At 39.1% G+C, this 288,358-nt stretch overlaps 1 protein-coding gene and 1 long non-coding RNA gene across 4 annotated transcripts; one reads left to right on the top strand and one right to left on the bottom strand.

The window, feature by feature from the left end:
* The first annotated feature begins 50,485 nt into the window (after positions 1–50,485).
* LOC149181722 (uncharacterized) lies at positions 50,486–51,419 on the top strand. Its single transcript, XR_016257557.1, has 2 exons — positions 50,486–51,123; positions 51,245–51,419. It is a non-coding gene; the product is annotated as an uncharacterized LOC149181722 (long non-coding RNA).
* A 7,795-nt stretch (positions 51,420–59,214) lies between these two features.
* Positions 59,215–234,622, bottom strand: LOC149181721 (uncharacterized). Of its 3 annotated transcripts, none has more exons than XM_089416680.1 (4): positions 234,397–234,622; positions 234,110–234,291; positions 196,686–198,236; positions 59,215–60,123 (listed from the first exon to the last, which is right to left on the bottom strand). In XM_089416680.1, exons 3-4 carry the CDS (start codon positions 198,003–198,005, stop codon positions 59,707–59,709), a joined length of 1,737 nt encoding a protein of 578 aa, XP_089272806.1. In that variant the 5' UTR covers positions 198,006–198,236; positions 234,110–234,291; positions 234,397–234,622; the 3' UTR covers positions 59,215–59,706. The 3 variants fall into 3 exon arrangements, with proteins under 3 accessions (XP_089272806.1, XP_089272807.1, XP_089272805.1); XM_089416681.1 differs by having other exon boundaries at positions 234,166–234,291; XM_089416679.1 differs by having other exon boundaries at positions 234,110–234,186.
* Positions 234,623–288,358: the final 53,736 nt, after the last annotated feature.

Here is a 288,358-nt window from a genome sequence, read left to right as displayed (position 1 = left end):
AGTTGAGAGATATCTCCCTTCTCCATCATATTAAGGATATCTATCCACTCATCTCTAATGGCCTTTAACAAAAGAGTTTTCAAAGTTTCTTCATCTAAATTGTTCATCTTTGCTCTTTTCAAATTATAGTTGAATCTCTCAATCAAATCTTCTAAGTTTTCATCCTCTCTTTGCATCATTTTGAACACCTCATATTTGTGATTGGTAGGCATGCAGTAATCCAAGTATCTTTCCAAAAATGCCTTTTTCATGTCATTCCATGTTCTAATGGATTGAGTGACTAACCCCATGAACCATTTCAAAGAAGCCCCTTTTAGTGTTGAAGGAAACAATTTAAGTTTTTGAGAGTCTTCTAGATAGTCATAAGTTCTGCACAAGACTTCAAACTCAAACAAAAATGTTTCAGGGTCCTCACTTCTCAACCCATAGAAGTTTGGGAGGATAGATGGTGAGATATTTTTCATTGTGGTATGTGTTTCCTCATCCACTATAGGGAATCCAAATAAGTTATCTATTTCCCTATTTCCTCTGCCTCCTTCATTATTACCTCTACCTCCTCCATTATTACCTCTACCTCTCCTTCTACCCCCTCTTCCAAACAGTGAGAATTCTCCATCTTGTTCCTCTTCTTCCATTATAGTTTCTTCAAAGTCAGTATAGGGTTCAACTTGTAAGGTTATTCCCTCCTCCTCTGGTTCTTCTATTAATGGACTATGAGAGAGAGTTTCTACTTCTTCTTCCTCACCAGGTATTCCTAATTCTTCAACTACAATAGGCTCTCTTGTGGAGGTGAAAAAGGTTATCCCTGCTGTTGGAGATTCAAAAATTTTCTATCCTAGGACTGTTTTGGTAGATGAAGTAGGAGAATCTTTTGATTGAGTTTTTGCCCCTTGAATTCCAGGAATCCTATGGCAAGGAGTATAAGTTTGTGATGGAGGTGTATCTTTTCTTACTCTTGGTGTAGTGGATGGTGTTGTAGGAATCGAACTTCTGCCCCTAGCTATAAATCTACCCCTAAAGTCTCTTTCTCTATGCATGTCATTGTTTTGTTTTGTGTTTTTTTTTTTTAATGTAAGAGATAAGGTTACCTAGTTACACTTCCCTGGAAACGACGCCAAAATGTTTGGTCAATTTAGTGTCCTAAATTTCTCTACATAAATTATCAATCCAAGTATCATAAACTGATGAAGTGTAGTGCACTATATGTGCTAGATGACCCTTTCTTACTTCATTGTTTTTTGAGTTTTATGTTGTTTTGGGAGTTTTTGATCCTTTAATCCCTACTGATTTACAATGTGCTTAACAAAATCTTAAATCTAACTTCTGTAAAGACTGCTAAGAACCTAAAGACATGAGAATTGAAAGAGCTTTAAGTTAGATTTGGAGGTAAAGTTTAATCAATAAATAAAAACAGAGTTTCTATTTCCAATCATATCATTATTTCCAAATCATGAGCTACAAACTAAAAAGAAAATGCAACTACTTTCTAATCAATTACAGAATCAAAAATAAATGAAATATTAAAACTGAAAGTGAAATTGCAACTATCTATTATGGAGACAAAACTAAATGAAGTGCTTAGTTACTCTGTTTCTCAATTTTGGGAGAAAAACCTCCTTGTGATGGAATTTTGAGGAATTTTGTACTTCATTATTCTAAGAAAATAAATGCAAAACGTAGAAAAGACTCATTGCATGAATGAAGTATTCAACCACTTAGTTTAAGATGAGTTATCAACTAGAAGGGCTTTTTAGAAACATTCACCTACACCATGAGTCACTAAACTAGTAATAAAATGGCAAGAACAGTTAAATGGCACTGATCAGTTTAATTGAAAATCTAAAGACTAATGAAACAACAAATGAAACAAACTACTCTACACTACTGAATTTAACTTCTAACTACTAATAAGAAACTAGAAAGAAATTAAGCAAAAAGAACTATTCTGCACTGAAAGAAGCTATTCTGCGTTAGTAAGAAAATGATCAAGGCTGCATTATAAACAAGGTTAGTAAATGGTTATAAACATTATGGAAGAAACAATGAATTTACAGTTTAACTATAAAAGACAAAACATAATGAAATGAAACCTTAGTCAGCACAGGGGCCCTCTGCAGCTGCTCAGGTTATGCATACTTAATCAAAACTCCAAGAAACTCCTTCACATATCCATGAAACTTGCGGTCTTCATATTAAAAAAAAACACAGGAAATGAGTTTTCAAAATTACAGAGCAGTAATCTGAACTTAATAAAAGAGTGGATTTGAACTTGGTCTGTGTTCTTCACACAGGTATTTATATGTAAATTATAAAACTGTTTATGGAGAAAATAAGCTACAACCAAAAACACGTAGCAGACAGGCACACAAAATTCTCTTCCTCGGCTGCTGGAGACATAAATGTAAGGTGATGGTTGTTTGATTCGGTAGCACAAATGGCTGTTGGGGTCCGTGGGTTCAGGAAGTTGTTTCGGATCCCATCACTGCGAAATGTGCACAAAACAAAGTCCTGTTTGCCTTAGGTCTCTATGTTTGACTTCTTCTTTGGCGGAGTCTTGTACCATCTTCCTTGTCGACCCGGGCTAGGTGAATAGGACACGATCCATGTCATGATGTTTTCCAAGCTACCCATGTAGCCGGTTTCCTTGTTTGACAGCTGTAACCTGTCGAAGCATGAAGATAGCTGCAGAACAGCCGATTAGTTGCAAAATAGGCTACGTTCCGTAGCTAAAAGACAAAAATTTATTCAAACAGCAAAACATAAAAGCATAAAATGTAAATCACTAAAATGTTTCCTTAAGGCAATGTATACTGGTTATGATGATAGAGATGCATTTTCTTCATGGAAATACAAAGAAAATAGAGGAGAAGAGTTGCTAAGGAAAGGGCAGTTTTAAGGCTCAACAAGCGCTCCACAATTGCAGCTAGTGATTTTCATTATATTTATGTATATTGCAACTTTTTCTTAATATCGAATCCTTCCACGATATCACATTTTCACACATGGATTGTGAATGTTTTTAAGACTATTATTTGAATGTTTATGGTTCGTGTTTGCTTTCACCTGTACTAGAGTAATTGAACTATTTCATTGAATTCGTTGCTTACTTATTGGAAATGTGTTGTATATTTATAATGATCGTCGCATCTATGTGAACTATTTTGCTTGATGTTAGAAAAGTCTTTCTTATTCATGTGTGTCTCCATTAGGGTAGTACTTTTACTTCTCTCTTAGAGGCTCACTTTACTTCCCCCTATCCAATAAGATAACCTTGATACATCTACAACCAAGCATTCACAAGGCGCACTAGCTTTCTCTTTCAAAAGGAATTGACGCTTCTCTCTCATGCTAACAGATAAATCCAAGTCATATATTTAAGTAAACAACAACTGGGTTATATTTTGGATGTGAATCCTATACCAAATAGTGTGAGGTCTTGTTGAGACCTTATATCGGGGAGATCCCTTGTATGTTGACGGTATCCAACACTGTCAACATTATGCCGCTAGAAGGAGGGCCACTAGTTTTTTATGGCTTATAACTGCACACACCCTAACCATTCATATTTTGTATAAGTTAGCAACATTCCGAGCACTATTAAGAATCTTATTCCTAAAGTAGGAGGGTCTTCAAAGCCTATCCCAAAATAGACATACAAGGTTACCTACAAATAGATTTGGGCACTTTGACCTATAACCTGTCGGTTCACAAAAGATATCAGGTTAATTCCTGGAGTGCAGAATATCCCACATTTACCAAAGAAGAAAGAAACAACTCGTATGAGTATATTAGTTTCAACATTGGAAGATTTGGTATTTTCCACTGTTGAAGAGTTAGCAGAATCCTTAGACGATACAATGCAACAAGGTCAACTTCCACCCATTAATGAAGGGTATGAGGATGACATTGTTCTTTTTGATGATATTTTTGACGGTTTAGACGGTGAAGGAGAAGACTCCTTAGATTCTGAAAAGGAATTGGAACACAGAGACGAGGGCATGGCCTACTAGGACTTGGATTGGATGGCCCAAGGGCCTCTTCCTCTTCCAGAAAATCTTCATAAGATGATTAGGCATCCATAAAAGTTGTTATCAAAGTATGATCCAGACAAGAAGACAAAGGCAAAATATCACATTGATGAATTCTACATGCATCTACAGATGTTGGATGTAAGGTACAATGACGTTTCTTGTAGACCTTTTCCTTATACATTAGAAGGTATAGAAGAAACATGGTACCATAGTCTGCCTATCAATTTGGTCCATAGTTGGAGGGATTTTAATAAGTTATTTTTGGAGAAATTTGTTGATGACTAGACACTCGCCATGTTACTAAAAGAGCTCGGAAATATTAATATGGGGGAAAAAGATAAAGTGAAAGACTTGAATCACTATTTCAAGTGTATATTGAACATGTTTCCCCAGGGCATAGAACCACATTATTTGATCAATATTGATTATTACACAACTCCCTTTCCCACTAACATTTCCCAATTACTTAAAAGAGCCGCAAAGCAAACATTGACACAAAACCTTACAAAGCAATTGTCATCGAGAAGGACTTGAGCTCTATTGGATTTATTACTAATAATGAATCAAATGACTCTAAGGAAACTAGTAGGAAGACTCAACCTCTTCAAGTAAGGCTAAGGATATGTAATTATCAAATATTGAAAGCTTGACCTAAATAGTGACAACACTTACAAATGACATTTCAGAATTAAAGAGAAGGACAAGCAAGACTTCTATTTGCAGCAAGCCTCCCAAGTCCTTCCCTTTTCGAAGGAATAATAATAGCAATAACAATGACAATTAACTTGCCAAATCTACCCAAAGTTTGAATGTTGTACCTGCCAAGTGTATCATCTATGTCTCATTTCATGAATTGTTTAGTTATTGATTGGTTGATCAATGTATGGACTAATAAGTGTTGTTGCAACTATGTGGAGAGGGTATAGGGCCTTATTGGTGTTTCTCAGATGAATCTTAGACTCTCATGACCATATATGAGTTCATGACCTGTAACTTACATGTTTTCCATGTGTTTGACGAAATGTATGTTATGTTATAGGAAGTCTAGGTCAAATTCTGCCTCTAAGTTTGAATGTTTAGCTTTGTTGTTATGCCATTTATGATTCTAATAAGTCTCAAGCAATTCTAGGCGGTGGTTTGGAGGTTGTCTTGGAATTGTGGCTCAGATCTCAGGACTGCACCCTCCGAACTAAACATGTTGGGTCACAACCGCACTTAGGCAGTGTTGTGTGTGCAATTGGAGGCCTTCAACGACACCCAAGCCTTGCCATGCATGAAGTTGGGGGTTAAGTTGTGAGAAAAGCAACCCCAATTTAGGGTTTGGTCACCTTGGGTGGTCCTTTGACCCCAGAGTGTCTTGTAGCCATGAGGAATGTGCAAGTTGTTAGTTTGTGGTTTGTTGTTGGCCCCACTTCCTTAACTGGAACTTGGAGGTCGAGTCATGTCATAATAACTCTTCGCCTCATGTTTACCCTAGCAGTGAAGTGAAATTTGGTAAATGTGGAAGGGGTTGTTACATATTGGTATTAGAGTGGGTTTCATCCTCTTTAGGCGATATCTTATACCATAGGGTGGTATCAGAGCTTCTAGGTTCAAACACTTGGACTGGATGGGTGGGAAGTGATTTTTATGCATGCATGTTAGTTGTTGATATGTTTGTTATACATGCATTGTGATGGTCATTGTTGCAATTGTGTCATTTAGTTTTTGATGTTTGTTATACATGCATTGTGATGGTCATTGTTGCAGTTGTGTCGTCATGTAAAGGTTGATGATGTTGATGTTGTGTTTTCATTGTTACAACACCCTCCAAAAAGTTCACTACATTCAAATTTTGGAGCCTACTATCACCGTCGTATCTGGTGTCTCCTTGATAATCAATTGTTGTCTCATGTTATTTTATGTGTTCTTGAATGTTCTCAAGTTTCGTCGCATTGATTAGAACATATTTAAGTGCATTTCATGGTCGTAACATCTTTGTTGTTGTAAAACGACACTTTTGGTCACAATCGCACACACTTCACTCATTCTACTTGGGGAATGTGTACAAAGTGGAATTTTGATGTATACTTATCATTGCTCAATATTGTATAAGTTTTCTTAATGAGTTGGTATGTGTCACATAAATTTTTCTGTCCAAACTCATCATGTTCGTTAATTTCCCCATGTCCCAGACATAGCCTAATTTTGATTGCAAAGCAAACCCATCAAGGCAAGGGGTGCACAAAGTACACTCTAAAGCCTTTATTGGGAATATTTCATTGTTCAGAAATGTGCCATGTGCCCTCCAAGAGTGTTGAGTGCACTCCTGAAGCCTTTCCCCTTCCTTATTCTGAATTGCGCTCTTCTAGAAACTAAGCCTTCCTTTGAGTGCATTCCTTCGACTCGAAGAAGTGCGCCCCCACCCCCCCACCCTCCTTGAGTGCATGTGCACAACCCGAAGGCCTCAAGCATCACCCTTCAACCCTCCCCAATAGGCCATGCACCCTCCTGATCCTTTGAGCACATGAGCACACTTTGAAGGCATGAATCTTCTCCCTTCAGAATTCAGGCTTGTTCCATGTGCCCGCTTGGTCCTCTTGAGCGCATGAGTGCACCCTGAAGACTTGAAGCCTTCAGCCTTCAGCTTTCAAGAGTGCACCCTATGCTATCCATCTTTCCCTTGAACACACAGTGCACTTGGAAAGCCCAAAGACTTCCCCTCCATCCTTCAGACTTGCGCCATGCACCCTCCTTTGACTACCTCTCTCTCTTGAGTGCATGAGTGCATGCCGAAGCCCTGAAGCCTCCACCTCTCATCCCTTCAAAATTTAAAGCGTGCACATGTGCCTAGAAAATCCGTTTTTCCTTTTAAGTGCATTAATAAGGCATGAACGTAAAATCTACACAAAAATGGTATAATAAGAGATTTTTCAAGCTAATCATTGCTTTGTGGTTGATTATAGACACGTGTATTCCAGGAACAACATGGCAAGCACACACGAAGAAGATTGGACATAGAAAATAAACAAAGGAAGAATTAAAAGAACAAAGAACACACTTGAATATTGATGATAAAAGCATCTTGAAGACTCCATTAGATCAAATACCCTTTAGAGGGAGAATACATCAACGATTGAAGTTGCATGGAGAATGAAGATACAAGTGGAAGCCATGCCACCACTAAATAATTCCATGTCATTATTGACTAATAGTATCAGAAACCAAATATAGTGGCATGTCAATTTCTCATCACATGATGATGTGGAAGTATGATGTATTGTTGTAATTATTTTAAAGGAAAATAAGTGGAAGTCCAAGAGTCATGTATGAAAAAAAGAGTCATGGAAGTCCAAAATACATGTAATACCAAAAGTCATATGTAATTCCAAAAGTCATTTGGAATTCCAAAGGTTGTAGAAGTCCAAAGGTCATTAGGAGTTGGAAAGTCAAGAGTCATGAGGATGTGAAAGGTCATGCCTCAAGTTATAAAAGGATCCTCATTTCTCATGTAAAGGACTTTTAACCTTGGATTCTCCCACAAGGCATTAGAGAGATAGAGTTAGTATTTTTTGGGAGAAAGTAGTGGCTCTAGCGCTCCACTGTTGGAGATAGGATGTTAATTATATTTATGTATATTGGAAATTTTTCTTAATATTGAGTCCTTCCACGATAGCACATTTTCACACATGGATTATGAATGTTTTAAAGACTATTCTTTGATGTTTACAGTTCATGTTTGCTTTCACCTGTACTAGAGTAATTAAACTATTTTAGTGAATTCGATGCTTACTTATTGGAAATGTGTTGTATATTTACAATGATCATCACATATATGTGAACTATTCCACTTGATGTTAGACTAATATTTCTTATTCATGTGTGTCTCCATTAGGGTAGTACTATTACTTCTCTCTTAGAGTTTAATTCCCCCTATGTAGTAAGAGAACCTTGATACATCTACAATCAAGCATTCACAAGGTGCACTAGCTTTCTCATTCAAAAGGACATTGACGCTTCTCTCTCATGCTAACATCTAAATCCAAGGCATATCTTTAAGTAAACAACAACTGGGTTATATTTTGGATGTGACTCCTATACCAAATAGTTTGAGGTCTAGTTGAGACCTTATATCAGGGAGATCCCTTGTATGTTAGTGGTATCCAACAGCGTCAACATTTTGGCGCTAGAAGGAGGGCCACTAGATTTTTTATGGCTTCTAACTCCACACACCCTAACCATTCATATTTTGTATAAGTAGCAACATTCCGAGCACTATTAAGAATCTTATTCCCGAAGTAGGAGGGCCTTCACATCCTAGCCCAAAATAGACATATAAGGTTACTACAAATGGATTTGGGCACTTTGACCTATAACCTGTTAGTTCACAAAATCTATCGGGTTAATTCCTGGAGTGAAGAATCTCCCACATTTACTGAAGAAGAAAGAAACTAACTCGCACAAGTATATTAGTTTCAATAGTGGAAGATTTTTTCTTTTCCACTCTTGAAGAGTTAGCATAATTCTCAAACGATATAGTGCATCAAGGTCAAATTCCACCCATTAACAAAGGGTACGAGGATGACATTGTTCTTTCTAATGATATTTTTTACGATTTAGATGGTGAAGGAGAAAACTCCTCAGATTCTGAAAAGGAAGAGGAACATAGAGATGAGGACATGGCCTACTAGGACTTGGATTGGATGGCCTAAGGGCCTCTTCCTCTTCCAGACAATCTTCATAAGAGTCTTAGGCATCTGGAAAATTTGTTATCAAATTATGATCCAAACAAGAAGACAAAGGCAGAAGATCACATTAATGACTTCCACATGCATCTACAGATGTTGGGGGTAGGGTACAATGATGTTTCTTGTATATTTTTTCCTTATACATTAGAAGATAGAGAAGAAACATGGTACCATAGTCTACCTATCAATTTAGTCCATAGTTGGAGGGAGTTTAAGAAGTTATTTTTGGAGAAATTTGTTGATGACAAGACTCTTGCCATGTTACTAAAAGAGCTTGGAAGCAGTAAGATGGGGGAAAAATAGAAAGTGAAAGACTTGAATCAAAAGTTCAATCATATATTGAACAAGTTTCCCTAGGGCACAGAACCACATTATTTGATCAATATTGATTATTACAAAACTCCCTTTCCCACTAACATTTCCCATTTCCTTAAAAGAGCCGCAAAGAAAACATTGATACAAAATTTTACAGAAGCGATTGTCATCAAGAAGGACTTGCACCATATTGGAGTTATTACTAATGATGATGAATTAAATGAATCTAAGGAAACTAGTAGGAAGACACAACCTCTTCAAGTAAGGCTAAAGATAAGGAATTATCATATATTGAAAGCTTGACCTAAATAGTCACAACACTTACAAATGACATTTCAAAATTAAAGAGAAGGTCAAGCGAGACTTCTGCTAGCATCAAGCCTCCCAAATCCTTCCCTTTTCGAAGTAATAATAATAGCAATAACAACAATAATCAACCTGCCAAGTATACCCAAAGTTTGAATGTTGTACTAAATATAAAGAATATTGGTATGGAAAACTACTGTTCTTTTCAGCAGGAATATCATTTGGAAACGACATGCCCAAAGTGGAACCACAACATGAACTCTCTGGCCACACACATTGTGGATTCCCTATTAGTAGATGGGCAAGAAAAACATACATAAGAAACAAAGGAACTTGCAGTGGCTGAAGAAAGCAAGGGTATTGGACATGCAATGAATAATTTTGATTATCTTTTTAACACTGATAAAAAGAATGTTGAATAACCACCACAAAGTGAGCCCCCCCTCAAAATAAAAATGGTTGACATAGCTTAAGGAGTATATGGCCCATCTTTGAACATGAGGTGACGAGACAAAAATTAAAGGATAAGTTGTTAAGGAGGATCTCACCACCAACCAATCCTTCTCAGAATGCACAAAGTAAGTCTAGAAATGCAAATAATTCCAAGAAAAATTCCTCCAAAAACAAGAGTAAGTCCACCACTCCAGAAGTGTCAAATAAAGTCACTCCTCCAGACACTTCAACATTTCCTACTAGAGGTGAAATAATTGATTATAACATAGTTGAAGATTTGAAGAAAACTTGAGCCAATATTTCTATCTATGAGCTTACAAAGATTGCAGGCCAACATGAACTAATTGTCCAAGCCTTTTCACAACCTTTTTCAGGTGATAAAGCTTCTTCTTCTCAAAAGGTGTTTGTTAAGTCTTCCAATTCCCTTGAATCTATAGTTAATGTTGTAACACTAGAAGCTAACACTCTATGCCCTCTGTTTTTATTGACTTTTGAAATTTTTAATTATAATGTCCATAATTGTTTAGTCAATTCTGGTGCATCTGTAAATGTAATGCCATTATCTATTGCAAAGAAAATAAATTCTAAATGGGACAAAAATGATGCACAAATTATTCAGCTAGACAGATCTCTCATCCAAGCTATTGGTGAACTCAAGAATGTGCTTATTATATTATCACGAGATGACTAAGTTCATCAATGTATAAATATTATAATTGTGGACATTATTGAAGCCTATGGCATACTCCTCGGTAGAGACTAATCTAGAAAATTACAAGGGGATTTTGTGACAGACTGGTCACATTTATGGCTTCCATACAAGGGCAAGAATAACCAGATTTGAGTGGAAAGTTAGCCATATGTGTAACACACTGTGACACCACTTGAGGGTCGCAATGAGGTTGTTTCTTTTGTTGATCTATTTTTGGAAATTGTTTCCTTGAAACTAACCTCAGGTGTTATCAAGCACAACCATCACCCATTCCACCAAATACACAATTGGAGCTCCTTCCTTGTTCTCCATCTGGTGAAAATGAATCATATAATATAGATGTACATAGTAATAATAATAGTGGTATAGAAAGCCTCTCAGTATCCAATAATATGTGGACTTTATATTTTGATGGTTCAAAGACGCAGGATGGCTTTGGTGTTGGTTGTGTACTTACAAACCCATGCAACAAGAATCATATCCTCTCATGCCGTATAGAGTTTGAGTGTACTAATAATATTGTCGAATATGACGCACTCATACTTGGATTCAAGAAATCTATTGATTTGAAGGTAGAGATCCTCAAGGTAATTGGTGACTCAGAGGTGGTCACTAACTAGGTACAGGATACTATCCACTTTGTTTCACCGAATATTAAAAACTACTAGTAGGGGGTGTGGTGTTTGATTAATTTTTTTTAAATATTTTAATATTATTTATGTTCCTAGAATTAGAAATGTTGTAGCAAATGCAGTTGCTAGGATGTTGCCATTGAAAAAAGGTTTTTCTATTGAAATTGTATATAAAGCATCTGTGCCAGACAACGTCACTAATTTATTTGTTTTCAATGACGATCAACATATACATCACTTTATGGAAAATGCAGATATATTCAAAGATGCTGCTGTAGATGAGGATGAGTACGATGAGAATTTGCAGGAGGCATCTAGTGTAATGAAAGGAAACATTATGCCTAAGGGTGTGGTGTCCCTAGAGAAGTTATATGACTTGCAGAACCATTTTAGAGGACCAACCAATATAAAGACTCAGAGCTCAAAGTTACATCTAAACAAGTCAATATGGGAACTCAAGAAGATCTTAAGTATATAAACCTCGGTATGTGTTGTTCTCCATAGGAACAACATGCATTTATCCACTTATTCAAACAATACCATGATGTATTTGCATGGACATACAATGATTTAAATATATATGACACTCATATTATCCAGCATGTCATTCCTATAAAAGAAGGGGCAAATACTTTCCAATAGAAATTATGAAAATTTCATCCAACACTAGAATCCAAAAGGAATTGAGAAAATTGTTGGATGCTCAGATCATCTTTAAATTCAGAAATTCCACTTGAGTTTCAAATCTAGTCCTAGTTATAAAGAAGTTCGGTGAAATCACGCTATGTGTGTATTTTCACAATCTCAACTGAGCTTCGGACAAAAACAATTACTTGGTGTTGTCGATGGTAGAGATCCTTCAGATAGTATTTGGATTTGAGATGTTTTCACTACTAAATAGTTTCTCTGGTTATAATCATGTGCTAATAGTAGAACCTAATCGATTGAAGACTACCTTCAGGACCAAATGGGGGACATTTGTTTTCAAAATGGTGCCTTTCGGACTTATCAACATTAGTGCTACTTTCCAAAGAGCGATAGACATCACTTTCCATGGCCTTATTGGTCAGAGCGTAGTTTTTTTTTAATGATGTTACTATGTTTTCCAAGATAATACCAGATCATGTGCATCATCTGAAACATTCCTTTGGGTGGTGTCAAAAGTATAGGATTTTTCTTAATCCCAAGAAAAGTGTCTTTGGTGTATCAAAGGGGATTATCTTAGGACACGTCATTGTAAAAATACAAATTAAAATTGATCCTCAGAGGGTCAAAGCCATCACACAGATCTCGTTTTCAGTGAATAAGAAGGCTATGCAGTGTTTCTTAGGAAAGATCAATTTCCTGAGAAAATTCTCCTTTGATTACACCCTGATAGTCAAGCCTATATAGGAGATGGTTAAGAAAGACACAGTATACAAATGGGATAAAATGGAAAAGGATGCTTTCACTCAAATCAAGAAGGTTATTGTTGATGCACCCGCATTATGTAGTCCTGACTACAACAAAGATTTCTTGTTATGTACCTTTGCTTCAAATTCATCGATTGGAACTGTGTTGACTCAAAAGGATATTGAAGGAAATGAGTGGATTATTCTTTCAGGAGCGCCAATTTGCAAGGGTAAAAATTAAATTATCCTTCCATTGAAAACAAGCATATGTTGTATACAAAGAAGTTAAGTACTTTAGGGCCTATCTATTGAAAGCTCACGCGATCAAATTTGTACTTCATCCAACAGTAAGAACATTGTTTGTGCAACAACAGTTAGGTGAGAAGAGGGAAAATTGGATGACATGTTTACAAGAATATGATTTGGAGTTAAAAACACTTCATACAATAAAGGGTCATGGCCTATGTAAGCTAATAGTCAAAGAAAGAGATTCTCCTGAGCAAGATCTTTTAGGATGGGAGCTGGAGATAAAAATGTGAAATATTGAACATGTTCCTCAGTCCACGTCTACAGTGCTATGGTATGATGAGAAATAGAAATTTCTATAGCATGGCACCATGCCCACACACTTATTGAATAAACATAAGAGGGAAATCTTTTTAAAATTTCTATATTACCAACTAGTTCACGGAGTGATTTTCAGAAAGCACCATAATGGTGTCCTGCTAAGATGCCTTGAGATGCGGGATAAAGAGAAGCTACTTATAGATTTTCACAATGGACTGGAAGGTGGTCACTATGCAGGTAACACTACAACACATAAAGTTATATGGGCTAGTTATTATTGGCCCACTCTATTCAAGGATTCTCACACCTATGTCTACAAGTGCCAAGCTTCTCAAATATGCATCTATCACGATCAGAGGTTAGCTGACCCACTTCTACCAGTAGCAGTTGATGAACCAGTCCAACAGTGGGGCTTAGATGTCATTGGAGAAATTTTTCCTCATTCGTCAAAGAAACACTAATATATTCTAACGAAAACATGTTTTTTTACTCTATGGTCAAAAGCAGTTATTCAAGACAAGTAAATGACCAAGAAGTCATCCACTTCTTGCAACAGAACATTATAACCAGGTTTGGCGTTCCTACGCCACTTGTCTTTGATAATGCGACTTACTTTTTATCATTAGGAAACTCTATGAATTCCCATTAGAAAATGGGATTGTATTATAACATGCATCTAATTATTACCTGCGGGGAAATGGTTTGGATGAATCAACAAATAAAATTATTATTTTCATAATCAAGAAAACCATCTTCTTTGAACAAAGGAACTGGCATAACACTTTGAACAATGCATTATGGATAGATCGTGTAAGTCCTAATCCTTCCCTAAAAACCTCATCATACTTTTTGGTTTATAGTAAAGAAGTTATCTCCCCCCCAAACATATATCTTCCAACCATGCAACTCTCCCAAGAGCCACAAGTTAGACCATGTCTTCTGGTTCAGAGTAGGATAGACACTTTACTCAAACTTGAGGAAGAAAGGATCAACGTCAAGGATACATATGATTTTCATAAAAACCGTGTAAATCATTGGTTTGATAAGAAGTCCGCAGGGTCAAACAGATTTGATGTGGGTGACCTAGTACTGAAGTGGGATAAGCCCCATGAAGAAAAGGGTAAACACACGAAGTTCTAAACTTTGTGGATTGGACCATTTACCATCGATAAAAATCTCATTCATAACACATTCAAGCTGAAATTATTAGATGGGAGGATTGACAAGTTACCAAGATCTAAAACATTATTTTCAATAGTATCTACAAGTTTCACTTCCTGTACAATTTGTTTTGTTTCATTTTCTTTTCATATTTGTCAGTCGTAAGTGTCTTATGTTAGTCATGTCTTGTCATGTTGTCTCTATTTGTCATTGTACATAAATAAGACCTTGTGTAAAAGTGTATGGGTTAAAAATAATTTGTGGTGTAATAAAAGAGAGATGTGAAAACCACAACGCTTGGATTTTTGTTGTTCTTCTTCTTTATTTGGGCAAATGCCATAGATTGAGCTAAGTCTAGATGGAAAATGCAATTCCTCCAAAAGGAAGACCTTGGGGGAACCTATTATATCTGTGCCTATTCTAGCATCTAAACTACTTAACTTGGTGTAAATCCACTTATGTATTAATGCTTGTCCAATCTAGTAGAGAAGGAATAAGGGAAAAATCTAAAGCAAGCAAACCAATATCGTAGGTCTTAAAATACTTATCTAAAGGGGAAACCTCATATGCTCTTCATAAGTTGGGATCCCTCTTCCACCCATTGAAAAAAAACAAGTCTCGATGTGAAGTCATATTAAATAAATAAATAAAGGGTGAAAGAAGAGAAAGGCTTCCTGTGCATGGAGGTGAAGCAAGCAACTTCGTCGGGGTAGTGTCCAGGATTTATAGTAGTGAAATAATGTTTTTTCTCCTAAAGTGACTCCATCGAGGAACTGTTTAGGCCTATTGACAATGAAGAAACACCAAAGATGAAAACCTCATACTCTGAATATCTTAAACTTTCCGAGCACATTACCCTTTCCTCGATTGAAACAATTGTGATATGTTGTATCTTTTGTGTGTGTTCAACCAAGTAGAGGAAAGTGAGATGTTATGTATATAACCAAGTGAAAAGGAGAAATAAAGGAAATCAATACTTCCTGAAGGTATGACCCTTAATTGAAAGATATTCCCAAAAAAAGAAGTTGAAGTCTTCTCAATGTGTCGCTGCTACAACACCCTCCAAAAATTTCACTACATTCAAATTTTGGATCCTACTATCACCGTCATATCTAAAATCGCCTTGATCATTAAATCTCGTCTCATGTTATTCTATGTGTTCCAAATGTTCTTGAATTTTCTCAAGTTTCGTAGCATTGATTAAAGAATCTTTAAGTGCATTTCATGGTCGTAACATCTTTATTGTTGTAAAACAACACTTTTGGTTGCAGTCGCACACACTTCACTCATCCTACTTGGGGAATGTGTACAAAGTGGCATTTTGATGTATACTTATCATTGTTCAAGCTTATCTAAGTTTTATTTATGAGTTGGTATGTTTTGCACGTGGTTTTATGTCCAAACTCATCATGTTTGTCCATTGCCCCATGTCCCATACTTAGACAAATTTTGGTTGAAAACAAAACCCATGAAGGCAAGGAGTGCATGAAAGCACTCTAAAGCCTTGACAAGAAATCATTAGTTGTTCAAAAATGCACCATGCACCTTCGAGAGCACTGAGTGCACCCCTTAAGCCTTTTTCCCTTCTTAGTTCTGAACTACACCTTTCCAGAAACCAAGTCTTTCTTTGAGCACACTCCTTTGACTCGAACAAGTGTGCCCCCCCCTTTGATTGCATGAGCGCACCCCTAAGGCCTAAAGCATCACCCGTCAGCCTTCCCTAATGCATCATGCAGCCTCCTAACCCTTTTAGTGTATGAGCGCACTTTGAAGGTACGAAGCTTCTCCCTTCAGCCTTTAGACTTGCGCCATGCACTCTCTTGGGCCTCTTGAGCACATGAGTGCACCCGAAGGTCTGAAGCCTTCATCCTTCAACCTTTAGGGGTGCTCTTGTGCCCTCCATATCTCCCTTGAGCACACAACACACTTGGGAATCTTGAAACCTTCCCTTTCATTCTTCAGACTTGCGCCATGTGCCCTGCCTTGACTACCTGTCTCCCTTGAGTGTATGGGTGACTGTTGAAGCCCTGAAGTCTCCACCTCTCAGCCCTTCAACCTTTTAAAGTGCGCCCATGTGCCCAAAAGCTCCATTTTCCCTTTTAAGCACATTAATAAGGTATGAACATAAAATCTACACAAAACATGGTAGAATAAGATATTTTCATGATGATGGTTGCTTTTCATGATTAATTGCAGCCACATGTGTTCCAGGAACATCACAACAAGCACACATAGGGAATATTAGGCAAAGAGAGCAAAAAAAGGAAGCATTAAAAGAACAAATAACACACTTGAATCCTGATGAGCAAAGCAACCTAAAGACTCCATTATATCATACACCATTTGGAGGGTAAAGACATCAATGATGAAGCTGCATGGAGAACGAAGATACAAGTGGTAGCCATGTCACCACTAAATAATTCCATGTCATCAGTCAATATAGTCCCAATCACCAAAGTTAGTGACATGTGAAGTTCTCATTACATGATGATGTGGAAGTATGATGTATTGTTGTAATTATTGTAAAGACAAATAAGTGGAAGTCCAAGAGTCATGTATGAACAAAAGAGTCATGGAAGTCTAAAAGACATATAATACCAAAATTCATATGTAATTCAAAAAGTCATTTGGAATTCCAAAGGTCATTAGGAGTTGGAAAGTCAAGAGTCATGAGGATGTGAAAAGTCATGCCTCAAGTTATAAAAGGATCCTCATTTCTCATGTAAAGGACTTTTAACCTTGGCTTCTCCCACAAGGAATTAGAGAGACAAAGTTAGTACTTTTGGGGAGCAAGTAGTGGCTTTAATGCTCCATTATTGGAGCTAGTGATGTTCATTGTATTTATGTATCTTGGAATTTTTGCTTAATATCAAAGCCTTCCAAGCCAACACATTTTCACACATGGATTGTGAATGTTTCTAAGACTATTCTTTGAATGTTTATGGTTCATGTTTTCTTTCACCTATACTGGAGTAATTGAACTATTTCAATGAATTTGGTGCTTACTTATTAGAATGTGTTGTAATGTTTATAATGACTCAAAACGTAGACTAAAAAATGGATACTATGGATAATTCGAATTCTAAAAACTTTCAAAATTCTCTCTACATAAATCTCCAAACTCTCATGTTTATAATGATCGTTGCATCTATGTGAACTATTTCTCTTGATGTTAGACAAGTCTTTCTTATTCATGTGTGTCTCCATTAGGGTAGTATTATTACTTCTCTCTTAAAGGCTCACTTTAATTCCCCTCTTTGTAGTAAGAGAACCTTGATACATCTGCAATCAGACATCCACAATGCACACTCACTTGCTCATTCAAAAGGACATTGGCACTTCTCTCTCATGCTAATAGCTAAATCCAAGCATATCTTTAAGTAAACAACAACCAAGCTGTATTCTGGATGAGACTCCTACATTAAACGGTGTGAGGTTTAGTTGGGACCTTATATTGGGGTGATCCCATATATGTTGGTGGTATCCAACGCCGTCAACATGTTGAGATGATTGATATGTTAATTTCATTATATATACATATGTTGTGCTAATCTGGACTGACTGTGCAAATCATATAGCCTCCTCTGAACTTCACTGAGGTATGTTGGATTATGTTTATATTTGGTTATCTGGCATGACATGTTTGCAGGAAGTATAAGATCAAAGATAAAATGAAAAATGGTGGATTACAGTTCACATGAATCTCCTTATAGGATAGATGAGAAACACATAGATGGGTACTCTCTTGACATAATAGACACCTTGAGAAGTTTAAAGGCAGAGATCAGAAGTTGTAAGGAAGATAATGACAAGATTATTTAGTCACGGGAAAGATTTTCCAAATCTCAGGAAAAGAAAGCAGAGGGTAATGCATTGATCCTTAAGAGTTTCTCAAACTTGTAGCGACAAGAACAACCATGTATTAGTTATAGATAGGAGGAAATTACTAATGTGTTGTATGGTAGCAGGTATCATGGAGAACATAGGTTAGACATGGATGACACATTCAAAGGTGGTAGATGGATGGATACACCTGGAATGAGAGGTAGTGGTTATGGGTTTTATTCTATTTTTGGTTCAGAAAGACAACATGATCATCATTGTTATCATCCTTATAGGAGGAATGAGAAGCAATAATTACTAGATGAGTTCAAGAAAGCCAAACCTCCTACATTCGATGGAGAGTTGAAGAAACCAGAAGATGCAAAAGCATGGTTACTTGGGATGAAGAAGTTCTTTGAGCTGCATGATTATACAAAGAATATGAAAGCCATGATAACCATTTTCAGTATCAAATGGAAAGCGAACATCTGGTGGGAAGATGTGAGGTGTGTCATAGGTATCAAGATAGAGTAATTGAGTTGGCATGAGTTCGAAAGACTTTTCAGAAATAAGTACTTGTCAGATAGATATTACGATGGTAAGGCTAAGGTTTTCTACAAGTTGAAGATGGGATCGATGAGAGATGACGAGTATATGACTAAGTTTTTGGAGCTATTGAGGTATCTACCATATCTTAAGGATGCAAAGATGAAGGTTCAAATATGTATTAGTGGATTACCTTTAGCATTTAAGGATCAAATTGAATATTATGAGCCTCAAACATTGGAGGAAGTAATTGGGAAGTTGAAACATTGTTATGAATAGTCTAAGTGTAAGTCAAAGCCTAAGTAGGGTTGGAAAGGTAATGACAAGACTGAGGGAAAATGGGATAAGAAGTGGGTAAGGCCTCAAGATTCAAGTAACAAGGAGAATGCAACACCGTATAACAAATTCAATGTAATTTACAGAGGATAAATATTTCAGTCTGAGGAGAAGAACAAGGGTGATGGTAAGAAGCATTTACAGTGTTGGACCTGTGGTGAAGAGCATCACATGAGAGATTGTCCACGACATCAGGTTGGCGGTTTGTAGATTTACAATGCTCAAGAGGCACAAACAGTTGGGGATGATTTACAAAGTATTCCTCGGATTTATGCATCATTGGATAATAGGCAGGTTGATCATCATGCATCTATTATAGAGATGGAAGGTAAGCTTTGTGCTCAAGTTGTTTCTATTTTGATTGAACCTGGATCTAACTATAGTTATATCAGTCCTTACCATGTGGATAAATGTTGCTTAAATAATTAAGTGCATGCAAAGCCTTGGTTGATATAGTTGGCTACAGGTACTAAGAAAAGAGTTCATCATTGAGTAAGATCTTGTGAATTTGACATGAACGACATGTCTACATCAACGCATATAAACATGCTTTCATTGGGATCATACAACATGTTGTTGGGTATGGATTGGTTTTACATTAATAGGACTAAGGTAGATTGCTACGATAAGACTATTGATTGCTTGGGTGATGATGGAGAGAGGAAAATCTTGTAGGGTAAGAAGAAGCCTACGTTAGTGAGGATGGTTACAACTATGCATGAAAATCACAGTAGAAAGAAAGGACATGTATTGTTTGCAGTTCATATTTCTAGTGACAAATAGAAGGATGTCAAGGATGCTAAAGTCTTGAGGAGGTATATAGTTTTGCAGTAGTTTTAGGATGTGTTTTTGGAAGAGATTTTAGAGTTACTGCCTCTTAGGGAACTGGACTTTTCTATTGAGTTGATGTTGGGAGAAACACCAACATCAAAGGCATCGTACATGATGAATAGTCCAGAATTAGTGGAACTAAAGTTGCAGCTTAAGGAAATGCTTGATAAGGGATACATTAGGCCAAGTGTGTCACGTTAGGGTGCACCATTATTGTTTGTGAAGGAGAAGGATGTACTCTCAGGTTGTGTGTTGATAATAGGAAGTTAAACATGGTGACAATCAAGAACAAGTATCCTTTGCTACAGACTGATGATTTGTTTAATCAGTTGAAGGGAGCAGAAGTGTTCTTGAAGATCGACTTGAGATTAGGATATCATTAGGTACGCATCAAATAAGATGACATATACAAGACAACATTTCGTACCAGGTATGGGCATTATGAGTTTGTAGTAGTTCCTTTTGGTCTAACTAATGCACCGACTACTTTCATGCCTTTAATGAATAGTGTGTTGCATCCTTAATTGGACAAGTTTGTGATATTATTCATTGATAACATATTTATATATTCTAAGAATGAGGAAGATCATGCAAAGCACCTAGCAACAGTGTTAACATTGCTGAGAGAACATCATAAATTGTATGCCAAGCTTAGTAAATGTAGTTCCTTTCATACATAAGTTCATTACTTGGGACATGTTGTTTCCAAGGAAGGTATAGCAGTGGACGCGGAAAAGATTAGAGCTATCATGGAGTGGGAAGTTCTTAGGAATGTGGATGAAGACAGATCATTCATGGGACAAGCAGGTTACTACAGACGATTCATCAGAAACTTCTCATGGATTTCCTATCCTATTACATCTTTACAACGAAAAGGGAAGAAATTTGAATGGAATGAGGGTTTTTCAACTAGTTTTGAGCAGCTGAAGCATTTGGTTACAAATGCTTTGGTTTTGAATATTGCATATCAAAATAAGGAGTTTGTGGTATGTACAGATACTTGCAAGAGAGGACTTTGTGGAGTAATGGTGCAGGAAGGATAGGTGGTATGTTATGAGGCAAGGAAATTGAATGAACATGAGCAGAACTACATGACACACGATCTTGAGTTGACAACTATCATTCATGCATTGAAAAGGTGGAGAAATTGCCTTTTTGGAAGATGGTTTATTCTGATGAGTGATCACAATGGGCTGAGATACTTATTTGATCAACCTAGTTTGAATGTTAGGTGAGATAGATGGTTAGCTACTCTCAGTGAGTTTGACTTTAAGATCAAGTACATTAAGAGAAAGGAGAATAGGGTTGCAAATGCTTTTAGTAGGAAAGTACATGTGAATCACATTGCAGCAGTGAATTATTATGGGAGAGAATTGTAAGAGAAGATCGTGAAGGTATGGCAACGTGATGACAGGTATCAACAATTGAGGCACATGTTACAACAATAGGGTGCAAGTGAAAGGGATGAGGAGTATCACCTTACATAGATGGCTTGGTTAGGTTCAAAAATAGGATTTATGTACTAGATGACAGTGAACTCAAGAAGCTTATCTTGAGATAATTTCATGTTAAGTCGTATTTAGGTCACCCAGGATATTAGAAGACATTAACAACAGTTAAGAAATTCTATCATTGTCCAAACTTGAAGAAAGAGGTGGTTGAGTTTGTTGTGAAATGTTTGGACTGTTAGCAAGTAAAAGCAGAGTGTAACCATCCAGGTGGTTTATTACAACCAATTTTGATTCCAAATGGAAATGGGAGGTCATTTCCATGGATTTCATTATAGGTTTATTGAGGACACCTAAGCAACATGATTATATCATGGTTGTGGTTGATAGGTTAAGTAAGGTGGCACACTTCATTGCAGTTAAGTCTACGTTTTCAACTAGAGAGGTAGCTAATATTTCCATTAAGGAGATAGTGAGATTGAATGGTGTTCCTAAGAAGATTATATCTGACAGAGATGGCAAGTTCAATTCCATGTTTTGAAAAAAGTTTTTTGCAGGTTTCGAGACAAAGTTGGCTTTCAGTACAACTTATCATCCACAGACAGATGGACAGACAGAGGGGGTTATTAGGATTTTTGAGGACATGTTGAGAATGTATGTCATGCATTAGCAATGGAAGTGGGAAGATTATCTTCCATTAGTTAAGTTTGCTTATAATAATGGGTATTAAGAATTTTTGAAGATGAGTCTATTTGAGGAACTCTATGGGATGAGTTGTAATACTCTGATCAGTTGGAGCGATCCATTGAACTGTTGAAAAATGTAACTAGGTTCGGTCTTCGTAATTATATTTGAGTCACAATGAAATGTACTTATGAAAAAGAATTTTTTTATTATTATTATGACTTATTAAAACATGAGTTTCATGATTGAATCATCATGTTTTATGTCAAAGTCCCCATTGAGGACTTCTAGGATTTATTCTGACTCATTAGAGTCATTGTTCATTTAAAGAGACCCTTCTTAGGGTTTTGAATCATGTAAAAATAATTAATATTGAGTCAAATAAGCTATTTGTCACCTCCACACCAAGTTGGCCTCAAGGAGATCAAGTCAGCCTCAAAGTAGGTAATTCAACCTCATTAGAAGCTTATAAATTGGAGCAGTTCAAATTCATTTGGAGTATTCTCTCTCTCACACACAAGTTCAATATTGAGAAGAAAGAGTTGGAAAAGTGTGAAATAGGAAAGGAGGCTAAAAGGAGTGTGAAGTTGGAGAAGAAAGGAGAACAAGGAAAGATCGAAATTTTGGGCTATCTATCTCTCTCTGGTGTGGATTCCTCTAGGAGATCGAGGTCTTTCTTTTCGAGTTGGAACTGTTGTTGCTACTGTTGTTGCCATTTGTTGGGTTGAAGTGCTGTTGCTGCAAGGTCGAAGTTCTAGGTTGTTGGAAGAGGAGGTTGATTTGTTGGTTAGAGGAGATCTGTGTCTACGTTGAAGAGTCTCAAGAAAATTATTGAAGGAAATATTTTGATTGGGTTTTCCGCTAGATAGGGATTTTCCCCTGGCAGAGTGCCTACATCTTGTGTCTTCTGTTTGTGTGATCTCTATACACACATAATTTGGTAATTTATTAATGAAAGATAATATAATAAAGAAGTAAAAGAAGCCAACATAATTCACAAGTAATTATCAAGAAAGAGAAATCTAACCCTAACTCTACTAGCATTGATTTCTCAACATGGTATTAGAGCTAAGGTCAAGGAATACTGAAGATCACTTTGTTGGCTTGAAGGAAATGGGTACTCCCTCTATGATAAGTTATATGAGAATGGGATTCAATATTGTAGGAAGCTGGATCAATAATATCTTATACTACTTATTCAATAAGGTAAAGAATCAAGGGTTCTTGGTTGCACTTACATGTTCACTTAATGATGATACTGCATAAGGAAGCATCTTCTCATGCAGTGGAATTGGGAGACAACAAAAAACTATGTTGTTAGAGGCCTGGGATCAACATCACTGAAGTTGGAGAATGGAGCTAAGGTGAAGAAGGAGGAAAAAGGCAGTTTAAGGATCTATTGAAAGGAATCTTAGGAACCTCAAGAAGTTGATCACATATAAGGAGACATTATAAGGAAAGAATCTTAATTTCTTCAAGGACAATGCCTAACACAATTAAGGGAGAGAACAAATTAGAAGGAGCATACAACTACAATGCTTGGAAGAAGAGGTTAGATCTCATCCTCAAAAAGAATAAAGTCTTGGATCTAGTAAAAGTAAAAGTGAAGAAGTCTACAGAGAAATCAAGAATTCTAAAGGGCCAAGAAGGAAGGTAGACCTATTCAAGATAGAATGCTACAATTGTCACGAGATGGGTCACTATAGAAGTAATTGTCCCGATAATCCTAGGAATAAAAGAGGTACAAGGATCGGGCAAACTTTGCCAAAGAAGTTTCACCAAAGAAGAACAATATGGAAGGACCCAAAATCAAAGACCTATTTTCTAGGAACTCTTGGGGACTCTATCCCTTGCATATCCTTCTACTCTAAGTTTTGAATTTCTTTCCTTTATGTTTTTATTTCTAGGTTTAACATGCTTTGGAAAAACATTTTTGAATTGTTTTGATAAAGCTATAGGCATCCCTCGAGATTGGATTGAAAGAGAGCCCTCACCATTTTCCAAAGATAAGTATCTCACTCCTTGTGTTGTCTTTTTTATATTTGGTTGCATTTTCTTATCTAAGATGTATTTGTATTAAGATGCTAATAACATTTCTTCTATATTTTTCCTTGTTTAAGAAAGGCTTGCTAAATTCTCAAGGGTTATAAAGAAGACCTCACAAGACAAAGCATTGGAATTACAAGGTTTGTTAAGAAACAAAGGTATGCCTTAAACTATAAGTTTTGCTCTCTTCATGATAATAGTATATTCATTATTGATAACCTATTCTACATTACTAACATTCTTGTGTCTAGCTCTCTTGAATCATAAAGATTCTTGATTAAGTGATTCATCATTAAATAAATATACCCTTCTCATATCTTTGATTATTCTTTTGGAACCCTAAAAAGGTTCTTTGTAAAAACCCTAACTTAAGGGTACGTCGATGATAATGTGTGAAACCCTATCCTACTTAAGGTTATTGATGAAGTCCAAGGAAATGTTTGATGCTTTGATGATGTCATGTTTTGGTTTTGGTATGGTTATGAAAACCCTAACTTGTTAGGGTTGAATGGTGATGTCTGAAATCCCAAACCTTTGAAGTACTAATAAATTAGGGTTTGTTGTGTTATGTATTAAAACCCTAGATAGTTAGGATTTGGTAGGGTGTACAAGCAAGTCACTTATTTTAGATAATGTCCTAGGAATTGAATCCTAGGTATATGTGTGTTTGTCTAATCAAAACCCTAGTTTGATCAAGTTTGTTATATGTCTAACTTTAATATATTGATATTTGTGTCAAAGGGTTTGACTATCACATGTTATGATATGCTTGTGCATGACGATGGAATATTAGATATATGTGTTGACTTAATTGTTGACGGTCATAAGTCCTAGGGTTTGAAACAAAGCCCTAGTTGAAGATACTCTAGGATGATAGTGTTTGTGTATCCTAAGGTTTTTGTATCTAAACCTTAGTGGATGTTCAATTAACTAATATCTAATGAACAATGTTTCAAAGGTGATAATATGAGATTTATGAAAGATTGTTGAAATCTAAAATTGAGTGATGATTGGTTTGTATTATTGAATCTTAATAGCTCATGTATGAAATCTAGGATCTTGCACTAAATCATAGTGGAAGTATAACACATGAGTTCTAAAGTTGTTGGATGAAATGTAGAACTATATTCATTTGAATTGTTTCTAGGATTTTCAAAATATTGTAGTAGGGTATGTCATATCTCTAGAAGAAATATTGAAGCCCTAGATATGATGAAGGTTGTTACCTTGATTGAGGTTCTCTTGATAATGAAATTTAGGGTTTATGACAAAACCCTGGCATGCAGTATGTGTTTCTTATTTGTAAACCTAACTAAGTTTAGCTATTTGATGTTTAATGTCTAATGCTTCCATTATTATTCTGAAATAGTTAACTTCCTACTTCTTTGGATTTGGTTGTACTTTCTATATAAGTTGTCCAGGTACATAATCTTCAAGATGGTGAAGATGTTTGTAAGTAAAGTTGATATGATAAGCATGATGAAGAAAGTTATATGAATAATGATGGTCATGATAACTCTGATAAGAAGGATGGAAGCCATAAAAGATTCTCTGATGTTGTAGAAAAGAAGTTGACCTCCCTAAGTTAAGAGGGAGCCTGGATAAAGAAGGAAGTATATCTCCCAAGTTGAGAGGGAGGGCATACTATAGTCATAATGGATATCTTGAAGAAGAAAACGGAGAATGCATATTAAGGTTGTTGAAATATGGCAACAAGAATATTCCAATTTAATTTGTCCTTGAATTAAATTGTGAATTAAAATCAAATTTAGTCTTAACAGCGACTTGGAAATAATTAATTAATTTATTTTAAATTAATTAGTTGGAGAAATTCAAGTTAGAAGTCTTTATGAATTCATGCAAGAGTTATCCCTTAAATTAAGGAGATAAGGTTGAGTTATATTTGAGTTGTAATTAATTAACTCAGTTTACTAAGTTAAGTCCAGTTAAATTAGTTCCAAACTGTTTGAGGAATTAATAGTGAGTTAACAATCAGTTGATGCATTAATGCACTCAACTAGTGCTACTCCAGTTAACTGAAGATTCCCTCATCAGAAACTCATGCATGTCTATTCTGAGAAAGACCCAGTTGAGACTAATGTCAAGGACAATGTACTATCAGTTGCATGTGTTTTCTCATGGAGAAAGCTCATGCATGTAGTCAAGGATTTATCCTTGAGGATTGCATAGTTTTGGAAGAAGGGTTTTCCACTTGGTAATAGGAAATCATCCAGAAGGAACAACGCAAGGAAATAGGAGCTTGGAGGGCAGAGAGGAAGGCTGGAGAGAAGCCAAGATTTCCTGTGAGCATCTGTGAGGATTGTACTGGGATTTGGCTAGTTGTGAGAGCTAAGGTTTTGTATAATTCCTATGTATTTCCACCATGTATGATAATACAATAGTGTGGGGTTTTTAGTTGAGGCTTTCCCCAAAGTATTTTCATGTGTATTGTGTCATTGATTCTTCTTCTTCTGGTTATATTGTTCAACTCGATCTTTAAGCTTTTGCAAATTGATAGTAGAAGTAGGTTATAATATTCTGCTTTGATTTATATTGCATTATCGGGTTAACCTACCAACAAATTTTCTACATGGTATCATAGCTAGATTTGTAGAAATTATTCTACATGGTATTAGAGCTGTGAACAATATACTGAGAAGAGAATTCAAAGTTTGAAGTTCGGGGTTGCAGGTGAAAATCGAATTCATATCATACTTCAAGGTTGACCAATGGCGTTCTATGGCTTGAGACTTGAGTATGCCTTGGAAGGTAGCTCGAATTACATAGCATGGACAGATAGAATGGAGTTTGTATTAGAAGACAATGGCTTGAAGGAATTCATTGATTAAGAAATCCCAAAGCCTGCTTCAACTAATGCACAAGAGTTGACTGAGTGCAAGAAGTGCGTGGCGAAGGCGAGACGGATCATCCTTGAGGGAGTTCAAGACCATATTGTCTCAAGTCTCCATGGGAAGGATACTCCATTTTCAATGTGGAAGACATTGAAGGACCTCTACCAGAATAGTAGCGACCAGAGGAAATTAGTGCTCAAGGATAAGCTTCGAAGAATCAATATGGAGAAGGGTGATAATATTTCCACATATTTGAACAAGCTCACCACCTGCAGAGATGAGCTTAGAAGTGTGGGAATAACTATTTCCGATGATGATAAGGTAAGCATCGCTCTCCTTGGCCTTCCAAAGAGTTGGAATAGCTACCAGGACTCTGTGAATGGAAGGGAGAAACTGCCAGATTGGGAACAATTGTGGTCGGATCTTATGCAGGAGGAGATCGGGAGGAGCACATGAGATGGTTCTTCATCCAAGAATGATGATGAAGAAAATATGGCCTTAGAAAGTAAGGCAAGGAAAGGGAAGGGGAAGGCTTCCCATTTCAAATCAAATTCTTCTCATGGAGGGAAGAAAGGTGACATGTCTAACGTAAGATGCTTTAACTATCACAAGATGGGACATTATGCGACTAATTTCCCATCAAAGAAGTCCAAGAAGGGATCCTTAGAAGGATCGGAAGGTGAGGCATTAGCCTCTCAGTTCGAAATGGACTTTACCCTCATCACATGTATGGTGTTATCGATGATGGGTTGTGTCTGGTATCTTGATAGTGGAGCCTCATTCCACATGACCGGTGATAAAAATTTATTCAGTGCCTTGGAGGAGAAAGAACTCAAGATGCGCATAGAGATGGGTGATGACGGAAGGTATAGTGTTTTAGGAGTGGGCACAGTTGCTTTTCAGAGGGAGCATGGAACTCCTCTCACCTTGACAGATGTGATGTATGTGCCTGGACTGAAGAAGAACTCGGTATCGGTTGCGATGTTGGAGGACAAATGCTACGATGTTGTATTCAGTAAAGGAAAGGTGTTCCTAAGACACACATCCACAGGTCGGACCAAGAGGATAGGGATTCGGGTGAAAAATCTCTATAAACTAGAGGTAGATGATTGTGCAGCATTGAGTATGAAAGAAGAATTGGTGCAAAGCCAAGACATTGACGAGTTGTGGCACAAGCGGTTGGACCATTTGCATCACGGGGCTTTGAAGATAATGCAACAGATATTTACAGGACTTCCCAAAGGTAAACTTGAGCAAGTTGACACATGCAAAGGTTGTACCTTGGGAAAGTACACCAAGTCTTTCTTTCATGATCAAGACAGTCGAGCAGAGGCTATCTTAGAGCGAGTTCCTACTGATTTGTGTGGATCATTCTCGATGAAATCCACAACAAATCAAAGGTATTATGTGATTTTCATTGATGACTATTCTCGTAAATGCTGGATTTATTTCATGCAGAAGAATGACCAAACTTTTACAAAGTTTTGTGAGTTCAAAGCTTTGGTCGAGAAAGAGTCAAGGAAGAAGATCAAGGCCTTGAGAAGCGACAATGGTGGAGAATATGTCTCTCAAGAGTTTAAGGACTTCTATGCAGCGGAAGGAATTAAATGAGAGTTGACGGCACCTCATAACCCATAGCGGAATGGGGTGGCCGAGAGGAAGAACAAAACTATTGTAGGGGCAGCATGGGCAATGCTGCATGACCAAGGCCTACCACTTCACTTATGGGCTGAGGCATGCAACACAACAGTCTATTTGTAGAATAGAAGCCCACATCGCATACTTGGGATGAAGACACCAGAGGAAGCTTTCTCCGGTAAAAGACCAGATGTGGGCCACTTCAGGATCTTTGGCTCATCAATATATTTCCATGTGACAAAGGATGCACCGAAGAAGCTTGAGCCGACAATAGAGTTGGGGATATTTGTGGGGTACACTGATACACCTCACAACTATCGGGTGTGCTTGCCTACCAGTCAGAGGACAGTGGTTCACAGAGATCTCAATTTTAATGAGAAGAAGGCCATGCGAGTTTCCCTTGAGAGGGAGCTCCAACTACAGGCTGTGGAGGAATTGTTGGTTCCTAAGGTGGAGGAACCTCAGACTGATGTGGAGTAGTCGTTGTAGAGGTTCCAAGAGTGGAGACATCCACTCAAGCAGAGTCTTCCAGAGATGGACGAAAGCGCACAAGAGAATCTAACAGATTGTTGGAGGATGCAAGAGAGAATGTGGGAGCACCATCTTCTCAACGCATACAGAGGAGGTCACCTGAGAGGTACACTAGATACATGGCCCTTTTTCGGGAATGTGTTGAGACTGAACCATCTTCCAAGTTTGAGGAAGCAGTGGAGTAGCTGATTTGGGTTGATGCTATGGTGGAGGAGTATGACTCTATAGTTCGTAACAGTGTTTGGGACGTGGTTCTGAGACCAAAGAATAAGTCAATTGTGAGTTCCCGTTGGCTTTACAAGGTAAAGCAAGCTGCTGATGGTAGTGTGGAGAAGCATAACGCAAGATTTTTTCCTGTGGCTTTTCACAGGTCGAGGGGATTGGCTATGATGAGAGTTTTTCTCCTGTCGCAAGGTACTCATCTATCAGATCTACGTTGGCACTATTAGCACAGATGGGGTGGAAGATCCATCAGATGGATGTGAATATTATATTCCTCAATGGCCAGATTGAAGAAGAAGTGTACATAGAGCAACCGAAAGGTTTTGAGACCTTCGATCATGAGTCGCATGTGTGCCGACTCAAGAGAGTGTTGTATGGGCTGAAGCAAGCACCTCGTGCTTGGTACACCAGGATAGACAACTACTTCATCGGGTTGGGCTTCACAAAGAGCGAAGCAGATGCGAACCTGTACCACATCGACATGAAAGGTATGTTGTTGATCATCGTACTTTATGTTGATGATATCATATTGACAGGTGATGAGCAGTTGATCGTGTCTTGCAAGGAGGACCTTGCAGGAGAATTCGAGATGAAAGACATGGGTCTCATGGATTACTTCCTTGGCATGGAAGTATGGTAGAAAGATGGGGATTTGTTTGTGTCTTAGGGCAAGTATGCCAACGAGATACTCAGGAGATTCCACATGGAGAAGTGCAAGCCCATGTAGACTCCTCTAGCAGGTAACTGGAGGAAGGAGGTTGCTACTTCAAGAGAAGTGGTAGAGGCTACTGTGTACAGGCAGCTTGTGGGTTCACTGATGTACTTAGTGAACACATGACCATATTTGTGCTATGCGATGAACCAACTGAGTCAAGCGATGGTTCAGCCTACCAAGATGTTTTGGAAGGCAGCAAAGAATGTATTGAGATACCTCAGAGGCACATCTTAGTATGGATTATGGTATAGACAGACAGAGGGAGTGAAGCTACATGGCTTCACTGATGTAGATTGGGCAGGGAGTCCATCAGATCAAAAGAGCACATCAGGAGGGATTTTCAACCTTGGGTCAGCAGTAGTTTCTTGGTACAGCAAGAAATAGAGGTCGGTTGCACTCAGCTCGACAGAGGCAGAATACATGGCTGCAAGTCAAGCAACATGTGAGGCCATTTGGATGTGGAAAATCCTAGTCGATTTGTTTGATCAGAGGATGGATCCAACTGCGATTTATTGTGATAATCAGAGTTGTATCAAACTCTCTAAGAATCTAGTATTTCATGATAGGTCCAAGCACATAGACATCAGGTATCATCATCGCAGAGACTGTGTAGCGAGGAGGATCATGTTCTTGTAGTATATTTCGACAGAGGAGCAAGATGCCGACATTTTGACAAAGGCATTGTCAAAGTGTAAATTCAAGTTCAATAGAGAAAGATTGGAGTGGTTGATAATCCCTTTCTTGTTGAGAGGGAGTGTTGAAATATGGCAACAAGAATATTCCAATTTAGTTTGTCCTTGAATTAAATTGTGAATTAAAATCGAATTCAGTCTTAATGGCTACTTGGAAATAATTAATTAATTTATTTTCAATTAATTAGTTGGAGAAATTCAAGTTAAAAGTATTTCTGAAGTCATGCAAGAGCTATCCCTTAAATTAAGGAGATAAGGTTGAGTTATATTTGAGTTGTAATTAGTTAACTCAGTTTACTAAGTCCAGTTAAATTAGTTCCAAACTATTTGAGGAATTAATAGTGAGTTAACAGTCAGTTGATGCTTTTAATGCACTCAACTAGTGCTACTCCAGTTAATTGAAGATTCCCTCATCAGAAACTCGTGCATGTTTATTCTAAGAAAGACCCAGTTGAGATTAATGTCAAGGACAATGTACTATCAGTTGCATGTGTTTTCTCACGGAGAAAACTCATGCATGCAGTCAAGGATTTGTCCTTGAGGATTGCGCAATTTTGGAAGAAGGGTTTTCCACTTGGTAATAGGAAATCATCCAGAAGGAACATTGCAAGGAAATATGAGCTTGGAGGGCAGAGAGGAAGGATGGAGAGAAACCAAGATTGCCTATGAGCTTCTATGAGGATTGTACTGAGAGTTGGCTAGCTGTGAGAGCTAAGGATTTGTATAATTCCTATGTATTTCCATCATGTATGATAACACAATAATGTTGTGTTTTTAGCTGAGGCTTTTCCCAAAGTATTTTCATGTGTATTGTACCATTGATTCTTCTTCTTCTGGTTATATTGTTCAGCTCAATCTTTAAGATTCCGCAAATTGATAGTAGACGTAGGTTATAGTATTCTGCTTTGATTTATATTGCATTATCGGGTTAACCTACCAACAGATTTTCTACAGAGGTGTTGTTGAAAGAAGGAAAGCTAGTTTTTGCTGCTATATATGAAGGAAGTTGAATGATTAAGGAAAACTCTATCAAGATTTGTTTGGAAAAAACTTGAAGTCCTATTGTGATGAATTGTGAGGCAGCATCAAGATGTCAAGAAACCATGAAGGTTTGTATTTACTCATGAGTATTTGAAAGGTCATTACTAATTGGGGTTGTGACTGTTCAGGTAAATCTCTCAAAGTTTTGGAAGTATGCTTGATCTTATCAATCTGTTTGAGAGAGATTTGATGTGTTGAGGCATTGTTTAATGCCTGGGAGGACATCTGGTTGGCACTATGTGTTTATGTCTAAATCCCGAAGTAGGGAGGGTGGTGTTGTCGCACAGATTGACACGACAACGCTCAGACCGGGGGCTGTCACCCTGATCCCCGATCTCTCCGTTTAAGCCTGTCTCCCACGGCTAAGGGGGGTAGACCCTGTGAGATGATGAAGACCAACTGCCAAACAGTTGGGTGGGAGACACGATATGATGAGCACTAAAATGATTTAATTAATTTAGCAGACCAGTGCCTTAAGAGATTGGTGTTAAAACGATTACTTGCTAGATAATATAGAAATATAAACCGTGAACAACAATCATTTATCATCAAATAATTTAGAACAGTGCAAGATATCAGTTAAAACAACAACGCTCTTATAATGACCAAAGCTCAATAACGATATCCAGTAACTGAAAATTTTGAAGAGATGAATGCTTTAAACAACCACACAAATCATAAATCATTAACCAGATATCATTTTTATGCAGCTAAATCTTCAAGGTGATCATTCGTGTGCATAACTTGAAAATTTAAATCTCCAGCATGACAATTTTCTGAAGAAAAACTAAATCCTGACAAAATTCCCACAATGCCTTTTTTAATTTTTTTTTTAAGGGTTTAATTAAAAAGATCTAAGAAAGTTAAATCTATCTAAACTAAATCTAAAGCGTAAAAAATTAATAAAATTAAACTATAAATCCTAAAAAAAATTAATTCCTTAAACTAACTAAAAAATACTATTAAAATCTAATATTAAAATTTATTCTAAATCTAAATTCTAATTAATTTTTTTTTTTTTAATTTATTAATTTATTTATATATATATATATATATTTATAAAGATTCAAACAAAAATAAAATAAAACTAAATACTAACCCTTCAATCCTAAAAAAAAAGCTAGACTAAACTCAAATCTAAAATTAAAATAACTTGAACACTATACAAAATCCTAAAAATGAATATTGATTTTCATAATATATTTTTTTTAAAGTTAAACCCTAAATAAAAAAAATGATTTAATGATTTAATTTAAATCTAAAACATAAAACTAAAATCTAAAAAAAAAATTTATGAAGATTTTTTTTTTTTTTTTTAACTTCTACACTAAATGAAACGTAAAAAAAAAAAAATCAACTCACGCATATGAGAAATCGACTCACGCATTCATGTCAGTTAGAAATTGCAATATGCAAAGGAAATTGATAACCTGGTTTGTAGATCGACCGAAGCTTGACGGCGGACAGATTGCAGTTATTACCTGAGGATTTCTGGCTGGAATGAATCGATTTGAAACTGGGTTTCTTACCTGGAGCGGAATGGTTTATGCCGAAAAGCTTTCCAGCAAACTGATATCTCATGCAGTCGTACCCACGAAAATAAAAAAATGCAAACCGATGCCTCACATCAACCGGTTTTCACATGAATAAAAAGCCCAAACTGTTTAACGCTGGACGCATATAGACTCACGCTGTCTGTGGATACCCTCGATGGCAACGTGTTTAGGTTGGTTTTTTGCAGCTGAAATCCACTGATCCGAGACCTAGAAACTCAAAAGACTTATGAACATAGATTTGTCTACCGAAAATACTGCCGTCAACACTTCGACGGATACTTGTGGTTTGAAACGTTACCCAAAGAATATCGCCAAGGATTTTCCAGTGTGTGCGTTGCAGCCTCCGACAAGGCTCACGTGATGGCGACAGTTTATAAAACGCGTGGGTAATTTTGAAAAAACCAGGTCACCAAAATTCGCTGCCCAGGTGAACGATAGGCCGATGTTTTCAGATATGTCGGGTTTTCGACAAATGAGGAGCTCAAAAAAAATTCTCAGTTTCTCCTGCTCCAGAAACCTTGAAAAATTTATCAAAACCCAATACCTGCAAACACAAGGAAACAAAACCCTAATGAAGACTGCGTATAAGGAAAAATTTGAAACCCCAAAAAAACTGATTAATTTACAGATTTTGGCTCCTTAACAGCCAGATTTAGCAATAATAGCAGTAATATTTTCATAATATTAGAAAATTCAACTTTGCTGTGGAAAGACTCGAAAAATCTCTCATGCAAACCAGAAAAGTAAATTTAAATGATTAACCCAGGGTAAAAATTCGCTGGGCTCTGCAAGGAAAAGCCTGTGGGAGTTGGCTGGTTCAGCCTAGAACTTCCCCAAACGCCCACCAATCTTCTTCAGTAAGGGTTTTTTGCACAGCTTAAATCAACCATCAGTAAAGAGAGCAAAAATGCTACTAGATCTCAAAAAGTAATGGAGATACCTGCCATTACTTCAGAAACCCTAACATCACTCAAACCCTAGCAAGTGAACAAGATACCTATGCTCAAAATACTCTACAATAAGCTGATATTAATGGCTGAAAATTAAAATATGCATAAAATAAATTAGCTCACAGCACTTCCAGAGAGTAACACTAGCCAGATTTGAACCCCAAAGTCTTCTTTTATTAACCAGAAACAGATTACAAGAGAGCTTCTTCAGCACAAGACTCACAGATCGAATGATCTCAAATGAATCCTAGCACCCTATTTAAAGGAAAAGATCCCAACGGCTAGTTCGAGTGATCCATGTCGAAATGATCTCGACCGTCGATGAGGATCAAGACATCTCTTAATCTCATCCGTCGAAATTATTAATTCATTAAAAAATGAAATTTTGCATGTATTTACTCAAAATATTATTATTTTATTATTTTTTAGGGTTTTTGCTTTATTTTATAATTTTTTATTATTTTTATTTTTATTTTATTATTATTATTATTATTTTTTATTATATTTATTTATTTATTTTTTTTTATTTTTTTTTAATGCATTTTCTAAATGGATCCTCGAACTTAGCCTTTGGAAACATCACCTAGGACCTAGGACTTAGGACTCATGAGGGGGATTAAAACATTTTCTAACCCTCAAGACACTTTTCATCATGACTTTTACAATTTTACATCTTAAGGGCGGAAAACCCCTTTAACATAGACCCACACAAATCACCCAGTTTCTGCGACACAACTATAATCTAGTAGATTAACACACTAGGATTCTCCTAAAATTCTAATGATAAAATCCATCTCGGCTTTGGGGTCAGGCTAAAGGAAAACTCTGCCGATCATGGATCGGTGAGACAAAAAACCTTCCGGGACGTAGATTACCATTAGAAAGTTAGGTCCACCTAGGCAATTTACATACAAGACTCATATCTGCTAAGATTATTTACAATTCATACATGCAGACTGGGTTTACAATCAAAATGATTAAGCTGTTGATGACTGCAGGATGGCACGAACACGTCGATCAGGTGCTACCCCTTTTTGCAAGAAAAGGGGGGGGTACTGCATGTGTAGTTGACCGGTAGTGGTCAACATCTGGCTCTACTTGGGAACACGTTGCTGCACTGTAGGAATGTGAGAATCCAGAATCTGCATCCACGTAACACACATATAAAAATAAGTAGCGTCCATCCAAAAATCATCACATACATTAAGCACATGAAAGATAAAAGCTTTTTATTAACTATCTAGTAACATGAAAAAGTAAATCTAATCCTAAAACAGAAATGAAATGCTGAAAACACAATGAGTAGGGATAGAAATACAATACAAAGGATGCCCTATGGCATCAGATATCATCTCTGAAGAACAACTTGAGCATTTGGCCATTCGCTGGTAGATCAAGTGGTTCGCCATCCAATCTGCTCAAGTGGAATGAGTTTGGTCCAGCTATGTCTCTAATGATGTACAGTCCCAGCCACAAACTGTCAAATTTCTTATGTTTTCCTGGTTTCTCATTTTTGCGATCCCAAAGCAATACCATATCTCCAACCTGCAAAGATCTAGATCGAGAACATTTATCAAAGCTTTTCTTAATATTAGATTGATTTTTACATATAGCGTCAAAAGTTGTCCTACGATTTTCATCTAACTCCACAATCTGATCTATTCTGTTCTGAACAACATCTTTATTAGTAGAAAAATTCTGGAGAAGCTGATAAGCTGGCAACTTCAGGTGCACAGGTAAAGTAACATCCAAGCCATAAACTAATTCAAAGGGAGATTTACCAGTAGCCTTCTTCTTAGTGATTCTATCTGCCCATAAAGCATATTTGATTTTGCTGTCCCATGATTTCTTGTTATCTCCTACTATCTTCTTGATAATGGTTATGAGATTTTTGTTACTTGATTAAGCCAAACTATTACCTTGAGGATAGTAATTTGACGAATGAGATAAGACAATGGCATACTTGAAACAAAAAGATGAAAACTCTAAGGAACTAAAAGCCTTGGCATTTTCAGTAGTGATCTTAGCAGGGACACCAAATCTAGTAATGATGTTATTTTCAATGAAATCCATAATAACCTTTTCAGTGGCATTCTTAGCAAGAATGGCTTCGACCCATTTAGTAAAATAGTCCGTAGCAGTCAAAATCCATGAGTAGCCATTGCTGGAATTTTCATGGAACTTCCCTATGAAGTCCAGACCCCAATGCTGAAAAGGTGCCTCTACAATGACAGGTTGTAGAGGAAGGGCAGCAAGCTTCTGTTTCCCAGTGAATAGTTGACAGGCTTGACACGTTCTAACAAACTTGTGCACATCAGAAAAAATCGAAGGCCAATAATAGCCAGCTCTCAGGATTTTGTGGGCGGTAGTTCTAGCGGCATAATGACCACCACAAAATCCTGAATGAAACTCAGAGATTAATTTCTTGGACTCAACATCATCAACACACCTAAGTACTAAGCCCTCAGGATTTCTCCATCCAAGGCCATCCTTCATAAGGCAATACTTAGTGGCTTTTAGTCTAAGAGCCCTTCGCTTATGAGCGACTAAATGGTTAGGACATGCAAGATTCATCAAGTAATAAACTATGTCCTTATACCACTCATGCTCCGCTAATATTTGCAACTTTGGCGAAGATAGATCGCTAAGACATAACAAACCAAGAGTCTTTTCATTACCTTCAGTTAACATCTGAGCTAAGCCTTGGCCTTTGATCAACTTGGTGGGTCTGATTTCCAAATCATACTCCTGTATTTTAGTAACCCACCTAGCACGAGTCCCTAAGCAATCGGTTTGAGTTAATATGTCCTTAACAGCAGAATGTGGAACGAAAGCAATGATCTTAGAATAACCCACATAAGTTTTAAAATGCTTGAGAGACTTAACCAGGGCATAGGCCTGCTTTTCCATGGTATTGTACTTCAATTCGGAATTTTGAAGTGCTCTACTCATGAAAGCAATAGGCTGCTCGTGACCATCTTTATTCTTTTGAAGTAAGACACCGGCAATGGTATCTTCGGAAGCAAAAGAAAAAATCGTGAAATCCTTGGAATAATCAGGACTCACTAAGACAGGAGCTTTTGCGATAGCAGATTTGATTTCTTGGAAAGCCTTTTTGTCGTCTTCTTGCCAAACAAACTTTACATCTTTTTTAAGAAGACTTTGAATAGGCTTGGCTATTTCTGCGTAATTTGGAATAAATCTTCTAATAAAATTTATCTTTCCAAGGAAAGACTGAAGGGACTTAAGATTATGCAGGAGAGGAATCTTTTGGATTGCTTCGATTCTTTCAGGATCAATCTTGATTCCTTCCTTAGAAATAATATGGCCCAGTAATTTCCCTTCCGTTACCCCAAAAACAGACTTAGCCGGATTCAAAGAAATCCCATACTCTCTACATCTATCGAAGACTTGCCTAAGATGATCTATATGACTGATACCATCTTTAGAGAAAACAATAAGATCATCTTGGTAAATCTCAATAAACTTCCCGATTAACCCTTTGAAGGCATAATCCATAGCCCTTTGGAAAGTAGCCCCAACGTTTGTTAATCCAAACGACATTCTAATGTATTAAAAAGTACCCCATGGTGTCGTGAATGTGGTTTTGTGACAATCTTCCTTTTTAACCCATACCTAGTTGTACCTAGAAAAACCGTCTAGCAGCGACATCACTCCCGACCCAGTTACTCTTTGCAACAAAGTTTCCATGTTTGGCAAAGGGTAATTATCCTTTTTTCACACTAGATTAAGGTTTCGGAAATCAACACAAAGTCTTATTGTACCGTTCTTTTTCCTAACAATCACCAAATTCGAACACCATGTCGAATGCCTAGTTTGAGCGATGATCCTTGCTACAAGCATCTTTGCAAGTTCTTTTTGGACCAAGGGGGCTAACTTAGGATTAATTTGCCTAAGTTTCTGACGAAAGGGTTTAGCATTTTCGTCTTTTAAGGGAATAGTATGCTCCATAACATCTTCCCTATAGCCTTTTAATTCGTCGTAAGAAAAAGCTAAAACATCTCGATATTCGCGAAGTAAATAAATTAACTTTTTCCTTTCTTCCAAACTAGTACCTCTACCAATTTTAACCATTTTCGGGTTTTCAGAAGTACCAATGTTAATTTCGAGGTACTCGCTTGGGTCCATCTTGTTTTCTTCTTTCAGCTTCGTAGCATCATGCCGATCAAAATGTTGCTCAAGAGCAACCACATTCCTAGGAGTATGATTTATGATATGCTCATGATTTAAAACTCCCTCCTCCTCAAAAAGTATCCGGAAATCCTCAAACTCATCTAAACTATTAAGGAAACGAATGACTTGTTTTTCGTCATTAAAAACTTGCCAATGCTCTGAGTTGTCTGGAACAGATGGTCTGAATATTACTTCCATTTTAATCTTATCGTTAATTAATTCATCAGACAACTGGAAAGTAGTAGCAGCTACAACAAGTTCATTTGCCAGACTATTTTGCTCTCTCAGAATTGCTTCGAGGTCAAGGGCATCAAAATGCCCCATAGTATCCCACACAACATTTCTATAGTTTCTTAATCTTTGATTTCTGCATGTGAATTTATTCTTAAGCTGCATGATAACCAAATCAGAATCTCCCTTAATGCTAAGCAATCTAACCCTCAAGGACTTGGCCAATTCAAGACCCAACAATATAGCCTCATATTCAGCGACATTGTTCGTTGCCTCAAATTCTAATCGATAGGCAAACTTGAAAATGTGACCAAGGGGAGATTTAAGCACTATTCCCGCACCTTTACCAGCCCTAGATGATGCACCATCAAAGTACATATACCAAACTTTATCCTTGAGAGCCTTAATCTTATCATCGGGAGGAATTATAAAATTAGACATGATGGCCTAGTTCCCAATGTCAGATTGCTCTTTGATTATTTCGTTATGAGGTCTCCTAGGATCTTCAACATGAAATTTTCTTTCGGGCTCTCTATTTAGTCTTACAAAACCATCACCACTAGGAGAAGGAATCATGGCATATGACCAATTCATTTGAATACTTCCTCCTAGATCAGAGGCCCACTTTCTAGATAATAGCATACCCCAGGCATCAGGCACATCCACAACAACAATATCCATGACAACCATGATGTCTGGGTAAACTGAAAGATGAACTTGCAAATCTTTGATTAAACCATGTACTTCGATTTTCTTAGAATCCATGGCGCATATGTTATAATAGGGTCTAGAAACTCTTAAGTTAAGCTGTTCCATGACCCTTTTAGTCATTACACAAGCGGATGCACTAGAATCCAACATGCAATTATTCAATTTATACCCATTAACTAATAAGGTGATGAAAAAAGGCTGGTGATCTTTGTTATCAGCATCTAAGCTTTGCAGATATATGGGAGCATCATGATAGCCAACTTCTTGAGTCTTCTGTTGAGAAGTATTGACTTGAGAACCTTGAATCGCTTTTAGTAACTTGTCTCTTTGGGAAGGGATTTTAGCAATCTCGGAGACAGGAACCCAGATTTTAGCATTGTTATACCAATTTCCCAAATCGACATCTATTCCAAAGTTTACACCAGGGTTAAAAGTTCGAAGGGGTATTTGATTCCCGCTTTGATCTTTATCCTTTCTCTGATAGGTCAAACCCTTATCTCTAGCAATTTCCAAGATTTGCTCAGGAGAGGGTTTTTCATCATATAACCTAGCCAAAATATCATCTTCGTTTTCAAGGTTATTTATACTAAAAGCTGATGAAAGATTCTCAACATCACGACTCCTTTCCTTAACCTCTATCCAATCATCCAAAGACAAAGGAAACTTGCTGCCTACTACATTTATTTAATCGCCTGTTCCAACCATTCCATTATCTAAAATTCTTATAATAATGGGACAAGTGGCCTCTTCATGAAGAGCATCACAAACCCGACAATAAGGAGGAGCATTATCAACCAAATTAGTCAGCGGATTAGGAGGTCTCTGCTCACTAGTTTGACCCTTTCTTTGCCAATTGTTATTTCTGTTATTATTGTTTCGAGGTTGAAAATTTTGCGATCTTTCCATTTGAATCAACCTATTCTGCAAAGTGGTTATCTCCTTATTATGATTAATTTCCATAGTTTCAATTTTTTGAAGCAATTTTAGAACAAGCTCACTTTCAGGTTCTTGGGCTGCTTTTCCCTTAGGTTCTTTTAGTTTCGTAGCGGCCCTATCGAAACCTGGGATCTCAGACTTTCCAGATGCGGCCTTGTCCTTTTCAAGTTCTATAGCTAAGGATTGGCAATCTCTATAATCATTAAGTTTAGCACGCCTTAATTCATAAGACGGTTCAGGACTAAAGGCATCAATGTAAAAATCTTGGAGAGTTTTATCTGTAGGTTTATAGTCTTGAGGTAATTCTCTAACAATTCCGTTAAACCTTTTATTAAATTCTTCAACATTTTCATCCTCTCTCTTTTTATTAGGCTAAGAGCTTTTACTAGGTGTCTTCCTTCTCTCTTATCTCCATATTTTTATTTAAATGCATTAATGATTGACTATAAAGAGTTAAATGAATTCTGAGGCTTTTCTGCAAACCAATCATAAGCATCGCCTCCTAGAGTTAAGATGGAAAGAGTCATTCTGACATCCTCATGATCAAAATCGACAGATCTTGCGTATTTAGCCATCCATATGCTAAAATCTCGCAAATGAGAGTTAGCACTAATCGCATTATTTCCTTGAAAATTAGGCAATTTATCGATCCCAATAGATGGAATATCGTTGGGATATTCTGGAATGTTAGAAAAATCACAAGGGGCATACATATCCATGATGTTGTGCCTAGCTTGACCTTTAAATAACAAATGAATATCAGAGAGGGCTTCTTGTCCAAGGTCTACAAGAAGTGTACGAGAAGCGAGTTTGTGTAATCGTACCCTGAGGACCTTTTCAGGATCAGGAGTAGGGTTGCACAGACTGCTTGGATGTCTTCTAGTGTACACTCTTGAAGATAATATATGAAGTGGAGTCGCCACCTGAACAAGAAGTAAAACACGAAATAGCTTGAGATGAAAGAACCAAGGATAGAAAAAACTCTATCCCCAGCAACGACGCACAAAATCCTAAAAATGAATATTGATTTTCATAATTTATTTATTTATTTTTTTTTATAAAAAAGTTAAACCCTAAATTAAAAAAAAATGATTTAATTTAAATCTAAAACCTAAAACTAAAATCTAAACGAAAATTTTTTATGATTTTTTTTTTTTTATAACTTCTACACTAAATGAAACGTAGATGAAAAAAAAAAAAAATTCTTAAACGAAAATTTTTTATGATTTTTTTTTTTTTTTCATCTACGTTTCATTTAGTGTAGAAGTTATAAAAAAAAAAAAAAAATCATAAAAAATTTTCGTTTAGATTTTAGTTTTATGTTTTAGATTTAAATTAAATCATTAGATCATTTTATTTATTTATTTAGGGTTTAACTTAAAAAAAAAAAATTATGAAAATCGATATTCATTTTTAGGATTTTGTATAGTGTTCAAGTTATTTTAATTTTAGATTTGAGTTTAGTCTAGCTTTTTTTTTTTGTTGGATTGAAGGGTTAGTATTTAGTTTTATTTTATTTTTGTTTGAATCTTTAAAAAAAAAATAAAAAAAAATTAAAGGCATTGTGGGAATTTTGTCAGGATTTAGTTTTTCTTCAGAGAATTGTCATGCTGGAGATTTAAATTTTCAAGTTATGCACACGAATGATCATCTTGAAGATTTAGCTGCATAAAAATGATATCTGGTTAATGATTTATGATTTGTGTGGTTGTTTAAAACATTCATCTCTTCAAAATTTTCAGTTACTGGATATCGTTATTGAGTTTTGGTCATTATAAGAGCGTTGTTGTTTTAACTGATATCTTGCACTGTTCTAAATTATTTGATGATAAATGATTGCTGTTCACGGTTTATATTTCTATATTATCTAGCAAGTAATCGTTTTAATAGCAATCTCTTAAGGCACTGGTCTGCTAAATTAATCAAATCATTTTAGTGCTCATCATATCGTGTCTCCCACCCAACTGTTTGGCAGTTGGCCTTCATCATCTCACAGGGTCTACCCCCCTTAGCCGTGGGAGACAGGCTTAAACGGAGAGATCGGGGATCAGGGTGACAGCCCCCGGTCTGAGCGTTTTCGTGTCAATCTGTGCGACAACAGGTGGCATTGGTCATAGAGCTCTAATCTCAGATACACACCCAGATCCATGGGTTGATGGTTAGCAAGTAAGCCTGATGGTACCTAGACTAGCTAAAAGCTTTAGTCCATCTTAGTCCTACCTGGATAGATTTCCCTAGTCAGGAATCTAGTCCATGGAATTGAGGTGCCTAAACTCTTCATTATTCATATGTTTTGAGATCTTCCATGTACTTGTATATGTAAATATGAATAGCTCCCTAGTTAAAAGGGAGTGTTGAAAAAAGTAACTAGGTTTAGTCTTCATAATTGTATTTGAGTCACAATGAAATGTACTTATGAAAAAGACTTATATTATTATTATTATGACTTATTAAAGCATGTGTTTCATGCTTGGGTCATCATGTTTTATGTCAAAGTCCCCATTGAGGACTTCTAGGATTTATTCCCAGTCATTAGAGTCATTTTTCATTTAAAGAGACCCTTCTTGGGCTTTTGAATTATGTAAGAAGAATTAGTATTGATTCAAATAAGCTATTTGTCACCTCCACACCAAGTTGGCCTCAAATTGGGTAATTCGACCTCACCAGAAGCCTATATATTGGAGCAGTTCAAATTCATTTGGAGCATTATCTCTTTCACACACAAGTTCAATATCTAGAAGAAAGAGCCAAAAAAGTGCGAAATAGGAAAGGAGGCTAAAAGGAGTGTGAAGTTTGAGAAGAAGGGAGAAAAAGGCAAGATTGAAATTTTGGGCTATCTCTCTTTCTCTCACATGGATTCCTCTAGGAGATCGAAGTCTTTCTTGCCAAGTCAAAATTGTTGCTGCTATTGCTGTTGTCATTTGGTGGGTCGAAGTGCTACTGCTGCAAGGTTGAATTTTTAGGTCGAAGTTGCTGGAAGAGGAGGCTGACTTGGTGGTTGGAGGAGGTCTGTGTCTAGGTTGAAGAGTCTTAAGAAAACTATTGAAGGAAGAGATTTTGACTGGATTTTCCCTTAAATAGGGGTTTTTCCCTAACATACTGCCTACATCTTGTGCCTTGTGTTTTTGTGATTTTCATACACACATAATTTGGTAATTGCTTGATGAAAGATAATATAACAAAGAAGTAAAAGAAGCCAACATAATTCACAAGTAATTATCAAGAAAGAGAAATATAACCCTAACTATACTAGCATTGATTTCTCAACATGAACAAGGTATTGATTGGAACAGACATGTTGGCATATGTGGAACAAGAAATGCAGGTTATTAAGAGGAATGTGAAGGTAGGACGAGAAATACAAAAGAGTCATGCAGATAAACACAAGGTAATTTAGGAGGTTTAGGTTGGGGAACATGTGTGCTTGCACATCAAGTCCAAGAGGAGCTCCTTGAGGATTGGATGGTGTATTTAAGGACGTTTAGGTTGGGGAACATGTGTATTGAACATCAAGCCCAAGAGGAGCTCCTTGAGGATTGGATGATGTGCCAAGCTGGAACCTCAGTATCGCGGGTCTTTTGAGACCCTCAAGAGGATTGGATCAATGACCTATCGACTTGCACTACCTCCAACAGTGAAAGTCCATGATGTTTTCCATTTTTCATTTCTAAAGAAGTATGTACAAGATGTTGATCATATGATTGACTGGTTTGTATTGCAAGTGGAGCCAATGGGAGAATTCTAGCCATAACCATAATGCATATTACAATAGAAACAACTCATGCTCTGGAACAGAGCAAACGAGTAGGTTAAAGTGTAGTGGAAGCACTTTGGGCTCGATGAGGCTACATGGGAGATATCTGATCAAATGCAGGCTATGTATCCTTCATTATTTGTTGGTTCGAGCAAATGAGTTTTTGGCATATGTATATATATGTATATGGATATTGTTGTAGATATCGCAATGAGTTATGTTATAAAGCTCCAATAAACGGTATGATTGTCATGTTTTTCATGTTGGTCATGGTTTGTGGTAGTTGATCATTGTAAATACTACATCGAGCTATGTTAGAAAGCTCCATGGGCAATATGTTTTGTTTTTCAGTGATTTGTTAGTCATAGGTGTCGTAGAACATTGAGGACGGTGTTCCCCCAGGGGGGGGGTTGTAACAACCCCTGGTTGATTTTTTATGTAAATAAAATAAGACCAAGGTCATGGGACATGTATTCCAAGCTGAATGTTTGGCAAAACATAGTGATGAGTATAATTGGTGATTAATTAATGGATATGGAAATTGGCAAAGACAAAGTGGCATTAATTGACATTTTATTTATGAAATAAAGGAAAATAGGAGAAAAGGAAGGTTAAGAGACACAAATTTGCATAAGAGGGAAATTGAAGGAAACTGAAGAAAATAGAGGCTTCAATGATAAAAAAAGGCTTTTGAGGATCAATTCACATTTTTTGACAACCTTTTAACAGTTTGTGGGTGGATCTCTCTTCTATTCTCTCATTCTCTCACTCTCTTGCACACTTATAGTATTCTTGGAGAAATTTGATATACATTGGATTTGGAAAAAGAAGACAAAGGAAAGCAAGAAAACACAAGGGAACAAGTGGTTCAATAACTACAATGATAATACTTTATAGGTAACAAGTTGCATGTGTGATTTCCTTGCTGATTTATGGATGCATGGTATATGCATGTGATTTTCTAGTTATGTGTTGTCATTAGCATGGATATTTGCATGGATTGATAATGATTTTAGCCTTGCCTTTCCATTTCCTAGAGAGGCATGGCGTTGTGGATTTTTCCACTTGTTGTTTTTGTAATTGATGCTCATAATTCTTTATGGTTATGGGTTGGAACAAAGGCTCTCGAAGCCCTGGAATAACTCGGGTTGAGTTACGAGTTTTGGAGCCTTTGGTGGGTTGAGTTGCTAGTCCTTGGAGCCGGGTTGGACAAATTCTTTGAAGCCCTACAAGGTTGTGGGTGTTACTACTTCTTGGAGCCATGGACAACTTGGGTAGAGACCGATATGGTTGGTGTTAGTGATGTCCAACCATGGATATGGAATCACTGTGGTTGAGGGTTGAGGTAGTTTGGCCTCTGGAAGCCCTGGTTTGGTTTTATTCTAGTTGCTGCTTGAGATCCCACATTCATGTTTGGAATATGGCGTAGGGGCGATTGGCTGAAAGAAATATGGTTCAAGCCAATCTATAGTAGGGTGGTACGTGGAAGTCCCTAACTTGGTTGGTATTTTCATATGTAATATAAGACATTTTCTTATTATGATCTATGAGCAATTGTAGTGATTATGTTGGAGATATTATGGTTGAGTTGCCATGGTTTCTATGTTTGTTATTTTCTGGTTATATGTTAGTTATATGATTTGTATCATCTATGGCTCTTGCCATGGATTGTTTAGTTATTAATTGGTTGATGAATGTATTATCTAATAAGTGTTGTTGCAGCTATGTGGAGAGGACATATGGCCTTCTTGGTGATTCTCAGGTGAATCTTAAACTCTCATGATCAGATATGCATTCATGACCTATAACTTGCATGTTTTCCATATGTTAGAAAAATGCATGTTATGTTCTAGGCAATCTAGGTTAAGTTTTGCCTCTAAGTTTGACTATTTAGCTTTGATATTATGTCATTTATGATTCTAAGAAGTCTCAGGTAGTTCTGGGTAGTGGTCTGGAGGTTGGCCTAGAATTGTGGCTCAGATCTCGTGACTGTACCCTCTGAATTGGACAAGTTCGGTTTTAACTGCACTCAAGCAATGTTGTGTGTGTGGTTGGAGGCCTTCAATCGCACCTAGGCCTTGTCATGCATGTAGTTGGGGGTTAAGTTGTGAGAAAGGTAGCCCCAACTTAGGGTTTGATCACTTGGGGTGGTCCTTTGACCCCTTAGTGTCCTGTAGTCCTGAGGAATGTTGTGAGTTGTCAGTGGTAGGGCCCACTTCCTTAACTGGAACTGGGAGGTTAGGTCATGTCATAGTAACTCTTCATCTCATGTTTACCCTGGTAGGCTAGTGAAATTGGGTAGATGTGGGAGGGGTGTTTACAAATAATATCCATGGTAAAGTGGGGTGAATATTCATGGTTAAAAATCGTGCTATATTGAATGTTTATTGTAAGTATTAAGTTTTTATGTGCTTACTAATTAAATTTAAGGATTTTATGTTTTACATTTTCCATTACATTTTACATTTTATTTTACATTATACATTTTTCATTTTTTTCTTTTACACTACATTTTACATTTATATATGTTTTAATTTGAATATGAAGCCGACACTTGATTATACATTTTTCATTTTTTGCTTTTACATTACATTTTACATTTATATATGTTTTAATTTGAATATGAAGCCGACACTTTATTTTTTTTTCCTATATATATTTTTCCTGACATTTAATAAATGTTGACAAACTTACATTACACACATCTCCCCTATACTGGACTCTCTCAGCGCAACAACCATACTGAGTTTCGGATAAACTTACATTACATTACTTACATTACACACATCTCCCCCATACTAGACTCTCTTAGCGCAACAACCATAATGAAGTTGGGATTATTGATGTTTTATAATGCTTTTAATTAAAACTAGTGAAACATGCATATTCATTTTTATTTTTTATTATAGTCAACATTGTTTTTCTATTTAGAGAATATTTATTTTTATTTTAAGAGAGGCACATGTCAACTCCACATTGACCACAAACGAAATCACACATCATCATTGTAGAATGCCCCCTTGATGCAATGACATTTTTTTAATTAATCAAATTAATTAAAAGAGAAAAGAAAAAAGACATAACTACTTTTGAGACAAATCTCAACCTTTAATATATGATTATTAAAAATATTCAAATCGCTGCCATTAACTTAATTAAATTGAATTTTTGGAATCCCTATTCTAAAATAAACACACCTATAGACAATTATTATTATTATTATTTAACACAGAAAAAACACCAAACACCAAATAATGTATGTATATAATCCATTCAAAATAGATATGATATACATTGTTAGATATTCGTGCATATACACCCACACAATATATATCTATATAATAAACACTCCTTAGGTGTCTACCCCAAAATTCAAATTCCTTCATTGTTGCATCTCCTACACCTAGTAGTAAAGGATGTCAAAATAAGTAAAACAAGGCGAGCTGCGAGCAACAAGTCCTTGCCAATGTCAATTGGGTTCATCCAATAACTAATGACATTGGGCTCTTGCTCTTAATCAATAAGAAGTTAAATTTTATTTTTATTTTTATTTGTATTTATTTATTTGTTTGTTTATTTATTTTCAGTACGAAAAAAGCAATATATATTTCCATATGAGAACAAATTACATATTTTGCCATTCAAGAAACCATATCAGATACAACATATATCATTTCTGAATGAGCATCTGGTTACCCATCCAGTAGACTACATTGTTTTATACATCATATACCACATATAATGGCCAAGAAAGATAAACCAAATTTAAACAAGGGACATATATAATCAGGTGGACAAGATAAAAAGTGTTATCACCCATATCCACATGTGGAGATATACATATGATCCTCATTTCACCATGTATATTATCATCAAATCATAGCGATGGAAAATAGACCAGGCATATTTTCAACAAAAAATAGACAAGTATAGATTATACAAAAAAAAACAAAATTATAGTTACCCAGGAAATGGAAACACCCCCGCATCCTATGGTGTGTCTTCCAGCTTGACTTGAATGTGCATACCATCTAATTGCTCCTGTAGACCCTCCTTTGACAATCGATTAACTTGTTAGTTGTTAGTTGTAATCCCTTCGGATGTGCATAATCGAGGATTTTCTGAAAATTGTCCATAGATTGTCAATTTTCCAGAGCCATCCAAAGAGTGCTTGTTGTTTGATTTTAGTGCCTCCTTGTACATGCTCAATAATGATCTTTGAATCACCAAATATGTGGATGTCAGGGATGTTGAGGAAGTGAGAAAACCATAACAGTCCCCAGAGGGCCATCGCTTTAGCCCTTGTATTCATGTCGCTGCCCACATTCCAGTGTACCCAAAATTCCTATTATTTGAAAATACCAATCCAAAATCGGCATCCACATTTGTTTCTCTATGCTACCCCAGGGTAGCAAAAATTCCAGCCATGTTAAGTGTGAAGCCAAATTTATGCAGGATTCTAAATCCTTCTACACCGCCATTAGTTTCTAGATTTCCATCTAAATCACATACAGGATTCTAGAGCCTTCTTCAGCCTCTATAAATTTGTAATTTCTTTGGCCAAGGAAAGCAAGCCAAGTGTCCAGGGTTGTTATGTAATGCAAATTGATTTCTGTTCTCCAATGATTGTTTTATCTATTCCGTTGTCTCTAATTGAATAATCTTGTTGTTTCTCATGCAAATTGATTTCTGTTCTCCAATGATTGTTTTATCTATTCCGTTGTCTCTAATTGAATAATCTTGTTGTTTCTCCATTTGTCTGTCTCTGAAATTATTCTTTGCTATTGTCGTCTAAGTCTTTGAGCATAAATCTATTGGATGTGATGTATAAGAACGATATTCCATTTGAGGGCCCAGCGAATTGCGAAGTTATCTTTTGAGCCCATAAAGTGACAAGAGAGAGCGCGATCAAAAACCAACATAAAACTCTTCCCCTGATAAAATTCTGCCAAATTATTTTGTAAAATTGCCAAACTATTTTATAATGGCGTCTTAATCAAAAACAACTTATTTTCAGCTGGTAATTTTTTCAATTCCCTTAACAACTTTTTCAGCGAGTAATTTTTTCAATTCCCTTAACAATTTGCAGTTGCAATATTTTATTCAAGGTCCCTGAAGACAAATAACAATATGCTAAGAAATTATCTAAAAGAAAAACAAGAGATAAGAGCCATTTTTTTCCTTCTCCAATTATCATCCATTTCTCTAGAGAATTTGGCATTTGGTTTTGCCGAGTCGCACAAGTATTTAGTGTTAATGCAGGTCGAAAATTCGAATCTCTGGCTGGAGTTGACATGGATAACGCAACATTTGGGCGCAAGTATTTAGTGTTAGTGCAGTTCACAAATTTCTTGCTGGAGTGCACATGGATAACGAAGTGCAAGTTTGATGTTTCCCTCAATGGGTAAGGTTCAATTTACCGCATCTTGGGCTCTGTCAGATATCTTTATTTCTCCAATAAGTCTGGTTCGAAAATACCATGTTAATGTGGTTCGAAAATATCAAAGTATGGAAGATGTAAACACAGGATTGCCAAACTGTAGCTTGAATATAGTTGAAGATGTAAACACAATATTGCCAAATTGTAGCTTGAATATAACTGTTTAGAAAGACCAAGTATGTAAGATGTAAAGACAAGGTTGCTAAACTGTAGCTTGAATCTAGTTGCTTACTTCGTGGAAAAGCTTTAAAATAAAAATAAAAACTGCATTTTTATCTAGAAAGCATCTGATACAGAATCTAGTCTCTACATTGAAAATTATTGAGTTTGACGCTTTGTTTTTTCTTAATATACAGAATTATGGTGGGCATAAACCCCAAATGCTCACCTCAGGGTTTGAATTTTTAAATTATATTTATTTCTGAATGTATAAATGTACTAATCACCTTAAATTAAAAAAGAGGACAGTAGAAAATTATTCAATACATTGCAGACCCTCAAATTCTGTAACTGAGGGATAAATGCTCGCTTTAGGTTTCTCAATCTATTGTCATTTGCACTGTTACAAAGTGGTTAGCCGACTCAAGGTCCTGATATAAATAAAGGAAAAACAGTGCAAAAGTACACGCCTTATTTAGCTTTTTTCTGGCAGGAGTCAATTACTAATACGAAATATAGAAAATGGCTAAAACAAAGAGAAGTAGAGACAAATCCTTAATTCTTCATGTCCGCTAAAGTCCTTTTATCATCCTTATCCTTTCATGTGCTCCACCAAATGACGAGAAGTTATGTTGAAGAAAATCTTCATTATATTGTATACCTACAACATCACTATTAATAAATTGACCTGCACAATTATTCTCCTAATAAAGTTGTTCTAATATTTTTGTTTCTTCGACAAGCCAGTGAATGAATTTGTGTGGCACCTAAATATCTGTTGAAATTCTCGAGTCAGAAAATCTCAGATAGGTTTTAATATTAGGAAAATCGTCAACTTCCAAATGTGGCTAACACGCCAGAAGATTAAAAACACGCAGACGAAAGACATCGATAAAAAATTAAAGCAAGAGTTAAATACATTCGATTAAATTGAAAAACATGTTTCTCAAACCGACTGGTTTGTAGACTGATAAGGAGAATCGAAAGCGCAACTTCTCTTCATACAAGCCGGTTTGAAAACTTCTAAGGAGAACGGAAAGTGCAGCTTCTCTTCATACAACAATAGTGATGGCTTCTCTTTCATACGGTGCTCCTACAGTGAAGGTGGCTCACAAAATGCAAAGGCGTAGAAAGCAAAGAGACCATCCTTTCCAGTTTATTAGACAAGGGCGTGAATAAGACCATGATGCTACTGATTTCAACTCAGAAGGGGTTGGAAACGTTGCGTATTCTAAGCTCTAAGCTATGCGGGTTCAGTGAGATGGATTGGAGGTTGAGCGCAAAGCTGGTATGATCCAAATTCATTGAGCAGATGGAGGGCCTTGAATGCATAAAAGCGAGCGCATAAACAAAGAGCTTCACATGGGGACATCAATTTATGAAAAAAAAGGCATGAATGGTTGAGGGTTTCAACTATAGTTAATAGAATTGATTCCCTCTACCTATCAGAGCGCCCTGTTCATCCTCTTGTGGATATGGTACCTAATAACAAGGTAACGGAAACCAGTAATAGGTGTTGTTTTAAATTTTGTTTATTGTTGTTTTTAATTTTGTTTATGATATTCAAGTTCATGAAATCAATATAATATAACATATGAGAACGAGATTACACAGGATAGGTGCAAGGCTACAGACATAGGATAGGTGCAAGGCTACACAGGCATAAAAGCAGAGATGAAAATCATACCAGCTACCATTCCAGTTACTCATAGGTTGAAAGAAGTGTCCATTTCAACTGCACGGAACCAAACTGGAACTAAGCAATTTCGACCAGCTCTGGTAACTGATATCTTATCCTGGTGGTAGAGCTACATGGTTTCTTCCCTGTTCAGTCTTTCTGGTAAACTTTGACTGGTCAGAGCTACATGGTTTCTTCCCTATTCAGTTTTTCTGGTAAGCTTCTGGTATCAATTGCTCTTTCATGTTTTTTTTTTTTGAAAAATAATTGTATCTGATGGGTGTTCGGTGGTGAAGCGGTGACTACTGGTTTAGTGACAGGTTTAGTGAAGCGGTGGCTAAAGGTGGCACTGGCTGGCACTGGCAACAATAGGCACAAGTGTCTGAATCGGTGGCAACAGGGACAGATGTCTCAGAACTCAAAAGCTGACTATTAGCATTAAATGTTTATTGAACTTAATGCAGTATAACATATTGTCAATTTTTCCAAGTTTATCTATGGCCTCGATATGAGGCCAAAGAAGACCTCGAAGTTTGGATAGAAAAATAAATTTAAAACAGAACATTTATTTAAAAAACAAAGTTGGCATATTTGTTTCTTCAAACTTTCATTAAAATAAAAAATATCATTGGTTTTTGTGTAAGTTTAATGCCAAATCGACTTAACCGATTACTATAGTCTCTGCAGCCCTTTGGGCAAGGACTAATCAGAACACCTTTATAATTGATGAAAAAAAATCATGGACATTTTGCGAATAGGAAAATTTGCTGAACAATATAGGAGACTACCTTAGTTTTGAAGTTCACGAACAGTTATTTACAAATTTTTCTTTCGAACATTGAAAGCTCAACCATCATCATTCCAGTGATTCAAACTCGTAAAAGTTATTACGGACATTGAAAGTTCAACCATCAACATTCCAGTGATTCCAACTTGTAAAAGGTCAATTTTTACGGGAAATTTTCTGCACTGTAATTTAGGTGGAGGCCACGGACAACGTCATCCCACACAACACCCAGCTGTACATATTATAATCCAATGCTTTTAAGGGGAAAACTATAAAATGCAACGTGCTTATAAGAGGAAAATGGCGTGCAACTTGTTGCCCAACCTGTAAACTTTAAAGGTTGACAAGTTGCACTTCCAAAAGCATTAGTAAAAACTGTTCACCAAAAGCACAAGTAAAAACTGTTCGAATTTGATAAAAATGTGCAAATTTAATATAAAATTCTAAACACTGCTTTTATTAGACACTAAAGCTACAGGTTAAGGTTATGCAACATATCTTATTACAAAGGAGTTATCCCCAACCCCAAATCTTATTATGAGGGTCACAATACCCCATAATGCTCCCATAACGAGGCCTATTATAGGGTTTGAAGTCCCTTGTAACCCAAAAAAATCCCTATTACAAAGGTTCATGACCATTGAAACACCTAGGTTGATATCCCTCGTAATAGGTATACGAGTGAATACCCATGTAGTAAAAGCCAAGCATCACCACAACAAAGAACACACACCTGAAATCTAGCAGGGCAGGGGGGTGCAGGGTGCATTCCCATGCAGTAAAAGCCAAGCATCACCACAACAAAGAACACACCCCCGAAATCTAGCATGGCAGGGGGGTGCAGGGTGCATCCCCTCGTAGGTTAAGGTGCATCATCTCCAACCCAAGTGTACCCCACAACCCAAGTGCTTGCATCTCAGGGACAAGTGGAAGCACCCTGGCTACGCTACTCCCCCTACTGATGGGGGATGTGATTGCTTACAATGCACACATACTAAGCCCCACTTTGGATACATGGGGCAAAACAAGTCTAGTTCCATCCTTGTTCATGAGCTGGGGCCCTAAATAAACAATATTGTTTAAGCAAGCACTTACTCAACAAGAACCGGTAATAGGGGGACCAACAAACCACAGAAACCATTATAGCTATTAATAGCATATTGACCCAAAAGCAATCAAACTCAAAAGAAAACACTGAAGTAATTTCATAGAAACTTTGAAGGTGGAACAACTGGTTCAAATGCTATTGGAACTTGATGCTTTCAAATACAAAATTGCCTTAATTGTTGGTAATTGACAACAAATTAATGTAAATGTAAATTTGGGTAAATTGTATTAGTTATTGACAAGTCAGTTCCATATTGAATCAATAGTTATGTAACTGAGGAGGTTCATATAAAACTGATGAATGCCCGAACTATTGTAATGGAGAATCATTTCATTGATTGAATAGAAATTCCAATCCCTTGCCCTGTGGATGTTTCCTTGACACTCTGTCAAGGTTTTACCACGTAAATCTTGTGTTTTTACTTGTATGGTTATATTCAGTTTCATTTTCTTTCTTGTTTTGTAACCTCCATTAACTACAAATGGTATCAGAGCGAGTTGGAGGCGAACGCTGGTGTTAAAGAAATCCAGAAGTCTGCGTGTTAAAGACCAGAAGCGAGGTGGAGGTGTCTCGAGCGAGGAGGAGTCTACGCTGCCAAACCAGAACCTGACTCTCTGCGTAGCAAAAACGGGAAGACTCCAAGGTGAGTTGCAAGAGGTGATCGACCGTAGCAAAAAAAAAACAAGCCTCTGCTCTGCGTGTGTGTGCCTAGAGCAAAACCTGCTCTGCGTAGCAAAACGATGGCACATTGTTCAAGGTCTGTTGTTGGCCTTGTTCAGAACCTGCGTGGAGCGAGGAGGCCCATTACGTGCTACTGCGTGTTACCACTGGCCCTGTCCAGAGTCTGCGTGGACCATTACCATTGTTGGCTATCCAGAAGAACTGGAGTCTGTGAAGCAAGGTTGCTGGTCAAGGAAGCCAAGTGGAGGCCCTGTCCAGGTCGTGGAGCAAGTGTTGCTGCCTATTGCTGGCCGACTTCTGCGTGCTGCTAGAGCTGTCAAGGAGGTTGCTGCCGTTGCTGGCCCTGTCCAGGACCCGTCGAGGAAGCTCCTACCCGTGCGTATGAAGGGACCTACGTGGAAGGTGGAAGCAGTGTAGCTTGCGTGTGAAGGAAGCCCTGCGTGGCTGCATGTGAAGGGAGGGACCTGTGTGCTGGCCAAGGAAGCCCTCTAGCTCGGTGTGTCGAGCAGAACCGCAGTGCTGCCCCCATGCGTGAAGGGACTTGCGTGGAAGTCCTCTGGCCCGAGCTATTGCTGGCCATCTACATACTGAAAACGGGTATTTTTTTTCCAGTTGAAGGTTTTTTTTTTATTTAATATAAAGAAAAAAGAGGCAATTTTTTTTTTCTCTGGAAGAGTTATAGAAAAATCTGAATAGGGATTTTTTGTTTTCAAACAAAAAAAACTCAGAATTGTAGAAAAGAGTCAGACTTTTGAAGAGGAAACCCTAAACCCTTGTTTTTTTTAAAGAAACCTAGTTAAAAGAAGGATTTATAGGAAAGAAAATGGCCAAGATGTCGAATGCAAAGTTCGAGGTGGAGAAATTCACCGGCAAGAGCAACTTTGCTCTATGGAAACTGAAAGTTAGGGATTTGCTAGTGCAACAAGGGTTGCACAAAGCATTAGACAGGGCAAATAAGAAACCTGCTAGCATGAAAGATTCGGACTGGGAGGACTTGGATGTTCGAGCTCTCAGTACCATCAGGTTATGCTTGGCGGATGAAGTTCTCTTCAACATTGTTGAAAAAAGTACAGCTTCAGGCTTATGGGAAAAACTGGAAAAACTATATATGACAAAGTCGTTAACCAATAGAATTTATTTGAAAAGACAATTGTACAGTCTTCGAATGAAGGAGGGTTCAAAAGTTGCAGAGCATTTAAATGTTTTTAATACACTTATATGCCAATTAGCAGATATGGAAGTTAAAATTCAGGAAGAAGACAAAGCTATAACCTTGTTGTGTTCTCTGCCTGAGTCATGGGACCACTTCGTAACTTCAATCAGTTTGAGCACCGCTGATTCTTTGAAATTTGAATCAGTTGTGGGAGCTCTCTTGTCTGAAGAAGTACGAAGGAAATCCAGTACTGAAACAACAACATCAGAAGCCATGATAGCTAGAGGACGGTCAAAGGAAAGAGGAGAAAAAACAAGGGGGTCTTCCAGATCTAAATCAAAGGGAAAGAAGTGTAAGGCAAAATGTTGGCATTGCAATAAAATTGGACACCTGAAGAAAGATTGTTGGAAACGAAAAGAGTTTGATAACCCGAAGAAGGAAGCAAATCAGGTTGATTCAGGTATGATAGACGAAGTTTTATCTGCTGAAGAATTATGTATGATAGATGAAACTTCACCTGTATGTAATGTCTCTCAGGGTTTTGAAAGTTGGCTATTAGACTCTGGTGCTTCTCATCACATGTGTCCACACAGAAATTGGTTTACTTCATATGAAGATGTAAATGGTAGTTCTGTGTTTATGGGTAATAATGTATCATGTCAGACTGTTGGGATGGGAAATATCAGGATTAAAATGTATGATAACACAGTTAGAACATTAACTAGTGTTAGACATGTACCTGAATTGAAGAAAAATTTGATTTCTTTGGGAGTGTTGGATTCAGATGGTTATAAGTTTACAGGTCAGAATGGAGTGCTGAAAGTCTCTAAAGGCGCCCTAGTTGTTATGAAAGCAGAAAAGGTTAGAAATCTTTACAGACTCAAAGGAAGTACTCAGGTCAGTGAAGCAATGATTGTGTCAGAAAAAAGAAGAAGAAGGTACTCGCCTATGGCATCAGCGATTGGGTCACATGAGTGAGAAAGGTCTTCAGATACTAATGAAACGTAAATCTCTTCCCAATCTGAAATCTTTGAAGTTGGATTTATGTAAACATTGTGTGTATGGAAAACAGTGTAAACAGAGATTTAAAACTGGAAATCATAATAGTAAAGATATTTTAGACTATATTCATTCTGATCTGTGGGAACCATCTCCTGTTGTATCATATGGAGGTAATCTATATTTTTTAATGTTTATTGATGATTTCTCCCGTAAAGTTTGGGTCTTTATGCTGAAAAAGAAAGCTGATGTATTTAATATCTTTAAACAATTTAAAGCAATGGTAGAGAAAAGAACAGGAAAATCAATTAAATGTTTAAGAACTGACAATGGTGGTGAATTCACTTCAATATAATTTGAACAATACTGTAAGGATGAAGGAATTGTTAGACACAAAATTGTTGTTTATACTCCTCAGCAAAATGGTGTTGCTGAACGTATGAATCAGACTCTTATGGAAAGAGCCAGAAGCATGATCAGCAATGCTAACTTGCAAAAGGAGTTGTGGGCAGAAGCAGTATCCACTGCTTGTTATTTAGTTAACAGATCACCTTCAGTAGCAATTAATTGTAAAATTCCTGAAGAAGTTTGGTCAGGTCAGTCTTGTGATTATTCACATTTAAGGATATTTCGCTGTGATGCTTATGCTCTTATTCCTAAAAATCAGCGTTCAAAATTAGATCCAAAATCGAAATGTTATGTCTTTGTTGGGTATGACTATGTAGTGAAAGGATACAGGTTGTGGGATCCTACATCGCGGAAGATAGTCATTAGTAGAGATGTAACATTTGATGAATCTTCTCTTTTAAAATCAAATGTTGAAAGAATTGAACAGGAACAGGTATCGCCAAATCAACAAATTCAATTGGAGGCTAGACCTTTTGGTGATAGTCAAAAGGAAGAAGAGACTTCTGGAGAAAAAGGTGTTGAAGATACAAAGGAAACTGTTGAAGTTTCTGAACCAATTCAGCAACCAGTCACTCTAAGAAGGTCTACAAGGGAAAGAAAAACTCCCAAAAGGTATGAAGATTCTGCTTCATCTTTTGCTTTGATTACTGAAGATGGGGAACCTTCTTGTTATCAGGAAGTAGTAGATGATATGGATAGCGAAAAATGGAAAACGGCTATGGAAGAAGAAATGGATTCCTTAGCCAAGAACAATACCTGGGATCTTGTAGAACTTGCTGAACCGAGAAGTGTTGTTGGATGCAAATGGGTCTTCAAACTGAAACGGAAAGTTGATGGAAGTATCGAAAGGTATAAGGCGAGACTGGTAGCAAAAGGGTATTCTCAGGTTGAAGGTATCGACTTTCATGAGATTTTTTCACCAGTTGTAAAACTTGTTTCTATTCGTACTGTGTTGGCACTAACTGCATTACTTAACCTTGAGTTAGAATAGTTAGATGTTAAAACAACTTTTCTACATGGTGATTTGAATGAAGAGTTATATATGGAACAACCAGAAGGTTTTGTACAAGGTCGCAGCAGAAGATTAGTTTGCAAGCTCAGGAAATCATTGTATGGTCTGAGGCAGTCTCCCAGACAATGGTACAAGAAGTTTGACTCCTTCATGGTGAGCCAAAACTTTATTAGAAGTGAGTATGATCATTGTGTATACTTCAAAAGTTTCAATGGCCTATTCATTATCTTAGCTTTGTATGTTGACGATATGCTTATTGCAAGCAAAAGCATGGAAGAGATCAATAGGTTAAAGGCTCAGCACTCTAAGATGTTTGATATGAAGGATCTTGGAGCAGCAAAACATATCTTGGGCATGGAGATACACAGAGACAAGAAAAATGGTAAGCTTTGGTTATCACAACAAAAGTATGTGGAGAAAGTACTTGAAAAGCTCTATATGAACAATGTGAAACCTGTTAATGTTCTATTAGCTTCCCATTTTAAGCTTTTTTCGGTTTTGAGTCCTAGAACTGATGAAGAAAAGCAGTATATGTCTCATGTACCATATGCAAATGTTGTAGGCAACTTAATGTATGCGATGGTATCTACAAGGCCTGACATTTCACATGCAGTTGGAGTTGTCAGCAGGTTCATGGCAAATCCAGGTGAAGAACATTGGCGAGCAGTGAAATGGGTGCTTCGATATCTAAGAGGCACAAGTGACCATTGCATCATCTTTAATGGTAGTGAAGGATCAGTCTGCGGATATGTAGATGCTAATTATGCAGGTGATTTGGACAAAATAAGATCTACTACAGGTTATGTCTTTACTCTTGCAGGTGGAGCAATTAGTTGGATGTCAAAGCTTCAAGAAACAGTTGCGTTGTCCACTACCGAAGCAGAATATATCGCTGCTTCAGATGCCAGTAAAGAAGCAATCTGGTTAAAGGGTCTACTTGATGAGATTGGAAGGACATAGGAGAAAGTGAATGTACTTTGTGACAGTCAAAGTGTTATTCACTTGGCTACAAATCCTGCTTATCACAGCAGAACCAAGCACATTGATGTAAGGTATCATTTTCTGAGACATGTGATCAATGGCGGAAAAGTAGCTCTTCAAAAGGTCCATACACGAGAGAATTGTGCAGACATATTCACAAAGCCAGTTACAATAGAGAAGCTGTAATGGTGTTTAGCTTCTCTTGGCTTGTAGAAAAGATGATGAATGGGCATGGGCAAGGGATTAGGAAAATTGTTGTCAAGGTGGACTTTGTTGGTAATTGACAAGAAATTAATATAAATGTAAATTTGGGTAAATTGTATTAGTTATTGACAAGTCAGTTTCATACCGAATCAGCAGTTATGTAACTGAGGAGGATCATATAAAACTGATAAATGTTCGAATTATTGTAATGGAGAATCATTTCATTTATCGAAATGAAATTCCAATCCCTTGCCCCGTGGATGTTTCCTTGACACTCTATCAGGGTTTTACCACGTAAATCTTGTGTTTTGACTTGTATGGTTATATTCACTTTCATTTTCTTTCTGTTTGTAACCTCCATTAACTACATTAATAACCACAACTTTGGATACTATTAATTTCTGGCCCCCTATTCTACGCGTGCAATAGCAGAATATCACTGTGGTAACAGACACATTAATAATCAATGATGGTGTTGGTAACCAAGAGATGCCATTGTCATGGCACCAGCATTCAACCAATAGGAAGGCTCATCTGCCAAGATACTTCTTATTCTCTCAAATTATCTTCAGTGTTGTATGAACATGCACTAACTCTGGATATGTTGAAAGTTAAATTTTGTACAACTAAAACCATATGGATACTGATCTGCCGACTTCCATTGGCAGTGTACACATAATGCAAGTGCTAAACCTGATCATCAACTATTAGAAATGGCATTGGTGTAATACCATCATCATTAAAATATTAGCTCAATGCAGAGAAGGATGGTTGCTTTATTGAAAATGGCTTTTGAAACCATAACTAAAGATAGCTAATAACTGAAACATCTACCTCCAAAAAGCAGATGGCATGATAAGTTTTGAATTGACTTGCAAAACCTGATCATCAACTATTAGAAATGGCATTGGTGTAATACCATCATCACTAAAATATTAGCTCAATGCAGAGAAGGATGGCTGCTTTATTGAAAATGGCTTTTGAAACCATAACTAAAGATAGCTAATAACTGAAACATCTACCTCCAAAAAGCAGATGGCATGATAAGTTTGAATGGAACATCTGTCAAGAGTCATTAGCATGATCACAAGGACATTTAAGAGGCACAAAATTGTTGCCCAATCTATCAGTAGTCAAATGCGTAGTCCTGTTTTGGAACTTCTGAAGGACATCTGCTATCCAGTCTGCCAAATAAGTCACATTGTGGCCAACCTGCCCATCTTTATGAAAATTGAAGCAATGCAATGTTCCTTTCCCAGGGTTTGGGCATTCAGGTCCCTGATTGTCTCGCCATGTGCCCTCATGCTTTATCCCTGACCAACTGGCAAGCCATCGAAATACATTTTGTCCATTTCCTGCAAATTCTAACCACCCTTTCGGAAACATTTCCATCACACTACTCCCCTTTTCCATGAAGATCATGTCTGTTAGCTGAGCTCCGTGAACAGTTGCCAGAATATCAGTTGTACTCATCAGACTCACCTGCAGGAAAAAAAAAAAATTGATCAACCGTTTCAGATCGGGCATATTTACCTTGTATACTCACAGGCACAAGCACTGGGTGTTTTTAATTTTGTCATCAAGTACAGAATTTTTCGTATATCCTTTGGGCACAAACACGAGGGAAGTACTCTCAGAGTTAGCTATTTAGGTATCACTGAGTAATCAGGATATATCTATTTTAAATATACAGGGATTTTTTTTAAATGAAAATTTAAATTTCTTTAAAAGTGATTTTTTTATTAGTTGTTATTATTTAAATGTTTTATATAGTTATTTAGTTTTTTTTTTAATTTTTTTATTTTTTATGGATACATGTCAAATTTCAATTTTGATGACTTACTTGACACATCATACTAGGCTATAGAATGGATTATAGAATGAGCTTATTCACTCAAAAATATATTTAATACTGGGTTGTAGAATAAACCTCTCTACTCAAAAATATGTTTAAAAATATATTTAAGATTCTGAAAAAATATATTTTTCCCAATAATCAACAATATTTTTCCATGAGCTAAATTTATGTACAAAATTGGCCACAAACTTTATCTTATAATAATTTTGAGCTGACATTGATGTTGATAAATGTGCTTCTTTTGTTTCCGAAAGCCTTTACATCTGAAAAAGAAAAAGAAAAACAGGAAGATTTCAGTCATTATCACGCTTCAAAACTTTTTCCTTATAATCATTTTGAGCTGACTTTGATCTTGATAAATGTGCTTCTTTTGTTTCCAAGAACCTTTACATCTGAAAAAGAAAAAGTAAAGCAGGAAGATTTCAGTTAGTATCACGCTTCAATCATCCAAATTGAGAGAAAACTGAGGGCTCCAAAGATATGTTTGTTGTAGCAGTAGATCTTATTGACAAATATTCAGTGACAAGATTTAAAATAAGCATACTAATTTCAACTGAAGCTTTTTATTTATCGTTGTGGTTCATACTCACGTCTTTCCTAGCGTTAGTGTTTTCTTGAATCTTATATAAGCTCTACTACACAGGTTAATAGAATTGTTTTCTTGAATCTCTTATATAAGGTTTACTTCACAGGTTAATAGAATAATATGCACAGCATGTTATTAGTATTTTGTTATTTTATTTTTATTGTGTTGATAGGCACAATTTATAAAGGGTGATGTGTATTTTTCTTTATGTTTAGTGTGGAGTTGACATTTTTAAATAAATAAAAAATATAAAAATATAGGTTATAATTAAAAAAATAAATTAAATATAGATCAGATAAAAATATTTCATTTTCACTCTCAATTATAAATAAAATATTTGAATCTCTATATAAAATAATATAATTTTATATTAAACTTACAAAAATAAAATAACTAAAAGTAAAACAACATTATATTTTCACTTTTGTGTATGCATGAGAACATATACTTCTTATACTTTTTAAAATAATTTTAATATAATACTTAAATAAATTATGGTAATATACTAATTAATTTTTTCATATATATATATATATATCTATATATATATATAATAAAATTTAATATTAATTTTAATTATTTTTTAATAAAAAATAAAAAGAAAAAATAATGGAAGAAAAATCAATTATTTCCTAATAAAACTAATAAGAACAAAATGTGTAATTCATTTAATTTTTAATATAAAATTACTATGTAATATAAAAAAATTCAATGTGGATCATAGATAGAATATTTCAAAGTATATATTATATAAAGCAATTGAAGAAAATAAAATGGTATGGTTAAAATATTTATATCAACTTACTATTCTACATTTTGGCCTCTTTCATTTATATTTTTTGGTAATTTTGTATGAAGTCTAGTTTAGGAGTGAATCCATTTATGTATTCAAAAATGAAATTTAAACAATGAAAAATGATTATATATATATATATATATATATATATATATATATATATCATCACTTATCTATTAAGGGGCAAGGGAGACCAGATCTCTTCAACTACAAAGTTTTGCACTCTAAAAAAAAATTTCATTCCAAGATATCTGATCTCTCAGGGCTTGCTAAATATATGATTAACATAGATCTATAGTAGTATTATACAGAGATATGTTCCAATTACACCTACGGATGTTGTTCTTTTAAACTTTTGACACGAAAAGAAATATCGCCCAAAAAAAGCTCAAAACAAAATTAGTAACCACCTAAATTTAAAGTACTACACCTACCTAAGAATGTTGTTCTTTTAAACTTTTGAAACAAAAAAGAAATATACCCTACAAGAGAGGCTCAAAAGTAGCCACATAAGTTTAAAGTATTTTCTCCAATGCTTGTGCACATAAGCTCCATGGAATTTTATAATAGAATAGACATGTGCTAGTGAATTAATAAAGCTTATTTACTCAATATCGAACATAAAGACAATGAATTGAAATCTAATCCATAGAATATATATATATATATATATATATATATATATAATGATCTACATGATGACATATATACACATTGATAAGTCATAAGGTGAAAGGTTATGATGAAGGCTATGAATCTTAATGACAATTATATTGTTATTATTATTTATATATTTTAGGTTTATTACATTTTCTTAACTTTTAAAGATGTTTTTATTAAAGCATTTTATAAGAATTGCCATATTTTTATTTTATTTTACAATTTCTTTTTCATAATTTTTTGTTTTTAACATTGAAAATGTGAGTCAATACGATCTTCACAATGTCAAATATAACTATTAAACTGTGAAAGGATTTGACCACCCTAATTTAATCCCTTATGGAACTACTTTTTATAGGGTTCCCTGGATGAACTTTTATTTTGATACTTCGTTGTACTAGAATTAATATTATTTGGAATAAAGGTCAATTACTTTTGTTTAGAGAAATGCTGAAATATTGATTGGCTAAAGTGTCTATTCCGGTGATTAGGATGTCAATGAGGTGTCCTAATGGAAATTTGTTAATTTTAGGTATGTTCTATGCTTAGAGCAATTTATTTCAATTTTCACAGTTAGCTCAATATCTTTTCCAGATTAGCAATCACATCAGCATTAAAGTAAACTGCAAATAGAACATAAACATAAATCACAGAAGACAAGCCAAGACACGAGGACACAATATGTGGCGCTAGCCAGGGTCAAACCCCAATGTGGGGAAACCCTTGATCAATTCTTCTTATATATTTTTCAATAGTTCAGTAGAGAGAGAGATAGTACGTTTACAACATAAGTCAACACTTTGACTTATCTAGATAAGAGCATAGATAATCTCTAAGAAGATGATACATGAGATCAGTTGAAGACATGCTGCTTCAACTAATTCTCCAAGATGACTCCTTCACCTATCGTTGTGTTACAATTCATCATCATGTTGCATCTCACCGTGTTGCACCATGCTGCACCCATCATCACTATGCTGCATCTCATCATGCTTCATTAATCATGACTATACCCATCATTGTACTGCATTATGTGCCATTGTTGCACCATGTTGCCATACTGACCTATGTGCTGGCTGCATCTTGCTTTCTTGTTGTCCCTAGCATGCTTGTTGTCCTTTGCATGCTTCTTGTTGCATGCTAGCTGTAACATTGCATGCTTGGTGTATTTGCTGCTAAGTACCATACAACTGTCCCAATGTTAATTAGTTGTCCCTTGCATGCTGCTCTCCTTCGGAGACAAATGCTCTCGCTGTTCCGGCAGTTCTGACAATTCCAGTTGTTCCCGACAGTTCCAGCTTCTACTCTCTGCGTCAGTTTTCTCGCCTGTTCCAGCTGTTCCGGCAGTTCTGGCAATTCCAGTTGTTCCCGACAGTTCCGGATTCTACTCTCTGCGTCAGTTTTCTCGCCTGTTCCAGCAGTTCCGGCAGTTTCGGCAATTCCGACTGTTGTAGAAATTTCTGTTTTCCCACCCCGGTTTTCAGTTTCACCTTATTTCTCCCATGTAGTTAAATGCCCTTTCCCATAACCATACATTTAACAAGCTGAAAAAATAAATATTGCTGAAAACACAAATTCTGGAAATTTTACAGAATGCTGGAAATTGCAGAAATAAAAATCAGCAGTAATAAACAACCTTTAAAACACATTTAAACACTGAGATTTTTGGTCAACTTGACCCTGGAAAAACCCCCTACAACTCTTGGGGAAAACCAGTTTGAGAGCTCTTCTTTATTTCTGGAAAATGCCTTTTTACAGTGAGAAAATTTTCAGCAAAAAATCAGCAAAACAAATTTTTCCAGCAAGCAAACTTATCTGTTTTTCAGCTAACAGATAATTTGGAAAATGCGTTGTACGAGCTATACGGATTGTACAGATGTACGGACTGTACAGACGTGGGGATGTATGGACCGTACGGACTGTACGAGCTATACGGACGGTCGTACGGACTGTACGGACAGACCTCGAAATTTGTGCAGAAAATCGCCTCCTCGATATTCGTGCCTTAAAATCAGTTTTTCCCTGTTTGCTCACAAAAATCTGCATTTTTTCTGCTTGTTCTTTGAGCTTTACTGATTTGCTGAAGTGCTACCTTGGTATGTGTGCCAAACTGCTGCCTCTTTCTCCTCCTTGTCCAGAAATCTCCCTTGCTCTCTTGCTCTCCTTCTCCCAATCTGCTCATGAAAGAATGAATGATCTTTTTCTCCTTTTCCTCCCTTAACCCAACCCTAAGTGACTTTTGGGTGATCCCTAAATCCAATGGCTGAAATAGATTTAGATCAATGGCTGAGATTAAATGCTCATTTAAATCTCACTTTCTATTTTTTAATTCACCCCACTTTAATAAAGACCCACTTAGTCATTTATTTCCAAAGTCACTTTTCCTTTCTAATTTTTCATTGACTTTATAAAAGTCACTTTAAAATTAGACTTAGTAACTTTATCACTTAAAGTCACTTTTAAATTAAATTTAACTTTATAAAAAATTTTAAAGTTACTTTAGGAGAAAAATTAAATTATTTTGGACACTTTTCCCTAGGCCAAAGATCAAAGCCTAAGGGAACCACCTGTCCGCCGGTACCAAATTTCAACACTCCCTCTTACCGAGGAAGGTGTTCCTCACCACACCCATCTTGTCTCTGAAGTAGACATGCTTGCCCCGTGGTAAGGCTTTGGTAAGAATATCTGCAACCTGCTCATCAGTGGAAATATACTCAAGCTTCACAGCTCCCTTCTGAACATAGTCTCTGATGAAATGATATCTGATCCCGATATGCTTTGACCTGTCATGAAATACTGGATTCTTCGTGAGTTTAATGCAACTCTGATTATCACAATAAATCACTGAAGGTCTTAACGGCTGACCAAATAAGCCAAACAACATCTTGCGAAGCCAGATGGCCTCACAACTAGCTAGACTGGCTGCCATATACTCTGCTTCCGCTGAACTCAGTGCTACTGACTGCTGCTTCCGGCTGAACCATGACACTACTGCTGAACCCAACCCAAAACAACACCCTGAAGTGCTCTTCCTATCAGAAGCACAACCTGCCCAATCAGAATCAGTGTATCCTGCCAATCTCACTCCATCTCCCTGCCTGTAGTCCGAACCATAATCCACTGTCCCCTGGAAGTACCGCAAAATGTGTTTTGCAGCCACCCAGTGAACCTTCCTAGGCTCACGCATAAACTGACTCATCGTGTTGACTGCAAAACAGATATCTGGTCTAGTGTTGACCAAATACATCAAGGAACCAATCAGCTGCCTGTACAATGTGGGATCCACCAACTCGGAATCCGAAGCATGAAGCTTCTTCCAGTTGGTGATCATCGGTGTCGACATGGGTCTACAATCCTCCATGTGGAATCTGCTAAGAATGTCCACAATATACTTCCCCTGCCCCAGGAAGAAATGCCCCTCCTCCTGCCACACCTCCAAACCCAAAAAGTAATGCATCAAGCCGATGTCCTTCATCTCAAACTTCGCCGCAAGATCTCTCTTGCAGTGCTCTATGAGTCTCTCTGCACCTGTAATGACCAAGTCATCCACATACAGCACCAGAATGAGAGGCTCCTCACCAATCACAATAAAGTAAAGGTTCGGATCTGCCTCACTCTTTGTGAAACCCATCCCCTGCAAATATGTATCTATCCTGGAGTACCAAGCTCTGGGAGCTTGCTTCAGGCCATAAAGGGCCTTCTTCAGTCTGCACACATGGGACTCCTTCCCATGCACCTCAAAGCCCTGTGGCTGCTCAATGTACACCTCCTCCTGTATGAAGCCATTGAGAAATGCGGTCTTCACATCCATCTGGTGGATCTTCCAACCCATCTCTGCTGCTATCGATATAATGGAGCAGATCGAAGTATATCGAGCCACGGGAGCGAAGGTCTCCTCATAATCAACTCCCTCTACTTGGGAGAACCCTCTAGCCACAAACCTTGCTTTGAATTTCTCAATGCTGCCATCTGCAGCATGCTTTACCTTGTAAAGCCATCTGGAAGTAACCACAGATTTTCCCTCAGGCCTCGGCACCACCTCCCAAACATCATTTTTCATGATAGAAGAATACTCCTCCTGCATGGCCTCTCTCCAGACCTGCTGGCTAGCTGCCTCCTCATAGCTAGAAGGCTTAGAGTCAAGGATGCTGGTAACCATCGCCATATAACTACAAAACCTCTCAGGTGGTCTACTCTCTCTGACCGGCCTCTTCGGCTCAGCAATAGATGTGGCATCTCTCAAGGTGTCCTGAAGCCACTTGGGCTTCCTCTTCCCTGAGCATGCTTCTCCCATAGGAGAATGAAACTCCTCCTCATCACCATCAGTAGCCTGAACTCCTGACTGTCTGTCTGCTGTCCTCCTGCCTGCACCTGAACCTGTAGAAGCTGAGGTACCGTGTGAACTGTCCATCAGTGGACTCCCTAGTGAACTGCTCTGCATGCTGCCCGGAGCACCACCCCTCTGGCTCGGCGAGCCACTGCTCACTGATGGACCTGACATCCTCATAGATGTACCTCCGGATCCTCCTGATCCCTGCCCACTGGATCCCTGCGACTGACTCAACTGCTGCTGAGGGTCTGGCTGATCCAGATACTCTAACTCCCGTGACCTCCTAAAGGCCCTGTCCTCCTCGAACTTCACATCCCGTCTGACAACAACTCTCCTCTGTGCAGGAATGTAAATCCGAAAGGCCTTTGAGGTCTCACTGTAGCCCATAAAGATACCCTTCTCTGCGGTGGGCTCTAGTTTGGTCCTCTTCTCCTTGGGTATATAGGAGTATGTAATGCATCCAAAGATATGAAGATGACCAATATCAGGCTTCTTCCCAGAGAAAGCCTCCTCCGGAGTCATGTGCCCCAAGGCACGATGCGGACTCCTGTTCTGCAAGTAAACAGCTGTGTTGCAGGCCTCTGCCCACAAGAACAATGGCAACCCCTGATCATGTAACATGGCTTTGGCAGCCCCTATGATGGATCTGTTCTTCCTCTCAGCAACCCCGTTCTGCTGGGGGTTGTAAGGAACAGTGAACTCCCGCAATAGTCAACAAACTCTCCAAGGGTGTACTCTCCTCCATTGTCCGACCTCAGGGACTTGATCTTCCGACCTGTCTGTGTCTCCACAAGAGCTCTAAACTCCTGAAATCGCTTGAAGACCTCACTCTTGGTCTTCAAGAAATAAATCCAGGTCCTCCTGGAGTGATCATCAATGAATAAAACATAGTACTCATATCCACTCAAGGAAACATGAGACATCCGACTGCTCACATCGGAATGAATCAAATCAAGTATCCCAGTCGCTCTGCTGTCACTGCTGGGAAAAGGGGATTTGGCAAACTTGCCCATCGCACAACCTCTGCAAGTATCAAAGTGATCAGTACTGAAATCTGGCACCCCTGTAGTGATCTCCCACAATGTCCTCAAGGCTCCATGATACATGTGTCCCATCCTGCGGTGCCAAATCTCACACAGCTCAGCACTGCTAGCTCTGCTGTCGGTACTACTGCTCAATGCCAACAGGGGCTGGAATGCAAACTTGTACACCTTTGCATGGCGTACACCTATCACTCTAGCTAAATCAGCTGGAGCGCCCCTGGGATACATCAACACCTGTCCTCCCCTGAACAGTACCTCATATCCTCTGTCCTCCAAAGCTGAGACGGATATGAGGTTCTTCCTCATCCCTGGCACATAAAGAACATCTGACACTTTCAAGGGAGGTTTGGACTCCCTCTGAAATGTCAGTGTCCCCACCCCGACTGCTCTAACAACTCTGTCATCACCGAGTACTACCTCTATATCAGTGCCACTCTTTGAAAGCTCTGAGAAGTACTCACGGACTCCTGTCATATGACGTGAAGCCCCACTGTCCACATACCAGATACCTGAAGATGCTCCGCTAATCGAGGGAAAAGCATGCTCCCTCTGAACCTGTGTGGCAGGTGATCCTGCACTAGAGGACTCACATGTAGTGAACGCAAACTCCCGGTCAAAACGACCTGCAAAGTCCTCAATCTCTGCTGAAGCTGCCACGTCCTGGTTCTTCCCCTTCTTCTTCTTCTTCTCCGGACACACAACTGCATAGTGTCCCATCTTCTGACAATTCCAACACTTCACTTTGGAATAGTCCTTCTGTGTGTTCCCCTGTTTACCTTTACCTTTGCCTTTGCCCCCACCACCGCTTGTGGAAGCCTGCTTCTTCCCTTTGCCTTTCTTGCCTCCTGCCACCAGTGCTACGTCCTCATCCTGCTCAACTGGCTTGGCTACCCCAAGCTGTCCTTTCCTGATCTCTGTTTGAATGCAATCATCCCAAAACCTCTCCCATGTGGGAAGGGTCTCACGTGCACAAACCCCATCAGCAAAGTTCAACCATGAACGGGGGAGGCCATTCACTGCAATCCGCACCAACTCAGTGGGTGGTATGGCCTCTCCAATCACTGCCAACTCATCTCTCACATTAGTAATCTTTGTGAGATATCCAGCTGCACTATCATTACCCATCTTAATGTTCTTCAGCTTCTCCTTCAGGACCATTTTTCGGTTCTCATTGGTACTCTGGTAGAGATTGGACAACGATGTCCACATCTCATGGGCATTGCTCTTTCCTCTCACATGAGGAATGCAATGGTCTTTGATTCCGTCTAGAATCAGCCTCTTACCGTTGTTGTTCTTTTTATTATAAGCTGTCAACTGAGTAACATCAGTAGGCACAACAACAGGGTTCTGTGTGGTATGCACCATGATATCCCAGACTTCTGCCTCCTCAAAGATACTCTGCATTCTCTCCTTCCAAACGCTGTAATTTGTATGCCCATCTAGCCTATCCTCTACCCTCAATCCCAATGACATCCTGCTGTCCTAAAACTGAAAAATAGCACTGCTGTGGTAAAGATAAAACTGTTGTTTATGAAAAATCAGCTTGCTGGAATTTTCTGAGTGAAAAAAACAGCAGCTGTAATTTTTCCTTTTGCTGTCCCAAACTGCCCTTCAGCACTCAAGCTCTGATACCATGTAGAAATTTCTGTTTTCCCACCCCGGTTTTCAGTTTCACCTTATTTCTCCCATGTAGTTAAATGCCCTTTCCCATAACCATACATTTAACAAGCTGAAAAAATAAATATTGCTGAAAACACAAATTCTGGAAATTTTACAGAATGCTGGAAATTGCAGAAATAAAAATCAGCAATAATAAACAACCTTTAAAACACATTTAAACACTGATATTTTTGGTCAACTTGACCCTGGAAAAACCCCCTACAACTCTTGGGGAAAACCAGTTTGAGAGCTCTTCTTTATTTCTGGAAAATGCCTTTTTACAGTGAGAAAATTTTCAGCAAAAAATCAGCAAAACAAATTTTTCCAGCCAGCAAACTTATCTGTTTTTCAGCTAACAGACAATCTGGAAAATGCATTGTACGAGTTGTACGGACCATACGGATGTACGGACTGTACGGACGTACGGACCGTACAGGCTGTATGGACGGCCGTATGGACAGACCTCGAAATTTGTGCAGAAAATCTCTTCCTCGATATTCGTGCCTGAAAATCAGTTTTTCCCTATTTGCTCACAAAAATCTGCCTTTTCTCTGCTTGTTCTTTGAGCTATACGGATTTGCTGAAGTGTTGCCTTGGTATGTGTGCCAAACTGCTGCCTCTTTCTCCTCCTTGTCCAGAAATCTCCCTTGCTCTCCTTCTCTCAATCTGCTCATGAAAGAATGAATGATCTTTTTCTCCTTTTCCTCCCTTAACCCAACCCTAAGTGACTTTTGGGTGATCCCTAAATCCAATGGCTGAAATAGATTTAGATCAATGGCTGAGATTAAATGCTCATTTAAATCTCACTTTCTATTTTTTAATTCACCCCACTTTAATAAAGACCCACTTAGTCATTTATTTCCAAAGTCACTTTTCCTTTCTAATTTTTCATTGACTTTATAAAAGTCACTTTAAAATTAGACTTAGTAACTTTATCACTTAAAGTCACTTTTAAATTAGATTTAACTTTATAAAAAATTATAAAGTTACTTTAGGAGAAAAATTAAATTCTTTTGGACACTTTTCCCTAGGCCAAAGATCAAAGCCTAAGGGAACCACCTGTCCTCCGGTACCAAATTTCAACAACTGTTCCTGGCAGTTCCGGCAATTCCGACAATTCCGACTATTCCCGACAATTCTGGTAGTTCCGGCTTTTCCCGACAGTTCCAGCTTCTGCCCTCTGTGTCAACTTTTCCGACTGTTCTGGCTGTTCCCGGCAGTTCCGGTTATTCCCAGCAGTTCCGACAATTCCGGCAATTCCGGCTATTCCTGGCAGTTCCAACGGTTCCCGGCAATTCCAGCAGTTCCGGCAGTTCCCGATAGTTCCAACAGTTCCCGACTTCTGGCCTCTGCGATTAGGGCAATGTTATCCCTTAGGATCTCTCCTCCTACTAAAACCCAAAGACAAGTAGAGAGGAAGAGATCCCAAGTGTGTTGAAATGACTTGAAGGCCACCTCTATTTATACTAAAATGATGAGCACAAGTGGGATTTATTTGGCTGCTGGCCGACCTTGACGAATTGTCCCATAACACAAATAAATTCAAATCTCCATGAATACTTATCAGAATTGGATGATCTTTAGATCAATCATATACATCTCGATGAGAGGGATCCAAGAAAAATATTAGCTTCCATTAATAAGATAGCCCACGTGGAGTTTGGCCCTAGTTGCCAATTTTAACAAAATTGGGTTCCATGTAGAATTATAAAATGAGGACTCAATGGCAAGGCATTCCATTCGATCTATCTTATTCTTATTGACAATTGAAAGGACCTCAAGCTACTTAAAGGAGCTCAAGCTACTTCAAGAATTTCAAGCGAAACTCAACCTAATTTCGGTGGACTTCGAGTGCCATAGCGATTTGGCGATTTGGAGAAGACTAACTCTGATCTTCCATTGGTGCTCAATTGGTTTGGATGTTTGACTTAAATTGAAGATCTAATTGTGTTAGCGATTTGGAGAAGACTAACTCGGATCTTCCATTGGTGCTCAATTGGTTTGGATGTTTGACTTAAATTGAAGATCTAATTGTGTTTAATTTGCAGGCATTTTTCACCACCTTGATCATTTTGCAGGGGTTTGAAATTTATATTTTCAAGGGACAAGTTTGCCAAAGGTGATGATGAATTTCCCAAAATATGAAGCAGAGCAGGGTGTTGAAATTATTCTTTTAAAGATTGAGCCATTAAGAAGAGAAGGCCGAATTGGCATTGTTGGGGAAGGCCAAATCTTATCTCTGGTGCAAGAGGCCGAATTAGCAATGCCTTGGTCTAGTTGTTCATCTATAACTCAAGAAATTCCAGCCCTCTTATTTCAGAAGGAGGGGCTGATTCCTTGAAGATCTTGTGATCCTTAGAGCCAAATTTATTAATTTATCCAGTGGCTGAATTACTCTCTCAAAAGGGGCCGAGTTTTCCTCACAAGGGCCAAATTTGTGAGGCTCTAATCACTCTTAGCTAGGCCAAGAATCTCCAACACCAAGGGTCGATTTGTATCAGGGAAAGGCCAAATTAACCTAAGGCCAAATTCAGAATTCCAAGTGCCATCTACTTTGCCAAGGACGTAGGGCATCAAGGTCTTTCATAAAAGAGGCCGAAATTATGTTATTGACACCACTGGGTTCATGACCATTGGAGGGCAGAATTATTAAAATTCAGAGGGCTGCCTCATTCTCTGAATATTAAAGACATTTTCAGCAAGATTAAGATCATCCTTGTCACTATCTAAAGAAGGCAGAATTCCATCCTATCAGGGGCCGATCTCTTCTTGGCACTGGTTGGATGTTTTTATCATTTTCTGAGCTTATCAGTCATCAAATTCCAGAACAAATACAAGTGCTGAAGCTGATTGACGAGGAGGACGTAGTGATCTAGTGTATGCTAAAGTAAGAATTTCCAAGCATTGTAATATCAAAATTTGAAAGAGTAATTTTCCTCTTGTTGGGTGGAGCGACTTTCAGACCATGAAGTAACTGATTGTGCTAGTGTGTGAGCTGTTGGTTTTTCTTCCTATTCATTTGCTGATCTCTGCATATTTGGGACTAAATATGCTCATGTCTATGTCACTATCACTGTGGAGATATTAGTTTGTATTACTGCTGACATTATATCATTATTATCTCTGTCATCTACAACCGTTCTAAGCACTTACGTTCACTAGTATTTCTAACATCATGCCCTCTTTAATGTTGGAGCTTGCACTATCAGAGGTATGAAAGTATTTTAATTTAATGCAAATTATGTATCGGCTGTTCCTAAGTGTTTTACCATGTGAGCTTGGCATTATTTGTGATATCTTTGTTGTAATTTTTCACAATAGCACCTACAATACCCTCTTCACAAACTGCTTGTAAAAATATCCTAGAGAACAATCTATACAAACCCAGAAAAAATTGTGTGATCCTCCAAGACATCGTAGTAGGAACATTACAGTGGTATCAGAGCTAATGCTCTTGGCCACCCGTCGGTCTAAAACCAAGCAATATCAAGAAAGAGGAGGGATTCCAGGATGTTTTCAAATCAAGAAAAAATTGTTTGGAAATTTCAATGAATACAAGGGACGCTTTCCTAAAGATGGCAGAACTTATGGAAGCATGGTTATCATCACGGGTAACGAGGAAGAAAAATGTTTGCAGGTTTGAAGCCCAAGACCCAAAGGAGAAACTGGAAGAGAGTCCACAGGAAAATGATATGAAAGAATTATTGACTCATGATGCAACTCTTGTAGTTGAAGAGGGAGCCCAAAATCATGGTATAGACAGTGGCAGAGATGACCTAGCAAATAAGTCACCACTTACCAATGACTTTAATCACAGGCCTTCTACTCAGTTACCGAACAACATAGATTCAAATTTTGATCAGGGCAAGACCCATTACATGGAGATGATTCTTGACCAATGTTTTAAAACTCCGACTCCGACTCTGACTCGGCCAAGGGTCGACTCCGACGCCAACTCCGACTTGGTATCAACTCGGCCGGCTCAATTTCAATGACTCGTTCATTGTAAAAAATACATTAAATATTTTTTTTTATAAAAACACATAATTTTAAAGATTTTCATTCATGTTTCCAAACACATAGCATTAGAATATAGATAGAAGACAACATATGATCAACGTAGGCTCATGAATATATCCATTATATCAAAACGGCACCCAGTGCACTGTCCAATACATACATGATGATGATATAGAGATCAAAACAAAAACACATAACCAAGGAGGCTAGAAATGGCCTCTACAACAAAAGTCTGTGACCGATACTACTGGGTACTGCTAGAGTTGCCAACATCATCTGGCTCAACCTCTGGATCAGAGTCAGACAGAGAAACCCATGAGTCAGACAAGGAAGCCCATGGAGTCCCCAAAAATGAAATTTCAAAAAAAAATGCCGCTGAAGTGACTTGACCGACCGCTATTACCGAGCCGGCCGGGTTGTTACTGAGCCAGCCGAGTCGTTAGCCAACTCGGCCGGCTCAGTAACAACCCGGCCGGCCGGTCTGGTTCAAAGGCCGAGTCGACCCGGTTGGGCTATGACTCGGACCAACTCGGCTAAATCGAAGTCGAAACGGCCGGTTTTTAAAACAATGTTCTTGACATCAAACATGATGAGGATGTTATGCATGATGAGTTACCTATGGAGGGGCATCTAATGACTCATGTTAGGCCCATGGCGGATGAGGATGGGCAATCATCTTTTGGGCCATCCATTGATAGGGAGCAGACAAATGCACAAGAAACCAACATAGTTGCAGTACATCCCAACAATAGCTCTCTTCACACATACATAGATGGGGCTTGCAACACTATTGGGTTACCTCTGCACATTGGAAAGAGAGACAAAGTTGCCTAGTCAGATCTCATGTGTTGACCAGGACAATGGGATGAGGCGACATGAGTTGTATAGGGTGCAACATTCGCAATTTGAGGATATTGCATGTACAGGTACACGTGCATTTGATCTTGCCCTTGGGGTTGGATGGCGAGAGATTTTGAGTTGGTACTCAGAGTTGTGGGCTAGACTTATGGAGATGGTCATAGTCCGGGGCGAAGCTCATTAGGGGCTCTTAGGCATTGAAGGTATTGGAGGCCCAAGTTGGCATTGAGATCTAGGTGGGGCTTCCTATCAGATACCAGAGATGTGGGTTCGCTATGGCATCAATGAGATAGTTGACCCAATGATTGAACACATACATTCCTTAGGGGAGTTCCAATTGGCACTAGTGGCCAGTCAGTTTGTGAGTAGGCTCCATGGGTTGTCTTGGCATGTTGGTAGTGCATGGGGTCACATGTTGATTAGTACACTCTGACAGGGGCTTGTGGGAGGATGTGGCATCAACAAACCACCAAAAAGGGAATTGTATGGAGACGATGTTCTTTCATTGTTGTGTTATGCACAGGAGGTACTGAGGATTGACACAGTAGTGTTATTTCCATTAGCATGTGCGGAGGTACGCCACTCAGGTCTACCAAGACAGATGAGGGGGTGTAGCTCACATCATGGTGGGTTCGCTAGTAGAGGGGCGAATGCATTAGCACTTGTGGGATACCAGATGATATTGGGTGGTACAATGGTAGGAAATGGTGACCAACAGTGCATAGGGTTGTGCCAGAGAGTTCAATGTTATGCAAAGGAGTGCGGGAGTACGTGCTTGTATACAACCGAGTATGGTGATGCATAACAGGTTTTTGGCGCATCTCCCACGGAGAGATCTCCAGATGGGGACAACAGGCGTATCATTGGGTTAGGCTCACCCAAGATCGATGAGCGCACTGGCAAGCATCTCTCAGACATATCCCATGGGACTCACACGCCTAGTCCTCCCTCGTATTGTTCACAGCCTTTGAGGAACCGACTGTTGTTCCTTGACACTCTCAGCAGGAGCAACAGGGTGTGGGGAGCTCACTTGAGACAGTTGCATGGGATTCAGTGAACCAAGAGAGAGACCTCTGAGCAATGACAAATGGTTAGGGCGTGAGTTGGCAGATGCAGGACTGAGGATGGGCCGATCTTTTGCAGAGGTAGCATGTGCTCCACCTTTGAGCCCACACTTAGGGAGATGCCTAACACCTTTTGGGCGAGATGTTCTGAGGCGACTCAAGAGCATATACAACGGAGGGTGGACCTTCCATACAGACGGATGTTTAGACTCCAGGCATTATTGGGGAGTGCCATCAAGAGATGGGAGAACAAAGCTCATTGTGGGGTATGGCAGGCATAGGGTAGTTTTGCATGCACCAAATTGATTCATGGTGTATAGGGTCTTTATACTGAGTGCATGTAGGGACCAGAGACGCGGCACAGGTGGGCTCCAGCTGTCGTCAGGACTATGCCACAACAAATTTGGTCATGTGATCCAAGGATTCAGTTGTCTGATAGGACACTCGATTATGTGATGAGCAAAATCATGGGAGAGGGTGATCTAGTTCACCTTAGGTGTGATGCATGGGAGATCGTTAGGACCTCCATTGTATGGAAAGACAGATTTATCCTATTTTTGCTCACAACTGAGATTGACAATGGATGGGTAGACATTGACATCATGGAGATGCCCGGGCACGATGAGCTTGGTCTTCACAGATATTCCGCCATCCAGTTCCAGGAGGTGAGGATACAGTCTGAGCACAATGGGTAGTCTGTCATAGTCAGAGTGGTGCAGTGTCAGCATGGTGGCACCCTTCTGAGACTAGCATGGGATCCGGGTATAACAGGATTTCGCGGTTCAACTACCCTCAGGGGTGAGTTGGTTTCTACCAAGGGCGATAATTCAAATCTTCCATTGGGTTTTAGTGATTCGTTGTTGACATGGAGAGCGTCACCTATATGAAAGGATGTTTAGTAGCGAGGAGTTGTTCAGTGGCACATTTCAGACCCTAGCATTAGCTAGACCAACTTTTGGAGCAACAGTGTATTGCCTTAAGACAAGCAATTTTCGGCGGGGAGGATTGTAATATTTCCAAATTTTGTGAGACAGAAATATAGTTAGGAGTTTTGCCATTTTTTGTGGTATTAAATTAAAAGGGAGAAAATATTATTTTGTGGAGAAAAGCAGAATTTATTATTTTAATGGAGAAGGCGGCAAATAAAATTTATTGAAGAAGGGAGGAAAAATATTATTTTATTGGTAAATGGCGACAAATTAATATTTTATTGAGAAAAGAGGGAAATTATTTATTTCATTCAAAATGGTAACAAAAGTCTCCTAGTGGAAATTGGGCCCCACCAATAAAATAATAGGGAAAAGGAGGATCTAGAAGCTAGAGGGAGGCTCCATGTAGAATCATAAAAGGAGGAGGAACTCAATGGTAAGGCGTTCTATTCGATCTATCCCATTGACAATTGAAAGGAGCTCAAGCAATTTCAAGAGTTTCAAGCGATACTTAGGACTGAGATTGACAGTGGATGGGTAGACATTGACATCATGGAGATGCACGGGCACGATGAGCTTGGTCTTCACAGATATTCCGCCATCCGGTTCCAGAAGGAGAGGATACACTTTGAGCACGATGGGCAGAGTGTCATAGTTAGAGTGGTGCAGTGTCAGCATGGTGGCACCCTTCTGAGACTAGCATGGTATCTAGGTATAATAAGATTTGGCGGTTCAACTACCCTCAGGGGTGAGTTGGTTTCTACCGGGGGAGATAATTCAAATCTTCCATTGGGTTTTAGTGATTCGTTGTTGACATGGAGAGCGTCACGTATATGGCAAGATGTTTAGTAGCGAGGAGTTGTTCAGTGGCACATTTCAGACCCTAGCATTAGCTAGACCAACTTTTGGAGCAACAGTGTATTGCTTTAGGACAACCAATTTTCGGCGTGGACTGTAATATTTCCAAATTTTGTGAGACAAAAATACAATTAGGAGTTTTGCCATTTTTTGTGGTATTAAATTAAAAGGGAGAAAATATTATTTTGTGGAGAGAAGCAGAATTTATTATTTTAATGGAGAAGGCAGCAAATAAAATTTATTGGAGAAGGGAGGAAAAATATTATTTTATTGGTAAATGGCGACAAATTAGTATTTTATTGAGAAAAGAGGAAAATTATTTATTTCATTCAAAATGGCAACAAAAGTCTCCTAGTGGAAATTGGGCCCCACCAATAAAATAATAGGGAAAAGGAGGATCTAGAAGCTAGAGGGAGGCTCCATGTAGAATTATAAAAGGAGGAGGAACTCAATGGTAAGGCATTCTGTTCGATCTATCCCATTGACAATTGAAAGGAGCTCAAGCAATTTCAAGATTTTCAAGCGATACTCAAGCTAGTTTCGGTGGACTTCGAGTGCTACCCTAGTTAACTATTTATTAACTCAAATCTTCCATTGGTGCTCAATTGGTTTGGATGTTTGACTCAAGTTGAAGATCTAATTATGTTTAATTTGCAGACATTCTTCAGCACCTTGATCATTTTGCAAGGGTTTCAAATTTATATTTTCAAGGGACAAGTTTGCCAAAGGAGAGGACAAATTTCCCAAAATCTGAAGCAAAGCAGGGTGTTCAAATTATTCTTTTTTAGATTGAGCCATTAAGAAGAGAAGGTCGAATTGGCATTTGATGGGGAAGGTTGAATCTTATCTCTGGTGCAAGAGGCCTGTTACCCACCACTTGTGGGTAGTGTATATGGGAGATATCTCTTTCTCCTAGATGGTCCTCAGCCGACAGCCAGCAGCCCCTTGCAACCCCCAGATAGCTCGATGTACCATTTTCTCTGCCACCTGAGTTAGCCATGTGGTACCTCACCCATCTGTTATGAATGTATATTTGAAGGTGGGCCCCCCGACCCCAAAGGTATGGCTTTTCATTGGTATAGTTGAGTAGTTTTCCTGTGGGCACTTTAGGGCATGAAATGGTGGGGGGATTTGGTGGAAAGAGTGGGTTAAGTTTGTATTCTTGTCTCCATTGCCCGATTTCATGGCTACCCTTATATCCTAGTCCTGTGGGATCTCCTTTACTGGTCATTAGCTCTACAGTTGACACTACCTGGAAAATCCCGATTTTGGTTGCGTAGTCCCACTTCTCGACACCGCCTACATTACTCCCTTTCCACTCATTTGAGCCCCATTCATCTCGTTTCCCATCTGGATCTACATGTGTCCACTGGGTCCACATAGAGTTAGTGTTAATTTTAGATAATAATGGTATGCTCTATGCTTAAGCACAATTTACTTCAATGTTCCTTTAGCAACCCAATGACAATTTCCAATTTTATCCAGTAGCAATCACATTAACCTATACACATTGACAGTAAATGCAAATAGAACATAAAATCATATGTAGAAGACAAGCCAAGCCAAGAGGACACAAGATGCAGTGGATGCGAGGGACAAACCCCAATGTGGGGAAACCCTTTAATCAAATCTTCTTATTATTCTTAAATAGTTCAACAGACAAAGAGGGAGTACAAATATCATAAATACAAGCCCAAACTAGATCTGCCAAAACAACAGTCAAATCAGCAGTCACTGTAGCACTAACTAGAAAGTCAACGGTGGTCAAAGCTGCCCCAAATCATCCTCTAATCAGCTCGATCAATAGTAGAAAAATGCGGCCTCCAAAGAGGGTCAAAGTCAACCCAAAACAACTCAGTCAACCCAAACAATCCTTGCTGTAATTTTTGCGGTCAAACTAGAAAGTCAACGCTGCAATCAACATGGTCAAACAGTCCCCAATCACCTCGAATTTTATGCCAAAGAATGCGACCTGAAAAGATCGAAATTCTGGCCCCAAAATAGAAGTCAACGCTTGGTCAAAGTGCCCAAGTCAATGCTACTCTAATCACAGAAATGTCGGCCTCCTGAAATCAACCTTCCTTCCACATGTGTGAAGAAGAGAGAGCCTCCAAGTGTACGAACCAATCAAGAGAGGAGAGAAAAGATGATGTGATGAGATGAGTGAGTGTCCAAATGAGAGAATGGTCACTCCTATTTATACAATTCGATGAAGGTGAGGAGACACATCCATTGGGCTTCATGAGCCTACATTTGACTGAGGCTGACCTTGACAGTTTGTCCATGAGAAAGAATAAATTCAAAATTCCATTTCTGCTTGTTAGAATGAGATGATCTTTATATCAAAATTGTACCTCTCGGAAAGAGAAATCCAGTGCAATAATCATCTCCATCATATGAGTTGTCCTAAGGTGGAATTTGGCCCTAGTTGCCAATTTTAACACTCCCTCTCAACTAGGGAGACTTCCACCTGCCAATCCATCATCATGCCAACCTGTCATCCTATACCATCCCTGTCATCATTGTCTTGTACTGTTATTCTCTGCTAAACCATGAAGTAATAATGAAGAAGAAGTGATCAAGAGTGAGTCATAGGATCATACCACTATCCATTGACTAAAGTCAGTCCTTGATCCCAGATCAAGTTGTTGAACATCATGCATCTTAGTGATAGGGAGTACGGCAGTACACGATGCATCCATAGGTAGTGCTATGGTCCCTAACCATCTTTTCCAAACTCATTGGCCAGATGAGAGGTACTTCCCATGAGTCTTGGACTCTATGGGTAGAATGTGTGCCAGGGCATCAGTAGGAGAAGGTGAACCACTCCTCCTACTCATATGCTATAGAAGAAGGTGAACCACTCATCCTATGCATATGTCAATCGTAGGGGAAGGTGAACCACTCACCCTACATGCATGTGTCCAGGTAGGGGAAGGTGAACCACTCACCCTACACACGTCAATCATAATGGGGTATCACAGGGGAAGGTGGACCACTCACCCTTTATCTAGCGCACCACTAGGGGAAGGTGAACCACTCACCCTATGGTCGCTCATAGCTAGCTCCAAGAAGTACCCAAAGTCCCCACGAGCTCCCAGAGTTTTGTGTCCAACTCATACGGGACCCTCATAGGACGGTCGTTCCACGACTCCAAGTCTCTCTCAGAAGGTTAAGAATTTGATCTTCCCCAAAGGCTTCATGAGAATTTCTACAACCTGCTCATATGTCCTGGTGTGTTGGAGCCTAACTACTCCCCGTTGTACCATAACCCGAATAAAATGGTACCTGATATCAATGTGCTTGGAGCAGTCGTGGAACACGGGATTCTCTAATAGATGAATCCCACTCTGGTTGTCGCAAAAGATCACGATGGTATCTAACACGTGCTCAAATAGCTCACTGAAGAGCTTCCTCAACCAAACTGCTTCACAACAGGCCATACTTGCAGCAATGTATTTAGCCTCGGCAGTGCTTAGTGCAACTGATTTCTACTTCCTGCTCATCCAAGATATAGAAGTAGACCCCAAAGAGAAGCAACACCCAGACGTGCTCTTATGATCCACCACACTGCCAACCCAGTCAACATTTGTATATCCATGTAGCCTCAAATTCCCGGCAGTGTATCTCAGTCCATAGTGGATTGTGCCCCAGAGATATCTCAAGAGATTCTTAGCAACAATCCAATGAATGTGATGAGGCTCGACCATATATTGACTCAACGTGTTCATAGCAAAGCATATGTCAGGATGGGAGTTGACCAAAAACATCAAGGCCCCCACAAGTTGACGATACTCGGTAGGGTTTGCCAATTCAGGCCCAACAACACTTCCACATAGCTTCTTAAAGTTGAGTTCCATCGGAGTAGTCACGGACTTGCAGTCCACCATCCCACATCTCTCAAGTAGCTTCACAGTATATTTTTCGTGAAAAATGAAAATCTCACCTGGCTTTTGTCAAACCTCCAACCCTAGGAAATAATGCATCAGTTCTAGGTCCTTCATCTCGAACTCGGAAACCAACTCCCTCTTGCATTAATGAATGAGAGGGTCATCACCTGTCAGAAAGAGATCATCCACATAAAGGACTAGAATGAGAGGTCTATCCTTTTCAACCTTGAAGTATAGGTTTGGGTCAGCATCACTTCTTGTAAATCCCAGTTTCATAAGATAGCTATCGATCCTCTCATACCAAGCCTTAGGGGCTTGCTTTAACCCATAGAAGGATTTCTTCAACCTGCATACATGTGCCTCATGATCTTGAACCTCGAACCCCTTGGGTTGTTCCACATACACTTCCTCCTTAAGAAAACCATGTAAGAAGGCAATTTTGACATCCATCTGGTGAAGGTTCCATCCTTGCGCGACAGCAAGGGCTATGATCGAATGGATGGTGGTATATTGGGCAACTGGTGCAAATATCTCATCATAGTCTACTCCTTCCTTTTGAGAGAAGCCTCGAGCTACAAATCTGGCCTTGAATTTCTCAACACTCCCATTAGCTCCATGTTTGATCTTGTAGAGCCATTTCGAAGTGACCACTGACTTGTCCTTGGGTCTAGGAACCACATCCCAAACATCATTCCTCATGATCGACTGATATTCCTCATTCATCGCATCCTTCCAAACCTGTTGCTTCATGGCTTTTACAAATGTACAAGGCTCAGATTGTACAATAGTACTCATGGCAACTAAGTACCCTTGGTACCTAATCGACTTCTTGCTTTCACGAAATGTCCCCCTCGGTACAATATGTTTCTCAGCATCTTCAAGAGTATCTATGAGCCACAAAGTCCTTTTCCTTGAAGTAGAGGGCTCACTAGGAGGTGGATCAATGGGATCCATCAGACCTTCAACATCAGGCATTGGTTCATCAGACGGAGGTTCATCCTGCTTTTCTGCATCAACATCATCATTTTCCTTCCTTGGAATAGGAAGATCTCTGATCTTTCTAAGAGCAGAATCTTCATCGAAAATGACATCATGACTTAATTCCACTTCCCTTTTACTAGACACATAGATTCTATATGCCTTTGAAGTTTCACTGTAACCCACAAACATTCATTTCTTCCCAGATGCATCTAGTTTGTTTCTTTTCCCTTTCAGCACATGAAAATATACGGGACAACCAAAAATTTTAAAATGAGAAACATCAGGTTTCTTACCTATGAAAACTTCTTCGGGTATCTTGAAGTCCAAAGCTTGATGTGGGCATCAGTTTTGGACATACACAACGGTATTGGCAACTTCTCCCCATAAGAACTTCGAAAGACCTTGATCATGAAGCATAGCCCGGGTGGCTTCAATGATAGTACGATTCTTCCTTTTGGCAACACCATTTTGTTCAAGAGTATATGTGGTAGTAGTCTCCCTCTTAATGCCAGCTTCTCTACAATAGTCTTTGAATTGATTTGACTCATATTCGGTGCCATTATCGGTCCTCAATATTTTGATCTTCTTCCTTGTTTGATTCTTGACGAAATCTTTGAAGGAACGAAACCATTTGAATACTTCATCCTTCTTCTTTATGAAATAGATCCATGTTTTGTGAGAGACGTCATTCACAAAAATAACATAATACAAATATCCACCCAAAGATGTCACAGGAAACATACTTGATGGATCATAATGGACCAATTGAAGAATATCAGTGGTTTGAGTCTCACTTGAGGGCAATGATCCCCTTGTATGTTTTCCAGCTTCACATCCCTGACAAACACCTTCATGATTTAAGTTGAATTCGGGCATCCCTGTGACCATCTTCCTTACATCGGGTAAGGCTTTGAAATGAAGATGAGAAAATATCTGGTGCCATAATTCAAATTGAAGGGAAGTATCACAAGTCATAGCTCCCAACGACTTCCTCCAACCTAATAGAGACCTTCAACCCTGAATCCAAGAGTGAATGCATCTCTTGGGTTATTTTGCCAAACACGAACCTTCCCATCAATGAATGTCACCTTAAAACTTTTGTCTTCCATCGCAGTAATAGAAACCAAGTTCTTTTTCAGATCGGGTACATATAGTACTTCTTGTAAGTGGAGGGGTTGACCTTGATTTAAATGAAGAGTAACAGTCCCAATTCCTTTCACAAGATAAGTGGCATTATCCCCAAGTATAATTTCCATATTTGTCTTCTTTTCAACCAAGTTTGAGAGGGCTTCCTTGTACCTAGTGAAGTGCCTTGAGGCACCACTATCAATCAACCAATGGTCCAATGTATCTGGAGGAGAGGCGGTGGAGAGGGCAGAAATAAGATAAAATTATTTTTTCTTTACAACATTAACTTCATCATACCTGGAGTTTCTCGACTTCTTGGGAGGACGACCACTTCCATTTCGAGCAGTGGGAGCATTCCTCTTTCCTTTTTTATTGAACCTGTTGTTCCTTTGATTGCCATTGCCTTTGAAGTTGTTGTTATTGTTGTCATCATCTCTTGGAGTATCCTTCTTGTGAGGACACTCTCTAGCGAAGTGGCCAAACCTGTTACAATTGAAGCATCTTCCTTTTCTTCCTTCTTTGAATCCTGGCTTGAACCCTTGTCCTTGATTCCTTTGACCAACATTATTTCTTCTCTTAGAATGAGCGGAGAAGGTGGTAGGATTGTTTCCATTTGAGGGCTTGTCTCTTTCCATCATCCTTATTTCTTCTTGAGTGCACCTGACCAATAGTTCATCAAATCTTGGAATCTTGTCATTGTTGTGAATGGTAGTGTTGAACACATCCCAATCTCTTGTAAGGCCCCCAAGTGCAATAAGAGAGAGTTCCCAGACACCAATGAATTCATTAATAGATAGGAGATCATTCTTGATCTTGGTAATCCTCATGAAGTAGGATTGGATGGATTCTCCTCTATCCATCTTGATATCTTTCAACTTGTTCTTGAGAAAGAGAATTTGATTTGCATTGTTTACTTTGAACATCCCAACCATCTTTTCATACAACTCCTTAGATGTTTCCAAATCAAAGATATATGCAACCAAAGGCTTATGAATGGAATCAACAATAATCGTTTTAGCTTTTACCTCACCTTTCTTGTACTTGGTTTGTGCAACAAAAGATGCATTTGAAGGAGGCTCTACTATTCTTCGTTTGACATAGTCCATGACATCATTCTCTTCCAAAGTCAAATCCAAAGTCATCTTCCATGCATGATAGTCGGATTCGTCCTTAAGCTTATCCTCGAATTTGAAGAAAGATGTAGTTATCATTGGGACTAGTTCCAAGTCCTTGTCCAACAACTTCCCTTAGTGATTGCTTTGCTTCTCTCTTGCTTGGGCTTTGTCTTCACCTGAGCTCTGATACCATGCTAATTTTAGATAACAATGGTATGTTCTATACTTAAGCAAAATTTACATCAATGTTCCTTTAGTAGCCCAATGACACTTTCCAATTATATCCAGTAGCAATCACATTAACTTATAAACATTGATAGTAAATGCAGATAGAACGTAAACACATATGTAGAGGACAAGCCAAGACAAGAGGACACAAGATGTGGTGGATGCCAGAGACAAACCCCAATGTGGGGAAAGCTTTTGATCAAATCTTCTTATTATTCTTCAATAGTTCAATAGAGAGAGAGAGTACAAATATCATAAATACAACCCCAAAACAGATCTGCCAAAACATCAGTCAAATCAGTTGTCAAAGCAACCGTAACCAGAAAGTCAACAGTGGTCAAAGTTGCCCCAAATCATCCTCTAATCAACGCAGTCAATAGAAAACAAATGTGGCCTCCAAAGAGGGTCAAAGTCAACCCAAAACAACTCTGTCAACCCAAACAATCCTTGCTGTAATTTCTACGGTCAAACCAGGAAGTCAACACTGCAGTCAACATCGTCAAATAATCCCCAATCGCCTCGAATTTTGTGCCAAAGAATGCGGTCTGAAAAGATTGAAATTTTGGCCCCAAAACATAAGTCAACCCTTGGTCAAAGTTCCCAAGTCAACATTGGTCAATGCTGCCCTAATCACAAAAAATTTGGCCTTCTGAAATCAGCCTTCCTTCCACACATGTAAAGAAGAGAGAGCCTCCAAGTGCACAAACCAATAAAGAGAGGAGAGAGAAGATGATGAGATGAGATGAGTGAGTGTCCAAATGAGAGAAAAGTCACTCCTATTTATACAATTCGATGAAGGTGAGGATACACATCCATTGGTCTTCACAAACCTACATTTCCCTGAGGCTGACCTTGACAATTTGTCCATGAGAAAGAATAAATTCAAAATTCCATTTCTGCTTGTTAGAATGAGATGATCTTATATCAAAATTGTACCTCTCAGAAAGAGGAATCCAATGCAATAATCATCTCCATCATATGAGTTGTCTTAAGGTGGAAGTTGGCCCTAATTGCCAATTTAACAGTTAGCCTCCCTGTCTAATTAATTTAACGTCTTAAATTGCTCTACATAAATTATCAATCCGGGTATCGTAAACTGATGAAGTGTGGTGCACCATATGTGCTTAGTTAACCTTTTTTCTTACTTCGTTGTTTTATAGTTTTTATCTTGTTTTGGGGTTTTGTTCTTGTTGATCTCCTAAAGTGTCTAATGCAAATGGAAATCCTATTCTAAGGTCTTAAGAATACTTTTAAAGGTCAAGTATGGATAGAGATTTCAAGACAATGTTTTATGTCCCTTATGGTAACTTCCAAAACTTAGCACTTCAAAATATCTCAAAACATGTTATTGATCAAATCAGTACTTGAACAAAAGTGTAAATATGCAGCTACTTAAATCAAACAAAAGATGAAATACTGATCATAAAATCACTGTCTCTGCTGCCCATCTAATTACAGAAATAAAATCTAAACTATTGCACTCAAACAAACCAAAAATTGCAGACTAACGAAAGTAAAATCAATTTACTTCACTTATAATCCGATAGCTCGCCAAGTAGCTTTTTGGGGTTAAGCCATGGCTTTGGAGATAACGTCAAATAACATGAAGAACTGATATCTAAATTACCTACTTGCAGATTAATGAAAACAAAATCAAATCACTTCACTTATAGTCCGATAGCTCGCCAAGTAGCTTTTCGGGGTTATGATCCGGATTTAAACAGGAACGCAACAAATTACAGAGATAACCATATACACAAAGATGCAGCGGAAATAATACTTCATTTCATTAATGGAAAATACTGAAATATGCTTACAACCAGAAATGGAAACAAACTAGCTAGGGCGATGGTAGCTTATCTCTGAGAAGAGATGTGATGGCTACATGCCTCTGAACTGTGTTACAATGAGGCTCGAAGGCCTATTAATTGTTGAGAAACAATGGAAAACCCTTAACATTCCAAAACCTAACCCTAGGAGATGAAACGCCAAACTGTGGGCCCCGTTTGGGGGTAAGTTGGTACATCAACTTCCCGGGGTCGTAACTTTGGCATATGATCTCCGTTTGACGCGTACAATAGCTCATTAGAAAGATCTATCCGAGCACTATCATTGTTGGAATGGGCAACATCGGTCCATGGACCGATGTTGCCCCCGGATTCCCCAAAAAACGTCGTTTAGGGCCTCAAAAGGGCTTCGGAAGTTCAGGACCCGAAAAACTGCTAAAAATAGTAAGTTGTGCTACAATTAAGGAAACTGAAAATGCTGAGAAAGACAATGGTGGGGGTCCAGGTGGACTTGGTAGGTGGCCACCAATATCCACCTAGATCATTTCTCCCCCCTTAAGAAGCAATGGTCCCCATTGTGTTGAGCTCCTCCATGAGATGAGGAAACTTCTGCTGAACTTGTTCCTTGGTGAGCCACTTGCCCTGCTAAAGGAGTTGGCCTGCTTTGACAACTCGATACAGTTGGATGTTCTGTTGGCGAGTGTTCTTGATCTGTGTGTCCATGATCCGATCAGTTGCAGCTTGCTCCGTGCAATCTGGATTTAATTCTGTGGGTTTGAGCTGTTCTGCAATGTCGGATGTGTCTAGCAATGGTGGAAAGTATGGCCAAAGGCGGTCCACATTGAACACTGGGTGCAGGCCAAGGAATGGGGGAATGCTGAGCTCAAATGCATTGTCTCCCATAGCCTTAGTAATGGTGTAAGGACCATATCGGAGTGGTCTCAATTTCCGATAGGCTCCAGTAAGGCGTTCCTTTTGCAAATGCAACCAGACTTTGTCGCCCACCTGAAACTTGTGTGGCACCCGATGTTGATCATGTCGCTGCTTGTACTTGGCATTTGATTTCTCAAGAATGTCATGGACCTGCTGGCGAATATGTTGGATGCGCTCAATGAAGCTGGTGGCCTTATCTGTTTCGGACTGGACATGAGCTGAATTCATGTGAATAGCTGCAAGTGGCATGGCCACATCAATGGGGCATAGTGGCTGGAATCCCAAACCCACCTGAAAAGGGCTATGGCCAGTGGAGCTGTGAAGAGCTCGGTTGTAGCTGTGCTGAACATAGGGGAGGCTCTCGTCCCATGTGCGTGGATGCTTTGAGTTATACATGCGCAGAATGTGCACAATCATCCTATTGACAACCTCTGTCTGGCCATCAGTTTGAGGATGGAAGGCTGTGGACTTCGTGAGTTTGGTGTCCAACATTGACCAGAGACTGGACCAAAATGTGCTGAGAAACCGACTGTCCCGATCTGAGATGATAGACTGTGGGATCCCAAAGTGCACCCACACTCGTTCAAAGAAGAGTTTAGCAGTGGCTTCTGCTGTGATATTCTTCTTGTAGGCCACCATAATGGCCATCTTTGAGAACCTGTCGACGACCACAAAAACACAGTCATTTCCATGCTTAGTGGAAGGAAGGCCTGACATGTAATCCATGGAGATGGATTCCCAAGGTCGACTAGGGGTAGGCAACGGGGTATAGAGGCCGTGCTTCTTAATGGCCGGTTTGGCAATGGCACAGGCAGTACATGATCAGATGTACTTCCCAACATCCTGTCGAAGATTCGGCCAATAGAAATAATTTTGCAGTACTGCCACTGTTTTCTCGACCCCGAAATGCCCAGCAGCCCGACTGTAGTGTGCTTCCCAAATCATCTTGGCACGCTCGCTTGAAGGAACACAAAGGTGACCGAGGTGGCATAATAGGGCATCCTGGAGGTGAAAATCTGCAACCTGCCGACCCTCCAAGAGTGTCTGGTATGTGTGGCCGAATTCTGGGTCGCTTTTGTAGAGAAGTGGCCAATCAGAAGTCTCGTGCCCACAAGAGTTGAGCACGGTGGTTAGCGCCATGATCGGTGGTCGACTGAGGCAATCTGCAACATTATTGGTGCTGCCCTTTTTATACTTGATATTCAAGTGAAACTGTTGCAGGTATGTAGACCACTTCTGATGGCGATCATTTTGCAATTTCCCTTGGGTCTGTATGAACTGCAGAGGTCGGTGGTCTGTGTGGATGACCGTTTCCTTCCCCAAAATGTAATGCTTCCATTGTCGGCAGGCCTGTACAATGGCATACATCTCTTTATCATAAGTGGGGTACTTCCGGACTGTGTCTGAAAGTGTTTCACTGTGATATGCCACTGGATGTCCATGTTGAGTAAGGACTGCCCCAATAGCATAGTCAGAGGCATCTGTCTCGACCTCAAATGGTTGTTGTAAATTTGGTAACGCGAGCACTGGTGCCGTGCAGAGGTGATCCTTCAACTCCCTGAATGCCTTCTGTTGAGATTCAGACCAAAAGAATTTTGCTTTCGCCCCGCCCTTGGTGACTTGACTCAAGGGCTAAGAAATATGAGAAAACCCCAACACAAACCTGCGGTAGAAGTTGGCAAGACCTAGAAAGCTGCGGAGCTCTGTTAGAGTGGTTGGAGAGGGCCAATCCCGAATGACTTGGATCTTGGCTGGATCGACATGCACCCCCTGTTCATCAATGATGTATCCCAGATATTGAACCTGGGTCATGCCAAAAGTGCATTTCTCCAAATTGGCACATAGCTGGTGTTGCCGCAGTGTTTGGAGAACTGTCGGATGTGGTGGAGGTGCTCTTCCCAACTCTGGCTGAAGATCAGAATGTCATCCAAGTATACTACTACAAAGGAGTTGGTGAATGGCTGCAAGATGTCATCCATTAGCCTCATAACGGTTGCAGGAGCATTCGTCAATCCGAAAGGTATGACCAACCATTCGAAGAGGCCCTCCTTGGATTTGAAGGCAGTCTTCCACACATCGGAGGGTTCGATTGGTACCTGGTGATATCCCGACTTCAGGTCGATCTTGCTGAAATATTTCGCCCCCTTTAGTTGGTCTAGGAGGTCATCAATTCGCGGGATCGGGTACCTATTATGGACAGTGATCTTGTTCAGCGCCCGATAGTCAATACAGAGTCTCCACGTCCCATCCTTCTTCTGTACCAACACGATCGGGCTCCCACAGGGCGATGAACTCGGACGGATGTGACCTTTCTGCAGGAGCTCCTGAATCTGCCTCTTGATTTCATCGTTCTCCAGAACGGAGCGCCGATAAATTGGTCCATTGGGTAGCGGCGCACCTGGGGTCAGATCGATGGAGTGCTTGACTTGACAGTGCAGAGGAACCCCTGCCGGGGAGGTGAAGATGTCCTCGTACTCCTCCACAATCTTGTCCATCTGTAGTTGTCGTGCAGAGGGGCCCCGTTTGGAGACCGCGACCACTGTCTTCTTCTTTCCTTGAGGGCGTATCATCAGGAAAACAAATTTCCTGGTTTTGGAAATGATCTTACTGCATTGTTTTGCAGTAATCAAAGAGAGGGCGGCAGGTGGTGCTACCTCTGGTATCCTGAACAACTTATTTCCCAATGTAATAATAACAACACGGGGCCTTGATTCATACATAGCATGTCGCTTCCACAAGTATGTTGTCCTAGTAATACATCACAAACTTCAAGGGGAGCAATGTCACACAATACCTCATCCGTGAAGGGCTTGATGTTGTATGGAAGGCGACACTGCTGGCTCACGCGAAGATCTCGTCCTTGGTGAAGCCACCCAATGGTGTATGGTTGTGGATGTGCTATGGTCGGTAAGCCCAACCGCTTCACGACCTCTGTCGAAATGAGGTTCTTTTGACTCCCGCTATCAACAATGAACTGTATCGAGGAGCCCTTTACCCACATCTGGGAGTGGAAGAGACGCTCCTCCTCCTCTGGATCTTCGGGTTCATTTTTCTGGATCTTTGCGGTAGCAACAGTGGCACTGGGGTCCGCATCAATGATCTGCTTCCCTTTTTCATACCCCTTATCGGGTTCTGACTCAGAGTCGGAACATGCATCTGATTCTGAAACATTTAGCTCAGCCACCAGTGACTGCTTGGCCCGACACTCACTTGTGTTGTGAGTGGAGCTCTTATGGAACTCGCACCATTTTCCAGTGTCCTTTCTCGGCTTCGCGGCGCTGTTCTTTGCTTGCAGCTTCGGCTGGTTGTCTTGGGTTGTCTCGCCTTGGCTTTGTCCTTTGTTCTGTGGTTTAGGGGCACCTTTCCCCTGCTTTGGATTCGCAGATCCAAAGTCTCGCTTCTTTTGTTTAAACTTCTGCTCGACCTTGACGGCATACTGGTATGCTGCGCCGAGCGAGGGGATGTTTAGGAATTGTATTTCTTCCTGGATGTACCTGTGCAGGCAGCCACGGTATTTGAGTATCAAATGTTGCTCCGAATTCTTGATACCCAACTTTGTGCGAAGGGTATGGAAAAGATTGGTGAACTCCGACACGTCTTGGTCCCTTCCCTGCCGCAGTGTGGTCCACTTTATGTATTCATCCTCATAGCTCCCGACAGGGTAGTACTGCTCCTTGATGGCATCCCGGAACGAATCCCAGGTGGTTGCGGCTGAAAAGAGTGAGCCAATACTTTCATCCTTCTGCTCGCAGTAGGTTTCCCACCAGTCCTTGACGTGGGGGGCTGCTTTGAGGAGAGCAAAAACAATCTTTTCCTGACTCGAGAATTCATGAACAGAAAAATAACCCTCTAGAAGATTTAACCATTTATCTATGGCATCTGCGTCTATCTGACCCTCGAATATGGGGATTTCAAAATTAACTTGTACCTTAAAGGGTGTGGCGTTTCCAGAGTAGCTGCTGGAAGCCGATGCGTTGCTTCTGGGTAGCCGCTGAAGGATCTGGGCAAAGCTGTCCATCATCGCGTTCCGTTGTCGCTCGAGGGCTTCTTCGAGCAAGATTTTGATGGGATCTCCTGCCCCCTCGTCTTTCTTCTCGTCCGCCATGGGAGGCCGTCGGGATTTGCGAGGCTGGTCTTGCAAAGGTTCAACCAGTTCAAGCCCTAACTCCTTATATCCCGACCTTGTTGGGGACATGCAAAGAAAAACAGAGAAAAAGCAGACCGCTCTGATACCACTGATCCGGATTTAAACAGGAACACAACAAATTACAGAGATAACCATATACAGAAAGATGCAGCGGAAATAATACTTCATTTCATTAATGGAAAATACTGAAATATGCTTACACCAGAAATGGAAACAAACTAGCTAGGGCGATGGTAGCTTATCTCTGAGAAGAGATGTGATGGCTACATGCCTCTGAACTGTGTTACAATGAGGCTCGAAGGCCTATTTATTGTTGAGAAACAATGGAAAACCCTTAACATTCCAAAACCTAACCCTAGGAGATGAAACGCCAAACTGTGGGCCCCGTTTGGGGGTAAGTTGGTACATCAACTTCCCGGGGTCGTAACTTTGGCATATGATCTCCGTTTGACGCGTACAATAGCTCATTAGAAAGATCTATCCGAGCACTATCATTGTTGGAACAGGCAACATCGATCCATTCCATGGACCCATGTTGCCCCCGGATTCCCCAAAAAAACGTCGTTTAGGGCCTCAAAACGGCTCCGAAAGTTCAGGACCCGAAAAACTGCTAAAAATAGTAATTTGTGCTACAATTAAGGAAACTGAAAATGCTGAGAAAGACAATGGTGGGGGTCCAGGTGGACTTGGCAAGTGGCCACCAATATCCACCTGGATCAGGTTAAGCCATGGCTCTGGAGATAACGTCAATAACATGAAGAACCTGATATCTAATTGCAAAAATGAAAGTAAAATCAAATTACTTCACTTATAATCCAATAGCTCGCCAAGTAGCTCTTCGGGGTTAAGCCATGCCTCTGGAGATAACATCAAATAACATGAAGAATTGATATCTAAATTACCTACTTACAGATTAATGAAAGCAAAATCAAATCACTTCACTTATAATCTGATAGCTCGCCAAGTAGCTTTTCAGGGTTAAGCCATGGCTCTGGAGATAACGTCAATAACATGAATTTGATATCTAAACTAGCTAACAACAACAAATAAATAAAACTGAAATCAAAGCATAATTGAAATTGAAAAGCTTAAGAAAAAGTTCAGCAGAGAGGCAAATCTCATGTCACTATTTGATGCAAAAACATGTAAAGAAAAATTAATCTACAATCAACCGGTTGAACACACTTACATGAATTAAAATTGCATGAATGGAAAATTTAATTTATCAAACTTGAAAGCAATCAAATGACATAATGAAATCAAAGCAAAATTACAAAATAAAATCTACTCTACCTTACATTCTAATATGCTCCATAACATCTACTTCAGATCTCCTTCCATGTTGAGAACATCAAAGCTTTATTCAAATTCTTCAAAATTACAAAGTACAACAAAGCTCTCCAAAGCTTTCAAAAGCCATCAAGGAAGAACTATAAACTCCAAGCTAAGCTAAGACTAACAAGCTCACAAGCTAACAAATGAAGGAGAGAGATCTCCTATTTATATAAAAAGATGAGAAGCCATCTCATTAATGAGAGTCTGTGAATCTCTCCCTCTACCTCTAGAGTCCTAATCAAAATAGGAACTGATAAAACACATGTCTTCTTAGAGTTTCAATACAAGTAGGAGATGTGACACATATCCTCATGATCCCATGATTCTCTCCACTCATTCGAATTTGGCCTTAGGGTGCCACATATCCTCATGATCCCATGATTCTCTCCACTCATTCGAATTTGGTCTTAGGGTGCCACATAAAGGTCTTCTAGAAGCCTCATTTTGACCTACACATGTCAACAATCTCAACCCACTTGTTAGGTATAAGCATATGCACATTATTTTCATTTAACCACAAATTCACTTAAAAAAGCTAAGAATTAATAAAGTTTGGAAAAACATAAATGTGGCCCAATGATAATGAAAGTGGAATGAATGTAGTGACATAGTGAAATGGAGGTGATATAATGGACATAATAGTGAAAATGTAATGGAAATGAATGAAATTTTCAAGACCCAACATACCCCCCAACTGAAGTTATTGCATGTCCTTATACAATATATATTACATTAACTCTTTTGATCCTTGACCCTTGGCTTAACTTTGCATGATATCATTTGATAACTTCATACTTTTTATTTTTATTTTGCAAAGTGTTTTACTTGGATTGCAACATGGTCGGTTCTTGTGTTACAACCATTTTTTGTTGCATTCTATTTTGATCTTTGAACATTGCATAATAATATTTTGATTATTGTTGCAAAGTATATCTTTATTGGATTGCATGATGGTTGGTTCTTGTGTGACAACCATGATTTTGTTTGTATCAAATTTATCCTTTAAGCACTTTTTGAAAAGCCATTGTATGCTTATAATAACAATGTAATAGTTAATATATGTTGGATGTGGGTTCCTGATTATGATATGGAAATGGCAAAATATGAAGATAAATGTATTCCCCCCCGAACTGATGGTATTGGCAATTTTATGAAATGAGGAAGAGAAATGTTTTTCCAACAATTATCATTTTAGCTTTTTATGGAATTCTATGGTCAAAAGTTAGAAAATGAAATACCTTCACTTACCCTTTGGAATGGATGAGTTGTATGTGTGGTGGCTGAAAAATTCTGATCATATTCTTCTTCAAGTGGCTGAACAAGAAGAGACATGAAGAAAGAGTCAAGATGACTTTTTATTGCTTTTACTAAAACTTGTTGAATCTGCTCCAAAATGCTGAAAATAATAGTCTTCATGTCTTCAAAACTCATTGGCACAATTCCTACTATGTGAAAAGATGTTCTGATGTCGAACATAGCAGGAAATTGTTGACTTAGTGGCCATTAATGGATGCCACTAGTCAACACGAGAACTCTCACCATTGATGACAATGAGAATCAAGATGCCCAAACACATCTTGCTAGGTACGAATGAATTTGCCAATGTCGAGTCACCTAGAAGATCTAACGAACAAGGGACATTAATGTATTCCCATTGTTTGTCAGCATGAAAACTTGCCATTAAGGCATGCAAGCCTCAAGGTGTTTTTACAAAGAACTTAGACTCAAAGGACTATGGACTCAATAATTTGCATTGAAGCAGGGCTTATTTGCAAAATGAAAATGACAGGAAATGAAAAATGGCAATGGAGAGTAGAAATGGCAATGGGCAATAAGCATGTGAATGAGCCTTTGCTTTTATTTGTGGGTTATGAATGGAGAAAAAGAGATGGAAAGTGTATGTGAATGTAAATGAAAAATATGGAGTGAAATGAGGTGAATGGTTTATTATGAAATATGGATATGATGGAGACAATAGTATCTGAAAGTTTTTCAAGTGTTTGGATCTGATTTTGTATCAGCATATTTCCTCTTTGTTGTTGATCATCCTCTTATGAAACAAATTGGTCTCTTAGAGAGACACCATTCTCTTGTAGTCATTTGTCCTTCCTCCTGGAACCTGAAAAAAACTAATACTTCTTCCGCAATGGAATGTAAGATTATCAAAGGAGAGAGGTGATCAATCTCTCTAGTTATGATATTTACACACAAAACTAAGAATTTATATTAATGAAACAAGTTCTCAAAGGAAAAATCAAAAGAATTTATACTTGTCTTGGAACTGGTGCCCCAAGTTGAAAGTTGTTTCTTTTCAGCAATTTATTTCATTATTTACCGTTTCAAACTCTAATGATGGATTTCTCATTGTGTAGATCTTGTTGAGATCTTTCCAGCGATATTTGAATCATCAAAATCTGATTTTGTATGAGAAAGTTAGACTGATTTGAACAATGAGGTTTTTCGGCTGTGGAATTGGAGAACAGCTGCAGAATTGGACTTTAGCTGCGGAATGTGCACAGTTTCTGTAGCTAAAAATCTTGAATAAAATGTTAACCATTCATCTTTCATCATCAGTCCAAAATTAATCAATACCTTCAAAAAAGTGAGCAAATAACTTAATCATTTCATTGATTCAAAATTGTTTTTTTTTCTTGACATGCGATGACTTAATGTGGCGACTTGGTGATAACACACACTTTGACTTTCCTTTGACCGGGGTCTTTTTCATCGACTTGGATCAAATGAATAGGACACCATCCATGTACTGACATTTTCCCAGCTACCCATGTGGTTTGTTTCGTCTCTTGACACCTATAACCTATAGAAGTATGAAAATGGCTGCGGAATTGCCAGTTAGCTGCAGAATCAGGTTGCATTCTATAGCTAAAAGATAGTCTCAAGACTACTGATTAAAGGAATTCTAGAAACTGGATTCAGCTGTATACTAATTGTTGATTTATTCAAATTGCTTACAGTATACTACCACCAAACAGCAGCAAAGCTCCCCACTTCCTTAAGGATATCTGATGTATATTTTTGCCATTTATTATGATGTCAAATACTCGCTGCCCAAGGGCTTTAATGGTTGGATCAATCTCAGCGAGCATATAATCCAACCTAGCTGTAAGTACAGTTTGATGAAGATGAAGTGGAAAATAGTCATGAGCTTAATTAGTGCTTTTCATGGGATTACGAGTTGACAGAGATCATTCCATTGCAGAGTTTTGGCTGAAAGTATAGTCAGACTGCCAGGCATGTCATAATAAAATCAAAAATGTACACAGAACTTGTCAATGAAGACAAGATCCACGAGTACCAACTCCTGTGCCGCTATTTTAGTGAGTACAATGCCAAGTAACCTACAAAAATGAAAGAACATAGGAATAGCCATTAAATGGGTGCAGTGGAGAAGCGTCGTGTTCAATTAGGATACGTCTCTAAATAGGTGTGAGAATCAAGTGCAAGTTTATTAAAGACGGGAGGCATTAAGGGCGGGAGACGTGGTGGAGTAAGGTTAGATACCAACACATAGTTGATTCCTAAATCAGAATTCCCTTGCTGAATTAAATCACAGCCTGTTCATTAATTAAAATCCGTTTTTCTTCACGCGACAAGCAAAAAGAGGGTTCAGAGAACCGAGAAATTCTCTCAACCGCCACAAATTTCTAAAAATCGTTTCTTGGTTATTTAATTGACCCCATCCCTGAAAAAACCCATGTTTTATTTTTTCCTAATTCGTTTTCATTTGGCTGAATCGTGCATTTAAAGTTTGACGTTTTTACTGTTCTGCGTTTTTGTGAATTAACATTTTTACTGTTCTGCATTTTTATGAATTGTTGCATTCGGCTATAAGATCGATTTCAGAGGGGGAAAAAATTGTTTTCAGATGTAATCACAGCGTACGACCCAGTGAATTTCGGTGATATAGCCTCCATGGATTGGGCAGGTTGTGCCAATTCCTGTGTCGCTCATATTTTAGCGAGTAAAGCGTCGAGCATCCTACGAGAACAAAAATTGTTGAAGGAAAACTATAGATCCTTGGTTTCTTCAGCCTGGACCCATTTTTCTTATGATAGTGATTCAACCAGACGTCCCAAGCTATTCTCAAGGAAATGGAGTTTAAAATCAGATCTGAATACAAGTAGAATGTCCTTGGCATATTCTTTGTGCAAGACACTATTACTCTGAAGTCTCTGATGGTTCAAAGACAAGAATTGTTGACAAAGGAAGAGGCGATGTGGCGCTTAAATCTGGATCGCTAAAGCTGACAGCAATACAAGATATTTTCACAAGTTTGCTACGTATTGAATGAATCTGAACACAATCTGGAAAGTTGTCAATCAGGAGGGTATTTTAGTCAAGTCTTTCAAAGAAAACGCGAAGGCTGGGAGAATTCATTGTATTTGTAACAATTTTTTTTGAAAGAACCAACTAGATGCTCTATTTAGGAGATGCTCAAGCTTATCCAGTGAAGCCTAGGAAACGAAGGATGAGCTTAAGTCCATTTTGGAAAGCAGCAAAGGCTTCAAGGTAAATGTATTGAAAACAGGACTTTGACTGAGGTCTTACACTGATTTTTTATCAATCTGGGCTGGGTGACTAGGATAGGATCCATGTCAGGACAATTCCGGAAATGCCCATGTGGCCGGTTTCTTCATTGGACGCCTGTAACCTGCTAAACCTTGAAATTGGCTGCAGAATTCACAATTAGCTGCGGAATCAGGTTGCATTCCGCAGCTAATTTGCAGAATCTTATTAAAACAGGACACAGTGTTTTGAGGACCACTACAGACCATAACCAGTCCATCTTGGACAGTTGAACCTATCAAAGCAGTTGAGTTTCATTTTTTTTTTTTGAATCAATTGAAATAATAAAGTTTATTTTGTCTCCTCTTTTTTTTCTTTTTTCTTTTTTTTCTACATAACAATTCTTTTTCTAATCCTCCATATCACACAAAGTGCAAGAGGAGAGCATACTCAGTACTTGAACAAAAGTGTAAATATACAGCTACTTAAATCAAACAAAAGATGAAATACCGATCATAAAATCATTCTCTGCTGCCCATCTAATTACAGAAATAAAATCTAAACTATTTCACTCAAACAAACCAAAAATTGCAGACTAATGAAAACAAGATCAATTTACTTCACTTATAATCCAATAGCTCGCCAAGTAGCTTTTCGGGGTTAAGCCATGGCTCTGGAAATAACGTCAAATAACATGAAGAATTGATATCTAAATTACCTACTTGCAGATTAATGAAAGCAAAATCAAATCACTTCACTTATAGTCCGATAGCTCACCAAGTAGTTTTTCGGGGTTAAGCCATGGCTTTGGAGATAACGTCAATAACATGAAGAACCTGATATCTAATTGCAAAAATGAAAGTAAAATCAAATTACTTCACTTATAATCCGATAGCTCGCCAAGTCGCTTTTCGGGGTTAAGCCATGGCTCTGGAGATAATGTCAAATAACATGAAGAATTGATATCTAAATTACCTACTTGCAGATTAATGAAAGCAAAATCAAATCACTTCACTTATAATCCGATAGCTCGCCAAGTAGCTTTTCCGGGTTAAGCCATGGCTCTGGAGATAACATCAATAACATGAAGAATTTGATATCTAAACTAGCTAACAACAGCAAATAAATAAGACTGAAATCAAAGCATAATTGAAATTGAAAAGCTTAAGAAAAAGTTCAGCAAAGAGGCAAATCTCATGTCACTATTTGATGCAAAAACATGTAAAGAAAAACTAATCTACAATCAACTGGTTGAACACACTTACATGAATTAAAATTGCATGAATGGAAAATCTAATCTATCAAACTTGAAAGCAATCAAATGACATAATGAAATCAAAGCAAAATTACAAAATAAAATCTACTCTACCTTACATTCTAATATGCTCCATGACATCTACTTCACATCTCCTTCCATGTTGAGAACATCAAAGCTTTATTCAAATTCTTCAAAATTACAAAGTACAACAAAGCTCTCCAAAGCTTTCAAAAGCCATCAAGGAAGAACTATAAACTCCAAGCTAAGCTAAGACTAACAAGCTCACAAGCTAACAAATGAAGGAGAGAGATCTCCTATTTATACAAAAAGATGAGAAGCCATCTCATTAATGAGAGTCCATGAATCTCTCCCTCTACCTCTAGAGTCCTAATCAAAGTAGGAACTGATAAGACACATGACTTCTTAGAGTTTCAATACAATTAGGAGATGTGACACATATCCTCATGATCCCATGATTCTCTCCACTCAAATTCGAATTTGGCCTTAGGGTGCCACATAAAGGTCTTCTAGAAGCCTCCTTTTGACCAACACATGTCAACAATCTCAACCCACTTGTTAGGTATAAGCATATGCACATTATTTTCTAATATTTTAACCACAAATTCACTTAAAAAGGCTAAGAATTAATAAAGTTTGGAAAAACATAAATGTGGCCCAATGATAATGAAAGTGAGATGAATGTAGTAACATAGTAGTGAAATGGAGGTGATATAATGGACATAATAGCAGTGTTGTTAAAATCGCGATAAAATCGCGATTTTTTCACCTTGCCGATCAAATCGCGATTTTTATACGAAAAAATCGCCTACTTTTTTTTTGCCGATTTTTACTGAAAAAATCGCGATTTTTTCGAAAAAAACGCGATTTTTAACGAAAAAATCGTGGGGGCTCAGGACAGCATAGTTTTATAACTTTTTTTGGGTTTTTTCATGCAATGTTTTTTGAAAGAAACAAATAATTTTTGAGTGGGGTAGCTTAATGATCAAGTCTAGGCCCTAGTATGGATATGCTATTCATGGTAATGTTAAATTCTTAAAGTAAAAGTGACATTCTCCTTAATCTTCATTTTCATCCTTTTACTTAAATTTTTAACATTACCATGAAATGACTCAGGATGTTTGAGAGTGGTTCCAGCCTCATTGGATTTCATATGGAGAAAGTAGAATTTTAGATTTCATTTAAAATTCAGCAGACTTATCAGTTTTTCAGGATTTCAGGATTGGGAGATTGTAATGTTTCCAGGTGACACCACCTGCCCGGGCTACCCCTGCCACCAGTAGAGGACGTGGTCTACCTCCTATAGCTCCTACTTCTAGTTCTTCAACGTCTAGAGCACATCAGACTCCACTGCCATTTCCACCTGCACGGGCACCAGCATCTACATCTAGAGGGAAAGGGAAAGCTGTGGCATTTTCTCGCAAGAGGGGCAGAGGAAATCAATAGGATTAGACTTTCATTTTATTGTATATGACATTATGACATGATGAGATACATTATCATATTTTTTGTTGATATTTTGAGGCTGAGTTGGGACTCAGGAGTCAGGACTTACTATTCAGGACATGATTCAATGTTATGTGTGATTTTAGCGCTAGAAATGATATTAAACATCTTATATATTAGTTTTTTTTATCATATTTATGTGTCAATGTATTTATTTTATGTTGTAGATGGTTTAGATATTAAAAAAATTGAAAAAAAATGAATATTTTTGTACCAAACGATTTTTTCCCGCTTTTTTCCGATTTTTTCCCGATTTTTCCGATTTTTTCCGATTCGTTCCCCGCGCCGATTTAATCCCGATCGCGCTTTTAACAACATTGCATAATAGTGAAAGTGTAATGGAAATGAATGACATTTTCAAGACCCAACACTCCCCCTCCTCTTGTCCACAACTTGGGTCGGGCTTGGAATAATGCCCTAGAGGTTGATGCAACTAAAAAAAAAAGAAAAAGCATAATTTGGCTACTCTCAACAGGAAATGTACCACAAAATGCAAAAAATGGTCGGGACATACATATTTAGCTCGTGGGCAAAAGTCAAACATGAGCTCTACCCCTTATTCACGGCCATCACCCTGGTTCCTATGAGCCCTAGATGAGTCCCTTCCATCATTAAGGAACCCATGATTGTCCCAACCCCTAGTGGGCGATGAACTGCCCCACCTCAAAGGGAGTATCCATTGCTACATATTACACATCATTCTCCATCCCCTAGAGCCCTGAGCAGTTATGAAGAAAAATCAATCAAAGAAAAAAAGCATATTAAGGAGGGTGGAAAAATAAAGGGTGGGGTAAATCATGTGCCATGATTTGCTCCCTCCTACACTCATATGCCCAGGTGTGGGATTCCTTTGTTAGAGCTACCCAATGTACCTTGACATGTGGTCTAGAAGATTCACCTTATCCCCACTCCATTCCATCATTATATCATTTGCCACCTGCCTCTTAAAGGATGTATTATGGACATGCCACCCCTTGTCCATTGATCCTTTTCTCTTCCACAATTAGGTCAAGTCCCTCCTTGAGTGACCAATTCCTCTTACTTGACCTAATTTTGAGTCCACTTGGTCACTCGTGGTCCCACAACTTTTTGAAGATAATTTCACAAAGACCACTTTGGAACCAAGTTTTCACAAGGGTTTCTAAGACTAGGTCCTTCATAAGTCTTATTTGCAAACCCTAACCCTTGAAATCCCCTTGGCCCTTCTTAGAGAGCCTTACACCTTGCCTCTCAAGCAAGTAAACCATACATTTGAGTCTCTCTTGTGAATAGGCCTAAGGAATCACTTCTTACCTCTTCATTGACTCATTCATTTAGTGATTCCCTTCATACCGAGTCTCCTCCCATCGGTGAAAGTCCGTAAAGAGCAGGGAGCCTTAGCTGAGGTGACAATGGGCTATTGCTCCATTGTTTCCCTTGACCTAGTAGTTGCCCTTTAGGATCCCCTCCTAGGACCCCTACTAGTTTGAGCAGTAACATTTTGGCGTCGTTGCCAGGGACACAAGACGTGTGTTTTGTTCCCCAAACGACATATTGACATATCATTATTTGTGACTCCATTGAAAGAATGAAGCCCTAGTTCTTCATTGAACTTTAAGGTCGATGCTTGTAGGGTGAAGCAAGCATTTTTCTAGGGATCTTTAAATTCATCTTAGCGACTCCTACATAATCTATATGTATATCTCAAATAGGTTGTCTTTGTTGAAATTTTTAACAAGGTTTGGTCTTCATAAATTTATTTGAGATATACTTATCAAAATAATGAAGAAAATATTTTTATTATTATTATGACTTATTAAAGCATGGGTTTCATGCTTGGGTCATCATGTTTTAGGTCAAAGGCCCCATTGAGGACTTCTAGGATTTATTCTAAGTCATTAGAGTCATTGTACATTTAAAAAGATCCTTCCTAGGCTTTTGGGTCAATGTAAAAAGAATTATTTTTTAGTAAAAAACGAATTTAATCTCTAACACACCAAGTCGGCCTCAAGACAAGTAATTCGACATAACAGAAGGGCTATAAATGCAAGGACTTTGAATTCATTTGGAGCATCTCATTTTCTCTCTCACATGGTTCGATCTCTGAAGCTGGAGGCCGAAAAAAGTGTGAAATTGTTTAAGGGTTGGAAAAGGAGTAGGGAAGAAGTGTGAGTTTCTGGAGGAAGATAGAAGGCCTCCAGATCGAAATTTTGGGACAAATCTCACTCAATTCCGAGGTGTATCAAGGGAGATCGAAATTCTCCAAGTTTGGTTGAAGTTGTTGTTGTTATTGCTGCTAGGTTGAAGCTGCTGTTGATCCTGCCAGGTTGAAGTTGCTTGTGAAGGGTTGTCATCTACAAGAAGGATTGAGGGTTGACTTGGTGTGGAGGAAATCTTTGTTTGGGTCTAGAGTCTGTTAGGATATTCCGACACATAGGAAATAGTTAAGTTCAATTTGGTCTAGTATAGAGTTAGGTATAGAGTTAGGTAAAGTGTGTTTCTTTACCGTTGTACATTTTGTAACTTACAATCCGATGGTCACGATATGTAGTGATCCGACGGTTCACTCTCACCTCGGTATTACCGACACTTGATCCGTGGCTTGACACCCGATTGGTCCATGAGTTCTATTTAAAGCGCATGGAGGGTCATTGTTCGGGTAATCCGTGCATGAGAGAAGCTTATGTAAATTTTCATTCTTTGATTAATAAATTGCCTGTAGTACCCACGTTGGGACAGGCCGTGGACTGTTTCCCTCCTTGCACTTTGAGGGTTTTAACCACGTCAAAAATACTGGTGTATTGATTTGAGACCATGTTGTGAGCGGTGTCCTTTTGGTGTTCTTTCTGAGGAACTTACCCTGTAAATTCCTACATGGTATCAGAGCTATTTGAGGACCGCGTCCGTTGGTGATCCAAATTTGAAGCCGGTAGAACTGCATGCGGCTGTCGTTTCCTAGATCTGCTGTTTCTGACTGCTTTCGGGCCGAGAGGACTGCTCTGTTGCGTTCGGAGCATCTGTTCCAGTGAGGAACCCCTTTCGTTTCACGCGAAAAGGTTTCCGGTAGCCCTAGCTGCGTCATTTTTCAGATCGGGAGGTATACAGTGTTTTTTGCAGTTCACTGTTATTTTCTCTCTGCTTATTTTGGTCTCAGTTTATCTAGCCTTTTTTTTAACCAGATCTATACCTTTCATTTCTGCGTATGCTCTTTGCCCTGCGACTCTGTGCGATCTTGGCAAATCAGAAACAGAAAGGAAGGATTTTTCTCATGCGTATGCTCTTTTCCCTGCACCTTAGTGTGATCTCGGAAAATCAGAAACATTGAGAAAAATATTTAGTTTTTCGGCTAAAGCTAACTTTGAGATTTTTTTTTTAAATTTCTAGTTTTTTGGCTAAAGCTAACTTCGAGCTACAAGGTTCGTTTTTCTTTGCATATTCGTGTTGGGTTTTGTGTTTTGTGTTTTGTAGGGAAAAAGAGCTTTCTCAAGGCAAGCACGCAAACCAAGGCCCCCCCCCTCTCTCTCTCTCTCTCTCAAATTTTTTGTATAGATCAATTGGTTCAAAGCTATTTTAAGAGAGTAGAGGTCTTGGGTTCAAGTCTCCATTTTCTGGGGGCGGATTTTTTTTCATTCCCGCACATTCGCGCACTTTGCCAGCAACGTCAACAATTTTTTTTCAAAAAGCCATAACTTCTTCATCCGGAAGCCTTTTTCAGAGCCGTTTTTTTTAAAACCGCCTATTTTTTCGAGATCTATCCATTGGAACACTTACTTTCAGCATCTTCAGCTTCAGTTTTTTTTTTTAAATGGAAAGTCCATGCCAAGTCATTCTTGACAGCACTAACTACTTCCAATGGGTAGCCTACATGGAAGATTTACTTAGAAGTAAAGGTCTCTTCAGAATAGCCACAGACCAAGAGAAGAAACCAAAAGATGAAGACAAGGCTGCAAAATGGGAAAATAGACAAGATCAAGCACGTGGTTTGATAGGGATGTCTATTTATCCTGATCTTAGATTCCACATTGCAGAACTTGAGACTCCTCATGAAGCATTAGAAAAACTCGCTAAAGTTTTTGGGATTAAAAATGAAATTAGAGCCCATCAACTTGAAAATGAGTTGCTTACTTTGGATCCTAATAATTTTTCTTGTATTGAAGATTTCTTGTCCAAATTCAAGACCCTTAGATATCTCTTGGAAGGTGTTAAAGTTAAGAAAGAAGATGGTAACCTTATTTATTCCATCCTTACTAAGTTGGGACCAGCCTACTCTGTATTTGTTTCCACTTTCCATTCTACAAGGGAAGCTTTCATTTGTCAAGGAAAAGACTACAAGGCCCCTTCCTTTGACTCCTTTTGTGATTCCTTAATAAGAGAACAAGAAAAACTCTTACACCTTGGTCTTCTTAATCTTGGAAACTCTTCCACGAAAGCGTTAGCCGCCCAGCAGCAACCAAATTCAAAGAATCCTAAGAAGTCATATCCTCAAAAGAATGGTCCTAAACCATCTCAGCCTCAAAATGAAAGATCATTTCAGCAAAATGATAAGACCAATAAAAACAAATGGAAGAAGACTGATAGACATTGTAACTTTTGTAATCGAGATGGCCACTTAGAATCTAAATGCTTTAAGAAGATGGAAGCCTTGGAAGCCGCAATGAAGAAACATAACATCCATGTGGAGCCTACTTCAACTTCAACTTCCGGAATGGCACTTTCTGCATGTCATTGTCAATCATCTCAGTCTGGTTATGCATTAAATGTATCTTCTTCTTCTTCTCATTCTCATGAGTGGCTCATTGATTCTGGAGCCTCTTGTCACATGGCCAAAAACCAAGCCATGTTTTCTTCTTTAAATGATTGTAACACCAAAAATATATATGTTGGTGATGATAGATCTCTTAATGTTGTAGGGACTGGAACTGTTCATCTAGACAATGGTCAGTTTAATGATGTATTATGTGTTCCAACCTTATCCTGCAACCTTCTATCTGTCTATCAGATAACTCATTCAGGTGAAGGTAAAATTGTTGAATTTTCACCTCATGATGTTGTAATCAAGGATCTAAAAGATCCTAAACAGATTCTAGCTACTGGTCTTGCTGATGATTCCAAAAGGTTGTATAAGTTTCACAACTTTGGGTCATCAAATCTTCCCTCAGTATTTGTTGCTCATAATGATGAAGTGAGCAAACTTTGGCATGAGCGATTTGGTCACTTAAACTATCGCTCCCTTCAGCATCTATGTAAAGAAAACATGGTGACAGGTCTTCCTATGGTATCTTGCAGAGATGGTGTTTGTTCCGGATGTGTACTCGGAAAACATCATCGGGACAGTTTTGACAAACGTGCCTCTTGGCACGCCTCAGCCCCTTTACAGCTTGTGCACAGTGATTTATGTGGTCCTCTTCCTGTTGCTTCATTCTCTGGCTGCAAGTACTTCTTAACTTTCATTGATGATTTCTCTAGACGCACTTGGGTATACTTCTTAAAACTCAAGAGCGAAGTATTTAACACCTTTTTGGCCTTCAAAGCCTTTGTTGAAAAACAATCTGGACATCAAATTCTTAAGCTAAGAACTGATAATGGTGGAGAATATGTTAAAAACACATTCATCAACTTTTGCACCGAAAATGGAATTCAAATGCAACATACTGTTCCATACACTCCACAACAAAATGGTGTAGCTGAAAGGAAAAATCGCACCTTAAAAGAAATGGCTAATTGTATGCTGCAATCTAAAGGACTCAGTCTTAGTTTTTGGGCCGAAGCAATTAATTGTGCAAATTATATAATCAATCGCACTCCTACTAAGGTTCTAGAGAATATCACTCCAGAAGAAGCTTGGAGTTCCATTAAACCAGATGTAAGTCACTTTCGTGTGTTTGGAAGTGAAGCATGGGCCCATATTCCAGATGAAAAGCATAAAGCTTTAGAACCTAAGAGTGAGAAATGTACTTTTGTTGGATATTCTGAAGATGTAAAAGGTTATAGACTTATTCCATTTAAGTCCAAAAATGTTATCATTAGAAGAGATGTAAAATTTGATGAAAATAAATCGGCCTGCGAGCCTAGTCCGGCGGATGTGCCACCTCTTCCTATCTCTTCTACTTTTGAAAACATTTCTTCTTCAGATGATGAAAGCGAGGATGATAATCCTCCCCCACCTTCTCAGGATCCTCAACTTCCAAGATGGGTCCGTGCTACTCGGGATGCAGCAGGTGATCTTGCCGGTGATCCTACAGATCAGCGACGTACACGTTCTCAGTTTGAAAGAGCCTCTTCTTTACTGGCTCAAGCTCCAGTAAATCATGATCCTGACACTTTTGCAGAAGCTTCAGGCCATCCACATTGGGAAGCAGCTATGAATGAAGAATATCATTCATTGATGACAAATGATACATGGGATCTTGTTCCTCTACCAAAGGGACGCAAACTTGTTAGATGTAAATGGGTTTACAGAACCAAGTATGGACCAGATGGGAAAGTTGATAAACATAAAGCTCGTCTCGTTGCTAAGGGCTTTTCACAGGTTGAAGGCATTGACTACACTGAAACCTTCTCCCTTGTTGCCAAAATGAACTCTATCCGCCTTGTTCTTTCCCTTGCTGCCTCTTTAAAATGGGAAGTCCATCAGATGGATGTTAAATCTGCCTTCTTGCATGGGGACTTGCAGGAAGAAATCTATATGGAACAACCCATTGGCTTCATACAAACAGACTCCAGCCTTGTTTGTCGACTTAAGAAATCCCTTTATGGCCTCAAGCAAGCTCCTCGGGCTTGGTATGCCAAAATGGATAGCTTTCTTTTAGAATCTGGCTTTTCTAGGTGTCATTCTGACAATACTGTCTACACCAAGAAAGTGGGCAACTCTCTTATCATCCTTGTTCTTTATGTTGATGATCTTATTCTTACTGGTAGTGATCCCAACCTTATAAACCATGTGAAGTCCAGCCTTAAAAAGAAATTTGAAATGACAGACTTAGGACACTTACACTATTTTCTCGGTCTTCAAGTCTTGCAATCCCAGGAGGGTATTTTCCTTTCCCAGTCCAAGTATGCTTGTGATATTCTTCGTCATTTTCACATGGAAGACTGTAAGCCAGCCCCTTCTCCCTTTCAGTCTGGAGTCAAACTTTCAGTCTCTTGTACTTCTCCTGAAGTTGATGCTACCTTATACCGTCAACTTGTCGGAAAACTCTTGTATTTAACCCATACTCGTCCTGATCTTTCCTTTGCTGTTGGCCTTGTTGCTCGTTTTATGCAAAACCCCCGTGAAAGTCATTGGAAAGCAGCTAAAAGAATACTTCGTTATGTTCGAGGTACAGTACAGTTTGGGATTCATTACAGTGCCAAAGCAGCTCCTCTGTTAGTTGGTTTCACTGATTCTGATTGGGCTGGTGACCCTGATGATCGGAAGTCTACTGCCGGTTATGTCTTCACTCTTGGTTCAGGACCTATTACATGGGCTTGTAAGAAACAGGCTGCCATTTCTCTTTCGTCAGCAGAAGCAGAGTATCGTGGTGCCGTGGAAGCTAGTAAGGAAGCCTTGTGGCTTCGTCAGATCCTATCAGAGTTTGGCTTTGAGCAGCAGCATCCAACCACACTTTGGTGTGATAATCAAAGTGCCATTCAGCTATGCAAAGATCCAGTCCAGCATCAGCGCAGCAAACACATTGAACTACACATGCACTTCATCAGAAAGCTCATTCATGACCATGTTCTTGAAGTGCAATATTGTCCAACAGATGATCAGGTTGCAGACATCTTCACAAAGGCTCTCACAGAGGCGAAGTTCACTAAACTTCGATATATGCTTGGAGTTCAGGAAGTTGTCACTAAGGGGGGATAGGCTCTAGTGCCTCCTTCCTTCTCCTATTGTGTCATATTTGTAAATCCTTCAATCCTATCCCAAGTTGTTCTTAAGGGGGGATGTTAGGATATTCCGACACATAGGAAATAGTTAAGTTCAACTTGGTCTAGTATAGAGTTAGGTATAGAGTTAGGTAAAGTGTGTTTCTTTACCGTTGTACATTTTGTAACTTACAATCCGACGGTCACGATATGTAGTGATCCGACGGTTCACTCTCACCTCGGTATTACCGACACTTGATCCGTGGCTTGACACCCGATTGGTCCATGAGTTCTATTTAAAGCGCATGGAGGGTCATTGTTCGGGTAATCCGTGCATGAGAGAAGCTTATGTAAATTTTCATTCTTTGATTAATAAATTGCCTGTAGTACCCACGTTGGGACAGGCCGTGGACTGTTTCCCTCCTTGCACTTTGAGGGTTTTAACCACGTCAAAAATACTGGTGTATTGATTTGAGATCTGGTTGTGAGCGGTGTCCTTTTGGTGTTCTTTCTGAGGAACTTACCCTGTAAATTCCTACAGAGTCTTGGATTATATCGAGAAACTATTAAAAAAAGAATTGTTGATTGGGTTTTCCCCTCAATAGGGGTTTTGCACTGGCTGTCCGCCTACATATTGTTGTCCTTATCTTATTGTTTTGGTAATTGCTTGATGAACTAAAAGATAAAAGAAGAACATAAAGATAAAAGAATCACAAGTAATTATCTATATAAGAAAATCTTTCTGCCTTTCTAATTTTCTAACATGGTATCAAAGCTAAGGTGAAGGAGGAAAAAGGCAGTCTTGAGTATCTACTAGAAGGGATCTAAAGGATTGATCTAGGGATCATATAAGGAGCTCTTATAAGATAAGAAGCTCACTATCTTCAAGGACAATGTCTAACACATTAAAGAGTGAGAACAAGTTGGAAGGAGCATCAAACTACAGATCTTGGAAGAAGAGAATTGACCTCATTCTTGAAAAGAACAAGGTCTTGGATGTGGTCAAAGGGAAGGTGAAGAAACCTACCGAAGAATCCAATGATGCAGACAAGGTGAAGTATAGGGAATTGGAAATATTGGCTATGACTCTAATGGTAGAAAGCATTAAGGACAATCTTGTCCCATACATTTCCAATATAGACCATGCTCAAGAAATGTATGAAGCATTGACAAAATTATTCACTATAAAAAATATTGGTCAAGTAGCAAGCTTGAAGAATGAGTTAAGAACTGCTAAGATGACAAAGGAAGATATTGTGGCTTCCTTCTTTGTAAGGATATCAAGGATTAGAAATAGTATCGGAGAAGGAGCTAGTAATCATTGCACTATTGGGATTACCACCTACTTGGAGTTCTTTTGCTTCAGGTCTCAATAGTTGGAAATAAGCTCCCACCTTTGAACAATTGTGGAATGCTTGCACCCAAGAAGAAATGAGAATTTCATTAGTATCCAACAACAGAGAAGAAAATGTGTCTAATGCATACTCCGCTTCCCACAAGAAAGGACACTCCAAGAAGTCAAGCAAGCCAAGAAAGAAGATTGATATGTCCAATATAGAATGCTACCAATGCCACAAGATGGGTCACTACAGAAGGGATTGCCTTGACAATCCGAAGAACAAGAATAGACGTAGGGATCAAGCCAATGTAGCTGAAGAATGATCTCCAAAGACGACTAAACCTGAAGAACTAGATATAAGGGACTTACACTACTAAATTCCTTTGATTTAAACTTTAGTCATTTTACTTTTTGATTTCTAGTTTTTAGGTTTAGCATATTTTGCAAAAACATTTTATTTGTTCTTAAGGTTATAGGTATCCCTCAAGCTTGGAGGGAGCCCTCATCAACCTCCAAAGATAAGTATCTCATTACCATTTTCATTTAAAGGTTTCCTTATTGTTGTAGCAGTTACAAACCACCCTCTGGAATTTTTCCCTGGGTTCGTGTTGGAGCCTCCCTACCAACCTTTCACAGCAGCATGTCTTGCTTCGTCAAGTACACAAGCTTCGATGATTTTCTTGTAGAATGACAACCTGTCCATCAAAGCTTGTTGCATCCCCCTCACAGGTTGTTTCACCAGACTTAGTCCAGCTGCAGGCTGAGCAGCGCCCTCAAGAAATTGCGTAATTCTGGAGGGCAACCAACCTTCCCTCTAGAAATTGCGCAATTCTGTCTGGCAGTTTGCTGGGCTCCAGAATTGTGCAAATCCACCTGCCACTGTTCACTGAAAAAATTGCGCAATTCCTCCCAGCAGGACTGCTTAACCCAGAAATTGCACAATTCTAGGCCGCAGTCAGCTGCTTTGCCCAGAAATTGCGCAATCCCTCTGGGTAGTCAACCCAACTACCTCCCAAAAATGTGCATTTTTTCCTCCCAGCTATGTAGACTGTTGCATGTGCAATTGAGTTGATCAGTTCCCTCCAGGACCGAGCAAAACTGATTTGCATGCATGGGCTGCTCCTCCCAAGGCAGCATGCAAAGACATCCCTTGATTCAGGGATCTATTTTTAGCAGCTAGAGGTTACATGCAAGGATCATCTCAGAAACCTCCCGCCAAGTGTCACTTTTCCTAGATTTGTGGCATGCGCGTCACAACCTCGATCTTATCAAAACTCATCAACTGGACGCTGCAGAGCTCATTCCTCACATCGACCTTGTAGCTCTGGCATCCCACATTGCATCTAGGAGTCGTCGGCACATTCAACTCAACTATCTTGGGGTAAGCTCGCTACTCATGACTTGTGCCACGTTTCTGTCGCTTTCTGTGTTTCGCTTTGTCTGAGTGATGTCTGCTTGATTTCAATAAGTGCTTGTTGCCATTTGCATGCATGCTAGCTTGTACTAGCATCGTTTAAGTTTTCCTTTGCATCTCACTGCTGTCGCATGCATGACACTGTTTTGCATGGACGGTCGTCGTTGCGGCGACTCGCTTCACACACATGCATGCTTTCCCGTTTTTTGAATCCTGCACTTGTTGTTTGCATGAATGATCATTCACTCTCGTTTGCACTCATCTCACCATGCATTCAGACTTCTCATGTTTTCAGTCACCCGTCGGCCGAACTAGGCTGCCTTGGCCCGGACCGTGCCTTGCCCGACTAGCACTGTGCATTTCCAGAAGCGAAGGCTCTGCCTTCCCTCCAGAAATTGCGCAAGTCTAGCCAGGCACTGACCTCCAGGCTTGCATTGTGCAATTCTTGGAGGCAGTGTCCCACTAGCCCCAGAAACTGCGCAATGCAGTTTGCTGGTTGCATGTCACTGCTGACTGAAATTGCACATTACGCAGTTTCAGTCCTCAGCAGGCCAGGCTGGATTGTGCATTGCGCAGTTCCAGCAGTTAGTCAGCCTCCTGATAGCCCGGATTGTGCCTTGCGCAGTTTTGGCAGTCAATCTCCCGACCTCCCGGCGGAAATTGCGCAACCTTCATGATCAGTCACACAGGTATGTTGCAAGTCATTTCTCAAGTTCGTTTTGGTTTTCGACTGACAAATTGCTTGCCATGAGTGTTGTCATGTCTCCAGGTATCGTAGGTGTTCATCTGCCTCTCAGCAACACAAGTACAATGGCCTTTAGGAGAGCAGAGTCAAAGGACACCATTGAGAGCACAACATGGGTTGCAGCCAAGCAAGTGTCTATGAGCTTGCCTACCTATGAAGACATCAAGTTGTTCGTAGACAAGGACATCAAGATAAGATGGCAACAACATCACAGCGATTAGCATCATAGCGAGCAGCACCATCAGCAGCAGCAGAAGGCAGCACACTCGCATGCGGCGAATGCAAGAGGAAGGTTGTTGACAACACAGAGGCAGAACAAAGTTGCAAGCTTGAGCAGATCCACTTGTGATGAAAGAAACTTTGGAGATTGAGGCTATGAGGTGACGACATGACAAGACGATCGCGCGAGAGCAAACAAAACAACAGAGAAGGAGTTGCAGGTAATGAAGCAGCAACTCATTGAAGAACAGGAGTTGCACGGACGAGAGAATGAATTGCAGCAAGAACAGGTATAACAGGGGGCGCAACATGCATAGACGGATGAAGTTGCGCCCGTACAAGTGATAGATCCATCCCGACAGCTGGCACAGAACAGACATGGTGAGTGGCATGCGATCAAACCCATTTGGCACACTCACTGAGGCAAAGACAAGAAGCAAGTCCGACTGGAGCTGAACATGCAATTGACAGTTGATGCGCATGACCACCAGCACACACTGGAAGATCAACACAGACACTATGCATCAGTGTGTTGTCGGTTCGGCTGCACCCAAGAAGACCATGCACATGCTAGCAAACAAGTTGGATGGAGGAGCCATACCAATGCACCCAGATGCAACGGAGGCAAGAGTTCGCTTCAACAAGATGTCACCATGGAGCGCATGCACACCATCATGGACGACCAAGCTTGGCATCAACTCACCACCTTCACCATCACAAGCATGTCAAAGAGTTGGTCTCACCACAACGGACCGAGTGTTAGTGATGTCTTGCATGGCTTGCTCAAGCCATTTTGTCTCACATGGGCACATGTGCATTGTAATGTGACATCTTGTCAAGTGGAAGTTCAAGTGTTGATAGTTGGATGTAATAGGCATAGAGTAGATGAAGAGTCATGAAGGTAGATGAACTGTCACAAAGGGGAATGTCAAGGGTCACCCCACCCTTTGCTATAAATAGAACCTCATAACTCATTATAAAGATTTTCGGTCAGCCAAGCTTTCGATAGAACTATCTTAGAGAGAGCTTGGACAGTATTGTAACGAGCCTTGGCTTCTCTACTGTGCAGAGCTAGCACATCTCTTTGGACGAGCAAGCGGTTGTGGTTGTAATGTTCCGTTGTCGGAACTAGTGGTTGGACATGGATGTATTGTATGACTAGGACTTACATTTCTTTATATAACAAGAGCCAGCACGTTTCATGCATATGTTGTATTGTATTTCAGCCAGTGTTGAAAATATCGGTATCGGCAAAATATCGGCAAGGGTCCAGAAAATATCTTATCGGCAATATCGGCAAAATATCGGCAAATATCGGCAAGCATAAAAAATAATTTTTTCAAATTTTTAAATATAGCCAATATTTTGCCGATATTTTCAAAATATCACAATATTTTGCCGATATTTTCCGATATTTTGAAAATATCGCGATATTTTCAAAACAGAAAATATCGCGATATTTTCTCGGCGATATATCGTTTTGCCGAAAATATCGCGATATTTTCAAATATCGCCGATATTGTCAACAGTGATTTCAGCTATCTGTTTACTCTAAATGATATATGTATTTGTTTGCTTACGCATGCATGTATAGCTATTTTTGTGTATGTATGTATGAATCTTTCTAAAATGTCTTGTTGGTTTAACCATCACTTTGGATTACTAGCTAACTTGCCTTACATGTTGTGATGCATCCTTGCTCGTGTGTTCCCTTCTATACTCCGTGCTATCATAGGTTTCCAAGGGGCGCACTCATCTCAACCCCTGTGTGTTAGAACCTCTTATGCACCTTCCTTGGCTTACTGCATATGTCACACCCTTGCTACCAACAGAGTCATCTTACTTGCCTCTGTGCGAAATCATCGTCGAGGCATTACCGTATGACCCAGTTAATTTTAGGTATGTTCTATGCTTAGAACAATTTATTTCAATTTTCACAGTTAGCTCAATATCTTTTCCATATTAGCAATCATATTAGCATAATAGTAAATTGCAAATAGAACATAAACATAAATTGCAGAAGACAAGCCAAGAAAAAAGGACACAAGATGTGGCACTAGCCAGGGACAAACCCATATGTGGGGAAACCCTTGCTCAATTCTTCTTATATCTTCTTCAATAGTTCAACAGAGAGATAGTACATTTACAACAGAAGTCAACACTTTGACTCATCTAAATAAGAGCATAGATCATATCTAAGAAGATGATACATGAGATAGTTGAACTCATTTGAAGACATGCTGCTTCAATTGATTCTCCAAGGTAACTCCTTCACCTATCATTGTGCTGCACCTCGTCATCATGTTGCACCTCACCGCGCTGCTCCATGCTTCACCCATCATCACTATGCTGGACCTCATGACCATGTTGCACACATCATACTACTGCACCTAATGCTGCCACTGTTGTCCCATTTGCCATTGTTGCACCATGCTGCCACAACTGTCCCATGTGTTGTTGTTGCACCATGCTACCACAGCTGTCCCATGTGCCATAATTGCACCATGCTAGCCACTGCTATCCCATGTGGCATACTATTGTCCCACTATTAGTGACATTGTCATTCCATGTTTGCTTGTTGTCCCATTGTTTAGCATGTTGTGCCATGTCATAGCTTGTTGTCCCAAGTACCAAGCTCCAGCAAGCACCATGTCCTGTTGTACCACTTACCATGTTGTTGTTCCATTGTACCCTTGTTGTACCATGTCATTGCTTGTTGTCCTATTGCTTTCTCCACCATGTGACATTGTTGTCCCGTGTATCTAGCTGCCAACACACCATACAAACGTTGCTCCAAATATGTTTGTATACTATTGTTCGTGAATGTTTTGGTTAGGGCACTAGGGCAGCCCTAAACTCCTCAAACAGTCCTTGAACAACCCTCTAGAAAACTACGGCACACCCTAATGAGACACCTCCCCTAGCACGATGTTGTTTTGGGCATGTTTGAGCCCTTAGCCTCTCCACTCTGTCCCTGTTTTGAGGTGGTTAGGACTATGGCCTGCCACAATCCCACACTGTCACCTACAGCCCACTCAAAACAGGCTTCCCTTACCTTTTCACTGCCCCAAATAGACCTGTGATCACCCTTCAACTCGGTCTCCAAGCTCAGCTCCTCGGCCCTCTAACAACAGCTCAGTTAGCCTTGAACCAAACCTTAACTCCCTCGCTGCCTTGGCCTCTTCTTGCAGCATCATACACTACCTTTTCTTACATCCAAGACACCTCAATAGACCTGCGTCTAGGACTTGAACAGACCTGCGGTTAGGGCTGGGCAGACCTGCAATTAGGACAACGTTAGGGCTGCTTTAGGACTGCGGCTAGGGCTTGTTAAGGCCTCCTCCATAGCTGTGTTAAACTTCTTCCATGAGCTCCTTTAGGTCAACGTAGATCCCTTCCATAGCTTCGTTGGCCTGTCTTCTTTGTTGCGGCTAGGGCAGCCTCCTTTCCTCCAACGTCTAGGGCTTCCACTCCTTGATCTCTCTTCCACTAAAACCCAAAACAAGTGGAGAGAAATCAAGAGTGAAGTGTGTGTTGAAATGACAATCAAGTCACCTCTTTTTATACTAAAACTTTGAGCACATGTGGGTGTTATTTAGTTGTTGGCCGACCTTGACGAATTGTCTTATAACACAAATAAATTCATAACTCCATGAATTCTTATCAAAATCGGATGATCTTTAGATCAATCCTACACCTCTCAATGAGAGGGATCCAAGAAAGATATCAGTTGCCATAAATAAGATGACCCGCATGGAGTTTGGCCCTAGTTTCCAATTTTAATAGACCCGCTGCTGGGACTCCTACACCAAACGGTTTGAGGTCTAATTGGGACTTCTTACCGAGGAGATCCCCTGACATGTTGGCGGGTCTAGCACCATCAACATTTTGGCTCTAGAAGGAGGGCAAGATGACATGCTGAGTCCTCACATTTATTTTGAATGTCTACATATCTATCATGACTAACTACAGAGTTGCTCTTCCGGAGTGTATGTCTTATGGAAATGACTTCATTATCTCGGAAAAGCTCTCGAATAACTTGTCACATAAAACATTTTATGGCGGAGGCCACGTAGCCTTGGTTAGGCACGCGGTCGGCATTGTAGGCTCATGCAAAAGACATGGGATCTTTGAAGAATACATGACCTGCGCGTTATTCATCTACATGCTTCAAGGGCACCCAATGCACTAGTGTGCCACGTTGCCCAAAAAATCTATTCATTCTCTTGCTCATCTGGTCGCAGAGATAGACTGTGCTTTCAATCAATTTAACCATAAAGTACTCGATCAAGAAATTCTGAAATTACAAAAAGCACCCGATGAATCCGTTGATCAGTTTTACACACGCTTTTGTAATCTTGCATACAAATTTCCCAAAGATGAAATTGATTGGGAATTTCTTTATGGAAGATTTGAGTATCTTCTTCGCATATCCAAACCCCGCTCAGCACACTTTGGTGATGGAGCTGCGCAATCACAGGCAGGCATAATTGCTATCACAAGTGACTGTCTGCCTTCACCTCCTCAAACAGCTCCACCACCGCAGAGTGATGTGGGAGATCATGCACACACATCTGTTGAACTGTCACATCCTCCCACCCCACCTGCTCTTGATATCTGCACAAATTTGGCTTGCAAACCTGTTGGTTGTCACGTGGATTCGTTCCCTCAACCTCCGTCCCCGTGTTCTATTGATCCTCCAAATTGTACTGTATTGTTTTTTCCCATTCCGGATTCCTCACCTGTTGTGAACAAGGATCAAGTTGTCGACAGAGTTGGTGTTATGCAGCCAACTTGTGCCATCATTCATGATGAGTGTGTGCGGGAATCTAAAGAAGAACCCGTGGTGAAGGATGACTCCCTTCCAACCGCGCCTCATCCGCTTTATCCTGACATCCCTTGTGATTCTTCCACTACTGATTTCCCTTGTGAAACCCATTTCTAGATGTTTCTACTTCCGATCATTCACAAGACACGTCGGATGTTAGTCTGTCATCACAATGCGGAGAGGACACATCTTCCTCCAAAAATCCATCCAATCTGTCATCTGTCATTTCTGAAAACATAGAGGGTGAACATCTTTGCTTCTCATCTACCCCTCTACACGATTCATCAAATCATGAGGATGCCGACAAACATCCTGAATTTTCTGATCTTGGTTGTCGTGATCTCTCTACTTCTTCATCTGATCACAATGTTGATTCAATCGTTGTTAATTTGTCTAAGACATTGGTCTACGATGATCTATCTATCAACGAAGTTGAAACCCCGCAGACTGTTGAGGCACTTCAGCCCGAGCTAATGGTTATGTCAAGCCCTTGCTGTCCTGAGGTTGGTTTCACTTCCGATCAGGAAATTGTTGAAACACTCAAGGCTCCTCATCACTCTCTGCTTTACATTGAAGATCAACCAAACACCCATATTTCGCTTCCTCCACTCGAACTACACGATCCCATCGCTCATGCATTGGAGGAATCTTACACAGCAAGCACACATGCACAACGTAAGTGGTCTACCTTTCTCACGTTTGCTTGCATGTCACAGTCAAGAGAATGCATACACTCAACATCTACACGCAGTGTAGCACAACACCATGGTAGCTCCACAGAGTGCATGTCATGCGCTTTCACTCATCTTTGTTCTGTGGTCACTTGTAAGCTCGAAGTGTGTCTGTCTTCATCGTTATATCTTTCATGCTTGTTGGTTTGCGCAACTGCGATGTTCACAAACCATGCCTTCACCAACATGGGTCAACCAATGCGCCGGTGGCTACATTGGAAGTATCACTTCACGTGAGATGACCCATGCACTGTTAGCTTGGGAGTAGGAGTAGTGTTTGCTTTTGGGTTGTTTGCTTGCATGCATGTTTGCTTCTTTCTTTGTGTGTTTGTTTGCTTACTCACTTTGCTTTCGCATTTGCTTCTGCTTCTTGCTTTTCTTTTTGGTTTGTTTGCTTGTTATTGTCCGTAGGTTAGTTTCGCATGGACCATGTGCGACTCTTGAAACAAGTTGGGTAAAGTACAAGAGGACTTGTACAACTATCAACATTTGGTTATCTGTTGTCCGCTCTCTTATGTAAGAACTTGTTGTCTTCAGTCCATGATACATCAATGGAAAATACGTATTGTTTGAAGTGAACCTTGGTGAAAACACAATGCTTGCACGCTAACTAGTATCACCTACTCTAGTCGATTGTTTTTGGGTTAATCCTTGTCAACTCAGTCAAGTAGAGTAAGGTGAGGGGGAAACCTTAACAAGCACGTTAGAGGTATACATAAAATACTTCTATGAAGGAACAAACTCTTTTACTCTCAATAAGTCGAGATCCCTCTTCCGCCTCTGAAATGAATAAGTGCTATGCACAGTTATGAAGATGAAAAATGAAAAAATGAAAAAGTGAAAAAGTTTGAAAAAAATGAAAATGAATAAGGCGAAAGAAGAGAAAGGCTTCCTGTGCAGAGAGGTGATGCAAGTAACTCCGCCGGGGTACTGACCAAGCTCGCTGGCAGCGGAGCCATGCTTGTGTTCCTGCGTGACTCCGCCGGGGTACTGTCCAGGCCTGCTGGCAGCAGAGCAACATTAGATATGAAACTAAGACTCTGACGACTATACTGTTTGTGCATCATATACTCCTCAACCCCAATCGAAAAAACTGTGTTGGCTTAGCTTGGAATGTGTGTCAATTGACCAAGAGCTTGGCAGATGCTACATTTTACAATCAAGCTAGTGTGGAAACCAAGACGAACTGAGAACTGAACAATACTTCCGGAGGTGTTAGACTTGCTTTTCACAAACAAGGTCCATTCAGAGAGTTGGAGTTCTACCAGTGTGTCGCCAAGTGTTGTAGTGGCTACAACCACCCTCCAAAAATTTTCCCTAGCTTCGTTTTGGAGCCTCCCTACCAACCTTTCACAGCAACATGTCTTGCTTCGTCAAGTACATAAGCTTCAGTGATTTTCTTGCAGAATGACAGTCTGTCCATCAGAGCTTGTTGCATCCCCCTCACAGGGTATTTCACCGGACTTGGTCCAACTAAAGGTTGAGCAGCTCCCTCAAGCAATTGCACAATTCTAGAGGGCAACCAGACTTCCCTCTAGATATTGCGCAATTCTGTCTGGCAACTTGCTGGGCTCCATAATTGCGCAAATTTCCCTGTCACTATTAACTGAGAAAGTTGCACAATTCCTCCTGGCAGGGCTGCTCAACCCAGAAATTGCGCAATTATGGGCAATAGTCAACTGCTCTGCCCAGAAATTGTGCAATCCCTTTGGGCAGCCAACCTATCTCCCTCCTTGAAATGCACATTTTTTTCCTCCAAGTTGAGCAGACTGTTGCATGTGCAGTTGAGTTGAACGGTTCCCTCCGGGACTGAGCAAAACTGATTTGCATGCATGGGCTACTCCTCCCAAGGCAGCATGCAAAGACATCCCTTGATTTAGAGATCTATTTTTAGCAGTTGGAGGTTACATGCAAGGATCATCTCAGAAACCTCCCGCCAAGTGTCATTTTTCCTAGATTTGTGGCATGTGCATCACAACGTCGAATTTATCAAAACTCATCAACTTGACACTGCATAGAACATTCCTCACATCGACCTTGCAGCTCTCACATCCCACATTGCATCTAGGAGTCGTCGGCACATTCAGCTCAGTTGTCTTGGGGTAAACCCGCTGCTCATGACTTGCGCTGCGTTTCTGTCGCTTTTTGTATTTTTCTTTGTGTGAGTGTTGTCTGCTTGATTTTAGTGAGGAATTGTTGTCGTTTTCATGCATACTAGCTTGTACTAGCACTTTTTCAGTTTTCGTTTGCATCTCACTACTGTCGCATGCATGTCACTGTTTTGCATGGACAGTCGCCGTTGCGGAGACTCACTTCACACACATGCATGCTTTCCCGTTTTCCGAAACCTAAACTTGTTGTTTGCATGAATGATCATTCATTCTTGTTTGCATTCATCTCACCACGCATTCAGACTTCTCATGTTTTCAATCTCTCGTCGGCCGGACTGGGCTGCCTTGGCCCGAACCATGCCTTGCCCGGCTAGCACTGCACATTTCCAGACACAAAGGCTCTGCCTTCCCTCCAGAAATTGTGCAAGTCTTGCCAGGCACTGACCTTCAGGCTTGCATTGCGCAATTCTTTGATCCGGATTTAAACAGGAACGCAACAAATTACAGAGATAACCATATACACAAAGATGCAGCGGAAATAATACAAATAATACTTCATTTCATTACTGTAAAATACTGAAATATGCTTACAAACAGAAATGGAGAGAAACTAGCTAGGGCGATGGTAGCTTATCTCTGAGAAGAGATGTGGCGGCTACATGCCTCTGAACTGTTCCGAACTGAGTTACAATGAGGCTCGAAGGCCTATTTATTGTTGAGAAACAATGGAAAACCCTTCACATCCCGAAACCTAACCCTAGAAGATGAAACGCCAAATTGTGGGCCCCGTTTGGGTAAATTGGTACATCAATTTCCCGGGGTCGTAACTTTGGCATACGATCTCCGTTTGACGCGTACGATAGCTCGTTAGAAAGATCTATCCGAGTACTACCACTTTGGGAGGCAACATCGGTCCATGGACCCATGTTGCCCCAGAATCCCAAAAAAACGTCGTTTAGGGCCTCAAAACGGCTCCGGAAGTTCAGGACCCGAAAAACTGCTAAAAATAGTAAACTGCGCTACAATTTAGGAAACTGAAAAGACTGAAAGAGACAGTTGTGAGGGTCCAAATGGGTTGGTGGGTGGCCACCAACATCCACCTGGATCATTCCTCCCCCCTTAGGAAGCAATGGTCCCCATTGCGTTGAGCTCCTCCATCTGCTGAACTTGTCCTGCAATCTCTGATGTGTCCAGTGATGGTGGGAAGCATGGTCGACGATGGTCCACATTGAATACTCGGTGCAAGCGAAGGAATGGAGGAATGTTGTGCTTCAAAGCATTGTTGCCCATAGCCTTGGTACTGCTGTGAGGACCATGTCGAAGTGATCTGACCTTCTGATGGGTTCTGGTAGGGCGTTCTTTCTGTCGATGCAACCAGACTTTGTCGCCCACCTGAAACTTGTGTGGTACCCCTGTGGATGAGGAGAAGTTGTTCCTGTATTCTGTCATGACCGTATCCCTTTGCTGTTGCTGCTGCGTGGAGGAACCCTTTGCAGGGGTCATGGATGTAGCAACGATCTTCCCCTTACTTTGGGAGTGAACCAGACAAATGAATTTCCTGGTCTGTGATATGAGCTTGCTGCCTTTCTTAGCAATGATCAAAGATGTGGCAGTAGGTGGAGCTACCTCTGGTATCCTGTATAATGAATCACCCAAAGAAATAATGACAGCGCGAGGCCTTGACTCATACACAGCATGTCGCCTCCACAAGTATGGCTGGCCTAATAGTACATCACAAACATCCAGAGGTGTAACATCACACAATACCTCGTCTGTGAAGGGTTTGATGCTGTATGGAAGGCGGCACTGCTGGCGAACTTTCAGATCTCGTCCTTCGTGAAGCCACCCGATACTGTATGGCTGTGGGTGTGGTGTAGTTGGTAGGCCCAACCGCTTCACGACCTCTGCTGAAACCAGGTTCTTTTGGCTACCACTGTCGACAATGAATCGCAGCGGTGAACCCTTCACCCACATCTGTGAGTGGAAAAGACGCTCCCCCTCCTCTGGATCTTCGGGCTCATTTTTCTTGATCTTGGCAGTGGCAACAGTGGCACTGGGATCCGCATCAATGATCTGCTTCCCTTTTCCATTCCCCTTGTCGGGTTCTGGCTCAGGATCGGAACATGCATCTGATTCGGAAGCCTTCAACTCAGCCACCAGCGACTGCTTGGTCCGACACTCACTTGTGTTATGAGTGGGACTCTTGTGGAACTCACACCACTTACCTGTGTCCTTCTTCGGCTTCATGGTGTTGTTCTTTTCTTGCGGCTTCGACGGGTTGTCTTGGGTCACCCCGCCTTGGCTTTGTCCTTTGGGCTTCGGATTTGCAGATCCAAAGTCTCGCTTCTTCTGTTTGAACTTTTGTTCGATTTTGACAGCGTATCGGTATGCTGTGCCGAGTGAGGAGATGTTCAAGAACACCATCTCTTCCTGGATGTATTTGTGCAGGCAACCACGGTATTTGAGTACCAGATGCAGCTCAGAATCTTTGATACCCAACTGTGTGCGAAGGGTATGAAAAATGTTTGTGAACTCCGGCACATCTTGGTCTCGTCCCTGCCGCAGTGTGGTCCATTTGATGTATTTGTCCTCATAGCTTCCGACAGGGTAGTATTGCTCCTTGATGGCATCCCGAAAGTCATTCCAAGTGGGTGCGGCCGAAAATAGTGAGCCTGTACTTTCATCCTTCTGCTCGCAGTAGGTTTCCCACCAGTCCTTGACGTGGGGGGTTGCTTTGAGAAGAGCGAAAACAATCTTTTCCTGACTTGAAAATTCGTGAACAGAAAAATACCCATCTAGCAGATTTAACCATTTATCTACGGCATCTGCGTCTATTTGACCCTCGAAGATGGGGATTTCAAAATTAACTTGTACCTTAAATGGTGTGGCGTTTCCAGAGTCGCTGTTGGAAGCCGATGCGTCGCCTCTGGGTAGCCGCTGAAGAATCTGCGCAAAGCTATCCATCATCGCGTTCCTTTGCCGCTCAAGTGCTTCTTCGAGCAAGATTTTGATAGGATCTCCTGCTCCCTCGTCTTTCTTCTGATCCGCCATGGGAGGCCGTCGGGATTTGCGAGGCTGGTCTGGCAAAGGTTCGACTAGTTCAAGCCCTAACTCCTTATATCCCGACCTTGTTGGGGACATGCAAAGAAAAACAGAGAAAAAAAGCAGACCGCTCTGATACCACTGATCCGGATTTAAACAGGAACGCAACAAATTACAGAGATAACCATATACACAAAGATGCAGCGGAAATAATACTTCATTTCATTACTGTAAAATACTGAAATATGCTTACAAACAGAAATGGAGAGAAACTAGCTAGGGCGATGGTAGCTTATCTCTGAGAAGAGATGTGGCGGCTACATGCCTCTGAACTGTTCCGAACTGAGTTACAATGAGGCTCGAAGGCCTATTTATTGTTGAGAAACAATGGAAAACCCTTCACATCCCGAAACCTAACCCTAGAAGATGAAACGCCAAATTGTGGGCCCCGTTTGGGTAAATTGGTACATCAATTTCCCGGGGTCGTAACTTTGGCATACGATCTCCGTTTGACGCGTACGATAGCTCGTTAGAAAGATCTATCCGAGTACTACCACTTTGGGAGGCAACATCGGTCCAAAATCCCAAAAAAACGTCGTTTAGGGCCTCAAAACGGCTCCGGAAGTTCAGGACCCGAAAAACTGCTAAAAATAGTAAACTGCGCTACAATTTAGGAAACTGAAAAGACTGAAAGAGACAGTTGTGAGGGTCCAAATGGGTTGGTGGGTGGCCACCAACATCCACCTGGATCATTCTTGGAGGCAGTGTCCCACTGGCCCCAGAAACTGCGAAATGCAGTTTGTTGGTTGCATGTCACTGCTGACTGAAATTGCGCATTGCGCAGTTTCAGTCCTCAACAGGCTAGGCTGGACTGTGCATTGCGCAGTTCCAACAGTCAGTCAGCCTCCTGACAGCCCGAACTGTGCCTTGCGCAGTTTTGGCAGTCAATCTCCCGACCTCCCGGCAGAAATTGCGCAACCTTCATGATCAGTCACACAGGTATGTTGCAAGTCAGTTCTCAAGTTCGTTTTGGTTTTCGACTGACAGATTGCTTGCCATGAGTGTTGCCATGTCTCCAGGTATCGTAGGTGTTCATCTGCCTCTCAGCAGCAAAAGTGCAATGGCTTTCAAGAAAGCAAAGTCAAAGGACACCGTTGAGAGCATAACGTGGGTTGCAGCGAAGCAAGTGTCTATGAGCTTGCCTTCCTATGAAGACATCAAGTTGTTCGTAGACAAGGACATCAAGATAAGATGGTAGCAGCATCACAACAATTAGCATCACAGCGTGCAGCACCATCAGCAACAGCGGAAGGCAGCACACCCACAGGCGGCGAATACAAGAGGAAGGTTGTTGATAGCACAGAGGCGAAATAGTTGCAAGCTCGAGCAGATCCACTTTTGATGAAAGCAACTTTGGAGATTGAGGCTATGAGGTGACAGCGTGACAAGACGATCGCGCGAGAGCAAAGAAAAGAACAGAGAAGGAGTTGCAGGTAATGAAGCAGCAACTCATTGAAGAACAGGGGTTGCACGGACGAGAGAATGAGTTGCAGTAGGAACAGGTACAACAAGGGGCGCAACATGCATAGACGGATGAAGCTGCGCCCGTACAAGTGATAGATGAGTGAGTGGTGTTGTTGATCGCATGTAAGGGAATTCAACAGCATGCATGTCATTGTGCGCATGCATGCGATCTAACCCATTTGGCACACTCACTGAGGCAAAGACAAGAAGAAAGTCCGACTGGAGCTGAACATGCAGTTGACAGTTGATGCGCATGACCACCAGCACACACTGGAAGATCAACACAGACACTATGCATCAGTGTGTTGCCGGTTCGGTCGCACCCAAGAAGACCATGTGCATGCTAGCAGACGATTTGGATGGAGGAGCCATACCAATGCACTTGGATGCAATGGAGGCAAGAGTTTGCTTCAACAAGATGTCACCATGGAGCGCATGCACACCATCATGGACGACCAAGCTTGGCATTAGCTCACCACCTTCACCATCACAAGCATGTCAAAGAGTTGGTCTCACCACAACAGACCGAGTGTTATTGATGTCTTGCATGGCTTGCTCAAGCCATTTTGTCTCACATGGGCACATGTGCATTGTAATGTGACATCTTGTCAAGTGGAAGTTCAAGTGTCGATAATTGAATGTAACCGTCATAGAGTAGATGAAGAGTCATGAGGGTAGATGAACTGTCACAAAGGGGAATGTCAAGGGTCACCCCACCCTTTGCTATAAATAGAACCTCATAATTCATTGTAAAGGCTTTTGGTCAGCCAAGCTTCCGATAGGACTATCTTAGAGAGAGCTTGGACAGTATTGTAATGATCCTTGGCTTCTCCACCGTGCAGAGCTAGTACATCTCTTTGGAGGCGCAGGCGGTTGTGGCTGTAATGTTCCGCTGTCTGAACTAATGGTTGGACATGGATGTATTGTATGACTAGAACTTACACTTTATATAACAAGAGCCAACACGTTTCATGCATATGTTGTATTGTATTTCAGCTATCTATTTACTCTAAATGATATATGTATTTGCTTGCTTACGCATGCATGTATAGCTATTTCTGTGTATGTATGTATGAATCTTTTTGAAATGTGTTGTTGTTTTAACCATCACTTTGGATTGCTAGCTAACTTGCCTTCCATGTTGTGATGCATCCTTGCTTGTGTGTTCCCTTCTTAACTCCGTGCTATCACAGGTTTCCAAGGGGCGCACTCATCTCAACCCCCATGTGTTAGAACCTCTCATGCACCTTCCTTGGCTTTCTTCATATGTCACACCCTTGCTACCAACAGAGTTATCTTACTTGCCTCTGTGCGAAATTGCGATCAAGGGCATTACCGTACGACCCACTGCTAGGACTCCTACACCAAACGGTCTGAGGTCTAATCGAGACTTCTCACAGGGGAGATCCCCTGACGTGTTGGCGGGTCCAACACCGTCAACACTTACCTAGTTTTATTTGCATCAAATACTAATCACATTTCTCCTCTTATTTTCCTTGTTTAGGAAAACTTGTTGAAACATCAAGGAAGAAGGCTTCACAAAAACAAAGCATTGAAATTTACAAGGTTTGGTAAGAAACAAGAGGTATGTTTTGAATTACAAGTTCTTGCTCTCTCCATATTCATTCTTGATAAACTATTACTAACATCTTTTTATCTAGCTCTCTTGAATCTTAAAGATTCTTGATTGGGTGATTCATCATTAGATAAATCTACTCTCCTCTTATCTTTGATTACTCTTGTGGAACCCTAGAAAGGTTCATTGTGAAAAACCCTAACTTAAGGGTATGTCAATGATTATGTGAAACCCTAACCTACTTAGGGTTATTGTTGAAAGAAAATGTCTGATGTTTTGATGAAGTCATGTTTGGGGTTTTAGTGTGATTATGGAAACCCTAACTTATTAAGGTTGAATGGTAATGTCTAAAATCTCGAACCCTTGAAGTATGGGTAATTTAGGGTTTGCTATGTTTGGTATTGAAACCCTAGATCATTAGGGTTTGGTAAGGTGTGTAAGCAAGACCCTTATAATGTCTTAGAAATGAATTCCTTGGTATGTGTATGTTTGTTCGATCAAACCCTAGTCTGATCAAGATTGTTATATGCCTAACCCTTATTGATATTAGTGTAGTTGAGTTTGACTAACAAATGCTATGATATGCTTGTGCATGATGATGGAATCCTAGATGTATGAGTTGACCTAATTGTTGATGGACATGAGTCCCAAGGTTTGGAGCTAAGCCTTAGTCCAAGTTTGATTCTCTAGGATGATAGTTTTGTGAATTCTAGGGTTTTGTAACTAAACCTTAATAGAAGTCCAAATCTCTAATATGTGATGACTATGTGATAACTTGAGATTTGTGTAAGATTGTTGAAATCTGAAGTTTTAGTTATGATTAATGTTTGATTGTTTAAGAAAATGTAGGGCTCACATCAAACCCTAGTGGAACCTGGTCATGTTGTTGGTTGAACTGTAATTGGTTTTGATTGTTAAATCTCATGTATGAAACCTAGGGCGTGTATGAAATCCTAGTGGGAAGTCAAACATATGAATTCTGAAAATTGTTAGATACCTCTGTAGATCTATATTTGTCTGAATTGTCTCTAGAGTTTGAAATATAATGTAGTAAGGTATGTCATAACTCTGAAAGAAACATTGAAACCCTAGATGTAGTGAAAGTTGTAATGAAATGCTCAAAGTCTTGTTGAATTAGTCTAAGGTTTATGACAAAAACACCAGCAAGAAGTTGAAGAGTATGCGTCTCTTGTTTGCAATTGAGTTTGGGCATCTGATATATAAAGTTAAATGCTTCCGTGATTTTGATATAGTTAACTTCATGCTTCTATAGATTTAGTTGTACATGCTTCCATGACTTTGATATGGATAACTTCATGCTTCTGTAGATTTGGTTGTACTTGCTATCTAAGTTGTGCAGGTACATAATCTTCAAGATAGTGAAGATGTTCGCAAAATTGATGTAAGCATGATGTGAATGATGATGATAATGATAACTCTGACAAGAAGGATGGAAGCCATGAAAGATTCTTCGTTGTCAAAGAAAGAAGTAGAACTCCCCAGGTTAAGAGGAAGCCTAGATGAAATCTCCCTAGGTTAAGAGGGAGCTTGAATGAAAGAAATCTCTCTAAGTTAAGAGGTAGCTTGGGTAAAAGGAATCTCCCTAGTTGAGAAAGAGGTCATATCATAGTCATGATGGACACCTTGATAGAAGAGAAATTGGAGAATGTATTTTGAAGGGCTACTGAGATAAGAAAATTTGGAACGATTTGTGGAATATGTTGTTGTATTGTTGAAGAATCTTTTGTCAAGATTCATTAAGAAATCTCTAAGTCCTACTATGAAAAATTGAGAAGCAACATCAAGTTGTCTAGAAGACCCCGAAGGTTTGTATTTATTTATGAAAATTTGAAAGTTTGTTATTGATTGGGGTTGTGTTTGTATAGGTAAATCTCTCGGAAGTTTGATAGCATGTTTTAACATGTTTAGAGTTGTTGATCAGTTTCGTGGGAGAGATTTGTTGCAAATCCGTTTGATCAGGGAGGATTTGTTATCTTTTAGGAAGTTGAGGCTTTGTGAGTGAAACATTGCCTGGGAGGACATCTAGCCGACACTTTGTGTTGATGTCTAGTTCCCAAAGTAAGGAGGGTGGCATTGGTCATGGAACTCTGACCTTGGATATGCACCTAGATCCCTGGGTTGATGGTTAGTAAGTAAGCCTGATGGTACCTAGAGAGGCTGAAAGCTTTAGTCCATCTTAGTCCCACCTGGATAGATTGCCCTGGTCAGGAATCTAGTCCATGGCATTGCGGTGCCTAAAATTCTTCATGGTTCATGTGTTCTAAGATCTTCCTTGTACTTGTACTGATGAATACCTCCCTAGTTAAGAGGGAGTGTTGAAATTTGTAACTAGGTTCGGTCTTCATAAATGTATTTGAGATGTACTTATCAAAAGAATGAAGAAAATATTTTTATTATTATTATTATTATTATTATTATTATGACTTATTAAAGCATGGGTTTCATGCTTGGGTCATCATGTTTTAGGTCAAAGTCCCCATTAAGAGACCCTTCCTGGACCTTCGAATCATGTAAAAAGAATTATTTTTGAGTCAAAAATGAATTTAGTCTCCTCCACACCAAGTCGACCTCAAGAAGATCAAGTCGGCCTCAAGACAAGTAATTCGACCTCAAAAAAGGGCTATAAATACATGGAGTTCGAATTCATTTGGAGCATCTCATTTTCTCTCTCACATAGTTCAATCTCTGAAGCTAGAGGTTGCAAAAAGTGTGGAATTGTTTAAGGGCGCGAAAAGGAGCTGGGAAGAAGTACAAGTTTCTGGAGGAAGCTAGAAGGCCTCAGGATCGAAATTTTGGGACAAATCTCACTTAATTCCGAGGTGTATCAAGGGAGATTGAAGTTCTCCAACTTTGGTTGAAGTTGCTACTGCTATTGCTGTTGGGTCGAAGCTGCTGCTGATGCTGCTAGGTCAAAGTTGCTTGTGAAGGGTTATCATCTGCAAGAAGGATTGAGGGTTGCCTTGGTGTGGAGGGAATCTTTGTCTAGGTCTAGAGTCTTGGATTATATCGAGAAACTATTAAAGGAAGAATTGTTGATTGGGTTTTCCCCTAGATATGGGTTTTGCCCTAGCTGTCCGCCTACATCTTTTGTCCTTGTGTTATTGTTTTGGTAATTGCCTGATGAACTAAAAGATAAAAGAAGAACATAAAGATAAAAGAATCACAAGTAATTATCTATATAAGAAAATAATTCTATCTTTCTGATTTTCTAACAGTCTTTCTTTGATGATTTTCCCGCTTTGGACATCGCTAGCATCCCTGGGCACCCTAATCATGTCACAGGGAGGATGGTACGTAGGGTGTCCGTGTTTGATGTTAATCCACTCTCCGCAATTGACCACGTAGAAATACTTAATGCACATGCTTCAAGAGAGAAAGTGGTTCACCAGGATGTCCTTATGTTGTCCATGGGATCTCTCAGTGGTCATAACTCATGGTTGCATGATCACGAACCTAGGAGCATCTCATCTATTGAGGAGTTCGTTGATGGATTTCTTAGAAATTTTCAAGTATACCCTGCATTAAGCATCCAAGAGGAAGCCTTAATCAAGCATCCAAGAGGAAGCCTTAATCAAGCATCGTTAAAGCATTGAGAATCTAAGTAATGATCAGGAAGACGAATCCTCCATGGGTCCACATGATGAAAAAGATGATTTTGAGAGCTCATGTGTTGGGAAGGATAAGTCTATGGAAGGTGAAGTTGAGAGTAACCTTACCTTTCTCAAGGATATTACTCCTGATGACTCTCCTTTTGAAAATCTCGAGGAAGGCGATCCATTAACCCCTTGGAAGATGACATTGGAGATTACTTCCACATTGAAAAGGAGAAATGAGAAATTGTTGGTCCTCAATTTAATTGCGCTCCCATTTACGACAAGGCTGAGATTTGTCTTCCCTTTCTCTTAGGTGTGAAAATTCTATAACTGCAACAACTGATTTATTTTACCTACTTATTTTCCCAATAAGTTATTTATGAAAATCCTTTAGTAAAGATTAAAATAAATTATGTTGCAGATATGACACCATAATACAGAAACAAACACATGCACAAGAATTAACACATCGACACAGCGAGGGAAAACCGGTGCAGCAAGGGAGGATTTTATTATTCAGCGATTCTTCAGTACAACAGGGTGCCAAACAGGCTTACCCAACAGAGAGAAAAATCTTCAGCACTTCTCCCAGTCTCAACGTTAGCATGGCTGACCTCTGCGTAGCTCCAAGACCCTCTGCGTCAGCCCCAACCTCTCTGCATCAACACTAGACCTCTCTGCGTCACCCACGCAGGCCCTCTAGTGACTGCGTAGTCTGCTGCCTCTGCGTCTTCTGAGAGGCTCTGCGTCTGCCTCTCCAACCTCTGCGACGTTCCCCTGGTGCTATTCCCGACTCTCTGTTCCGTACTTGCTGCCTCCTGGTGCTCTCCAGACTACTAGTTCGAATTTCTCATTTAACCCCGCTCCAGAAATTGAACTAACTGGTCTCCCTCAGTGTGTTCTCCAACTGACCCTCAAGCCTTTTCTTATACTTTTCTTGTTGGTCCTTCAACAACCGAGATTAAATTTCTAATCAACGGCTAAGATTAGATTTGGCTTGATCCCTGACTTTTGGAACCTTCTAACTCAATTTTATATTAATACCCATTAATATTTTATTTTTCCTAAGTTTACACGTAGGAACTCCATTAAAAATATTAATTATTTTAATATCTCCCAAACCAGTTAGAATCTACCCAAACCATTTCTGGGTCTTGGAGATCTCATGTGCTTTAGCCTCTCCACCAATTTTCAAGGCTAGAGCACATCCGATGCTACCCCAACTCAACACTCCCTCTTAGCGAGGATTGTGCTCTAGTAATACTCCACACTAAGCATTACTCTTTTCATATGGCATCGGTACCTGTGCTGATACTAAACCACCCTGCCCATCATCCTCTACACTGTTGCATCCTGTACTGCTGCCCATGGCTCTATCACTGCCACTGCTACATCTGTATTGCAGCTCCGTCTGCATCCGTGTTGCTGTTGGTCCATCTTCCCAACACTGCATCTGCACTGCAAACTTCTCATCATGTTACATTGTGCTACTGCCGACTGCTACTACACTGCAACATCATACCCATTTCTGCTGCTAAAATGGGTTCTTTATCATCCCCATCTTCTCCCTGAAATAATCAAACTTGGTTCTTCCAAGGGCCTTGGTAAGGATGTCTGCCACCTGTACTCCTGTAAGAGTGTAGCTCAATTGTACAGCTCCTCGTTGGACACAACCTCTGACAAAGTGACACCGGATATCAATATGCTTTGACCGATCGTGAAACACTAGATTCTCAGAGAGCTTGATGCAACTCTGATTATCACACATGATCCTGGTCACCTCCATCTTTCTTTTGAATAGGCCTCACACGAAATTGTGCTTGCGGCCATATATTCTGCCTCAGCTGAGCTCAGAGCCACGAATTTATGTTTCCTACTGCACCAAGAGGTCATTCCTGATCCAATGTTGAAACAGTACCCAGAGGTACTTTTCCGATCCACTGAACTTCCTGCCCAATCTGCATCAGTAAACCCACTCAATCTGATATCCTTACCCCTGGTGTACAAGAGTCCATAATCGATTGTTCCCTGTAAATACCTGAGAACATGTTTGGCTGCTGCCTAGTGCGCCCTCTTCGGCTCCACCATGAACTGACTGAGGGTGTTGACAGCATAGCAAATGTCTGGCCTGGTATTGACCAGATACATCAGGGACCCTATGAGCTACTTGTATAAGGTGGGATCAACATCTTTGTCTTCTGATGCATCAATCTTCTTCCAGTTGGTTATCATTGGAGTAGCCATGGGTCTACAATCCTCCATCCTGAATCTCTTCAGGATTTCTGTAGCATATCTCCCTTGCCCAAGGAAGATATCTCCCTTTTGCTACCAAACTTCCAACCCCAGGAAATAATGCATTTGTCCCAAATCCTTCATGTCGAATTCCGTGGCTAGATTCTTGTTACAGTCCCCTATGAACCTGGATGATCCTATCAGGAAGAGTTCATCCACATATAATACTAAGATTAGAGGCTCATTCTCTACAACCAGATAGTAGAGATTTGGATCTGCATCACTCGACAAATCCCATTTTCTGCAAGTAGCCATCGTTTCGCCCATACCATGCTCTAGGTACCTGTTTCAGCCCATACAAGGTTTTCTTCAATCTACATACATGAGACTTCTTCTCATGTGTCTCAAAGCCCTCTGGTTGTTCAATGTATACCTTTTCTTCTATCACATCGTTCAGAAATATCGTTTTGACATCCATCTCATGAATCTCCCACCCCATCTGTGCTGCAACAGATATCACCCTTCTAATAGATGTATACCTGGCTACTAGGGCGAAGGTCTCTTCATAGTCAATTCCTTCATTTTGACCATACCCCTTAGCCACAAACCTAGCTTTGTATTTCTCAACACTGCCGTTTGCAGCGTATTTAATCTTGTAGATCCATCTTGAACCTACCACTGATATGTCTTGAGGCCTTGGCACTACCTCCCAGACATCATTCACCATTATGAAGTTGTACTCCTCTACCATTGCATCCAGCCAAACTTGATGTTGAGCTGCCTCCTGAAAACTGGTAGGCTCCCCATCCCGAGCTACTAATGCCTAATATCTATCTGGCTATTTTCGCTCCCTCTTATTGTTCATTGGCACATCGATGAAGTCCTCTGCATCTCACAAAATCTGACGAAGTTCCCTACTCGTTCTTCCTCTGCCAGCAGGTGCTTCTGTTAGCTCCTCCTCATCCTGAGATTCAGGAAACTTCCTTTGGTTGAAGAGGTTTGACCAACGACTCCTCTTTTGACTACTCCTTCAAAGGCATTTCTCGAGATTTTCTGAAAGCCCTGTCCTCCATGAACTTCACATCTCATCGAACTACTACCTTCCTGCTCCCTGGAAGATAGAATTGTATGCCTTAGCATTCTCGCTATATCCCACTAGATATCCTTTCTATGTAGTTTGATCCAGCTTCTTCCTCTTTTCCTCGGGTACGCGGAAATATGCTAAGCTCCCAAATATCCTGAAATGGTTGACTTCAAGTGTCTTCCCTGTGAAAACTTTCTCTGGAGTAATCTTGCCCAATGCTCGATGAGGAGTCCTGTTCTGAACATAGACTGTTGTGTTGCATGCTTCTACCCACAGGAATTTGGGCATATCTGGATCATACATCATGGCCCTAGATGCTTCTACAATAGTCCCGTTCTTCCTTTCTGCCACTCCATTCTGCTCCAGATTGTAAGGAGCTGTCCACTCTCTTCTAATGCCTTGTGAAAAATCTATAACTACAACAACTGATTTATTTTACCTACTTATTTTCCCAATAAATTATTTATGAGAATTCTTCAGTAAAAATTAAAATAAATTATGTTGCAGATATCACACCATAATATAGAAACAAACACATGCACAATAATTAACACATCAACACAGATATTTTGGACAAAAGTCCCTCGAAAAACCCAATGTGGGAAAACCGATGCAGCAAGGGAAGATTTTATTATTCAGCAATTCTTTAGTACAACAAGGTGCCAAACTGGCTTACCCAATAGAGAGAAAAATCTTCAGCACTTCTCCCAGTCTTAGCGTCAGCCTGGCTGACCTCTGCGTAGCTCCCAAACCCTCTGCATCAACCCCAGCCTCCCTGCGTTAGCACTGGACCTCTTTGCGTCACCCATGCAGGCCCTCCAATGACTGCGCAGTCCGCTCCCTCTACGTCTACCTCTCCAACCTCTGCGTTGTTCCCCTGGTGGTGTTCCCGACTCTCTATTCCGTACTTGAAGCCTCCCGCTGCTCTTCAGACTACTATTTTGAATTTCTCAGCTAACCCCGCTCCAAAAATCGAACTAACTAGTTTCCCTCAGTGTGTTCTCCAACTGACCCTCAAGCCTTTTCTTATATTTTTCTTGTTGGTCCTTCAATGGCCGAGATTAAATCTCTAATCAATGGCTACAATTAGATTTGGCTTGATCCATGACTTTTGGAACCTTCTAACCCAGTTTTATATTAATACCCATTAATATTTTATTTTTCCTAAGTTTAGACTTAGGAACTCCATTAAAAATATTTATTATTTTAATATCTCCCAAACCGGTTAGAATCTGCCCAAACCATTTCTGGGTCTTGGAGATCTCATGTGCTTTAGCCTCTCCACCAATTTTCAAGGCTAGAGCACTTCCGATGCTACCCCAAATCAACATTAGGCATTATTCATGATGACATATCCATTGATACCCTTAGGAAGGAGAATTATTATTTTACCTTGCATGAAGAGGGGCAGTTGGAAGTACTAGATTCTTTTTTTTAGGAGAGACCCAATCTTCCATATTAAGGAAATCAATAAGGCTCCCACCTATCCTCAGTATGATTATATAATCAAATCACTTAAGCTTTTAGATTATAATTTTGCAGAAGAGAAACCCGTTGAATATAATACTTCACCCTCCCCTCTGCCTTTTCCTCTTGTTCATCATCTTAAGTCTTCCACAAGTGATTCCCTCACCCCTTTTCTTATGATCTAAAGTGACCATGAGCCCTTTCCCCCTTCTGAGTATGGTGTCAAGGAAGAGCCCCTCATTGAATATACTTTATCTCCTTTGACACACCCTCATGATTATGATCACTCCATAACCTCCCCTCTCCAATGTGACCATCACCGTGAGCAACCTATTTGTTGCACTCCTTCCTTCCTTCACCCTTCATTCCCCTTTCATCACGACCTTGTGGCATCTACAAAGCATAATATTATAAACAATGATTATGATAGGGAGTTCTTGAGAGCGGTCATTCGTTCCACCATTGTGTACTTAGAGGGAAAACCTTTAGAGGGAAAGCCCTACGTTTCTAGATTGACTTATTTTCTTTGTCCTAGGGTTTCCTTTTACCTCGAGTGGAGATCATATTTTCCCACCTCCCACCCACTTCATCCTCCATGTGACTGTGTCCACATTCGATTTGGGATTTGCTACATGAGTAATCATCCTCGCAAACATATGTATATGGACATGATGGTATGTTGGTTGCACTGGCTTTATTATTACACTTAGTATTGGCCTTACTATATGCATATTAAGGTAGGATGCATAGCATGTTGATTTTCTCATTAGAACTAACATCATATGATAGTTCTCATGGTAGATTAGTTGCATTTAGATTTAAATTTGCATATTTTTGTTTTTTGTTGATTTGATGGCCTAATACTAAGCATGGGTGATCATAAGACACCACAAAAACATGTTGCCCCGTGTGTTTGATCTTTGATATGTGCAGGTAACAGGTCTACGGTAACCAAGAGATTGCTAGTGTTCTCATGGCCTCCCGTTCGAGTTGCTTCGCCCACTTTTTCGAGAGCTCATGTCCCAATTGGAGCCATATGTTACCCATCACCTGTGGGTAGTGTATATGGGAGAAATTGTTTTCTCCTAGATTGTCCTCAGCTGACAGCCAATAGCCCCTTGCAGCCCCCAGATAGATCGATGTGCCATTTTCTCTGCCACTTGAGCTAGCCATGTGGTCCCTTGCCCATCTGTTATGAATGTATGTTTGAAGGTGGGCCTCCTGACCCCAAATGTATGGCTTTTCATTGGTATAGTTGAGTAGCTTTCTTGTGGGCACTTTAGGGCATGAATTGGTGGGGGGATTCAGCGGAAAGAGTGGGTTAGGTTTGTATTCTTGTCTCTATTGCTCGATTTCGTGGTTGCCCTTGTATCCTAGTCCCGTGGGATCTCCTTTACTGACCATTAGCTTTAGGGTTGGCACTACATGGAAAATCCCAATTTTGGTTGTGTGGTCCCGCTTCCCGACACCACCTACATTACTCCCTTTCCACTCATTTGAGCCCCATTCATCTCTTTTCTCGTCTGAGTATACATGTGTCCATTGGGTCCACATAGGGTTAGCCTCCCCCTCCCCTTGTCCACACCTTGGGTCAAGCCTGGAACGATGCCCCGGAGGTTGATGTAGCTAAAAAGAAAAGAAAAAACATAAATGACCACTCTCAACAGGAAATGTACCACAAAATGAAAAATATGGCCTAGACATACAAATTTAACACGTGGGCAAAAGCCGAACATGAGCTCTACCTCTTATTCACAACCATCACCATGGTTCCTATGGGCCCTAGATGAGCCCCCTCCATCAGTAAGGAACCCATGATTGTCCCAACCCCTAGTGGGCGATGAACTGCCCCACCTCAAAGGGGTATCCGCTGCTACATATTACACATCATGCTCTTCATCCCCTGGAGCCCAAGAAGTTATGAAGAAAAATCAATCAAAGGCAAAAGGCATATGAAAAAGGGTGGAAAAATAAAGGGTTGGGTAACTCATGTGCCACATTATGCTCCCTCCTACACTCATATACCCAGGTTTGGGCTTCCCTTGTTAGAGCTACCCAATGTACCTTGACATGTGGTCTAGATGATTCCCCTGATCCCCACTCTATTCCATCATTATATCATTTGCCACCTGCCTCTTAAATGATTTACTATGGACATGCCACTCCCTTTAGAGGTTGAAACCACCTAATAGGGTCCTTGGTTAACCCCCTTTTGAGCTTGGAGACACTTGTACTTGCCAAAGCCCACTATGGAAGGGCATGCCACCATGAAGTGCCCCATTGATCCCATAACTTGTAAGCATTATTACTTGATTATTCTAATGATTTGTTGTATTGGAGGGCAAGGGGACACATTGGATCTTATGCAAGATTGCAGGTGGGTCTTCATTTAGGGCTTGGTCTCCCTATATGGGGTCTTAGCTCTCCAGAGGGCCACATTGGCACTTGTAGGGTGAGCGTTGAGAGCCATGGGTCTCCACCATAGCAAATATTACTTCATGGATCCCCAACAGTGTTCATTGATTGCTCGTGTTCCACCTTTTGGATGAGGATGATACATCTGATCCACCATGCCCAGCCGACTCCACAGTTGTACCATACACTTGGCAGATGTTCCGAGATGTCTCCCGTTGCAACTGGAGCGTTTGTGTCATCACTCTGGCCCTTACAAATGCTTTACAGACATATTTGATCCATTTGGAGGCTCATGAGGTTGTCCTTGTGCCCCCACACCCACTTGGGAGCACCACAGGTTCTTGATTAGATAATAAGGGGCCAACCCCTTGTCCATTATGTTTGGACTCATTTTCTTCATCATGGCACCCCTTGGACTTCATCAGGCCTCCTCAAATGCCCAACAATTCACCTGTTTGATCATTCAACCCTCTTGAGAAGCTTATCTTTACATTATTGAGCTATTTGTTGGGTTTGTCACCAAATTTTTTTTTATTATGCACGCTATTTTATTTTAGGCCTAATTAGCTAAATGGAATTCATTAGGAAGTGTGTAAATAGATGAGAGGTGATTCATTTCTCTCATCATCACTTGGATTGGATCATTGTCTCTTGTGAGATTTTTTCTATTCTTTTTGGAGGAACAAATTGATGGATGGATGAATTTTGATGTTTGGATCTCTTCATTTTTGTCTTGGAGCTTCTATATTGGCATATGATGATGATTGGATATACTTGTTCTCATATGTAAGTGCTCTTTTAATTCCATTTTGTCTTTTTCTTATGTCACATGCATGTTGTTAGGGAATTTCGCTATACTAGGCTGAAATTTGTCTTTTATTAGCGTTGCATCATGTCATGGGCCATGTTTGAATACGTGAATATTCCTAGAGATACTTTGTTAAAAAAATTTCTTGATAAGTCATCACATATCGTGTATCGAAGTATAAAGACCTTGAAGCAATTGTACCACGCCCTAATGGCCATGCGAAATTTTCTAGAGGCCTCCTTGACCAAGTGAAATCACGCCAAGCATCGGAGTCAGCTTGACTCCATTTCTCCCAAAGGATTAGGCACTGATCTTCCATAGGTGATCACCTAAAAGCAAATTCTTCTCAACCTTTTCTCTTTCTCTCTAGGCCTAGCCAACATAGGTCACCGAGGGCATCAATTATCTCACAATCTAGCTATCCAAACACTTCGATTTTTGGTCCACAACTACACTGGAGTTTTCTCTAGAGGTTTGTTAAAATTTTAAAAACCGGAATCGTATTGCAGCAACTGCAAATTATTCTCCTAATTGTTAATTTAATTTAACAATTTATTTGTTGTTTGCTACAGCAAACACTGAATAAATCACACTACAATCTACAAAAATAAAACTGTGGAAGAATAAACGCTAGAAGAAATGCTAGCACACGCACATAAAAATAACACAGTTATTTTTGGACAACAGTCCCCGGAAAAACTGAACTTAGGAAAATCGCTGCAGCAGCTGAGGGTTTTATTATTAAGCAGTAGTGAAATAATCTGAGTACAATCTGGATGCCTAATACTAGCAATCTTGCTGAGAAAATACTAGAAAAAATCTAGTGAGGAATTTTCCTCACCCCACAAGCAAATTCAGGCTTTGACCACAACTCCAAGTGAGCCATCCAAACTACCTCTGCGCAGCTATTGCATCACCCTAGTGCAATCCTTTCTGCACTCAGTCTGAATCAGCCTCTCATCAAGCTGTCTAGACTCTAGTCTACTGCTATCTGGGAAAATGTTTCTCTTGGCCTCCGGAACCTTTGTCCGACTTCTGGCACTGAAACTCATCTTTCCCTAGCAGAATCGAAACTGCCTCTAGAGGCTACTATGTTTCCCCAACGTTAGCCTCTTCGTGGCTCTTTTGCCTCTCTCTACAAATGTATTCATTAGACTAGAGACCTTCCTCCGACTTCATTGTCTCTCGCCCTCTTTCACTGCTTCGATCTCAGGCTCTCTCTCTGGAAATTCACTGTTGCTACTCTAGAAATCGATCTGCACATGAAATTGAACCTCTCAAGTGTATTCTCCAAGTGCCCATCGACTTCTTCTTATAATCCTTTGTTGGGACTCCAACAACAAAGATTAAATCTTAATCGATGGCTAGGATTAACTAGAAGTCGATCAGTGTGAATTTCTAGAACATTCACACCTTGACTTAATTAATTATGATTAATTAACCATATTCTCTAAGTTTAGACTTAGGAAATATTTAAAAAATGGCTAATAATCTAATGAAGTCATTTCTAGGTGGAATTTCCATAAACGATTTCTGTGTTTTGGAAATCTCATGTATTCTAGCTTCACCACAAAATTTCAAGGCTAGAACACATCCGATGCTACAAAAACTAAAACTCTCTTATAGTGCTACTGCCCCCTATAGCAACACCCTATCTCTGCATCATCTCCTGGCACTGTTAATTTTAGGTATGTTCTATGCTTAGAGCAATTTATTTCAATTTTCACAATTAGCTCCATATCTTTTCCAGATTAGAAATCACATCAGCATTAAAGTAAACTGCAGATAGAACATAAACATAAATCGCAGAAGACAAGCCAAGACAAGAGGACACTAGATGATAAATCATGAATTGATGATGATGAATCATGATAGATCATAGATGATAATTGATTATGTATTTACTATTTTTAGTCTTTATATCTAATCCAGATTATGAAATATGAATTGTAATATGAAATTTTTATTTTTAATATATATATATATATATTATGTGTCGTTTCCTATCGTATTGTATCCAGATTTTTTGAAAATTTTCCATATCCGTATCCGTTCCCGTATCCGTTTCAGTGCAACTTAGCTTTTAGGGTGAAACAAGCATTTTTCTAGGCATCTTCAAATTCACCATAGCGACTCCTACATAATCCACATGTATATCTCAAATAGGTTGTCTTTCTTTGATGATTTTCCCGCTTTGGACATCGCTAACATCGTTGGGCACCCTAATCATGTCACGGGGAGGATGGTACGTGGGGTGCCCGTGTTTGATGGTGATCCACTCCCCGCAATTGACCACGTAGAAAGATTTAATGCACATGCTTCAAGAGAGAAAGTGGTTCACTAGGATGTTCTTATGTTGTTGTTCATGGGATCTCTTGGTGGTCATAACTCATGGTTGCATGATCTCGAACCTAGGAGTATCTCATCTATTGAGGAGTTTGTTGATGGCTTTCTTAGACATTTTCAAGTATACCCTGGATTAAGCATCCAAGAGTAAGCCTTAATCGAGCATCATCAAGACAATACAATGAGAATCTAAGTAATGAGCAGGAAGACGAATCCTCCTTGGGTCCACATGATGAAAAAGATGATTTTGAGAGCACATGTGTTGGGAAGGATGATTCTATGGAAGGTGACATTGAGACTGACGTTACCTTTCTCAAGGATATTTTTACTAATGACTCTCCTTTTGAAAACCTTGAGGAAGGTGATCTAATTAGCCCCTTGGAAGATGACATTGGAGATTCCTTCCACATTGAAAAGGAGAAATGGGAAATTGTTGGTCCTCAATTTAATTGTGCTCTCATTTACGACACCAACAAGGTGTTAGTGTTTGTAGCATCGAATAGGTTCTAGCCTTGAAATTTTGTGGAGAGGCTAGAATGCATGAGATCTCCAAAACCCAAAAACCATTTCTTGAAATTCCACCTAGAAATGACTTAATTAAACTATTAGTGAGTTTTTAAACATTTCCTAGGTATAAACTTTGGGAATATGACTAATTAATCAAAATTAATTAAGTTAAGGTGTGAATATTCTAGAAACTCACACAAATCGACTTCAAGTTAATCCTAGCCATCGATTAAGATCTAATCTTGGACGTTGAAGTATCAACAGAGGATTATAAGAAGAAGTCGATGGGGCTTGGAGAAATCACTTGTGTAGTTCGATTCATGAGCATATCGATTTCCTGAGTAGCAACATTCAATTGCTGGAGAGAGAGCTAGAGAAATCGAAGTAGTGAGAGAGGGGCGGGGACATTGAAGTCGGAGGAACATTTTCTGATCCGGTGAGTGCATTTGCAAAGAGGTAGAAAAGCCACAGTGACGCTGACACAGAGAAATGCAGTAGCCTCTAAAGGCAAAGTCGAATTGCTAAGGAGAAGCAGAATTTCAATGCCAGAAGTTGGGTAGAGGTTCCAGAGGCCAGGAGAGACATTTCTCCAAATAGCAGTTAGTCAGAGACTTGAGGAGAACTTGTTCCAAGATGAGAGCAGTAGTAACCGCGCTAGGGTGACGCAATGACTGCATAGAGGCAGTTTGGACGGCTCAATTTGAGCTGAGGTAGGTGCCGGGATTTGCTTGTGGAGTAAGGAATTTCTCCTCACTAGATTTTCTTGTCAGTATTTCTCTGTAGGATTTCCAGTTTCGGCATCCAGATATACTCAGATTATTTCACTGCTGCATAATAATAAAACCCTCAGCTTCTGCATCAGTTTTCCCGAGTTGGGTTTTTCTGGGGACATTGGTCCAAAAATAACTGTCATTTTATGTGTTTGTGCTAGTATTTCTTCCAGTGTTTATTTTTTCCGCAGTTTATTTGTGTAGGTTGTAGTGTGATTGATTCAATATTCGTTGTAGCAAACAATAAATAAATTGTTAAGAATTAATTTAACAATTAGGAGAATTGTTTCCAGTTGCTGCAAAAGGATTCGGGCCTCAGAATTTTCACACAAGGAGGATGAGGCTGAGATTGGTCTTCCCTTTCTCTTGGGCATTATTCATGATGACATATCCATTGATACCCTTGGGAAGTAGAATTATTATTTTCCCTTGCATGAAGAGGGGCAGTTGTAAGTAATAGATTCTTTTTTAAAGAGAGACCCAATCTTCGATATTAAGGAAATCAATAAGGCTCCCACCTATCCTCAGTATGTTTAATTTTGGGGAAGAGAAACCCGTTGAATATAATACTTCACCCTCCCCTTTGCCTTTTCCTCTTGTTCATCATCTTAAGTATTCCACAAGTGATTCCCTCGCCCATTTTCGTATGATCTCAAGTGACCATGAGCCCTTTCCCCATTTTGAGTATGATGTCAAGGAAGAGCTCCTCATTGAATATACTTTATCTCTTTTGACACACCCTCATGATTATGATCACCCCATAACCTCCCCTCTCCAATGTGATCATCACTGTGAGCAACCTATTTGTTGCACTCCTTCCTTCCTTCACCCTTCATTCCCCTTTCATCATGACCTTATGGCATTAAGCATAATATTATAAGCAATGATTGTGTTAGGGAGTTCTTGAGAGCAATCATTCATTCCACCATTGTGTACTTAGAGGGAAAGCCCTGCGTTTGTAGATTAACTTATTTTCCTTCTCCTAGGGTTTCCTTTTACCTCAAGTGGAGATCATATTTTCCCACCTCCCACCCACTTCATCCTCCTTATGACTATGTCCGCATTCGATTTCGGATTTTCTACATGGGTAATCATATTGGCAGGTATATGTATATGGACATGATGATATGTTGGTTGCACTGGCTTTATGATTACACTTAGTATTAGCCTTACTATATGCATATTAGGTAGGATGCATAGAATGCTGATTTTCTCATTAGAACTAACATCATATGATGCTTCTCATGGTAGATTAGCTGCATTTAGATTTAAATTTGCATATTTTTGTTTTTCTGTTGATTTTACGGCCTAATACTAAGCATGGGGGATCATATGACATCACAAAAACATGTTGCCCCGTGTGTTTGATCTTTGATATGTGCAAATAACAAGTCTGCGACAACCAAGAGATTGTTGGTGTTCTCATTACCTCCCGTTTGAGTCGGTTTGTCCACTTTTCTGAGAACTCATGTCCCAGTTGGAGCCAGATGTTACCCACCACCTGTGGGTAGTGTATATGGGAGATTTTTTTTCTCCTAGATGGTCCTCAACCGGCAACCAACAGTCCCTTGTAGCCCCCAGATAGCTCGATGTGCCATTTTCTCTGCCACTTGAGCCAGCCATGTGGTCCCATGCCCATCTCTTATGAATGTATGTTTGAAGGTGGGCCTCCCGACCCCAAAGGTATGGCTTTTCATTGGTATAGTTGCGTAGTTTTCCGTACTTGTCGTGGGCACTTTAGGGCATGAATTGGTGGGGGGATTCGGTAGAAAGAGTGGGTTAGGTTTGTATTCTTGTCTCCATTTCCCAATTTTGTGGTTACCTTTGTATCCTAGTCCCGTGTGATCCCCTTTACTAGCCATTAGATTTAGGATTGGCACTACATGGAAAATCCCGCTTTTGGTTGCGTTGTCCCGCTTCCCGACACCGCCTACATTACTCACTTTCAATTCATTTGAGCCCCATTCATCTCTTTTCCTGTCCAGGTCCACATGTGTCCACTGGGTCCACATAGGGTTAGCCTCCCCCTCCCCTTGTCCACACCTTGGGTCGAGCCTAGAACAATGCCCCAAAGGTTGATGCAGCTAAAAAGATAAGAAAATGCATAATTTGGCCACTCTCAACAGGAAATCTACCACAAAATGCAAAAGATGGTTAGACATACAAATTTAGCACATGGGCAAAAGCCGAACATGAGCTCTACCCCCTATTCACAGCCATCACCTTGGTTCCTATGGGCCCTAGATGAGCCCCCTACATCATTAAGGAACCCATGTTTGTCCAAACCCCTAGTTTGTATTGTTACTGATATTATATCATTATTATCTCAGTCATCTACAACTATTCTAAGCACTTCTGTTCACTGCTATTTCTAATATCATGCCCTCTTTTATGTTGGAGCTTGCACTATCAGTTGTTCCTAAGTGTTTTAGCATGTGAGCTTGGCATTATTTGTGATATCTTTGTTGTAATTTTTCACAATAGCACCTACAGTACCCTCTTCACAAACTGTTTGTAAAAATACCCTAGAGAACAATCTATATGAACCTAGAAAAATTTGTGTGTTCCTCCAAGACATCGTAGTAGGAACATTACACACTGATCAATGTTTCCTTGTTGATATGTTGCTCTAGCGTTTCCTGTAGTGACTCCTTATCATTCTTTAACTTCTTAATTTGTGGAAGCAACCTTAGATTATGATCCCTTAAGCATGAAATTTCTTCCTCATTCTCTACCTTGTCAACTTTATGTTTAAGAACTTTGTTATATGGTTCCTCATCCTTTAGCCTTTTTATTTGTTCAAACTAACTTTGATTAAGGTTTGTTAGTCAAAAATTTGTATATCTCTGATAAGTTCTTATCGAAATTTTCCTTAAGCTCTCACAATTTTTGTCATGAATTCTGATAATTTTAAAGGATCTTATTCAATGCATCTTCTATATCTTTTGTTGAGAGAACTTCTGCATATGACTTTAGTGCAAAGTCTTGTAATGTTATCTTTTTTTTATTATGGAAACATGTCCAATATTTCTTTTCCAAATTTAAGTTGAAAATGCCCAATGCTTCTAACCATGATGAACTTAAAATTTTGTTTTTTTCACTCATAGAATACAATGTGAAGACAAATCTGGAGGCATAAATAACAATCGACATGTAAACTTTTTGTTTCATATTGTCTTTTCCATACCATGGGATTTGAATTATATCTTATTCAAGAATTTGTAATTGGTAAGCCAATTTGACATTAATGTAATTGTTGATTTTCTCCGAGATAATAGCTATGATAATGGAATTTCCTTTAAAGAACACCTTTTACATATAATTTTCTGTTAACACTTAATATAACATTGGTTGGACTAAATTTTCTTTCTTTTTTGATATTACGACCCATTTTTCCCTTTTTATTAGACAATGCCATCATTGCTTAAACTTCTACCTTCTACCTTTTTTTACAATAAGTGGATACATGTCTCATGTGGGACAACTGAGTGGTTGGCACAATGGGATGTTATCCCCTCCACCCGATTTCATATCCCACAGGGAGACATGTTTGGGCCATTGTGATAAGGCTCAAAGGAGTAGGCTCCCCCACACTTGTGGAGTCTGCTCTTGGTGTTATAGTGGCAGCATGATCTTGGGTTCACCCAAATTACTCCAAAAGAGTTACCAATTCATCATGGTAAAATAAAAAGAAGAAGATAATAAGTGGATACATGAAATATACTCTTGGTGTTATAGTGGCAGCCACTAGGTTTGATCTTGGGCTTGACCCAGATTACTCCAAAAGAGTTACCAATTCACCATGGTAAAAAAGACGAAGAATAAGATAATAAGTGGATAAATGAAATATACTCTTGGTGTTATAGTGGAAGCCACTAGGTTTGATCTTGGGCTTGGCCCCAATTACTCCAAACGATTTACCAATTCACCATGGTAAAAAGAAGAAGATAATAAGTGGATACATCAAATATACTCTCGGTGTTATAGTGGTAGCCACTAGGTTTGATCTTGGGCTTGGCCCAGATTACTCCAAAAGAGTTACTAATTCACCATGGTAAAAATAATAATAATAATAATAAATGGATACATGCAATATGAGAAATTTACTAAGTTTTATCGAATACTAGAAATATTGCTTTAATATTATTTTAGATTTACCCATGAGATGTAGAATAATCCATGACGTTTTTGTTAAGGCACTCCTTGCGTGAATTTCAATGGTTCGAAACCGTGGGTACAAAAAAATCTAGCCATATATGATCCCCAACTGATTTTGACAGCTTAAATACCCATGAATCATAGTTTTTTAGCCAAAATATAATCATGTAAATCATGAAAAAACTAACAAAAAAAATAATATTTTGATTTTCTTTATGAGTTATAAATCCCATTCCTTTAATTGAACTTTCCCCTCCCGCCCCCGCCACACACACACATATATAGGCGTAGTCTAACTTATAGATGAAATAGCCTTTAAGGGATAGTCTAACTTATAGATGAAATAACCCTTTTCACTAGAATCCGACAATACAATTTCAAGCAAGATTGTGATTTTTTGTTGTCTAAAATACATTTTTGAATGCATAAATAGATTCGGCCCCCTAAAAAACCCCTAAGACACTTGAATTTTACAGATTAAACAACTTAAACACAAGATTTTAAAAATCTTCGCAGGATTTTGCTTAAAATTAACGAGAAAAAATGCTCTGAAAAGGCCATTTCATCTACTATAAGTTAGGCTACACCTCTATATTCTTTCTTTTCCAAAGAAAAAATCATAATTTTATTCAACATGAAAACCAAGGAACAAAATTACATTTTGCAAATCCCGAACACATTCGATCATATCATCCTTTCGGCCGATGCACAAAAAGAGAAAAAAACAAAAATAGTAATTACATGAAATCGTCCAGACTAAGTGTGATAATGATCAATTAGTTTCCCCTTTTCTCTTTCTTTTTTTCCCACCTTTCGCCAAACTCCTTGATTGGGAGCAGTTGATACTATTTCCAATTGGCTTCCTGTAATATTCCTACTTAGGAAATAACAGTGATAAACAAAGCAAAAATACACATGCAACATATAAAAACCAATATGCAGGAAGTGACCCACAAATTTAGCCAAGAAATGCGCAGAACTGAGCCATTTTATTATATATATGCAAGTGGAAAGTACAAATCTGAATGGATTTTGTGCACCTAGGCTAGCTAAAACATGCTTTGACAACCCCAGGTGAAAAATTATGTTGCCTAACTGCTAGGAAGTACTTCCCCTTCTATTTTTGCGCTGGCATTAGAAATTTGCAACTGCTGGTTGGAAAGAAGATGTTGTTTGGCCCCTCTACAGTGCTTAGAAAATTTTGAGAAATTAACCGTAGTCTCTTCTTAAGAAACCCACAAAAACCCAGAAAGGGTTGGACTTGGTTCCAACCTCCGAAATTCAATTGGGTAATTCGAACCCCCAGGAAATTCTGCTGCCCATGTCCACCAAAAATGTTGAGTAATCTTCTCCCAAATTCTCCTTATGCCTCCAAGCCAACCCATCTCCAAACTCCCAGAGTGAACCCCCACAACAAGCAACCCACACCAAGGGGCTACGTAGGCCCAGTGCAATCACTTTTGCACTAGTCTAGATGAAGAAAACTTAACCTGTAGTGTGGCCCCTCAAACCACGAGGCAAACCCCTACAAAATTGTTGCTAACCACAAGGGAATTTGCTACTAAATTCCTAGAACTGATGTTGCTATGTAGCTCACTCTCCCCACGAATGTGTAGTCCCCATCTACGCCCAAACTACTCCAGAATGCCATGAAATACCCTGTCAAAATACCTCAGGAACAACTCCACAATGCTCCAATGGCTCTGTTATGAATATAATTCATATAAAAATAATAAATATAAATATAAATATAATAATGATAAATAATAATTAATTAACTAATGGTTAGTTAGTTAGTAATGAAGAGGCATGTCTTAGAGACATGCCCATTCATGAAAGGGCACCTGCGTAGGGTATATAAGCAGGCCCTCATTATCATTTGTAATCATCTCATCTTACATCAATTCAATATACAATATTCAATATACAGTTACATTTCGTATAATGGAAATTTACGTCTTTGAAGTATTTTAAAGATTTCCGATGCGTATACGACTTTTGGTCGTTACATTGGTATCAGAGCCACAGTGGTTGATCACCAGGCCTTTGGCCATCAACCTACCGTCAACTTTGTGTTGTGTAATTGAAGTGTTTCCCTTAGAGTTTGGAGATTCTCCATATTGCCATTTACGCCTTTGGCCCCAAAAAAAAAATAATAATAAATAAGGCCTTTGGCCATTGACATTTCAATTTTTCTAGTAAAAAAGATATAGTTTGATGTAAATTTTGAAAGAGAGCATTCATATATAAAAAAAAGTTTTCTATTATTGATAAAAAGTGCATGATAAAGTCAAAAGAGAATCTTTCCAAATATCTTTAAAACTATACATAAGAGAATAAAAGGAATACAAAATCTCTTTATGTGAATGATAAGTTTTACTTTTACGTAGAGAAAATTAACCGAGTCAAAGGCACATAAGTGGACATATATTTTATATTATACCCCAAAAAGGTGAATAGCCACGTTTCACTATGGTTGTAACTTGTCAAAAAAAAAAGAGATTATAAATATGTAATGAAAAAATAATAATAAAACAATATAAAGTAAAAAAAGAAAAAGAAAGTTTAAAAAAAAGAGTTTAAGAGAACAAAAGAAACAATTGCTGAGAATTAAAAAAAAAATGTTATAAAAAAATAATAATTATAAAACAATACTTTTATTCATTCAAGTTTAAATATTGTGGTACAAGAAGTGAAGAAGTGAAGGTTGACAAAAGATAATAAAAAAGAAAATAATAAAAGGGCTATCAACTTACCACAGAACCCTAAGGTCGAGTAATGGAGTTTAATTTGAAAATGAACGAAGAAACTAAGGATTCTATATATAATTCTATGTTTTCGACCAGATGTCCATTTTGTCGAACAGAAGATTAGTATTTATCGATTTTTAAAAATCGCACAATACCTGTCCAAAATGTTGAAGATTGTTTACTTTGGAAGAATATCAAGGTAATACCCAGACGAAAATAAAAAAGTTAAAGCAAGAAATCGCACAACTTCAACAAAAGAACGAAGCATCAGAAAAGAAATATAAAGATCTCAAAGATCGGTTTGATGAAAAATCAACAGAAAGAAACAAAGAAATTTGGCGTCTAAGAGAATACAATGAGAAATTACTTTCACAAATAAAAAAGTCTAGGTTAAGAAACAAAGACTAAAACAAGAAAATGAAATTTCCGATAAGGAACTAAAGGAGAATCTATCAAAAAAAGAAAAAGAAAATTTGTGCCTAAAAACCCTTAATAAAATATTATTAGAGCAAATCCAAATTTAAAAGATAAAGAGAAAGATACTAAGGACAAAGTCAACAATTCAGAAAATGTCAAACTTTCGCGTCTAAGGAATCATATCCAAGCCTTACACAAATAAAAAGCTTAAAAGTGACAAGAAGTCACTAAATGACAAGTTAGAACAACTTCAAGAAGTAGTATCGAAGTCTCCAGTCGTTTCAGTCCAAGTTGAAGATAAAGAAACAAATACCGATCCAGTCAAAATCGTAACTCGAGGATAAACCTACTGAAATGAAGACACATGCAGAAGTTGTTCAAACGATGGACATTCGAAATGATGATTTGGTAGCCAACTCAACAACAACACGCCCGAAGGAAATCACTAACATGATTAGGGAATGTCCACCCAGAAGAACTATTTATCGACATCTGAATCACAAGAGCAGACTTTCTAATCAATCTACATACTAGTATCACTCAAAATATAAACAACAAATTTATGTTCCCAAGAATATTGAAGTTTGCGGAATCCATCCCTACGATAACTATTTATCACAAATTTTCAGAGATCAAAAGATTCCACAGAAAATTAATCTAGGATGGTCCGATCCATTCTTAGTACGACATTTTTGTCTATCACTTAGAGCATCATATCATCTTGTATCAACGAAGATGAAAGTTCAGAGAGAAGAAGATATTCTTAGTAAGCTTTGAGGACAAAGCTTCTTGAAGAGAGAGGCAATGTTATGAATATAATTCATATAAAAATAATAAATATAAATATAAATATAATAATAATAAATAATAATTAATTAACTAATGGTTAGTTAGTTAATAATGAAGAGGCATGTCTTAGAGACATGACCATTCATGAAAGGGCACCTACCTAGGCTATATAAGCAGAATCTCATTCTCATTTGTAATCATCTCATCTTACATCAATTCAATATACAATATTCAATATACAATTACATGTCTTACAATGGAAATTTACGTCTTTGAAGTATTTTAAAGATTTTCACTACGTATATACGACTTTTGGTCATTACATAGCTCCCCTTGGTTGGCACTCGAAGTGCACCAAAGGAAGAGTTAAGACTTGCCTTTGGAAATCGGGTGTGTTGAACAAAACTTGCAGACTTGGCTCAATAGCTCAAGCGTGCTAGGTAAGTTCGATTGTCAAAGGCTCAAAAGCCCCCAAATGGTGCATGCTTCTCCTATTTATCCTTGAGCTTCCTTTCTCCATGTGGGCCCATGTATTGACCACCCTCTTGCCTTCCTCCCTCCAAAAGTGCGAGTTGTCCAAGGGGTGTGTATTTCCCTTTTGGGGTGGCCCCCACCATCCACTAAGAAATTGATTTGCCCAGTTTTTGCTATGTTGGAGTCTTATTTAGCCAAAAATTGCAAGTGGGGCCCTACAACACACTTTTCCTAAGTTGAAAACCATAATGTCAAAAATGGAGCAAAATTGTATTTTCACTTAGCAATATTTGCTAAGTGGGAATATAACAGTCCGACCCGCCAAAATGTTGCTTTTCCTCAAGCAACTCTAGTGATGGGTGCTGAAGTATCTGCTCACCCTCTCAAGTAGCATCCTCATCGAGCAGGGTTTTCCACCTGATCAAAAACTCCCTGACAACTCTGCTCTTCAATCTCCTTTCCCTAGCTCCAGAATAGCCTCAGGCTCAAGAACCAGATCCCCATCCTCATCCAACGAAGGTAGCTCAGTAGCTATTGTCACATGTTGTCCCAGCACCTTCTTGAGGCATGAGACATGGAAAACATTGTGCACCTTGCTTCCAGGTGGAAGCTCCAGTTTGTATGCCACCTCACCAATTCTCCTAGTCACTTTGTATGGCCTATAAAAACGTGGTTGTAGCTTCTTAGCCCCCTTCTTCTTCAACGTGGACTACTTGTATGGTTGGAGACGAAAGAAAACCAAGTCTCCCACCTCAAAATGTCTTTCAACCCGATGTCTGTCTGCATACATCCTCTGCTGGTTTTGGGCTATCTGCAAACTATCTGTGAGAGCCTTAAGGATGTTTTGGCTCTCCGATATCCAATCTTTGGCCCTTGGAGCTCGACTATCTCCAAAAACAAGGTTAGCAAAAGATAAAGCATCATATCCATATAAGGCTTGGAAAGGTGATATACCAATAAACATGTCATAGGTAGTATTGTAGCAATACTCCCCCAAGTGTATCCATCTCGCCCAAGCTCGCTACTGCCCTATCACATAGTTATGCAAATACCCCTCCAGCCATTTGTTAACTATCTTTGTCTACCCATCTCTTTGGGGGTGGTAGCTGTTACTAGGAGTAAGCTCTCTGCCCACTAGTTTGAAGAGCTCCTGCCAAAATCCCCCCATGAAGCAACTGTCCCTGTCACTAACTATGGTCTTGGGAAGACCATGCAACCAAAAAACCTCCCTGAAGAATAGCTCCACAACTTGCGAAGCAGTGTACCTGGTGGGGATAGAAAAGAAGTGCGCATACTTCGTTAAGCAGTCCACCACCACATATATACAGTCACAACCTTGCACCATAGGGAATCTGGTGATGAAGTCTATCGAAATTCTCTCCCACTTCCCCTCCGGAATGGGAAGTGCAGTAACCCAACGGGATGAGTCAACTCCCCCTTGTTCCTCTGGCAGGCCTCACACACCTGCACATGCCACAACATGTCCCCCTTGAGGACCCTCCAAGTGAAATGCTCCCTAACTGTCCTATAAGTCTTCCGGAACCCCTGATGTCCAGACAACGTTGAATCATGGGTTGCATGGAGAATCTTCTCCCTCAACTGTGAACCAGATACAAGATATGTGCGCCCCTTGTAGAAAATGACATCATCCATCACCCGATAGCACTCATCCCCGTGAGTACCATCCAAGATCTCACATGCCTATCGATCCTTGGAGTACTCCACCAAAAGATGCACCTTCCAATCATAGAAAATGCTCATGAGTTAAAGTGTGGAGGGCCTCCTGGATAGGGCATCTGCCACTATGTTCTTCTTTCCCTTGACATACTCTATGTCAAAGTCATAGCCCTGAATCCTGCTGATCCACTTCTGTTGCCTCTCGTTGAGGCCCTTCTGCTCCAAAAAGTGGCAAAGACTGTTATGATCGGTCTTCACTCTGAACCTGCTGCCTACCAAGTACTATCAGAATTTGGCCAACACATGCATGATGGCCAACATTTCCTTGTCATAGATAGAATACAACCTCTCATGACTAAGGAGCTTCCGACTCTCAAAAGTTATAGGGTGGCCTCCTTATGACAACACTGCACAAATGCCCTCCCCTGATGCATCACACTCCAAGGTGAATGGCTGTATAAAATTGGGCAAAGCCATCAACGGACAACTTCTCATCACCTCCTTGAGGTGCTCAAATGTTGCCTGTGCTCTATCTATCCATGTGAATGCCCCCTTCTTAGTCAGATTTGTGAGGGGTGTCGCTAGCTGTGAGAAGCCCTTTACGAACTTCCTGTAGTATGTGCAAATGCCCACAAACCCCCTCAACTCAGTCACATTCCGGGGAACTGGCTAGTCCTGGATGGCTCTAATCTTCTCCTCATGCACCCGCACTCCATCCTCTCCAATAATGTGCCCCAAGTAGAGCATCTCAGTCAACCCAAACTCGCACTTGGACAACTTCGCATAAAATTGCTGCCCCTCCAAGATGTGAAGCACCTCCTCTATATGATGTAGGTGCTCCTCCCACATCCTGTTGTAAATCAGTATGTCGTCAAAGAACAACAGCACGAACTTGCGCAGCTGCTTGCGGAACACATGGTTCATGCAGGATTGGAAGGTAGCAGGTGCGTTGGTCAGCTCAAAGGGCATAACTAGGAACTCGAAATGGTCATAGTGACACTTGAAAGATGTCTTAGGGATATCCTGATCCCTCACTCGAATTTGGTGGTACCCTGAGCGTAAGTCTATCTTAAAGAAGTATTTACCTCCTCTAAGCTCATCCATAAGCTCATCTATGCGGGGAATGGGGTACTGGTTCTTCAGGGTCTTCTTATTAAGGGTCCGATAGTCAATGCACATCTGCAATGTACCGTCCTTCTTCTTCACCAAAACAACTGATGAAGCGAAGGGGCTAGAGCTAGGCCTAATGTGCCCCAATGCCAACAACTCCTAGATAGCTCACGCAATCTCATCCCGGTAGGCCTTGGGATGCCTACAAGGGGTCGTGATGAATGCATGTACCCCTGGCTCTAGCTCAATGGTGTGCTCAAACCTCCTGTTAGGTTGTCGCCCTAGTGAGATGTCTCCAAATACTGCAGGGTATCTGTCTAGGATGGCCTGGATGTCCGAGTGTGGTGGTTTGGGCCCGCCCCCTGCATCAGATATCTTGAGCTCTATAGCCCACTCTATATCCCCATGTCTCAAGTCTGGCTCCATCTTGTGCACTGACATTGTATATTGGGACTATGAGTGCATGCCTCTCAGCAAAACTGGCTTCCCAGCAGGCCTTATGAACTCCATCTCTAATTTATGCCAATTAGTGGTAACTAGCCCCAAGGAGTAGAGCCACTAAACACCAAGCACCACGTTGGTGTTTGGAACGTCAAGCACAAAGAAATGGTCTATCATCAAATAGTTCCCCATCACCACTGTCATCCCGGGAACGTATCTAGTACATTGAATGGCGCGGTCTCCCGACACCAAAACGGAGAAGCCCTCAGAGGACTCTGTATGTATGCCTCTTCTCTCCACCATCTGGGCATCTACAAAATTGTGGGTTGCCCCACTTTCTACTAATACTGAAACACGTTGCTCCTGCACCGTGACAAATCCTCAATGTAAGGTACTTCGACACTCCCCGAAGTAAAGCGATAACTCCTGTGGCTGACAAGAAAGGAACTCCTTTAGGTGGGGGTGGCAAGGGACCACATGGTTGGCTCAAGTGGTGAAGAAAATGGCACAATGAGCTAGCTGGTGGCTGTAAGGGGCCATTTGCTGTTGGGTGAGGACCATCTTGGAGAAAAAAATTCTCCTAGGGATATTACCCACAAAATGATGGGTAACATCTATCTCAAACTAGGACGTGATCTCTTGAAGAAGTGGGTGAAGCTACTCGAACGGGAGGTCAAGAGAACTCCAGCAATCTCTTGGTTACCATAGACCTGTCACATGCACATATAATAGATGGAAAAACGTTGGGCAACACGCTTTTGCGACGTCTCATGATCGCACATGCTATATGTTAGGTCATAAAATCAATAAAAAATAAAATATGCAAATATGCATCTATCTATCATGAGAAATATCATATGACGTTAGTCCTAATGCAAAAATCAACATGCAATGCATCCTACCCTAACATGCATGTGATAATGTTAATGCTAAGTGTAATCATAAAGCCAATGCAACCATCATATCATCGTATCAATATACATATGCCTGCCAGTATGAATACTTATGTAGCAAATCCCAAAGCAAATGCAAATCCAAACACATGGAGGATGTTGTGGGTGGGAGGTGGGAAAATATGATGCCCACACATGGATGATTATGTGAGAAGAGGTGAGACAATGATGTAATCTAGTCCATGATATCTCCTATTGCAACCAAAATATAGAGATGTCAACAACCAAGCTCATAAACTTTTGATGGATGACCACCTTAGGCAATTCACTTCCACCATTGTCCTTATTATTTACATCATGGCTTATGGCCTTAATCGGGTCATGATTAGCAGGAAAGGGAGGCCGACAAGATGGGGAAACACAAGTAGGTTGCACATGATGATTACACTGGAGAGGGGAGACTATGGAGTGATCAAAACCTCGAGGGTGCGTCCAAAGAGGAAAAGTATAATCAACGATGGGCTTTTCCTTGAAACTATACTTAGGAGTGGAAAAGGGCTCACGGTTAATTGAGATCATATGATCAAGGGTGAGGGAATCACCTGATGAAGACCCAAAATGATGAACAATAGGAAACATGGAGAAATAAGTATTGTATTCAATGGGTTGCACTTTCCCAAATTCATAATCTAAAGGCTCAAGTGATTTGAACACAAAGTCATACTTAGGAGAAATGGGAGCTTTATCAATTCCCTTAGTATCAAAGATCGGGTCTCTCTTAAAAGGAAAGTTGATCACTTCCAACTGCCCCTCTTTATGAAAAGGCAAATGAAGATTCTCCTTCCCAAGGGTATCAATGGGTATGTCATCATAAATAATGCCTGAGGGGAAGGGAAGACCACTCTCATCCTCATCTTCTTTGCCAGTGTCATAAACAGGAGCACAATCAAATTGAGGACCTGTTGACCACTACGTGTCAACTACCCATAGCAGTACACCCCCTTTTTTCGCAAAAGGGATAATGCTTGATCGACATGTCCGTGCCATTTGACAGTGATCATCAGCCCGATCATGTTATGTTGTAAACCTAGTCTACATGTGTAAATTGTAAATAATCTTAGCAGATCTGAGTCATGTATGTAAATTGCCTAGACAAACCTAATTTTCTAGTGACAATCTACGTTCCGGAAGGTTTTTTGTCTCACTGATCCATGATCAGCAGAGTTTTCCTTCAGCCTAACCCTAAAGCCGGAATGGATTTTGTCATTAGAATCTTAGGGGAATCCAAGTGTGCTTTGAGTCTATGTAAAAGTAATTTGGAAATAATTCTAACTATTTGGTTGGGTTATTACAAATTGCTTGATCTGCTAGATTATATTTCTGTCGCAAAGCTGGGTGGTCTATGAGGGTCTATGTCAAATGGGTTTTGCCCCTTGAGATGTAAAATTGTAAAAGTCATGATGTAAAGTATATTGAGGGTTAAAAAATGTTTTATCCCCTCATAAGTCCTAAGTCCTATGTCCTAGGTGATTTTTCCAAAGGTTAAGTTCGAGGATCCAAATAATAAAAAAATAAAAATAACTAAAAAAATAAATTAAAAATTAAAAATTAAAAATAAATGAAATTTTGAAAAATAAAATAATAATAAGTCAAAATTTTGAGGAAATAAATGCAAGATTTTAATTTTTTAATATTTAAAATGCATTTAAAATTTCGACGGATGAGATTAAAAGAGATTTTGATCCTCATCGACAGTCGAGATCATTTTGACATGGATCACTCAAACTAGCCGTTGGGAAATTTTCTTTTAAATAGGATGTCAGGAGTCATTTGAGATCATTCAACTTTAGAGTCGTGTGCTAAAGAAAGCTCTCTTGTAGTCATTTTTTGTGCAATAAAGAAAGACTTTGGGGTTGAAAATCTTGTTGGTGTTACTCTTCTAGAAATGCTTAAGATGTTTTATTTTTCTACATAATTTTATTTTCAGCCATTGATGATAGCTTGATGAAGATTGATTTAGGCACAACTATCTTGTCTGATCTCTGGGGTTTGAATGATATTGATAGTTAAATTTCTGAATATAATGGCAGGTATCTCCATTTGATCTAAATTTCACTACTGTTTTCTCCCTCTATGTTAATGGTTGATTTAAGCTATGCAAGATATCCTTAATTTTGAGTTTACCGGGCGTTAGGGGAAGTTCTCGGCTGAACTAGCCAACTACCGGATTACGTTTTCTGAAAGAGCCCAGCCAGTTTTAATCCTGGTCTTATCATTAGAATTTTTGTTGCAGATGCATGAAGGGTTTTCTGAAGCACCTCACATTAAATTTAAAATTCTGAAAATATTTATGTGGCATTTTGACAAATCTGGCTAGTTAGAGCCTCTGAACTGTGAATACTGTAATTATTTAGATGGTTTTAGTGTTTTCAATTTTGTTTCTTACACATTTTACTTCTAGGTGTTCGGTTTTTGCAGGTTGCAGGTCAAAGGAAAACTTTTTGTCCAAAGCCAGATCTAGGCCATGAAGGGTAAGATCTGGCCTCAGCATCATTTTTGCAGGGATAATCTTCAACGGGTTTTCAATTTTTCTGAAGAAAGTCGAGGATCTGTCCAAGCTATCTACTTGCTAGGGTTTCATCTCCGCAAGAAAATTTTTGAAATTTTTTTTAAAGAGGTTGTGTGAACTCCTGGATTGTTGCCATCTTTCAGCTCTCTCCCTTATTTCTATCAAGCCCATCCACGCACAGGCTTCTGCCTGCACGTTGTGATTCGCAGCTCCACTCACGCTGCCCTCATTGGTTCTCTCTCTGCCTGCGTACAGCATTCCCCTCCACACCAAGAACTCCAGATCCACAGCGCATTGCTGCTCACCCCGTGGCCATCTCATCTCTGTCCCTACGCGTTTTTTCCTTTAGCGATTCCCCTCCCTCGCTGCCATCACTTCAACTCTCCACGCATCTACATGCTGTCTATGCTACCCATTCTTCCTGCGTGCTCCTCTAGAGCTGTGTCTCCTTCCCTCTTCAACGTGTCTCGTAGCTCCATTCTCAGCCACCTGCAAAACAAAAAAATCACTCACGCTACCTTGTTCGCCTCTCATGCAGTCTCCCTCATGCTCTGGCACGCAACCCCTTCACCTTATCCGCAACAAACATCTGCGTGTTCCTTTCACGCCCTCATCCACGCATCACCTGCACGCTGGTTGTCGCAGCTCCTCACGCAGCTATCACCATCGAATCAGCGCACTGCTATCCCTCTCGCCGTCGAAGTTCTCTCGCGTCTTTGCCATGACCTGCACACACACAGTAAAACAACAACGATTTTTATTATGTCGTGGGTGAGTTTTAGAGTCATGGATTTTAATTTTCATTTAGTGTGAGTTAGGGATTAGTGTAGGTCCCTCTTTTTATTTGGTTTGGTTATATAAAAAGTTTGAAAAATAAAAAAATCGATTTTCATTTTTTCTTTAGATTCGCTGTTAGTTTCAAGTTTAATTTTGTTTTACTTTTTTTATAAATCAAAAAAATCTCATATAAAAATCATAAAAAAATATAAAATATAAAAAATCATAAATGATTTAAAAAATATAAAAAGGTCCCTTTTAGGTTTTAGATTAGACTTTAGTTCTAGAATTAGATTTAAGTTTCTTTTTTGTTTTATAAATAAAAAATAATAATATAAAAATTCAAAATTTTAAAAATAATAAAAAAATTCATAAAAAGGTTTTTTTTAGTTTTTTTTGGTTTGATATTAGTTTAGAATTAGTTTTTATTTCATGATTTTGATCATAAAATAAAACATCACTAAAAAATAAAGTATTTAAAAAATTCTAAAATTCTAAAAAAAAGATTAACTAAAAAATTGAAAATTCATTTTTTAGTGTCTTTCGTGGTGTCTATGTTCCACTTCTCTAGAGTTAAATGCGCTTAAATGTTTATTTAAAAGTTAGCTATATGAAAGTGGTAACTGGTCAGCGTTCAAATTTTATGGTCATTTAAAGCATTTGATTTTTTGAAGTTTAATTGCTGGAAAATTGTTAAAGCATTGTGCATTTATTGAATATCTTGCATTGCTTGGTTTTTTAATGATAAATGATTGTTTTACAAGGTTCATATTTTTTCAACATTTAATAAATAATCATTATTCATTAACCATTTAATCATGAACTCCATAAGGCACTGGTACATTAATTTCTAAAATCAATCAGGTGCTAAATTGCCTTGCTATGTCTCCCAACCCAACTGGTCCACAGTTGGTCTTCCTTTATCCCGTAGGGTCCACCCCCCTTAGCCTCGGGAGATGGCTTAAACGAAGAGATCGGGGATCAGGGTGACAGCCCTAGGTTTGAGCGTTGTTACGCTGCCTGGACAATCTGTGCGACAATAGGACCAACAATTTCCCACATCTCCTTTTCAATGTGGAAATAATCTTCAATGTCATCCTTCAAGGGGCTAATGGGATCATCTCTCTCAAGGTTTTCAAAAGAGGATTCATCAGGAGTAATATCCTTGAGAAAGGTAGGGTTGGTCTCAATTTCAATTTCCATAAATTCATCCTTCCCAGCACATGTGTCCTCAAAATCATCATTTTCATCATGTGGACCCAAGGAGGACTCGTCTTCTTGCTCATTACCTAGATTCTCAATGTCTTGATGATGCTCGATGAAAGCTTCCTCTTGGATGCTTAATGTAGGGTGTACTTGAAAATGTCTAAGAAAGCCCTCAACGAACTCTTCAATAGATGAAATGCTCCTAGGTTCATGATCATGCAGCCATGAGTTATGACCACCGAGCAACCCCATGAACAATAACTTAAGGACATATTGGTGGACAACCTTCTCTCGATGAGTCGCCAGGGTGAAATTAAATATTCCTAGAAAAATGTTTGCTTCACCCTACAATCATCGACCTTAAAGTTCAATGAAGATCTAGGACTTTGTTCTTCCAATGGAGTCGCCAATAATGATATGTCAATATGTCGTATGGGGAACAAACGACATGTTTCGTGTCCCCGGCAACGGCTCCAAAATGTTACCACTCAAACTAGCAAGGGACCTAAGGGGGATCCCTAAGGGCAAATGCTAGACCAATGGCAACAAATGGAGGCTTAGTCCACTGTCACCTCAGCTAAGGCTCCCTTCTATTTACAGACTTTCACCGATGAGAGGAGACCCGATATGTATGGAGTAACCAATGAATGATAATTCAATGGATATGAGAGAGCCAAACCCTTTCCGAGAAGGTTTTGAAGAATGGGACTTGCTTGCTTTCTAAGCAAGGGACTATGTGCTTATAGGGAGAGGAGGAGGATTTTGGGGGTTAGGTGCATGAGGATAGAGTTTGAAAGGAGTTTCTCACACGCTAAATCCTTGTTAAAGTTGGTATCCCAAATGGTTCTTGAAGAATAGTCCCTTCAAGGAGTGGGACCACATGGGACCAAGTGGCCCCGGTCTAGGGTATGTGGAAGGTATGGAATAATCAATGATTTTTTTACCTTAGACAAGGTGGGAAGTGCTAGCCTTGGGGATGGCAGGGCAAGTTTTGGTCCCAGAGCTAGGGCATGGCTTTTCTCCCAACTCCACCGTCGAAATGTCTTCAAATCTGGAGGAGACCTAGAAGAGAGGCCAATGCAGGAGACCCTAGAATATCGAACCTTTTCAGTCGCTAACTTGCTGGGAAAATGATTCCCTAGGCACCCCAATGTGGCTAGACTCGAGAGAAGGTGAAAGAATAAGAGTTTGGTGACCACCCTTGGTAGATCAATGCCTTAGTACTTGGGAGAAAGGAGTATATGTTGATTATGTGTAAGATTTCTTGGTTTCCAGTAAAGGAGGCCTCAAAATTACTTCACAAACCCTATAGGTCAAGTGAAAGCAATCTTGTAGCTTTTATACTTCAAATGCACAAGAGGAATGACTTGTCAAGGTCAAATTTTACCTCTAGGAAATTTCGTTCATACTACAAGGGCCAATGCATGGAGGTAACGTTATGATAGAGACAATCCCACAATATGAAGCAACAATTTTCATGCAGCAATTAGCCTTAAAATAACAAAAATCCCATCCAACATATATGACAAAGTAACAAGAATAGCATCAAAAATTTCGTACTTACAGTGCAGTAGAGTATATTCAACCATTCACAAATGAAAATAACAAAGCTCCAAGAGAAGATAAACCAATAACCATACATCAAAATTCATCCATAAATGCTCCAATTCATCCTCCAGCAAAAAGTGTGAAATTCTCTAAAGAAGAGAGAGATCCAATCCAAAGTGATGATGAGAAATGATCTCACCTCACTTGTATTTATACACATCTAAGGAGTTCGAATTAGCCTCCTTGGCCTACATAAGCCCCAAAAATAAAATAATGTGCTAATAATACAACTTTTGGTGACAAACCCACCAAACTAGCTCATAAATGAAAAGATAAGCCTCTCAAGAGGTCAAATAATAATCTATGCATGTCGTAGAGCCCTCTAAGAGGTCTAATGAGGTCCATGGATGCCACAATGAAGAATAGGACCCTCAAAAGCAGTGGACAAGGGGTTGGCCCCTTATAATAACCTGTGGTGCTCCAAATGACATGTGGGGGCACACAAGTGTCCTCATGGGTCTCCAAACAAATTGAAGATGCTTGTAGGTCGCCCTCAAGGGTTAGGATGATGGTGTAAGTGATGCCACATCATCTTGGAAGTCTTGGATCATCTTCCAAGTGTATGGTGTAGATCTAGGGCCGGTTGGGCATGATGGATCAAGTGCATCCTCCTCATCCAATAGGTGAACCATGAGCAATCTCTGACTGGTTGTGGGGATCCATGGAGTGTACTCTTTTGTTGTGGAGGCCCATGCCTCTCAACACTCACCTTACATGTGCCAATGCAACCCTTTGGAGGGTTAGGACCCCGCACAGGGAAACCAAACCCCAAATGGAAACCATTTGCAATCCTGCATAAGATCCAATGCGTCCTCTAAGCTTCCAGTACAACAAGTCATTAGAGAAATCAAGCAAATGATCTTACCTAATCATGGACCACAAGTGGGGACTTCATAATGTCCTGCCCTTCCATAATGAGCTTTAGGATGTGCCAGTGTCTCCTAAACTCCCAATGGGGTTAACCAAGTACCCTATTAGGTGGTTTCTGCTTCTAAAGGGGATAATATAGTCAAGGTACATCCATCAAAAGGTGGTGGCATATGGCAGATAGGTGAATGAGATAGAAAATGAGAAGGGGCACCCTCAGTCATATGTTGGGGCACAAGGATAGCTAATAAAAGGGAAGCCCACACTTGGGTTTATAAGGTGTAGAAGGAAGCAATTGTGGTACACGAGGTGCCCCGGCCTTGATTTTCCACCCTTCTTTATAAGCTTTTTTGCTTTTTATGATTTTATTTTGATTAACTACTCGGTGCTCAAAGGGTTAGAGCATGATGTACAAGATATAGCAGTGAATTCCCCCCTTTAAGGTGGGGTTGTTCATTGCCCACCGGGGTTGGGACAATCATGGGTTCCTATATGATGAAGAGGCTCATAGAACCTAATGGAACCAGGGCGATGGCCATGATGATGGGGTAGAGCTCATGTACTTGCTTTTGCCCATGTGCTAAATGTTTTTGTCTCGATCATCTTTTGCATTTTGTGGTACTTTCCCTGTTGAATGTGGCCATATATGCTTTTAACTTTCTTTTTAGCTGCATCAACCTCCGGGCTTCATTCCAAGCCATGACACAAGGTGTGGGCAAAGGGAAGGGGTGAGCTGACCCTATGTGGACCCAAGTGGGAGAAATGATGGATGGGTTAATAATGAATAGGAAGAGGGTAATATAAGCAGATAACGGAGCGGGACCATGCAACCAAAATCAGGGTTTCCCGTAAAATAACATCCCTGGAACCAAATGGTCAGTGAAAGAGATCCCACGGAACTAGAATCCAAGATTAATTCCTAAAAGGGGTCTAAGGGACAAAAGCACAAACCTAGCCCATTCTTTCCGTTGAATCCCCCCATTAATCCATGCCCATAAATGTCCATGATAAGCAAACTACAATACTCAATTTCCACATGACGAGGCATACCTTTAGATTTGGGAGGCCCACCTTCAAACATACCATCATGGCAGATGGGTGAGGGACCACATGGCTAGCTCAGGTGGCGGAGAAAATGGCACAATGAGCTAGCTGGTCGCTGTAAGGGGCTATTGGCTGCCGGTTGAGGACCATCTTGGAGAAAAAATTTCTCGTAGGGATATTACCCACAAAATGGTGGGTAACACTTCCCACACTGAACAACGAAACTCCTTTCTTTGCTATTGAAGTCTTCAGCTGATCATCTGTGCTCTGATACCACATGAAAATCCAAAATCCCGAATCCTATTGCAGCAACTCGAAACAATTGTCCTAATTGTTAAATTAATTTTTAACAATTTATTTATTGTTTGCTACAACAAATACCGAATCAATCACACTGCAACCTACACAAATAAAACTGCGGAAGATATAAACGCTGGAAGAAATACTAGTGCACACATAAAATGACAGTTATTTTTGGACCAACGTCCCTGGAAAAACCCAACTTGGGAAAACAGGTGCAGCACCTGAGGGTTTTATTATTATGCAGTAGTGAAATAATTTGTGTGCAACTAGATGATGAAACTGGCAATCCTACAAAGAAAAAATTGTCAAGAAAAATCTAGTGAGGAATTTCCTCACTCCATAGGAGAATCTGGGCGCTGACCTTAGCTCAAGTTGAGCCATCCAAATTGGCTCTCCGCAACTACTGCGTTACCCTAGTGCAATCACTTTTGCACTCATCTCGAACCAACTTCTCCTAAATCCGTCTGGTCAGCTGTTGTCTGGGAAAATGTCACTCCTAGTCTTCGGAACCTCTACCCAGCTTCTAGCACTGAAACTCGATTTTCCCCAACAGTTTCGAAATTGCCTCTAGAGGCTACTGCGTTGCTCTGCATCAGCCTCACTGTGGCTCACTTGCCTCTGCAAATTCACTCATCGGCACTGGAATCCTTCGTCCGGCATCACTTTCTCTACCCCTCTCTCACTGCTTCAATTTCACTTCCTCTCTCTCCGACAACTGAAATCGAAATCGAACTGTTGAAGTGATTTCTCCAAGCCCCATCGACTTCTTCTTATAATCCTATGTTGAGGCTTCAACAACCAAGATTAGATCTTAATTGATGGCTAGGATTAACTTGAAGTTGATCCGTGTGAGTTTCTACAACATTCACACCTCAACTTAATTAATTCTGATTAATTAGTCATATTCTCTAAGTTTAGACTTAGGAAATATTTAAAAACTGACTAATAATCTAATTAAGTCATTTCTAGGCAGAATTTCCAGGAACGATTTATGGGTTTTGGAGATCTCATGTATTCTAGCTTCTCAACAAAATTTCAAGGCTAGAACACATCCAATGCTAAAAAAGCTAACACTAGGCTACCTATTTATATTAGTTGTGTCAGCTCTCTAAAATGTGCCTCTGGATCTCTCTTGTCAAAACGCTCCACAAATCTCCGCATGAAGTCCTCATAAGAGGTCACGCTAGCAGGCCTTAGTGTGGTCAACCCATAGAACCACGAATCATGTGCTACTCCCTCCAAGTGTAGAGTAACCATTTTGATGGCTTCCACCCCAGTCATTTGGCTAAGATGAAAGAACGTGTCCAACTTCTCAACCCATGCACTTGGATGACCCATCAAAATTAGGAAGATACATCCTCTCAATAGTGTGTTGCAGCTCCAAATTCTGCGTGCGTGAGCCCCCTGCGCCCTTAGCCCTTACCCTTTTTTTCTGCTTGAGTTGGCAGAAATCCTGGAAGGATAATGCAGCTCGAAAACCCTCCCCCATAGACTGCCACTCCCGTAAATATTCTCCCATTGGCATTTCATCTTGACCATCCTGCTCCCCCGCTCCTCAGGAAAGAATGTGGGCAACGTAGTCCTGGTTGGCCCATTGAAAGCGTGTGGGTGAGTCAAGGAGAATGGTGATCATACTGGTAAGAAGCCCCTGAAGTTTCCCCAAACAGAAAATCCTGATCAATGCCCTGTCCCGGTTATGCTACTTGATCTCCTCTAACATCTCCTTTTGTCCCTTGGCCAAGTTGCTCAGGGCCCTCAAGAAGCTCTCAAAAGTTGCCTTCTCTTTGCTCTTTGGTTCCCCCATGTCCACCTCCTCTACTTCCTGCTCTGGAGCCTCAGTGTGAGGTGTGATTTCCAACTCTCTCTCTCGACTCCTGTACCTCTACCTCCGGTAGGCAATGTTATGCTTTTCCTCTATCGTCGTAGAAATATCTCCATGGTTGAGCCAAGAATGGAGCTCCGATACCACTATAATATTCCTACTTAGGAAGTACAATGATACACAAAGAAAAAGTACACGTGCAACACATAAAATCCAATATGCGGTAAGTGACCCACAAATTTAGCCAAGAAATATGCAGAACTGAACCATTTTATTATATATACACAAGTGGAATGTACAAATCTGAATAGAGTGTTTGCACCTAGGCTTGCTAAAGCAAGCTTGAAAACCCCAGGTGAGAAATTATGTTTCCCAACTGCTAGGAAGTACTTCCCCTTCTATTTTTGCGCTGGCCTTGGAAATCTACAACTCTTGGCTGGAAAGAAGATGTTGTTTGTATGAAATTTTATCTATTGTGGCTAATGGAAATTATTCTTCTAACTCAAAAGTTAATTATGCAGTTTATTTGCTACGGAAAATAACGAATAAGATCACCTCTGCAATTTTCACCATAAAAATACTGTGGAAAATAAAACACTGGAAACTGAGAAATTCTAGCACACAATAATTTCGACACAGTTATTTTTGGATAATTACCTCTGGAAAAACCCAACTTGGGAAAACCGGTGTAGCAGATGAGGGTTTTATTAATATCCAACAGCAATTCTGAGTACAATAATTTAGATGCCCAGCTGACAATCTAATTTGAGGAAAATACTGGCAAAATTATTGTGAGAATTTTCTCTCACCCCACAACTATTTTCAACCTCCGAAATAGCTTCCCCAACCTCTGCGTTGATCTCCCTGCGTCACCCTCTACGCAGAGCCTATACTAGTCCTCTGGAGATTTCGGCCTTCCCTCCTTTGACACTTCCAGGAACTGGAAATCTTCCTCTCGGAATGCTACTGCACTCCTCTTCCACCTGCTACTCACCCTCTAGCTCTATCTTCTTTGCTGAGCTTCTGCTACTGAGAAAATCGAACTGACTGGGCAACTGAGTATCTACACTGAACGATTTCTCCATCACCACATCGACTTCCTCTTATACTGTTGGAGCACCAACGACCAAGATTTACTTAATCAATGGCTAGTATCATCTCTGGATCAGTCCGTGTGAGTTTCTAGCTGATTCTCACCTTATCTCAATTAATAATGATTAATTAACCATATTCCCTAAGTTTAGACTTAGGAAATAGTAAAAAAAATCAATAATCTAATTGAGACACTTCTAGGCGGAATTTCTAAAAACGATTTCTAGGTTTTGGAGATCTCATGTATTCTAGCCTCTCCACAAAATTTTGTGGCTAGAACACATCTAATGCTACAAAAACTAACACTCCCTCTTAGCGAGGAATGTGTTATAGTGCTCTACTGCACATCCTATGTCAATGCCCTGTCTCTGTAACATATCCTGTCACCCTGTCTCCAATCTCTCTTGATGCCTTCCTTCACAAAGAAGTCTGTGAAGTCTTTGTCAATATATTCTCCACCATTATCTGAGCGAAACACCTTGATCTTCTTCCCTGTCGCATTCTCCACAAGAGCTTTAAACTCTCTGAAACGATCGAAGACCTCATACTTGGTCTTCAAGAAGTAGATCCAGGTTTTCCTGGAATGATCATCAATAAAGGTGACGAAATATTCGGCAATGCTGAGAGATCTGGTGGACATCGGGATGCAAATATCTGAGTGTATAAGTCCTAACACACTATCAACTCCTTTGTCACTTCTTGGAAATGCCGCCTTAGCATACTTCCTAAGTACGCATCCTCGCACACATCATTGTGTTCAGTGCCCAGTTCAAGAACCCCTATTACTGTTTCTTTGAGCATCCCAAGTGCTCCATGGCGTAGATGTCCCATTCTCCTGTGCCATAACTCATTCAGCTCCTTCCCACTGCTGTTGTCATTCCTTATCAGTGCCATTGGAGAATCGATTTGTAACTAGTACAACCTGTTACTTCGAACTCCAATTTGTCTTACCTTTTTCTAGCTTGAGTGTTTGACATACACTTTCTTCCCTACGAAGTGAATATCATACCCCTTATCCTGTAACTGGGATACTGAAATCAGGTTCATACCCAATCCTAGCACATGCAATACATTTGTAGTGTTGGTGCTTTCTCCTGACTCCCCCTGAAAATTTATGGTACCTCTCCCTACTGGAGTACATTTCGTTCTGTTTCCCATAGTAATCTGGAAGTCCATCTGCTCCTCTTTGTAGCTAGATAAATATTCTCTAACCCCTGTCATGTGAGTTGATGCTCCACTGTCTATATACCAGACTCCTTGTGAAGTTGATCCTATTAAGCAAGAAAATTTGTCTTCCAATCCGGAGGACAAATCTGAAGTCTCTTTGAAGTCTCCTGAATATTACTTCTATCCATGGCTATACTTGAAAAAATTTAGTGTGTTATTCCTCTTTTCTACCCGATGCGGATTATGCTACTGCAACGTGCAGGAAAAACCCTCTATGTCCAACCAGGAATCTGCTCAGCGAAAATCTGAGCTGCAACTGCTCCCTCTAACTGCTGGAATCACTAATCTAGGGAATTCATTTTCTTGCCTCCCTTCAACTGAAAATCAAACCATTGCTCTAGCAACTTGACCTACCTGTCAATGGACTGCGTTGCCTCTAAAAAAAATTCAGCCTGTTGCTCCCTCTGAGCAACGAATTTTTCCTCTTTGCTACTGATCTTCCAGGCTGATCACTTATGCTCTGATACCATGTGAAATTTTATCTATTGCAACGACTAGAAATTATTCTTCTAACTCAAAAGTTAATTATGCAGTTTATTTGCTACGGCAAATAACGAATAAGATCACAGCTAGATTCTTCACCATAAAAATACCGCAGAAAATAAAAAACTAGAAACTCAGAAATTCTAGCACACACAGAATAATTTTGACACAGTTATTTTTGGATAGTTTTCCCCGGAAAAACCCAACTTGGGAAAACCGATGCAACAGATGAGGGTTTTATTAATATTCAGCGACAATTTTGAGTACAATAATTTAGATGCCCAACTGGCAATCTAATATGAGGAAAATATTGGCAAAAATATTGTGAGAATTTTCTCTCACCCCACAACTATTTTCAGCTTTCGAAATAGCTTCACCAGCCTTTGTGTTGAGCTCCCTATGTCACCCTCTGCGCAGAGCCTATGCTGACCCTCTGGAGATTTCGACCTTCCCTCCTTCGACTCTTCCAGGAATTGGAAATATTCCTCCCGGAATGCTACTGCTCTCCTCTTCCACCTGTTACTCACCCCCTGGCTCTATCTTCTTCGTTGAGCTGCTGCTATTGAGAAAATCAAACTGTCTAGGCAACTGAGTATCTGCACTGGACGATTTCTCCATCACCACATTGATTTCCTCTTATAATCCATTGTTGAAGCACCAACAGCCAAGATTAAAACTTAATCAATGGCTAGGATCATCTCTGGATTGATCTGTGTGAGTTTCTAGATGATTCTCACCTTATCTCAATTAATATTGATTAACTGACCATATTCCCTAAGTTTAGACTTAAAAAATATTTTAAAAATGGTTAATAATCTAATTGAGACACTTCTAGGCGAAATTTCCAGAAACGATTTATGGGTTTTGGAGATCTCATGTATTCTAGCCTCTCCACAAAATTTTGTGGCTAGAACACATCCGATGCTACAAAAACTAACAATTTGGCCCCTCTAGAGTGCTAAGAAAATTCTGAGAAATTAACATTGACATCTTCTGAAAAACCCACAAAAACCTAGAAAGGGTTGGGCTTCGTTCTAGCCTCTAAAATTCACCCCAATTTCAGCATACTCCTTAATCAACTGGGTAATTCGAACCCCTAGGAAATTTTGCTGCCCAAGTCCACCAAAAATGCTGAGTAACCTTCTCCCAAATTCTCCTTATGCCTCCAAGCCAAGCCATCTCCAAACTCCCGGAGTGAACCCCCACAATAAGCAATCCACACCAAGGGACTGCGCAGGCCAAGTCCAGTCACTTCTGTGCTAGTCCAGATGAAGAAAACTTGACATGCAGTGTGCCCCCACAAACCACCAAGAACACCCCTGCAAAATTGTTGCTAAACCACAAGGGAATTTTCTCCTAACTTCCCGGAACTGATGTTGCTTTGTAGCTCACTCTCCCTAGGAATGTGTAGTCCCTATCTGCGCCCAAACTGCTCCAGAATGCCATGAAATACCCTATCAAGTTCCTCCGAAACAACTCCACGATGCTCCAATGGCTCCCCTTGGGTGGCACTCGAAGTCTACAAAAGGAAGAGTTGAGACTTCCCTTTGGAAATCTCGTGTGTTGAACAACACTTGCAGACCTGGATCAATAGCTCAAGTGTGCTAGGTAAGTTCGATTGTCAAAGGTTCAAAAGCTCCCAAATGGTGCATGCTTCTCCTATTTATCCTTGAGCTTCCTTTCTCCATGTGGGCCCATGCATCGACCCCCCTCTTGCCTTTCTCCCTCCAAAAATGTGAATTGTCCAAGGTGTGCATATTTCCCTTTGGGGGTAGCCCCCACCATCCACTAAGAAATCAATTTGCCTCTTTTTTCCTATGTTGGAGTCTTCTTTAGCCAAAAATTGCAAGTGGGGCCCTACAACCCACTTTTCCTATGTTGAAAACCAAAATGTCAAAAATGGAGCAAAATTGTATTTTCACTTAGCGATATTTGCTAAGTGGGAATATCACATTTCCTTCCACCTTCTAGGGAGCTTCCTTGTCTGAGTGCAAACTCTCAGATGTATGGGTTTGCTTTATGCCCCCTACTTCCTTTTGAATGGGTATGACCACCTTTTGTTGCTCTACTACTATGATCTTGGTTGTTTCTATACCATTGCTCTTTTCGTCATCTTGGATCACCACTAAGCTAGTGGCCTTCTGCTTCTCTTCTCCCTCCTCCATTTGGGATCCTAGTTGATTTTTTGCCTATAGTTGTTGTTGACCCTCATCCATTTCTTCATCTTCATCATCAAAAGAAGGCAAATCTAGAAATTGCCAACCCTTTGGCTTTTGCGGTCTCTTCTTTGTTCTTTGTTTTGCTCATGTGCATGAATATTGCAAGTGCCCTGTCTGATTGCAGATCCAACACTTGAAAGTAGTATTTCCAAAATCTAACCATTGTGTCGACTTGAAATCTTGGTGAGTCATATGGATGCAATCTGGTAGGCCTCTGCTCCACACTTATACGGGAAAATTTAAATATACGTTTGTCCCAGTGTTGCAGGAAACATCCCCCCTGGATCAAAAGCCCGAAATGCGTTTTGGAAAAACCGAAACACAGATCAGGCTAAAAAATACGGTTCTTGCCATTTCGGAACTGTGTGGCCTGATCCACGTTTCAGTTTTTCCAAAACGCATTTTGTACAGCCGATCGGTCGTACGATCCGCGACGTTTTCTGGTCGGATCCGTATGGATCGCGACCGCTTCGTCGAGCAAGCGGCCGTTTTCACCACGTGGGCCACAAAGTGGCACATTTTTTTCCCATTTTTTTTGTTTTTCTTTGTTGGGGGTGGGTCCATCTTGGGTTAGGGTGAGGAGTGAAGGGATTAAAGACCTTTTCATCTCTCATTTGCTCACTTTTATTTTATGAGAGCTTGGAGAAGAGAAGAGAAAGAGAGGAGAGCTTGGAGGAGTGAAGGAGGAGGAGCTTGGAGGACTTCCATCTACAAGAGCTAAAGAGGTAAGTGCAAACCCCAAACTCCCTCATTTTTTTGACATTGTTTTTTGTATTTTTCTCCTCCCTCTCCTACTCTTTCCCATTCTTTCTACTTGCTCATTTAATTGCATGGTGTCCACCACCTATATCCATATTCCAAGATGGTGTTCTTTTCGCTTCTATGTATCATTCCACTTTTGATTTTAATAATGGCAAGGGTGAGTAGGAATAGAAGAGAAGAAGAACAAGAGGATAGTGGTCCCCATATGAGTGATCCAATGTATGATGAGAAGGAAGGGTTTGAAGAGGAAGGGGATGAACCTAGAGGGAACACTAGAGGGGAACATTGCATTAACACCCTTGTGGAACTATGTGACCAAACTTGAAGGGGGAAAGGGTGGTGGAAGCTACAAAATTTTGTGCCCTCATGGTTGTCATGGAGGAAAACCATTTAATGGTTCATATACCCATATGAGGAGGCATATTTGTGGGGTGATGGACAATGATGATAAAAAGGGTGTTGTGGGGATACAAATTTGCCCAAACATTTCAGCTGAACAAAGAAGAAAATACATCCAAATAGGAGGTTGCACAACAGAAAAGCAAGAAACGAAAAACTCATTCTGAATCAAGTGCAACCTCTAGATTTGGTAGCTCATCTCCTCATGGTACTTCTGCAAGCCCTGGAGGTAAAAGAACAACAAGGGATTTCTCGAATGTTGCTGGGAGTAATGATGTGGATGGAAATATATTCCGATTTCTTTGTTCTTGCGGTGTACCATTCAATGTGGTTTTCTCTCCCTATTGTCATGAAATGGTAAAGGCCATCAATGAAGCCCCAAAAGGATACAAGTCCCCCAACTATGAGAAAGCTAGAACAATGTTATTAGAAAGAGAAAAAGCAAAGGTTCAAAGAGCTTTGACACGTTTTACAAATGAGTGGGTAGATTGTGGGGTATCCATTGTATCAGATGGGTGGACAAATATTAGAAACCAACAACTGATAAATTTTCTTGGTGCTTCTACTAGTGGTCCTGTATTTATTACATGTCACGGCTCCTCCTCCATTAGTGCATCTTCCCAAAACATTGCAGGTCTCCTATTGCAATCAATCAGAGATGTTGGTGTGAATAATGTGGTTCAAGTGATCACAGATAATGCAGAAAATTGTAAGGCAGCAGGAAAAGTTATTGAGCGTACTCATCCACACATCTTTTGGTTTGGGTGCGTGGTTCACACATTGAACCTTTTGATGCATGATATTGTGAAGCATAAAGAATATGGGTGGATTAATGAGCTTTACAGGAGAGGGAAGCAAGCAACTCATTAAATTCATCACAAGGCATACAAGGGTAGACCACTTCTATGGCACTTACTCCAAGTTGCAGTTGCTTAAACTTGCAAAAACAAGATTTCCCTGTTATTACCTCACCTTTAGGTGGCTAGTGAAGGTGAGACAAGTTTTAACTAATATCCTGTGCGCTGAATCATGGGAGGAAATTAACAGTGATAGAGATGGTGCTAATGTAGCCAAGGACACTATTCTTGACATGTGCTTTTGGTCACAGGTTAAATATGTTTTGCAATTCACCAAACCAATTTATTACATTATCAAGTTTGGAGATTCAGATCGATCAATAATTGGGGAGGTGTATGACAAAATGGATAGCATGTTTCAGATCTATGTTGCACGAAACTTCTAGGTACTAGGCGTTTCGGGTTGTACCCGTACCCGAAACTCAGCTGAAACTCAACCGAAACTCGACCATCATATAATCATCTATGAGAATTAATATAGACTTGTTTTTCCTTCTAAATTGTCATCTATGGGTCTTATTCCCTTTTTACTTGCAAGATAATGTCTTATTCACTTATTTATAACTTTATATATATATATATATATAGATATAGATATAGATATATGACGTTTCAATCGGCATTTCCATTTTTGGGAAGTGACGTTTCTAAACGTACCCATTTTCTGAAACGTTTCGGAATTTCCTGCAACTTAGGGGCAGGTTAAAGACATTATTGAGCCTAGAGATATCACCTTATACAATTATATTCGTGCAGAGGTGGAAAACAGATGGGAAATGCTAAATGTTCCATTGCATGCATTAGCATATGTTTTGACACCTAAATACTATCATCCATCATGGCTTTCAACACCAACACCTGGGGGGAGCAAGAGAAAACCATACCAAGATCAAGAGGTTCACAAAAGATATATGATTGCATTGAGTAAATTAGTCCCTGATGAGGAGGGTGCCATGGTATGGAGACAGTTGAGCAACTATACGCTTAGCACTAGTCCATTTGGGAGCATGCATGCAATTAGAGATCGAGAGAATTTTTCTACTCTTGAGTGGTGGAACATGCACGGAGGTGCTACTCCACTTCTTCAGACTTTGGCATTGCGGGTGCTATCAAAGGTGGTAAACAATTCTTCTGCAGAGAGGTGTTGGAGCTCTTATTCCTTCATCCACAATGTTAAAAGGAACAGGTCGAGTTTAGACCGAGCAGAGAGCTTGGTTTATGTTCATTACAACCTTCGATTGTTGTCCCATTATTGTGATGATGCAAAGACTAATAAATACCTTAAGCTTTGGGACAGGAATCCAGAGGAGCCCAATCTGGAGAATGGAGTGTTGCGATTAGAGCAATTAGAGGATGCTTTTATCCAGGTATGTCCATTGTGGTATGAATTTTTCTTATAAAGCATTTCTCTAATTCTTGTTTTTAATTTTTTTTGTTAACTAGTGGTTTTTTTGGTATGAATTTTTTGAGCTATTCCAAGATGATGATGATCGAGTTAAGATGCCACCCCCATCTGGTCCCTTGGTTCCCAGGTTCCATGGTTCAACACCAACAGCAGGGAGTTCATCTTCATCAATTTCAGTGCCACAACTTCCACAGGCACCATCTTCTTCATTGCCACCACGTGGAGGCCCACCGCCACGTTCTCTTCGTGGTGGAAGGAAGAGAGATTAGTAGATATATTCACAATTTACTACTTTTGTCATAGATTAATCATTAAACTTGTAGGCTTGTTGTGAATTTGAACCTTTTTGTCTTGGCGGTGACCAAGTGATCTATTTTGTAAACATTATTATTTGAATTTTGGACATGACAAACGTTGACAATTGCTCACTTGCAAGATAATATGCTCTATGTTTTATGTTTTATAATATGCTTAAAAAATTGATGTATGTTTGTAATTGCCAGAATATAGATGGTTGATGCTCGAATAATTAATCATTGATGTACAATGGAATCATGGATGCCATATCTATCTTGATTTACGTAAAAATATGCATGTTTTCATGTCTTCTACAACTAATTTGGTATTTGGGATGTTTGTTTTGAATATAAATGCAAAAAAAAATATACAAAAATATATATATAGTAGACGCTTCCAAGACGCTTCGCTTCCTAGATTTTTGGAAAATGACGATTTCACATCCCCTCTTCCAAAAAACGTCCTCATTTCGTCCCTACTTCCAAAAAACGTCCCCACTTCGTGCAACATTGGGTGAGACCTTGTGTCTCTCCTCAGCCTACCCCTCTAGGAGACCACCTGATATTATTCATAATGATTTAAGGATGTTGAAGTGTACATTAGACCACACATTTTCAAAGCATTTGAGAGATAAACTCTAGACGTATCTAGAGTAGAGCACAGTCCGCCTATCAAACAACCTCATAAGTCCTAAGGAGCAACTAGAGATCTATTAGGAATTTTGTTCTTTCAACCTTGGTTGTGAGGAGTAGGCAACCAAGCTCCTCGACGGTTCCAAAAGACTATGACAGCAAGCCAATGCCTAATTTTCCCTCATCCATCAGACTCATGAGACCTTGACATCATTGGCCCCATTGTTTGATCTTCCTCTCTCACTCTCTCTCCCTTAACAGGTTCTTTTGTGGGGTTGTCCACCTTTCTACTCTTGGACAGACTAAGTTAGTGTTTTACATCACCATACCTTCATCACAATTATATACATATATGTAGGTTTCTTTCCTTGTATTATTTTTTGCCATTTTCTAGTAGTTTATGTTGGCACTCCCACATTGTTTTCATACTAGTCGTACTCTTTGGTCCATTGACCTACCTCTTTGGTCATTTGTTGAACATTAATAAAATTATCTTATATTATCTATCCTATATTATTATGGATTTTATATTTTAGGGGCTTTTAGGCCTAATTTGAGCTAAGCGCTTGGTTACCCCAATATAAATAGGGGAGTGCTAGCCTCATTTGAGTCATTGTGCACTTGGAGAGACTCACTTCTCTTGGGTTATTCTCTTGTACTCTAGTTTGCTATGGAGCACTAGTTGAGCGACTTTCTTGGGGACTTTGTTGATGTGGATTTGATCTCTTTTCATGGATGATTAAGGTGAAGCTTGGATGAATGCATGGTAAATCTAGTAAGTGGATTTCTTTTATCTTGGTTAGTGTTTTATTGGATGAATGTAATTAAGTATTAAGCAAGTGGGCATAGTATTTGTTTCATTATCCTTGTTAAACAAACCCTTCTTCCAAGTCTTTGAGGAAGTAGCAAGTGATCTCCTTCCCTTAACTCATCTTTGGAAATTGAGAGCCTTGATTCAAAACCCTATGGATAAGTGGACTTACCCTAGTCTTTTGAGTCCTATATCTACTCCAAATTCTTCAATTTTGTTTGTTCCTAGACTCCATTATCTTTGGATTGAGAAAGGCACTAATTCTCTCTCTTGTAACAATCAATTATACTCATAAAATAATTTATTTATTGTTTGAAGGTAAATTAGGGTTTTATTATGGTAAAATTATAGATTTTCAACATTTATTGTCTTGGATGTTATTGTCCTAGGGTAAAGGTTTGTATGGAACATACTGGAAAAGTATATCATTTCATGTGTACTTTCCAGCCCTAAATTAGGGCTAACATCTAGGGTTTAAGTGTTGTTAGATGCATTTTGAACCATAGAAAATTGTTATAATTGTTGATTTTGGGTAGCATCAGATGTGCTCTAACTCCGAAATTTTGTGGAGGGGCTAGAACACATGAGATCTCCAAGACTCAGAAATCGTTTGGAGAAATTCCACCCGGATGAGGAGTTATTAAAATAATTAATATTTTTAATGGGTTCCTAAGTCTAAACTTAGGAAAATAAAAATATTAATGGGTATTAATAAGAATATGGGTGAGAAACTTCTAAGTGACGAGGATCAAGTCTGTTTTAATCTTAGTCGTTGATTAGGGACTTAATCTCGATCGTTGATTCATCAACAGGAAAAGTATAAGAGGAGGCTTGAGGGTCAGTTGGAGATACACTTGAGAGATCAGTCAGTTCGAATTTCCTGGGGCGAGGTTCGCTGAGAAAATCGAATAAATGATCTGTGGCAACAAAGGGGCGGGGATAGTTGAGGTCGGAGGATCTTCTCTAGGACCTCGAATACATAGCAAAGAGAGGCAGAGAGACGCCAGAGCAGGCAATGCAGACCCAGGGAGACTGACGCAGGGCCAGGAAGGGCCCACGCACTTCCAGCGCTGGGGTAGAGCCACCCTCCAGCAGAAATCTAAATTTAGCCGAGGAGCAACAGGATCAGCCAAGAAGGCTAACGTCAGAGCTCCAGGAGGCAGAGGAGGCAGCATAGTGTCCCAGTGTACTCCACGCAGCTACTGCAAAGGGGCAGCACAGTTGTAGCTCGGGACAATCAGTCCAGTTGCCGGAACAGAGAGATTTGTCAGGTGAAGTGAGGTAATCTCACTTAGGTTTCAACCAATATATTTTTATCTCTATAACTAGATTACTGAGGGCGCATCCAAAGTTGTATTCAGAACTACTACTTAATAATAGAAAACCCTTAGACTTGTTGCACCGGTTTTCCCGCATTGGGCTTTTCCGGGGACGTTTTTCCAAAAATAATGGTGTCCCTTGTGTATTTGTCTCATTCTATTTTCAGTGCATGATTTGTATGTATGTGTAGTCTTCAATAGTGTTTTCGTCGTTGTTTAATAATTAAATAACTTGTTGAATATAAAAAAAAGTAGGAGATGATAAACCAGTGATTGCAGTAGGATTTTTGATATGTAGATTCAGAAATTTTCACAATAATTTATTCTCTTGTTTACTATTATTCTTAGCCCTAAATTTTCACTTTATTATCATAGCTTCTAGGGCTAAATTTGTTGTTGTTATAAATTATTCTATTGCTAGAATTTCTATTTTTTTATGCTAGTTTTTTACAGCCAAGTGTAATTTCTTGATTGTGTATGTTTGGGAACCTATTTTGAGCCTCTATTGGTTGATCTAACTCTCTAGAAGAACCATAGAACCCTTTGAACTCAAATCTAGAAATTACTCATAAATCCACCATAAACCCTAATTGATTAACATCACTCATTAGTAGTTGATCATCGTAGAACCCTTAGGCAGTGTTACCACCCAAATCATACATGATGATAAAAATCCCTAATCCTCAAGGTACAATCCAAGGGCAACCTCTAAGAACATCACTACTTTCACCTTGGCAACATGTCCTTTATTGCTTTAGGTTGGCTTTCCAACTCAAGGGGGAGTATTCCCTATTAGGATTACTAAGACAAAGCTATGAAGCACAAGGTAAAGTTGAGAGTAGCCTTAGTAAAACTAGGTTTGAAGTTTTTTAAGGTTTTCTGTAATAGGTGATGGAAGGACTTAAGACCAGTGTCAAATGATAAATCCAACTCAGGGAATGGAGTCAAGGTGAATTGAAATGGAAAATGAGGTCAAGAAGAATAGTCTCCAAGGAGTTGCCTTATTTCTTTCAAAGATTAGAGTGAGGGATTAGGTTACAAGAGACCAAGTAACCCCTCGTCTAAATAGATCAACAATGAACTTCAAGCTCTACAAGAAGGGGCTTTAATGTAAGACAACCTTCACTCTACAAATCAATTATGACTTGATAATATTTCCTAATACTTCAGCTAGGGAACCATAAGGAAAAGCAAAGAATGATATCAAGTACTCACCAAATCAACAAAGGAAGAATGAGGAAACACTCTAAACTTCTTCCTTCCATGCAGTAAAACATTGCTTCTCAATGGATTGATTTGAAAAGCTTGTAGAAGACTTGAGAAATTTCACCATTAAGATTCATGCACCAAATAAAACCAAGTAGGAAAACCTTCAAGAATTGAAAACTTTCACCACAAAGAAGGAACCCTTAACACCATAAATGCTCCAAAAAAGATATGTCCATTAGGCTCCAAAAAGAGAGAGCTCACAAGTATCCAACCATGAGTTCAAATGAGGAAATGCATCTCTTTATATAAATGATGCATCTCTTCCTTTACAATAAAATAATAATTTCTCATGTGATTCCTTAATTTTAGGCTATGAAAATCAAAATCATAACTAACTATCACAACAATAAAATAAAAGTGGTCAAGCCACATGTACAATGAGTGAGATGAAATAAACCCCAGAAAGAGGTCTCCTCCAAGTAAGAAGAAGGATGTTCCAAGATGCCATGCTAACCTCCGAATGCCCCAAGAAACGTGTAGATTCTCCTAGAGATCATCACTTGACTCCTTCCAAGACATTACACACTGCAAATATATCCCTGTGGCTGCCAAAGTACTCCCACGTGCAGGTCAGCCCTGTAAGCAAATGATAATCCGCACATAAAAAGACAAATGGAGAGAGTGCTTGATCTTCTTCCATGTGGCATGCCAAGTAGGGGTTCATGTGTGCACAAGTCCAAAGATGCTCTAGGAAGCATAACCATTGCCTTGGGAGACATGGTCTACCTCAAAAAACATGAAAACACCAAAAAATCAAGATGCCATCAAACTGCCCTGCTGATCAAAGTGCTTGTGAATACCCTTGCTAGGAGGGGTTACAGGTCGTAGTTAGCTTAACTCTATTGGGTTATCTGATCCCTAAGATCTACTAGGGAAGCCTCCCCTGTGTTGGATTGTGTCCATCACTAAAACGAGGGTAGTAGTTGCTAAGGTGACAATGGTGATGCTCCCATTGTTTCATATTGTTCAGGTTACTTAGTGAGGCTTTGGATTAGGTTATAAATTTTGCTGTATCATGGCCAATTGAACAAAACCCCATGAATAAACCTCCTCCAATAGAATCTATAGTTTATGATTCGCAAGTGCAAAGTCAGAAGTGCCTCCTAACTCGTCACACTCTCTGAGACAGAGAATAGCCTTTCCCACAACTCCTAGAACACAAGTATACCAAACAATCAGTCTGAAAATAATCAGACTAGTGACCCCTATAACAGATACAGATCACCTTTCTTAGGCATACAACAACACTCCAATCACTAGAAAACTTAGAGCATCACACCCTACAACCTATCAAAGGTCTAGATCTCGTTAATCACTAAAGATACTTTGGCATTGCACCCGCTGAAACCCTTCAAAAGCTCCCCCTCACAGTGAACTGATACAAAATCCTGGAAGATTTCAATGAACATGCTTGGCACCAGGTTAAAATGTCATTCATTACATGGTAATCAGATTCTGCACTCATAAAAAAAGACCTAAACGTAGGGAGCTTAGAACACGGAAATTCTTTTCAAAACAGCAACTTCTGAAAACATACACATAATGCTGAAAATAAAAACAACAGAAGCTAGATAAAATCTGCAGCATGCAAAATCAAATCTGTTTTAGGAATTGAAAAATAGGAAACAAAATGCTACTCCCTCAACTTCTAAAACACACTCACTCACTGAATATGAATCTCACCCACACTGTCTTCTTTATAGATGAGTGGCTGTGTTAAATACTAAAAATAGACTAAACCAGCCCTAAATATAGCCTTGGGAAAAGCACCTAGATCTGCATACATACTTTCCTAGATTAGATCACTCTCAAGGAGAGAAGCATACGTGAATGCAAAAGTACCTTCCGAGGGGTCTGCATCCTATCCTAAATAATGTGCTGGGCTAATTCTAGAAATGCTAACTCAAGAAAAATACATATTCTAATTCTGGAAAACCTAAGACAAGAACTACTTTCTAAGAATAAAAGATGCCAAGAGTTGCACATGCATGTATGTGACCTTTATTCTAGCCTACATAATTGTGCCTTCTTGCTAGTGCCAGCTACTGCTAGTGCAGCGTCATCTCTCTGTCGTGGCTGCTGCACAGAAACTGAGATGAACTCTGCCAATGCAAGTTGCTGCTGTGTGGATCTGCATCACTGCTGTGCCATACTGTAATATTCCCTTTCTTGATCTGGTCAAAATGGACGGAATCTGTCCATGGTATTTACTATGGTATTTTCCCATGGTATGTGCCTTCGATTTGCGAGGGAAAATAATAAAATGGGTCTTCAAGCCTATAAAAGGGGATAGAAGCTAAGCATTTAGATCATTCGAGTTTATCTATCTTGTTGTGCCTTTCTTGAGAAATTTGATCCCAGGGACGAAAACCCCGTGGGTGTCATTTTTTCTGGTGGATCCATCCAGGGTCCACGATTGTGCTTCACTGCATTTGTCTTCTCTTTGATAAGCAGCCGTGCATGCCATTGCAAGGGCTTGAAATTTATTGTATGGGCATGTACCATTTTCTTCTGTTATTATTTATTAATATAAATAATGGTTGCATTTCCAAATCCCGTTGTGTTCAGTGTTTTGATTGCAATTATTTTTAACTAGAACGCCTAGACGTACCAAATTGGTTGATTATTTCACTATTCGGGATATTACATTGGTATCAGAGTTGTGCATCCTGCCAGCCTGAGGGCTTTATGCAGGGATCTTTGGTGAGATTTCTTCTCACCCTAGTCAGCATCTTCCATCTTCAGTGATATTTAATATCACCCTAGTTGGGTTCTTATTTTCCAGTTTTCCTATAGCCAAGACCAGATCTATATCAGTGGAGGTGTTTGAGGTGAAAGGTTTCAAGATTAGATCTGACTCTAGTGTAGGAGTTTTGTTCATTTAAGTTACTGAGGCCATAAATATTGTATTCGTTGGTTGGCCAAGAAGCCATTCAGCTTGTAGAGTTGTCAGTCCAAGAGATCATCACACAAGATCTTGGAAGGACGAGATGACGGTAGCAGCGGACGACCAAAAGAAGCCTTGTGCATCAATCGATCCAGCGAAGAGGATAAAAGCACATTTTTCTGGACTTTCGCATCTATCAATTTTTGGGTTGAGGGCATTGATTTTTTGGTTTCTGTAGGATTCATAACAGTTCGTCTAGATGAAGACCATCATAATCACATTGGGACATAGTCTCATTGGAGGGCAGAGAGGGTATGTACTCTGAATTGCAAACAACTCACCTGTTGGAAGGGCCGAACAACCAAGTCCACAGACGGGCCGATCTTGATTATGATGGGGCGCCAGACACGGATCTAGTTCCTGTTAAAGACCAAAAATCTGCAAGCACCGTAGGAGGAGGTTGTCCAAGGGTCGTGAGCCAAAGTTTTTGGACACAACGGCAAGGTGGAATCAGAACGACATCAAGAGTTTTTCAATCGACAATCTCCAAGGTTCATTCCGGGCACAATCATTCTTGTGAGGGAGACAACATTGTTGGTATCGTGTTGTGGATGTAAAGGCCAATATTTGGAGCGCATCGGTGGATTCTGAGGGTTGACACCGTGAGTGTTGGAACGGGTCTTATAGGCACAATGACTGAGTGGGCCATTTGAGTAACAACCGGGAGCTGTGAACGTGGATTGGTGATCGATTTATGGAGTGAAGTCGGTCATCGCCACAAAACCATCCAGATTGCCACCTTATTCGTCAGCGACATCACCAATAGCGGGGGCGCCATTACGCCGAACAGAAGCACCAAAATCAGAGTCGGTGGGGCAAGGTGATCGTGGACCACCAAGGTAGGGCCGAGAAATAATTGAATACTATGCGACAGAGTCACCCGCTGAGCATCTAACTAAGTAGCACTGGAAATAACGGCGGGACCTGCCACCAACAGCTTGTAGAGAGCCAAGGCTGCAAAAACAGTAAATTCATCTTCTCTCATTGATGCAAATATTTTATGGAGTGAGCATGCATTTGTGCAGAGAACAAGCCTCTTTAGCCATAGATTTACGCACAGAAGTTTAAAACATAGTGTACTAGTGTAAAGGAATTGGGTGTTTATCCAACCCAACGAATCCGTGACACATTAATCGTGACAACTGGAATATGAAAAGGCTATAATGACTGCAACTGGCGCAACGCAAGCTTAGTGGATAGTGAGCATGTAAAATATTTTTGTGGCCTTCACATCTTGTCTACGAACGAGTGCATTGATGGATTAAATGTCGTCCTCTAATTACAAATGTACATCACGCGCTAACAGAATGTAGAATCTGGGTTGCATAACTCTATTTTGATGGACTCAACTTCACAATTCTAATTTGCTCAACAACAATTCGATATGTGAACCAAGTGCTCTTTTACAGTTGTTGCTGATGCGTTCATTCCAGTTGTGAAGATAGATAGGATTAGCAACGAAAGGTGAGTAACAGGGGGATTGGGTCGTTGGCAGGTCCTGTTTGCAGAAATCGTTGACCAATGATCATAGATGGGTTGATTAATGTATCCTTTATGTATTGGTTGTAGTTGGGAGTTTAGGTTTAATAGTTTTGGGAGATTTGTATTTGGGAGATATAAGGTTTTAAAAAGGGATTTGATTATAAAAAAAATAAAAATAAAATAAAAAGAGGAGTGTTTAATTTCTTTTTGGTGATTGGATTAGGAGTAGTTGCAAATTTTTTGGTGTTTGGCTCAAATTTGTTGAAAATTCAAAATATTAGTATATTCCTACTTTGGTATGGGAGAAGTGTTGATTTCCGATAGCTTCGGATGTGCTCTAAGTCTCAAAATTTGTCGGGAGGCTTAGACACATGCATTCTCCAATACCCAAAAATCATTTTGGGAAATTTCACCCGAAGATAGTTTTATTAAAATAATTAATTATTTTTAATGGGACCCTAAGTCTAAACTTAGGAAATTAAAATAAATAAATAAAAGGTATTAATCTAACAGTTAGTGAAACTTCTAGAAGAAGACGAGGATCAAGCCAAAATGATCTAAGCCATTGATTAGAAGTTAATCTCGGCAATTGGTTGTCCAATAGAAAGATATAAAGAAGAGGCTTGAGGGGCACTTGGAGAACACATCGAATAGAGTTTAGAAGATCGAATTTCTGAAGTAGAGCAACTGCCAGTGGGAAATTCGAAGTGAGCTTTGGCAGTGAGGGCCAGGGATAGTTTCAATTGGAGATTTCTCCTGAGCCGGGAATACTCAACAGAGGAGGCAGAGAGAGATCCGGGAGAGGCAGTGCAGGGCCAGAAGAGGCTGACGCACGACCACGCAGAGGTAGCGCAGAGCCTTGAGGAAGTCCGAAAATTTGCTGAGGAATCAAGATCAAATGCCGGAAGCAAGGGTGTGAGATCGGGAGGTGAAGATCGAAGTTCCTGGGCAGCAAATCGATCAACAGAAAGGGTGACGCTGTCCCTAGAGGCTGCGACGTTGGGCTAATGTAGTGACCGCATAGAGGCAGCCAAGGGTAGTCCATTCAGTGGCTGTATCAGCTAGGATTTCCAGTGATAGTGTGAGGTAATCTCACTTATCTCTCTGTCAGTGATATTCTCTGTACTGGATAGCCAAGAGGGCATCCATAGATTGTATTTAGAAATTACTACTGCATAATAATAAAAGCCTCAGAGTTGTTGCACCAGTTTTCCCACACTGGGTTTTTCCGGGGACATTTGTCCAAAAATAACTGTGTAGATATGTTGTATTTCTTTCTTGTTCAGTTTCTTGTTTCCGCATTTTATTTAAATGGTGAAGACTGTAGTGTATTAGTTTCGGTGTTTACTGTAGGAAACAATAAATAATTTTGTTCAGTAATTAACAAATAGAAGAAACATAATCAGTTGTTGTAGTAGAAATTTGGGCATCCAAATTTTCACATGGTATCAAAGTTGCAGGTGAAACAAGAGAGCAGTGTCGGAAGAGCCCAGCGCTGAAGGAGGAAGGGAGTTCGAAATTCTTGCAGAGGAAACAATTCGAATCCTCAAAGGGATTGCGCAGTTCAGGCTAGGAGGGCTAGATTTTCGTGATCAATATCTCTCTGAGTGAGTCGACAGAGAGGTAGGATTTCCAGATCGAAATTTGTCAACGGCAGAGGAAGCAGCATAGCAAAAGCTTCAACAAAGAGGGCTTCCTGGTGTGACGCAGTTTTCTGCAAGCAGTTGCTGGGCAAAAAGACGTCAGAAGGAAGAAGAGAGACACTTGAGGGAATTTCTTCCTCAGAGAGTTCCTAGCTAGGGAATTCGAATTCTCATTTGCTGAGCAGTAGTAGGAGAGAGGTGGACATTCAACACTTTCGTTTGACAGAGATGGCAGTCAATGAATTGAGAGAACAGGATAGGTTGGATGGTGCATCCAACTATGTGATCTGGAAGGCAAGGATGTCGGGCCTTCTGGATGAGCATTTTCTCAAGATCTACGTCAACAGTGTAGTAGCTAAGCCTGTGAATCCAAATCTGCTCAAAAAGTACATGGGAGAAATGGCGAAGACCAAGAGAATGATCCTCGACGAAGTAAAGGATCATATAGTCTGTCACATCGTTAGCGGAGACACTGTCAAGGAGATGTGTGATGCTTTGTCGATGCTATATAAGGGATCTTCCGAGCAACAGAAGATGTACTTGGAGCAAAAGATGAGATCTATATAGATGCAGAAGGGGGAACGCATTGATCCGTTCCTTACTAAGCTTTAGGAGACCCGAGACAAGCTGGCAGTTGTGGGGTCAACAGAAGGATCCGAGATGGTAAGACTGGCCCTAAATTCAATTTTTGAGGAGTGGCAAGTTTTTGTCCAGAGCATCCTAGGTAGGGCGACTTTGCCAGACTGGGATGGAATGTGGGCAACTCTTAAGCAAGAGGAGCTGAGTAGAGACTTGGTCAAGTGTAAACTTGACGGAAGCAGCACAAGTGGGTCGAAGCCTAAGGAGGAGGAAGAGAATGCAGCCCTCGCATTCAAGGGGTAGCAAGAGCAGTGGAAGAAGAAGAAAGATATTTCGAAGATCAAATGCTTCAAGTGTGGTGAATTCTGTCACTACGCAACACAGTGTCCTCTCAAGAAGAAGGACAAAGATGAGAAGCATGATCCGAAGGTTACAGCTGCGAAGATCGAGGAGGAGTTCGCCATGATAACTCAGCTTCTCCAGGAGGGAGGTGGTGAGATCTAGAACTGTAGTTAGAAAGGACTGCAATTGGGCAGGATCCTTGAGGAGCCCACCTCTCGGATCAATTCCTTGCTACGGGAGCCTAGATCAATAGTAGCAGGATGGACCGGGTCATTTGATGCAGAGGAGTGTCAGAGTGACAGTTGCAGTCGCTAGAAGCGCCAAAGACTGAGCAGCGCAAAGATAGAGTTGACAGTAGTGCAGTTGGAACAAAGCAAAGGTCAGCAGCAACGCAGAGGCTTCAGAGGGTCAGCATAGAGACTAGCAACAATCAGACTCCAGCAACGAGATGCATCATACTGAACACCAATTCAGTAATTTGGGATGCTTTTCCATTATTGATGCAATAGCAGGAGCAGTTGGAGAAGGTTGTAGTGTAGATGCAGTATTGGCAGTGGCAGTGCCAGCAGCAGCACAGATGTAGAATTGAGAGGGAGTTGCAGTATGGATGCAGTGTTGACAGTGGCAAGATCAGCAACAGTATAAATGTCATATTTGCATAGTAGTTGGTGGACCGGATGTCAAACATCAGCGGCGTAGAAGGAGATGTTACAGAACAAAGTAATGCTTTAGCAAGTTGCATTGCTAGAGCACATTCCTCGCTAAGGGGGAGTGTTGATTTCTAGTAGCATCAGATGTGTTCTAAGTCTCAAAATTTGCAGGGAGGTTTAGACACATGCATTATCCAATACCCAAAAATCATTTTGGAAAGTTCCACCCGGAGACAGTTTTATTAAAATAATTAATTATTTTTAATGGAACCCTGAGTCTAAATTTAGGAAATTAAAATAATTAAAGCGTTTAATCTAACTGTGGATGGAACTTCTAGAAGAAGACAAGGATCAAGCCAAAATGATCTAAGCCATTGACTATAAGTTAATATGGGTCGTTGGTTGTCTGACAGTAAGATATAAAGAAGAGGCTTGAGGGGCACTTGGAGAACACATCAAGTAGAGTTCAGAAGATTGAATTTCTGAAGCAAAGCAGCTGACGGTGAGAAATTTGAAGTGAGCTTTTGCAGTGAGGGGCAGTGATAGTTTCAGTTGGAGATTTCTCCTGATCCGAGAATACTCAATAGAGGAGGCAGAGAAAGATTCGAGAGAGGCAACGTAGAGTCAAAACAGGCTAACGCAAGGCCACGCAGAGGCAGCGCAGAGCCTTGAGGAAGTCCGAAAATTTAGTGGGGAATCGAGATCAGAAGTCGAAAGCTGAGGTGTGAGACTGAGAGGTGAAGATTGAAGTTCTTGGGAAGCAAATCGATCAGCAAAAGGGGTGACGTTGTCCCTAGAGGTTGTGACGTTGGGCTGACACAGTGACTGCACAGAGGTAGTCAGGGCCAAGTCCATTCAGTGGCTGGATCAGCCAGGATTTCCAATGATAGTGTGAGGTTAGTGTGAGGTAATCACACTTATCTCTCTGTCAGTGATATTCTCTATAATGGATAGCCAAGAGGGCATCCAGAGATTGTATTCAGAAATTACTATTGCATAATAATAAAACCCTCAGAGCTGTTGCACCGGTGTTCCCACACTGGGTTTTTCTGAGGACATTTGTCCAAAAATAACTGTGTAGATGTGTTGTATTTCTTTCTTGTTTAGTTTCTTGTTTTTGCATTTTATTTAAATGGTGAAGACTGTAGTGTATTAGTTTTGGTGTTTACTATAGGAAACAGTAAATAATTTTGTTCAGAAATTAACAAATAGAAGAAACATAATTAGTTGTTGTAGTAGAAATTTGGGCATCTAAATTTTCACACGGTATCAGAGTTGCAGGTGAAACAAGAGAGCAGTGTCGGCAGAGCCCAACGTTGAAGGAGGAAGGGAGTTCGAAATTCCTATAGAGGTCGCAATTCGAATCCCCAGATGGATTGCGCATTTCAGGCCAGGAGGGCTAGATTTTCGTCGTGAATCTCTTTCTGAGTGAGTCGACAGAGAGGTAGGATTACCAGATCAAAATTTGTTAGTGATAGAGGGAGCAGCGCAGCAAAAGCTTTGGCGAAGAGGGGTTCCTAGTGTGACACAGTTTTCTGCAGGCAGTTGCTAGGCAAAAAGACGTCAGAAGGAAGAAGAGAGACACTTGAGAGAATTTCTTCCTTAGAGAGTTCCTAGCCATGGAATTCGAATTCTCATTTGTTGAGTAGCAACAAGAGAGAGGAGGACATTCAACACTTTCATTTGGCAAAGATGGCAGTCAATGGATTGAGAGATCGGGATAGGTTGGATGGTGCATCCAACTATGTGATCTGGAAGGAAAAGGTGGCATGCCTTCTGGATGAGCATTTTCTCAAGATCTATGTCGACAGCGTGGTAGCTGAGCCCGTGGATCCAGATCCACTCAAGAAGTACAAGGGAGAAATAGCGAAGACCAAGAGAATGATCCTCAATGGAGTGAAGGATCATATAGTCTGTCACATCGCTGGCAGAGACACTGCCAAGGAGATGTGGGATGCTTTGTCGATGATATATCAAGGATCTTCTGAGCAGCGGAAGATGTACTTAGAGCAAAAGATGAGATCTATGCAGATGCAAAAGGGAGAACGCATTGATTTGTTCCTTACGAAGCTTCAGCAGACTCAAGACGAGCTAGCAGTTATGGGTCAACACCTCAAGGTTCCAAGATGGTAAGACTGGCCCTAAATCCAGTTTCTAAGGAGTGGCAAGTTTCTGTCCAGAGCATCCTGGGCAGGGCAACTTTGCCAGACTGGGATGGAATGTGGGCAGCTCTTAAGCAAGAGGAGCTGAGGAGAGACTTGGTCAAGACTCAAGTGTAAACTTGACGGAGGCAGCATGAGTGGGTCGAAGCCCAAGGAGGAGGAAGAGAATGCAACCTTTGTATCCAAGGGGCAGTAGGAGCAGCGGAAGAAGAAGATAGATGTTTCGAAGATCAAACGCTTCAGGTGTGGTGAATTCGGTCACTACGCAACACAGTGTCCTCTCAAGAAGAAAGACAAAGATGAGAAGCGTGATCTGAAGGTTGTAGTCGCGAAGATCTAGGAGGAGGAGTTTTCCATGACAGCCCAGGAAACTCCAGGAGGGATATGGGGAGATCTAGAACTGTGGTTCGAAAGGACTGCAGTTGGGCAGGATCCTTGAGGCGCCCACCTCTCGAATCAATTCCTTGCTACAAGATCCCAAATCAGTAGTAGCGGGATGGACCGGGTTAGTTGATGAAGAGGAGTGTTGGAGTGACAGTTGCAATGGCTAGAAGCACCAGAGACTGAGCAGCGCATGCTGCAGAGCTAGAGTTGACAGTAGTGCAGTTGGCACAGAGCAGAGGTCAGCAATAGCACAGAGGTTTCAGAGGGTTAGCGTAGAGACTAGCAGCAGTCAAACTCCAGCAACAAGATGCATCATACTGAACACCAGTTCAGTAATTTGGGATGCTTTTCCGTTGCTGATGCAGTAGCAGCAACAATTGGAGAAGGTTGCAGTGTAGATGCAATATTGGCAGTGGCAACGCCAGTAGCAGCACAAATGCAAAATTGGGAGGGAGTTGTAGTACAGATGCAGTGTTGACAAGCAGGGTCAGCAGCAATACATATGCATTTGCACAGTAGTTGGTGGCTAAGTCACCAGATACGCCGAATTTGAAGCATTAAATTCGAAATTCGGCGTTTTTCAAGGGAAAACGAACATATTCGTTCGAGTTCGCCATTAAATTCGGCGAACTCGAATTTCAACCCGAATTTGATTGTCTGGCGAATAAAATCGAATGAAATTCGTTTGAAATCGTTTAAATTCGGCTACATTTCATTAAATTCGTTTTTTTTTTCGCGCGCCCGCGGGTTTTATTGTTCCTGTTTGGGACGGCCTGGGTTTCTTTGTTTCGTTGTTTCATTGGCGCCGGCGGTCCAGACTCGTCACTCAGCAGACATACTCCAGTCTCCAGTCTTTGTAACTTTGTAAGGGCTTCTGTTCAGTGGTTCACTGTTTACCAGGCCGAGAAAACTGCAGCCGCAGGCGTGCCCACTGGCGCGTGAGTCTAGTAGACTTGATTCGATTTACGGTTTACCACGCGCGTGCCCACTGCCGCTACAGCCTACAGGCATGTGTAATACCTATACTTATTACTGTGTAATACCTTGATGTGAATCGTGATCATTGATGACTATATCCTTTTTGGTTTGCCATCCCCACCTGTATAAAGCCTGCATGAATGTGACAAGTTTTATGAAATAAATTGTCTCCTCTGCACCCTAGCAACCGAGATGGTGATTTTTCTTTGCTTGGTTTGGCACTTTTGCATTTCATGTGTCAACGTCACTTTTTTTATGTAGTAAATTAGTTATTTATGCCTGTGATATGATATTTTTTAATAAATCATTATTTGGTAGTTGGCATGGTGGTTTTTCTGGTTACAGATTTTAGATTATATTATATGATAACTTGATAAGTATAAGGTTATCCACGTGTATTTGTTAGTTTGAGACCCATCTGTATTAACATGCATGCATATGATGACCTTTGGAGAGGCTGCTAAGACAGCATTCGTAGGGAATTTAAGCTTCATAGATTATATAACTCGAATGTTCGTCAATCCCTGTCATGGGGTGTCTACTAGATTTGTCCCCAGTTTCACTCAAAAATGTTAAGTATACTGATCCAGATTTTATGTTGAAACCTTTCCACTTTTCTTATATGATGGAAATTGGTATGTGTGCTAAACAACACCATTTGCCTGGTTCTCTATTGACAATTTCATACTGCCAAAAAGGTTTCATCTGTGTAATAGATAAGTCTCTGAATGGATAGGAAAAAGTGTGAATATACAATTGATTATCCTTTGCCTACAATGGAGCAAACTTATGCAGGATATTTACTTTTGGGATCTAAATTGGGCTTGGGCTTCGATCTGTTATTGATCTTAAATGCTTTATCTGCTGTATTAAATTTTGATTGATGACTGACTATATTTGTTAGTGTGAGATCCATCTGTATAAACATGGGTATGATGTATTTTATGAAATGAATTGTTTCCTTAGCACCCTAGCAACCACCAAGATAGCGATTTTAACTATGCACTCTTGCACTATTCTTCTCATAGAGTCATAAGACAGTTCAGAAATTGTGCTGTTGTGCCTGTCACATAAAGATCTGTCCGATTAGCACCTTACTTCTGGGGATATGTAGCCTTATTTGGAGCTGTTTTAACTTAAATGGTGTTGAAGGCCCTAGGGAATGGTTTCTGCTAGGATTGGAGAAGAGCTTTCAGAATTGTTGTTCCAGAAAAATAATAAATGAGAGGACCATCACTCTAAGTTAAAGGTATTGACTATTCATTGATGTTCTACCTAACAGTCACAGCGTTTGGTGAGATGAGTTCTTTCATAGGCTGTGAACACTTCTACAGAGATGTATTGTAGGCTTTAAGTTCTAAGTCTAACCATAGACTATAGTCCAGTTTCCCAAACAAACATGTGCCCAAATCAGGAAGCTTATTCATAATAAATTCACAGGAAGCTTGAGTGCAGAATCCTGACTTCTGCCATCTTATTCAAATTCAGGACCTGTTCAGTGTTTGTATCACAAAGACAGCTTTCGATTTAAAACAAAAATATAGGCTGCCATTTCCTTATCTGAGGTGGTTCGGGTCGGTTTATATTTCTGTGTAGAAGTGACTTGTTAATCTTGCAATATGTTTGATGTCAGCTTGTACAGTGTAGGCTGTAGGCTGTCACAGTTTGATCATGAACATTTGCTTTACAAGTTTACATGACTAACGAAAATGTAATTTCAAAAAAAATTGCAGGCATTTCAGACATTGCAGTGTCAGACATTTCAGACTTCTAGATTCCAATGGCACCCCCAAAATCAACTGCTGTAGCTTGGAATTTTATCCAAAAAGATGGTTTTAATCTTTCATGTCAGCTGTGTGGACATAATTTCAAGGGCACTTTGACTAGAGCAGTGGATCACCTTCTCGGTATTAGCAATGGAAGTGGAGGTGGTGTTGAAGCCTGCACTAAGATCACTAATGAACAAAAAGCCAAAGTGGAGAAAGACCATTCCAGTTCACAGATGCAAAGGCAGAAAAGGGTGAATAAGAGGCAGCGAATTGAGAGGGAGATTGCCATGTCTTCCTCCAACACCATTAATTCAGTTTCAAACATTCATGGATCAAGTTCTACAGTTCCTCAAGCAAAAACAGGTGGGCCGAAAACATTAAATCAATTCTGGAAACCTGTTGAGAAACAGGAAGTTGATGACGTTGTTGCTGAGTATTTTTATGCATGTGCAATTCCCTTTAATGTGGCGAGGAGTCCATATTTTAAAAATGTAATTATAAAGGCCATTGATTTTGGGAAGGGCTATGTTCCTCCTGGATCTGAAGCTTTAAGGACAACTTTGCTAAAGAGAGCAAAAGACAGAGTGACAGGAAAGTTGGCTGATATTAGAGAGTCCTGGAAGCTTACAGGATGCACAATTTTGAGTGATGGTTGGTCAGATTTGTGTCATCGCCCATTGATCAATGTGCTTGTTTATTGTCCTCAAGGGGTAGTTTTCTTGAAGGCAGTGAATGCAATGGATCAAGTGAAGACATCAAAATTCATTTTTGGAATTTTGGATGAAGCGATTCAAGAAGTTGGGGTGGAAAATGTTGTCCATGTTGTTACAGATAATGCATCAAATTGTGTTGGTGCAGGGAAACTGATTATGGAAAAATATGGGCAGATTTATTGGACCCCTTGTGCAGCTCATTGCTTGGATTTAATGTTGCATGACTTAGCCAAATTTCCTTGGGTCAATGAAACAATCCGAAGAGCCAAATCAATTTCAAACTTCATCATCAACCATCGTCTCACTTTGAGCATATACAGGAAGAATGCATCAAAAGAGTTGTTGAGGCCTTGTGATACAAGGTTTGCCACTTTTTATATTACTCTGAAAAGAGTTGTTGAGGAAAAAGCGAGCCTAAGAGCTGTTTTTTGCAGCACTGAGTGGGAGAGATCTACTCTCTCAAAAGAAACTAAGGGGAAAAATGTTGAACAAATAGTGCTCAATAATGGCTTTTGGGAAAATGCAAACAAGGTTTTAAAAATTTGTGGCCCAATTGTTAATGTGCTCCGCATGGTTGATGGTGACAAACCTTGTATGGGTTTTGTTTATGAAAGCCTTGATCGTTGCAAAGAGGCCATTGCAACTGCTTTTGATAATGTGGAAGCTGATTACAAGGAGATATGAGATTTAATTGATCATAGATGGAAGATGATGCATAGTCCATTACACGCAGCAGCGTGCTATTTGGACCCTAGATTGTTTGGGTTACCAAGACATAGGGACGAAGAAATCATGAATGGACTTATCCAATCTATTGAGAAGCTAAATCCAGATCCAGAAATTGCAGGTTTGATCAGAAGTCAGTTGAGAGCATACAGGTTAGAAGAAGGATTATTTGGAACAATATCAGCAAAGTATGATAGGAGCAGAAGTGATCCAACACTATGGTGGGAATTTTATGGTTCAGGGGCACCAGAATTGCAAACTTTTGCAATTCGTATCTTAAGCCAAAGAACAAGTGCATCAACATGTGAAAGGAATTGGAGTTCCTTTGACCACATTCATTCCAAAAGAAGAAATAGACTATCATCTCAAAAATTAGAAGATATTGTTTATGTTCGTAGTAATTTGCAGTTGGCATTGAAGAATGTGGCTAAAGAGTCATCCAATTCTTCTACTTCGTGGATCGATCCTGTTCCAAATGCAACAATGGATGATGTTGATTTGTACATTGAGAGTGACATAAACACTGACAGGGAATTCACTGATGAATCTGGTGCTGAAGCATCTAGCGGATTCACATCTCATACTGCTCTTGATGACATAGAACTTTTTGATATAACAAGTGGGCAACAGGAATGTCAAGAATAAAACTTGTGTCCCTGTTTTAGATTTCTAGTTTAGTTTTTGCATGAACAATTTGCTAAAGCCTAAAACTGTCAAGCTGGCTGCTACTTTAAAGTTTAAAGTTTAAACTGTCTTTTTATCTTATAAATTATGATGCATGGTTTTTCATTGAACTGCCAAAAGAATATATATTTGTTGTTCATTAATTAAATATCTTAGCATACAAGGGGTCCCCTACTGGGAAACTGTTTTTGTATATTTTTTTTATGCCAAGCAGCCAATCTATCTTTAAAAAACAGTTATGAATGGCTGCTCACAGCCTACAGGACTTGCTGCACTGGTCTGTTCTGAATTTTGTACAATTCTTTTCAAGTTATTTAGTGTTTCCATGTAATGATAGGTACATACTATCTATAAGACTATAGGGACATCAATGATCTGTTTTAAATCTTTTATGTTTTATATGTCAAGTTCTGTATACATGAATGATGAAGTAATTTACATTGTGTTTCAAGCTGACAATTTGTTTTGCAGACCTTGCAAGGGTTGGTCACCAAGTATCAAGCATTAAACATCACTTTTTTGTGGTCAAATCTCCAAATTTTCATTCCCTAGCTCTGCTAGTTATTTCTCTATAAGGCTGATCTGTTATTGGCATGTGTATGTGGGCTAACAAACTGTGGTTGCAGCAGTCATAAAGGTCTGATATTTGGTTTTGAGCTAACAATTGGTGAGTGCAGCTATTGAAAAATTGATCTATTCTGATATAAAATTTGATATTAAGCATTTAATAGTCTGATTATAAGGATAATCATGATAAAACTCACTCCATACCATTTCTCATATGCATATGATATATCTATCTTTAATATACATTTTTTTTTTTCGAATTTCTATATGTCGAATTTTATCGACAAAATTTGAGTTGCCGAACTTTATTCGAATTTCATGGTCCTCGAACTCGAACTTGAACTCGAACCTGGTGACTTAGGTTGGTGGACACGATGTCAGACATCAGCAGCGCAGAAGATGTTACAGAACAGAGTAATGCTTCAGCAGGTTGCATTGCTAGAGCACATTCCTCGCTAAGAGGGAGTGTTGATTTCTGATAGCATTGGATGTGCTCTTAGTCTCAAAATTTGCAGGGAGGCTTAGACACATGCATTCTCCAATACCCAGAAATTGTTTTGGGAAATTCCAACCAAAGACAATTTTATTAAAATAATTAATTATTTTTAATGGGATCCTAAGTCTAAACTTAAGAAATTAAAATAATTAAAGGGTATTAATCTCACTATGGGTGAAACTTCTACAAGAAGACGAGGATCAAGCCAAAATGATCTAAGCCATTGATTTGAAGTTAATCTGGGTCCTTGGTTGTCCAACAGAAAGATATAAAGAAGAGGCTAGAGGGGCACTTAGAGAACACATCAAATAGAGTTCAGAATGTCAAATTTCTGAAGCAGAGCAGCTACGAGAAATTCGAAGTGAGCTTTTGCAGTGAGAGGCAGGGATAGTTCCGGTTGGAGATTTCTCTTGATCCAGGAATACTCAATAGAGGAGGCAGAGAGAGATCCGGGAGAGGCAACACAGAGCCAGAAGAGGCTGACGCAGGGCCATGCAGAGCCTTGAGGAAGTCCAAAAATTTGTTGGGGAATCGAGATCAGAAGTCGGAAGTCGGGGTGTGAGACTGGGAGGTGAAGATCGAAGTTCTTGGGCAGTAAATCGATCAGCAAAAGGGGTGACGCTTTCCCTAGAGGCTGTGACGCAGCGACTGCGCAGAGGCAACTAGGGGCAATCCATTCAGTGGTTGGATCAGGCAGGATTTCCAGTGATAGTATGAGGTAATCTCACTTATCTCTCTGTCAGTGATATTCCCTGTACTGGATAGCCAAGAGGGCATCCATAGGTTGTATTCAAAAATTACTACTGCATAATAATAAAACCCTCAGAGCTGTTGCACCGGTTTTCCCACACTGGGTTTTCCAGGGACATTTGTCCAAAAATAATTGTGTAGATGTGTTGTATTTCTTTCTTGTTCAGTTTGTTGTTTTCGCATTTTATTTAAATGATGAAGACTGCAGTGTATTAGTTTCGATGTTTACTGTAGGAAACAGTAAATAATTTTGTTCAGTCATTAACAAATAGAAGAAACATAATTAGTCGTTGCAGTAGAAATTTGGGCATCCAAATTTTCACAAGATGGGTCATCTTGAAAGGACCTTGGAAAACACCCATAAACTTCTTGATGAACTAGTGAGAAGATATGGTCCTTTACGCAGCAATACCTCCTTAGACCAAAATGATGGTCAAAGCAGCAAACCATTCTTGAAAAGAGTCCACGTCATTTTGCAATCGAAGCACCCATGGGAAGTGAAGGAAGGATAGGGGAGAGAGGCTAAGCTCTTCACACTTGGATCTGAGCTACAACAAATGAAGACAGTCATAGACCTTCGTAAGTTAGAGGAATTAGACGTTTGTCTGTCCGGGGTGGGGCGGCCAAAATGGAAGAAACTAAGTTGGGTTCTCAACCACTATGCTTGCATTAATACAACCCAAACTTTGGGAATATCCTTGTAAAGAGGTTAGGCTCACAGTTGCTTCTTGTCTTCACAGGGTCATAGCTCTAACATCGCCACTACTGCCCTACAATAATGATCTCATGACAGATATATTGCAGTTGATAGTAGAAGCCCTTCAGGGGTTGAATAACACCATGCTTCCTACCTTTCAGAAGTGGTGCAGAATTTTAAAACTCATGGCAGAATTCAGCTTTGGCACATTCATGTTGAATTTGGAATGTGATGAGTTGATCTTTTAGTTGCTCCAAAACTTTTACACCAGTATTACATTAGCTCATTCAGACCATGTCAAAACAAGCATGCAAAAGATTGTGTCTCTATTCTTAGAAGGCGATGCTGACATCTACAAGATACTAAGATCCAAATTGTTGACCATTTGGAGGAAGGAACCACAGGGATCACCAGTTGCCTATGATCTAGTCGAGAAGTTGGTCAGGCAAAACATAAAATTGCTCAGAAGGGTGTTGACTAGGAAGGAGTTGAGAAGGATTGATGGAGGAAGCAAGAACAAAATATGCAACAAGAATGAACTAAGGAGGAGAGGACTATGCTTTATCTGCAAGGGACCTTGGGCCCTTAACCATTCATGTCCAGGTGATAAGGAGGCACCAAGGGAAGATCATGGGGATTCATCCGCAGTTAAGTTCACAGGCATTCAGAAGAGAACTTATGAAGGATCCACGCAGTCAAGTACAAATGGTGAGCAACAACACCGTGTTTTTTAGAGAAACTTGCAAGACAAACCGATGATAATTAGTCAACTTGACAAAGTACATGGAGAAAAGGGAATTCCTCCTGATGATGAGGTAGTTGAGTCTATAGATATCCAGGAGAATTTCCATAAAGAGTATGGACAATCAAGTATAGATAACAGTCCACCAACACATGCATGTTTGACAATCAGAGGGGGTGGACAACTTATACCCACATGTGGAGAAGGCCATGAAGAAGACACTCAAGAAGAATCAAATGAGGAGCCAGTAATAATAAATCGACATGGTGAGCATGATCATGCAGGGCAGCATGACAAATATAGTATGCAGGATAAGTCGTTTCTGGAGTGTTAGACAAAGGTTCAAATTGAAGTTGTGGTCAAGGGGCATCCAGTGTAGACAGATTTAGAGACATTCAACAGGGCACGAGAATTGCCAGTAGAGGACTTTCGGGAAAGGATCATGTAATTCAAAATAGATCTTATGATGTTGAAGCAGAGAGTCTGGACAGTCCAAGACACTGTCTTACAAGAGAATAGAAAAATTGAGGAGCTCATAGGGGTATGTGCCGAATCAACGACCCAACTGTCTAGTGTTGAGGAACGACTCAAGTCCCTCACAAGGCAGCAAGAGGAGTACAGTTGGGAGTTCCAAAGCAGCCCTCTACAGGAGTACATAGATAAGGCTTGCAACACTACCAACCCCCCCTTATACATTGGGAAGAGCAGGGCAGAGTTCTCCAAATGCATCATGTTGGGTGACCGAGTGGAGCAGCATGAGTTGAGCGTCGAGCAACATCAACATAGTAGATTTGCAGGTATTCAACCTTCTCAAGGCATGGATTGGCAAGAAATTATGAGTTGGTACTCTATTGATGGGTTGATTCCTAGGAGGACACTCACAGCCAAGGGCATATTGCAGCTTGGGCCCTTTGGCACGAACAGTGATGGAGGGCTAAGATGGTACCATAACACATAGGTCCCAGGACTTAGGTGGCATTGGGATCCAGGAGAATCCATTGGGGCTAGGATTGGCCGAGGATTGTTTGGGATCCAGATGAATCTATCGAGGGAAGGATTGGTCGGAGGATCATTTGGGATCCAGGTATCGAAGGGTCCATTCAGGATCGTGTAGCATGGAGGTATGGAATAGCACATTGGGTTGTATGGGATCCTAGTATACTATCAATGTTTCTATTGTGGATAGCAGTGAATTGCTTGAGGACAAGCAATCGTTGGGTAGGATTTGTAATATTCCCTTTCTTGATCTAGTCAAAATGGACGGAATCTGTCCATGGTATTTACTGTGGTATTTTCCCATGGTATCAGCCCATGGTATGTGCCTTTGGTTTTCGAGGGAAATAATAAAATAGGGTCTTCAAAGAGTCCATCAAGCCTATAAAAAGGGATAGAATCTAAGCATTTAGATCATTCAGGTTTATCTATCTTGTTGTGTTTTTCTTGAGAACTTGGCATGGCCAGTTCCAGTTTGATCCCAGGGACAAAAACCCCATGGGTGTTATTTTGTCTGGTGGATCCATCCAAGGTCCATGATTGTGCTTCAGTGCATTTGTCTTCTCTTTGATAAGAAGTCGTGCATGCCATTGCAGGGGCTTGAAATTTATTGTATGGGCATGTACCATTTTCTTCAGTTATTAATATAAATAAAGGTTGCATTTCCAGATCCCGTTGTGTTCAGTGTTTTGATTGCAATTATTTTTAACTAGAACACCTAGATGTACCAGATCGGTTGATTATTTCACTGTTCGGGATATTACACATATCGAGAAGAATACTAACTGAGAAACAAAGTAATAATATAACGGCCCTTAGATCATTAATTACATAAGGACATCTTTGTGAAAGGCACCACAGATGAAAGCTCCACTCCAACAGACATAAAGAAAAAAAAAGTTTCTTCAGCCAAGAAAAGAGATATAGACAAAAGAAATAGAGAGTACCTGATCACAAAAAGTTAAATTTGAGATATGAACAAGATGAAATGTGCAACCTTCAACCTTTCTGCACTCTTTCTCTAACACACTTGCAACTGTTGATTCATTTTTGAATGATCTACTGCCAGTCCTTGCAAGAAGTGTTAAATTAACAATCCTAATCCCATTGATAAAGCGCTTCTGTGCAGAAATATTGCATAATTTCCATGTCTTGCAGCGGATCATATCAAACAACATAATTTTTTTATCTACAGACATATGCCCCAAGCCTCCACGGTATACTACTGCCTTTTCAAAGCAAACAGGCCCATCACCATATTCCAAGGAATCTGCTTCCACACTACGACCCAGAGAAGCATGCATGAGATGTGAAATCCAGGAACCCATTGTCTTCACAAGCTCTCCCTTATGATAAAGAACAAATCTTTCTGGCACTCTACACTCGTTCTCCTTATGCCAATGTGCAAAACCTGTCAATGCTGTCAAGCTGTGCCAGGGATTTACATAGTCATAATAGTTGTCAGATATAAATGTTAGACCACGAAGCAGAATTGAATTAGGTGGCAATTGCAGTGGCCAGGCAAACCCATAAGAATTCTGGGAACCATCAGTGGGATGCCTCCCCTGCACACAAAGAATCCGACCATGAGAGATCTCAGATGGAAAGTAAAAGTGCTCAGGATTGCCATTTTCACGTTTCCCTATCAAAGTGCTCATGAACCAAGTGTGACCTTGTTTTGAATATCCTGGAAACCTTGTATCTTTTAAAGGTAAAAATGTCACAGGTTCTTCTATTTTACCTTCCATCACCTTCAGTTTGAATTTCAACTCTTCAGTTTCATGCTGTGACCTTTCAGTGTCACTCGTTTCATTTCTCTGCAGGGCAGAAGCAAGTAAATTTATGAAATTATCACTTATTGTTGCATTGTGTGTATGCATGTTGATGCTAGCTTGTTTTAGTGAAAGTTTATCAAGTAATGCTTTTATCAGGCAATGAGCTTCAGCGGCAGTTAACTTCACTTTATTATCCATGTCAAAGTCCTTTGGTAAACACATTGCTGCAATAACATGCTCCAAAGTTTGAGATTCACTGTCCACTGCCCTTTCTTTTGCATCTGCATTTTCAAAACGTTGGGATGCTGTATAATTTCCTTTGACTGTCCATTCCCATTTCAATGAAAACCATTCAGGTTTCTTTTCATGTGTCCAAAATGGCAGGAGGATAAGTACCAATATACAAGCAACTGTGTAAACATAAATTGCTAGGGAATTTCTTTTTCTACAATTTTTTTTTATAACTAACCATAAACAGTCAGTGCACTCCATGTTGGTAAATTCTTGTAGGACAATTTTACCAGTCTGCTATGTGCTGAAAATGCAAAAATTACCAGTCTTCTATGTGCTGACAATGCAAAAATTACCAGTCTGGTATATGATGACTATGTAACTGTCATTTAGTCCCCTGCACACTCTAGAGCATATAAAAATTCTTGCTCAACATAGAAATTGTCAATCTGCTTTTCTATGTATTATACCCCAAATGTTTAATATCCACATCTGCATTATGGAAAAATAGAACTGAGATTAAGAATAAACTCATGTTATGTGCAATCATGAAGCCATAGATATGTCTGAAGACAAGCTTCTAACTGCAGATGCAAACATTTAAAAAGCAATCAAAGGCAAATAATTACAGAACAAGGGAATTTTAAGACTTCATAAGAGAATGTTATACAACTCAATGATCTGAAAATCGGAAATTCACATTCTCTTGAATACCTAGAATCTCCATAAACATCAATCATCGCCTCTTTTGAGATAGTTGAGTATTAAACTCAAATCAAATACACAAAATGAAAAGGAATTGAGAAATTGAGGCTAAAAAGTCTAGAAATGATTTCATGTATGCTTATGACTTTTGACATGCTTCAAGAATAGAATAATTATAACTACACCGATTGCCAGTACAGTCATGCACAAATATATTTTTCTGCCAAAGTAAATGTTGCAGCATTTTGCTTCATTCTGCTTCTTTCAGTTATGCTGAATAGGATCAAGGAAAAACAAAGTTTTCTTGAAGGCTTGGTAACAGTGGAGAACAAACTGGTGTGCGAGGTTGTGTGTAGACATTAGACAATATGGATTTCAAAGAACCTTAAAACTAGTTTTTTTGTCACATTCCCTATCAGTCATTAGAATCCACTGTCCATGATTTCCCCCAGTGTGCAGTAGTTAGAAACAATGTTGCGAAAGTCGCAATCAGGATAAAATCGGCAAGGGTCCAAAAAAAGGAAAAAATCAGAAAAACAACATTAAAAAATACAAAAAAAAAATCATTTTTTTTCAATTTTTTTAATATCTAAAGCATCCACAATTTTTACAATTTTTTTGGCCATTTTTACGATTCTATCGTGATTTTTTCACCAGTTTTTGGCGAGTTTACGATTCTTTGGTGATTTTATCGCAATTTTTTTCATTTTGGAAAAAAATGCCAATTAAATCACCATGCGGAAAAAATCGCGATTTTGATTTAATCACGATTTTCACAACACTAATACCTGCATCCTTAATACCATTATATTCTGGCATTAGATGATCTTTGTGGGTGCAAGCCCGAATTTGAAGTATTAATATATATTATAAACAAAGTTGCATTGGAAATGTTGGATATTTTAAGTTGTATGTACTGAAAGTCCACTTTTGTTTATATTTTATATGCCCATGCTTTATCTGAAAGTGAAGCATTTGTTTTTCAGCCCACTCCAGCCCAAGTATTTGACCATGGAACAAACAAAACCAGTCATTAATACATAAGTTTTTCCTATGATGCTTGGTTTGAGTAATGAGGATTCATATTGAAAAAGACAAGTTAAATTTTAGGATAGGACCCTCAATTAAACACACAAAGTAATAGTGCCACATGGCAAGACTGTTGGACACTGCAAGAGAAGGGTGTTATAAGTGGACAGTGCATTGCCAGGAAGTGTTCACAAGAGGAAGAGGGGGCAATTAGATAAAACCATGCAAGTCAACCAAAGACTACCTAAGGTGCTGCACAGGGCCACTATGTAGGACCAATAACCCTTTCTTCACATTTCACCGTCATCTCAGAATTGTGCATTTATTGCAGCTTCTAGAAGAAATTGCCTGTCAAAAAGGCAGAAACCAGCTCAGTTTGTTTATCAAACTACATATCATTATCGTTTGGGTATTTTCTCATCACTTTGCTGGGATTTTGGCGGCGGCCTTCCTGGAAAATGCAGTAATTGGGTGAGAAATGAAATTTTCTGCAGATCTTAGAAATTATACTCCAATTTCTATCCTCACAAGACGAGCTAGCTACATGGAAACCCCCGCAGCCCAGATACAAGTCTATCAAGCAACAGAAACATCAAACTTTTGGGCACTCTTAACCAGTGTTGTGAAAATCGCAATTTAATGAAAAAATCGCGATTTTTTCATTCTGCCGATCAAATCGCGATTTTTATACGAAAAAATCGCCGGTATTTTTTTTTTGCCAATTTTTACTGAAAAAAATCACGATTTTTTATTTTTTCTTAAAAAATCGTCGGGGGTCGCGGCAGCGTGGTTTTATAACCTTTTTTTGGGTTTTTCATGCGCTCATTTGAACAGTTGCGCGCGGAGGGAGGAGGAGCTCTTGGAGACCAAGCTGAAGAGGGTTTTTAGCCAAATCTAAGTGCTTAGAGGAGAAAATCAAGAGGAGACCACCGATTTCTCCATAGAAACGGTATGAGGATTAATTTTTTTTTGTTTTCATTGTTTTTGTATGTTTTTCATTGTTTTTGGTTGGGAAACTTGGTATGGGCACCATTTTTCTTTTGTTTTCATTGTTTTAAAAAAAAAAATTGTATTTCTTCATTGATTTGGGATGGGTAACTTGGTATGACTATGGGAACCAATTTTTTTTTGTTGTCATTTTTTTTAAACATTGTTTATGTTTCTTTCATTGTTTTTGCCATTTGGTTGGGTAACTTGGGTTTGGATTCTAGAATGGTTGGGTAATTTGTGTTTGAATTTTGAAACTTTGAACTTTGGAATGGTTGTTTTAGGTTGGGTTACGGGTAACTTGGATTTTCATTGTACAATCATCAATGTAAAAATTAAAAAATTTAAAATACTAAATTGTAATTTGTAAATGTGTAACTTGTAATTTTGTAAATGCTAAATTGTAATCCTAATCCTTATTTTCCCATAGGTTCACAACTGCACCAAAACACCATTCAAGACTTCAAGTTTGCAACTTCAAAGTTCAAAAACAAACATGCCAAGGAAATTGGATCCTTTCTCGGAATATGTTGTACCTCATGCTCCGAATGATAGACAAAACTTGAGTTGCAAGTTGTGTGGAAAGGAGATGTTCGGGGGGGTGTACAGGTTGAAGTTTCACCTTGCACAAATCCCTAGACATGATGTGGGGCCTTGTACAAATACAAATGCTGAACTTATCCAAAGAGTCATGAGAGCATTGGAAGAATTAGAGCAAACTAGAGAGGCCAAAGAAGAATTCAAAAGGCAACTAAAAAGGTCAGCTGAAGGAAGTGGACCAAGTGGCACTGGTTCTACTGCAGCATCAGCCAATCCGGTAGCTGCATCATCATTTTTTGTTCCTCGAACCACACCTGGTTCACAGCCATCTATCGGTTCAATGCTAAAAAGAACTGAGAAAGAACAAGCTGACAAGTTGAGGGCAAAATTTCTCCTCTGGAGTGATATTCCTTTCAGCATTATAAGGAATAATCCATTTTTCCAACCTACTGTTGATGCTATTGCCAGTGTTGGCCCGGGGTACAAAATCCCTTCTTATCATGATTTCGGAGGCTGGATTCTTCAAAATGAAAAGCGTGACTGCACCCAAAGATTGGAGGATTTTAGGGCATCATGGGCACAAACAAGTTGCACTGTTATGTCAGATGGTTATACTGACCAAAAGGGGAGAACCCTTATAAACTTCTTGGTTAGTTGTCCCAAGGGGACTATGTTTATCAAATCTGTTGATGCATCTGCACAAATCAAAGATGCAAGAACTTTATGTGATTTGCTAGATGTGTTTATTTTGGAGGTGGGTGAACAACATGTTGTCCAAGTCATAACGGACAATGCTGCAAATTATGTTGCTACTGGTAGGATGCTTATGGACAGGCATCCTACTTTATTTTGGACACCTTGTGCTGCCCATTGTATTGATTTGATGTTAGAGGACATAGGGAAAATTCCCTTTGCCAAAGATATTGTTGACTCATCAAAAAGCATTACAAAATTTATATATAATCATACATCTGTGCTTAGCTTGATGAGAAGATTCACCAACAACAAAGAGTTGGTGCGCCCCGCCATTACACGGTTTGCCACCAGTTTCATATCTCTTCAATACCTCTTGACTTCTATGTGGGATGTGAAGAGAATGTTTCTTTCAAAGGAGTGGCGTGCTTTGCCAATGAGCTGCAAACCAGAAGGAGAGGCCGTATGCAGACTAGTTTCATACCAGGAAGACTTCTGGGCGGGAGTGCAGGAGGTGTGCGCCGTTACTGAACCTTTGGTAAAGGTTCTTCGGTTGGTTGATGGTGAGAAGCCCGCAATGGGCTATTTGTATGAAGCCATGGACAGGGCCAAAGAAGCCATTCGGGCCTACTATGATGATAAGGGAGATGATGGGTTTCAGAAACAACTCCTTCTATGGGGAGTGATTGATGAGCGATGGAACAACACACTCCATCGTCCCATTCATGCTGCTAGGCTTTTCCTGAACCCTGCATTTTCTTATGCATGTGAGTTTGATTTTGATGCTGAGATCATGGATGGATTCTTATCCTATGTCCAAAAGATGGTGCGATCTCCAGAACAACGTATAGAGATCTCTAAACAAATTGAGACATATAGGATGGCAAGTGGCACAGTTAGCTTTGACATGGCTATCACTGATAGGACGATTAAAATGCCAGGTATTTTTTAGTTTGTAACTTTGTTTCAAATTTCATTATCTCTTCAAATTCCATTTTTTTCTTATGTTTATTTAAAATTTTATTTGTAATTTTGTTGTAGATGCATGGTGGAAAATGTATGGTGGCAGGGTACCCCTTCTGCAAAAGCTCGCCATTCGCATCCTCAGCCAAACATGCAGCTCCTCAGGATGTGAGCGCAACTGGAGTGTATTTGAAAAAATACACAACAAGAAGCGCAACAGGTTAACACTTAAACATTTAAAATATTGCAAATTTCCAAATAAATTTTTGAATTCATTAAACAATATTATTTTTATAATTATTAATTATTATTTCATGATCTTTGTACAGGTTGGAGTCCCAGCGACTTAATGACATGGTCTACGTCTACTACAATCTTCGATTGTGGGTGAGGCAACTTGAGAGAACGCCTGATGTGGATGCCATCTCATTGGATGGGATTGACACCACTGCTGCATGGAGGGTTGAGGCCGAGAGGCCTCTCATGGATTCTGTTGATGATTGGTTAGTGCAGGATGTAGTGGAGGGGGAGGAGGAGCAGGAGCAGGAGGAGGAGGAGGTGACACCGCCTGCCCGGGCTACCACTGCCACCAGTAGAGGACGTGGTCTACCTCCTATAGCTCCTACTTCTAGTTCTTCAGCTCCTAGAGCACATTAGACTCCACTGCCATTTCCACCAGCACGGGCACCAGCATCTACATCTAGAGGGAAAGGGAAAGCTGTGGCATTTTCTCGCAAGAGGGGCAGAGGAAATCAATAGGATTAGACTTTCATTTTATTGTATATAACATTATGACATGATGAGATACATTATCATATTTTTTGTTGATATTTTGAGGCTGAGTTGGGACTCAGGAGTCAAGACTTACTATTCAGGACATGATTCAATGTTATGTGTGATTTTAGCGCTAGAAATGATATTAAACATCTTATATATTAGTTATTTTTATCATATTTATGTGTCAATGTATTTATTTTATGTTGTAGATGGTTTAGATATTAAAAAAATTGAAAAAAAAATGAATATTTTTGTACCAAACGATTTTTTCCCAATTTTTTCCGATTTTTTCCCAATTTTTTCCGATTTTTTCCCAATTTTTCCGATTTTTCCCGATTTGTTCCCTGCGCCAATTTAATCCCGATCGCGATTTTCACAACATTGCTCTTAACCACCTAGAGTGAAATGAGTCAAATGACCCCAAGAGAGAAGAGATCCTCCAGTATCATATTTGCATAATGAAATTTGGGGATTAAAGTTTTAAACATTTTTGAGTTTTTCGAACAAGGATGAACAAGTGTTTGGAAATATATACTTGACCCAAGATTGATATTAGAGTTGAAAGTCTCCTGTCTTTCTGGTTTTGTATCATGCATATTGTCTCTCCTGGGATTATGATGACTATCAATATCTTATTTCTGATTACATGTGGCGGAGATTTATTTGTGTTGATTACGTAATCATAAACCATAGTGAAACTTTCTTGGGTGATGCATTGAGTTAATATTATGGAACATGATGGGTCACAGCAGACCACATTGGTCACATGGCACCTAACTGGTGGAAATTTGTAGGTACCTAAAGATTTGTTGGTTAATCCTCTATGACTGGATAGGCATTAGTGTAACGTCCATTTTTTCGTACATTAGGAAAGGAGAGTATCTAATTATCCTCGGTTACAAATTAAAATTAATTATGGGCTATGGGAGAATTAATTAATTTGTTGACACCTAATCCGAAACGGATGAGGTGAAGCCGGACAGTCATCTAGAAGATGAACTGATCCGTCTCTTTTGTATATAAATAATTGTTATCTAATGTGAAATATCAAGTTGTCTTGCGTTCATCAATAGCTGGAGTTACCCTGGCCTGACATGGTATCAGAGCTCAGGTTTCTTAAATTAGTTGTAACTCCTCTCTTAAGAGCAGCTCTGCCTCTGAATCCGCTGCCCCTCTGACGTGATTCCCTTTGCCTGAATCCGCTGCCTCTGACTGCCATGGCCTGGCGCTCTCTGACACTGACCTCTCATGAGTCTGCGCCCTCTGCCATTAAGAACGTTGCTGCCAGTACGTTGAATTGAGGTAACGTTTTTGGAGCACTGGGGTATAGGCTTTTTGGGCTCTGTCTGTCGCTTCGAGAAGGCTTCTCGTTGGAGCGAAACGCCTCTCGGCATTTGGGACAGTGAACCAACGAACGCTGGCTTCAAGGTTTTAGTTTTATCTTTCTCATTTCACTTCCTTGGATTTTGTTTCCTTTCCAATCCTGAAACCGATTCATTGTATGAGTTTTCCGCGAATTAACTGATCAGGGTTTCGGCCTCTGTAGCAAATAATGTTTTGGGGAGCTTTTCTGGCTCGAAATGACGAGGCCCACATGGCAAAATCACTGTTTTCAGGGCATCTATAACTGTAAATTCCGATACCTGGGTCGATCCGTGTGCTATTGAGACCTGCGCAGTCATATATTGAGACCTGTAGATATATTTATTGAATTTAATGCTGCATTACTTGTAAACGTGGTAAGCCTGCGTTTAATGCCTGTTCCTCACCAGCTGGATGGTTGTTAACGTAAATGTCTGAAAGCATATTGTGAGTTCGATTATCTGACTGCGTTGGTGACTGCGTTGCAAAACATGGTATAACTGTGGTGACTGCGTTGCAAAACCAGTTGGTATCGTTTTTTTTTTTATTGGTATTGAGAATGGAAACCCGAGGGCGGTGACATTTCTGTCATATATAGCTGGTGTGGTACTGAATTAAATCTTTTTTTGTATTGAGAATGGAAACCCGAGGGCGGTGACATTTCTGTCATATATAGCTGGTGTGGTACCTGAATTAAATCTTTTTTTTGTAATCTGTGCATCAATTTTTGCGGGATTTGAAAACATCAAGTCATCGGAGCGCCCTCCTTTTTAAACTGTGACATATTGGTATATGTTTTGTTGCGGGATTTTGATATATAACCAGTAAGCGCCCTGAATATATATATTGAACAGTGATATTAATATATGTTGAATATATTGATGCGAGATATAAGCAGTGAGCGCCCTTGATTTTTTCATTGAGACAGTGATATATGTTGAAGATACAGCACCAGCACTCTCCTTTTTCTCTAATGAACAGTGATATATGTTGAAGATACATATGAGCGCTTTCTTTTTCTTAATGTTGACACCTAATATATATATAAGATTTTTTCCAGCAGAAGTCTTGCTGTGATATAAGGATTTTTTTTTCCAGCAGAAGTTTTCTATCAACAGAAGTTTTCTTTGGCAGAGATAATTTTTTTTTTTTTCACAGAATGCACTCAATCATTTCTATGGTCGGAATAGTTCTCACTGGCAAGGAGAACTATTCTGAATGGTCTCGGATGGTAAAACACACCCTCATCTACAATGAGCTGTGGAAAGGTGTGTGTGTCGGAGAAGAAGACAGAGACCCTGTGCAGCCCACATCAGACAAAGAACTCGCCATTTGGGAAAACAAGAACAGCAAAGCCTTTGCATTGATCGCAGCATCTGTAAATGAGGAAGTAAGTCGTCATATTTCATCCTATTCCACTGCCTTTGAAGCTTTACAAAAGCTGAAAGAACTCTATGATACACATTCTGCACTTGAAGTTGTTCAGCTCATGATTAAACTCTTCACTCTTGAACTGAAAAATAATGATCCTCTTACTCTTGCTTCTGAAATAAAATCTATAGTGCATGACATTAAATCCACTAAGGTTGAGCTGGATATCTCTCTTATTGCCTTTCTCAAAGCACTCTATCCTACCTACTCTAACTATCTTGAGTCTTTACAAGCAAATGGAAATCTTAAAGATATAACCTTTGACACTCTTGTGAAAAAGTTTGCTGAAAGAGAGAAAGCCTTTGGAAAGAAAACAGTCCCTGAATCTTCTGAAGAGACTGTTTGCCTTGCTCATAAAGAAAAGCAGCCTGCTCAAGATTCTACAAGAGGAAGAGGTGGACGAAGAGGAAGAGGAAGATACTTCAGAGGCAGGGGGGGCAGACATCCTCAAGCAGAAAAGGCAGATCTGCATTGCATTCGCTGCAAACGAAATGGATCACATGATGCCTCTACATGCAAGCTACCATGGGACAAAGTTGAGCAGAGAAGAAATCAGCAGAAAGGTAAAACTGATGACTCAGACAAAGGTAAAGCACCCGAATCTGCACACTATATTGAGGCACAATGTAATATTGGAGTAAATGAAGATTTGTTTAATGCTTCACTTGCTTCTTCGAAAAATGACTGGTTGCTTGATTCAGGAGCAACCTGTCATATGACTCATAGAAGAGATTTCTTTGAAGATTTCACTAACAATGTTGATGGAGCAGTATACTTTGCAGATCAGTCAAAAATCAAGCCATCAGGGCTTGGCACAATCAGGCTTAAACTGCCTGGTCTTCCAGACTTTCTTCTGGATCATGTTCTATATCTCCCACAGCTGAAGAGAAACTTGATGTCCCTGGTTCACATCCGCCAGCAAGGTCACTCCATTCACATGTTTGATGGCAAGCTTGAGGTAAGAAAGGCATCTGACCACTCACTTGTCATGAGGGGTATAGAAGAAGAAAGACTCCTTAAACTGCAAGGAACCTCTGCTCATGCACAGCATTTCTCATATATTTCTCATCATGAAGAATGTACACTTCCATCAAGTTTATTATGGCATGCTAGATTTGGGCATTTAAACTATGATAGTCTCCGCTTGTTGAAGAAAAATGGTGTTGCTGGTTTGCCTACAATTCCTAGAAAACATAAACAATGTGATGCTTGCATTCTAGGAAAGCATAGCAAACAGTCTTTTCATGATTCACATTCAAGAGCACATAGGAAGCTTGAACTTATTCATTCAGATTTATGTGGTCCAATGCCTGTTCCTTCTGCAAATGGAAATAAATATATCATGACATTTATTGATGATTACACCAGAATGTGTTGGGTTTACTTATTGAAGAACAAATCTGATGCTTTTCAAACATTTAAGAATTTTCATAAGTGGATTGAAAATGATGCACAATCTCATATTGGGTCTATTCGCACTGATAATGGAAAAGAATATACATCAAATGAATTTGAACACTATCTTCGCCAACATGGGATTAAACATCAAACAACTGTGCCTTATAATCCTCAACAGAATGGTGTAGCTGAAAGAATGAACAGAACAATTTTGAATATGGTACGATCTATGCTTTTCTTCAAAAATGTAAAGACAATGTTTTGGGCTGATGCTGTTCTATGTGTTGCATATATAAAGAATAGATGTCCATCTAGTGCTATAAGAAACAAGACTCCTTATGAATTGTGGTATGGACATGTTCCTTCGGTAAAACATCTCAGGATATTTGGTTCCACCTGTTATGCTTTAATACCAAAGGTACATAGAAACAAACTTGATGCAAGAAGTCGTAAGTGTATCTTCCTGGGGTATTCAAACACATCTAAAGCATACCGCCTTTATGATGAAGTAAATAAAAAGTTTGTTTTATCTAGAGATGTCATTTTTCTTGAATCATCCAAATCTGACAATGTTGTTGAGCGGCAACTTGATCGCTTGGATAGATTCACAAAACAGAAATCATTTCAAGAGTTTGATAATCAGATTCCACATCTTGAAGGGGGGATTCCTATACTAGATCAACATGTGGAATCTTCTTCTGAAGAACAATCTCCCCTGCATGACACTCCAACAACGGATGATGCTTTAAGTGATGTAATTGATAGAATTGGGAGACTCAATCTTGATTCAGACCCAACTCAATCAACAGAACAGCCTGGACCATCTCAGAAAGGTCCCCCAAAGTGGCTGACAAAGACACTTGAAAGTGTTCATCCGGATGAAATTGGAAAAACAGGAACCCGAAATTCAAATCGACAAGATGGAGGTGATGTAGATAACTCTAATTCACCTGTTGATATGGATGTTACTTATGATTGTGAATTGAACTTGTCTACAGATTTTGAACCAACTTCCTTCAAAGAAGCTGCTTCTCATGATGAATGGAAAGAAGCAATGCGGAAGGAGTATGATGCCCTCATAAAGAATGGCACTTGGAAGCTGGTTGATCCTCCATTTGGAACCAAACCAATTGGCTGCAAGTGGGTCTACAAGAACAAGTACAAAGCTGATGGCTCACTTGACAAGCACAAAGCTAGGCTTGTGGCAAAAGGTTTTGCACAGAAAGAAGGGGTCGATTACGAGGAAACTTTTGCTCCCACAGCAAAATGGGCCACCATCCGGACACTCTTTGCACTAGCTGCTCAGAACGGTTGGAAAGTCCATCAAATGGATGTAAAAACTGCATTCTTGAATGGAGATCTAAAAGAGAATGTTTTTATGTCCCAGCCTGAAGGATTTGCTGTGAAAGGACATGAACACAAAGTATGCAAACTTGTGAAGTCCTTGTATGGCCTCAAACAAGCACCACGAGCCTGGTATGAAAAACTAACTGAGCATCTTCTGAAACTCAACTTCAAACATTTTGATCTTGATGATGCAACTTTATTTGTCAAGAAAGTTGGCAAAACAGTTGTATATCTTGTGGTATATGTAGATGATCTTTTAATGACAGGGAACAATGAAAGCTATATTGCATCCATAAAGAAAGAATTAGGAAAATTTTTTGAAATGACTGATTTGGGCTATGTTCATTACTATCTTGGCATTGAAGTAACCCAACATCCAAAGTCCATATTTCTTTCTCAAAAGAAATACATTGGAGATTTGTTATACAGATTTGGCATGACAGAGTGCAATCCCCTTTCTACTCCAATGGAACAAAACTTGAAGCTCACATCTACTGAAGGAAAGGAATTTGAGGATGCAACAAGGTATAGACAGCTTGTAGGAAGTCTCATCTACCTCACTACTACCAGACCAGACATTTCATTTGCTGTTGGAATCCTCTCCAGGTTTATGCAAAAGCCTTGTGAGGGACATTGGTCTGCTGCAAAAAGAGTTCTAAGGTACTTGAAGGGAACTCAAGACCTTGGAATCAAGTATACACAGGTGGACGACTTCAACTTGATTGGATACTCTGATTCAGACTTCGATGGAGACAAAGAAACTGGGGTATCTACTTCAGGATATGCTATGAGTCTTGGATCAGGAGCTGTCTCCTGGAGATCACGCAAACAATCAGTACCAGCGGATTCCACAACAGAAGCAGAATACGTGGCAGCAGCTGAAGCAACGAAAGAAATTGTGTGGCTCAGGAAAATTCTTGAAGATTTGCAAGTAAAACAAATACAATCTACTCCACTCATGATTGATAACACATCTGCAATAAAGTTGGCCAAAAATCCAAAGTTCCATGATCGTACTAAGCACATCAATACTAAATATCATCTGATCCGACATCATGTTGAGGCCAAAACAATCCATCTCCGTCATTGTTCCACAAACGAACAAATTGCAGACATCTTCACCAAAGCGCTTGGAAGAGAAAAGCTTGAAAGATTCAGAACGATGCTTGGACTCACCAACATCCCTTCAGATTAAGGGGGGGAATGTTGACACCTAATCCGAAACGGATGAGGTGAAGCCGGACAGTCATCTAGAAGATGAACTGATCCGTCTCTTTTGTATATAAATAATTGTTATCTAATGTGAAATATCAAGTTGTCTTGCGTTCATCAATAGCTGGAGTTACCCTGGCCTGACATAATTAAAAGTGACTAAAGAAAAAGAAATATTATAAGTCACTTTAATAAAAGAAGAAAAAGACTTATGGCATTCCAATAGTTCATGAGTCGACTATTAAAGAAGATGAGAGCTCATTCCTTAGGCATGCATTTGGGATTATTGTTTTGTTGTTGTTGAGTTGAGCTCTTGGAGCTTGTCTTGGTGAGAGCCCATATCATGTAGAGGGTTCTTTTTGGTGGTCAGTGGTCCACAGTAGCTGATCTAGTGAGGAGGGGTTTCAGTATTGAGAGGTATACCCTAGCGACTCAAAGAGGAGGGATCAAATCAGATTCCTCATTGGTGTTTAGCAAGATCGAAATTTTGGAACAGTGGTTGGAAGGTTGAAGCAACACACAATTGTAGATCAGGGAATCCAGCCAGAGAAGATTTCTCCAGCTTATCTATTTGTCAGGTTCTATGAATTTTGATGTAATTTCCCTCTTAATAATAAATAAATAAATAAATGGGGTTTTACAATGGGATTTGTCTGCAAATTTTGCATTTACTGATTTTAAATTAGTCAAATTCTCGGCAAGAATTATTATGTGCTTTTCCTAAAAAAGTTTCATAGAATAATTTCTAGGAAATTAAAATAAATTTAAAAAGGGATATTACAATGGTATTAGAGTTGGTTTTCCTGCCAACCTAAGGGTTTAAAAGGCAATTTCATCAGTGTTTCCATATAATATTTAATTAAGTGAAGGCTACAGTGTATATGTTTCGATATTTGTCGTAGGAAACTATAAATAATTTGGTTGATTAATTTAACAAATAGAAGAAACATTATTAGTTGTTACAGTAGGGATTCCAATTGAGGAATTTTCACAGTTTTATCAGGTGATCTCGCAAGGGCCTTCTCTTCTGACTCTTCCAGAACTAGAAAACTTCCTCTAAAATCAGTCTCTGCCCCTCTGACACTTGCTACTCGATCTCTAACTCAATCTCTCCTGTTGAATCACCTGCAGTGGAGAATTGAACTGTCTAGATCACTGAGTATCTGCAACTAGTGTATTCTCCATCTACCCATCGACCTCTTCTTATAATCTCTAGTTGGGACTCCAACAGCCACGATTAAAACTTAATCGATGGTTGAGATCATCTCCAAGACGATCTGTGTGAGTTTCTTGAGAATTCTCACCTTTCTCGATTAATTACTATTAATTAACCATTTTTTCTAAGTTAGACTTAGGAAATTTTTAATTATGGTCAATTAATTTTGTTTAGCCATCTCTAGGTGGAATTTCGGGAAACAATTTATGGGTTTTGGAAAACTCTTGTGTTGTAGCTTCTCCACAAAATCTTGAGACTAGAACACCATTTGATGCTACAATAACTAACACTCCCTCTTAGCGAGGAAGGTGTTCTCTCCAAACTTTATCTCTATAACATCCTCCAATCACGTTGTTGATGTCTGACCATTGTAGTTGTCTGCCACTGTCCACCAACCACTGCACTAACTTTGACTCATCTGCCACAGACTATAGTTGAACCATGTTGTTGCATCTGTGTTGTTGCTGACACTGCATTGTACAACTTGTAATGCTACCAACTTTGCATCTGCACTGCAACTCAACTAACACTCCCTCTCAACTGTTGTTGTTGCTACTGCAACTACTGCAACTGAGAAGCATCCAAAATACTGAATCAACTGTCTCTGTGCTGCAAATATCTCTTGAGTCTCTGACTTCTACTAGCCTCTACACTGTCCACAGAGAAACTTGTGTTGTTGTTTATTCCGCATTATGCCTCCTGCACTGCTATTAACATTCATCTGCACTCCTCAGCCTCTGACTGCATCAACTAACACTAATCCTCCTGCTACTGAATGTTGTGGGTCTTATGAAAATTCCAAAACTAGAATCCTATTGCAGCCACTGGAATTTATTTTTCTAATTGTTAATTATTTTAACAATTTATCTGCTACGACAAATATCAAATAAATCACATTGCAATCATCACAAATAAAAATTGCGGAAACAATAGCGCTGGAAATTGAGAAAATACTAGCACACACAATAAAAATGACACCATTATTTTTGGACAATTGTCCCCGGAAAAACCCAACTTGGGAAAATCAGTGGAGCAGTTGAAGGTTTTATTATTATGCAACGGCGAGAAATTTTGAGTACAATAGTCTGGATGCCGAATTTGGCAATCCTATAGAGAAAAATACTGGCAAAATTCTAGTGAGGAATTTTCCTCACCCCACAGGAAAATTCGGGTTCTAACTGCAGCTCCAAGTGAGACATCCAAACTGCTCTGCACTGACCTGCGTCACCCTAGCGCGGTATCTGCCACGCTCAGCCTGAATCAGCTGCTCCTATAGCCGTCCTGTCTGCCATTGGCTGAGAAACTGTCTCTCCAGCCTTCTGGAACCCTTTCCTGGACTCTGGAACTGAAACTTTACTTCTCTCTAGTTAAAACAAACTGCCCTCTAAAGCCTTTTTCGCAGCCCATGCGTCAAACTCACTGTGGTACTTCTGCGGCTCTGCCTCTCTACAAATGCACTCACTCGATCTAGAAATCTTCCTCCAGCTTCACTGTCTTTGCCCCTCACTGTCTCTGCTTTGATGTTTGGCTCTCCAACAACTGTTGCTACTCTCTGGAAATTGATCTGCAAAGGAAATCGAACTTTTGGTGTGGCTTCTCCAAGTGCCCATCGACTTTCTTTTATAATCCACTGTTGGAGCAACAACGGCCAAGATTAAAACTTAATCAATGGCTAGGATCATCTTGGAGTTGATTCGTGTGAGCTTCTAGATGATTCGCACCTTGACGTAATTAATTATGACTAATTAACCAATTTTCCTAAGTTTAGACTTAGGAAACATTAAAAAATAGGCTAATACTCTAATTAAGTCATCTCTAGGTGGAATTTCCAGAAACGATTTCTAGGTTTTGGAGATCTCATGCATTCTAGCCTCTCCACCAAATTTCATGGCTAGAACACATCTGATGCTACAGAAACTAACACTCCCTCTTAGCGAGGACTGTGTTCTCTCTCTAGCGCTCCACATCCTGTCACAACACCCTATCTCTATATCAACACTGTCATGTTGTTGATGTTTGGCCATACTTCCCACCAACCACTGCGCAACTCTGATGTTGCATTTGTGTTGCTGCTGATAATGCCATACTGTTGCCAACACTACATCTGCATTGCAACTCCGTCTCATCTGTTATTGTTGCAACTGCAACATCTGCAACTTAGAAACATCCAAAACACTGAATCAACTGTGTTCAGTAGGATGCATTTGTATCCCGAGCCTTTGACTGCTACTAGCCTCTGGACTGTCACTGAAGAATTTGCATTGTTGCTAACCCTGCACTGAGCCATCTGCTCTGTTGTCAACACTCCACTACACTCCTTAGCATTTGACTGCCACTAATCTGCAACTGTCACTCTGGTACTGACTGCATCAACTGCCACTGATCCATCCTGCTACTGAATACTGTAACCCCCCGTAGCCAGGTAATGATCCATGAGGTGGACTCCTCAAGAACCCTACCCATCTTTGTAGCTCTTGGGGTTACAACTCCATATCGCCCCACCTCTCTCCTGAAGGTATGGCTGCAAACATTGCAAAATTCAATCTACTCATATTGTTGCTACCACTGCTATGTTAATGCTTCCGCACTGTTGCTGCAACTCCTGCAATAATGAGTCTGATCTCCCCAGATCCTAAAGCGCTAGCTTCCAAGGGTTGCTCCCTCTAAAACTAGACTCCCTCTAAGTCTCAATCTCCCAATGGGAAATCTCTTTGCTCCCTCTTGGCAACTCGCACTATCCTCCTACATTGGAAACAGGACTGCGTAGTTCTGCAGTGGGAATCTCCTAGCTGGAACTGCACCTGCATACTGTAACTGGGCAATTCGCACTGCCTATGTCACTACATCTAGCTCTGCAACTAGAGATGCAATTGTCTAATGACAGATTGTGTCTGCTGACACTGAACCTATTACTATGATAATGTGGTCTCCTGTAGTAAAGGTGATGATCCTACTGCAACAACTGGAACTTATCTAACTAATCTCCTTGCTACTTCTGCACTAGATCCTACCCACTCGGCACACTGGAGTCTCATACTCCTCCTAGATTTGGTGCCCTTGCCATCTCCTTCGTGTATTCTTTGAGTTGGTCTACATCTTGAGGAACATCCACTACATTATCAATGTAGGCTTTCAGGCCATATTCATTTAGAAGGAAGGACATTTTGGCCTTCCAGATGACATAGTTGGATGATCCATCCAACCTATCTTGATCTCTAAGTCCTGCAGTGGCCATCTCGAAAATTGGCGAAAAATACCTCTTTCCTTCTACTTGGTTGTTGCTCTACTACTCGCAGCCCTTCTGGAGTGAGAAGATTTGTTCACAACTACCACCAATATGCAAGGAAAAATCGAACTTTTGAGACTTGAAGTTCCCTGAGAGAAATTTATCCATCTGTTGTGTGTGCTTTTCTCTTCCACCCGACGTTGGTTCTGCTAGTGCAAAAACCCTCTGCTTCCAACCAGAAATTTTCTCAGCGAAAATCTGAGCTACAACTACTCCCTCTGAAAGTTGGAATCACTCTCCTAGGTAAATTGAATTTTATGCACCCCTACAACTAAAAATTGAACTGTTGGCCCAACAATTCGTCCTGCCTGTCTGAGCACTGCGCTACCTCAAGAATTTTGGCTTGTTGCTCCCGCAGCGAAATTCTTTCTCTGCTTATGAGCTTCTCGGTTGGTCACTCACATTCGGATACCATGTGAAAATTCCAAAACTAGAATCCTATTGCAACAACTGGAATTTATTTTTCTAGTTGTTAATTATTTTAACAATTTATCTACTACGACAAATATCAAATAAATCACACTGCAACCTTCACAAATAAAAATTGCGGAAATAATAGCGTTGGAAACTGAGAAAATACTAGCACACAAACAATAAAAATGACACTGTTATTTTTGGAAAATTGTCCTCGGAAAAACCCAACTTGGGAAAATCGGTGCAGCAGCTAAGGGTTTTACTATTATGCAGCAATGAGAAATTACTAGTACAATAATCTGGATGTCGAATCTGGCAATCCTACAGAGAAAAATACTGGCAAAATTCTAGTGAGGAATTTTCCTCACTCCACAGGCAAATTTGGGCTTTGACTGCAACTCCAAGTGAGCCATCCAAAGTGCCTCTGCGTTGGCTTGTGTCACCCTAATGAAGTATCTGCCACGCTCAGCCTGAATTAGCTGCTCCTGTAGCCATCCTATCTGCCACTAGCTAAGAAACTGTCTCTTCGACCTTCTAGAACCCTTTCCCAGCCTTTGGAACTTAAGCGCGACTTCTCTCCAGCTAAAACGAACTACCCTCTAGAGGCTTTTGTGCAGCCACTGCGTCAGCCTCACTGTGGTATTTATGCCCCTCTGCAAATGCACTCGCTAAATCTGGAAATCTTTGTCCAACCTCATTGTCTCTGCCTCTCACTATCTCTCTTCGATCTCTAGCCCTCCAACAACTATTGTTACTCTCTGAAAACCAATCTACCAAGGAAATTGAACTTCTGATGTGTCTTCTCTGGGTGCCCATCGACTTCATTTTATAATCCACTGTTGGAGCACCAACAGCCAAACTTAAAACTTAATCAATGGCTAGGATCATCTTGGAGTCGATCCATGTGAGTTTCTAGATGATTCACACCTTGACTCAATTAATTCTGATTAATTAACCAGTTTTCCTAAGTTTAGACTTAGGAAACATTAAAAAATAGGCTAATAATCTAATTAAGCCATTTCTAGGTGGAATTTCCAAAAACAACTTTTGGGTTTTGGAGATCTCATGCATTCTAGCCTCTCCACCAAATTCTGTAGCTAAAACACATCTAATGCTACAGAAACTAACAGGCCCCTGTAAAAAGGGTTATGATCCATGAGGAAACACCATCCGATGCTCGCCTCACTAGACCTTGCCCAAATCTCTGCGCAACTCTAGAACTAAAGCTCCATATCGCCCCACCTCACTCCTAGAGGTATAGCTGCAAACATGGTGAAGTCTTCCTCCAACCTGGAGGACACCTGGTCTATCTTCGCGGATGTTGTCGCCTGATCTTACTTCTCCTTCTTGTCCTTCTTCCTTTGAGAACACTGAGTACTGTAGTGGCAAATTCGCTACACCTGAAGCACTTGATCTTAGATAGATCCTTCTTCTTCTTCTCTCCCTATGAGCCCTGTCCCTAATTGGGACCTTTAGCTATCCCCTTTGATGCAAGGGCCACATTGCCTTCCTCCTTCACACCCTTCGATCCCTTGTTGTTGTTGTCGTTGATGGAGCTCTTTACTAGAGATTGCCTCATCTCCTCCTGCTACAGGTCTAACCACATCCTGTCCCACTCTAGTAATGTATCTCGTCCCAAAATGCCTTAGACAAAGTTTTTCCATTCCTTTGAGACATTTTTTAGGGCCAAACACACAAATATTTGAAGTCTGAGTGTTGATATCTTGTAGCATCGGATGTGCTCTAAGTCTCAAAATTTGCAGGGAGGCTTAGACACATGTATTCTCCAATACCCAGAAATCGTTTTGGGAAATTCCACTCGGAGACAGTTTTATTAAAATAATTCATTATTTTTAATGGGACCCTAAGTCTAAACTTAAGAAATTAAAATAATTAAAGGGTATTAATCTAAACTGTGGGTGAAACTTCTAAAAGAAGGCGGAGATCAAGACAATATGATCCTAGCCATTGATTAGAATCTAATCTAGGCCGTTGATTAATCAACGAGAGGATTATAAGAGAAGGTTTGATGGGCACTAGGAGAACATACAAAGAGAGTTCAGAAGATCAAATTTTTGAAGCAGAGCAGTTGCCAGTGAGAAATTCGAAGTGAGCTTTTGCAGTGAGGGGCAGGGATAGTATCCGAAGGGAAATCTTTCCTGGTCGTATAATACTCAGTAGAGAAGGTAGAGGGAGATCCAGCAGTGGCAGCGCAGAGCCAGAGGGGCTGAGGCAAAGCCACACAGAGGCAGCGCAGAGCCAGAGGGGCTGAGGCAGAGCCACACAGAGGCAGCGCAGAAGCCGAGAGGAAGTCCAAAAATTTGCTTAAGGAATCGATTGCATAAGCGGCAAGCTGGGGTGTGAGACTGAGAGGCAAAAATCGAAGTTCCTGAGCAGCAAATCAATCAGCTGGAGGTGTGACGCTGGGCTGACGCAGAGATAGCGCAAAGGCAGTCAAGGGTAGTCATTCAGGGGCTAGATCAGCCAGGACTTCCAGTGATAGTGTGAGGTAATCTCACAAATCTCTCTGTCAGTGATATTCTCTGTAACTGAATTGTTGGGAAGGCATCCAAAAGTTGTCTTCAAAAATTATTATTGCATAATAATAAAACCCTCAAAGTTGTTGCACTAGTTTTCCCGCATTGGGTTTTTTCGGGGACATTTGTCCAAAAACAACTGTGTAGATGTGTGTTGTATCCCTTTCTTGTTCAGTTTCTTGTTTCAACATATTCTTTTTAAATAGTGAATGTTGCAGTTGTATTTGCTTCAATATTTACCGTAGAAGACAGTAAATAACTTGTATAGATTAACAAGTAGGAGAAGTAACATAGTTTGTTGCAGTAGGGATTCCGAGTTAAGGAATTTTCACACTGAGGTGTTTCTCCTACGGCTACAAGATGATCCCGGATATCCCGAATTCTGGTGAGAAAGGGATCTATACTTTCACCCTTCTGCATCCTAGTATTCTGCAACTTCTCTTTCAGAAACATCTTTCGCTGCTCAGAAGGATTCTGATATAACTCCACGAGATCATCCCACATCTCCTTGGTCATATTCTTGGCTGATAGGTGTGAGACTATATGGTCCTGGACTCCATCCAGGATCATCCGCTTCGCTTTGGCCATCTCCTTCTTGAAAGTTGTTAATTGTTGTTGGTATGTGTGTTCTGTCACAACATTGTCTGCATAAGTTTTCAGACCCTGCTCATCCAGGAGAAAGGACATTTTGGCCTTCCAAATGATATAGTTGGAGGCACCATCCAATCTGTCCTAATCTCTAAGCTCGACTGTGGCCATCTCTGCAAAATCTCGACTTGTAATAGAAATCTCCCTCTTTCTTCTACTCAACTGCTAGCTCTGTTATTTGTACTCCCTTTTGGAGTGAAAAAATTTGTCTATTGCTAGTAGAAATATTGGATTTATGAACTAGAAACCCTCTGAGAGAAATCCCCCTCTGTGTGTGCACTCTCTCTTGGACTCGGCGTTGATTCTACTCTAACAAACTGCTACAAAACACTTTGTGCCCAAAAAAGAAAATCTGCTCTGCGAAAATTAGAGTTGTCGCTCCCTACGTTTCACTCGTGATTGTCCAATTTGTACTCGCACGATCCATACAGCTATACAGGAAAATCCTGCGAGGCTCTCACGGTTGTTCTGAGCTAACCCAAGCGGCCCTCCGAAAAATTTATCTTGCAACTCCCTCTAAGCCACGCATTATTTTCCCTTCGCCTCTGAGCTTCCTATCCATCAATTATGCTCTGATACCATGTGAAAATTCCCTTGAAATGCAACAACTGGAATTAATTATTCTACCAAATTAATTATTTAACAATTCATTTTCTATGACAAGCAGCGAAATAAGCACATTGCAATTTCTTCACCAATAAAAAAATACCGCGGAGGCAAAGACAAGAACTGAGAAATGCTAGTGCGCACAAATAAAAATGACAATTATTTTTGGACAAATGTTCCTGAAAAAACCCAATGCAGGAAAATTAGTACAGCGGCTGAGGGTTTATTTTATTATAAAGCAATGAAATTCTAAGCACAACTGGATACCCAAAACTGGCAATCCACTATAAGAGAAATATTGGCAAAATCTCAGTTACAGGCTCCCTCTAAAAAACTAGCCGTCCAAACCCATGTGCAAGTCTTTCCGCGCTCTCATGGCTGATATTTATGTACTCGCGTGATCTGCATGACTGTATTGGAAAATTCGCGCAATCCTCGCGGTTGTACTCAGAAAACTCGCACTACCCTAATATGTGACTCCTCAGAAGAACTTTTGCACGCCTTGCAAGTGTATCATGTGATCTCACGCGGCCTTCTCTTTTGACTCTTCCGGAACTAGAAAACTTCCTCCAAAATCATTGTCTCTGCCCCTCTAACACTTGCTACTCAACCTCTCCTGCTGAATAACCTGCACTGGAGAATCGAACTGTCTGGATCACTAAGTATCTACAACTAGTGTATTCTCAATCTACTCGTCGACCTCTTCTTATAATCTCCAATTGGAACTCCAATGGCCACAATTAAAACTTAATTGATGGTTGAGATAATCTTTAAGTCGATCCGTGTGAGTTTCTAGAGAATTCTCACATTTCTCAATTAATTACTATTAATTAACCATTTTTCCTAAGTTAGAATTAGGAAAATTTTAATTATGGTCAATTAATTTAATTGAGCCATCTCTAGGTGGAATTTCCAGAAACGATTTATGAGTTTTGGAGAATTCCTGTGTTGTAGCCTCTCCACAAAGTCTCGAGACTAGAACACCACCAAATGCTACAAAAACTAACACAATCACAACAGAAAACTCATCATAAACAAAGAAGTGTTATTTGATGTTCTGCCCAGAATTTACCCTTCTAGACCTCAGCCTCCTGCCTGTAAGAACTCAGTCCCCAAATAGTCTAGAAAGAGGCACAAACTATGCCTTCTTTCACCTTCGTTGGGTTCCTCTCTACTTGCGGCCAAAACAAAGATCTTGTGTTGTATTGCCTCTTGGATGTATAAAAATAACCTCCACTTCACACCTTTATATATATGTTTCATCTGTGGTGTGACATTAGCCCTTAAGGGCACTCCTCCAATTAGTTCGACCTGTCACGTTAGCCACCATAACCACACTCTAACACAAAAATTATTATCATTACTTCTAGACCTTTGATTTGAGTGATTTTCTCTTCCGCTAGTTCCCTTAGAGGTCCTTTATCATCTCCATCGGTCAAACCATCAAAAGTCAACTTAGTTTTAACCCAACTCCTTTGGGTGCAAAACCCCCATGCTTGGGTTCTTAGCCCACAAGCCACTTTTGTGTGCTAACTCCTCCACAACCCTCTAGCCTAGTGTTTGGAGTACCTCCCAAGCTACAAATCTCAACAGGGATTGGTGTCTCCTGTAGGTTGGTGCCTACATTTGTTGAGTTGGTGCTCACCTAAAGGAATGAAATCTCCTATATGTTGGTGCCTACAAAAGTTGTAAGTTGGTACTTATTTTGTACAGTTAAGAAGTTTGCAAATATTTACAACGAAAAATTGTATAAGTGTTTCTTATGTACTGTGTTTCATGATTTATGTGCATCAACATGTTTTAAAAGATAAATAAGTTAAAAATAATGAAATATTGATTCACCTGCCCTCTCAGTATTTCCAACACAAGTTCGGTAACAAATAGACAAATGTCCAACCATGGTTTGAAAGCATCTAACAATACCCTTTAACACTTGGCCAAAATACAACAACACTTACCCAGATAGAACATTGTAGTGAACAATGACATTCATTAGTAAAAAAACCACAACACAAGATGTTTGGGTGGCACACTAGGTGGGTGCCTCAGCTTTTATTATGAAGAATGTTACAACAACAAGAGTACACAACATAATTCAGCCATTGCTTGCAACTCCCTCTACATAACTACAAATAAACTATGGAACATTTTCTTTAGCGCCACTCTATTTTCACAATCCAACACCTAAACCATCCACAAGTTGACCTCCCACAAATCTCGTTCTTCAACCTCTCGATTTAGCTCTATCATGACTTAGACACTTCCCAAACTATCCAAGGTCAATCGATAGACTACCCAAGATCTCTGCAAACACTCAATCTCCTCACCCAAAAGCAAACCCTTCAACGTTGTTTGAATGACTCTCAATGACTAAATCACTTCTCCACTTCTTGATCACTATCACTTGAATTACTTAGAGTCTCAAAGCCTCTACTTTAAATAGGAGAGATGTGTAACCTTTCACTCCAACTAGAGTTTCTTACCACCATCTCTAAGGCAAAGTGGACCCATCACCCTCATGCTACCAACTTAACCATTAGGTAGTTACAACCACCTCCAAAAAGTATGCCAAGCCACTCTAGCCTTGAATTTGACGATCATACCACCTCAATTGGTTCAACATTGCTTTGTGCATTGTATCCAGTCAAGTCTTCCTTAAAATGTGTCAAAGCACCCTCAATGATGCCTAGATCCCTAGGACATGCCATATTCTAGGGCACTCTAACTACTTGCAAAATGCTTCCTTACAAGACACATTCCCTAGACTAAGGCACTAGCCACAAAAAGCACCTAAGATGCCATCAACTATCCAATGTCCAAGTACCAAACTGACCTACTATTGGTTAGCTTATCTGGATCTATTCCTTTGGGAACACATCCACACAATCCTTACTCCAAAATAGTTTTACAAAAATCCAGTGCCAACCCCAAGTTTTCAAAACTTGTGTAGACTCTTTATAAAAAGACAACCCAATGGCACACTTTGACTTTGGGTATGCATGCCTAAAATTGTGTGAACAGTCAAGAAAAGGTGTTTATTTCCAACAAAGGAAATGGCCTTACATCCTCCCCAACTTAAAAATTTTTTTGTTCCAACAACATCTCTAAGAACACTAGCATTCTCCAAAACTAAAGTCCGCAGCTCAAAATTGTCTTCAACACAAGTATCGCATGCATCTGCAATTGAACTACTCCAATGCCACTACAAGAATCACAACTACTTCTGCTTACTATGTCAACCTTCCATGGCCCTATACATCTACACTATCATAACTTAAACAAGTCAAGAAGTTGATTTGACTTCACATCCACTCCATGAAAATGCACTGCCATTTCTCATCAACTCAAGTGCTTTTGCATCAAAATTTTCAACTTTCAATGCACCCTACATGGATCCTTCTTCAACCTTCTTCCACCTCCAAGTTGCCACTACAATCCAAAGACACTAATTTGTCATGAAGATCTACATACATAACTCTACCGCACTTGCAACCATCTATTCTTGGTCGTTCTACCTTCAAAGAGTAGAAGGCCTATTTCTAAACAATATCCTCCAACTCTTCATTGATCTTATCACCACATCACTAGTGCCCCAAGCTCCACAACTTGCTCCTAGATAGTGAACCACCTTGCCACATTAAGTTAATGAAAATAGGGTTGCAAGTGAATTCCATTGCTGCCACCCCCAAACATCGCAAACTAAAAGTCACTAATGCATTGTCCAAAATCTTCTACATCACATGAATCCTCTAAAAGACCACCATATCTCTTACTCAAATGCATCAATAGAGGCATGCTCAAACTAATCTAATAGTCTCCTTTAACAAACAACCTTTTGGTCTCTGCATCATCTCAACAGCATCCCTATTGAAGCACACCCAAGAAGTGTCATCACCAAACCTCCCAAATGGGTTCATCTTACCTATGCCTTTCTTCTTGTTCTTTCCATATCGCTTCTCTTATGAAGTGCCTTCAACCACTTTTGGACTTTTTTCTACTTAAGCCTTGAAGTCAAGCAACTTATTTGTTGCGGTGATGGCCATGGCAAGGTTCTTCACATTCTAGTGCTGCAACTCATTCTACACTCAAGGTCGCAACCCTTTCATAAAGTGATATAAACAATTTTCCTCATTCATATCCTTGATTGCCAACAGAAGGCCTAAAAACACCTTGATGTACTCCTAAACTCTACGTGTATGCTTAAGATCCATCAAACAATTTTGTGCAATCCAAGTCTAATTCCCTAGCCTAAACTAGGCCTTCAAGGCTTGTTTCATCTCTACCTAGTTTTCAATCTTCAAAATGCCTCACCTTGCTAACAATTCCTCTACATAGTTCCTCCACCAAAGCTTCATGGTACCCTTCAAAATCATTGCATTAGCATTAACCTTCATCTCATATGAACTCTTGTTCATTTATTTAGGTATTACTCAACATCCCAACAAAAGTTACCAAGTAACTTAGTGATGATTTCTGGTAGCATCGAATGTGCTCTTAGCCTCAAAATTTGTAGGGAGGCTTGGACACATGCATTCCACAATACCCGGAATCATTTTGGGAAATTCCACCTGAAGGCAGTTTTATTAAAATAATTAATTATTTTTAATGTGTGCCTAAGTCTAAACTTAGGAAATTAAAATAATTAAAGGGTATTAATCTAAGTGTGGGTGAAACTTCTAGAAGAAGATGAGGATCAAGCCAAAATGATCTAAGCCATTGATTAGGATCTAATCTGGGCCGTTGGTTCTCAACAAAAGGATTATAAGAGGAGGCTTGAGGGGCATTTGGAAAACACATCGAGTGGAGATCAGAAGATCGAATTTCTGAAGCAGAGCAGCTGCCGGAGAGAAATTCAAAGTGATCTTTTGCAGTGAGGGGAAGGGATAGTTCTGGTTGGAGATTTCTCCTGATCCGGGAATACTCAGCAAAGAAGGCAGAGAGAGATCCAGCAAAGGCAGTGCAGAGCCAGAGAGGTTGACGCAGGGCCATGCAGAGGCAGTGCAGAAGCCCAAAGGGAATCCGTAAATTTGTTGGAGAATCGATTTCCAGAGCCAGAAACCGGGGTTTGAGACCAGGAGGGCAAAAGTCGAAGTCTCAAAGGCAAATCGTTCAACGGGAGGAGTGACGCAGACCCTAGTAGCTATGAGGCAGGGCCTACGTAGTGATTGTGTAGAGATCACGTAGAGGCAGCCAGGGGTTGGCCATTCAGTGGTTGGATCAACCAAGATCTCCAGTGATAGTGTGAGGTAATCTCACTCATCTCTTTGTCAGTAATATTCTCTATACTGGATAGCCAGCCGGGCATCCAGAGATTGTATTCAGAATTACTGCTGCATAAAAATAAAACCCTCAGTTGTTGCATCGGGTTTCCCGCATTGGGATTTTTAGGGTACATTTGTCCAAAAATAACTGCGTAGATGTGTGTGATGTTTATTTCTCTCCTATGTTGTATTTAGTTTCCGCAGCTTTATTTGGTGTAGGTTGCGATGTATGTATTTCAGTATTTGCTGTAGAAAACTGCAAGTAACTTGTTAAATTAATTTAACAAGTAGGTGAAATATAATCAGTTTGTTGCAGTAGGAATTGGGTAACCAATTTTTCACATGGTATCAGAGCACAGTTCGTGAGCAGAACAGCTCAGAAGCAGAAAGGAAGAGGAGTTTGAAATTACTGCAGACGCAGCAATTTGAAACCCCAGATGCAGCACAGTTCGTGGGCCAAGGAGGTCGAAGTTTTGAGGAGAAATCGATTTCTCTGGGTGAGTCGACAAAGAAATTCGATCTCCAAATCGAAGCTTACCAGAAGCAGAAGGGAGCATCATATTTTTCCTTGTAGAGCAGATCTTCAGCTCGAACGGAGATATTTTGCAGCAGTTGCTGGCAGAATAGCTTCAGTGAGAGAGAGAGAGATACTTAAGGGAATTTCTTCCTCAGAGAATTCCTAGCCATGGAAATTGAATTCTCATTTGTTGAGCAGCAGCAAGGGGCAACATATCTACCGACTCCAGCAGGGAGTGCATAGGCTAGCCTAGTACCAGCGCAAGGAGAGAGGAGGTCATTCAACTTTTTCGATTGGCAGAGATGGCAACCAGTGGGTTAAGAGATCAAGATCGGTTGGATGGTGCTTCCAACTATGTGATATGGAAGGCGAGGATGTCATGCCTTCTAGATGAACATTTTCTCAAGATCTATGTTGACAGTGTGGTAGCTGAGTTCGCGGATCCAGATCCGCTAAAGAAGTACAAGGGAGAGATGGCAAAGGCCAAGCAGATGATCCTCGTCAGAGTGAAGGATCATGAAGTATGTCACATCTCGGGCAAAGGGACTGCCAAGGAGATGTGGGATGCCTTGTCCACACTATATCAGGGATCTTCTGAGTAGCGGAAGATGTACTTGGAGCAGAAGATGAGATCCATGTAGATGTAGAAGGGGGAATGCATTGATCGTTCTTTGCAAAGATTCAAGAGACCCATGATGAGTTTGTTATTTTTTGGTAGCATCGGAAGTGCTCTAGCCTTGAAAATTGGTGGAGAGGCTAAGGCACATGAGTTCTAAAGAACCCAAAAACCTTTTGGTGAAATTCCACCTTGATTGTATTTTATTAAAATAATTAATATTTTTAATGGAGTTCCTAAGTCTAAACTTAGGGAAATTAAAATATTAATGGGTATTAATCAAAATATGGATGAGAATGATCTAGAAGGTAGATCAATTCATGTTTTAATCTTAGCCATTGATTAGAGACTTAAGCTCGATCATTGAAGACTCAACAAGAAAAGTATAAAATGGAGGCTTGGGGTTAATTTGGAAAAACACAAAGAGATGGAGGAAATCAATTTTCTGAGGTGAGAAGTTATCAGGAGGAAAATCGATTGGGGATATCTTGCAACAGAGAGGTAGTGAGAATCCGGGAGAAGGACTTTCCGAAGAATATTGACAGAGAGACGAAGAGAGCTTGTAGAGAGGCAACGCAGAAGCCAGGAGAGCTGACATAGAAAAATTGTCTCTCACGCAAAATCCAGAACCATCGGAACAGCCGAACTGTCGGGAACTGCCAGAACTGTCAGAACAGCTAGGAGAGCCGACGCAGAGGCAACGCAGTAGCCGGGAGAGATGACACAAAAAAGTTGCCTGTCACGCAGAACCCAGAACTGTCGGAACTGCTAGGAACCGCCGGAACAGTTGGGAGAGCTGACGCAGAGGGCAGAGAAGGTCACATAGGGCTGACGCAGAGCCAGCCCAGAAATAGTCGGGGTCACCCAGTCTTGTGCCAGATCAACTGAATTTTACCAGGTGAAGTGAGGTCAAACTCACTCAGATTTTCCGCCAGTATTTTCTCTGTAAAGGATTGCTAGATGAGCGTCCTAGATTTGTATTCAAATATTTCTCCTACATAATAATTAACCCTCAGAACTGTTGCACCAATTTTCCCGCATTAAGTTTTTTTCGGGGAGTATTGTGTCCAAAAATAAGTGTGTCCTATGTATCTTGTTCTTTACTCTGTGTTCTGTTTCATGAGATCAAATATTTAATTAGTGTAGGTTGCAGAAGTAATTTGCTTCAATATTCAGAAGAATAACTTGATGAATGTAATTTAAAAATCAAGTAGGTGAAGTAGATTCAGATTTGTTGCAGTAGGGGTTCCTTCATAGTGTAGGAATTTTCACATGGTATCAGAGCATTGATTTTGAAACAGGAAGAGCAGATCCAGTGCTGAGCAATGAGGCCGAAAGCTGCACTTGGCAGCAATTCGAATCCCCTTGAAGGGATTGCACAGTCCTTGTCGGGAAGCAAATCCGAGGAAATCTCTCTCTGAGTGAGACGACAGAGAGGTACGACCTCCATCTCGTGAGTTTGCAGAGGCAGAGAGAGTGACGCAGAGCCTCAGCGCAGTGCTTGAAGGGCACAATTTCTGTCAGGGCAGAAATCCACTGGAAAAGAACGAAGACACGTAGAAGGGGAATTTTCTCCTCAGAGAACTTTTCGCCAAAAAGTTCGAATTTCTCACTTGCTAAGCAGCTGAGCAGTGCTAAGAAGTGACTAGAGGAGTCAGTTCGACAGTTGGGTGAGATGGCATCGCATGGGCTCAAAGATCAGGACAGGTTGGAAGGTGCTTCCAACTATGTCATATGGAAGACCAGAATCTTAGTTGTTCTGGAGGAATATGATCTCGAGGCCTACGTCAATAGTGTTGTAGTTGTTCCTGCTGACAACGATCAAAAGAAGAAGTACAAAGCCGAGCAGGGGAAGGCAAAGAGGCTCATTCTCGATGGAGTTCAAGATCATGTGGTCTCACACTTGCAGGGCAAGGATACAGCCCGAGAGATGTGGGAAGCCTTGTCTTCTCTATATGAAGGCTCTTCCGAACAGTGGAAGATGTATTTGGAGCAGAAGTTGCAGCGGACTTTGATGCAGAAAGGAGAAGGGGTGAACCTCTATCTTCAGCGTCTTCAAGACACTAGAGACCAGCTTGCTGCAGTGGGGTCCACTCCTCAGCCAACTGCGATGGTGAGGATAGCCTTGAATGGAGTCTCAGATGAATGGCAAGTTTTCATCCAAAGCATATTGGGCAGAGAAAAACTACCTTCATGGGAGGAGATGTGGGCATCTCTTCAACAGGAGGAGTTAAGGAGGGACCTAGTGAAGGTCAACCTCAGTGGCAGCAATGGGAGTGGCACAAAGACGAAGGAGGAGGATGAGAACGCAGCTCTAGCATCGTAGGGACAACAGAAGTCGAAGCGAAAGGAGGACATTTTGAAGGTGAAATGTTCCAGTTGTGGTAAGATGGGCCACTATGCATCCCAGTGTCCTTTAAAGAAAAAGGACAAGGATGAGAAACATGATCTTAAGGCTGCTTCAACAAAGATTGACGAGGATGAGTTTGCCATGAGTGCACACGCATCTCTAGGCAGGAGATGCAGCGATATTGAGTTGTAGTGAGGAGGACTACATGTGGCCAGGATCCTTGAGGAGTCCACCTCTTGGATCAATTCCTTGCTACAAGAGCCCAAGATTCAGCAATAGCGAGATGGACTTAGTGTTAGATGATGTAGTGGAGTGTTTGGAGGACAAATGCAGTGGCTTGGGACCAAACACTGATCAGCGCAGAGCAAGGTTGGCAGCAGTGCAGTTGGCACAGTGCAGGAGTCAGCAGCAACGCAGAAGATTTAGAGGGTCAGAATCAGCAGCAGCGCAGAAGATTCAGAGGGTCAAAATCAGCAGCAGTCAGATTCCAACATTCATTGTATTATGCTGAACACAGTTAAGTTCAACAAATTTTGGATGTTTTTAGTTGCTTCTCTCAGCAACTGAGTTGCAGTACGAATGCATTGTTAGCAGTGGCAGTGCTAGCAGCATAGCAGATGCAACGTTTGAGAGGGAGTTGTAGTACAGATGCAGCAGTGGCAGTGGCAGTGTCATGGGCAGCAGTACAGTAGCAGCAGCAACACAGTGTTGGTGGCAGCAACAGTGCAGAAAGGAGGTGCTTCAGAAACAAAGCAGCATGCAAGTGGACATTGTTGCTAGAGCACTTTCCTCGCTAAGAGGGAGTGTTAGTTTTTCGTAGCATCGGAAGTGCTCTAGCCTTGAAAATTGTTTGAGAGGCTAAGGCACATGAGTTCTAAAGAACCCCGAAACCATTTGGTGAAATTCCACCCGGATTGTATTTTATTAAAATAATTAATATTTTTAATGGAGTTTGTAAGTCTAAACTTAGGGAATTTAAAATATTAATGGGAATTAATCAAAAAATGGGTGAGAATGATCTAGAAGGCGGATCAAGTCATGTTTTAATCTTAGCCATTGATTAGAGACTTAATCTCGGTCGTTGAAGACTCAACAGGAAAAGTATAAAGTGGAGGTTTGGGGTTCATTTGAAAAAACACACAGAGAGATCGAGGAAATCATTTTCTGAGATGAGAAGTTCTCAAGAGGAAAATCGATTGGGGAGATCTTGCAGCAAAGAGGCGGTGAGAATCCGAGAGAAGGACTTTCCGGAGAATACTGACAGAGAGGCGGAGAGAGCTTGCAGAGAGGAAACAAGAAGTCAAAAGAGCTGATGCAGAAAAGTTCCCTGTCACGCAGAATCCAGACTGTCGAAACAGCCGAAACTGTCGAGAACTACTGGAACTGCCAAGAACTGCCAGGTGAAGTGAGGTAAAACTCACTCAGATTTTCCGCCAGTATTTTCTCTGTAAAGGATTGCTAGACGGGCATCCTAGATTTGTATTCAGATATTTCTCCTTCATGATAATAAACCCTCAGAACTGCTGCACCAGTTTTCCCACATTGGGTTTTTATGGGGACTATTGTGTTCAAAAATAAGTGTATCCTATGTATCTTGTTCTTTGCTCTGTTTTTTGTTTCATGAGATCAAATATTTAATTAGTGTAGGCTACAGAAGTAATTTTCTTCAGTATTCAAAAGAATAACTTGATGAATGTAATTTAAAAATCAAGCAGGTGAAGTAGATTCAGATTTGTTGTAGTAGGGGTTCCTTCAGAGTGTAGGAATTTTTACAGAGTTGGCAGTGGTGGGGTCAACAACTCAGCCTACCGAGATGGTGAGGTTGGCCCTGAACTCAGTTTCAGAAGAGTGGCAAGTATTTGTCCAGAGCATCCTAGGCAAGGAGAAATTGCCAGATTGGGAAGGGATGTGGGCCGCTCTTCAGCAAGAAGAGATGAGGAGAGACTTAGTCAAGTGCAAACTTGACAATAGCAGCAGCAGCAATGGGATGAAGCCGAAGGAGGAGGATGAAAATGCAACCCTCGCATCTAAGGGATAACAGGGGCAGCGAAAGAAGAAGAAAGATATTTCAAAGATCAAGTGCTTCCGATGTGGCGAACTTGGTCATTACGCTACATAATGTCCTCTCAAGAAGAAGGACAAGGACGAGAAGCATGATCCGAAGGCTGCATCTGCACAGATCGAGGAGGAGGAGTTTGCCATGATCGCCCAGAGGTGGGGTGATATAGAACTATAGTTCGAAAGAACTGCAGATGGGCAGGATCCTTGAGGAGTCCACCTCTTGGATCAATACCTTGCTACAGGAGCCCAGATCAAAAGTAGCAGGATGGACCAGTGTCAGTTGATGCAGAGGAGTGTTGGAGTGACAGTTGCAGTGGCTAGGAGCGCTAGAGACTGAGCAGCGCAGAGCTAGAGTTGGCAGCAGTGCAGTTGGCACAGAGCAGAGGTCAGCAGCAGCGCAGAGGCTTCAAAGGGTCAACGCAGAGACTAGCAGCAGTCAGAACTCCAGCAACAAGATGCATCATACTAAACACATGTTCAGTAATTTTGGATGCTTTTCCGTTGTTGATGCAGTAGCAACAACAGTTGGAGAAGGGTGCAATGCAGATGCAATGTTGGTAGTGGCAGGGCCAGCAGCAACACAAATGCAGAATTTGAGAGGGAGTTGCAGTACGGATACAGTGTTGGCAGTGGCAGTGGCAGTGTTAACAGCAGTACAAATGCAGCATTTGCGCAGTAGTTGGTGGGCAGGGATTTCAGACATCAGCAGCGTAGAGGGAGATGTTACAAAGCAGGGTAATGCTTCAATAGGTTGCATTACTATAGCACATTCCTCGCTAAGAGGGTGTGTTCATTTCCAATAGCATCGGATGTGCTCTTAACCTCAAAATTTGTAGGGAGGCTTGGAAACATGCATTCCACAATACCCAAAATCATTTAGGGAAATTCCACCCGAAGACAGTTTTATCAAAATAATTAATTATTTTTAAAGGGTGCCTAAGTCTAAACTTAGGAAATTAAAATAATTAAAGGGTGTTAATCTAACTATGGACGAAACTTCTAGAAGAAGATGAGGATCAAGCCAAAATGATCTGAGCCATTAATTAGGATCTAATCTAGGTCGTTGGTTGTCAACAAAAGGATTATAAGAGGAGGCTTGAGGGGCATTTGGAAAACACATCAAGTGGAGATCAAAAGATCGAATTTCTGAAGCAAAGCAGCTGCCAGAGAGAAATTCAAAGTGATCTTTTGCAGTGAGGGAAAGGGATAGTTCTGGTTGGAGATTTCTCCTGATCCGGGAATACTCAGCAAAGAAGGCAGAGAGAGATCCAGCAGAGGCAGTGCAGAGCCAGAGAGGTTGACGCAGGGTCATGCAGAGGCAGCGCAGAAGCCCAAAGGTAATCCGTAAATTTGTTGGAGAATCGATTTCCAGAGCCAGAAACCGGAGTTTGAGACCAGGAGGGCAGAAGTCGAAGTCTCAAAGGCAAATCGTTCAGCGGGAGGAGTGATGCAGACCCTAGTAGCTGTGAGGCAGGGCCTACGTAGTGATTGCGTAAAGATCACGTAGAGGCAGCCAGGGATTGGCCATTTAGTGGTTGGATCAGCAAGGATCTCCAGTGATAGTGTGAGGTAATCTCACTCATCTCTCTATTAGTAATATTCTTTGTACTAGATAGCCAGTCGGGCATCCAGAGATTGTATTCAGAATTACTACTGCATAATAATAAAACCCTTAGTTGTTGCACCGGTTTTCTCGCATTGGGTTTTTCAGGGGACATTTGTCCAAAAATAACTGTGTAGATGTGTGCGATGTTTATTTCTCTCCTGTGTTGTATTTAGTTTCCGCAGTTTTATTTGGTGTAGGTTGCAGTGTATGTATTTCAGTATTTGTCGTAGAAAACTCAAGTAACTTGTTCAGTTCATTTAACAAGTAGCTGAAATATAATCAGTTTGTTGCAATAGGAATCAGGTAATCGATTTTTCACACTTATCATCATGAGGGTCATCATACAGTTCCAATTCCTTTATCTTGATTCTCATAGGACCTATTGAACCACTTCCATTGTAAACAACTTGTTTCAATATTGATCATGTCTTCTTGGTTGTGCACCTTCACAGCCACAAACATTACTATGCCTTCTACCACCTTCAATCATTATCAATGTTGTTGGACAATAGTACAATGTTCCAACACTACATTGTTGCCTCATGGCACTCTGCCATAGTGCCATCACAAACTTGGCCAATTGAGGTCAACCTCTATTCCAAATATTCAATCTTCTCCAACTAACCTTGAAAAACCCCAATAGCTTGTTGTACTATCCCTTTGAACATGAGGAGCCTCATCTTTGTCTTTGCAACCCTAGTGCATTGACCACCATAATTGTCCTCATGATGTCAACCCATTTCACCATCAGAGAATGCCATTGAAATTTTCCTGTACTTAGTCACTTTGACAAGAAACAACTGCTCCAAGTCTTCAAACGTAACCTTGAAACAACAACAAAGAAGACTTACGATAGTCAAGCCTTCATGGAATGATTTGTTCCATCCTTTGTCTTCATCACTAGAACCTACTATCATCAATGCGAAGAATGTCATAAAAGCCATGGTGAAGAGTGAATCTAAAACCAACTTTCCTACAAAAAGATTGAGTTGCTATGATACCAACTATCATGCACCTTGGACTTTCCAGTTAAGTATGCCAAGTCATGTAGCACTACCTTACTTTGGCCATAGAGGCTTGACTAACATATGCCTACTTGCAACTAAACTACACCTCTTAGAGTTTTTCCATAACTACAGTCTAAGCTACAATTATTAGCACTTCAACCAAATTCACTAACAAATAGACTCATATCCAATCATGGTCTTAAAGCATCCCAACAATATTCTTTAACACTTAGCCAAATAGAACATTGCAAGGATGCCTTGACTTTTATTACGAAGAATGTTACAACAACAAAAATACACAAGGGAGTTAAGCCACTACTTGTGATTCATTTTATGAAAGTACAAATAGGCTAAGGTTCACCTTCCTTACTATGACTCTACTTGCGCAGTGCAACCCCTGAAGCACTCATAGGTCTACCTCTTACAGATCCCATTCTTCAACAACGCTTTTAGTTTAGCTCTGCCAAGCCTTAGACACTTACCAACCCATCCAAGGTCCTTCCACAAACTGCCCAAGAACTTTGCCAATACTCAATCTCACCATCCAAGCATAGGCCGTTGAACATTCCCTGAATGACTCTCAATAACTGAATGACTTCTTCACTTCTCGATCACTATCACTTGAATTCCTTAGAGTCCCACAGCCTACACTTTATAGAGAAGAGGTGTGCAACCATTTTTCCCCGACCTGGGGTGTCTTACCACCATCTCCAAGGCAAAGTGGACCTATGGGCCTCGTATCGCCCACTTAACCATTACACAGTTGCAACTACCTCCAGAAAGCATGCCAAGGCAATCTAGCCTTGCACTCGACAGTCATGACACTTCAACTAATCCAAAATTGCTCCATGCATTGCCTCTAATTGAGTCTTCCTTAACATGTATTATGCACCCTAAATGATGCCCACCTCCAAAAGATATGCTATATTCCAAGGCGCTCTATCTACTTGCATAACGGTGTCTTGCATGGCACATTAGCTAGACCAAGGCGTTCGCCACACCAAGCACCCAAGATTTCGTCAACTATCTAACACCCAAGTGCCTAACCGACATGCCATCGATTAGCTTATGCAGACCCATTTCTCCTTTGGTATCGAATCCACACATGCCTTACTGCAAGGCAGTTTCTCCAAACGCCATTGCCAACCCCAAGTTTCCAAAACTTGCGTGCCTCCTTATGAAAAGTCCGCGCAACGGCACACTTCCAATTTTCTGGCACACGCCCTATTGCCAGCTCAGGACAGATGCCTTACACCGCTTCTCAGAGATTTGCAATTTTGGCACATCTATTAAGAATTCCTCTGCGTTTCTCATATCTGAAATTAGTTTGTAAAAACCAATGCCAAAGCTAAGGTTACTAAACTATTAAACTACATCTGAAATTTTAGGATTCAAATTCTATGCCAAAGCTAAGGTCACTAAACTATTAAACTACATTTACAGATTTTAGGAACTAGATTTTTTCAGCTGATTATATTGTTTGTATGGTTTTTGGATTCCACTGAATAGTGACTTTTTGCCATTTATTTCACTGAACGAAGATACTATAGATTTAAACTCGTGATACACACAATGTGGACCGTGGACTGAATGTCTGTTGGAAGAGCGTAGGAAAAAACAAATGATGAAAGTCAGAACCAATACAAACTATCCATTACATTTAAATTTGTAGTGCACACAATGTGGACCGCGGACTGAAAGTATGTTGCAAAAGCTTATGAAAAAAGCAAACGGTGTGTAAAATTTTGAATGATAAAATTGCAAAACAGAGCCTGTGAATCATAAGGGAATCGAACCTGAACCAAACAAGAAGCAAGAAGCAGCATTGGTCGAACCGTGAAGTGTCACGTACCAGAAGAGCTCAACAGCGGATCTGCGTGAGTTGTCAAATTGACAAGATGGTGACCATCCAACGCGCAAGAGAAATGCACTAAAATTGTTATGCACACAATGGAAAAAACAAACAGTGGCTACAATCCTGTATGATAAAATTGCAAAACAGAGCCTGAGAATAGTAAGGGAATCGACATGAAAAAAACTAGAAGCAAGAAGCAGCATTGGGCCAACCAGAAGCATTACTTACCAGAAGAGTTCAACAGCTGATCTACGTGAGTTGTCAAATTGCAAGAGTGTGAGTCCAACACAAAGGACAAACACTCTTTGTTTCCACCCATATCTTGCAGCCTCCTGCATCTCGTGCTTTCCAAATTTCGCCAAACATTCATTTATGGGTCTATGATATTTTGCTTTCATTTATGGGTTTATGATATGATTTTGCTTTAACGTTCGTGTCATTTTGTTCAATCTCGAATTTGCTATCATTTTGACTCTGTTATCCGCATTTCAATTAATAATTCTGTTTCTTCACATAACCAAATATTAGCATCATGCCATATGTAGTTAAGTAAATGATTAGTTTATTCTTTTTTTATTTCGTTATGGTCATTTAGCTAATGAGACACGAGGAGTGAGTGATGCTTAATATTTGTTAACATCCATATTACCGAATCCCATATTACATTCGTGTTATTATTTTTAATGGAACTAGTTAACAAGGTCGTATAGCTAGCTTTCCCTGCTACATAGTTTAATTTAATTACTAATTGATTTTGTATTGCTATGATGTAATTAGTTTTGGTTAAATATAATTAGAACACTAGGACCCTCCCATATTGATCAACATGAGCAACAAGGAATCGTTCTAACACTTTGCATAGAAATCGAAACCTCCATGTTAAATGCATATCTAAGAATCATACTAACACGTTGCATAGAAATCGAAGCCTCCATGTTAAATGCATATCCAAATACTTACATTTGGTAACCAAAAATTGCCTTCCTAATGCGAAGAACTATGTATTTATCAACCATATGAATACAAAATATACTTAATTAAGTTAGCATATTTTTGATAATTTAATTTTTCCTTAATTTTTGTATTCCTTAATATGAGTTGTAGGTAAAGGACAGAAGGAAAATAGGTAATTTGCAGCTACATATTTTCCTTCAAATGTTAGATAATCCATGAGATCGTAATTGTATGTATTATCTGTTCTAATTTCAATGTTTTTTTTTTGGAACGCATTTCGTCTCTACTAATGTTGGTGACCAAAAAATCATGGACCATTGATTCATAGAGGAATAATCTAAGAATCTATGCATTAGATGGTCATTCAATTATGTCCCTTGTAATCAAGGATATGCTCATTTTTTTAGCTAGGGTTTTCATGTTCTACACATGACTAATGAATTGTAAGTTGTTAAATATATGTATACATTGCATGCTAAGGCCTAAAATTAAGTTTTAATGGTTGAACATATGTAGAATGAGTAGAACCACTAATATCAAAGAAAACAGAGGCAGAGCTTCCCTTCTATTTTGCTACCTGAAGGGTACCATTACCACTTAAAAGAGCATTGAAAATTTTCCTTAAACTCACCAACATAGCCCATTTCACACTGAAAGGGTAGTATCTCATCATTGATTTCAAAGTAAGGCTTGTAATTTTTTTCTACATTTATTGGTTTTCCTTTTCCTACTTCCATTATAAATTGCTTACCCTAATTCAAATGAAAATTCTAATTATTTATAATAAAAAATTATAAAGGTAGCCAATCACCTAAATGTGATTGGACACACCAAGGTAAAATCATTTTCGAGGGTTGAATTGTGAGAATTTTATAGTAAAGGGAGAATGTGAAAGAAGCTTCCCACAAGCTTTCAACAAAGTGTGTGCCTTGAAAAATCTAGACCTCCAAAAACAACCAACTACACCACAAATGTTGAATAATGGTAAAGCCACAGCCATGTAGCATCGTGTCTAGAGAAACGTCATAGCAAGAATATAAAGGCAGCATGCAAAGGGTAGCGAAGCAGATCAAGAAGCCTCGGGAAGGCGTCGACACAGTTTTGATGAGCATTAATATATATATTTAAAGATGAAATATTGACAGTTTGGTATTAATCTTGACTTGAAGTACAACATTAATCAAATTCGTTGCGAAATATACAACATTTGTACTTTTTTTCGTAAGTTTAATTACCACTTACCTTGAAATGAAGTCCTAGAAAAAGAACTGTTGAATGGAATCAAAAAGTAAACATCTTTATGTGAGTGGAGAAGAGCCAATTGTTCTTCTTTGAAGACAATATGTACAGTTTCAAGTTTGTGTTTTACATGAAAAACACAAGTGTCCCAAATTCGTTGTGAAATATACTACATTTGTACTTTGTTTCGTAAGTTTAATTACCACTTACCTCAAAATGAAGTCCTAGAAAAATAACTGTTGAATGGAATCGAAAAATAAACATCTTTATGTGAGTGGAGACGAGCCAGCTGTTCTTCTTTGAAGACCAAGTATACAGTTTCAAGTTTGTGTTTTGCATGAACAGCACAAGTGTCCTAGGTTATCCACAACCCTGATCAGTAGTAGCTAGGTCGATTGATTTGAATGCTTTACTATATTGATGAAATCTAGAATTTGTTATCTAGGATCTCAGACTTGTTGCCAGTGATTGTTAAGCAGCAGTAGCAGATACATCTGGAATGCATTAGCAGTCGAGCTCTTCTTCGTCAATATTTCTTAAATCAATGGAGAGACATAGCTTGAACACTTAAACAATGCGGCTATTATGTTGAGGAAGTTGAAAGTCTCTTGTTATCAGGCTGGTGAACTTGCTCATCTTGTCCGTCTTTTTCTACATCAAGCGATTGCCACTCTAATATTTATACCAGATGTAAGATCTAGTACTGCAAATTATTTGACAGGAGAGTTACCTTTGTGTCTAATGCCCAAGTCCAGTCAGAGGACTGTTAAGTTCGCAGGAAATTGTTTAGTGACCAATGTGCAACCTCAGCAGGATTCTTACTATTGTCAGGTTGTGGAGGCCGCTGATGTGTCCAAGGAGGATCCTAGAACCAATAAAAAGAAAAACATTTTAATTGGGATTGTGGGGGAAATTGTTGGAGGGGTGGCAGCTTTAGTACTTTGTGTGGTTTTGGTGTTGCTTAGAAAGTCACGATATAAGAAGGCAATTAAGCATAATCAATCAAGAAAACTAGTGCCAGAATGTGCTAAGAAGGCAATTAAGCAGAATCAATCAAGAAAACTAGTGCCAGAATGTGCTTCGAACGACATATCATCAAAATTGCTTGTCAATGCAAGTGAGTTGTTTTATTTAAAGTTTTTATATGCATCTGTTTTTGTTTTTACTTTTTGGTGATTAAATTTTCGAAACTAGTTTTGATCTAGTATTTCTGTTCGCCACTGGTATGTACTTTGTGTGTCAAGTAATTAAGCTCACTTACACTTCGTAGTGTAATGTGGGAAAATTATTGGCCAGTATGGCAAGTATTGACTTGAGATACTCTGCATACTATGGAATATTGGACACCACCATTATGTAAAAGTTGGGGACACTAAAAAATCATGTCTCTCTAGGTCCTCACTAAATGCCTAAATCAAAATCAAACATTGGTCGTAAAACCGGTTGATATCATAAATACCAGAAAGTTTGAAATTAAATGTTGCCCTAAGGAGTGAGCTAAAGCTGCATATCATCTTAAAAATGTAAAAAAAAAAAAAAATTGTAATAACTACCTACCATATAGTGCCCATGGTACCACCGTTGCAGCTCATTTATGATTTGATTTCATTAAAAAACTTGCACCAATATTGAAGTAGAGATGTAGAATGAATGTATTTCATATTAGGTTTACTACACCCTTCTTTTTCATGAAAGTTTAAATTTGTGTTGAGTCATCCATGGTTGTTGTTTGTTGTAAAAAAAATGGATATCCATAAAATTAAGGGACTTGATGTTAGGAAACAAAACTCATTTCCTCAAATTTATGACTAAGAGTTCAATAAATTGAATCGAGTCAAAGAATGTGCACTATCAATTGTTGTTTTAAGCCTCTCAAAGGTTCTGGATCACTATCCTCTTTTCTTATGTGCTACCCAGCCAAAAACTATGTGATGGTAAATGAATCACTAAACTTTCTTCTTATTTGCTATTCAACAAAAATCTCTCTGATGTGAAATGGATCATAATCCTCTCTTTTATGTGCTACTCGACTAAAAACTCTATGATGGTAAACACCTAAAACCTTTTTTGTTGCTTCTAGTTTTTTACAATCCGTGACCATGTTTCTCTGTTTTTGTCTTTGATATGTCACATATTTTACAAAGCTACAATATAAAACAAAAGAAGCTTCATAAATGAACCCACAATGCAAAAGACTCTGAGTCACTTTTGAATTTTTTGTTAAATAAAATGAGTGCTTACTTTTGAATTTTCTGTTAAATAAAATGAGTGCTTACTTTTGAATTTTCTGTTAAATAAAATGAGTGCTTACTTTTGAATTTTCTGTTAAATAAAATGAGTGCTTACTTTTGAATTTTCTGTTAAATAAAATGAGTGCTTACCAGATTCTTGCTTGCCCACAATGCAGAAGACTCAGCATAGCTTTCAACTTTTCTATTCAAATACAGCCAAAGAGGGATGGGATATAAAACCAAAAAGACTTCATAAATAACCCACAATGGAAGAGGCCATGCGTCTCTTTTTTCTATTAAATAAAATGAATGCTTACTAGATTTTTTTCGACCGTTGCTAAATAAAATTAATGCTTATCGGATTCTTTCAGCTTGGTATGGAATGTTCACCGATTCTTTCTGAGCATGGTTTTCTTTCAACCAAAAATGCGTATACCTGAATGGGAGGAACCATAAACAGTGATCTAGAGGAAACAAAGAGCAAAGAAGCGCATTTATGAGTAATGTACCTCAATTAATTGGCATTCTATGTGTTTGGACAGAACATTAACATGGCCATACGATTAAGTTAATAATTATTCCCTCCAATGCTCTGAAATACATTGGGATAATCACTTCATTAGAGCAGGAAATCTTCTAAGGATACTGCATCATTAGATTTCGAACTCTTTGTACCAAATTTGTTTAGGAGAATCATTTCATTAAAGCCTGAAATCTTTATGATATTGTAGGTTTCAAACTCTTTTTTCGTGCTAATTTTGTAGTTAGTTGATTTCATTGATTTGCTTCATTTGCTGCTAAGGAGTGCAACTGTTTAATCAGGTAGCTTTTGAACTCTTTTTTCATGCTAATTTCGTAGCTAGCAGATTTCATTGATTTGCTTCATTTGCTGCTAAGGAGGCGCAACTATTGAAGATGGTCTGGATTGGTTGTGCAGAAGTTATATTGGAGCTGCATTTAATCAATGAATTGATTACTTCAAAAGACAACTTGCCACTGAAATCCATCTCGATGCTCGGAACCTCATTCGCAATAACCGACGGAAATGAAAATTAACTGCTTCGTTATCATCGTATTGCAGATTCAATTTTATATCTTATATAACTTTTTTCAATTGTACTAAAGATTAACTTCATAATAAGAAGCAATAAAGTCTAATATATATGTAATTTATGCATATTTAAATATGTAGCTATTGAAACATATATTTATTTATTTGTAAATAGTTACAAAAATTATTTACAATAAAATGTCATGTCACTATTTATTTATTTGTAAATAGTTATAAAAATTATTTACAATAAAATGGCATGTCACTTATCATTTTCTACATGGTGCAATAAAGTCTAATGTATATAAAATTTATGCATATTTAAATAGGTAGCTATTGAAACATATATTTATTTATTTGTAAATAGTTATAAAAATTATTTACAATAAAATGTCATGTCACTTATCTATTTACAAAACATATATTTATTTATTTGTAAATAGTTATAAAAACTATTTACAGTAAAATGTCATGTCACTTATTTATTTATTTGTAAATAGTTATAAAAATTATTTACAATAAAATGTCACGTCACTTATTTATTTACAAAACATATATTTATTTATTTGTAAATAGTTATAAAAATTATTTACAATAAAATGTCATGTCACTTATTTATTTATTTGTAAATAGTTATAAAAAATATTTACAATAAAATGTCATGTCATTTATCATTTCTACATGGTGCAAATGAGTTGTCATTATTTAATGATGAATTTGAAGTAATCATTACTAAAGAAAAGTCCCCTTCTTTTGCACCTAAAATTAAATAAATTTAATTTAATAACTATAAAAAATAAATTATTTATAAATTCTAATGTCGACTTTATATGTTAGTCACAAATTTTTAGTCAACATGAATTTAATTGAAGGGTCAACGTATTTTTGAATATGTTATACCCTAGCCTGCGGCAGGGATAATAATTGATGAATTCAACCTGTGTTTAGATGGAAATTAATTTTCAAAATTATTACAAAGAAAAATTTATTAATTTAAAAGTGAAAATGTGGTCATTAATTTTCAAATTTATTATCCCATAAATTTTGTTTAAAGTTATTTTTTTAGTCTAATTTTGTTGAAGATTTCGTGAAGAGAATTGTGTAATGATTTAACTTTTGGTTTTTGATGATGGATAGATTACCCATCACAAACGTTGGATGGACTAAATCATTACACATAACACGGATCTCTTCCAAAAATCTCCAACAATATGAACAACTCTAAAGAATTGAACAAATGAGAGTAGGTAGATGGCTTAATGTTATCTTCAACGAAGGCATGAGTGAAAGAAAGAAAACATGGATGAAACAAAACTACACATGGACGCAAAAATGGAATATTTGCCTCAATGCCTTTCCCACAAATAGCAAGGAGCTAAAGGATTTTGTTATGGAGAAGTTTCATGAAAAGGTATGGGGAAAAGAGTTGGGTAGAAAGAAGAAATATTACATTGAGGAATTCAACCCAACTTGTGATTTACAACAAAAAGAGTTGATTGGAACTAGCATTTCGTGGAGGGAAAAGGTTCTTATTTCTCAATTAAGTACCAATTCACATCAACTTTGGTGTGAAACAAGACGGTGGAAAAGGTCTAAAGAAGTTTGGGAAGAACGGGTGTGTACATTTTGCACATCTGGGGCTGTGGAATCGGAAAAACATTTCATTTTGGAATGTGATGCATTCAAAGACAACAGAGAAAGTTATGAGAACATGTTAGCATCAGTTTCTTGGCATTGTCTTTTTAGCGAGGAGATTGTTGGAAGGTTGGGTCAGCTCATCATCAATTTGAATTGGAAAAGAACTGAATTGCAAAGAGCGAAAAACAGGGAACTAATGGTCTCATAGACTATTTTTAGTCTCGTAGATCTTAAAATATCATTTCATTTCATTTCGATCACTTGTAATTTTATTTTGTCAATTGGGGTTATTTCTGGTTGTTGCGCAGAAGGCTTGTATTTTTCCCAACATTCTAGCCAATGACATGATTAGCTATAATCCCTTGATAAATCTTGTTGTAATGGTTTTATGCTTATGAATATTATTGTATTGTTGTATAAGTTTTGAGTCTTGTGAGCTCTTAATGTGTATCCCTATGGGCTTGTATTTTTCCTGACATTCTAGCTAGTGACATGATTAGCTATAATCCCTTGATAAATCTTGTTGTGATGACTTTATGCTCATGATTATTATTGTATTGTTGTATAAGTTTTAAGTCTTGTGTGCTCTTAATGTGTATACCTATGGGTTGGGCTGGCACCAACAATCTCACTCTAGCCCGTACGCTGGTACCAAAAACCTCACTCTAGCCCGTACGCTGGTACCAAAAACCTCACTCTAGCCCGTACGCTGGTACCAAAAACCTCACTCTAGCCCTTGGGCTAGGGAGGCTAATTTCTTTCCTTGGAAAAAAGAAATAGTTATAATTTCATTTCATCTGTAGATAATTGAGATTATATTCTTAAAATGTTTTTGGTGAGAAAAAATGGGGTTGTCTAGCGAGGCGGAGGAATTGCCCGGATAGCCAAAAGTGGTCGGAATCCGGGCAAAAAAAATTCAAAAAATCATGTAGAGGCAAAGTTTGAATCATATTTTTGATGGTGGAAATGGATTCAACGCCATCACAAACGTCTAGGACACCTAAAATTTTAAAGTTTAACAACTATAACTTGGATTTACAAAAATCCTTGTCGGATTTTCTCTAAATATGACCGAAATTTCCGTAACTTTCCAGGCAATTCCTCTGGCTAGTTAGACTACGGCGAAAAAAATAGGAATTGATTAAAAAATTTGTTACTTTAATTTGATCAATAATTTTTTTATTATAAAATTTTATTTTTAAGAATTTTGATTCATTTTAAAATAATTAATATCATAATTTTTTCAGGAAATAAATATAATAAGGTAAAATTTAATTTATGAGAAGATGGATAAAAAGAATAAATATTTCAAAATATCAAATAAAAATTCTATATAAAAAAAATGAACCCACTTAAAAAAAATTGAATTTGTCTATTTATTAATTCATTTTTTATCAATTTCCACCAAAACCCACGTAATTATTTTATCATACCTTGTTAGGTTCTAAGTGTAGGAAGCAAACCAGTCTAGATCCATCTTAAATTCGGATCTCCCAAGTGCACCAATCCTTTAAATAGGCTTGATCATAACAAATACCATAGGTTATACAATACCATGGGCTTGTCAATCACGGTAATTTTATAATTTAATTTAACTTTATAATTTTATATTTAAAATTATAATTCTTAATTTATTTTATATTTTATAATTTTGACTATCAAGATATTTACATCTCTATTTTTTTTAACCAAGTCAAAATATTCATGTTGACATTACAACATCACTGACATACTAAGCTAGAGAGTGTCTCTTGGCATAATAATTATTTTTAGTTATATAAAGTAGTACCTTCATCAGAGAGTTAATAGTCCAAGAAATTTAGTCCCATGTTTATGGCAAGAGTAGATGTGGAATTGGCAAGGATAAATCTTGTTTGTGATCAATGTCAACTAGACCCATGCCCCTATGGTGCTCGTCTGGCATTGCATCAGGGACAACTAGATCAATGTTGAGGACAAATAGAGTATCAGATCGACTATGTCGATGTTGCGGATGAATGGATTATGGAATGATGTGCAAGGGAAGACAAAACTTGTTAGATTTTCCATAGTAGGGTACAAGAGAGTTATGGGTGATCAATGGAATGTGTTCTATGACATATCAACTTTAGGATCTCCTCTAGTGAATTAATGGCATCCGAAATTGAATGGAAGTGTAGTTGTATGAAAATGGTAGTGCGTTAGTGTTGCATTGAATGTATTATATATTTCCACCTTGTAACTAGTTTGACTCCATAATTTGCATGCGATCACTGCTTGGCTCTTGCATTTTAGCTCTTAACTTTCCATTTTGAAGTCATTCTACCTTATCAACATTTCAACTTCACAATTCAAGCATAATTCTTACTCAACTCCCAATTTCAACTCTTAGTTCTACATTTTGGGGTCATTCCCTCTTTATTTGGAAACTTCCTACATTTCAAAATTTGCCAACCAACTTATTTGATTTATAATTTTATAATTTCAAAATAAAAAATCAAGATTTCAAATAGATTACCTTGAACAACTATTTCAATGAATAATATTACAATATTAAAACTACACATTAGGAGTATTACTTCGTGCAATCTCCTTGCAACAATTACTCAACTCCTACATTTTAGCTCAACAATGCATGTCAACTCCACATTTCTACAATAGTTTAATGGAGTAAATCATAAGTACAAAGTTATTTCAATTTTGATGGTATCAAAGATTTTTTGCATTATATTTCATTTCAAACACATTTAAAAGTAATAACAACCATTATATTATACGAAATTCAACTTTGCTTGAACTTGTGTTTCTACGCATTGGTTATATGCAATAACAATATGATCTAAAATAGGATATACTTGCAATAGTACTCATGGTGGCACGATCACCCAAGTTAACATCCAAAATAGTGGTTGGTATGATGAACCCCTTAATGGTTTTACAATTTTACACCCTGACATGTGATGTATTCTAGCCCATTATTTTTTGTTTTGTTTTTATTTTTATTTTTTTGTATTGTCTTATCAAGTTCAAAATAGGATAAGTAAGCCGTCCAAACTACAAAACTTAATTCTTTATTGTGTTAAAGAAAAAACATAGGCTAGTGTTCGATATAGGCATAAATCAAAAGAATTTGAAGAATGCACAATCTCTAATTCTTCAAATTTTCAAGTAATCATACCATGGATATTTTGGTGTGTAAAGCATGGGTCATTACTCCACTATTATAGTGACATATATGTGGGATAGGTTAAATTATTAAAGGAAAACCTTAAAATGTAAATTAAATATTGTTCAGTTTTACTTAAGTTTAGGGATATTTGAATAATTTTTGAAATTCAAAAACATTTTCTTTTAACTCGAAATTTATAAATGATGTATGTTTATTTAAGTAATAAGTTAGAATTTTGTTTATGGAATTATCTATATCAAGTTTATTATGCCAACATTATAGAGCAATATGTGCCTACTATCTTTGGTTTTAACTAAATTTGCATATATTTTCTATTTCATGTAATGCATGTAATTTACATTATATTGACATTATTGTTCAACATATGTTGATGCATCAATCTTCAATGAGGAGATGCATGTCATGATTGTTACACTATAATTATAGTAAAGTATATGTTAATTAAGTTTAGTTTTTGAATTTCCTCGATCGGGGTGGCATGCTGACAAAATGTGTGAGAGGGGAGGCGAGATTTCCCTTTCGTTGTCACCCCACTCCATGGGGGGGAGGCAAGGTCATCCCACCCTCCACCTAGCCATCATATTCAACATCCATGTAGCACGAGGTATGAAATCCACCCAAGGCATTACTCACCCTGGGCTCGAAGAGGATTAGTATTATGTACGTTGAGATAGTATTGTTAACTATGTTGTGTTTAGTTATCACTACACTGGAATGGGGAAGGGGACAACTTTCCACCCTAAGTTTGATTTTCCTACACAACTATGTTGTTTCCATTTCTTTAGAGGGGGTAGGCACAGGTGCTCCTAGCTTGGCCTTCCCTGAGTTTGAACAATTTGCGAAGAATTCCATTGATACTTAGTTCAAGGAGGCCACTAAAATTTATTGGCACCCTGGGGTATGTCTACTCGTGGTGGTCGATGGTCAGTGGCTCAATTGGAATGATTGGAGGCTTGGGCGCTGCAATTATCAACTCCAACGCAACTTTTGTTGGAAAATCAGAAAGGCAGTAAAGATTTTCTCGATATTAATAATTTCTTGTGATGTTTCTTATTATTACGATTATATATATCTTATCTCTTTAGTTCATTAAGAAATTACCAAAAGTAACAACACATAAAACAATGGACACAAGATGTAGGGACATGCTGGGGCAAAACCCCACTCGAGGGGAAAACTCAGTCAAAGTAATTATTCCTTTCAAATATATTCTTTGAGACTCTTCACCCTAGACCAAGACTAGGCCTTCCCTCCACACCAAGTCAGCCCAACAACTTCAACTATGCAGCAACTAACAACTTCCGACAGTAGTCCAACTTGGAAGACTTTGATCTCCTAATCCAGAGCACGAAACAGAGAGAGACCACCACCAAAATTTTGATTTTCTTTGACTCCTTAGACTCCCCCAAACTCACATTCACTTTGGCTTCCCGGAAATAGACTTTCCCAGCTACCCACTTCGCACTTCTGCCCAAGAACAAGATTTTCTCACTTTTGCCTAGTAGAGAGAATTCGAACTTGATGAGAAGTGACGCTCCAAATGAATTCGATGTCCTTCCTTTTATAGGCTTCTTGTGGGGTCGAATAGGCTCTTAGGCCGACTTGATCTTCCCTTAGGCCATCATGGTGTGGAGGTTATATAATTCATATTTGACTCAATACTTAACCTTTTTACATGATTTAAAAACCTAAGAAGGTCTCTTTAAATGTACAATAATTATATATACTCAGAATAATTCCTAGAAGTCCTTAATGGGGACTTTGACCTAAAACATGGTGACCCAAGCATGAAGCCCATGCTTTAATAAGTCACAATAATAATAATAATAATAATAATAATAATAATAATAATAATAATAATTTTCTTTATTCTTTTGAAAGTACATTACATAATGACTCAAGTACATTATTGAAGACCGAACATAATTACTTTTTCCAACACTCCCTCTTAAGTAGGGAGGTATTCATAATGTACATATACAATGTAAGATCTCAAACTATATGAACCATGAAAAACCTTTAGTCACCGTAATGCCATGGACTAGATTCCTGACTAAGGCAATCTATCCAACAAGCCACTCAACAATTTACGCACCGCAATGCCATAGACTAGATTCCTAGCCACGACAATCTATCCAACCAGTCACTCAACAATTTAGGCATCACAATGCCATGAACTAGATTCCTGGCCAGGAAAATCTATCTAAGTGGGACTAAGGTGGACTCAAGCTTTCAGCCCCTCTAGGTACCATCAGACTTACTTGCTAACCACCAACCCAAGCATACATGTGTGTATTCAAAACTGAGCTCAATAAAAAACACCCTTCCCATCCAGATGATCCAAATTCTTCAGCCAAAGATATGATAGTTGCTACTAATTGGACTAATCTTGCTCTATCTAGCTTGGAAAGATTTGCTAAAGCTAAATTTGATAATTTAGAAAAAGCAAATAGTGAAATGAAAGCACTTCTGGATAGAATTTTGCAAAAGCAAGATTACAATACTATGTACTTAAATGAGCATGTAAAGACCTTGGCTGAAAATGATCAGACTATAGCACAGAGTCTTGATAAGCTGTCTTTAAAGACAGAAAAGCAGATCCATGATGTATCAATTACTCATGGACGAGAGATTGTTAGAGTCAATAACAATCTAGATTTGATAAAAGGATATGTGAAAATTGTTTCTTCAGATTTAGCTACTTTAAAGAAGAAGCCAAATACTAAAAGCTATAAATCTGCAACTTTGTTTTCCAATCCAATTAGTACTGTTCCTTATTCTATTTCTCCTTCTGTAGAAAGTTTAATCAAAACTCCAAGCATTATAAACTTTCCTCCTCCCACTTCTTCTCATCCATACTCTCTATTTTCTAATCCAAGTTTCTTTACACCACTTCCAAAGCCGGTCCCTAAAGACACTCCTGGTTCAAAGAAAGAAGAAGCAGAATCTAAAGAATTCAAAGGAAGTTTTTTAGAATTCTTTGCTTCATCTAGTCATGATGAAGAAGAAGAAAAATCAGATGCAGCAATTACCAATATCAATAAGATAGATGATACACCTAAACTTGAAGAACTAGAAAGCTGCATAAATAATTTTTCTCAGCAGGATAAAGAAAAATTTGGTATTTCAAAATTGGATCTTTCTGAAGAAAAGGAGACTTCTGACATTGACCAGCAAGTCCATGCTACTACCTCTAGATCTACTTGGACTTCTACTTGGAACCCTGCTCCTGACCGTCGTGATTTAATGAAATCATAATATCATAAGGATTGGTCAGCAAGTTCCACTTATTCATGGAACATTGACAGCTATACCGAAGCTGAAGTAACGTCTGTTCTGCATTCTATGCTTGTATGTTATCGCACTTATCTTGCAGATGAAATTGGTCCAATAAATGCTACAAGAAGAATAATAGCTGGCTTCGAAGGGACATTAGACTCTTGGCTTAAAGCTGAGACTTTAAATTTACCTACTTTGCTTTCACAATGGGAACAATCAATCATTCTAAATGCAGATGGCACTACATACATGGACCCCGTCACTACTCTCCCTGTAAATAATATGATAGGCTACTTGATTTATGGCATCACAGTTAATTTCATTGGATTTCCTCTGCTTGCAATGAAACTACACAACATGCAGCACTTTGATGAATATTTCAATGAATATCTGCATCGTCTCCATACTCTTTCTCCTGATTTAATTCTTGAACCAAAATGGAAAGAGATTTTTGTTGCCTCTCTACCTAACTGGGTTTCTTCAGCAATTGTAGCTAAACTCCTCGGCAAAATTGGAGACTACAAATTTGGCATTATTCGTCAAGCAGTTAAGGCAGTCATTGTTGAACTTTGCTCCCAGATGAAGATTGCACGCGCCGCCACTAATCCTAAGAAGCCACATGGATATCAGCAGCTATGTAAACAATGGCATTTGGGCAAAGCTGGCAATTCTGAAGGGGTGAGAAGAAAGAAAAAGAGATTCCCCAAGAAGAATTCCCCGCTTCAGCACAGAAAACCAAAGCCATACAGAAAAACAGAAATGTTTTCCAAAGAAGTAATTTGTTACAACTGTCAGAAGAAAGGACACACTGCTAATAAATGTCCTGAGAAGAAGAAAGAGTTCTCTAAAAAGAAAATTGCTTATAAGAACAAAAAGGGTAAAGTAAATTACTTTGACCTTCCCAGCAGTTGTGATGAGCTAATCTCCTCTGATTCAGAATCAGAGAATGAATTGAACTTTGCAGATGACTCTTCCTCAGAAGAAGAAGAATACTGCAGAGACCCCTATTGCACAAATTGCAATGATTGTAACTGTAGTGACCCTGATGTTTGCAAGTGCAATATGATAAGTATGATGAAAAGTGAAGATGATGAGATTAGCAGAAATCTTTTCACTCAGATGATGGCAGCTAGTGATCAGTAGCTAAAAGAAATGTACAGATCTATGCTAACTGATCATCTTTCAAAGAAAACCTCAAAGTCATCTTCAAATCGAGGTTATGTTCCCCCTGCATCATTGTTTTCAGTAGAAGCACTAACGAGACAATTCAAGAATGAAGAATTTGGCGAAGATCTATCACAGACATTGCCTGCTATGCATATGGCTATTAAAGAACTGAGGAAAATAGTAAAAGAAAATAATATACTATGCATAGAAAATCATAGAGATCTTTTTGTCAAATTACTTCATGCAAATACAACTTCTACTTCATATTCTAAACCAGGTCCTGAAATGAAAGATTCAGATGATGAATCTGAAGCAGAAAGATCGGGTTTAAGTTGTCACTATGTAAACCAAGATGTAATGTATTGTGTCAAACTGAAGGTACAAATTGGAAATCACGTAGAGTTTTGGAAAGTTTTGATGGACACTGGATCTCGCCTAAACATTGTCAATGATACAGTTGTTCCAGCACATCTAAGGAGGTCTACTGAGTGTCCAAAAGTGATAACTGCCAGTGGAACTATTCCTACAAAGCATGAAGCAGATGTAAATATCTTTTTGACAGAAGCCACTGGAGTTCATCTTGTCTGTCCAATAGTCCCGGGAATAGACTGTGCCATGTACCTTGGGACTCCCTTCTTCAAAAATTTTGAGATGCATGGAGCCAAGCTAGATCGAGCATCAGGAAGGTATGGCTATTTTGTTAGCTTGGATGAAAAAGAAATTTTCTTTCCTTTTATTAATCCTAATTCTCCAAATAGAATATCTAGGATTGAAAGGATGGAACATCTCTTAGCCAAAATGGAGGTGAAGAAAGAAGTTCTAAAAGCATAAGAACTTCTTAACAATGGAAAATATGCCAAAGAAATTGTAGATATAAAAGCCAAATTCAGAGAATGTTTCTCTGATGATCCGAATGCATTCTGGCATATAAAGAAGCAAGAAGTAGAGCTACCACTCAAGAAAGATTTTAATGGCAAGCTCAAAAGATCTAAAGCTGTTGCTATGAATGAAGAACAACTAAAGACATGCAAAGCGGAAATCAAAGATCTCTTAAAAAAGGGGTTAATTAGGAAAAGCAAGAGCCCTATAGCCTACTTTGAATTTTATGTAAATAATCATGTTGAATAGGCCCGGGGTAAACCAAGACTAGTTGTTAATTATAAGCCCCTGAATTCTATTTTGGATTATGATGCTTATCCATTACCCAAACCATCAAGCATTCAAGCACAGATTTCCAAATCAAAAATCTTTTCTAAATTCGATTTGAAGTCTGGATTCTGGCAGGTTGGGATCAAAGAAGAAGACAAATGGAAGACAGCTTTCTCTGTTCCTGAAGGACATTTTGAATGGAACATTATGCCATTTGGACTGATCAATGCTCCATACGCCTTCCAAAGAATTATGGATGAAACATTTGAAGGTATGGATGAATTTCTAAAGAATTATATAGATGATCTTCTGATTCATTCTGATAACATTCCTGAACATATCAAGCATCTAAAGATCTTCTATAAAAGAGTGAAAGAAATGGGAATAGTCCTCTCTGCATCCAAGATGAAGCTTTTCAAAACCATGATAGATTTTCTTGGATACAATATTCAGTATGGTTCCTACAGTGTGATACAAAGGAGTCTCAATTTTGTTGATCATTTTCCTGATGAGATAACTGATAAAAATCAGTTACAGAGATTCCTAGGCAGTTTAAATTATATCTCAAAGTTCCTGAAACATTGTGCTCAGGAAAGAAAGTTGCTAAATAAACGTCTACAGAAAGATCCTATTCCCTGGAATAAAGATTGCACTGAAGCAGTCCGAAGAATTAAAGAAAGAGTGAGAAATATACAACCCCTTTCACCTATAAGAGAAGAATGGAAAAATATCATAATGACATATGCAAGCCATGCCGGCTGGGGTGCAGTTTTATGTCAGGAAAACCCCACAGATAAGAAGGCACTAGAAGTTTGTCAATACTCCTCAGGTCTTTGGGCTAAGAACCAGCTGAACTGGTCTAGCCTTAAAAAGGAGCTGCGAGCAGTATGCCTTGGCATTTCCAAGTTTAAAGACTTTGTCATTTACACACACTTTACAGTAAGAACAGACTATCAAGCCCTGAAGTTTGCTATTCAGAAGTGTGAGTTTGAAGACGCAGCCATGGTGCGCTGGGTAATGCAACTCAGCCAATATTCTTTTGATATCGAGTTTGTTAAAGGAGATAAAAATAGCTTTGTTGACATGCTCAGTAGAGAATTTCTTGAAGAACATTCAATGCATGCCTTATCCCTGAATTTTATCCGAAGAAATCAAGAAGAAGTAGAAATTGAAACATCCACTGGATGGGTTTCTTTCAGTTTACAGAAGAGTTTGTTTGACCATGACGATAATTGGATCCCAATCAAAGAAGTCAGACAGAGAATTGGTATACCATGCAAATGGAAAGATCCACTTCAAGATGAAATGAATGAAGAAGCTTTAGAGGCTCTTGATTATCTCAGACATATTGGAAGCATAGCCTATAGGCTAGAAAGAGATGAAGAAGATAGTACACGGATCACTAGTTGCCACATTACTCTAAGAAGATTCTGCAACTTTCTGGATCGAGACAACTTTGATGAAGAACGGCAAGAACAGGCATTCTACACAGGTATGGGATTACAAAATTTTGTAACTAATTTGTTTTACTCGGTGCAGTTCTCCTTTTGGTATGAGCACATGCCAGTCGAAGATATGGAAGAAGAAGACCCACTTCCAGAATGGTTCTTAGATTGGTGGAAGATTTATGGATTATCTCCATTAATCTTAAAACCATATTCCTTCACCTTATTAAAGATTCCCAACTTCACTCCGCAGACACCATGCCTGACAGATGTCCTAAGAAAAACAATCAATGATCTTGCAAATCTGAGTGATCTTGATTTTCTACAAGGAGTACGAAGATGTGGCCATATACGCTGGTTCGTAATGAATCACTACAAAGAAAGAATACTTTACACCAGCAATAATTCCAATTATGAAGATTTTCATCAGCAGATAAATCCAGAACACAATCCTTATCTTCATCTTAACTACTTGGAATTACCAGATCCCCATGACACGAATATTTGGGAAACAGAGAAAGAGATATGGGTCCAGTACTATTCAAATTACTTGATTGAATGGTGGAATCTCCAACACTACAACTGGCCTCAAGTAGATTACTACACCATGATGTAAAGTCTTTCCAACCGACAATGGAGTTGGATGGGTCTTGCGTAGATTCCCCGGTCAAGAATATCTACTGTGTAAATAATGAGATATGCAAATCTCATCTTTTCAGTCTTTCGAGGGTTCTCTTGTACGAATCTCCTCTGTGTAAACATAAAATAAATCTGGTCCCCATATGCCTCTGGCTTTCCGTATCGGAATAGGGATGAGATAACATGAGTAGTCCGCTCATGCCCAGATTTGGTCCTTTTAAAGCATCTTGCTTTTGTCAGTCTGTACATCCTACTGTCAGCAGAAGCATCTTGCTATCTGTCAATATTGTTGATGACTCATGAGATGCTTGAGTCCTATAAATAGATGAGACCTGAGGATGGAGAGGCATTCGGGTCTGAGGAGTTTAGAGTTTTTGTGAGTCTGGAGTCGAGTGATTTTTCCTGATTTTCTTGCATCACGAAAGGTTCACTCTGGTCTTATAGTGTTGGTTTGGAAGCTTGCGCATCAGTGTGCTCGGCACTGGTGAGAACCTGAAGTGGCTGAACCATAGGAAAAGTCTGAAAGTCTGTCATAATATTTCTAAGGCAGAGTCTGTCCATCGCCGGGCAGCCTCCGGTAATACTTGTTCCCAGCGAACGGTATGAAGTCCGGTAAACGCGACAACAGTCGATCTCTGTAAAGAAATAATCCTTCTGTAATATTTGAATCCTATTTCTGATAATATAAATCAAAGCCTTTGGCTATCTTCATTTACTACAAAGCCTCTGGCTATCTTCATTTACTACTTTCCGCATCTGTGTTAATGGTATACATTTTCAATTCTCGTATTCTTGACATCAACACAGAGTGCCAGCCTGATGCATCGCGAGGCAACGCTTCACTCACAAATCCTCAACACCCCTTGATCCAGCAGGTCAAGAATAACCAATCTCTCCCAATCAAATTGATTGGTAACCAGCATGCTTTCCTTCAAGATATTCACATGTACAAACACAACCCCAATTAATAATATACTTTCACATGTACATAATCAAATAAAAACCTCTGAGGTCTTACAGACAACTTGATGTTGCTTCTCAACTTTCCATGGTAGGACTATCAACCAAATCTTTGATAGAATATTCCTCAATCATATGTTTTCCTTCCTACTTCTCATGCAACAAGATATCCTCCTAAATTCATTCTTCAATTAATACCAAGCTATACCCTCCATCTCAACCAGAAAGCACCTCTTTATCTGGACTCCCTCTCGATCTTAGGAGATCTCTTCTATTCATGCCTTCTCTGGGAGATTAGCTTCTTCTTTTTGATATCAGAGAATCTTTCATGGCTTCCAACCATTTCATCAGAGTCATCATCATCCCCATCATGTTTATCACATCAATGAGCATCTTCACCAAGTTGAAGATTGTGTACCTGTACAACTTCAATAGCAAGTATAACCAAAACTATAGAAGCATGATGTTAGCCATATCAAAATCACGGAAGCATTTCAACTTTATTCATATCAGATACCAAGACTTACAAACAAGAGACATATACTCTTCAACATCTTGTTAGGGACTTTATACACCCTAGACTGCTTCATAACAATATTCATCCCATCTAGGGTTTCAATGTGTTTTCCAAAGGTATGACATACCTTATTACAACATATAGAAAACCCTAGAAATAATTCAGACAAATATAGATCTATAAAGTATCTAACAACCTTTCAGAATACATTTGTTAGACCTCTCACTAGGGATTCATATAAATCCTAGATTTCATATAAACAAATCAATCAAAGTCAATCACCGATTAGTCATTAACCTAACCAGCTTCCACTAGGGTTAGTTCCAAACCTCTAGATTTTTAATCAACCATCAATTAGTCACTATCATGACCAACTACCGCTAGGGTTAGTTTGTATACCCTAGATTTCCGAGTAGTCATCAAACTCAACCAAAAAATCAAATTTCAATAATCTCTTCACAAAACTCAAAATATCATATAGTCATCATATATCAAATATTTTCTACTTTGTTTAAGGTTTAACTCCAAAACCCTACAATTCCATTTTCACAAATTCAACAATCTTACACAGATCACAAATCATCATATTTCATAGATTTTACTTTTATTAAGGTTTAACTCCAAAACCCCAGAACTCTGCAATCTCAGATCTCATATTTTTATATCACACATACTAGAAAATTTAACTTCACTAGGTTTTAGCTACAAAACCCAAGATATCATCATCCTAGAATCTTAGACAAGGACTTCCATTAAATCCTAAGACTTGTGACCATCAACGACTAGGTCAGCACACATATCTGGGAATTCATAACCATACATAAGCATATCATATGTCCAATAACATAAATACATCTTGACATAGATCAACCTAAGATTTTAACCAAAAGGACATATCTATATATGCCTAAACTTCGTCATCATGTACATATATTTCATATCATGTGTTAGTCAAACCCAACTTCACAAATATCAAATAAGAGTTAGACACAAAACCATCTTGATTGCACTAGGGTTTGATGAGATAAACACATACATAACAAGGGAATCATTTCTAAGACAATATAGGGTCTTGCTCACACATTCCACCAAACCCCAATGAGCTCGGGTTCCAATGTAGAATCATGCATTCCACCAAACTCGAATGAGCTAGAGTTCCAATGTAGAATCATACATTCCAACAAACCCTAATGAGTTAGGGTTCCAATGTAGAGACATAGCAAACCCAACATTATCAAAACTTCAAAGGTTCGAGATTTTAGACCTTGTCATTCAACCCTAACAAGTTAGGATTTCCAAATTACACCAAAATCCCAAACAAGACATCATCAATAAAAATTCAACTAGCATTTCACAATCACCCTAAGCAGCTTTAGGATTTCAGAGATTCACATTAGCATACCCTTCAGTTAGGGTTTTCCAGAACCTGTCTAGGGTTTTATATATAGTCAATCAAGAGTATGAGTGGGGTGGGTAGATTTATCAAGAGATGAATCACCCAAACAAGAATCACTAGGATTCAATATAGCTAGTCATAACAAAGTTAGTAATAGATCATCAAATGAATAATACTTTCAATCAATGTATTCAAAGCATACCTTTGTTTCTTGACTAACCTTGTCTTGAGAGATCCTCCTTCTTGTAGATATTTTCCCTAATCAAGACAACAGAGGGAGAGAGGTGATTAGTATTTAATATAATCAAAACTAAATGAGTACATGAACCCAAAACTGAAAAGACATGAGATACTTATCTTTGAGAGTTGTTGGGGGCTCCCTCCAAAGCTTGAGGGAAACCTACAAACTTAAAGCAATACAAAAAATTTCTTTTCCAAAGATGTGTTAAAAGCCTATAAATTCTAAAACATATAAAACAAGTTATGTAAAGCACATGACTTAATAGTGTAAGTCCTCTAATGTTAGATGCTTCATGCTTGCTTTTCTTTGAGTATCCTTCTTCAACAAAGTTGGTTTGATCTCTTCCTCTCTTCTTATTCCTTGGTTCTTGGGATAGTCATTTTTGTAGTGACCTTTCTTATGACATTGATAACAATCTATCTTAGACATGTAAACCTTCTTCCTTGGTCCCTTCAATCTCTTTCCTTTATGATGATCAACATAATAATTTAATACTTCTTCAAGATTTTCAACCATAGAGATCCTTAATTCTTCTTGACTACATGCGGTCCATAATTCTTCAAAGATGGGAGCTACCTTCCAATTGTTGAGACCTGAAGCAAATGCACCCAAAGAGGGTGGCAATCCTAAAATACCATTGATCACCAATTATTTGTCGGGAAAAATATCATCGATGGCCAAAAGATCATCCCTGAGTCTAGCTATCTTCATAAAGTAGGTTGCCATAGTATATTCTTTAGTCATTTTTGTATTCGTCAGCTCATTCTTCAAACTTGCTACTTGACCAATGTTTCTAATAGTGAACAACTTCGACAAGGCTTCATACATCTCATGAGCATGATCGATGTTAGCTATGAATGGGACAAGATTGTATTTTATCCCTTATACCATTAGATTCATAGCCACCAATTCTAGATTCCTGAATTTCGCTTTGTCAGCATTATTGGCTTCTTCAGTAGGTTGCTTTACATTTCCTTTTACCAAATCTAGCACCTTGTTCTTTTCGAGGATTAAGTCAATCCTCTTCTTCCAGGATCTGAGGTTAGATTCTCCTTCAAGTTTTTTCTCACCCATGATTAAGATAGACATCTTCCTTGAGTATGATAGACTTCTTCCCTGAGATATTGCCTATGAATGGATCTGCCTTTTTCTTCTTTCTTCACCAAAGCTCTGATACCATGTTGGAAAATCAGAAAGGCAATAAATATTTTCTCAATCTTAATACTTACTTGTGACGTTTCTTATTATTACGATTCTTTATATCTTCTTTCTTTAGTTCATCAAGCAATTACCAAAAGCAGCAACACATAAAACAATGGACACAAGATGTAGGCACATGCCAGGGCAAAACCCCCCTCGAGGGGACAACCCAGTCAAATTAATTATTCCTTTCAATAGTATTCTTTGAGACTCTTCACCCAAGACCAATACCAAACCTTCCCTCCACACCAAGTCGACCTCGAGAAGATTGGCCTCTTCCCAGCAACTTCGACTATGCAACAACTAACAGCTTTCGACAGTAGTCCAACTTGGAAGACTTTGATCTCCCAATCTAGAGCACGAAATAGAGAGAGACCACCACCAAAATTTTTATTTTATTTGACTCCTTAGACTCCCCCAAACTCACATTCACTTTGGCTTCCTGACAATAGACTTTCCCAACTACCCACTTAGCACTTTTTCCCAGCAAAAAGATTTTTGCACTTTTGCCCAGTAGAGACAATTCAAACTTGATGAGGAGTGATGCTCCAATGCATTCTATGTCCTTCCTTTTATAGGCTTCTTGTGGAGTTAAATAGGGTCTTAGGCCGACTTGATCTTCCCTTAGGCTGACATGGTGTGGAAGTTACATAATTCATATTTGACTCAATACTTAACCTTTTTACATGACTCAAAAGCCCAAGAAGGGTCTCTTTTGTAGGTTTTAACCTCGTACAGAAATTGCCTGCATATGAATTCTAAAACACAGAAAATAAACAGTGCGAGAGCAGAACACATAAAACACATATACACAAAGATTTTCCTGTGGATCCCAAAACTAGGACTACCAGCTTGATTTTTCATTATATTCCTTTCAATGTTATAATACATATTTATACATGCCAAAGCATCCAATACCATGGACCGAAAACCATCACGTCCAATACCATGGACCGAAAACCATGCAAAAAACCATAAGTGGGTCCACCCAACCTAACATAGGGTCCAAAACCAAAATTTTCTGGGGCGCTACCCCAGACCCCATCAAGTGGGGTTATGGGTACACCTCAAACCCCATGTGACCCTCCCCCTCTAACCCCTGGTTAAATAAGTGGGCTAGTCGTGGAAAGAATATAACACAACCCAACATTCTCCCAATTGTTGTTTTCTTTCCATAGGGGGGCCACAAGAGAGCTTAGTCATTTTTCCAGCCCTGAAACGCCCATTGTCTCTCTACACCAAGAGAACTTCTCAGAGCTCACAGATTTTGTCAATGCATCTGCAGTATTCTTCAAAGTGTCCACCTTTACCAGCAACACCTTTTTGTCTTCTATCATATCCCTCACAAAATGATACTGAACATCAATGTGCTTTGTCTTTGAATGATATGTCGGGTTCTTTGCCAAGAAAATTGCACTTTGGCTGTAACAGTCTATCCTTATAGCTTCATGTACTAACCCCATACTTGAACACAATCTCTGCAACCAAACTGCTTCTTTGCTTGCATGAGTGGCTGTCATGTATTCTGCCTTTGTAGTTGATAGTGCCACTACAGATTGTTTCTTACTCATCAAACTAACTGCACCTCCAAATAGGTTAAACACATACCCACTTGTAGATCTTCTCTGATCCAGATCTCCTACCCAGTCTGCATCAACAAAGCCACGAATATCCAACATTCTGTACAATCCTGGTCTTCCTTGGTAGCACAAACCATAATCACTAGTGCCACGCAAATAACTGAAAACCCGCTTCACTACTGTCCAATGCTCCTTTCCTAGTTTTGACATAAACCTGCTCAATACTCCCACTGCATGTGCAATGTCTGGTCTAGTACAGACCATTGCATACATCAGGCTATCGACTGCACTTGCATATGGAACATGGGACATGTCCTCTTCCTCTTCTTATGTCTTGGGACACTGTTAAGCAGATAACCTCACACCTACAGGAATAGGAACCTTCACCGGTTTACTATCCTACATATTAAACCTATGTAGTATTGTCTTAACATACTTCCTTTGGTTTAACCAGAGCTTCCTCTTTGCTCGATCTCTTTTAATTTCCATGCCCAAAATATAGTTTGCGGCACCAAGATCTTTCATGTCGAATTTGGAGGACAATTGGGTCTTCAAATCCTGGATAATTTCTTTGTCATTTCCAACCAACAACATATCATCCACATACAAGACCAGATAAATAACATGGTCACCAATTAATTTAAAATACACACAGTGATCTGCTTTGCTTCTGGTGAAGCCAAGTCCCCGTATAAAGTATCAAATTTCTGATACCACATCCTTGGTGACTATTTTAACCCATACATAGAATTCTTTAACTTGCATACTAGTTCTTTCTTACCCTTCACCACAACGCCTTCAGGTTGCTTCATGTAGATTTCCTCTTCCATATCCCCGTGAAGAAATGTTGTCTTCACATCCATCTATTCTACCTCAAAATCAAAAGTAGCAGCAACAGATAAAAGTAATCTAATAGAACTTACCTTGGCAACAGGAGAAAAAATATCACCAAAATCAATTCCCGGCACCTGGGAATAACCTTTTGCTACCAACCGAGCTTTGTATTTCTCGACTTTTCCTTTTGCATTTGTCTTCTTTTTGAACACCCATTTGCTGCCAATGGGTTTCCTTCCAGCTGGAAACTCCACCAGATCCCAAGCCTCATTTTTGTGCAAAGATGCCATTTCATCAACCATGGCCTCTTTCCAGAGTTTTCCATCCTCTGAATCCACTGCTTCCTTCACAGCTTTGGGATCATCATCAGTGACAGACAAAGAAAAATTTGAACAAAAGTAGATGGACTATACCTTTCTGGCTGCCTTTTTTCTCGAACTAATCTTCTCACAGCGGGAGTTTGTGGCTCTTCATCTTCTGATTCCTCCTCTGCTGTAGAGTCTGATTCTTCCTCCTTTAGCTCAAACTCTATCTTCTCAGGTTCCTTTGGTTGGACTTCATGTTTAATAACATCTTTCACCTCTCTGAACACCACATCTCGGCTGTACACAACCTTCCTTGTTATTGGGTTCCAAAGCTTATAACCCTTTAAACCATCCTTATACCCAATAAAGATGCACTTTTCAGATTTACTATCCAACTTGGTTCATTTCTCCTTTGGAACATGTACATATGCATCACATCCAAATACCCTCAGATGTGAAAGAGAGGGTTTCTTACCAGTCCATACCTCTTGAGGAGTCTTATCCTCCAACGCTGATGAAGGTGACATGTTGACCAGGTAACATGCAGTATCCACCGCCTCTGCCCAGAATTCCTGTCCTAACTCGACACCACTGAGCATGCTTCTTGCCCTTTCCATCAACGTCTTATTCATTCTTTCTGCAACTCCATTTTGCTGAGGTGTATATGGAGTAGTCTTCTATTGTGTTATACCACACTTCTTACAGAATTCTTCAAATTCCTTGCTGCAAAACTCTCCACCATTATCTGTCCTCAACACCTTTATCTTCTTCTCTATCTGATTTTCCACGAAAGCCTTAAATTCTTTAAGCCTGTCAAAGGGTTCAGATTTCTTCTTAAGGAAATATATCCATGTATTCCTTGAGAAGTCATCTATAAATGATACATAGTACATAGACTTACCCAGTGATGGAACCTTCATAGGTCCAAACACATCACTGTGCACAAGTTCTAATATCTGTTTCGCCCTCTTACTACCAGAGGGGAAACTCACCTGATTTTGCTTCCCATATACACAATTTTCACAAAAATCAAAATCCAGAGAGCTATTAATCATACCTTCTACCATACCTTTACCATGAAGTATTCGAAGGCCCTTATCTCCAATATTTCCAAGCCTTTGATGCTACAACATGGTCTTCTCTCCAGAGACCACTAGATTTTCTGCTCCACTTTCAGGATCCACAGAGCTGTTGCACCCATCAATAACAGTGCTACCTTGTAGCTTGTACAGAGTTCCAATTCAAACTCCTCGCATCAATACCAGTGCTCCCCAAACCATTTTACGGGTATCCTTCTCGAACACTGTTTTTACACCTGCATCATCCAGTCTGCTTACAGAAATCAGATTTCTAGCTAATGCAGGAATATGTAGAACATCTGGAAGAGTTCTAACCCTTCCACCTTGAAACTTTAACTTTACTTTTCTGCGACCAACGATTCTAGCCTTCCTGTCATCCCCTAAGAAGACATCACCACCATTGTATTTCTCATACTCGCAGAACTACTCTCTATAGGGAGTGAAGTGAAAGGATGCACCTGAGTTAATCAACCATGCCTCATGATCTACATGTGTACTTGAAGAAGCCAAGTACACATCTCCACCTTCATCTGAGGTGGTTTTTTCTCTGCAGAAGGAGCATCATTGGATCCCTTTCCTTTGTTAGGAGCTTTAGATTTACAGTCCCTTTTGAAGTGCCCTTCCTTTCCGCATTTCCAACATGCCACCTTTACAATTTTTCCTGGAGATTTCGATCTCCCTCTAGATTTAGATCTCCCACTTGATGACTTATTTTTGTTTCTGTTCTGGGACCGTCCTCGTACAGACAAGGCATCACCATTCTGGCTCTCCATATTTTTCCGTCTGATCTCCTCCGTCAGCAAGGATGAGACTATTTCATCAAAATGCAAGGCAGTTGCATTGCTACCTATTGCAATAACCATACTATCCCACAAATCTGGTAGAGAACACAACAAACTGATGCACTTATCTTCATTTGAAATTTTAATATCAACATATGTTAACTGACTTACCACAGTATTAAATGCGTTCAGATGCTCTGTCACCGAGTCTCCATCTTTCATCCTCAGGTTATACAACTTTTTCTGCAGGAATAGTTTATTCACCAGAGACTTAGATTGGTACAAAGTCCCTAACTTGTCCCACAAAGCCTTCGTCGTAGCTTCCCCTGATATATTTAGCAATACTGAATCTGAGACACACAATCGTATTGTGCTCTTTGCCTTCCGATCCAACTTCTTCCATTCTTCATCGGACACTCCCATTGGTTTAGTACCCGGATCTACCACGATCCACTAGTCTTTATCCACCAACAAATCCTCCATCTTGAGTTTCCACAACTCAAAACTCTGACCATTAAATTTCTCGATCTCTATCTTTCCACTGCTCGCCATCTTCTTTCACCACCAGAATTGATCTCGCAGATCTCCCACTGAACAGGGTCTACCACAGGCCTGAGCGAAACCCCTTAGCAACAAAGGCATCCCCTTGAGGCCAAAACAGCTCCAAATCCAAATGTAGGTTTTAACCCCGTACAAAAATTACCTACATATGAATTCTAAAACACAAAAAATAAACAGTGTGAGAGCAGAACACATAAAACACATATACACAGAGATTTTCCCCTGGATCCCAAAACTGGGACTACCAGCTTAATTTTTCATTATATTCCTTTCAATGTTATAACACTTATTTATACATGCTGAAGCATCCAATACCATGGACCGAAAACCATCGCGTCAAATACCATGGACCGAAAACCATCGCGTCAAATACCATGGACCGAAAACCGTCGCGTCCAAAAACATGTGCAAAAATCATGCACAAAACCATAGGTGGGTCCGCCCAACCTAACATAGGGTCCAAAACCAAAATTTTCTGGGGTGCTGCCCAAGACCCCATCAAGTGGGGTTATGAGTACACCTCAAACCCCATGTGACCCTCCCCCTCTAACCCCTGGTTAACTAAGTGGGCTAGTCGTGGAAAGAATATAACACAACCCAACATCTTTAAATGTACAAAAATTCTATAGATTCAGAATAAATCCTAGAATTCCTCAATGGGGACTTTGACCTAAAACATGGTGACCCAAGCATGAAACCCATGCTTTAATAAATCAAAATAATAATAATAATAATAATTTTCTTTATTCTTTTGACAAGTACATTACATAGACTCAAGTACATTATTGAAGACCAAACATAGTTACTTTTTCCAACACCTTTATCTTCAGTGACGCTAGGAAACAGGTGTCCTTCATTACATTTCATGCTTGGTATCAATCCCATTTTCCTTTACAACTCTGTTGGAAACTAGTTGAAATTATTTGTGTTTACTTTTCATACAATTAATGTGATATAAGGCATTGCACTTCATTCCTTCTCTCAGTACACATTGATTCCATGTGTCCCAACTCGTATTTATTCCATTATACAAACACATAGATTGTTTGGACCTTACCACTTGCGCCCACATTGTGATTTGACACCACTACAATTAATTTACATGATTTCCTTGCAGTGCATGTTTGCTCTTCATCAGTTACTATGCCTAAACTTAGCTTCATTTGTCAATTGTAACTCACTATTATTGGTCCCAATTTTTTTTTTATCTTTCTTGATATTCTTTTCTCTCTCTCATCGCTCTCTTGGCCATTTTTTGTTAGCCTATATGTTACAACATGCCTCATCAGTGCACGAGAAGCAAGCCCAACTCCTCTAACAGAGGTGAGGGGTGTTCATGAGACCACTTCTAAGCCCAATCTATGCCACATAGGTACCATGACCACACCCCTAAACACATCCATAGAATTGTGAATAAAGAAATTATTGAAGCAATGACTAAAACAAATGAGCACACTTATGAGGAAATCCTATCCTCGATAATTGAATGGATTTTGAATATAAGACACTCAAGGAAGACAAATTAGTAATTATGTACTATGAAATTATATTGGCACATCAAAACTATAATAAAAATTACCAAACACCCTTTAAAAAATGAAAATAAAAATGTATAAGTAAAATTCTCATATGATATTTGTTTACACATAGCCTCCTTCCTTTTTATTCCACTTAAGTTTACTCTTTTACTTCTCTTTAATAATATAATAATTTGATGAAACACTGAGGTTACATATAACAATAAACTCATAATAAAATCTATAGTGTCACTTAATTTCAACACTTTTCTACGAAAGTATTCTTATTACTTAACCTTACATTCTTCTTAAATCCTTTATTAGGATTACAAAAACTAAAACTACATACATAAGTATACACCATAGTTATTAATCTACAAGAGACTAATCATCATAGATTTAATGTACATCGTGGTTATATTTTTGTTTTTCATCCATACAAACTGTGCTTTCCAACTTATATTTTAAAGGTTTATTTTTCTACAAGGATTTTCTAATCCTTGTGGTTCATTAGCTAAATGTACATGCTAATAAACTATTGAATCCATACTTACCCACTTGAGGGTCTATACATATACTTCATATAGACATGATGTTTACTTATTATGCTTCATGCCTTGAATAAAAACTTTGGTCTGCTACAAATTGGGTTTATGTTTCTTTTTATATACATATATATTTTGTATTGAACTATATGATCAATGTGGTGACATGAGTTTCTAGTGTTGTGGTCATTTGGTAAACATGGATCTTTAACATTAGGCCACAATAGTGAATACCACCTGCCTTCATGTGGAATAGTGTTGACATGTGTGCAACCCTAATATCAACGATTGTGACGTGGTCTTGTTTGATTGATGGTTGACATGTTTTAGGGTTTTCATTGGTTTGAAATGACTATCCATTGTGCCTCTTTGTCTGCTAATTCATTCGTTAAATTTTGGACAAAGCTCTACTCGCTCAATTGGTTTACCTTAACCTTCTACCTTTACTACTCATTTGATAATGGAGGACTCTATATTTTACCAATCTCCTTTCGTCAATCTGTAGAGTGGAAGATGTTATATTGAATATATCTATTCATTTCTAGAAATCGTCTAGAGGTATATCTACTTTTATTTTAGAGAAATTTAAGTACAATCAATAGATCATTCTATACTTTCATTTATGTAATTTTTTAATACTAATTTAGCCATTTAATCCTTCATGGTTCCCAGGTTTAATGAGAGGGTTTCCATCCTAGTTTTGAACTCTTTTTTAGCTTTAGCTTTTGGCGAGAATTACCCTACCAATAGTTTAATGGCTTTATTCCCATTACCAAAGCGGAGCTTATTTCACATCACGCTTATTCAGGTAACTTCAAATCCTACTATTGAATTCTTTACTGATTTTTCTTGCGAAGGTTTAAATTGCCAAGGGTTTAACCTTGACAATTTTAATGTGGGGTATTAAGGATCTTCTTGTCCATTTCCATAATTGGATTTAACTTTTACCTCCAACTAAATTTGTCTAGTAATCCTTCTCTCTGAAAAATGTTCTTTTTTGCACAGGTAATTTTTATAAACTTTTAAATTATTCCTTTCAGGTTTCATTTTCTATTATTCTGATAATATCGTAAATGGGGTTTCTAAATGATACCCTAACCCTCCATGGGTTTTTATATAACTATAAAGTGGTTGGCACTAAATTGTTGTCGTGACCATTAGTGTAATTACTTTAAAATGAGTGTAAACTCTTTAGTCTAGAAAATTCCTTATATAAAATCCACTGAATTTTTCCTTAGCGTTTTAACCCTACAAGGGTATATGTATTTCTTCTTTTCATATTGGTAATTTATCGCCTATTTAGGGATTTATTTTATGGTAGCAATAATTCTTTCTTCTGCAATTAGTTTTGTATCAAAAATTTATGGTTTAATTGCAAAGATAAGGTGTGGTGTCCTGAAACGTTTACTCGTTCAAGTTATCTTTGATACTCAACCTTTTGCTTATTCTTGGTTATTTAGTTTTGATTTCTTGTTATTCTACCATACCCTAACTAAGAAATTTCTCATTAAACACTTGAAGATAAAATAAAAACCCTTAAGGAAATTTGGAAACTTATTCCTTTGACAATATAATTTGGAGCTTTTTCCAACGAGTAAGAGATTCACGACTTCTTTTTCCCATGTCAGATATTCATGAACTCGTGGATGTTGCTTTTCTTGTGTGTGACTCTTTCATCAAGGAAAATATACCAAGGTTTCTATCTTTTTATATTTAGTTAATAGAAAGTTTCTCGTCTTTACTTCCTATTAGGAAATTCATATCTTATCAACTTTTATGCCTGACATGTAATATGTTAAGGAGTAAACCTACCCCAAAAATTTTGATCAATTACAATTATTTGTTATTATTATTATGGTCATCTTTGACCAGTGTTGCAATTTTGGCATTGTAATTATTGTTATAAAACACATTAAGTGTTAGTCTTTTATATTATTATCTACATATGTGTACCTAAGAAATACCATGCTTTTGTCTTTATATTTTGTATTTCAAAAGTAAACTTCTATACATGGTTGCTAGATGTTTATTGTGTATTTCAACTAATATTTCTAGAAAAATAGTTATAAGATTGATTTGTATCCACTGTAGAGATTCTTTGTTCTATGAATTATATTTCTAAAAATTAGTTACTCTTTATTCCTTATTTAATTACTAATTATTCAGGTTATTTCAACCTCTTGTGCATTACTTGTACAATAAATTTTTCCTTAAACATATCTGAATATTTCATATTACTATCTCAAAAATATTTATTTATTTATTTTATTTTTTTGAGTTTAGTACCCTTGTATTCAAAGTGTCATTCAGAGTAGTTTGCTACCCGAATAGACTACTCTTAATTAGATTTTTCTTTGTCTCAATTTGCTATGGTTATATAATTATATAACCAACTTGCACATAAGAGAAAGAAAATTAATATAAACTAGCCATTTTTGATTATCAACATCTTATTAAACTCTATTTATCATATTTACACTTTCAATTCTAGAAAATATTCATTCACTACATGCATAACAAATGATAAGTCTTTAAGAAATTACACAAAAATTCAGCTTTTACTCTAACGACTATCTTATAATTTCATTGCGTTGAACATTTAAAATATCTAAAATTAATGCAGTTATTCTAAGAAAAGGAATTCAACTCTTTTTCCTTTTTACCAACCTATTTACTCAAAGTTCTTTCGTTGTACAGAGTTTCAATACAAAACATCTTACAAATTCAATTCATAAAATAATAACAGATCAAGGTATTCTGAATACCGACTTGAAAATGGTGAACTGGAAATTAAGATTGGAGCTACCAGGTTCCACTCAACCATGACTTCTTTCATAAAAGAGTCCCCCCAAGCTTTTAGGTCCGCAAATCCTTTTTCTTTTTCTTGTTTTGTTCCTTTTGCCTCTCACTTAGTTTTGCACTATGTTAATCCTTCCAACAACAAAAGACAAAACATCTTGTTCTCTCCTAAAGCAGTTGGTAGTTGGGTAACTACCTCCACCTCATCCACCAGGTGGCAAGTGGTTACTAGCTCAATAATGAGCTACAATTCCCCACTCTCAAAGACAATGTCCTGTATTTAGGGGATGTTATTGATTAATAATTTCCATAATCATTAATAACATAATCCTCATACTAGATGCCTAAGTCTTAATCAATAGGGGTAATTACTTTCCATCATTAACTTGCAGCCTTATCTCTTTCAGCCAAGTGTAGCTTCAACATTAATTTCCATATTATTTTATTTTTATTAACAGCATAATAACACAGATCTACATTAGATATTTATCAACAATACAACGCTGACTAACTAATTTTCAAACAGGTCCTTTAAAGTTAGAACAATAACACACTTAACATATACAAATTTATAATATAAAGTCAAAGTCATGGGATATCACATCCTCCCCCGCTGAATTTTGACACCGTCCTAGTGTCTACTTTGAAGTTATGGAATTCACCCCAATTTTCAAAATAAGGATGGATATGCTTCTTTAAAAGCATCTTCCAATTCCCAAGTTGCCTCTTCTGGGTTGAAATGATTCCAATGAACTTTAACTTGGGCTATGTTTCTATTCTGAAGCATGAATTTCCTCTAGTCTAGAATACGTAGAGGTTATGCCAAGAAATTTCCCTCCAGTTCTACTTGTACAACATTCCAATCAATTTGTGAGTTGTGTCAGATACATGTTTCTTTAACAAAGACACATGAAACACATTATGGATTTTTATGTTTGCTGGAAGAGCAAGTTGATAGACCATTGGACAAATCCTTGCTAACACTTCAAAGGATCCACAATATCTAGGTGATAACTGGTACAATTATCAAGTCTAAGAGTGTTCTTCTTTGGTTTCACTTTCAAATAAACATGTTCGTGCCAACATTGATTTTTTTTTAACTCTCTTCAAATCTCATAACTCTTTTCTTGATCCCGAGTTGTTTACAAATTTTGCTTCACCTGTTTAACTATTTCTTCCATTTCTTTTAGCATATCTAGTCCTAAAACCAACCTATATTCAAGATAATCCCACTCAAGGGAATTTTACACCATCTCCCATGCATCACCTCAAAAGGACTCGTATTTAATGAAGTTTGGTAACCATTATTGTAGGCAAATTCAACTAAGTGGAGATAATCTTCCCACTTAGGGGGGCTATCCATGACATAAATTCTCAGCATATCCTCTAGAATTTGATTGGTCCTTTTTGTTTGACCATCATTTTTAGGATTATAAGTTGTGCTAAAATTCATTTTTGTACCCATGCCCTTAAATAAACCCTTCCAAAACTTGGAAGTAAATTTTGCATCACAGTCTGAAATCACAATCTTAGGCATACCATGCAATCTAAAGACTTCCTTCATGAATATTTTTGCTATGTTAATGGATTTGAAGGTATACTTTACATAAATAAAATGTGTTACCTTACTAATTTTCTCCACCATAACCATTATAAACTCATGTTGTCTCCTAGTTTTTGGAAAACCAATGATGAAATCCATGGATATTATCTCCCATTTCCATTTTGGAATGGGTAAAGGCTATAATAAACTAGACGGATGTTGATGAGAAGCTTTAAACTATTGACATTCTAAACATTTGGCTACATATTATGTTGTTTATGTTTTAATATTAGGCCAATAGAATTTTTCCTCAACATGGTTATTAGCTTTTGATAGCCATGATGTCGAGTTGTGGGCATTTTATGCAGTTCATCAAGAAAAAAATATTTCAAGTCTCAACCATTAGGTATATAAATTTTATCCTTATACATCAATAAATCTTGATCATTCACTGAAAAATCACTCTCTTCCTCATCTTGTGAATCAAATATCTTAATTTTTCATTAAATTTTACATATTCTTGATCAAAATTGGTAATTCTTTTCACCTTTTCAGCTAGATTTTTTTCCAACTACTTGCAGAAATGACACAAATATGATTTAATTTTCTGCTAAGAGCATCTGCTATTTTGTTTTCTTTTCCTTTAATGTGTATGATTTCAAAATCATATTCACTAAGGAATGTGAGCCACTGTGCTTGCCTAGCATTCAAATTTGGCTAATTAAATAGATATTTGAGACTGACATTATCAGTTTTTAGTTGGAATTTCCTCCCTATAAGATAGTGCCTCCACATTTTTAAGGCATGGATGATGGTTTCTAGTTCTATATCATGTGTAGCATAGTTATTCTCATGGTCTTTAAGTTTTCTAGATTCATAACTTATTACATGGCCTTCTTACATTAGAACTCCCCCCAAACCTTCTTTACAGGCATTAGTACAGACTACAAAGTCTTTGTTGGGATCAACTAGTTTCAAAATTGGAGCAGTAGTTAACAATTGTTTCAATTTCTCAAATTTGTCTTGACATTTCCCATTCAAACTTAGTTCCCTTCTTCTGTAAATAGGTTATCGAGCATCCTAATTTGGAAAATTCCTTTATGAACCTTCTGTAATAACCTATAATTCCTATGAAAGACATGATATCAACTACATCCTTATGTATTGGTCATTCCATCATAGCCTTTATCTTTTTTGGATCCACAACAATCACTTCTTCATATACCACATGACCTAAGTAGTGAATATGTTTTTGATAAAATAAATATTTGTTGAACTTAGCATATAGTTCATTTTCTCTAAGTGTTTGAAGAACCATTTTCAAATGTTGGTTATGTTCCTCTTTACTCTTTGAATATACTAAGATTTCATCTATGAATACAATGAAAAAATTGTCTAAAATGGGATAAGTACACTATTCATTAGACGCATAAAAGTGGTTGATGCATTAGTGAGTTTGAATGGAAGTACAACGGATTCATAATGCCCATACTGTGTTCTGAAAATTATTTTGTGAATGTCTTCATCTTTGATTCTAATATGATGATACCCAAATCTTAAATCATTTTTTGAGAAAATTGTATCTCCCTTAACCTGGTCAAATACTGTTGAGAAATCGATAGGGGAAATATTTAGGGTGATTTCGCTTTACTTGATAATTGCTTGTGAAATTATGTTGTCTTTATTGAAAAATTAAAGATTAGGGCAACTTATTATTCTATCTTCCATTCATGATAGTTATTTGTGGTTTATGTTCTTCTTATTCACTATCATGCTTATGTTCTTATCATCAAATAAATGCCAAAACATTAAGATCACAAACATAAAAGAGAGACACTAGAAATAGGCTCCAAGCCAGGGAAAAATCCCTCCAAAGGGGGAAACCCATGGGAAATTCTTCATATAGAATAAAATCAATAGAGGCTTCCAAGACCAAACCGTAGACCTTTTCCTCCACCAAATGGCCAGATTTCCTCCAATAATTTTCCAAGGATAGAGAGATTAGGACTCTCCAAGATATGAACTATAGTACCTCCTTAACCTCAAATATGAGGTAACCTTGGTACTACAAAAAACTACCCCCCTTTAATGGCCTAGAAAATCCTGCTTTCCACCTTTGCTCCTCCCCCTAGCCATAGACCCATACTCAATCTTATGTGAGTTACTTGTGTTGCTAAAGAGGTCGAAGTGGTGTCTTTATATAACATTTTCTTATGGATTTTCAAGCCCTCATAAGGTCGACTTTTAACTTGCTAGCCGACTTGATTTATTGGATCATCTAGACACTTCTAAAATACAAAATAACATTTCTTTATTTTATACAAGTGCCCAAAAGGGTCTCTTATAATGTGACCATTACTCTTTGACTTATGTAAATCCTAGGAGCCTACAATGGAGGCTTGACCTAATGATAAAATGACTTAAGCATGAAACCCATGATTTACAAATAAATTTTATTTTATCATTTTCTTTCTTCTTTTGATAGATACATAAAAATTACATCATACACGAGTCAAATGACAATTATGAAGACCTAAAGTAGTTACAATTTCCAACACTCCCTCTTAACTAGGGAGGTATTCATAGTTGACCAATAGATACAAGGACAGTTTTCCCTTTGAAAATTTTATCATAAGAAGAGTTGGATTGAGAAGTCATCTTGTAAGCATCATCATTATAATCAACCAACATTGTCTCTAAGGCCTAACTAGACATTATGTTGGGAGGCTTTACATGTGATAGTGCACTACCTCTCCAAGGCACATACCCCATCCAGATGTTCACAAGGTATGTCCTTTTAGGAATATTCTTATCTTGGATTCTTGGCCCTGAATCCTCAAATAATATAGATCTTCTTCACCCACTCTTGTCTTGGACACTTGTCCTATCCTTAAAGAGTGCTGGTCTATGGGACTTACTACCTATCTTGGATTCCAAATCCTCAAGGAGTATCGATCCCTTTCCTTTCTTGGATGATCAATCTTCAAGGAAACCAAGGATGCTTATTCAATCCTTCAGACACCATTCTTTTCTTATGACCTTCACTAAGACTTACAGTTGTTAGTCCTTGTCTAGTGCTTGCCACATAAGGATAATAACTATACACCATCACTCACTCTCAAATAGGCAGGATATCGTACTCATATGCAAGGAGACTCCTTTTACTCCCTCTCAAATCTAGTGGAGATTCCAAACTTCCTTAGAGAAGTCATAACCACAAGTTTTTCTCACTTGTATTTTATTCGGTTATTGGTTCGTAAAAATTTGCATGGATCCCTCTTTCCTCCGCATTTCATTATACCGAGCATGCTTCCTTTCTGCTATCACAGGTCACAAATCCATCTTCTCACAATAAGTTCCAGGTCATTCATCAATTTTCATATTGTCTTCATTCATGAAGGCATTATGTCAAGCCTTTCCAGACTTCAAAGTGATCATAGTTTCCTCGAAAGTGATCTTTCTTCTTGTAACTTTGACCTTCAGGTTATCTTCTCGCACTACTACCTGTCAGTCCCAAGATGATCGCCTCTTGGTTTCACAGTTGCTAGGTTCCAAATGTTGACTTTTCCTTAATATTCCATTTACATAGTTGAACTTTTCCTCAACTAACATCATGTATTCCTACAACATCCTCCCAAGTAGAAAAAAAACATGTTAACCAGATAACCAAAAAATAGAAACACAAGACTTTACCTCATGATTAATTTCTCATCATCAACATCCTCAATGTCCATCTCCACATAAGTATTCCTTCATATATTAGAGTGCCCAAGGATCCAACTCGATTACCAAGTTACCATTCTTCTTTCAGAGATTATATCAGATGTTGATCACTAATATATACCTATTCTAGATGGAAAGTCATAGTACTCTTAACCATTCCTGAGTAAGTCAATTTCATCTACTTTAGGCATCTTTTCATCAAATGAAAGATTCATCATGCATGTGATCAACATTTCTTCTAATATTATATGTATCCTACTCAAAGGTTACTTAAAAACATGCCTTTCTAATATTTCACACAATCATCTATCTATATGCATTTCACAATGATTTAGAAGCTTGACCAACTACATTCTTTCATCCTTTCAACAATATTATTTCCATTAAATATGGAATATATATTAGTCCTTGTCATAATGCCTTTTCCCATAACTTCCCAAATGATGGTTCTTATAGGATCCCGAGGATCCACTTTAGAAAAATAACCACTTCTAACATAATGTTAGACAATATATGGATGAATCACTATGCAAGATGGTCCTAGACGTATCATTATTAAAAGACTAGATGATTCTTACCAAGCAATTCAATTAAGTAGACTTTAAATAAGCTACTATCACATGTTGATATTTATGATGCCATACTCACAATGATGTATACTTACTCCTTCAATGACCTTGATATCATTGGTCTTCTCAGGGTCCTTCAAGTTCCCCCTTTTCATCATGCTTATCACTACTAAGCATAAGGACTGCCTTTTTTATCCATCCTTCTCATTTTTCTTCTTTCATTATGTACCTGCAACATTTCCTGACAAGTACAACCAAGAAAAATATAAGTACAAGAGCATTATGACAATTTAGTCAACTTATGGTTTCCATAGTCTCCTTAGAGGATACATTCTTAGGGTTCTTAGAAACAATCCCTAGATACCTTGCCTTTTCCATTGAAAGGTCAACTCTAGGGTTTTCGATGTCACTTTATATGAGTTATTCAATTCCTTCCTCATTAGGGTTTAATTTGAAAATAAACCCTAGATATTCCTTACAAACCCTAGATGACAAAGTTAGGGTTTCTATGAGAGAACAAACAAGATTAGGATTAGGGCTTCTTTCCAAGGTTTTCTATCCCATCTAGGGTTTCCAATTCCCAGATACCAAACTCTTTTGAAAAAATCACAAACCTTAGATCCTATGAAACAAGTGTTAGTTTTTGTAGCATAGTTTGTGTTATATCCACGAAATTTGGTGAGGAGGCTAGAATACATGTATTTTCCAAAACCCAGAAATAGTTTCTGGAAATTCCACCTAGAGATGACTTAATTAGAATAATTAATCTTTTTTTAATGGTGCCTAAGTCTAAACTTAGGAAAACTAATTAATTAAAGGGTATTAATTAATTCGTGGTGAGAATCTTCTAGAAGAAGACATGGATTGAGTTCTAGTTAATCTTAGCCATCGATTATGTTTTAATATTGGTCATTGATGTCTAAACGAGAGATTATAAGAAAAAATTTGATGGGGGTTGGAGAACACACTTGCGACACCAAGGAATTCGATTTTGCTGGGAAATCGATCTTCATAGTAGAAAATGTGTTTTGTTGGAGGTGATTCATTATGATCGAAGTAGCGAGAGAGTGAAAGGATAATAAGGTTAGGTGGAAGATTTTCCAGTCTAGTGAGTGTGTAACAGAGAGACAGAGAGTTCCACAGAGATGAAGCGTAGTGCTTCAGAGGGGAAGTCGTATTTTGTTGGGGAGAAGAAGTGATTCAATGCCAGAAGCCGAAGTGGGAGCCCGAAGGCTAGGAGATTCCATTTCCCAGAAAATAGAGTATCAATTAGCAAGAGAGATGTTGGTTTGAGTTATGTGATGCAGAACTATGTAGGCTAATGCAGGGACTATGCAGACGCCACAGAGAGCAGCTCATCTTGAACCAAGGTCAGTGTCGGAATACCAGTGGAAGTGATATTTTTCTCACTAAGTCTTATGTTAGTCATTTCTCTATATGGATTGCTAGATTTCAGCATCCATATATTTGTCCTCAAATTTATTACCGCATAATAATAAAACCCTCAGTTGTTGCACCGATTTTCCCAAGTTGGGTTTTTTCTGGGGACATTGGTCCAAAAATACCTATGTACTTGTGTGTATGTGCATCTATTCTTCCAACATTAGTTTTCTTCCACATTATTGTATTTGTGAAGGCTGCAGTGTATTAGTTCTGATATCTACCGTAGGATGCAGTAAATAATTTATTCATTTTATTTAACAAATATAAGAAACTTAATTAGTTGTTGTAGTAGGATTCAGGGTTACCGAATTTTTAAATGGTACCAGAGCACATATCATAAGTTGGAGAAGGAAGGAGGAATTTCAAATCTCTGCATAGGAATCAGTTCGAAACCCTCAAGAGGCAGTGCAATCCTTGGGCTAGGAGGGTTAGTTTTTGAGGAAAATTTATTTCTCTAAGAGAGTCGACAAAGAAACTAGATTTTCCATATTAGATATTACGAGAGGTAGAGGGAGACACATTACTTTCTTGTACAGAAGATCTTCAGTTGGGACGCAGTTATTTTGCAGCAGTTTTATAGTGAAAAATTGAGTCAGGAGGAAGGAAGAGCACACACTGAGGGGATTATTTTCTCAGGGAACTTCTAGCCTAAAAGTATGATTTTTCCTAACAAAGCAACAGTAAATGTCAGCATATTTGACCACTCCAATAGGGAGTGTGAAAATCCAGTCAGCAGCTATGCAAAGGAGAAGAGGATGAATTCGACATTTTTCAGAGATGACATCAGCAAGGCTGAGAGATCAAGATCGATTGGAGGGAGCCTCCAACTGTGTGATCTGGAAGGAAAGAATTTCATGTCTTCTAGATGAGTATGATCTCAAAGCTTACATCGATAGTGTGGTAGCTCTATCCGTAGATGTAGATTCGTTGAATGCCTACAACAAGGAGATGGAAAAAGCAAAGAGGTTGATTCTCGATGGGGTTTGAGATCACGTGGTGTCTCACATAGTTGGCAAAGATATTGCCCGCCAGATGTGGGAAGCACTTGATATGTTATATGAGGGATCTTCCCAGCAATAGAAGATGTATCTTGAGAAGAAGTTGAGATGCACAAGGATGTAGCAAGGGGAGCACATAGACCCCTTGCTCACTAGGCTTCAGGATATTCGAGACCAGTTGTTTGCAGTAGGGTCAGCACCCTAACCTACAGAATTGGTGTGGTTTGCTCTAAACAACGTTTCCGAAGAATCTTAGGTCTTCGTCCAGAGTATTCTAGGCAGAGAAAAGTTTCCATAATGGGATCATATGTGGGCTAATTTGTAGCAGGAGGAGATGAGGTGAGATTTAGTGAAGACCACCATCACTAGAAGTAGCAACAGCAGTGGGACGAAGAAAGTAAAGGAAGAGGAGGATGTGGCCGTCACATCAAAGGTGCAGCAAGATTAGCACAGGAGGAAGGAGGACATTTCAAGGGTGAAATGCTTCAGATGTGGTGAGCTTGGTCACTACAACAATCAATGTCCTCTCAAGAAGAAGGACAAGGAGTACAAGTAGGATCAGCAGGTTGCTTCTACAGAGATTGACAGGTTGTCCTCCAGATTGGAGGAAGAGTTTTCCATGATCACATATTAATTTTTGGTAGCATATCAGAAGTGTTCTAGCCTTCAAAATTGGTGGAGAGGCTAAGGCACATGAGTTCTAAAGAACCCAAAAAGAACTTGGTGAAATTCCACGTGGATTATATTTTATTAACATAATTAATATTTTTAATGGAGTTCCTAAGTCTAAACTTAGGGAAATTAAAATATTAATGGGTATTAATCAAAATATGTGTGAGAATGATCTAGAAGGAAAATCAAGTCATGTTTTAATCTTAGTCATTGATTAGAGACTTAATATCGGTCATTGAAGACTTAACAGGAAAAGTATAAAATGGAGGCTTGGGGTTCATTTGGAAACACACACAGAGAGATTGAGGAAATCGATTTTCTGAGGTGAGAAGTTCTCAGGAGGAAAATCGATTGGGGAGATCTTGTAGCTAAGGGGAAGTGAGAATCCAAGAGAAGGACTTTCCGAAGAATACAAAGCAGAGAAAGGACAGAAAGATGTCCAGAGAAGGGCTGACACTAGCCTACGTAGTGCTAACGCAGAGACAACGCAGTCAGTGAGGGGAATTCGAAATTCTACAGAGGGAATTCAATTTGCAGTTGTCGAGAGCTAGGGTTTGAGACTGGAGGCAAGAAAGTCGAATTATCAGCCAGCAGAAGATCTAGAGCAGAGAGGCAACATAATACCCAAGAGGGGTGATGCAAAAATTGCCTAGGGTGATGTAGTTTGATGTAGAGGCCATCAGAGGGTGGCACAGAGCCTCCCAGAGCTGAGGATCAGTCACTATTTCTCTAGTGACAGGGTGAGATCATTTCATCAGTCTTTTGTCCATTATTTTCTCTGTAAAGGATTGCTAGATGAGCATCCTAGATTTGTATTCAAATATTTCTCCTGCATAATAATAAACCTTAGAACTGCTACACCAATTTTCCCGCGTTGGGTTTTTCTTGGGACTATTATGTCCAAAAATAAGTGTGTCATGTGTATGTTGTTCTTTGCTCAGTTTTTCGTTTCATGAGATCAAATATTTAATTAGTGTAGGCTGCAGAAGTAGTTTTCTTCAGTAGTCAAAAGAATAACTTGATGAATGTAATTTAAAAAAATCAAGTAGGTGAAGTACATTCAGATTTGCTACAGTAGGGGTTCCTTCAGTGTAGGAATTTTCATATGGTATCAAAGGATTGATTTTGAAACAGGAAGAGAAGATCCAATGCTAAGCAGTGAGGCTGAAAGATGCACTTAATAGCAATTTGAATCCCCTTGAAGGGAATGTGAAATTCTTGCTGGGAAGCAAATCCGAGGAAATCTCTCTCTGAATGAGACGACAGAGAGCTATGATTTCCAGTTCGTGAGTTTGCACAGGATGAGGGAGTGATGTAGAGCCTCAACACAGTTCTTGAAGGGCGGAGTTTCTGCTGGGGTAGAAATCGACTGGAAAAGAACGAAGACACGTAGAAGGGGAATTTTTTCCTCATAGAACTTTCCGCCAGAAAGTTTGAATTTCTCACTTGCTGAGCAGCTGAGCAGTGCTAAGCAATGAATAGAGGAGTCAGTTCGATTGTTGGGTGAGATGGCATCGCATGGGCTCAGGGATCAGGATCGGTTGGAAGGTGCTTCCAACTATGTTATATGGAAGATCATAATATTAGTTGTTATGGAGGAATATGATCTCGAGGCCTACGTCAATAGTGTTGTAGTTGTTCCTACTGACAATGATCAAAATAAGAAGTACAAGGCCGAGGAGGGGAAGGAAAAGAGGCTCATTCTCGAGGGATTTCAAGATCATGTGGTCTCACACTTGCAAGGCAAGGATACAACTAAGGAGATGTGTGAAGCCTTGCCTTCTCTGTATGAATGCTCTTCCGAATAGAGGAAGATGTATTTAGAGCAGAAGTTGCAACGAACTTTGATGCATAAAGGAGAAGGGGTGAACCTCTACCTTCAACGTCTTCAGGACACTAGAGACCAAATTTCTACAGTGGGGTCCACTCCTCAACCAACCACAATGGTGAGCATAGCCCTGAATGGAGTCTCAAATGAATGGAAAGTTTTCGTCCAAAGCATATTGGGCAGTGAAAAACTACCTTCATGGGAGGAGATGTGGGTGGATCTTCAACAACAGGAGTTAAGGAGGGACCTAGTGAAGGTCAACCTCAATGGAAACAGTGGGAGTGGCACAAAGATGAAGGAGGAGGAAGAGAACACAATTCTAGCATCGAAGGGACAACATAAGCCAAAGCGAAAGAAGGAAATTTCGGAGGTGAAATGTTTCAGTTGTGGTGAGATGGGCCACTATGCATCCCAGTGTCCTTTGAAGAAAAAGGATAAGGATGAGAAACATGATCCTAAGGCCACTTCAACAAATATTGAAGAGGATGATTTTCCCATGAGTGCCATGCATCTCTAGGAGGGAGATGGGGAGATATTAAGTTGTAGTCGAGAGGATTGCATGTGGGCAGGATCCTTGAGGAGTCCACCTATTAGATCAATTCCTTGCTATAGGAGCCCAAGATTCAGCAGTAGCGAGATGGAATTAGTGTTAGATGATGTAGTGGATTGTTTGGAGGACATATGCAGTAGCTTGGGACCATAGACTAATCAGCGTAGATCAAGGTTGGCAGTTGTGCGGTTGGCACAATGTAGGAGTCAACAACAGCACAAAAGATTTAGAGGGTCAACAATAGTCAGATTCCAACATTCATTGTATTATGTTGAACATAGTTAAGTTCAACTAATTTTGGATGTTTTTCAGTTGCTTCTCTCAGCAACTGAGTTGCAATACATATGTAGTGTTAGCAGTGGCAATGTTAGTAGCATAGTAGATGCAGCGTTTGAGAGGGAGCTGTAGTATATATGCAGTAGTGGCAGTGACAATTTCATGGGCATTAGTATAGTAGTAGTAGAATCACAATGTTGGTGGTAGCAGAAGTGAAAAAAGGAGGTGCTTCAGAAACAGAGCAGCATGCAGGTGGACATTGTTGCTAGAGCACTTTCCTCGCTAAGAGGGAGTGTTAGTTTTTGGTAGCATCGGAAGCGATCTAGCCTTGAAAATTGGTGGAGAGACTAAGGCACATGATTTCTAAAGAACCCACAAATTGTTTGGTGAAATTCCACCTATATTGGATTTTATTAAAATAATTAATATTTTTAATGGAGTTCCCAAGTCTAAACTTAGGGAAATTAAAATATTAATGGGTATTAATCAAAATATGGGTGAGAATGATCTAGAAGGCCGATCATGTCATGCTTTAATCTTAGCCATTGATTAGAGACTTAATCTCGGCCATTGAAGACTCAACAGGAAAAGTATAAAATGGAGGCTTGGGGTTCATTTGGAAACACACATAGAGATTGAGGAAATTGATTTTCTGAGGTGAAAATTTCTTGGGAGGAAAAATGGTTGGGGAGAGCTTGCAGCTAAGGGACAGTGAGAATTTGGGAGAAAGACTTTTCGGAGAATACAAAGTAGAGAAAGGACATAAAGATGTCCAGATAAGGGCTGACACTGGCCTATGCAGTGTTGACATAGAGGCATCATAGTTAGTGAGGGGAATTTGAAATTCTGTAGAGGGAATTTGATTTGCAGTTTCTAGGAGCCAGGGTGTGATATTAGAGGCAATAAATTTGAATTCTCAGCCAACATAAGATCCAGAGTAGAGAGGCAGCGTAATACCCAGCAAGGATGACCCAGAAATTGCTAAGGGCGATGCAGTTTGACGTAGAGGCCATCAGAGGGTGACACAAAACCTCCCAGAGTTGAGGATCAGTCATTATTTCTCTAGTGACAAGGTGAGATAATTTCATCAGTATTTTGTCCAGTATTTTCTTTGTAAAAGATTGCTAGATGAGCATCCTAGATTTGTATTCAGATATTTCTCCTGCATAATAATAAACCCTCAGAACTGCTGCACTAGGTTTCCCACATTGGGTTTTTCTAGGGACTATTGTGTCCAAAAATAAGTGTGTCCTATGTATCTTGTTCTTTTCTCAGTTTTCTATTTCATGAGATCAAATATTTAATTAGTGTAGGATGCAGAAATAATTTGCTTCAGTATTCAGAAGAATAACTTGATGAATGTAATTTAAAAAAAATCAAGTAGGTGAAGTAGATTTAGATTTGCTGTAGTAGGGGTTCCTTCAGTGTAGGAATGTTCACATTGCTGAGATACCTCCAAGAGTTAGGTGGGGTGACTTGGTTTTGTAGCCCCAGAGAGATATAGGATGGGTAGGATTCTTTAGGAGGTCCACCTCATGAATCAATACATTGCTACGGGAGCCCAAAACATGCAGTAGCACGATGGGTCAATGGCATTTGGTGCAGTCAGGTGTGAGAGTGACAGATGCGATAGCTAATAGAAGTTCAGATATTGGGCAACACAGTGCAGAGTTGGCGACAGTGTAGTTGGCACAAATCATAGTCAGCACCAATGCAGAGGCTTTAGTGACAGTGCAGAGACTAGCAAGTAGTCAGAGACTTGGGAGACAAATGCATCATACTGATCACAGTTGATTAATTATTTTGGATGATTTTCAGTTGCAACATGAACAAATGGAGAGGGATGTGCAGTATTGGAAGTAGTTCAGCAGGGCCAACAATGGCATAGATGCATCGTTTGTCAAAGTTGTGCAGTAGTTGATGGGCAATAGCCAAAAATCAGTAGCGTGATAGGAGGTGGTGCAGAGACATGGTGTTGCTTCAGTGGGTTGCGGCACTAGAACACATTCCTTGCTAAGAGGGAGTGTTGGTTTTTATAGCATCGGTTTTTTTCTAGCCACAAAATTTGGTAACGTGATAGGAGGTGGTGCAGAGACAGGGTGTTGCTTTAGTGGGTTGCAGCACTAGAGCACATTCCTCACTAAGAGGGAGTGTTAGGTTTTATAGCATCGGTTCTATTCTAGTCACAAAATTTGCTGTAAAGGCTAGAATACATGTATTCTCCAAAACCCAGAAATTGTTTCTGGAAATTCCACCTAGAGATGAATTAATTAGAATAATTAATCTTTTTTTAATGGTGCCTAAGTCTAAACTTATGAAAACTGATTAATTAAAGGGTATTAATTAAGTCATGATGAGAATATTCTAGAAGAAGACATGGATCAAGTTCTAGTTAATCTTAACCATCGATTATGTTTTAATCTTAGTCATTGATGTCTCAATGAGAGATTATAAGAAGAAATTCGATGGGGGTTAGAGAACACACTTGCGACACCAAGGAATTCGATTTTGCTTGGAAATCGTTCTTCAGAGTAGCAGTTGTGTGTTACCTAAGGTGATTCAGTAAGATCGAAGTAGTGAGATAGGGGGAAGGGATAGTAAGGTCGGGTAGAATATTTTCCAATCTGGTGAGTGCATAGCAGAGAGACAAAGAGATCCACAGAGGGGCAACACAAAGCAAAGAGGAAGTGTAGTGATTCAGAGGGGAAGTCGTATTTTTCTATGGAGAAGTAGTGATTTAGTGCCAGAACCTCGAATGGGAGCCTGGAGGCTAGGAGAGTCCATTTCCTATACAACAACTGGTCAGTTAACGAGAGAGACATTGGTTAGAGTTGTGTGATGCAAAAATGCATAGGCTGATGTAGGGACTACGCAGAGGCAATAGAGAGCATCTCATCTTGAGCCAAGGCCAGTGTTGGATCATCGGTGGAAGTGAGATTTTTCTCACTACGTATTATGTTAGTCATTTATTTGTATGATTGCTAGATTTGAGCATCCATAGATTTGTACTCATATTTACTACTACATAATAATAAAGCCCTTAGTTGTTGCACCGTTTTCCCAAGTTGCATTTTTTCAAGGGACATTGGTCCAAAAATAATTGTGTACTTGTGTGTGTGTGCATATACTCTTCTAGCATTATTTTTCTTCTACAATATTGTATTTGTGAATGATGCAGTGTATTAGTTTCGATATTTACTGTAGGATGTAGTAAATAATTTGTTCAGATTATTTAACAAATAGAAGAAACTTAATCATTTGTTGTAGTAGGATTCAGGGTTTCTAAATTTTCACAACAAGACCTTACTGTATGTAGACCCTTTATTCATTAAACAATCATTCATACCTTGTAGTATGTACCTTTGTCTTCTATGATTACTTGAACGTTGCTGCTAGACCTTTTACAAGATCTTAATCTCAAGAGTTCTCAAGACTTCCTTCAAGATTCTCCTTGCCGAGTTTCTTACTCCTTGAGGACACTAATATAGCCCCTCCATTTCATCCTTGTCCTTCTTCTATATTCTACTATTCTCAAGAGTGAAAACTCTAAGGATGCTAAAGCCAACGTTTGCATTCGAAGGTACAATTTCTCTTTTCATTTAAGTCATGATCTTCTTAAGAAGAAATCCCAAGCAAGATGCTCACCATAAGGTGATTATCTATTGCTTATTGCTTCAAATCTTGATTGCGACACATATATATACTTCTCCAGCCTTGGTTCTTATGGCATAATCACTGATATTTCTTGAAAGATGTATTTTCATTTAGTGGACCTATATCCTTTTCATATTGACCACTTCCTAGAGTAATTATCTCAAAACTAAGGCTTCTTGTCTCATTTAATCAACTTTTAGGGCATGCCTAAAAGCCTTCCACAAAATTCGACCTAGTTTCCTCCATCAGGTGATCACTATTTCTACCACATGGATCTGAAAGATATTTTGTTGTCTTTGTTTGTTCCATCAATATGCAATTTGAGGTCTAGAATCCTCTTTAAGGTAACTTCCCTTTCCGAAGTGGACTAGGTGTATCTTTACTTACTCATTAAGGCATCCAACTTTTTGTTATAACTCTCCAAGACTCCTACAAAAACTCTCTGAAATGTTGCGGTCTTCCTCCCTTAGATTCTTATCCTATACATTGTCTCGATAGGTACCTATAACACCTTGTTTAGGCTTGTTTAGCCCTCCAATCAGCTACTTTAGAATTGCGACCTAGACTCCTAAGGTCTGTGATCTCTTCAACCTATTCTAGCAATAAGAATCACTTCAAAATATGCCCAGAGCAACTCCCTTCTCTTCGGCCTTGACTACTTTTTAACTTGGCTTGATAATAATTTAAGATGAACCCTAAAATAGGTCTATCTTTCTCCTATAATTCCTTCACTCTATTAGGCTAGGTCTATGACCCTAGTCATAGGGATAAGCCCATAAGTGGTCTCTTTATGCTCTTTAAGTTGCCTTCATACCTCTGACCTTAGCTCTAATGCCATGTTAAAAAATTAAAGATTAGGGCAGCTTATCATTCCATCTTCGATTCATGACATTTATTTGTGATTTATGTGCTTCTTCTTCATTATTATGCTTATGTTCTTATCATCAAATAAATTCCAAAACATCAAGATCATAACCATAAAAGAGAGACACTAGAAATAGGCTCCAAGATAAGAAAAAACCCCTCTAAAGGGGAAAACCCACAAGAACTTCTTTTTATAAAATCAAATCAGTAAAGACTTGTAAGACCAAACCCTATACCTTTGCCTCCACCAATTAGCTAGACTTCCTCCAATAATTTTCCAAGGATTGCGAGATCAAGTACCTCCAAGAGATGAATTGTAGTACCTCCTTAATTTTAGATCTGAGGTAACCCTAGGTACTACACAAAACTACCCCCCTTTGTTGGCCTATAAATACCTTATTTCCCCATCCGCTCCTTCTCCTAACCGCAGACCCAAACTCAAACTTATGTGAGTTACTTGTCTTGCTAAATAGGTCGAAGTGGTGTCTTCGGTACAACCTTTTCTTGTGGCTCTTCAAGCTCTCATAAGGCCGAATTTTAACTTGCTAGTCGACTTGATTTATTGGAGCATGTAGACACTTCTAAAATACAAAACACCATTTATTTCTTTTATACAATTACCCAAAAGGGTCTCTTATAATGTGACCATGAATCTTTAACTTATGTAAATCCTAAGAGCCTAAAAGGAGGCTTGACCTAATGATAAAAGGACTTAAGCATGAAACCCATGATCTACAAATAATTTTTCTTTTATCATTTTCTTTCTTCTTTTGATAGATACATAAGTGTTACATCATTTATGAGTCAAATGACAATTATGAAGATCGAAATCAATTACGATTTCCAATAGTATTCTTATTACTTTATTATGTTATGTTCATCAAACAATTACCAAAACCATAAACATTAAAGATCACAAATAGACATTGGACACAAGCTGTAGGCTCCAAGCCAGGGAAAAACCCCTCCAAGGGGAATTTTATGGAATCATATCAAATGAGAAACCCAAGACCAAAAAATAAGACCCGGACTTCCAAAAAGACCCAAGTCATCCCTCCTTCCAATATTTTCCAAGAAGTCAAAGTCAACTCAAGTCAAAACGTTCCAAATCAACTCTAGATTCATATTTTCAGCCCCCATCTTCAAAATTTCAGACCCCAACTTCAGAATTTCAGACTTGTAAATTCGTAAGCTACAATAGCTTCATAATTTTGCACGTGTGAGAGATTTAAGGTAGATTCTAGGGTATAAACTTTATTTTTTTTCTTCCTTTGACTTCTCTTTATGTTTGTTGTTTTCTTGCTCCTTCTCTTGAATTTCACTCTTCTTGTCTTAGATATTGAACTTGCTTGTGTGATGCTTCGAATGAGGTCGAACTATCTCTATTTTTACACATCCAGGAGGTTGAATTACCTGTTCTAGGGCCTACTTGATGAGGTAGGGCCGACTTGGTCTAGTGGATACAAAATTACATTTTTGACTCAAATAATTTTCTTTTTTCATTTTCCTTTCAAAGTCCAAATGGGGCTTGACTCTAATATGATAGTTTGACTTATGAAAAATATTCTTTTTACTCAATAAACCCTAGAATCATAAAGAGCATGCTTGATCTAGTTGAAAAATTAGATTGAGCATGAAACCCATGCTTATAAAATAATATTTGTTTTTCTTCTTTTGATCTTTACATGCAATATAAAATAATGTACAATAGTAATTATGAAGATTGAACCTAGTTACATTTTATAACACTCCCTCTTAACTAGATAGGTATTGATGATTCCATAACAGGTACAAGGATACTCTCAAACTAAAATATTCTCATAAGAAGAGCCATATTGGTAAGTTATCTTTTAAGCATCAACATCACGACCAACAATGTCAAATAGCAACATAGTAAGGCCTTTTGAATAACAAGCTCTAGCTCTCCACAAGATTAGAGGACAATGTTGGGAGGCATACATATGGACACCTCAGACCCTCATGGCACATACCCCATTTGAATTTTCACTAGGTATGTCTTTCTAGGACTATTCTTATCTTGGATTTCCAATCCTCAAACAATATCGATCCTCTTCAGCCACTCTTGTCTTGGGTACCTTGTTAGATCCTCAAAGAGTGTCGGTCCATGAGACTTCTTCCTACCTTGGATTCCAATACTTAAGGAGTACCGGTCCCTATATGTTTATCCAATCCTCCATTCTCCCTCCCGGTGTGATACACTAGACGTACGATAATTAGTCTTCACCTAGTGCATGACACATATGGAGAATATGGTGTCCACCATCACTCCTTATCAACCAAGGAGGAGGTCATTACTTCTTTTCAAATATGAAGGATGTTTCTTACTCCTTCTCAATTAGGGAGCCTTCATCATAATATTTAGTTAGTTTCAAATATATGCCTGATTCTTTATTTCTTTCATTAGCTACTTGTTCTTCTGTGGAGATCATAGTAGTCTCTACAAAGGCTATCTCTCATCATCATATCATATCATATATGGGATTTGACCTTCTTGGATGTTGTGGAGCCAAGCTCTTTCTCAATCTTTCTTTGTAACAGGGTTCTTTCCATCAACCTTTTACATCACTTTCCATCAATCACCTTTCAAATTATCTTCATCATCATTAGTATCTTTCCAAACGAATTAATATAGAGCTAATCATAGCTCTGTCTATCTACCGGGAAAATGAATATCATCGAACCTGAAATGACCAACATGCATTCTTGCAAACAGCTGCATTTTCTACCTTCAAGGTGTGAACATTTTTTCCATCAATACTTCTAAGCCAAAACCAGTGTTGCCTACTCAATCCATGTGATTACAATTGAGCTTCAATCAAATTGTTGTAAATATAATATCTCAACCATTATCTTTCCAATCTATACTTTTGAAATGTTTCCTTCCAGGTAGCCAAGTCATCCATCAAATGAATCAGCAATACCAAATTATCAAAATCAGAGTTACCCAGTCATATTAGCCTTTAAGATGTCATTTTTTGCTATAAAATCCCTCTGAGATCAACATCCCTTTTTATGGTCTCTCTTCATATTAGAGTGCTTCTTCATGATTTTTGCCTTTCAAATATCAATAAATGTGTTTGTGGAGTGAACTAATCTTCCAAATCATATTCTACAGAGTTTATGTAGCTTCCTTCTAAATTTGTCTCTCATGCTTTAAGAGACCATATCCGATGTTGTTCAGTTTCATTATGTTTTATGCCCATCTATCATGCTTCTATATACATGGAATATTTCTTTCCTATCCATCATGCTTCTATGCATCAAGCAATGAAACAAAAAAGTTCTATCCAATTCGATCTTATCCAAAATATACCATGCTTGTGTTACTAAGCATATTTCTACAACAAGCTCTTCCTACAAGATTACTAAAGACATGAATTCTACTTCCTAATGAGGAGATTTAAAGATATGCATACCTCTTCCTTTATGCTTGCTATATAGTATTCTTGTTTTGAACGAGTTGCATCTTTCCTTGAGAATGATGTCTAGAATGATGTTTAGGATGAGATTTATTCTTTAAGTTGAGAAATTCTCAATCATATCTTCATGTTGCAGCTCTATTATCTTCATACTTGCAAGCTTCTATTATTTTAGTATAAATATACTTGTTTTCATGTTACAAAGATTCTTTCACATATTGAAAAACCTTCATAATCATTATCAAGGATCCTTGTGATCCTTTCTAGCTAGTAGACTGATTTTATAATGTGAATGCCAAAAAAAAACTGCATGAATGGTGTTGAGAATAGCGACAAGAAATGCTAAAAATAACATTCAGTATATTCCAATTTTAATTTGTCCTCGAATTAAAATTCAATTTTTAGTCTCACCAACTGCTTGGAAAATAATTAATTAATTCACCTTGAGTTAATTACTTGGAGAAATTCAAGCTAGAAGTCTTTGTGAAGTCATGCAACAGTTATCCCTTTGATTGAGGAGATTATCCCTTAATAAAGGACATAAGGATGAGTTGTAATTAGTTAGCTCAGTTAACTGAGTTAAGTCCAGTTAAATTAGTTCCAAATAGTTCGAGGAACTAATTGTGTGTTCAGTCAGTTAATGCATGCATGCATCCCACTCATAAATAACCCATGCATGTCTATTCAGATAAAGACCCAGTTGAGATTAAAGATAGGGACAATGTACTGTTAGTTGGAGGAATTTTCCTATAAAGGAAACTCATCCATGCAGAAGGAGTAAGATTCCTTGAGATTTGCGTAGTTTTATAGTGTGTTGGAGCAGTGTGTGAGATCAGTGTCACACAAGGTTACAGCAGGAACACCTAGGGAAAATTGCGTAAGGGAATAGGAGGCTTGGAGGGCAGAGGGAAAGGCATATGAGCTGTCTATTCGGTCTATGAGTAGGGGAGTGATTGTACTGAGAGCTGGATAGCTGTGAGAGCTAAAGCTACGTGTAATCCTGAGATATTTCCACTTGTATGATAATACAGATAGCGAGGTTTTTAGCTGAGGCTTTCCCCAGAGTGTTCTTTTGTGTTTCATGTGTATTGATTCTTCTTCTATGTTATATGTGTTCTATTTGATCTTGCTCAAATTGATTAAGCTTCCGCAAGTTTGATTGTAGAAGTAGATTAAGTATTTTGCTTTAGTATATTGCATTATCGGTTTAATCTATAGTGAGAATTTCTACAAATGGTGGAGTGATAGATGGTCTAAAATCTTCTATCTTTGCTTTACAATTTCTACCAAATGAGATGAAAATGATGGTGTAGACTCTAATCCTTCCAATTCTCTATACTTCTTCTATGATGCCTTGCTCCAAAAACCAAACTTCTTCTACATATGTAATTGTTCATGCTACTATAACTACCATCTTTTAATGAAAAAGAAAATATTTTGTAATCATAATTGACAGTGGGGGAGTCCTTCATCAATATAGATCCTCTGTGTCTTTATTTTTTGTTTTCTTTTTAGGTTCTTCATTTTCTTCAGTTGTATGTGCTCCAGTCCTTTCCTTCGTATTATTGTTCCTTTTGTTTTGTGGGTTTTTGGGACCATATCTCTTAAAATGTCCATATTCATTGCATCCAAAGCATCACACTTTGGACATATATTGATTTCTTCATGGCTGATTGTTGTTGCTCCTTTGACGAGGTTCAAACTTTCTAAACTTCACTTTCTTCTTATTTACTTTAGCAGTAAAATATTGAAACTTTTCATTTGGTTCGGTGTCATCCTTTGCCTTCAATATTGTCTCTTCTATCATACACAAAGATCATATCTCATCAAAGTTTGTAGTTTCTATTCTTGAATAGGTGCTTGTTAGAAAACTACTCCATTTAGGAGGTAATGCATTGAGTATACAAGTTATTAGTGCAGAATAAGAAACGACTTCTCCAAGCCCTTGTAATTTATCCCTTGATTGTGATACCTTCAAGAGATATGAGGTCAAGTCTTCATCATTTATAATCTTTCCTTATAATCTTATTCCTTAGAGATATCTTATGACCTATAGTGCTAATTGAATACAATTTCACCAACTTGTCATATATTGCTTTAGATGTGCCCAAATCTGTAATAAAAGGAATGAGATGATCCTTAATGGATTCAATAATAATTCATTGAGCCCTTACTTCTTCTTTCATGTACTTATACAATTTTTGAGTCTAGTTCTACAACTCTTCCTAGAACATGGTCCATGAATTCATTCTCTATAAGTATCAAGTCTATTATTTTCTTCCATGCTTGAAAGTTTGTTGACCCATCAAGCTTATTTCCTTCCTTACAAAATGAAGTCATTTGATTTGAAGAT

The sequence above is a fragment of the Pinus tabuliformis genome, chromosome 3_2, assembly GCF_031772625.1.
Source record: "Pinus tabuliformis cultivar Carrire ecotype Pingquan chromosome 3_2, CPIR1, whole genome shotgun sequence".
Taxonomy (NCBI): Eukaryota; Viridiplantae; Streptophyta; class Pinopsida; order Pinales; family Pinaceae; genus Pinus; species Pinus tabuliformis.
Note: the sequence above shows the minus strand (reverse complement) of the source record. Positions and strands in the feature narration are given on the sequence as shown.

What these genes read in the sequence shown, in the direction of transcription:
- LOC149181721 (XM_089416680.1), bottom strand. Translation starts at nt 198,005, where the DNA reads ATGGAGTGCACTGACTGTTTATGGTTAGTTATAAAAAAAAATTGTAGA. An exon ending in ATTTAACTTTTTGTGATCAG is followed by an intron (nt 60,124 to 196,685) that starts GTACTCTCTATT and finishes TTTTTCCTGCAG; the next exon opens with GTGAGTCTGATGAGTACAAC.